The 202,644-nt window shown below is 45.1% G+C and overlaps 8 protein-coding genes and 2 long non-coding RNA genes across 17 annotated transcripts; 4 read left to right on the top strand and 6 right to left on the bottom strand.

Annotated features, from left to right (window-relative positions):
* Nucleotides 1–211: 211 nt before the first annotated feature.
* LOC6589563 (60 kDa heat shock protein homolog 1, mitochondrial) lies at nucleotides 212–2,261 on the bottom strand. The gene has a single exon (XM_026989013.1). The coding sequence runs from the start codon at nucleotides 2,244–2,246 to the stop codon at nucleotides 342–344; it is 1,905 nt and encodes a 634-aa protein (XP_026844814.1). The 5' UTR covers nucleotides 2,247–2,261; the 3' UTR covers nucleotides 212–341.
* Nucleotides 2,262–9,801: 7,540 nt separating this feature from the next.
* LOC6604595 lies at nucleotides 9,802–15,785 on the top strand. Of its 6 annotated transcripts, none has more exons than XR_003408755.1 (19): nucleotides 9,803–10,013; nucleotides 10,069–10,586; nucleotides 10,652–10,823; nucleotides 10,877–11,089; nucleotides 11,224–11,509; nucleotides 11,575–11,746; nucleotides 11,800–12,012; nucleotides 12,139–12,432; nucleotides 12,498–12,669; nucleotides 12,723–12,935; nucleotides 13,062–13,355; nucleotides 13,421–13,592; nucleotides 13,646–13,858; nucleotides 13,985–14,278; nucleotides 14,344–14,515; nucleotides 14,569–14,781; nucleotides 14,864–14,916; nucleotides 14,977–15,423; nucleotides 15,480–15,785. It is a non-coding gene; the product is annotated as an uncharacterized LOC6604595 (long non-coding RNA). The 6 variants fall into 6 exon arrangements; XR_003408758.1 differs by having other exon boundaries at nucleotides 11,216–11,509; nucleotides 12,147–12,432; XR_003408757.1 differs by having other exon boundaries at nucleotides 11,216–11,509; nucleotides 13,070–13,355.
* Nucleotides 15,786–17,270: 1,485 nt separating this feature from the next.
* Nucleotides 17,271–17,831, bottom strand: LOC113565683. The gene is made up of 2 exons (XR_003408713.1): nucleotides 17,633–17,831; nucleotides 17,271–17,576 (listed from the first exon to the last, which is right to left on the bottom strand). It is a non-coding gene; the product is annotated as an uncharacterized LOC113565683 (long non-coding RNA).
* An 834-nt stretch (nucleotides 17,832–18,665) lies between these two features.
* LOC6589567 (equilibrative nucleoside transporter 1) lies at nucleotides 18,666–21,395 on the top strand. The gene is made up of 5 exons (XM_002014563.2): nucleotides 18,666–19,172; nucleotides 19,475–19,775; nucleotides 19,838–20,314; nucleotides 20,367–20,649; nucleotides 21,001–21,395. The coding sequence occupies exons 1-5, from the start codon at nucleotides 18,897–18,899 to the stop codon at nucleotides 21,110–21,112; spliced, it is 1,449 nt and encodes a 482-aa protein (XP_002014599.1). The 5' UTR covers nucleotides 18,666–18,896; the 3' UTR covers nucleotides 21,113–21,395.
* A 2,597-nt stretch (nucleotides 21,396–23,992) lies between these two features.
* On the bottom strand, nucleotides 23,993–80,738 carry LOC6589568 (1-phosphatidylinositol 4,5-bisphosphate phosphodiesterase classes I and II). Its single transcript, XM_026988456.1, has 17 exons — nucleotides 80,622–80,738; nucleotides 60,734–61,254; nucleotides 51,195–51,341; nucleotides 36,817–36,957; nucleotides 35,011–35,144; nucleotides 34,442–34,627; nucleotides 34,171–34,368; nucleotides 33,556–33,738; nucleotides 32,911–33,091; nucleotides 31,938–32,175; nucleotides 29,476–29,630; nucleotides 27,645–27,858; nucleotides 26,723–27,586; nucleotides 25,822–26,284; nucleotides 25,368–25,736; nucleotides 25,163–25,307; nucleotides 23,993–25,096 (listed from the first exon to the last, which is right to left on the bottom strand). The coding sequence occupies exons 2-17, from the start codon at nucleotides 60,824–60,826 to the stop codon at nucleotides 24,863–24,865; spliced, it is 3,945 nt and encodes a 1,314-aa protein (XP_026844257.1). The 5' UTR covers nucleotides 60,827–61,254; nucleotides 80,622–80,738; the 3' UTR covers nucleotides 23,993–24,862.
* Nucleotides 45,314–48,013, top strand: LOC6589820. The gene has a single exon (XM_026988454.1). The coding sequence runs from the start codon at nucleotides 45,389–45,391 to the stop codon at nucleotides 47,714–47,716; it is 2,328 nt and encodes a 775-aa protein (XP_026844255.1). The 5' UTR covers nucleotides 45,314–45,388; the 3' UTR covers nucleotides 47,717–48,013.
* LOC113565682 (trypsin-2) lies at nucleotides 54,205–55,215 on the bottom strand. The gene has a single exon (XM_026988455.1). It carries the CDS (start codon nucleotides 55,165–55,167, stop codon nucleotides 54,310–54,312), a length of 858 nt encoding a protein of 285 aa, XP_026844256.1. The 5' UTR covers nucleotides 55,168–55,215; the 3' UTR covers nucleotides 54,205–54,309.
* On the top strand, nucleotides 57,272–58,237 carry LOC6589821 (lectizyme). The gene has a single exon (XM_002014568.2). The coding sequence runs from the start codon at nucleotides 57,288–57,290 to the stop codon at nucleotides 58,119–58,121; it is 834 nt and encodes a 277-aa protein (XP_002014604.1). The 5' UTR covers nucleotides 57,272–57,287; the 3' UTR covers nucleotides 58,122–58,237.
* Nucleotides 80,739–82,026: 1,288 nt separating the features above from the next.
* On the bottom strand, nucleotides 82,027–185,710 carry LOC6589823 (rap1 GTPase-activating protein 1). Of its 3 annotated transcripts, none has more exons than XM_026989182.1 (5): nucleotides 185,352–185,710; nucleotides 129,768–129,969; nucleotides 84,016–85,716; nucleotides 83,445–83,942; nucleotides 82,027–83,373 (listed from the first exon to the last, which is right to left on the bottom strand). In XM_026989182.1, exons 1-5 carry the CDS (start codon nucleotides 185,684–185,686, stop codon nucleotides 83,218–83,220), a joined length of 2,892 nt encoding a protein of 963 aa, XP_026844983.1. In that variant the 5' UTR covers nucleotides 185,687–185,710; the 3' UTR covers nucleotides 82,027–83,217. The 3 variants fall into 3 exon arrangements, with proteins under 3 accessions (XP_026844983.1, XP_026844984.1, XP_026844985.1); XM_026989183.1 differs by lacking the exon at nucleotides 185,352–185,710 and adding an exon at nucleotides 173,282–173,711; XM_026989184.1 differs by lacking the exon at nucleotides 185,352–185,710 and adding an exon at nucleotides 139,034–139,107.
* Nucleotides 98,634–99,539, bottom strand: LOC113565844 (lectizyme). Its single transcript, XM_026989185.1, has one exon. It carries the CDS (start codon nucleotides 99,515–99,517, stop codon nucleotides 98,714–98,716), a length of 804 nt encoding a protein of 267 aa, XP_026844986.1. The 5' UTR covers nucleotides 99,518–99,539; the 3' UTR covers nucleotides 98,634–98,713.
* Nucleotides 185,711–202,644: the final 16,934 nt, after the last annotated feature.

The following is a 202,644-nucleotide window of genomic DNA, read 5'->3' as shown; positions in this document are numbered from 1 at the left end:
GCTCTGGTCTTCGTGCTCCTGGCTCCCCGCCCCAATACGGAGTCCAGGGTCTACTCTCCTCAGCGGACGCTGTCCGTTCGAGGTGGCAGTGGCACTTAATTATTGATAGCATTACAAACGCGGTTCAGTGGGTCACGGCGTGTACCCGTCAGTCGCGGACCAAAAGAGTCGGGCAGAAGCCCTTTGAGATCTCCATTTCAGGGCTGGGCTCCACTATTCACAATTTATATATTTCGAATGTTGGGAATATTGGCAAACATTTGAACGTAACACTGTATACAATCTAATGACGGTGTGGTGTAATTTTGATGGGGCTTTGGGGGATAGAATCGTTGGGGGGACTACTGCATCATGCTGGCATCGATGTCCTGCACCTCGACGTTCTCCATGCCGGGCATGCTCTTGACCATTTCGTTCATCTCGGCAGCACTTGTCGAGGAACCACCATCGCCGCCCATGTCTCCGAGTCCGGCCATGCCATCCATTCCAGGCATACCTCCCATGCCACCCATTCCGCTGAGAGCAGACAATGCATCCATTTCGGACATTCCGCCCATATCGTCCATGCCTCCCATTCCTCCGGATCCGGCAAGTTTGGCGAGCAGATCTGAGTTTCGGACATCGGTGATGACCACCTCGGTGGTGCCCAAAAGTGAGGCCACACCGGCGGCGTCCGAGATGGCTGTGCGCAGCACTTTGGTGGGATCGATGATGCCCTTCTCCAACAGCGATCCGTACTCATTCTGCATGGCATCGTAGCCGTAGTCCCCGGTGCCGTTCAACACCTGGGCCACCACCGTGCCGGCATCCACTCCGGCATTATGGGCAATGGTGAAGCTGGGCATGCGCAGGGCCTGGCAGACGATATCGATTCCCTTCTGGTGGTCCTTGTTCGCCGGCTTCAGTCCCTCCAGATGGGGAATACAGCGGAGGAAGGCGGTGCCGCCGCCGGGCACAATCCCCTCCTCGATGGCCGCACGCGTAGCGTTGAGGGCGTCGGTGACGCGGTCTTTCTTCTCGCTGACCTCCACCTCGCTGCTGCCGCCGATATGGAGCACGGCCACGCCCTTGGTCAGGGCTGAGAGGCGCTGACGTACACGATCGGACTGTTCGGCCTTGGTCTTCGGGTCCTGGAGCTCGTCCTGGATCTGCTCGATGCGCATCTTGAGCATTTCGGGACGGGCCTTTCCATGGAGCAGCATGGTGCTGTCCTTGGTGATGATGGCCTCGCCCACCTCGCCCATATCCTCCAGCTTGGCATCCTCGATCTTAAGGAAGTTGACGTCATCTCCGAAGATTGTGGCTCCCGTGGCGGCTGCGATGTCCCCGAGCAGCTCTTTGCGCTGGTTGCCGTAGCTCGGGGACTTCACGGCACAGATCTGGAGATCCAGCTTGATTTTGTTGAGAACAAGGGCGTTCATGGCCTCTCCGCTGATGTCCTCGGCGATGATGATGAGGGGTCGGCGCTTGCGCAGCGACTGCTCCAGACCCCTGAGGATCTGCGAGAGCGAGGTGATCTTCTTGAGACAGATCAGCACCAGGGCGTTGGCGAACTCCACCTTGCCCTTGGGGGTGTTCACGAAGAAGGGCGACAGGTAGCCAGTCTCGAAGCGCAGTCCCTGGATGACATCCAGCTCGTCCTTGAGGCGCTTGCCCTCCTTCACGGTGATCGTTCCCTTGGGTCCCACGCGGTCCGTGGCCTCAGCGATCAGGCGCCCGATCCCAGCTTCGCCATTCGCCGAGATGGTGGCCACCTGCTCGATCTCCTGGCGCGTCTCCACCGGTCGTGACATCTGCTTGAGCTGCTCCTTCACGGCCTCCACGGCCATCAGCACGCCTGCTCGGACCTCCAGAGGATTTCCACCTTTGGAGAACTGCTGGAACCCCGCCTTGACGATGGCCCTGGCCAGCACTGTGGCAGTGGTGGTGCCATCCCCGGCCGCTTTGTTGGTGTTGTCGGCCACATCCTGCACCAGCCGGGCGCCCATGTTCATGTGCTGGTCCTTCAGCGCAATCGCACGGGCCACCGTATAGCCGTCCTTGGTGATCTTCGGCGAGGTCCAGGGGCGCTCCACGATCACGCTGCGTCCCTTGGGACCCATGGTCACGGCCACGGCATCCGCCAGCAGATCCACGCCTCGGATCATCATCGAACGCGCCTCATTACCGAAGCGCACGTCCTTCGAGTACAAGCGAAGGAAATTGCGATTTCCGCGCAAAGCGCCGCGCACACAATGGCGAAACATTTTACAAAGTAGCGAAGAAAATTGGGAAAGTTCGGGAATATATTTGATTTGATTTTTCTATAATATTTCGACCTCGAAATGAACACGTTGACTTTACAACTAGAAGTGAGGCAAGCACTACTGAGTGGAGTTTCCAAGGGCCTTGACGTTGCGGGCCTTAGATTGAGCCCTACTAGATCAGAGATTTTGTAATCGATTTTTTGTGTACAAAGTAGACTGGGCTTACGAATTCAACGAGATAAACCCGTAGATACCGCTGGGAAATTCCATGGACCTGCGCTGCGTGGCAGTGACCTCACTCCTTCGAGGAATTTCTCTACTTTACGCACATTTCCAATTAATTTCATTTCCGTTTCGTAGTCACGGCCCTTGCGGAACACATGTTTCAATCTTCAAAAGGTAGCGAAAACATTGAATCAATAATTAAGAAATGTCAAACATGAAACGAGAGGCCCGCGTCATGTGATAAGAAGAGGAACGGAACCTCGGACTATTTTTGGGTGCTCGCGTGACAAATCATAATTGATTGTTCGCTTAATTGAATTGGAGTCTGATAAGTGCGAGTACGAGTACGAGTACTGGCCCCAACATAGTAGGTAGACTGACACAGATCGCCCCACAGATGTCAGTAACTCAGGGCCACCCATCCATCCATCCAGAAGACCCGTGACGACCGACCCACCCGCACCCACACCCGCACGTGACTCACATGACTCCCATAACTCCCAAATCACGGGCAATGTACGAGCACACTAATAAATTGTTAATGGCTTTATCACAGCTCCATGGTGTACGATATAGCCCGATGGATAGCGGTCGTAAAACCATAGAAAACAGAAACATTCAGATAAGCGGAGATTGCCCTCGACTTGGGGCACTTGGGGACTTGTCTCGTACTCATCTTTCCACTCTGCATTCTCCATTCTCCATTCTCCACTCTCCGCATTAGTCACTCGGGGGAATTGGTGGTCTTGTTGTGGTCTCCTCCTGCATAAGGATCGCCCGCCTGTCAGCTGCAAAATCAACTCATCAACATTGACAGCCGTTTCTCCATCTCCATCGCCATCTCTCCGATCGGAGATCGTATACGACAATCGTACAATCGTATCTATATGGCCATTCGCCTTTGCAATTGACGCGTGATTGGCATTCGCTATCCCCATCGAGAGAGACCATCAGCATCCACTTCAACTCAACGTTCTGAGCCCCCCAAAGATAGGCATGCTCGAAACGAGTTCTCCTGAAGATCCAAACCGATGGATCGATGGATCGATCGATGGCTGGATAGTTTTTAAGGTGTCACCTACTTGGTATGGAGAGTGTGCGACCAGTTGACAGTCATTTAGCAATGCATATTCAATTAGTGCTGAAAGTACGGGGCAAAGAAAGGAAGATCTCTTCTAAAGAGTGTATCCTAGACTTCTGTACGTATACCACAACCTTTGGCTCCTTCCTTTCATTTGCTAGAGATCCATTCCTCTGATAAAGACCCACAACTCCATTTCTTTCTAGCTGCATTTCCCGTCGGCTTTTCTTTTCAATCTTCCCTCTTTCTATTCATCTCAATCTGCATTCTGCCATTGTAATCCCCCTGTCTTCTGGTAATCAGAAACCCCAACAAACATTTAAAACGTCCCAGAGGTAGCGTTATTTAATTTGACTCAAAATCAACTCTTCCATTAGGCGGAGGCATCGGTCCAAATTGCAGCGCCGACACCTGCGCCTCACCTGCGCCTCCACCTGGCCGCCCTGTAACCGTAGCCCCAGTGGTAAGCAGTGGTAAGCTCTCTCTTGCCTGCTCCCTCACTCTTTCTGACTCTCTCTGTCTCTCTTTCCACTGATTTAGACACTGCTGTGATAGGCCACTCCCTGCCTTAGGAGTTGGCCAATCGGCGTGATGTCTGAGAGGCCTAAAGAGAGTCGCCGTCTCGCGTTTGTTGCTGGAGTGAGAAGTTGTTCATTGTCGTTGCTGTCGGTCTCGGTCTCGGTGTCGTTGTTGTTGGTCTTTGTGTTTGGTGTTGTTGTCGTCGACAGGCAATTTACATGAAATCAAAATGAAACGTATAAAACAGGGGGACAGGCAGGGAAAATTAGGGGCATAGTCGACCGGAGAATGTGCTGAAAAAAGAGAGAAAACTACTGCAATGGAATATCTGTAAATGATGAAAAATTCATGGATAACTAGAAAATGATTTGAAAATCCCGTCGGATAGGTTAGGTTAGTTATATGTATATTAGAAGGAGGAAATTTACTGAATAATACTTGCAATTTTGTCTGACTTCTGCAGATTTGAGTTCCTTTTCTTGTACTATGTCATGGGGCTTCCACAATATCACAGACAACATCATAGAAATAGGGTTTTCCCTATATAATAATATCTCAAACATATGTATGTTTATTTTCTCTTCTAATCAATCCTAGTCCTCATTACTCATCAAGTTCTTTCAGAGAGGTACACAAAATGCCGACAAGCTTCGCCAGTCATTCCATATACCCCAGTTTGTGGGGCCTTTCTTTCGGGTAGAGCATTTCCATCTTCGAGCAGTCCACTCAACTTTTGTTTACTTAAACTTTTACCATTTTGGGGTAAGTGTTAAAGTGGCCGCCAGTCCCACCAGATCCCTGATATTCCTTGCGCGGATTTCTTGGGTGGGTGGCGGCGGGACATAGACGGAAGGCTCACGGCTTGAGGTCTGGGTCTCTGGTCTCTGGTCTCTGGTCTTGGTTTCGCTCTTTTGATATATTTTATGGTGCCATTGGCAGAGCTGATTGTTTTTTAAATTGTTTTTGCACGCGATTCGTGTTTGTCGGCTTTATGGCTATAATACTCGTACTTGTACCCCCCCGTACTCGTACCACCGTACCCGTAGTCGTTTCCCCAGTCGCAGCCACGACCAACATTGTTGTTTTTGTTGTTGTTTTTGTTATAGTTGTTATAGTTTTTGGTTGTTTCTGGTGTTGCCGTAGCATAATTTAATTTGAATGCATATGGGACCCCAAAGTGGGTAATTGAATAAGTTTTTCTGCTGCCATTTCCAGTTCGTCTCAAATAGGATCGCTATCGTATCGCTATCGCTTTTCGTTTTCGTTGCTTTTTTATAAATTTGATTAGCGCCACGGCGCGAAAATATTTTGCACGGTTCCCGCGCGAATCGCGTGCAGAAATTATGGAGAGTGGGAGCTCCCACTTGAGGGGTGCAAATATGGCAATTTATTTTCTGGCAAGACTACACCGGCCAAAAAAGGGATACCTATTGATGTTTATCTACTGATTTTGCAGTGAAAAAATACCTTACATAAAAGCCCGAAAATACAAATTGGTTTACTTCAAAACTGTTTCAAAATTATCCTACCCTTTGGCATCCCATTGAAATGTTTCACCCTTTTCCCGAGTGTATGAGTTTCCCGTGGGCTGTTCGAACCCCCAATTGATATGTAAACATATTGGATTTTTAATATTCTTGAACACGCCGCTGAGTGGAGGTAAATTTACACACTGGACTCGTGTAAAGTTCAATTTCTGTTGGTTTTTCCTCGATGAATTTCGGGGAATCGCTGGAATAAATCAGCACGCGGCCACGCCCTTCACCAAATTCGATGCCAATTTCTGTGGCTTGTAATCAAAATCGATTTCTCATTTTGACACACACTTCGCCCCGTACAATATGCTTCCCATATTCCCGTGAAATTGAAAGTAATTTCGTTCAGAGAACCGCATGCTCACGTACGAAATGGAGGAAATTGTTCTTAATGTGATGTGATTATTTGTGATCCATTCATTTGGCGCATTATCCGAGTTATCCGTCAAAAAGGTTCGCTTAAGGTCGGACATTTGATTAGAGTAATCTTGTATCTGATTTTCGTTGGGGTTTCTCATTGCTCGGCTGTCATTGAACTTGGGACTCAGACAGTCCCACCAGGCGGAAACGAATTCGAACTCGAAATATATATTTAGCAAGCAATCATGAACGAAACTTGGCTAATTGCCTGAGACCTGTCCCGGACTTTGGCTCATTAATCATGCTGAATAATGCATAATTCTGCTGTGGCTGTGGCTACTTTTTAATTAATTTGATTAGCATTGATCGCTTGAATGCGAATTATGAATCAATTTATGGCTCTGGTGTCTCTGTCTTTGATCTCAGATCTGAGATCTCTCTCCCTGTTTCCGCAGTGGACGCCGAAACGAGTTCGTTGCCTAAGTCTTTTGTTTCTCTGTCGCTTTCCCTCTGGCTGCCAGAGCTGCCAGCATCCGCGCTTTAATCATTCTGACGGGTCTCGCCTCGATTTGCATAATTTTGAACAACGTTTAATGCCGCGACACGCCCCTTAAATGATGCCGCTCCGGCGTGGGCCGCTGCCCCAACGATTCGATTATTGATCGGACAGATCATGAATATGCATTATGGGGCCCATTAATTGGACAGTTCACAAGATTGTTAGCTTCTTGAATGTGGCAGTCGGCTAGAGAGCTAGGCCACACTTGATGTTTAATTACTGCCTTGCAGCAGTGTCCCACTGAAGGGGGAAACTTTGCTGATGGACAGCCCACTTTCTTTGCTCCCATGTAAGTGCCATGAAATTCAATTAATAACCTAATCTATGGACAGGGTGAACCCCCTGGCAGGGTCAGACCTACAGCAAAGGCCATGCCCAGTCATGCTCGGAGCCCTGTTGGAGCTCTCCTCTGGCTCTGGCTCTGGGTCGGAGCCGGACCACCTCTCACCAGATCCGAGACGAGACGAACAAATGTTTGCACAACATACGATAATGATGACAAGCCAAATTAGCTACTAATTTTCACACAGATACTCTCAAGCACACACACACGGATACTTTGAACGTGGGTCGTAGTCGTAGCGCCAGGACCTCACACAGCTGACGTTCGTTAGGGCTCTGAGTGGCACCTCACCGGAAGTGAAGTCGCGCAGGCGAGGGAGATCCAAAGAGTCTCGTTCTGAAATTGCCATAAATCAGCATTTGATTATCCTTTGTCCCGCCTAATTTTACCTCTCCTCTGGATTCCTCCCCTCTGTACTCGTAGCCACTCTTTTAGTTGTCATGTGCGTGTTGGTTTTCAATTTTAATTTATTAATTACTAGGCGGTGCATATGGAGACCAATTCGTTCGCTCGTTCCCTGGAGGATTCCTTGGCCCAGGGCTTCCGCTATTAGCGAAATCTTCTCAGTATCTCCCGTCTCCTTTCTGGGGGATCTGCCCTGTCAGAGATGAGCGGAAAAAGAGCTGGAAAAAGGCCAAAAGAAAGCCCGAAATTGGCTTAGAATCTGCCAAATGGGCGGCGGCGGCAACTGACAGGCGTTCCAGACAACTGCCACTTGGCTACCCAAAATGCAAAGAGAGAGAGACGAGCAGAGAGGATCCCCTCGGGTGGTCAGAGGACGTCACTCAAATTGAAGTCCGGCAAATGAGAATTGCCCGAGACTGGCGAGTGGAGAGCGGGAGAGGTATTGAGGTGAGGCCTGCCCAATCTCCATCATCTCCATCTGGAGCTGAAGCTGAGGCTGGAGTTGTTGGATTTTTAATTAAGCGTGGCCTGCACCCGGGGCCTTTTCGTCAAGTAGCTCACTCGAACTCGAGCTCGAGCTCGGATCGGATCGGATGTGCAACGGATGGGGAGCCGAGTGGCGGGAGTGCTTGGATTGCTGGGAGGTGGATGAGGATGCTGAACAGGTCTTGTTAGTAATTTTTAATTTGAGCTCTTCTGACAGCTGGCTGTCATATAAATTTAATTGAATTTACATTTTTATTAATTGCCAAGTCTGCCCGAGTGCCCGAGTAGAGAGTAGAGAATGAGTGCTACCCGTTGGCATGAATGGAAGATGAGTTGCTCAAGAACAAGCAGAAGCACGGGCCTGCTCTTGCAATGGCCTGGCCTGGCTACTCATCCACTCTTCATCTTCTCTGTGGTTCACTCTCTGAATGAATTTAATTTGAGATGATTTGTTGATGGTTTCGTTGCGGTGATTTCTTGCTGACTAATTTAATGTGATTTTTAAATTGCCAGCAGACTGCAGAGCTTCAGTTTGATGCTGGGACTTTGGCAGCGGCTGAGTGTGTGGCCTGAAGCGGGGCAAGACAGGAGAGAAGACGAGATTGATTTGGGGTCCAGGGCAGGCGGGAGGAAGAACATTTTTACGGAATTAATGAGATGACACGCCTCTCCCTGGGAGACTCCTCTCACACCCCTCCATATCTCTGCCCTACGATCATTATGAACTAATCTAATTTGCAAGCTGTGCGATGACAATCGAACTGCATCATATTCAATATCCCCATTCAGATCCTCCTCCTCCTACAGTGGCTGTCGAGCGCTAACGAGAGACCCTTCCCTGGGACCCTTCTTTCGGGCAGTTTAATTCGCAAATCAAACAACCTCGGGGCAGAGCTCGGAAATTCGCGCATAAGTAAATTAAAAATAAATTTATGTCCAGTCCAGAATCCGGGGGAAAAGGAGGCTGGAGATGGGGCAGTATGTGTAAACGGGTTCCGGACTGGGGCGGGGATCGTTTTCGACGATCGCGAATGCAAATCCAATTAAAATTTCCCAACTTCGGAGGAGGTTTTGGGGGGCTATGGCATGGCTATCGCATCCTGCGACTGGCGCTAAGCCGTAAAACGAAGCTGTGCGCTGATTTAAAACACTGCGGGGCGTTCTTATTGATTAAATACAAATTGCGTTCATTCATCATCAGCCTCGTTCTGGCTGTTTCTATTACTGTTTTTGTTGTTATTGCTGCGTCTGGCAATTAAATTACGATTTGCAGTTTCTGCTCTGCTGGTAATTTGCTTGTTCCGCATATAAAACACAATTAAACTGCCAAAGCAAGCAGCGGCAGGTCGTAAAATGCACTAAGGAGTAAATTCATTTTCAAAATCAATAAAATAGCGGGCACTGTGCTGCCAACTTGTGTGTATTAAGCGTTAACAGAGGATTTGTCTGGGTTAACAGCACATTGAGTGCACGTTTAAAAAAATTCTGATATCGATAAAAATTTATAAATTCTTGAACTTTTCTTTCTTCTTCCACTCTGTTTCGCTCATTTTCAATAAAAGCAAGGGTTTAAATTAAACCAGTCATGTAGAAAATTGATTAATTATTCGTATAAAATTATGTGGGCACGACTGAGAGATCTATTTACCTAGTATTATTCAATGGAATATCAAAATTGAGCAATTTGCTTTTTCGTTTGTTTTGATTGACCTATTTCGCTACATGTTTTTTGTTTGACTTTTTTCGCTAAAACCTCTTTTTACGCAAAATGCAATAAAAGCAAGTATTAAAAATACACCAGTTAAATAGAAAATTGATTCATCAATCGTATAAAATTATGATGGCATGGCTAAATGTTCTATATAGCTAGTAATATTCGTCGGAATATCAAAAACGAAGAATATGTAAAATAGAACTTGAATTCGTCAGTATATTAACGGTATATTTTGAAAATGAGGCGGTATGTTTCGGTATATTTCTGAGGGTCAGACGGTATATTTGATCGATAAATCCGCGGTCACACTGATCTCAATTGCGGAACATAAGGCCGTTTTGAAGCCCAACTGTGGCCCACAACTCCGCCCTGCCTCAGCCAGACCACCAGATCGGCCAGGTGGATCTTAGCCGACCAGATCTTAGCTCGAATCTGAAGAAAACCAAGCTGTATGAGGCCTCGACGGCGGGGTTGATGCAAGCACATAAACGGAGCAGGGCGTGGTGTCTATGATGAGCTTCCATCTGCGTCGCAAAAAGGGTGAGTACCTGCAGATATATTCGTCTCATTTGTCATCTCATTGCATTTCGAACAGGACTGGACCAAACCCTGGCGGCCAAGCTTACACCAGAGGAGTACGTCAAGGATACTCATGCCGTGCCCGGGCTGCCGGAGCTGCTGGATCCTGCATTCCCAACAAGACACGTCTGGACAGAGTATGCGCCACTACGGCAGTGCAAGGGCATCCGCCACTTGCAGGCTTTGTACGTGTCCCACCTGCACGCGGATCATCACATTGGATTGATTGGACTGCTGAAGGAGCGCAGACAGCTGGCCCCGAAGGAAACTCGCTGCTCTTACTTGCGCCGCGGAAGATCGAGCCATGGATGGAGTTCTAACACGGATAGCTCTTGGCGAGACTCCTGACTGGAGAGGCAGTGGCACCATTGGGCATAACTGCCGCCACTGCCAAGTCACCAGTAGGAACTGCCAAGCCGCCAGTACGAACAGCTGCTTAAAATCTTGCGAGACGCTTGGCGATGCTGTGGATGATCGAGTTCAGCCCAACAATCAACAGTTACGGAATGAGAGGAGCAGCAGCAGGGCAAGAAGGTGAGTTCTGGCTGAAAACTTGTGGATAAGCGTGTGGTCGCAACTAATCTTATTGTCCTATGCAGGATGCCGATCAGGATTTCTACTAAAACCAGGACAGTTCGGCCAACTCGTTGCAGTCCTCGGTGGGCATTGATGACTATTGGGATGAGGCTCTGGTCGGCGACTATGGAAGCACTCAGAATGATGACAGCGATGACTTGGACGGGCACAACAACTAGCCACCTATCGATGGGCGTAAGTTCTCTGTTTTCTCTTTTGTTCCACCTACTTATAATCCGTTTGTACAGAGCAAGGAAAAGAACCCGGCCGCAACGAGTTGCGTTACTATTGGCGATCAAGAGATCATGGACTGCAAAGAACAATTCGACAAGCAGCGGCAGGCAACATTACTTGGACCGAGCAGGGCAGTAAATGTAAAAGTTGTACAGCACTATCTTAAAAGCGTGCTCCGGCGGTCTTAAGCCTTCTGCACCATGTTTTACATCATCGGTTTCGACCGGGTAACTTTTCCTTATTTCCCCGTATTCATCTTTTCCATTTATTATTTTTTCTTGGTTCTTCTTTTTTCTACGTACGTGTCCCACCTGCACGCGGATCATCACATTGGATTGATTGGACTGCTGAAGGAGCGCAGACAGCTGGCCCCGAAGGAAACTCGTTGCTCTTACTTGCGCCGCGGCAGATCGAGCCATGGATGGAGTTCTAACACGGATAGCTCTTGGCGAGACTCCTGACTGCAGAGGCAGTGGCACCATTGGGCATAACTGCCGCCACTGCCAAGTCACCAGTAGGAACTGCCAAGCCGCCAGTGCGAACAGCTGCTTAAAATCTTGCGAGACGCTTGGCGATGCTGTGGATGATCGAGTTCAGCCCAACAATCAACAGTTACGGAATGAGAGGAGCAGCAGCAGGGCAAGAAGGTGAGTTCTGGCTGAAAACTTGTGGATAAGCGTGTGGTCGCAACTAATCTCATTGTCCTATGCAGGATGCCGATCAGGATTTGTACTAAAACCAGGACAGTTCGGCTAACTCGTCGCAGTCCTCGGTGGGCATTGATGACTATTTGGATGAGGCTCTGGTCGACGACTATGGAAGCACTCAGAATGATGACAGCGATGACTTGGATGGGCACAACAACTAGCCACCTATCGATGGGCGTAAGTTCTCTGTTTTCTCTTTTGTTCCAAAAACTTATAATCCTTTTGTACAGAGCAAGGAAAAGAACACGGCCGCAACGAGTTGCGTTACTATTGGCGATCAAGAGATCATAGACTGCAAAGAACAATTCGACAAGCAGCGGCAGGCAACAATACTTGGGCCGAGCAGGGCAGTAAATGTAAAAGTTGTACAGCACTATCTTAAAAGCGTGCTCCGGCGGTCTTAAGCCTTCTGCACCATGTTTTACATCATCGGTTTCGACCGGGTAACTTTTCCTTATTTCCCCCTATTCATCTTTTCCATTTATTATTTTTTCTTGGTTCTTCTTTTTTCTACGTACGTGTCCCACCTGCACGCGGATCATCACATTGGATTGATTGGACTGCTGAAGGAGCGCAGACAGCTGGCCCCGAAGGAAACTCGCTGCTCTTACTTGCGCCGCGGCAGATCGAGCCATGGATGGAGTTCTAACACGGATAGCTCTTGGCGAGACTCCTGACTGCAGAGGCAGTGGCACCATTGGGCATAACTGCCGCCACTGCCAAGTCACCAGTAGGAACTGCCAAGCCGCCAGTGCGAACAGCTGCTTAAAATCTTGCGAGACGCTTGGCGATGCTGTGGATGATCGAGTTCAGCCCAACAATCAACAGTTACGGAATGAGAGGAGCAGCAGCAGGGCAAGAAGGTGAGTTCTGGCTGAAAACTTGTGGATAAGCGTGTGGTCGCAACTAATCTTATTGTCCTATGCAGGATGCCGATCAGGATTTCTACTAAAACCAGGACAGTTCGGCCAACTCGTCGCAGTCCTCGGTGGGCATTGATGACTATTGGGATGAGGCTCTGGTCGGCGACTATGGAAGCACTCAGAATGATGACAGCGATGACTTGGATGGGCACAACAACTAGCCACCTATCGATGGGCGTAAGTTCTCTGTTTTCTCTTTTGTTCCACCTACTTATAATCCGTTTGTACAGAGCAAGGAAAAGAACCCGGCCGCAACGAGTTGCGTTACTATTGGCGATCAAGAGATCATGGACTGCAAAGAACAATTCGACAAGCAGCGGCAGGCAACATTACTTGGGCCGAGCAGGGCAGTAAATGTAAAAGTTGTTCTGCACTATCTTAAAAGCGTGCTCCGGCGGTCTTAAGCCTTCTGCACCATGTTTTACATCATCGGTTTCGACCGGGTAACTTTTCCTTATTTCCCCCTATTCATCTTTTCCATTTATTATTTTTTCTTGGTTCTTCTTTTTTCTACGTACGTGTCCCACCTGCACGCGGATCATCACATTGGATTGATTGGACTGCTGAAGGAGCGCAGACAGCTGGCCCCAAAGGAAACTCGCTACTCTTACTTGCGCCGCGGCAGATCGAGCCATGGATGGAGTTCTAACACGGATAGCTCTTGGCGAGACTCCTGACTGGAGAGGCAGTGGCACCATTGGGCATAACTGCCGCCACTGCCAAGTCACCAGTAGGAACTGCCAAGCCGCCAGTACGAACAGCTGCTTAAAATCTTGCAAGACGCTTGGCGATGCTGTGGATGATCGACTTCAGCCCAACAATCAACCGTTGCGGAATGAGAGGAGAAGCAGCAAGGCAAGAAGGTGAGTTCTGGTAGAAAATTTGTGGATAAGCGTGTTGTCGTAACTAATCTCATTGTCCTATGCAGGATGCCGATCAGGATTTCTACTAAAACCAGGACAGTTCGGCTAACTCGTCGCAGTCCTCGGTGGGCATTGATGACTATTGGGATGAGGCTCTGGTCGGCGACTATGGAAGCACTCAGAATGATGACAGCGATGACTTGGATGGGCACAACAACTAGCCACCTATCGATGGGCGTAAGTTCTCTGTTTTCTCTTTTGTTCCACCTACTTATAATCCTTTTGTACAGAGCAAGGAAAAGAACCCGGCCGCAACGAGTTGCGTTACTATTGGCGATCAAGAGATCATGGACTGCAAAGAACAATTCGACAAGCAGCGGCAGGCAACATTACTTGGGCCGAGCAGGGCAGTAAATGTAAAAGTTGTACAGCACTACCTTAAAAGCGTGCTCCGGCGGTCTTAAGCCTTCTGCACCATGTTTTACATCATCGGTTTCGACCGGGTAACTTTTCCTTATTTCCCCCTATTCATCTTTTCCATTTATTATTTTTTCTTGGTTCTTCTTTTTTCTACGTACGTGTCCCACCTGCACGCGGATCATCACATTGGATTGATTGGACTGCTGAAGGAGCGCAGACAGCTGGCCCCGAAGGAAACTCGCTGCTCTTACTTGCGCCGCGGCAGATCGAGCCATGGATGGAGTTCTAACACGGATAGCTCTTGGCGAGACTCCTGACTGCAGAGGCAGTGGCACCATTGGGCATAACTGCCGCCACTGCCAAGTCACCAGTAGGAACTGCCAAGCCGCCAGTACGAACAGCTGCTTAAAATCTTGCAAGACGCTTGGCGATGCTGTGGATGATCGACTTCAGCCCAACAATCAACCGTTGCGGAATGAGAGGAGAAGCAGCAAGGCAAGAAGGTGAGTTCTGGTAGAAAATTTGTGGATAAGCGTGTTGTCGTAACTAATCTCATTGTCCTATGCAGGATGCCGATCAGGATTTCTACTAAAACCAGGACAGTTCGGCTAACTCGTCGCAGTCCTCGGTGGGCATTGATGACTATTGGGATGAGGCTCTGGTCGACGACTATGGAAGCACTCAGAATGATGACAGCGATGACTTGGATGGTCACAACAACTAGCCACCTATCGATGGGCGTAAGTTCTCTGTTTTCTCTTTTGTTCCACCTACTTATAATCCTTTTGTACAGAGCAAGGAAAAGAACCCGGCCGCAACGAGTTGCGTTACTATTGGCGATCAAGAGATCATGGACTGCAAAGAACAATTCGACAAGCAGCGGCAGGCAACATTACTTGGGCCGAGCAGGGCAGTAAATGTAAAAGTTGTACAGCACTACCTTAAAAGCGTGCTCCGGCGGTCTTAAGCCTTCTGCACCATGTTTTACATCATCGGTTTCGACCGGGTAACTTTTCCTTATTTCCCCCTATTTTCCATTTATTATTTTTTCTTGGTTCTTCGTTTTTCTATTTTTGTATCCCCTCCAGCTCCAGTGGCCAAAAAAGTGCTATAGAGCGATCCCCTCTTCTTACCCCACCAGGTAAAGTTATTAAGTTATTATTTATCCATTTACTTTATTAATATCTTTCTTTAATTTTAGGAGGTCACCCCCTCCGGTGGCCATGAATACCTCTTGCATGCCCGTGGATACCGAATTACCCACCATCGTTTAACTGGGGCTTCACACTTCAGGTCCTCCGGTTTAGCTGAACGAGTGGGCGCTCGATGACGGCTGTCCACTCCAGGCGCCTACCGGCTGACATCGCGAGCTCCCCACCGGCTCTTGGGACATGACTTACATCGCGCGAGCTGTGGCCTCTAGCCTGGACGACCTTTGGGTCCTCTCGGGATGTGTAAGGGATGTGCTCCTGGCTGGACTGTGGCAGGCACTGTCTGTCCTCCTGCGGGCCAAAGCCATGATGCCACTACTGTGTCGCTGAATCGACAATGTGGCGTCCCGTCCGCTGCAGCAGGGACCACTGATCGACGGCAGAATTGAGGGTTCACGCCCACGGTAATCAAACGCTGGTCTTCAGCCTCGAGGCGCGTAAGTGAAGGAGTATATAATTGTGCATATATTTTAAAATGTATCTTCCTTCACAGAGGGCTTATGTACCCTATCCAAGCATTACCGAATCGTATCCCAGCAGGACAAAAGCGCACCCCTTGCAAGAGCCCAAATCTAACAAGCCGACGTCACATTTCGACCTGGCCATTGAAAACTATCTCAAGGACTTTGGCTATGGCAACCAAGGATACGCGGACTATCAGACTATAGATAGATCTCGTTGTTAATAGGTTTAAGGATACACACGTCTGTACATTTAGATAGTAGATATAAATATTTCCAAATTGTTAATTTCTTTATAGTAAGTTAACGTTATGATGAATAAAACTATTGAAAAATTATCCTTACTGTATCCTGTATCGGGGAAACAATCCCGACTACAAAAAGGCGTGGCAGGACCAGATCGGTTCACAATTAATGGAGAAAACTAAATATTTTTGATTGGGGAAAATGTCCTTGATCCTTGATAAGGACTTCATAAAATCAGGGACGTTTTTCCGATCACAGGAAGCCGTCGCATGTCACGATCAGGCCTCAAATAACGGAGAAAACAAGCGGGTTTGTAATTTGCTATTTTTGAAAATGTAGTTCAAGAAATCACCAATGGGGGCGCCACCGTACAAAAGAGAAAAACTCGCGTCAAATGGCCAAAATCTGGATGGAATACCAGGCGAACAGAAATCAGCAGCAAGCAACTGTAGCAAATGCAAAAAAGTGGTGCATACTTTTGGGGGACCACAAATTTAAAAAATTCAGTTACCTTCTGCTGATTTCTGTTCGCCTGGTATTCCATCCAGATTTTGGCCATTTGACGCGAGTTTTTCTCTTTTGTACGGTGGCGCCCCCATTGGTGATTTCTGGAACTACCTTTTCAAAAATAACAAATTACAAACTCGTTTTGTTTTCTCCGTTATTTGTGGCCCGATCGGGACATGCGACGGCTTCCTATGATCGGCAAAAACTCCCTGATTTTATGAAGTCCTTTTCAAGGACCAATGATCAAGGATATTTACTCCAGACATATATATCTTCTTTACTCCGTTATTTGAGGCCCGATCAGAACATAAGACGACTTCCTGTGTTCGGAACAATGTCCTTGATTTGATGGAGTCCTTATCAAGGACTAAGGATAAGGGGTATCTCCTTTAGACATATATAAATCTTGTTTTCTTCCTTATTTGTGGCCCGATCGGGACGTGCCATGGCCCTCGTGATCACAAAAATGTCCTTGATCATCCGCAAGGACCTCAACGAACCCAACCGTACATATCTAGTTTTCTTGGCTATTTGTATGCCGAACGGGACATGCGACAGCTTCCTGTGTTCGGAATAACATCCTTGATATAATGCAATCCTTATAAAGGACCAAGGATCAAGGATATTTTGTCAAGACATATATATCTCGTTTTCTCCTTTATTTGTGACCCGATCGGGGCGTGCCATAGTCCTCCGTGATCAGAAAAGTATCCTTGATTTGATGGAGTCCTTATCAAGGATCAAGGATATATTCTCTAGACATATATATTTTTTCCCCCTCATTTGGGGACCGATCGGGGCGTGCCATAATCCCACGTGATCAGAAAAATGTCCTTGATCCTTCGGTAAGGACGCCAAGAATACATATTTACTTTGAGGCCCGATCGGGACGTGCGACGGCTCCCTGTGATCGGAAAAACGTTCCTGATTTTAATGAGTCCTTATCAAGGATCAAGGACATTTTCCCCAATCAAAAATATTTATTTTTCTCCGTTAACTGTGAACCGATCTGGGCGTGCCACGCCTTTTTGTAGTCGGGATTGTTTCCCCGATACAGGATACAGTAAGGATAATTTTTCAATAGTTTTATTCATCATAACGTTAACTTACTATAAAGAAATTAACAATTTGGAAATATTTATATCTACTATCTAAATGTACAGACGTGTGTATCCTTAAACCTATTAACAACGAGATCTATCTATAGTCTGATAGTCCGCGTATCCTTGGTTGCCATAGCCAAAGTCCTTGAGATAGTTTTCAATGGCCAGGTCGAAATGTGACGTCGGCTTGTTAGATTTGGGCTCTTGCAAGGGGTGCGCTTTTGTCCTGCTGGGATACGATTCGGTAATGCTTGGATAGGGTACATAAGCCCTCTGTGAAGGAAGATACATTTTAAAATATATGCACAATTATATACTCCTTCACTTACGCGCCTCGAGGCTGAAGACCAGCGTTTGATTACCGTGGGCGTGAACCCTCAATTCTGCCGTCGATCAGTGGTCCCTGCTGCAGCGGACGGGACGCCACATTGTCGATTCAGCGACACAGTAGTGGCATCATGGCTTTGGCCCGCAGGAGGACAGACAGTGCCTGCCACAGTCCAGCCAGGAGCACATCCCTTAGAACTCCCGAGAGGACGAGGAGGTACGGCGGACCCTGGGATCTAATCCAGAAAGTTCTTTTAAGAATTTTTCGGTGTATGAAGGGGCTATATGGTTAGTATTCTATATTCTGTATGGTTATTGATGCTATACAGCTAAAATGATTACCAGTATTATATTAGTATATTATACTCCACCGGAAATAATGAAAATGGAATAATTTTAGCGCAGTTCGGGTGAAAGGCATCGTGCTTTTTTAAGTTGTTTAAGTTCAGATGAAGTTGGCACGGACCTACAAAAAGAATTTGAAATCAAATAATAAGTCGTTAAATTGTTGAAATGGATGGGTCTTAAGTGGGTTAAGGTCGTATTTTCATCGGAAAAGCGAGTATTTAAAAGTTCATTAATTGGATAGGTTCAAAATTATATGGGAAAGGCTGAGAAATCTATCTCCCTTGTAATGTTCCACGGAATATCTAAATCGATGAATATGTTTTCCAATCCTTGACCACTAACCTACTGTATGGTTAGTGCCTTGACGGAGAATAATTAACCCATTGTAGACCATGGGGTATTTTAATATATCACCGAAAATAATCAAAATTTTATCATTTTAGCGCAGTTCAGGCAAAAGAAACCATTTTTTTTTTTTTAAGTTCAAAGAAAAGATGGCATGAATCTAAAAAAAGAATTTGAAATCAGTAATATTTCCCACCATGTACCTCAAGTCGTCGAACTGTTTAAATAGAGGGGGCTTAGTGGCTCGTTTTTTTATCACTGGTCACACTAATTATCACACTAACTCTCTGTATTTTTATTTACTTTTTTTATGTAAACTAGTTAGTTTACTCTTCGCATTGCCACGATAACCTCCTCTCTCACTATATCGTGATAGAACTATTAGCAAGGGAATACAAGCAGAATTATTGCAGCCCCACCGAACTCAATGAGGCAGCAGGAGGCGCAACAGCTGTTTGTGTTTTGCTGAGGGAGCTCCGAAGTGTGTAATTGCATGAATGAATTCGATTCTGAGGGCTAATCGAAAGCGCAGCAGAACAATAGAAGCCAGCTCAGGGTCAGAAACACACCCGAATGCATCGAAACGACGACGAGGAGCGCCTCATTGAGAGCGCGGATCAGGACGATGAGGAGATTCTTGGGGCCGAGGGAAGTTTCGTTCCCGCCTTTCGACCCCATGATCCGGATTACGACATGGAGGACGAACGTTGCCTGCTGGAGCGACAGGAGGATGAAGTGGTCCTCGTGTCGAATGAGCCCGCATCGGGAAAGCTCTTCACCTACGTGGTCTTCTACCTGCTTGGCATTGGAACGATGACGCCGTGGAACTTCTTTGTGACAGCGGAAGATGTGAGTATTCATGAAATATTTCCACCCGCATTTTCCTTTATGAAACTGCACTTCGAACCTGCATGTGGGCCAAGCGTAAATCTGCCGCCGTTGTCGTCGCCAGCGTCGACGTCTAAGGCGCGCTTATCTGCTTTGGCATTGTTTGTTTTTTTTTTTTTGTTACGACAGTTGTTGTTGCTCGCTTGTGGCTATCGTCTTTAGGTTTTCTTTGTTTTGTGCTAATGATGGGGTTGAGTCACCCTTCAGCCCTGGCTTATACGAAAATGTGCTAGCTCGTTGACTTTTTTTTCATCCTTTTACAGTATTGGAAGTACAAATTCCGCAATACCACTCTCAATGGCAGTGATCCGGACGAGGAACTGACGCCGCTGCAGAAGAGCTTCACCTGTGATTTGGCCCTCACGGCCACCATCTCTGGCACGGTCTTCCTGATCCTCAACGCTATCTATGGCAATCAGATTTCACTGAGGGTCAAAATGCTGGGCACGATGTGGACCATTCTCGTTCTGTTCGGCGTGACCACGGGCTTTGTGGAGGTGAACACGGATACCTGGCAGGAGCAGTTTTTCTTGATCACACTGATTATTGTAGTTCTACTGAACTGTGAGTGCATATATTTCACGTGTCACATTTATGGCTAATGTTCGACTCCTTTTACGATGCAGCCTCTGCGGCGACCATGTCGGGTGCCCTTTATGGCATCGCCGGCCTGTTCCCCTCAGAGTTCATAACGGCCGTAGTCAGTGGACAGGCCTTGGGAGGTATCCTTACCGCTCTGGCCTTCATCCTGGTACTAGCTTTTGACACGGGCCCCAACACGACGGCCTTCATCTTCTTCATCGTGGGCGGCCTGGTCATACTGCTCTGCATTGTCTGCTACATGATCTTGGTGCGACAGCCGTTCTTCAAGTATTATCTGGACGGCGGCGACAAGTACAAGGTGATTAGTGCGATACCCTCGCACAGCCGTAACGAGGAGACGGAGGGCGTGACACTTGAGCCGATTGCGCGGAAAGTGATGTCTAAAATATATCTACATGCCGTCTGCCTGGCACTACTCTACACGACCACGCTGTCTGTCTATCCAGCGGTGACTGTGCTGATGCAGTCCGAGCATTCTGCCAGCCACACCGAATGGACGGGTATGTATCATAAACTCTCTTTCGGATTGTGTCATAAAATTATTCATTGCAGATATATACTACCTGCCTGTGGTCAACTATCTGTTCTTCAACTGCGGCGACTACTTTGGACGCCTCTTGGCTGGCTGGCTGGAGCGTCCCATTAATCAGCAAACCACGCTGTTGCTGACCATAGTGCGCATGCTCTTTATTCCGTTATTATTGTGCTCCAACACAAGCGAGCACAACTTCCTGCCTACTCTGGTGGAGCACGATTATTCGTTCATCACAATGATGATTGTATTTGCCTTATCCAACGGGTATTTGACCAATATCCTGCTTATCATGGCGCCTAGGTTAGTAGCACTCTTTGAAAATCAGTTTGACTGTAATATCATGAGATCTGTAGAACGTCCAATATGTACATTCTTTAAAAATTGTATTGTATTGAAAGCTACGCCAAACCGCCGGTCTTAATTAATGCTGCTTATTCATTCAAAATGAAAATTTCCATTTGCTGAGCGAACGTTTGCAATGCAAATTTCAGCATTGACTTATTTCATTGCCATGTTATCGGACCAGCACTCGGCGTAGCTGCACTCTACAGAAGCTATAGTGATAATTTCGACCCATCCCATATGCTCCCCAGAGTAATGTTCTGATACTACTGTGCACTACTTACTAATCATGTATTTTAAACATTACAGGAGCGTCAAGCAGCACGAGAAAGAGTTGGCGTCCTCCATTATGGCGGCTGCTCTGAGTGTCGGCATGGCTGTGGGATCCCTGCTGAGCCTCTGTTTCGTTCAGATGTTGTAACCTGCAGGACCCGCTGTACCTGCCGTTTTCAATGGTGCCTTAGCCAATTTTATGTATAAGTTTTATGTTTTTATGTTACCTGATGTTCTTCAAATCGTTATTGTTAAGCATTTAGGTCAAGACCTTGCCGTGTCCCGTGTCGATTTCAAATCGTTTTGTGATCGTCTTAGTAGCTCCAAAATCCGCCATTAATCTGAGAGATTCTTTTATATCACATGTATAATAACATTTAGCTTGTAAGTTTAAATTTTTTGAATATAAAAATATAAGGTTTCAAACACTTTTTAAACGCAGTCAAGGCGGGATATTTTCTCTTGGTTTAACGTTTATTTGTAGTTTTCTGCAGATCACAACAACAATGTGGATTAATTTAATTGTTTTATGCTTTCGATATTATTCATTGTTTTAACTAATGAACTCCATTGTAAACACTGACTTGTTTTAATTTCATTGATTTAAGAATTTACAGATTTGTATTTAATTTTTGTCCAATTTTATTGGGCGCCCTGTGCCGAGAACTGGAATCTTTGTGATTTTGGGAAAGTATATTCTTCGCCGACCTACCCCTATTTGATCGAGATGTAGCGCCCTGCTCTAAACGATCGGGGAAATTCGGATTACGGGGCGTGGAGTCCAGAATGAAAGTCCGATCACAAAAACATATGCCACGGCCAGATCGGTCGATGCATAGTCGAGATAAAGGCAAAGAAAATCTCGGTATCAGGCGAACAGAAAATGCCAGAGAGCGTTTTTTACAACCCTATTTTTTCTGCCATTTCTCATCCGATCTCTCATCGTATCTTTTAGTAAGCGAACGTTTCAAAATAGATTTAAATCAAGAACAATAAAGACATTGTTATTTTTCAACTAAATAGCTATAACACTTGACATTTATATTCCGATCTATTCACTACACGCCTCAAGGGTGTATTTTTCATGCCAGTTTTGGATGGGAAAAGTCATCTTGATCGAACGTATATCGTTTTTTTTCGGTTTCGCAACGCTTATAGGATTTCTTTCGGCCGATCTACTCATGGAATTGTGTGTGGGGCACAGGGCGATTTATTTTGAATGGAAATATACTGGTTATATGGAATGATATCCTTTTTGGGTCTTTGGGTGAATACTATATTAAATTCTTGCTAACATCAAGAGAGATTGGTTTCGGTAAACGTCTTATAAGTGCCTTGGCAATATTATTGCAACAATGGGGTTCCTCAATACATACATACATATATATGTATATTTATATATAACGCTAGGGTGTCTAAACATTTATTTAACTAGATTTTTTTAAATTTAAGTTTAAGGTTATTAGGCAACAACAAATTCGTCAGTTGCTCTGTCCAAAATTTCCATTTGCTATTTAGGGCCTAAACTGGGTTTTCCATTTCCATTATATTCCTTATTCTTTTCGTGCCGTTTCTTCTTCCTTTTCACTGTTTATTTGTTTATCAGTTTTTCTTGGTGTTTAACACCGATTTTTGCTTTTCAATTTAAATCTCATTTTCGTATAAGTTAATGTTTAGGTTTTACGTTAGTGTTCTTTATCCATAACTTAGTTTAACAAACAAACACACACACGAACAACAAACATTGATTAAAGCCTTGTCATTGAAGAAGTGGGAAAGGCAAGGGGGATTCTTGTCGGCTGTGGATGGGGGGTGTTTGGCGCATGCAAAAGATAAAGATCAATTTGCGATTAATAAAGCAACTACAACAACAACGATAAGTATAAGGATAAGGATAACGATTACGATAACGGTAGCGAACAACATCGACAGCACACAGATACAGATGCAGATACAGTTGAAAGAGTAATGCTTACACGTAGTACAACACCAAAACTATTTCGAATTTCTGCTGAGCTGGTAATTCTAATATACGAGTATGTATGGTTACTGTACTATATGCTGCTGTATTGGATTAATCGAGCCAATTATACAATTACATAGAGAGATATCTGCGTTTGCGTGGGGTACACGTAAACCCTCACACTCGCACGATAGACACCGATTGAGAGTAGACAACGATAAACGATAGACAACCAACACCGATATCGATGCCATAATATCGAAGAACACGATACACATGTACAATATGTATGTGGCTTTATACCAATTCTCTGGTTATTGCTTGCTTGCTATACTCGGATATACTCGTACATAAGTACATATCTTGTGAAACAATCTTATTATGAAAAACTACGACACACATTCAAATTCAATTACAACATCAATTTGGGAGAGACACACACATTTAGAGAGTGCTAGAAGGAGAGAGAGACACGGGAGATCTCTCAATCCAGCTGGGGAAAGATTCTTGATAGTCGATTCTTGAGTAATGGGAAATTACAACATCTAAGGTGGTTCTGCCGTCCAGTGAAATGTACTTTCAACTTTCAACTTTGTTTTTGATTTATCTCATAGTGTTCGCTAAGAATTATGTTTTGTATCGTATCTTTTTTGGGGGGTAGGGTATGTATGCTGAATTTTGGATTTCGTTACAAGGCAGCTTGGGTAAGTTTTTTTTTTTTGATTCCAATAGTTTCTTTTTCGTTTTTGGTTTTCTTTTTGATTGGTTGGTGTTCGATTACCTAGGAGAGTGGTGTCTGGTCTGGTCTACAACAAAGGTTAAATATACTCGTAAATTTGCATATTTTATTGTTTGATTGTCTTGAGGCTTGTTGTTCTTTTGGTATATATATATATATATATATTTTTGTTTTTCTTTTTTTTTGGTGTTGTAGGTTGTGCGTCGTCTGTGTGTGTATAATGTGTATGCGTGTGCGTTAGAATAATGCTTATAACAAATTAAGAACTAAGAAAAAATACAAAATACAAAGTAAAGACCCTTAATGTTTAAAAAGGGGGAAAACAATTCGATAGAGAATTTTATTGGAGTTTTTCTATCAACTAAAATGAACGTAAGAATAGTGACTGAGGGAAAAAAATCATTAATAAATAGCAACCAACCGATAAAATAATTGACTAAATGTTGGCTTAGACTTGTTGGCGGCTTCCGCCGCTTCTGTGCGCACGAGATTCATTCCATTCCACAAATTATGCGGAAATTGTGCTAGCGAGCGCCCTTAAGCTAATCGTATAAATTGGATTAATTAAAACTGATATAAAAGAGTAATACACACAACCACATTTATCATTAGAAAATGGAGCACTTGACGCGATGCAGACTCCCTCCCCCGCCTATTCCAGCCCATTCCAGGCCTGACCTGTCCCTGCATCGCCTAGTCTGCTTGACCAAATAAATTATACTTAGATTCTGTCACGTTTTCTGTTCTGCTTAACACTTAGACACTCACAGTTTCGCCGAATTTCGAGTAGGAAGAAACCGGTACGGCTCGGCTCCGCTTTGGATCCACATGGATCCTCGTCTCGCCCATCCATGCACTAGATATAGACCGATAGTTACAGTATACAGATACAGATATAGAGATACATTAACAGTTACACTACAAATACATCATACATCATACGTCGTACATGCGAGAGCGTTACATTCTAGTTTGTTCAGTATGAAAAAGCGATTTCTTGCACTGCCTTTCCGGGTTAGGCTTAGGATTTAGATACCCTAGGATCTAGAGTCGAGGTTGAGTTCCCGTCGAAAATGTATTAGCTTAAGAACTACGAAGACTTTTTGTTTTGTTTTCTGTTTTCTATTTTCGGTTTTCTGTCGACAATACTGAACACCGACTGAAGAACTAAAGAACCACTTTCAAGAATGGAGAGTTTACGTCTTCATCTCCGTTGCCGCCGCGATGCTGTGGTGCGACCTGGCCGGCGACACCGAGGAGAGTCCGCCCGCAGCTCCGGCATCCAGATTCAGAGTGAGATTATTGCCCGAAATGGCCGACGAGCCGGAGCCCGAGCAGCCGTGATGATGGGGTCCATGGAAGAGCACCAGGAAGCCATTGTTTGAGACGCAGCTGCGAGATTCTGCATCCTTATCGAGTATTTGACGAGCCTTCAAATGGCAGAGAAGATTGTTAGATGAAACACGGAACGGATACGTATGGCTGGAGCCACTCACCTTGGAGCGATGATCGGCCAGGGCATTGCGCACTGAATCGTGCTGCTTCTGCAGGTCGTCCGTGCGCCTGTCGAACGTCTGCTTCAGACGCACTCGCTCAGCCACTCCCCGCTCCACCACAGAGCTGGCCACCTCCCGCTTCATCCTGGAAGAGAAGAGAACATCAATGAAGGCGGAAGAACCCAGAGGATGTCTGGAAACCCACCTGACCAGCTCGTCCCGATCCCTGTGCACTGTGGCCAGATTCTTAACCTCGTTGCGGCGTGCCTCCTGCAGCTGGTGCATCACCTCGCCGGTGACCTTGTCCAGGGAGGCCTTCAGCTGCTTCATCTGTCCCGTTTGGGAGGTCTTCAGCACCTTCTCGGCGGCGGTGTAGATGGCCTCGTGGTACTTCTCCTGCAGCTCGCGGTACTGGGCCGTATACTCGCGACAGGCGCTGCGCAGGCGCGATTCCTGGGTGCCCTCCAGACTGCTGCCACCAGCTAGATCCTCGCCAGCGTCGGCTGCGCCGGCACTCTCCTCGCTGCTGTCGCCCAGGTCGAGGGGGCAGGCGGGGATCTCGACGCCCGGTTCGCTGTTCGGAGAGAGACAATTACTAATTTCAACGGCGTCGTCTGGCAGTGGCACACTCCCCACAGCGAATCCCGCCGCACACTTACAGACTCTTGTTGCTCAGCCGCTTCACCAGCTTATTGGTGATGGCGAACTTGGGCTTCTTGCCCTCGAGGGGACTGCTCTTCTGGCCGGCGATCTTGAGCTTTTCCTTGTCGTGCTTCTTGCGCAGCGACTCCAGCTTCTTCTCCATCTCCAGGCGCTTCTCCTTCACCGACTTGTGGTCGAGCAGCTTCTCCAGGGGCTCCGCCACCACGGGATCCACGTCGAACTGCGAAGACTCCACCTGACGGATGGAGGTGCTCACCGTCTGGTCCAGCGAGTGCTGGTGCTGGATACTAGGAGCCACAATGGATTCGCTGTCATCGCCCGCTCCACGCCCACCGCCCCCGCCGTCTGTGCGGTCCGTTGGCGGCTCCACACTCCAGGCGGCCGCCGCAGAGATGCTTGCCCTGTGCTTGGGCGAGGTGGCGAGCGACTCGACCGGACGCAGCTCCTTCTTCTGGCCACCTACTTGGACGAAAACGACTGGAGGATCAGAGAGAGAATCGAGCAGGGAGGAATCGAGTGGGAGGCAGAGAGAGATTCAGGAGGGAGGGGCATTGTGGTGTAGGTCCGTCAACCGGTTTGTGTGAGTGTGTGGTGGTCGGGGTGGGTTGGGGGTTGGGTGGTGCGTGGTGTGGAGTGGTGCGGAGTGGTGTGGTGTGGTGGTGGTGGTTTAACCAAATCCAAAATCCAAAAGTTTAACCGAAAGTTACATGAAACGTTACAAAAGAAAAGTAGAAAGAAAAGAAAGTAAATTAAAATCTCGAACTCGAACTCGGAATCACAATCAGAATCGTGGTGCGGTGGCAGTGGCGGTGCGGTGGGTCGCTACAGTGGTGCTTCAACTTCTACGAGTACTTCTACAGCCAGCGCCAATCTAGAGTGGTGGGTGGGACTACTCACACGACTTGGACAGGTCTTCGTCGGCGCTGACCAATGCATCGGACTCGTCCGTGAGCACCGACAGCTGCATGTCGCGCTTCTCCCGCTCGCTCTGGTACTTAATGGGGTTGGCCAGGGCCTCCGCGAAGTCGGAGAGACCATGGGGCACATAGTCCTTGACCACCACGCACAGGAAGAGGGAGGCCAGGGCGATGGGCTGGCCCACCTCCGAGCGGAGATTCACGTGCCGATACCCCGGACAGAGGCCAATCACTGGCAGCACCCGATGGCCGATCAGTTTGCCCCCCTCCTCGTAGGCGGCTATCCGTATGCTGGCCAGCTCTGGCAGCACCACCTTCTTGAAGACGAAGGGCTCCTCATCGTAGACCGGATTCATGCCGTTGTCACGCACTGTCTTGGTGCGGAACCTCTTGCGCACTGTGTCCGCTGGCAGACCGTACATTTCCACCTCCACAAAGGTGTTCACCCGCTTGTCCGTGAGGAATTGGCCGGACAGCACTGTAATCGAGACTGTGCCCGCGATGATGCCGTCGACAGTGCTCTCGGCAAAGGGATCCAGGCGACGATCGGAGCGACGCATAAACTCGGGCTTCAGGAGGTATCCCGATCTGGCATTGTACTCGAAGATTCCCAGATTCAGCTGCATGGCCAGGTCGAGGGTCTGGAAGTTCAGGGCCACCAGCTGGCAGCCCGCGTTCCAGAACAGCTGCGGCATGAAGTTGGAGCTGTCAAAGCGGGTTCCCGCTGGATAAACCCTCGACAGCTGGTGCTTGTTGTAGTTCACAAACTCAATGGGCCGCTCCTTCAGCAGCGTTGTGGCCTGCTTCTCATCGAAAGAGGACATCTCGTAGCAGCGATTCTTCTCTGTGGACAGACGGGAGATCATTAGTTCAAAGATAGAGTGTGTCTCTTTGGGACTCACTTTCTGCATTCTCAAAGGAGCTAAAGTGTATGGGCTGCACGTAGTTGACGAGCGCTGAGATCTCCGCTCCAGCTTCGGTTTCCTTCTGGGCCTTCTCCGGCGGCGGTTCGTTGCCGCTGGGTGGATTGGGTGTGGTGTTGGGCAGGGATTCATCGTCCGAGGAGCTGTCCGAGTCCGAGGAGCCGGTGCTGTCCTTGGAGCTCTGGCGGATTTGCTGGGGGCACAAAGAGCGAGATGAGACATGAGAGATGGGTGGGTTTACTAGGAGGCTAATCCTTTTGTTTGCCCTGCAGCTGGAGGTCACGTACGGAACTACGCGGAACTATTAAATTGCATGTCACACATGGAGAATGGAGAAAATGGAATATGAAACCCATTATTATGTTGTGCTGCTATCTCTGCCACAGATCCTTCTGCTGCTGCCACAGATCCCCCTGCTCTACCCAGATAATGCGAATGAGATGCAAGAAAATGGCGCAGATTGTGTTTCCTGCTGCACAATGCATGCTGTCATTGTTTGTGGCATGGGTACTGGGGGGCGGGGCCACTGCACAAGGTTTACGACACGACTCTGGGGCTGTGGTCTGCCCTTTCCATTGAATATCCAACGCCCCATCACACAATCACGTCACTTTCGAATCGATTTATAAAAGCCCTACAATGCTGACAGCCAGACAACCAAACGGAGTGAGGATAATGTGCTTTTGTCGCCGAGGAAGAGATGAATCCTTCAGTGACCCCCGATCCCTGATGCCACATCCCTCTGGTGACTAATGAGCCCGAAATGCATCCATCCTCCAGCCAGCCTGTGGTGGGGTGTGGCATGTGTGCGGAACGAGGCGCATCCGATTCCATTAGCGCAGACTTGCAAATTGCTGTTGGATCCCCGATGGCCCCTCCCCGGAGCCATGTATTATGCAGCGCACATTAAACAGAGCCCAAGCCCCAGGCCCCAGTCCCCACTTCCTCGCCTCAAAAAATCATAAATAATAATGCCGACCTAATGGCAAAAGTGTGCAATCAAATTAAAATGCATATTGCTGGCGTAAGCTGGAAAGACCGAAAGCCCAAAAGCCCGAAAGTTTTCGGGGCACAAAATTAGTTTAGGAAAAGAGTTGGGTTTGGGTTGGGGTTGGCTTGGGGGTTTCCCCTTGGTGCCACAATTTTGATTACTGCAATGTGAATGTTGATCCTTGGAGTTGGGGATGGTTCCCTTTGTGTATGTTTGGGTGTGTACTCCTATCATGTGTCATATCCTTGACCATTTGCACATTTCCATAGTTAACAATGCGCTGACTGTGGTGTCGGTGGTCATCCGACAGGAGTCACCGCATCCACATCCACATTCCCTGTAAATCTTACATTCATTTGGCAAACTATTCTCTCTTTTTCCCTTATTTCTAGACTCTATTTCGTACCCCTTGCGGAGGGTATTATGATTAGAAGTAGATGTTTGCAGAGGGGGACGACTATTTCCTGCAGCTGCCACGAGAACATTGATGCCTCCAGGGTATCTAATCTTCGTTGTCGCAATTCCCTTTACAGGTCAGAGGGTTTTATGTGTTTCTGTCATCGGGAGGATTATTTCGTATGCACACTCGGAATGCAAACAGAGACAGCCAAAGCCCGATGACAATCCTCTGATCATCATCATCATGGGAATGGGAATGAGAACGAAAACAAATATAACTACAAATCAGCCAACAGTCAACAGGGGAATAGGAGGCGCCACACACTGTGTGTGTCATTAAATGCAATTACAGGCACGCCACCCTTGCGCCCACACAAATAATGCATGTACTACTATTATCCTTGCAGCCCGTTTACTCACTTGCAATGGCGGGGCATGTCCTCCTCCGGTTCCTGTCGAAATGTCACCATTGGCTGCGCGTACGGTTGGGGCACTGGCACCCTCCTCCTGGGCGGCTGCAGCTGCCACTTGTTGCGCCGCCGCCGCTGCAGAAGCTGCCTTGGCCGCCGCATCCACTGCAAAAATTGAGAAAAAGGGAAAGCGGGCAAAGGGATATAAATTGAATGAATTTTATGGAAATTTTCAGCGCTTCCTCTTCTTTTTTTTTCTTTTTTGCTGATTTTCGAAATTAAGTTATGGATGCGAAAATAAACGCGAAATGCTTTTACAAAAAACAGAGTCGCCTTAATGGAATCTAATAAAAAACGAGGGGGAACGTTTTGAGTTGCTGCGGACACCGCAACTCTACAGTTATACCCGATACTAAGTCAATATGACTCTCCTCCGGCAGACACCGCTAATATTAAACGACACGACAAAGAGTGCGTGCGAGAGAGACAGAAAATCAGTCTGAGCGTGACGTCGGGCGCTGCGGAAGGGGGTGGGGCGAAATTCTGAGATATACGTTTTATAGTGAGATCTAAGTGAGGAGTGAGGATACCAAATTTGGTTACTCTAGCCTTAATAGTCTCTGAGATTTGTGGTTGCCCCAGATTTTCGTCCTTTGCGGGGGCGGAAGGGGGGTGTCGAAATTTTGACACAAAACGGTCAAGGTCCGATATCACAGGAGTGTGGATACCAAATTTGGTTGCTCTAGCTTTTATGGGTTCTGAGATCCTTGAACTCATATTTTGCAATTGGCAAAACCGACCATGAAACCTGTGTGTTAGAGAGAGACAGAGCGAGAAAGAGTGAAATTATTTTCTTGATTCTGGCTATAATAATTATACGATCTGGTTCAGATTCTGCAGTCTAAAAGATATGATCATTCTCTACGATTCTGCGTTTTTGGTTTTATCGTATCTTTAAAAATGTGGATGCCACAGATTTTCGTCCTTTGTGGGGGCGGAAGTGGGCGGGGCAAAGTTTTGAAATATTTTTGTAGCAGTGACATATCACAGAAGTCTGGATCCAAAACATCGTTGCTCTAGCTCTTATAGTCTTTGAGCACTAGGCGCTGAAGGGGACGGACAGACGGACTGACGGACAGACAGACAGGGCTCAATCGACTCGGCTATTGATGCTGATCAAGAATATATATACTTTATAGGGTCGGAAACGATTCCTTCTGGACGTTACACACATCCACTTTTACCACAAATCTAATATACCCCAATACTCATTTTGAGTATCGGGTATAAAAATACATATAAATCATATTATAGAGCAGAACGGAACGGACAGGGAACGGGGCAAAGCGGAGGGCCAGCGCGGTGCAGAGCGAGGGAGATTCTAGGAAATTGCTGAGCTGGGATCCAGGGATCCATTGGAGCAGCCCTGCTGGGATCGTGCCACACTGCTGCAGCAGCATCAGCAGCCGTGGGGGCAAAAGTCATTTGCATTTATAAATTGGCTTTTTGCAATTCATGAGCTAAAATGTCATCCGGGCCAATGGGAGTGGGAGTGGGAGTGGGAGGAGGAGGAGGAGACCCATGGCTGGGGTGAGCGGATGTGTGTCTGTCCATGGGAGGGGGGCAGGATGGAGCAGGGACTGAGTGTGAGAGTGGTTGTGGTCCCTCGGCAAAATGGCGACAAATGTCCTGGGCTCCTGTGGAAATGGTGCAGCTGTGCATGCAAATGTCCCCGGGAGGACCTCATTCGCACAGGAAACAGCAGGCAGGAAGCAAGTGGCCTGGCAGCAAATGCATAAACAGAATTATAATGAAAAGTGTCCTTGGTGGCAGGATGGCAGGGGTGACAAGGGGCGGGGTTCGATTCTCAGGAAAAATAGGTACATTCTGCCATAAAATTGGATTGAGCGTGCATTCATTAACAGTCCTGCTCGGGCATCTCCTCCACTGACGGCAAACGCATACAAAAATTGTCTGACAGCAGATCGAATGGAATACCCTTTCCGATGTTGAACAGGAAAAAGTAAGGGTAAGAAAGGTAAGGGGTCTTTGGCGTTTGTTTCATTTCTTGTGCTGGGACTCTATTCATTAGGGGTATTTCTACTCTCATTTCTGCATTTGTGGTGAACATTTCATCAAAATTGATACGTCCCATCACTCACGCTACCACACACTCCCCCTCACTTCTCCCTCTGCTATAAAGTTTTTCGAGAAAAACCCCTCAGCAGGCAGCTGGTGCGTGTACGGAGCTCATTTGCATTTTTCATGGAGCGTGGAAACATGAGATCTCTGGAAGGAGGGCAGGATGGTTGGACGGCAGGAAGGAAGCATGCTCTGGTCTCTGGCCATGTGCTTCGATGCGGTAACATATGTGGCAGCAAGCAGAACTCTTGCCACATTACGCATTCCACAGAGACAGAGGTACAAAAAAGAGTTCTGGGTGGGGCATGGGGCATGGGGCTCGGCACTCACCTGAATTGGCGGTCATCAGTTTGTTGCTGGCTGCTGGGGTGCCCACCCCTTGGGAGGGCTTCTTGTGGTGGTGGTGGTGGTGATGATGGTGGTGCTTCTTCTTGTTCTTGATGATGATCTTGCGACGCAGGGCCGCCGGTGGTGGCAGGTCCATGTTCGGCTCCAAGGGGTACGAATCGAGGGGCTTATCGAGCAGCATATCACCGAAGATTTCGCGGCAATAGTTAGCGATTTTTGCCTGTCGAAAAAGAGCGGGGCCAAAAGGGACTGTTAACTATCTGATAACTGGCAGTTGGCCCACTCCCAGTGCAGCCATTACCCCACCCCAGATACATGCTACTTGGATATGTTGCGGCTTGTAAGTTTGTTTAGTGGCACGTGCGGCTGCCTTCTGGCTCCTGGCTGAAGTTCACCTGTGCCTCGGCCTCGGGCCGTCTCCCAGTGGGAAATTTAGTTTATATTACTACTTTTAATGGTTAAAGTTTATCCGCAGCAGGCTCTGCTCTCCACAGGGCCGTAAAAAGTTTGCCTTTGTTATTATCTCTCGAGAGGCAGAGGAGGGGGAGCTTAAGCAGCGAACAATTACCTTTCGAGTGGCTTCTGAGATTCGCTCATGGCCGCCCCCCTCCCTGAGTTGGACCCCTGGAGTTGCCAGGACTCCCTCATGTGTGGCAGCGAGGAGGTCCTTTCTGATGTTTGTCTTACTGCGGAATGATGGATTAGGCTGATGAGTGACGAGGGAGACGCAGACGGACACAAAGAGACCCTTTCTTGACTCCCCTTCCCTTCCCTTCCTGATTGCTGGGCTGTTGTTTTAGGACAGGTAACTTTTTGCCTTTCACCTTTTCTTTTTGACTTTTTACTGTTGCTGCTGCTCCTTTGGGGGCCGTTTTTCTTCTCTTAAATTAATTTCCCTGTATTCCTAGTACCATTTTTCTTGGGAAGGCCTGCCTTTCCCTTCTGCCGTTCTTACCTGCTGCCTGGGATTGCAGTGATTCTCAAAGCTCAATATCACAGGGAATTCGGATGTCTTAAATGCACTCTCTGCGATGGCCTCCAGCACGTCCTTGGCGAAGATCTCGGGCACAAACGTATAGCCGTGCACAATGACGGGCTCCTCGGTGCGTCCGTTCCAAAAGTCGAGCTCCACGCATCTGCGGACCCACAGACAGGAAAAGTGTTTAGTGGAAAGTGTTTAAGTGCTTAAGGAAAAGTGGAGGATAAAAGTAAATGACAATTTCCCATTTCCCATCTCCCATCTCCCGCCCACACACCGCACACCCACTCAAAAAGTGACAAATGCAGCAGCAGTAAAAGTAAACTTCTGGCTCAATGAATTTTGTGATGTGTGCGCATCATCAGGAGCAGGGGGAGGAGGAGGAGGAGGAGTAGGAGAAGCCACAAAATCAGCAGCGACAAACCCATTTCCGTTCAAGTGGAAGGGAGAAACGCAGCGAGGGAAGAGTGCTCACACGTCAGACAAAGACAGAGACAGAGAGAGGGAGAGAGAAATTTCTCCTTTTTTTATGCGAAGGTCACTCGCTCCCTCTCGCATTGTCTCGCATTGAAGGTCAGGGCTGCTGACCACACACATCGAATGCGTCAGAGCAGAACTCACCTGCAGCCTGCGAGGAGGCACTGCCTGTATATCTCCACGGAGGACTTGCCCGTCAGCTGGTGTCCCGTGAGGTAGGTGTTGTGCGAGGAGTTGATGAAGTAATGCGACATCGGCTGATCCATGTCATCGCAGAGATCCAGTTTGTTGGGCGCCATGATGGGATTATCGTCGCCCATGAGGTACCTTTTGGCAGAGAGAGAGAGAGAGTGAGAGGGAGAATGCGAAGGATTAGATGGCTCTCAAGAATGCTCTCAAGATTCAAGTGAAATTTGCACACGACAGCAACAGCAACAGCAGCAGGAGGAAGGTCGCAGCGAGCGTCCTTGCCACATCAGCGCCATAAACTGCGCGTTAAGCCCCACTCGAAACAGGAGGAAAACAGCGCAACGTCATATGCATATGCATATGCATATGCATATGCCTACATGGGGGATGCTGGATGCTGGATGCTGCTTCTGCTACTGAGAGGACCTTCAAGTGAGTCGAGCAGGCGTTTGCGTCGCAGCCTGATAAGCTGTCACGCCCAGAAGGGTCTTGACTGTGCAACAAGTAAGCGACACGACACGGCCCACACACGACACCACACGACACCACACGACACGGCACGACACTCACCTCAAAAAGCCATCCAGACTGAGTTGGCCCTTCTGGGCATTGAATTTATTCGGCTCGTACTGCTGGATGAGCTCCTTGGCTCTGGCGGGATTCGCGTACGGATAGAGTATCTCGTTGAGGCGCGGATCCCGCTGCGTTTTGTTCAGGAATTCCACAAGCTGCGGAATGGACATGCACTTGCGCTTCGAGACGCCCACACTGGAATGAACAAAGTAAGGCACTTAATTTTAAGGACATCCATCCTGCAGGAGCTGGCTGTGTGTCTACTTACATGCTGTCGAAAAGCACCTCTACTTCGGAGCGCTGCGTGAGATATTTGTAGAGATTGTAAAAGTCCTCAAATTGAAATTTCGACACCGATATGCTATCGCCCTTGCCCGACGGCAGCCCGGTCACGTCCAGTGCCTTCTCGACACGTTTGCGATCCTCCTTGTTCTGGGCAAAAAGTTTAATGATGCTAAAGTGGTCACGACCACAGAAAGCAGCAGCAGCAGCAGTAGGAGCAGGAGCAGCAGACAATGGAATCGATGGTCGATGGTCGGTGATGCATGAGCCACGTTCCACACGGGGCAGGCAGAAGGTGAGCGAGCGAGCGGGCGAGCGGGAAAAAGGGAAATTGCAAAATAGAAATTGGCGTAAATTTCAATTTTCAAGTCGATGGGCGCTACTCTCAACAAATATTTGTCAAATGCTTCAACGCACAATGCACAAAAGCCAGACCCTGAAACCCAGGGACCCAGGCACCGAGGGACCCAAAAGTGGATTGGAGTCCCAGGCACGGGGCACGGGTCACGGGTCTCGGGTCGGGCCCGCCATTGAGCGAGGACAATGGTCAATTACTTTTTCACTGGTATGCGGCCACTCTTGTCCACCTGCAGACACAGACGGGTGTGGGCCTTCTGCAGGAACATAATCGCCGAGCCGTTCAGCTGCGCCAGGCTGTAGGCCAGCTTGATGAGTCCGTCACACCAGAGCTGCGGGCGAGAAGGAGAATGTGAGAAGGGGAGAGAAAGCGAAAAAGAGAATGTGGAATGAGGGCCAGTCAAAGGTATGGCTCAGTCGTTCAATCAATGTGGAGTGGCAGCCCAGAGGACGGATTAAATTGGAGTGGAAGGTGAAGGGTTAGGTCAAAGGTTGGTCCGAACTGTAGCTGGGAGTGGAAAGCCCAGTTGGAAAATTCTGCAATACATGACGCATGCTTGATATTTGTTTAAGGACTCGACATTGATTATTGAAATACCGTAGCCCTGCGTATGCGTATTATTTGCTTAAAGAAAATACATGTTCCACTGGATAAAGCACTACCCATCGGAAGATGGTGCAATACAAGTACACGATGTGTGCTCAAGAAATCGCTTAACATGTCAATCTCTCAAAGGAAACCCTAAGCAAGGATGGAGTCACACAGTGCGTATGCGTGATATTTGCATAAAGATATGTTCTACTGACATTTTGAGTGCCAGAAACGTGGGGAAACATTTGATTGCATTGTAGGGGCACACCAGTTCCCTTGAAGCCTTGCCTTCAAATGGTGCAAGACATGTCGTATGCGTAATATTGGTTGAGAAACTATGTACATTTATATATAAATAAACACGATACAAGTGCACCAATATCTGTTTAAAGATATCTCCGTCTGGGAACCCGCGTCTCTGATGTTGTCATAATATTTTCTTAAATATATCTTCCCCCACGGACATTGATTAAACCAGAAACTATAGTGCTGCCTTCATGTAAAAGGAATTTCAATGAATATATAGATGCCTTGGGGCGTATGCGTGATGTATGCCACGATTGGATGGACTCCACAGACACAGGCCAGTGCCTGAGACACACACAAAAGTCTCCTCGAAATAGTGCTCCCTGCGGTGGCGGGGGTCTGGGGGCAAGGGGGCTGGTGGCTGGTGGCTAAACCACAACTATCGTCTCGTTTCGTTCCATTTATGTGAATGGAATATCCACCATCCATATTTATGGCCATCACGAGCCCCGAAACGAAGCGAAAATGTTTATTTATTTTCTGTTCGATTATTTTTGTAGGCACCGAACAGAATTCCTTTTGAAAAGTTTATGAAAATTGTGGCATACAATTTTGTTCTTTGTTTTTTTTGGTTTTTTCGTGTTGTTTATTTCGAGAACGAGCGCGACGCGTGCCAAAAATAATAACCCCAACAACAGCACGCTTCTCCCTGTTTTTCGGGGACCCATCACTGACCATTGACCGCTGATAACCGTATATGGAACATTGATTTTGTGGCAAGGTCAAGCCCAGGGCAGGGCAGGGCAGGGCAGGGCAGGGCAGGCCAGGGCACGGCCCGACCGAATGCAATCAATAATAAACAGGAAAGAGTCCCCTCCGTGGCAGGCACTCAAAATAGCCGCAGCGATGGCACACATATAATAGGTGTGTCCCCGAATGGTGCCATGGATGGGGGAATCATTAGCGGCACTCGACCCAATTCCCCGAACACACAGAAATGCCTGTCCCTTTCGATATTCTGTCTCACTTGTCACTCCACGCGGGCCATCAAGTTGTCAGCGGCGCGGCGTCTGCCAAGTGGCCAATAATGAGGCGGCACGCATGAGGAGGGTCGGGACGCCTCGATGAACGTGGAACGCTGGCTGAGTGCCAGGTGCTGGTCTCACCTGTGCAATGTCCCGTCGGTTGCAGCAAAAGTTGACGAATGTCATATTGACGAAATCTGAGCCGTGGCAGACGGTCACTGTCTTCTCCTCGAGCGTGGTGTCCTGCGGTCCCATAGTCACAATCTGGCGCAGTTTACCCTCCTGCAAAGACAAACACAAATGGATGAGCGTTATTAATTGCCAAAAAAGAAGGAAGGAAGGAGGAAACCCAAAGAAGGAGACGGCAAAGGGAAAGCGAAGCAATAGCAATAGCAATAGCATGCCCCAAATGAAGTTTTATGGGAGTCGTAGTCATAGTCGTAGTCGTAAATGGAAGTCATATCCTTGTGCGCTAATCCTACGAGTGCAACAAAATTCATTTGAACGACTCGTAAACTAAGCAAATAGTCGGAACAGTCGGAGCAGTCGGAGCAGTTGGGGGAGCTTCTGACCAGCGTGTGCCATATTTCAATTAAACGGCACAAATGGATTTACGAGTCGTGGTGGCAGCACCCTCTTCTTTAAATGGTGGCCCCATTCGAACCATTCGCAAAACTGGGTTAAATGCAAATTTAGCTCCGCAAACGGCAACAGCCAGTAATCCCCTGTATATCCAACAGTCGCGACTGGTCGGGGATTATCAATGTCCTTTCGAACGCTTGGCACATAGTCCTGCAACTCGAGGCGGAAGCCATAGCATGAATTCGGCATTAACTTTGCGGCATACAGCGCCATGTCTTGACATCCAGCAATATCTGGAGCCATTTGGTGCGTCTGTTTGCTCTGTGCTTCCTGCAACGCTTCCGCTGCTGGACATTTGACAAACTGCGACCAAAAAAGGACAGAGAAACAGAGAGAGAGAGCCAGCCCCATCTGCAGGACGTTTACTTAGTATGGCAAAAGTCACAGTCCGACTGCAGGGGCATATTTATCGGTAGAATCTGTGGCAAATAGTACATTTGAGGCACATAAATTCTCGTATCTGCGTACAGAAAATCACACATAAATCACGTATCTGCATCTGGGACACAGAAACGCCCACAATTCCCGTATCTGAGGACACACTCATGGAACCTTAAAGCGCCTTACATTCCGAATCCCGGGGTCCCTATGCCCCATCGATGCTTCTACCCATGCAAATCGAGCCAATAATGAGCTTTGCTGGTCAGCGGCATCCCCCATCCGCCTCTCCCATTTGCTTTGCATCTCAGCTTACGCCTCCGACTGCCAGATCCGCCAGATGTAGGGAAGCCTGAGGATGGAGGAGCAACCGAGTCGACTAATTGAAAGGCTTCCTTTCTCTTCACTCAACGGGCATTTGGGGGGCCATTAATGCGCCATTCTGTTTAGTGCTGATAAACGAGGAGCAGGATGCCAGGATGCCAGGCAGCACACCTGTACGAAACGAGTTCCGGGGGCAACGGGTCCTGGCAACGTTTATCTGGGCGCGTCATGATTTGCTTTTAACTAAAAACTAATTCCGGCAAATTTGTCGTTGTGAATAATGTAAATGGCGGCCACGGACAGCGGGACGGAGGGACGCGTTGGCACGGGCTCGGGCTGCTCCTGGCACGAGCTCCCGTGCCGTGAAAAGCGTAAAGCGGAAATGACTCTACGGTGATTATCTTAATTGCTTCTCACGCTTCGCCCTCGACATTCACGCGCAGCGCTCTCGCTCTCGCTCTCCCCTTTCCCTGCTCCTGTCGCTGTTCCTGTCGCGGCTCCTGGCCCTGATAATCCTTTTGGCTCTGCTCGAAATTTGAATTTTAAGAACGCTCATTATATAACCCAAACAAGAGCAGGAGGAGAGCGGCCAATGTAGCTGGGAGTGTTTCAAGGGGAAGGGGAAGGGGAAGGCCATGTCTGTGATAATTTTAGACAGCCTCCCGAGTCCCTCCATCGGCGAATAGAGTTATTGATTTTGAAGGTGCTAATAAAATGAGGATACATCTCTCTCTCGGGGAAATTCAGCGGATAAGCAGCCGCTTTATGTTCAGAGATACAGATCCAGGGATCAATGGAGGAGCTATTACTACCCGCACTGGGCGAATTGGCCAATCAAGCGTCATTTAACAGACATCGCTAAGATAATTAGAGCTTAAGTCGATAAATATCCGATTAATGTACAAAATGACATTCGAATCTGTTAACTAACTGGCAGGCAGAATGAAAGTGTAGATTATTTGCAAGTCATGCCCATGTAAGAGGGAGACAGCTGACGGCTGTCACTGCACGTTTGTATTTCCCATTTCAGAATCAAAGTCGAAGTAGTCAGTTCGGTTAGCAGCAGCAATTCTTTTTCTTTTTTCTAATCTTTTCGTTTTTTTTGAGTTTTTCCCCTGAAAATGAACAAATACCAAGAAGGCGAGGAGCTGCGCGAGCTGCTCCAGTCATGGGATCTGACCGACCTTATCCCACGTTTGGAAGAAGAAACCATCAACGTAGAAGAACTGCAGATGATGAAGCGGCACCACCTGGACGAGCTGATGAGCAATTTTCGGATGGGCACACGCATACGCTTCGAGCATCACCTGGAGCTCTGGCGGCGCAGCCTAAACGTGCCCCTCCAAGGAGTTCATTGGAGTCGCCCGCACTGCCATGGTTGTCGGTGCGCGACAATCCAACTCCAGACGGACTGCGCCAGTGACTGTGGCAAGTCCGATATTTCTCTCACCGAGAGACACTCGCCCAGAGAGACAGTACCAGACGCCATGCAACCTATCTTGGAGCCCGTCCAGATTTTGTCTACGTCGCCAGTCACCAACTCGAATGTAGAGGACGGCGGCGAGTACGTGCCTGGAGAGGATCTGGGGGTTACAGTGCTAGGCATTCTACAGGCCGAGTACATAAAAAGCCAGACGCTACTCGAGCTCGTGGGTCAGCAGGAGGAGCTGAGTGCAGAGCAGCGGCAGCTTCTCATCCAGCTGATCTGCAGCTACTTTGAGGACCATCAGCTGCACTTGTCGCTACATCACAGCTACAAGCTAGAGAACGAGATCCTGCAGCTCTTCCCCAAGGAGCTGTTGGAGCATTACCGTACAAAGAAGCGGGGTAAAATCTACGCACGGTGCTCCTACGCAAAGAATAAGAGGGGGAGATCTTCACCGCAGGACGCTAAACGTCGGCGGGTGGCTGAAACCCGGGACCCACGTCTTCGCCGCTCACTTCGTCGCTTATAATAGAAATCGCCATCACATATCACATCGCAATCGACAATAAACATTCGGAAATTCGTTATAATTAACATTAAATGAGTGGATATTTGTAGATGGAAGATGGCAGCATCGTCCTGGCAGATGAGCTTAAGGCGTTCCCCTCGCCGGCTTGTTGAGAATGGCTCCTGTGGACTGCTGCTGAATGGCCTGATGAGTGGCGGTTGTGCTGACAGGCACTGACAGTCTGTCTCCTGTTCGGCCACGACCTGCGTGCTGGCTATGTTCTTGACGGAGCTGGTGGCCTCCTCTGTTGGCACGGTCTGCTCCACCAGCTGAGCCTCTTGCCGTCTGCTGGCTTCCCGCTCTGCCATGCGATTGATCATGGCCGTGCCCCGCTCTGAGGTGTTGCTCAGGCGTGCAATCAGTTCGTTGCCCTGCGCCTCCATCAAACGCAGACGCTCGGCGCGATTCGCAGACACCCGTTCGATGTCCTCCAGTCGTTGTTCCACGGTCTGCGAGATGGCTGCAGCCGTGGGCGGCTGTTGCTGCTGTTGCTGCTGTCGCTCGTGGAGTGTGTCCAGCTTGTTGGCCAGACCCTCGCTTCGCTCCGAGTTCTTCGAGAGCTGTGCGAGCAGCTGCTGGCTCTCCTGCTCCAGCCGCTGCAGGCGGGCGGCCCGACGGGATGTGTAGGCCTCCTCGTCGACAGTGAGAGGGGATGCCTCCTCCATTTTGGATGCAAGCGGAGCGGCCTCCTCCTCGGTGTTGCTCTCGAAACTGGCATCGCGACTGGGGCGCGACTTTAGGTAGTGCCCCGATCCGTGGTACGCCTGATGCGCGACATCAGCTGCCGCGACTCCTCTTCCAGGCGACCGAGTCGCTCGGATCGCTTTCTCGTGTACTCCTCCTCCCGTGGCGTAAGACTTCCTGTGGCCGGTGCAGAGCTGGCACGCGTCATCCTCTCCAGCCGCTTGTTGTTGATGAGCTCTTCGAGGGGCACTGCATGCTGGGCGGGCGAGACCTCGTCCTGGAAGCGGCACAGCTGCACCTCAAGACGTTCGCGGTTGTCGGAGGTCTTCAGCACCTGATGGATGAGGGATTTTCACTGCTTCTGGCCGTGTAACTGTAATCGATATTCCCATAATCGATACTTCAGTGCGATACCCAATCTTATCGATGTTTAAGTGCGATTGTGTGTTCAGAAGAACGCACACGTAGTGGAATAAAATATTGTTATTAAAACCCAAGAACTGCGTCACAATATTCAAAAACTATAGATACACACAATCGGCTGCTTCGAAATTTTTCATCGCAAAACTCAGTTTCGTTTTCCCCAGTTGTCAGAAGGTGCTGAAACTCACAGAAAAAAGGAACAAAAATACAGCTCGATGCGATATCGAGCGCATAAAAATTGTACGTATTTGAATATTTGGTTTAAAGGATCGAGATGAGCACGGCCGAAGAGCGGTGGAAACGACTAGCACAGGAACGAAGGAGCAGAGGTGGCCAGGGATTCGGAGATGAGGGCTCGTGGACTCCCCCCAGGCCCTACGAGGTGATGCGGCAACAGAACTGTAAGACTGCAAGCTTCCGTCCGGGTGAGACGTACCCGAGCATCCGCACGCCCGTGTCGAGGTGCAGCCGGGAGCAGACCATCAACTGGCTGGCGGACTCGATCGAGTCGGATGGATGTGGGCGACCCTACGGCATGTCCAACGATGACATTTTGCAGATGTGGCAGCAGAGCCCCCACAAGAACACCTTGGGGTACTACGGCGTGGGGTCGCAGGTGCCGAAGCCGGAGGCAGTGATATTCAATCGGCAGATCACGCAGAGCCTCCAGAGGGCCAACGGTCTCAAGCAGCGTAGAAAGCAATTACAACTTCAGGGACCGAGGACTCTACCAACCATCGGCGGGAAGAAGGTTGCGGAATCGGCCTATAAGCCATACGTCCTCAATCGCGAGGCCATCAAAGCGGCCATCCAGAAGATGCCGACTGTCAAGAAAAACCTGTCGCCCAGTCAGGCCTTGACGACGGTGTACTGCAACAAGTCCGATCCCGTGGATCCCTTTGGCGTCACCAAAGAGAAACAGCAGCAGCAGCAGCCCGAACTGAAAATGGAGCATGCTCCGCTGAAGAAGACGTACGGCCATCGGCGCCCTTATCCGTACTGCGGCTGGCGGTGCGATGAGCCGAAGAACAAGTGCACGGACTACGAGTGGAAGAAGTACAAGCAGGATCCGCGACCCTGCGACGAAGACCTCAAGCGGGAGCAGAAGGTGGCACAGGAGCAGACCCAGGTGCCCGAACCGCGGAACTACGAGGAGCTGTACTTACGCCTGGTCAAATGCTTCGAAGCTCTTAAGGTGGAGTGTCCCATGTGCAAGGCCTACGCGCAGTGCTGTAACCCGAGGGGACTCGAGGGCGATGCTCCTGGTGTCCCAGATATGGATCTAGGATATGGCGACGGCGGAGGCATACATCCCGGAGACAAATTCAGGCCAGGAGACAAACCCGGAGGGGGAAGCAAGCCGGGATATGATGAGAAGCATTTCGGAGATGGCGAAAAACCGGAAGATGGAGGAAAACCCGGTTATGGTGATAGGCCCGGAGGAAAGCCAGGAGTTGGTGACCAGTCCGGAGGAAAGCCAGGAGATGTAGACAAGCCCGGAGGAAGGCCAGGAGATGTGGATAGGCCCGGAGGAATGCCAGGATATGGTGACAGGCCCGGAGGAATGCCAGGATATGGTGACAGGACCGGAGGAAAGCCAGGAGAGGGTGACAAGCTCGGCGGAAAGCCAGGAGATGGTGACAAGTACGGAGGGAAGCCAGGAGATGGTGACAAGTACGGAGGAAAGCCAGGAGACGGTGACAAGTACGGAGGAAAGCCAGGAGACGGTGACAAGACCGGTGGAAAGCCAGGATATGGTGACAAGCCCGGAGGAAAGCCAGGAGGAGGTGACAAGCCCGGAGGAAAGCCAGGAGATGGCAACAAGCCCGGAGGAAAGCCAGGAGTTGGAGACAAGCCCGGAGGAAAGCCAGGAGATGATGACAAGCCCGGAGGAAAGCCAGGAGATGGCGACAAGCCCGGAGGAAAGCCAGGAGGTGGTGACAAGCCCGGAGGAAAGCCAGGAGACGGTGACAAGCCTGGAGGAAAGCCAGGAGACGGTGACAAGCCTGGAGGAATGCCAGGAGATGGCGACAAGTCCGGAGGAAAGCCAGGAGACGGTGACAAGCTCGGAGGAAAGCCAGGAGGTGGTGACAAGCCCGGAGGAAAGCCAGGAGATGGTGACAAGCCCGGCGGAAAGCCAGGAGTTGGAGACAAGCCCGGTGGAAAGCCAGGAGATGGAGACAAACCCGGCGGAAAGCCAGGAGTTGGAGACAAGCCCGGTGGAAAGCCAGGAGGTGGTGACAAGCCCGGAGGGAAGCCAGGAGATGGAGACAAACCCGGCGGAAAGCCAGGAGGTGGTGACAAGCCCGGAGGAAAGCCAGGAGGTGGTGACAAGCCCGGAGGGAAGCCAGGAGGTTTGGACAAGCCCGGAGGAAAGCCAGGAGGAGGCGGCAAACCATGGGACAGGCCGGCCGTTGGGGAAGAAGCGCCCGACGATAAAGGGCAGGCGGGAGAGAAGCCAGGATCTCTTCACGAGGACGAGAAAAATGAGGGGGAAAAAGGCAAGCTGAAGCACAAGCCATCGGAGAGCAAATTGAAGACAAAGCAACCTGATGATCCGGATGCGCCGGATAAAGCAGGGGAAAAAGATAAAGGTAAATCCAAGCGACCGAAGCCCTCTAAACCAGAGTGCGACCCAAACGATCCATTGTGCCAGCCCGAGTGTGACCCAGACGATCCATTCTGTGACACTTACAGCCAAGATACACCCAAGCAATCGATCAATAAACGAAAGGGATCAAAGACAAGTCGGCCGTCTGAACCAGCGTGTGATCCAAACGATCCATTGTGTAGCGTGAAAAAAGATCCTGGGGATAGCTTGACACAACCACCCGGAGCACCACCCATCGGGCCAATTTCACAACCCACACAGGGCCCAGAGATCCCCAAGCAAGGGATCAAGGATCAAGGACCGCCTGGTGGTGATGGGAAAACTGCTAAAGGTAAAGGCCCCAAGGGTGGTCCCTCGAAGGAGGAGGTCAAGCCGGAAAAGGCAAATATTCCATCGTGTCCCTGCCCCATTTGCGAATTCTTGCGGCGCCACAACGAACCCGACTCGCCGATGATCCGCGAGATGAAGCGCCAGGATAAGTTGCGCCAGCAGCGCGAATACTACAAGCAGATGTGCCACCGGCAGTACTTGGAGTGTCGCGAGCCCGAGTACCGGGCCCCACAGCACCGTTGCGATCCCATCGAATGCGACAACACCTTCTGCAGCAACCCAAAGCTCGGGGATTACTGTGAGTGCTTAAAGGCCATGCAGGACCTGCAGCAGATGCTTGGCAAGAATCACAAGATCGTTGGCAACCAGCTGCTGTTCGACCTGGAGGACCTGAGAACTCGCCTTTGCAAGCAGATGTGTGACTGTCTCTAGAGAATCGTCCTTCAAAATATATAATTTTCGGAATAAGAATCTGTATTTGGAAAACAATTCGAGCATTAAAAAAAAAATAGTTTCCATATACATACATATATGTATGTATATAAAAAAGCGATTTGTTCTCTTGTTATGTAGGGTTGCATGGCCTATTATCGATTGCTAGCATTCGATAGGCTGAACTGAGTGTATCTGCAAACGTGTTTTTCGATTTCGTCGTTGCTCATTTGCAAAAAGATAACTAATTGCAAAGAAAATTCAGCCTAGACCTAATACTCAACAGAAAATCCTAGTATCTATTCTGCTGAAATGAAATATTGATTTCATGCACTGTCATTTGGTGGCCTCTGAAGGAGGAATCCATTGCCGCTTCTTGGCAGTTTCGAAAGTGGAATTGTTCGATTCCTCCATTCAGATATACCAATTTGTTGGGTTTGTATGAGCTTCTTGTAGTGTTCGAAAATTATTATTTGAATCGTTATATAATAATAAAATTGTTATAATCGATAGTTGTTACAGAAGAAGAAGAACAACAAGACACAAATTTGCAACAAAATTATTAAAAGAAAGAAAAAAGGAAGTGTGACAACAGCAGCCTCTGTTCGCGGATATCATTTACTTCATAGGTGGCATGGAAACGATCGGAAGTAGAAATGGAAATGCGCTTTCTCCGAACAGAGTGCGCCTTTACTTTACTTTCGATGACATTTCCCCTTTGGGGGAGATGCAAAACCTCAGTACAAAATCATGTTCAGAGCCAACAACACCTAAATTTTTAAGGCTAGTGTAATTTTTATTTGGTTTTAATGTTCTAGTTCATAAATTTATTAAAAAACGTTTGTTTATTTGGACCCGAATCGGTTTTAAGAAGGATATTCCACACTAAGGAAAAATGTCAAAGGATAAGAACGGCCCAAAGTCGGCGGGGCAGCCACCGTTGTATGCCGGATGCCAGCGCCTGGAGGATGTCACAATCTACGACTGGATGCGAAACAAAAACTGCAAGACCACAAACTACCAGCCCGCGGAGACATATCCCAACATCCGTCCACCTATTTCGAGGTGCACCCAGCAGAAAACCCTGGAGTGGATGTCGGACAGCATGGAGGCCGCTGGTTGTGGGCCGCTCATCGACACGGAGAGGGACGATGTGTTGGAAGCTTGGACACGCAGTCCCAACAAGGAAAGCCTCGGCTGGTACGGCATCGGCGCTGAAATGCGGCATCCCGAGGCGCTGCTCTTCAACCAGGCCCTGACCAAGAGCCTTCTGGCTGCCAGCGGCGTGAAACCAAAGCCCCCGATGCCACAGCCCGCGCCCGAAAAGAAACCGATGGAGCCGCCGAGTGGCTCCTATGTGCTGAATCGAGAGTGCCTCCGCTCGCATCTGGAGAGGATGCCCACCGTCAGGCGGAAGCTGTCGCCCAGTTACGCCTTCACATGGCTGCATTGTCCGCCCCGGGATCCCCAGAGCCCGCCTTTCGAAGACGAACGCGGGCCCCCGATTCCCTTGTCCAGCGCCTTGGGGATGAAGCGGACCCCGAAGAAGCAGAAGCACCGCCTGCGTCATCGGGTGTGTCATTTATCCTGCGATCGGCCGCAGAACAAGTGCACGGACTACGAGTGGAAGAAGTACAAGGAGGACCCACGCGCGATCGACGAGGCCTTCAAGCGGGAGCAAGAGGCGGCGCAGCCATCGGTCGAGGAGGAGCCCAAGGACTACGACGAGCTGTACGGGCGGTTGCTCTGCTGCTTTGAGCAGAATCCCGAGCAGAACGAGATGTGCCAAGGGTTCGAGAAGTGCTGCAAGGCTCCGGGTGATCCCCCGACCCAAGGATGCGGCGAAATGGTGCCCGACGGAGCCGACGGCGGAGCCGGGGGTAAGTCTGATGGAGATGGCCGAGGCGGTAAAAGTGGCGATGGCAAGGATGGCAAAGGCAAGGATGGCGATGGCAAGGATGGTGATGGCAAGGATGGTGATGGTTATGGAGATGGACATGGAGATGGAGAGGGTGGCGAAAGGAAGAGCAGACGAGGGGATGGGAAGAGGGGAGGTCGAGGCGACGGAAAGTACGGTGACGGGAAGGGTGGAGACGGAGATGGAAAAGGTGGCGGGGACGGTGACGGAGGAAAGGGCGGCCCAGGCGGAAAAGGTGGCCCAGGTGGAAAAGACGGTCCGGGCGGAAAAGGCGGCCTAGGTGGAAAAGACGGTCCAGACGGAAAAGGCGGCCAAGGTGGAAAAGACGGTCCAGGCGGAAAAGGCGGCCCAGGTGGAAAAGACGGTCCAGGCGGAGACGGCGGCCCAGGCGGAAAAGGCGGAAAGGGGGGCAAGGATGGAGATGGAAAAGACGGCGATGGCAAAGGTGGAAAGGGAGGTGACGGCAAGGACGGAAAGGGCAAGGGAGACAAAGACTCTGATCGGAAAGGCCATGACGGGAAGGACAAGGACCATGACAAGGACAAGGGAACGGGACACGGTTTGAAGGGCGACCTCAGTGATGGCAAGCTGAAAGATGGCCATGGCACCGGCCACAAGTACAAAACAAGTGAATTTAGTGACAGCGACGACGAAGCCGAGAGACTGAGAAAAGGCCGCCGTACCCCGGGGATGCGATCGACGACCGGCTCACGCAGAGACCTTCACGGCGATGGAACGGACGGAGGTGGCCATGTCGGTGATGGAACGGATGGCAAAGACGGCCGCGGTCATGGGGATGGCACTGGTGATGGGACTGGCGATGGAACCGATGGCAAGGATAAGAATAAGGGCGATGGCAAGGGCAAGGGCAAAGGCAAGAAAGACAAGGCAAGGATAGGCGATGGCGATGGCAAGGACGGCAACAAGGACTGCCCCTGCGAGCTGTGCAACTACTGCCAAAAGGAGGAGGACACCCCCCTCATCCGCGAGATGCGAATTCGCGAGAAGAAGCGCCAGCAGTGGGAATACCTCCAGCAGATGCGCCACCGCCAGTATCTCGAGTGCCGCGATGCCGAGTACCGTGCCCCGCAGCACAAGTGCGACCCGATTGTCTGCTGCGATCGCTTCTGCCGCAACCCCAATCTGCAGGACCACATGTCTACGATCGATGCCCTGCAACAGCTGCAGAAGCAGCTTCTGCGGTGCAATCGCCGGAATCGCGGGTCATCTTCGCGAATCTACAAGTCTCTGGAGAAGCTGAAGACGAAACTGTGCACCGCCTTTGAGATGCCACAGAGATGTTAAGAAAAGGATCTATTCCCCGAGACCTCTCTGTATATCCCCCAAGATCTGTGTGCGTTCGAGCCATTCTGGGGACCCCTGTCTGTTTCAATATCTGTATAAGCTGGATATGGAGGTAGGAGATCTGTATAAGCCCGTATGCAATATGTTCCTATTCTGCAATGGACCGCAAAGGACAAGGCAGATATCAATGGATTGTATCATTTTATACTCTTCTTCCTTCTTCCATTCTTGTAATCATCCAGCCATCTGTTTATTTGTAACAACCATGGAATATCCATAAAGATGAGATCTTTTTAACTTTTCTTCTGGTTTCTGTGAATAAGTTCTATGCTGGTTCTCCTCTTTCATGGCCCTCTGGGGACACCACCACCACCGTGACTACCTTTCCTTTCATTTCCACTGTTCCACTGCAAGTTGAAGTACCAGTCCGTTTCTCTCTCAATAATTATTCACTTCTCTAGTGCTTCCGAAAGCGCTTTCCAATCCCATTTCCATTTCCCTCAATCATTTTTGCCACACTGGGCGAAGGAAGCGCTTTTTAATAAACCTCATATTCCATTTCGATTCACTGGACTTTTACATTTTTAATTAATGCACATTTGCACTCATCCTCTCTCTCTCTCTCTCTTGTTTTCCCCTTTATATTCTGGGGCACTCTTTCGGAGCCCTTCGTGGATGCAACACTCATTTTTATTGCAACTTTTTCGAGTTAATCACATATTTGCGTCCACTGGTGTCTGTGTTTTTTTAAGCGTTTGTGCCAGTCTGTGTGCTCGTGTGTGTGCGCTTTGGGCGTGGCCAACGCCCACGCGTGGCACGCTCTTCTGTGCATTTAATTAATGCAACAATCTCTCTCCCTGCCGCTTCCTTTGGGTGTTTTCTCCTCCGTTTGCTCGAAGCAAACACAAACACGAAAAACAAAACTCATTTGACTGTGGCCTTGGTTCTGGTCTGTCGCTTACTACAACCATAGCCACAACGCCACAACGCCAGAACGCCACAAACTGCAAACTATTATCAGGGGCAGTGGGCGTGGCCCTAGGCTCGGGGATTGTGCGACAGCCATGATTTATACACAGCGGACAATGCGCGCGCGGCGGCATGCCTCACCTTCTCCAAGAAGGAAGCAGTCAAGGAAATGAAAGTAAAGGAAAGCCAGGTGCCTCAAGGATTTACCCCGCCCATCAGCGAACGAATAATTGCCCCACATTTATGGAAAACCTAATTCAATAATGGAATTGCGACCTTAGACACGATTTCCAATGACTTTTTTCTGGTCCAAGGAGCATCTGCTCCACCTTCTCCTTCTGCTTACATAAAGCGCTTTTCCCACACACCCACCCACACACACATACAGGGAAATCCAATGGAAATGGAAGCATGTTGCCTTGTCATTGCCATGATAAATGTATTGGTTACACACACACACACACACACACACGGAGAGGGAGAGCAGAGAAAAAGAAAATTGTGTAAAACGGAAAAAATCGTGCGGAGCAAAAAAAGAAAGGTGGGAGACGGGGAAAAACTCTGTGGGAAACTGGGACTACGGAAAAACTGTTGCAGCAGCACACACAGGACCCAGGACCCAGGACACAGCACACGGGACACACACATCCGTGCTCCGGCTGAAGGAAATGGAAATCCCGATTCCAAGGAAACGCACGTGACATGGCTGCGCAAAAACTAAGCAAAAGATTCAGCAACTGGAGCAGGATTACCTGCACTATAACCGCCTCCCCTCCTCCCTTCCTACCTCTGCGTCTGCGTCTGCATCTTGGGGATTGGCTCTAAGGAAATCTGTTCGCCTTTCACCCAGTAATTGGCTTTCAATTGCTGGCCCAGGCATTTTATTAGCTCGTAATCTTCAAAAAATATACGCGCCATCGTCGTCGTCGTCATCGCCATCATCGCCCTCTAAAGCCGCAGAGATTGGGGCATCATGCAGATGCTGCATTTAACGCCAAAGCCATGCCGCCGCCAATCCGCCAACAAAATAATTAATGCTTTAAAAAATTTGTCTATAAACAAGCAAAGACATTACCCGAAGAATATACAAAGACTTAACGAGGGAATGCCAGATTCAGAGGCGAAGACGAAGGTTGTATGCTCTTTAAACGATTATTCACTGAATTTTTATGGCCATTTATGGCCTAAAATTAGTTTTGCGGACTAATTTTAAATGCTAGAAATTTATGTCTGAAAATCGGGATAGAATTAAGATTTAGAGAACTTTTAAAATTCCCCTTTTAAAAAAGTTACTATAAAGCAGAGTCACTCTCTCCCAGTGTGGCTTAGCAGTGACATTTTTTAAATGTTTTCCTAGAGATACAGAAAGGTAGTAGCAGGTATTTTGATGTCGAGACACGTGTGCTTCTATATGGCTAGGACTCCAACGCTAATTTGCATTTAATTAAAATCCCTCCAAAAGATGTGAAAATTTAGTTAATTTAATTAATTATGTGCTATTAACGGAGCCTGCATATATGTAGATACATTTTGGTCCTCACCTGATACAGATAATAAAACAGAATACAAGTCTTGAGCCCCACAATCAGAAAAGAAAACATTCCTTAAATTTCCGTCCAAGAAATTACATTTTTCTTTTAAAATCCCTTCAAAGTACATCTATTTACGCTTTAATTCTGCGAAATGGGGTACGAACTCTTCAGTTTTTGTTGTATGTAAGAATTTTCGGACTTAAATATTTGTAAATCATACGAAAATATCTGTAAAGTAGTGAAATATTTTCGTTTGACAATAGAGAGAGAATTTATAAAATGCAGAAAATATTCGCAGGACCATGAGAGCCAGAATTGAGTGCTTGAAATCCACATTCAAGAAGGTAAAGAAAAGTGATTTCATGTGGTGTTTCACTGTCCATGAAGCTCACAGGAGAAGGCAACTATTTTAAGGGCTGGAATTTGTGCGCTTGAAAATAGAGAGAATTTCTAAAATTCAGGAATAAACTTCGGGGAGCTAAAAGCGAGTGCTCGTGTGGTGTGGGTGTCCTTCTGGGTAGCCTCTGATATGGCTGGTGCTGGTGCTGGTGCTGGCATTGAATATACGATTAGATGTATCCATCAGAGGGCATGTGGCATGTCCCTGGAGAGACCTCATCATGTTCTACCTCCTGCGTGTAGGAGTGCGAGAGTATGTTCACGGACTCGACATAGTCGATTACCCATCTCTACACATCATGAAAAAGTTATAACATCCTTCGCCATCGCAACAGGGCATACAATGTACACACACTCCTCCCTCCATCACGCCCTCCAGCTCCTTCTCCTGCTGATGTTCCCTCCTCGTTCTATTGTGCGTGTGAAAACCAGACAAATATATTTCTTTATTCTCTACCCCTCCCAACAGAGTGCTGCTGCTGTGCCTGAAGGAACGAAGAAAGGAAGGAAGGAAGTCCCCCAGCAAAGGCGCTCTCTCTCTCTCTCTCTCTGTTTAGCATCTCATCGCGTATACGCACCTTTGGCTTCTTGGCATACTGTCCCGTGCGCACATCCCGAATGGTGGCTATATCCAGGATGTCCAGCTCGTTGTTCTGGTCCACCCAATAGAGGAAGAAGCCCTTGGCGTCGACGCGCATCGTCACCGGTAGGCCAGTGCCCGAGTCCTAGGAGAAATGAGGAAGAGGAAATCCAAAAAGATTATTGATTGCAGATGTGCAGATAATTGAAAAAACTCGAAAGATACAAATATCATCCCCCGATTCCGATTCGGGTCCAAAATAAAGATACAAACAAACGCACACGCATGAGTTTCCAATCCATGGGGTTCATTGAACTGCCAGGCAACCCCACAGCCTGGCTAATGAATTTATTCTGGCCAATTTCTCATCCGAATAGCCCGCAAATCGGCCGGACAGTCCCGTCCCCAAGTGCAACAGCATCGCATCGCATCCCATCCCATCGTCTATCGTCTGTCATCTGTTATTTCTGCTTATTATTTAAGTCAAATTAAATGGGCCTCCGCCATGGGGCGGCCATAAATATTTAAGCATTCATTCATTCATAAAAACCAAAGAAAAAGAACGCGAATGAGAAAATTCTGGCCCCCTGCCCCCGAGCTCCCTGGTGGCAATGCCAAACAGATGTGCCCCAAACAGCATCCCACCCATGGAATATCTCGAGCCAAAAGTGAAATATTTTACTCGTATTTTTTAAATATTCTTGCAAATAAGCAAAGGCCCAATCTGCGAGGCACGAAATATGTCTTTTTCGCTTGTTCGGATACTCTACAAAAAAGGGTATAGCGCTTTTTGCTTAGATGTTTCTAGAGCGGAAAAGTTTCTTTATAGATAGATCTATCCTTGAGGTTTGGATGACGCGGAGGAGTCAGAAAGTGAACTAAAAGTGCGACAAGTGACCAGGTAGCGAAGAGAATAAGAGTGTAAGTTCTTCCCAGTTGCTATTTTCTTTGTTGAATGCTGTTTATGGGTCGTAACATTAAGATATCTGTCTCGTAGATCGGTGTTTCAACCATAGGATATATTTGTTACCAAATAAACGATCGATCTTTAAGTGTTCCTTGGCATTCCCACCCCGAATCCATCCTTTGTTTCCCTAACTGCTCTGTACTTTCTATTTTCTTGGAAGCGACTGAAACAACGCGCTAAATGGTGCGGCTCTTTAATGAATGTTTATCCAGACAGTGAGTGGCGGGGGCAAGACACTCACTCAGACATAAGAAGTCAGATAGAATAACCTGCAACAAAAGCGCGACGGATGAAAGGATGGATGGATGTCTGTGCAACAAAGTGGGAAAGTGGGCAAGGGCCAAAAGTGTGGCCTGGTCACGCAAGTACAGAGCGGCGCAGAGCTAGGACAGGGCCAACAATGTATCTCTCGGAGGAGTAGCCGCCTTGTGGCATGCCTTGACCTCACCTCCCCAAGGATGGGCCGCCATTAAGATTAGGGGGGACGCTTCGGTTAATATGGCCAAAAATTGATGAGCAAATGAAAATACTTGTAACGAGAACTCTCGTATTTAATTCGCAGAGTTCATTATCCCTTTTCCCTGTGGCGGGGATTGTGTGTTGGGGTTTAATGAACTCTCTCCCACTCCCGCTAGGTGCCAGAGTGGAAAACACTTTCCCGCTCTATGGAATAATTGAAACTGAAAACATTCACTCGGATTCAATGGCCCAAGGAAAAGAGAGACGTGAGAGTGGGAGTGGGAGAGAGGCAGGGATTTTCAATTAGTCGCATATTTTCTGGGGATTTTCGTGGAGCAAGAAAGGGTTCGGGGTCCATCTCCAGCGCTAATTGGAATCCCCATTTGAGTTTTGTCCTGCATTCTGTTTTTCCGTTTTCCGTTTTCCGCTTTCCCGTTCTCCGTTCTCCTTTTCCTGTTTGTCTAATTACGGGAAAACTAATTGAGTTTCGGCTGCTCGCAGCGGAAAAGCTCTGGCCAGGGGGGGGTGGAAAACTTTTGTTAATTCGATTTCAATATGCAAAATTCTGTGGAAATTCAATAAATGCTGTGCGAAAGTAGAACCCTGTAACTGACGACTGCCACTTGCCACTTGACACGATTTTCAAATACTAAAAGCGAAGTCTTTGAGTGTATCCTCCGAGTGTATCTGTGTATCTGTTGGGTGTGCGCGTTTAGGATAAAAGCGATTGCATGCATAATTCAATTGGTGTAACAGTTGGATGTCACTCCCTGCCGCAGGCACAGACCGAAGAGCGCCGAGCGAAAGGAAAAGGCAAGGCAGCTGTGCCACAGACACAGATACAGATACAGATATATCTACGGATATGTGAAGCCACATCTGCTTGTGACGATTGTCACACGCCATTCCACATTCTATTGTCAATCATGCTTAGGGATTGACGACACTCGTGAAAGGGATGGAAGTCTGTGCGGCAGTCCCGCTCCTTGCTGCGGATGTGGATGTGCCCCAAGTCCTAAGTGTGAGAGCTGTATGCAAATGTTGAAACTATCAAAATGCGGGGTCTAAGCAGCTGCTTGGCTGTGCAAACTACATGCAAATTATATCATAAAATATGTATCCCATCAGCACCGGCTCTGCACCTGAGCGAAAGTTTTGCCCAACTTTTGGCTCCTGTTGTAGTTTCAGCAGAGATGCCTCCCCAGCAGCAGCAGCAGCAGCAGCAGCAGAGTGGGGTTTGGACGTGGGAGACCCGTCATTTGAAGGCAGCCACTCGTCAAAGTCTGTCGCTCTGTTGGGGGCCGCCTCAGAGCTCAGAAATTAAGGAAGATTGATGCGCCGAGTGAGCACCAGCTGGATACCCCTAGCCTTATCCTTCGTGTGTCTTTCGCTGCTTTCTCGTGTATCTATTGCTGCTCTCTTGGCCTTGATTAGCAGGTGTTTGCAGTATCTATACACCGATCGTGGATCGTTGATCGTGGATCGCTGATCGGTGATCACGCTGCGATCGGTTATCGTAAATATTTGCTAGATTTCGGACAATCAATACGCCACTTATCGGGCAATAAAAATACAGTATTCGTTCCCTGATTAGATACGGGTATGCCTACAGCATTTACTCGCTTTAATGCACTACAAGAGTGGCGATGTGATGATTACGCAAAAAGATCTATTCGAAGGGCCCCCTTCAGTTGAGCTGATAATAGGCGGCTATGGTGCCATAGATCCATCCCACGTACGACGGCACGGAGGTGTACACCGTCGGGCGGTTGGCATAGCCGCAGGGCATGTAGCTCCAGGAGCCGAGGGCCACCAGTTCCGCGGGTCCATCGATGGGCCAGTACACCAGGGGAGTGCCTCCATCCCCGTAGCAGGTCTTGACGGTGGAGCACACCTGTTTATCCGTCAGAGGGGCATCCGACGGGAGCAGCACCTCGCACTCGGAGTTCTCCAGGAGAGGGGCAAAGGCGTACTGAAGCTGTTTGGAGAACTCATCGCCCTCCACGTCCGTGAGTCCCCATCCGTAGGCGGTGACCAGTTTTCCGGAGTAGTCCTCATCGACATCCGGCAGGGCGATCTGCTGGACGCGGGCGGTGTACACAAACGGCTCCGAGACGTGGAGCAGGGCAATGTTGTCGCTGCCGGCATTGCCATTGAACGAACGGTGAACGGAGGCAAAGTCCACGTAGCGCACCTGAGCGGCGGTCACATTGGAGCGGTTGCTCACGCCCGCATAGATGGGCGTGCCGAGGACATCCCCGTTGAAGGCCCGCACTCCCTCCACGCAGTGTCCGGCCGTCACGATCCAGGTCTTGGCGATGATCACTCCTCCGCACTGATGCGCGTAGGTGGCCTTCGTGAGGCTCAGGGACACCAAATAGGGCACATTGTCCACTCCCTGGACGTCGTAGCCATCGAGGATCAGTGGCGAGATCTCCACTGGGGACTCTTCCACGGTTTCCCTTGGTATCAGGTGATGGATGTGCGGCAGGGAGGCGGCGCCGGCGAGCGCCACCAGCGGCAGTATAACGAACAGCGATAGCATTCCACGGAAGCGAAGTATATTTTGGGTACGAGAGTACTGATAGGTAGGGCCACGATGGGAACCTCGATAGGTCTAAACGGTTTGCGGTCGTCTGACGAGGGTTTTATACTGCGCGGGTTCGGAGCTTTGGGAGAGAGAGCAGTTCCCATATGAATTGGAGGTATTCTGGGGAAATAGTTCTGGAAATGGATTGGGTCTTTGGGGGAAGGTCTTCTCTCTTTCATATACAATCGGTGTGTATGGTTTCAATTTCGTTTCTGATTCGATATTTTTAAATAAATTGTATAAGGAGAGAAGTATCTCCGCATGAAGCCCTAGTACCAAAAGGAATGGGTTCTATTAGACAGTTTATGATATCCCATCGGCCAATCTATTATATTTGCATAAGCTATCTTTTTAGCTTTCTAGAATTCATTCTAAGAACAGTTTAAAATATTATGAAATACCTAGTAATATCCTATACCCATTCCTATATTCCTAAGAAGAGTTCCAAGAGCCCTGGGACTTTTACAGTCGCTTTACCAATAGCTGATTGCAGAGTGGGAGAGAAATTCCCTGAAGCGGAACAAATTCCCCAATGAGTGAAATTACCCAAAAATACTGCCTGTTTTACTCTTCCTATTGGGAGTATTTCCCTTCTGTCTCTAATAGAATTTTGTTGGGTTTTGATTGGGAATACGATTCTCTTAAAGTTGAGGATGTATCGATAGCTAAGACTTTTTTAGAAAAGAGAGAGAAGATCGACGACATTTCACCATGACTATGCTCAAATACCGCCTCTAAGTGGTTCATTCTAGAAGATTTACTAGCTGTGTATGTATATTTTCCTCCCCTAAATGGTGCGATCATTGGATGTCCAAGACCTAACAGAGGTAGCACTTGGATTTAATAGCAGTAGAATATGTTACCCAATCTTTCTCCGCCAAAAATCTAACTTTTGTACCTATGGTAAACGACTACTTTGATTGGGTTTCTTCCTTACCGAGAGAAAATAGATGATTTTTGGGATGTACCCATTCCGATTTTGAAGTACAGGTTTAATATTACACCGATAGACACTAAATTTAGCATAAAACTTGTTTTTCCAACACTTTTAGTTCAAATTGAAACGCATCGGATATTGTTCTTAATGCCGCCGCAAATGCTCTTAAATGGAAGATGGCTTTTCCGGGGAGTTTTGTCCATGCAATTACCTTTTTGCCTTGGATGTGTATCCCCCACGTGCAGCCACGGCCAGTACCGGCCAGTCCGTGCAGCATCTCCAATGTGGCGATGCATCCATAATTGCCGGCTGCCAACTGGCCCTCAAAGTGCCATTAAGGCCACATGGCCATGGCCCGCCCCTCCCTGGCGCGTTTTCCTGTTTCTCTTTCCCTCTCTGCTTTTCTTGTTGTTGTTTAAAAATGTTTTTACGCAAAGCTGCGGTTGGATGTCCGGTTGAGGGGGGAGGGCGGAGGAACGGAGGGACGGAGGGAGCGACGGGCGAGGGAGAACTTTGTATGCCGTGAAATTTGCTTTTAATTGGCTTAGTCCTCCGCCATTCAGGACCGGACTCTGACCAGTGGTCCATGCGGCAGGGGCCAGTGTTCCGGCGTATTTTTAGCATCCTTTCATGCCAGAGAGCCAGGGCCAGACCCCTGGCGACCTTGTCCGGCTGTCAACACCCCAGTACCCACATTACGCACCTCCAAAGGGGACTCCAACACAGGAAGCCTTTCACCTCTGAAGGGGACTCCAACGCGGGAAGCCTTTCACCCCTAAAGGGGGCTCCAACGCGCGTTGCCTTTCACCTCCACAGGTGCTCTAATGAAGCCTTGCTCCACGTGTGTCCCAGCCGAAGCCTTCCTGCAGCAGAAAGTCGAGGGGGAGAAGCCCTTCCCTCTCTGGCCCTGGCTTTGGGTTTACGCACAGCTTTCAAGGGCAAAATCTACAGCGTAACCTTATCGGAGCGTAGATCCCAATCGATTCGTAAGAATAGCCTCGTGTAATCGGAGTCTAATCGAAGTCTATTCCAGATACCATTCATAAATCTATTCGCTAATCTCGCCGCGCCTTCCGACTATAAAAGAGGCAGCGCCAGCACTGGCAGACATTATTCCCGCTCTTCAGAATCGAACAGAATGAAGGTGATTGCTCTGACGCTTCTCGTGGCCTTGGTGGCCACCGCCCAGGCCGGCAAACTGACCGACAAGTTCGCCCATCTGATCCCCAGCTTCGCCACTGGCTTCGTGATCAACGGCACCGAGGCTGACCCGCACTCTGCCCCGTACATCGTGTCGCTGGCAACCAAAGTCGAGAAGCACTCGCACATCTGTGGCGGCACCATCATCAACAAGGAATGGATCCTCACTGCCGCCCACTGCATCTCCAATCCCGAGGGCATGAGCGCCATCGCCGGTCTGCACACCCGCGCCGAGGTCGATGAGCTCACTCAGCAGCGCCAGATCGACTTCGGCCGCGTCCACGAGTCCTACACCGGCGGCGTGGGTCCCTTCGACATTGCCATCCTGCACGTGAGCGAGCCCTTTGAGTTCAACGAGTGGGTGCAGCCCGCCCTTCTGCCCATCCGCGAGGAGGTCCACGCCGGAGAGTCGCACCTGTACGGCTGGGGACAGCCCAAGTCCTACGTCCTGACCGCCGCCAAGAGCCTGCAGACCGTCACCACCGAGCTCGTCAACTACCCCGACTGCGTCGAGGCCCTGCCCGAGAACGCTCCTCTGGAGCCCTCGAACATCTGCTCCTCTTCGCTGCAGCAGAGCGTGTCCGCCTGCAACGGCGACTCCGGCGGCCCCCTGGTCGTTGAGCACGAGAACGCCCCCTCCGAGCTGGTCGGCATCGTCTCCTGGGGCTACATTCCCTGCGGACTGGCCCAGCTGCCGTCGGTCTACACCCGCGTCTCCGCCTACATCGACTGGATCCAGGCCAAGCAGACCGCCTACTACGCTCTGTTCTAAGGGATAGCCCACTCTTGCAGATCATCTTCCAATGGATTCGTTTCCAGGAATCTCTTGACAAGATGATTAAAGATCCATGGATGAATTGTGAAATATATGCATTCGTCTAAAGTCTACGCTTTGTCATGGGTTCTCGCAATTTATGGCTATGATTGGGCATTCCACGGTCTACAGCTAATCCGCGGATCTAGAGTCCGCAGATTGTCTTTGGATTTATGGCACTACTATAATAAGCAATCTATAAGTCTGAAAAGGCCTCTGCTTTTCTGGGAGGCGTGTGCCATTGATAGTCTCGGGGTTCTCGATTGCCGAGCCAATCAGAGTCATAGTTCCAATTCCAGTTTATTCCTTATCGAAGCGATAATAGAGGAAATGCTGAATGGGAAAGCTCTCGCCGAAAAGCTCTGCCCTTAAAATGTACCTATTTTATGGGAAAGTTCATATTAGGTTCCCAGTAATCATAGGGTACAGGTGTACTCCAGATAGGGGATCATAAAGGGCGATTACCTGGGTATCTTGCTGTCGAGGCACCCTAAATTTAGTCTATAAACATTAACCGATTTGTAGATTGTAGATTTGTTCGATATGTAGATTGATGCCTTATATGTGTTCATATGAAATAGGAGCTCGTTATATTGCAGATTATTCATGCCATAAAGATTCAAATGATTGGGATAGATGGAAAGTAATATTCCAAATATGAAAAGAGGTATTTTGCATGGATTTATGAGAATTATCATCTGTATTATCTTTCTCTGGATAGTCTTTGGGATCCATGAATACCTGCAGATGTACAAATGCATTGATTATCATTATGGTGTGCAGATTCTTGACTTGTACTCTTTAGAACTCGTTGCGAAGGTCTTCCCCATTTACGGATGGTGCAGAAATCTACTCTTCGTTTCGCCGATGAAATCATAAGTTCATTAGCGCCAAAACGTATCTTATCTCTGTTTGAAGAGATTCCTAATGAAACAATCTAGAGAATATAACTCTTTGATTTATTAAGCCAAGGGCTATAGATAATTGCTTCAATCTTAAGTGTGAACATTCGACACTCAAATTATATGAAATTCGACACTCCAAAGTGGAGCATACACTCGAGATCCGGAGATGTGGATAGTGGGATAGAGCCACAATCTGTGAAGCCCCCCACCTGAGAGAGATATGTCAGGCCACAGGATAACGCGGTGGTCTATCAGTGCCCCAAAGGATCGTAAATCTACGTGTGCTCGTGTCTGCAGCCAACGATAAGGGAAAATAGATTAGATCCCCCTATACAAATCAGTGCCGGACCCACTGGTGGAACAAACCCAAGCCAGCAGCCGAGACATGAGACAATTTGTGGTGTTCCTCGCCCTCGCAGTGGCCGTCGTTTCGGGCCACACGATCGCCCAGCCAGGATTCCCCGAGGGTCGCATCATCAACGGCCATGAGGCGGAGCGTGGGGAGGCTCCCTACATCGTCTCCCTGCAGAGCACAGCCGGGACCTCGTTCTGCGCTGCTTCGATCATCCGTCCGGACGTCCTGCTGACCGCCGCCCACTGCCTCACGAAGGACACGTACCTGGCGGTGGCCGCCGGCCACAGCCGCAGCAACCCCGAGGACACCCAAGTGCGAGAGGTCACCAGCAGCCGCCAGCTAATCCACGAGAGCTACCCGGGCCAGGCGGGACCTTTCGACATCGCCCTGATCTTCCTAGAGACGCCCTTCGACCTGAATGCCGTCTCCCGCGACGGCAGCTCCCCCGTGGCGAGTATCGCCATGCCCCCCAAGAAGCTCGAGGGCTCCAACCGCGGCACCCTCTACGGCTGGGGCAAGGACGGATCCATGGGCCTTCCGGACATCCTCCAGAAGCTCGATGTGGACATCCTGGACTACGAAACCTGCATCGCTGCCATGCCCGAGAACCACAAAGTGGTGGACACCAATGTCTGCACCTACAACGCCGGCACCACCGACGGCGCCTGCAACGGCGACAGCGGCGGCCCTCTGATCAGCCGCTCTACCGATGGCTCTGTCTACCAGGTCGGCGTGGTCTCCTGGGGCTATGTTCCCTGCTCGCTCACAAGGTATCCCTCGGTTTACACTTCGGTGTATTCGTTTGAGAGTTGGATCACTGATCATATGGACGATTACTCGTTCTAGGGGAGGACTTCTTGAGGGGAGTACTTTTGTACTTCGTGAACAGTAAATGAATATTAAATAGAACAACCCATCAACTGTCTCTCACTTTCACTCTCTTCCAGTGAGACTCCACCTCGATTCTTGGCAATCTTCGCTTACGATGATTCTTTGTGTTTCTAAACAAAATAATTCTTACAGATCATTTAATCAAGAACCGATTGCTCACAGAAACAATCTTTTCGATAGCTTTTATGGTTAGCATTCAGTTAGTTCTCAAATGTATTGGATTTAACAAGTTTTGGTGGCCTTGCATATTGCTAATGCATATCCCAACTAGAGATCTGCTGGAAGGCAGTAAATACCGCATGGAACCCCTTTACTCTTCAAATGAATCACCTCATGGGCTCTGCCGTGGAACAATGCTTCAACGTGTTCCCAACATCGTTTTCCCCCGATACAAATTCATAATTTTTGTAGGTACTCACATCATCCCAACGAATGAACTTCTCGCCATCCTGCAGGGCCTGTGGCACCTCCACGCTGGCGGTGGAGATGTAGGTACCCCCAGCGCTCATCATACTGAAAACGAATGCGAATCTGAATCCGAATCCAAATCCGAGTCCCCTTCCTGCAAGTTTGTGCTGGTGTTTTTAGTGCGTTTTGGTTTCGTCGGTGTGCCTGTTTGTGTTTTGTCTATTTTCCGTCTGTTTTCCGTTGGTTGGCTGTGTTTGGGGCACGGCTGCTGCGGCTTGGGGCTTCCGCTTAGCCGCTGCTCTGCATTTCCGTTGCTCTTGTTGCTGCTGCTGCTGCTTTTGCTGTGGATGCTCCTGGCCTGCATACAAATGAAGCCATGGTCCTGGTCCTGGTCCTAGTCCCTGTTCTGGACGTGGTCGCGGTCGCAGTCCTGTGCCTCAATTAGTGCCGCGTTGTATCTGTGCCACGCGCCTGACTTGCCTTTGACTGCATTTCTGCGGTCCTTGATTAAAATTCCAGCCTCGTGTTGCTCCTGAAATAACGAAGGGGAAAAGCAGGGGTTTAGCAGAGTGTTTGGTTGAATGGAAAAGTTGGTTGCATTCTAAGCCATCGATTGAGTGGGCAAAAACTTCCAATGGCAATGCATTTGAAGCCCTGAAAAGTTCATTCCTCTCCCTCCCTCTCTCTTTGTCGTACCTTTGCAAATGAGGCAGAACGAAAAGATATTCCCGACTTGATTAGCGATTCCCCGCCGCTCCCCAACAGAGTATCCTCCGCCATTGTCTCGTTGACCGATTACGAACCTTTGCAAAAGGTCAGGCTTCCCATTCACTCGACCAGCCATTCATTCAAACAGTCATTCATTCATTCATCGAGGTCCAGTCCGAGTCGCTTCATTCAGGGATCCGTACCCCTCCGAATGCTTTTGTTTGCCTATTTTTGGGCGGCCATTGTGTTCCTCGGTTCCTCGGTTCCTCGGTTCCCCCTTCCCTTTTTGCTAATTTGCTGCTCGGGCTTTTTTCTTTCAATTTTTCAATTAGCTGCCAGCGAACTTTCGACCCGAAGCCAAAGACCAAAAAGCCTTTAAATAGACACGACATCCGACATCCGGTGCACGGAGAACAATGCCACGTACGTACAACAAAAATATTCTAAAATTAGGAGAAAAAAAAGCCACAAAACTGTGAGCTAAAGAGTGAGGAAAAAGGGTGAAGGAGGCACCAAAGATCTTCATTGAATATGTACCTATATATTTTGTAACTGTAGAGACAAGTTTCTCATTTCATCGTAGATATATAATCTATCAATAACCAAAGAATTTCAGCAGTTTTAGTGGAGGAATACTTTAGAGAAGGTACTTTTTGCATTGCAATGCATTGAAAGGGAAGTGAAATATCTTTTTCCTACTTTTTGAGGCATTCTTTATGGGATAGATTTCGGTGTGGAATATTAATCTTATACAAGATATTTTCTGATCTTTATTTAAAGAAGTATCCTTTGGATGGAGGTAGACTTTGATTTGAATTCAATTTTAAGAATTACTTTTTTGGTTTGAAGTATCTTTGGGATTGAGTTCAGGAAGTATCTTTTCAATTGAACTATGTATCTTTTGTAAAAGTATGTTTTCCACTGAGGAATGGGTGTTGTAGGGAATTCATATATCGGATCTAGCAGATAAACAGATTTGTGAGACTTGAAAAAAATTTCAATCAAAGCTCAAGAAGGTACATATAGCTCTAAGGATTCTTTTATATTATCCATACATCGAAGGATCCCTGAATTCCACTTCAATTTCATTCCAAAAACATTCGAAAATCTTTCTTTTAATATTATAGACTTTTTTCCTTAAAAAAAGCGATTGTTAGCGCATTCGTTTTCCCACAGTGTACGCTGTCTTTGGGGCTCACCCGCTCAAGTGGCTTTCAACCGATCAGCAGGACACTGCCGCAGCTGCTGTCTGTGTTTGTGGCACTCCGAGTGGCTTTTGCATCCAGTTGTATAGTAATCCACTTAGGGAAACTAAGATGACAGCTTTAGCCACTCAAACGAAACTCTCAGATATATGCAAGCATGTACATAGATACAAAGATACACAGCCACACGTGACAGCACCACTAATTCTTTGATAATTTCTTTTTGGCCATGTCATAACCAATTCGGTGAAGCTCCTAAGGGCGGCCACACAATGGAAAACGTAAGGAAAACTTTTAGTCAGCCAAGCCCAGAGGCATGCCACAGAGCCACTACCACTCCCGCACCCCCTCCCCCACCCCCACCACCAAACACATGTGAATGCAGAAAGTTTTTGCCCGCCCGAAAGGAAGTCATTTGTTTGTGCTGTTGCTTTTCGTAAACAGAATTGAATTTACGAATTTATTTAGCCATTTTCCATGGCATTTTCTATTTGCTATTTTCTATTTTCCCACTGTGGTGGAACTTTAAGAGGGGCAAGTAGTTCTTAAGAGATGTTTCGTAGAGTATCTGCGAATAAAGTTGTAGATATATCGGATCTATCAAGATTGCAGAACCATCATCATGGATTATAATAGAAAAATATTGTTCCTTGCATGGAATTTGTTTAATTGAAGTTGTTCCTGTCAACAATAAGACACCCTTTCTTCAATTTCTACATTCAAATGTATTCAGGAAACATTAAATTCAAGACAATTTCCCATAAAAAGCACACATTTTCAAGGGTATCGGCGACTTCGACCTCAAATGCTTATTTACCTTGTTGCTGTCTGGTTTTCAGCTCTTTCATTTTCCATTTTCCCAATTGGCAAATAAAGTTTGTACATCATAAATTTGCCACAGCCAAAAAGGGGAAGTAATTAAGCATTTTCATTCTGTCTGTCTGTCTGTCTGCCTGTCTCTCTGTCCGTTTGTTTGTGTTGTTTGTCTGTGGAAAACGGATTTCGATTCAATATCGAAAATTGTTATCGCATTAAAGAGCTCCCCCCTCACCGGCACCTCCCGACGGCAGAATGCTTCGATTTTGCTCATTTCCATTGGCTGTTTTGCCTGCCTTTCAGCCGCTTTTTTTTCCTTTTTTTATTTTCCAAATCGTTTTAAGTGTTTTATGGCAAAACAGGGAACAAATTTATTGCAGGCAATTTGCAGATGTACCCCCAAAGGGGCTAGGGAGGGGGGTGGTAGAGGGTGAGCGTTAGGCGGGTCCGGGAGTTACGCAACGGAAATCACAGCAACAGCAAACAGATTTTCAAGTGACTTTTCTCTGGGTCCCTGGCTCCTGTTCTCTCTGTCGCACATGAATCATGCATGCGACAGTAAGAACACAAAAAAAAAAGAGAAAGCGTTGCCTCGCCCCATTTTCCATTCTCCATTTTCCAGGGGGGGGGCGGGGGGATCGGGCATAGGTTCCGGGATGGGGCATAAATCAAAGCGCCCGTCAAAATATGTTTTCCCTGCCAGCGAACCCAAAGGTTAACCCGTGATATACGACCATCCATAGAGCGGAGGAGCAGTCGCAGCCAGCGATGGCGACACTATGCAATGGATGGCGAGATGTTTATCCGAAAGATTGAAAGTTCAACAGAGGCAAAAGGTAATCAAAGCTAATGGATTATGGATATGTTGATTGGCTCATCTCTTGGGTGACTATTCCTCCAGCGTTTCAACATCTTCCACTATATATTCTTTCACTCTCTAGTTTCCTGCCCTTGCCTTGCAGAATCTCTCAGATTGAATCATTGTTTCGTGGAATTTTGGTATGAAATTGTCGGCCATTTAGCTATTATATATTTATAACACACATACACGATACATCCTCCGCCTCGGCCTCTGCCGCTGCCCCTCCCACTCCTGTCCACCCCCCCCCTGTTGGGGGCTACCTGCATCTACTAAGTGTCCATTTAGCTCTTGGGGGCAGCAACTTTCTGTGCAAAATGAATTGTGGCATTCCATTCGCCCGGAATGACAAAGCTTTCTTGCTAGAACTTTCTTCCGTGGCAAGTGCGGAAGTGGCTTGTCAAGCGGCAATCTTGCCACACACAGATACAGCGGCACTCTTAGATACACACACACACACACACACACACAGACACACTAATACACAAACATGATAATCAAATCAAGGCGCCAGCTATTTGGTTAATGTGCATGACAGCATCGCTCGCTCGCTCGCTGGCTGCCTGCTGCTGTCCTGCCACTGCCTCTGCCACGGAAGAGGGGCGGGGGCAGGGAAAGTTAAAATGTTTAAAAGTGAAGCAGGTGAGACCCCAAAGATAAGGCGGTGGCTGGTGGCAGGTGGCAGGTGTGGCAGGCCAAAGAGGCGGCAAAAATCTCTGTGTAGCATGCTTTTAGGAGGCGACAGTTTTTTTCCTGCTGCCTGGAGCGGAGTGGAGCGGAGTGGAGTGGACTCCGACGCGCTGAAATTGCAGCAGCGACAGAGACTCTGGCCTGTGGCAGGCAGCCTTATACGTATGTGAGTGACTGTACTGTGACTATAATTTCATTTGTGGTACATAAAACTTTGTCAGGCTTCATCTCTCTCTCTCTCGATCCCTCGTTTCGGGCGGGGGGGAGGAAAGGGGGAGGGGCATGGAATCACATTAAACTAATTGCTTTAGCTTGTCATTTTGTTATTGTTGTTGCTGTTGTATTCCCCCATTGTTGTAAATGTTTCATGTTGTATTTTGTTGCTATATTCCCATTGTTGTAATTGTTTTTGTTGCTTCTGCTGCTGGCTGCTGTCGAGTGTTTGATTGTTAGTGCTTTTAGGCAGCGGCAGCGGAAGCGGCAGAAGCAAATTATATTTTCTGCTTGTATGTGCAAAATGCTTTTCTGTTTCCACATTTTTCCCAAAAGCTATTAAAAATTGAAAAGGTCTTCCCGCCCGTCTCCCACTTTCGCCTTGCGATTGTGTCCTTAACCTTAACGGAGAGAAAAGACCAGGGAAACACACACTGGCCCCAACCTCTAAGGATTCTGTGGTCTCTGGGCCCAAAGCGTTTTCCGGCGACGGTTTTTGGTCTGAAAAGAACGCAACTAATGGTCCAAGAGTGTCCAAGAAAATTGAATGTTCTACCAGTTCATTGCAAAAATTGTTTAAATATAAGCGGATTTCTTTGGGAGTACGGCTTTCGCATTGGAGTTGCAGGGAAAAACACCGACGGCATCCCAGCACACATGAAATTTGGTTAGCCATTGAATTTATCGACCCAAAATCCGTGAAAATGGGACACGTCCCCGTGCAATCGAATTATTTTTGCCATCGAAAAAAAAAGAGTTTTTTTCGCGCACTCGATTTTTGTGTTCTATTTTCAGAGGTATATTTTTGTGCGACTGTTTTTTTTTTGATCAAAGGATAAAAAACGCACCAAAATACGATTACATTTCTGTATAAGAAATGCGATGAAGGTTTTTTGAAAACTAAAGAACTTTCGAGCGATTGAAAAAGTATAGCAAAAATAGAATACGGAAGGCAGAATGCACATTGTCTTCCAATGGAGTATATTTTTATGATTTTTCCATAAGGAAAAAATATCCATGGATCCAGTGAGTCCCTACTGAGTCCCATCCCAGTATCCATGGATATTTGTGCAAAGGAAAAGGTATTCTAAGTGCAACATAATACGAAGGAAACCTAAACCAAGTGGATCTTTGAATGAGTATAGATGGTAATAATCGTAGTGTTTTGCCGTCGGTACTAAAATCATCGTGTAAAATACTGAGCCTGAAGCACCACAGAAAGACCAACAGGAAAACCCCCAAGACAGTCCCGAAAAAGAAGCCCAAATCTGAACATAAAATATTAACAGAGGGGGGGCCCGTGGTCACAGGTCACAGGAATGGCAGCCCTACCTTTTCTTAGAGGATTTTCCACCTTTTGCCACAACCGTTTGCCCATTTGCCCCTCTCAAAATTCTAAGATTATTAAAATTGAACTGCATTTTACTCTCCTTTTCCGTCGATATTTCTGTAGCGCAAAGAGAAAAGAAAACCAATTCGGAATCAAAAATGAATTCGTTTCTGCTTCGTGGTTCCTCAAAATGTTTTGTGGCAATCAGTGCACGGCATTTCCCCCAAGTTTTCCTTTTATTTTGCTTGCCCTTTTTTTCGTTTTCGTTTTTTGCATGTTTTCTTTTGTTGCTTTGTTTGCGTACAACATCTCCTTAGATTTTTCACGTTTTTCTTCGCTTTTCTTTTCCATAAAAATTCATCATCCAAGGCGGAGATAAAGGGGGAGGGTTCTCGGTGGGTTGTTGGCTTTTCTCTTACCAAAGGGGCTGGGGGGAGGTCCAAGTCAACAACTTGCTGGACGGCCCTTCGGGCTCCTCTCGTTGCCTCCTCCGTATCGGTGGCACACGAAAGTACACAAATAAATAAAAAATATAAAACGTTGGGTTCAATTTTCCAGCAGTGGGGGTGGGGGGTAGGGGCTGGCTGTGGAGGGGTGCGGTTAAGTAAAAGAAAAACAAAATTAAGTTCAATGACACCCCAAAACAACAGCCGCTGGGGCCACAGAATTTCGAGTTCTCGTTCGCCGTCGTTTTTCCCTGGGTTTTCCGAGGCGGGGGCAGACCCCCATCAACGTCAACCCCTGTCTCACACCCTACCCCACACCCCCCGTCTCTGTGGGTGTGTGTTTTTGGAGGCGCCTTCAATTGGAAAACTTTTGTTACACTTTTCTTTTTGGGGTGGACCGAGTGCTTTTCCTGTAATTCGCAAAATTTCATCATTCGCTTAATTTTTTTTTGTTGCATTTACCCCCCCGACACCCACTTGCTCCGCCTCCCGTGCCACCGCTCAAGATCATTCCCGCCGATAGGGAAATTGTGAAAATATTGACAAAACAATTGTTTTTCAATGGCACGCGAACGGAGGAGCCTCCTGCAATTGGGGCTCCTACCCTCTGCCATCCATCCTCATCCCCTTTCTCCGCTGCTGCCACCCCACCCCTCGCCCTATCTGCTGCCGGCTCGTGTCAGTTGTTTGTCTCTAAAATGGTCTATTTATAGGCGGGCTGGCAAAGCAGGCAGGCAGGCACTGGCGATGGCGCTGCTGTCGATGAGAGTTCAATGTTTGATTGGCCTCCGCTGAAGGGTAAAATGAACCTGCGGCGGAAACTTGTGAAGGGTTGCGGGTAGCGGTAGCCCCCAAGTGAAGAGGAACCTATGCAGACAGTCCCCCCCAGCCCCAGCACCAGCCCCAACCTAGCCTTTGGCCATGGAGGAAGCCGCTTCAGCCTGCTTTTAGGGCTCTCTGAAGGAACTGTGGAGGGGGCATCATTACGAGGATATTACAACCAAATGACGATTCATGAGAATTCATGGCTTAGGCCTGGGTTTTATGGCACTGCATTTGGGATGGTAATATATAGAATGTAGCTATAGGTATAGAGCTCTCCAAAGCAGAACCCTAAGGTCTATGAAGTTGATTCCTTTCTTAATTCTGGAGACATGTTTCAAGATTCTTCCCGATAAAGCCATCTCGGAGGACATTTATGGGATCTATAGACAAAGTTGCTCTTTTGTTAAGATCTTGAGGCATAACAGTCCATCTTTCCATCATCCCATATATTTCCTGCCTTTGTTGCCGTCTTATTGCTTCCCGATTGATCGTTATATCGTTGATAGGCTGATCCTTTGTACCGGTAGTACCTGACAGATGAGATTCCTGCGGCTTAAGGCTCTTTCTTGGCTTTTGGGATTACTAGGGATTACTCGTTCTTGGCCTTCCCCCCGTCCCCTCCCCAGTCTGTCAACAGTCGCTGCTCCACGCACGCACCCCAAAACCACCTGCACCACTCAATGGGGCGGGGCGGGGGGCGTAACGCGCGCCATAAATCGTGTGGCACTTCTCCGCCCCTCCAACCGCTCAATGATTACAGGTAATTGCTGGTCGGATATCTACGACAATCAACAAATAAACACAGATGCAGAGGCAGAGGCAGAGGCAGGGACCGCCATCCCACACATTAATTGCTTGAGTTACGATTACCGATTACCGATTGCCGATTACCGATTGCGATGTATGCACTTCGATGTTAATTTATTTGCATAGCACTTTGATTATGCAGACACTCTGTCACTCGGTGGTATCTCTGCCCCATGTAACCCACTCTAGCCCACTCTGCCCCCCTCCCCTCCTCTCTCTATTTCACTCCTCGTTTCATTACGGCCAAGGTTGATCTGTCGAAATTTTGACACGCTTTGCCACGCTGGTAAATGCCACGCGGAATGTGGTGGTGCATAATCGAGCAGGATTTGTCCGCAGAGATAATAAAAGACAGAAGATAGGTTTACGGTTTAACGGGGAGGGGGAGGCCAAGGAGGAGGCATTCCTCCTGTACGTAAAACCACCGCAAAACAAACTGAAATTGTGACAGAAAATGATAATTATTAATTAAAACCGCGTTTCAGTGTCACCGCAAAATATACACAGAGCGCGGCACACAGATACACAAACACACACACACATAGATACACATTAATTATGTTTATGGAAACATGGTGGGAACATGATATGGCAATGGGCGACAGTAGCTGTCGTTGATTGTTTGAATAGTTGAGGGCTGAAATCGAAATGGATTTTAAATAGAATTTAGAATGCGAATTGGATTTGAATCAATGTAGGATAGATAAACGATTTGGAATGGAATTTAGATATGGATACGCCTGGAATTGGAATGAATCTAGAGTTGGGAGCGGCGTGCGGCAGTGCCCCTCTGTCGGGTTCTGCTTTGAAATATATAGAAACTGAGACTTTTGAGTCGGAATCGATACGAAAGTACGAATTGAGGAAGAATCTATAGATATACGCTCGTAGTATACAATATGAGACAGGATGGAAGCGGAATTTAGATACAGTTTGAAAGGAAATCTTGATATGATTGAAACCGAATCTTATACTGATTCAACCTGGAGAAGAAAACTCACTGAATATGGATTTAAATGCAATCTTCGAAGGCTTATACATATGGTTAAAGTTTGTACCTATATATACTGCTCAAATTGGAACCCGGATGAAATAGAAATCCAAATGTATAATTATAATCGGAATCTGGATGTGAATTTAGTCGAAGGCCAGATCGAAATCTAGACTCGGCTTCAATTGAACTCAAGATATTGCCTCCATAGGATCCCAATACGGATTGAAATCCACTTGAAGTCCAAATAAAGTTTAGATCGAAATCTATATGCAAATCGAATTCGAATCTAATGACAGATCGAATGGAAATCCAGAAACGGTTTGATGATGGTCGTCCCATCCCGTTACGGTTCCAATCGCAATCTAAATACGTACAAAATTGCAATCTTCGTATCGCATTCGCATTCCCATATCATGATTTTGCTGTCTCCCCATAAACCACCGCGTAAATGGCAATTTCATGAAGTTTATCGCTCATTAACAGTAAAAGTGACAACAGCAGCAACAACTCAACAACGCAACAACACAACAACAACAATCGCTTTTGCAGGAGGCAACATCTCATTCATATTCATAGAATCAGCCTCGCCGCCTCCTTGGACTCCCCCTCTCCATCACCCATGACTTCCTTCCTTTACAGCTTCCCTCCCCACCCATCCGCCATACAATATTCATACATAATTCTTCCGTAGAGACACAGAGAGACACTCCCCGCCACTCGCTCTCCTTTACTCCTCCTTGAGTCTTTTGTTTTATTTATAACATTTCTGCTGTTGTGTGTGGTGTTTTTTTTTGCTTTTTGCATGTTCTTTTTTCATTTTTATCGCGTTCTTTTATCTAGTTTGTCAACGTTATCAGGAGGCGGCAACAACAGCAGCAACAACAGCCACAGTAGCAGCAACTGAGAGTCAGAGAGTGAGAGATATCCCTTCCCCTCTGCCGCGCCGCGCCGCGCCGCACCTCTTCCACTTCACATGGAAATGAAGGCAAAAGTCGGTTAGTCCGATGTATTAGATTTGACGCTTCATTATAATGATAGATCGTTGGCTGCGTTGGCGTTGGCGGAGACCAAACACACGGAATACACTGAGAGAAAGCATAGGAGGAACGGTATTAACGCGTGAATATCCCAAACAATTCCCCAACTCTGAAATCTACATCAGATGCTCTCCTGCTTTATTCCCGCAAGGCTTGAGCATTGTTTCAAAGCATTAATTAAATCCCCAAGCCTCTTTCAAACACTTTCTCTCTGTGTATTACTCTTCAAGATAAATGAATGACTGACTGCGCCATGAATATTATGTCAATTAAGTGAATTCCCAAGATAATTGATTATTTTTCCCCTGAATATGTTGACAATTAAAAGGATAACTAAGGATTCATTGCTAAGGAGTCGTCAAATATTTTCAGAAGCTGTGATTTCTCAGTAAAATCCACTGAGAATACTAATCTGATATTAATCGTAGGATTCTACAGCTTTCTCTTTTGGTTCTTTTACATTAAAATAGAGCAAACTCTTATCTCCAAGTTTCGCCAAAAGTCTACCTCAATAGCCACTTTTATGTACATATCGTATATTTTCCCTCAGTGTACACGACACTCCTCCCCATGATAGTTGTTTAATTTTCAGCCTGGTCTACGCTGCGTATACGCAACATTCAGCATGCTGCAGTCCGTGAACTGGCGTTGAGCGCTGGCGCGTTGGCGGCTGGTAAATAATTAATGAGCAGCGCCCAAGTGCTGCTAAATGTGGAGGAGCGAGAGAGAGAGAGAGTGATAGAGAGCGGGGATCAAAGAGAGTGGAGAGCAGAATGTCAGCATAATGAGCCACACACACACACACACAGAGAGACGCTAATTGTCCTTTGGAGCCACGCGGAGCCAACGTTGCGTCGCGTCGCGTCCTTTAATGCCTTAATTGTGTTTGAACGATTGAAACTAGCAGCGGCTTTGAATGCCATTCCGTGGCAAAGGGCTGAGGGCTGAAAGGGGAGGCTTAGGTGGGAGGAGAGCGTGGAGTGCGGAGTGTGGAGTGGGTTTCGGGTGGATGCCACAGTCAAGTGGGATAATTGCATATTAGTGGTGCAGCTGATGCTTCAAACTAATGATAAATGCCTCAAGTGGAAACGTGAAACAGGACCTAAGTCCACAAGAGGATGCTGCTGCTGCCGAGGGCAGAACGAACAGAGTTGGAAAGTTCTCCACTAATTGGGAATGGAAGAATAGGTGCTTTAATATTGTATATACGATATACGATACACTCTACTATTTATCAAGTCTTGGGACTTCCTTCCATATGTTCTTGAAACTACAGAAATGTGCGGATTCGGTGTCTCTTTTCTTGGTTTTTAAGTAAGTTTTTTGTTTAACGAAACTTTCTAAACAAATTATACGATCTTGTGCAAGAAATATACAAATTTTGACTAAAATTTAGTGGGAGAACATGTGTGTTCTGTATTTTGAAGGCACATGAATGGGAGAAGACTATTCGACTAAATAAAATATTCGATTTTGAGGCCTATGCGCAGGATTTTGAGTCATCGGAACTTCTCTGATCTTCCTACAGTCCAAAAACTATGAGCAATATGCCTAAAAGCGTAGGTTTTACATTTACTCGATCACCTTTTTAGTGGGGAATTTCCATGCACTGGAGAAAATAACAAATGGGATGCTTTGGATTGTGGATTCCATATTCTTCTGAATATAATTCGTTAAGTAATATCCCTAGCATGGAAATTTTTGCAAATGGTCAAAAATATCTGATTTCCACAGAACATTCGCAATAATATTTATAAAGGATTTTCCCATAACGAAAAGTCTCTTCTGAGGACAGCTGCATTTCTTTTTCAGCCATTTTAATGCCCCACGGAATACATGTGTTCGCTTCTGTGGAAATGTCCCCTTAAGGGAGATCTCTGGCTACTTAAAAGATTTTGCGGTCCCTTCCCAAGGGAACTCTTCGGAAAAGAGAAATATTTGCTGCCTTTTTGTTTTGATTTTCATAAAATTTCATTGCTTTGAATATAAATATTTTCAAAAATCAATGGAACGCTTAGGGAATTTCAGTTCACATAGATATTTCCTTAAAAATTCAAAGTATTCTTCCATAGAAATCAATAATGTGTTCAATATTTCAATTAAACTTATGAAAACTTCTGTGGAAATTCCCCGAAAGTCTAATTTCTCTCATAATTAAGAAATTATAGTACTTTTCCATCACAACAAGTCTTCTATGTCTTAAAATAAGCTAAACAATTACTGTATTTATTTTGTAATTGCATAATTGTGTATTTTTCAATTATTACTTAATATCTTCCCCTTTTCTAATTATTTTCTGTATTCTTAGATTACTTTAAAAATAAACCTATCTAATTTTTTCCATTTCCCTCCTATCAATATGACTAATAATCGTGGGAATTCTTTGGCCCTGTCCCATCTGTTCCTCTAAAAACAAACAACCTGTGAAAAAAGCATATTTCTGGAGGGACCAAAGATTCACAAATGATGTGAAGACAATCGTTTAAGTCCTCCTTGTTATTTTCAAGGATCATGCAAACCCCGTTGGTTAATCCATTCATGCATTCATTCATTTATTCATTCCCACAGCCTCTCTCTCTCCGTCATGATTCATCTCGGATCTCCATTGAAGCGTTATCTGTTTCGTGTCTCTGATTTCTCAGTGCCAAAGCTAGAATATCTCAAAGATTTACAGATACGCGCTGTGCTGCGTCGCGTCGCGCAGCGAAGCACAGCACAGCACCGCGCCACGCCACGCCACGGCACGGCATGCCACGCGCTTGCTTCGAGTTCAAGTACAACCGGCGACGGCAACAAGCAATGACAACTGCCTGCCCCACTGCCCACCGCATTTCGGGCAGCCCCCTCACCCCCTCACCCTCAGTCCCCGCCGAGCGGATAAATATCTCTCAACTTTTCAATGGATTTTGATTTTTGGAAAGGAAAACTCAAACACAAAATCGACAAGTTTTCTGCCCATAAACAACAACACAACAGCAACAACAACAACAACAGAGCAGAGAAGAAAATGATTTTTCGGCACAATTTTCAATTAGCAGCCGCCGCGAAAATGCCATACAAATAAATTGAATTGAAGATTGTATTTTGATTTAATTTGAGAAACCAATCGGAAATCACTTTGCGGACAGACCATCGCTTTGAGGTTCCATCCCTCCATCTCCCACCCAATCCCCTTCTTTATTGTGCTCCTTCCCCCAAAACACTTTTCGATAAACCCGTAAATTGAAAAGGTTCTCTGTTTCGTTTACCTGTGCAAAAAGTTTTTTGACTTTCAGATGAATAAAGTTTTGTCTGTTGTTCGAGATTCCGAGATTTGAATTTCGTAAGCGGCAGAATTTCAATTACAGATTTTGCACTCGAATGCGACACGAGGGCCGCAAGCGGATGTTGGATGCTGGATGCTGGATACTGAGTGCTTCCCCGTTTCACCTAGGGATTTGTTCTTAAGTTATAGTTTTAGTTTTAGTTTTAGTTTCAACTATTAGATTAGTTAGTCACACACACACACACACTGATACGAAATGACACACACACGCGAGCACACGTTCTCAGTTGGGAGTCTGTGAGGGTATAAGTGGAGCGATTGGAGCACCTCCCAGTGGGCGGAGTGGAGTCCAAGAGATCCAAGTGGCAACAACCGCGGACACGACCGAACGCTTCGGCGTACGATGAATGTCTGTTGGGGAAAACTACATGAAAATTTCGATGCAAAAAACATTCACGGAGAGGAAGAGGGAGAGGGAGAGGGACAGAGAGCACATATAACAGTTGCGAAACTGAGCGAGAGAGAAAGGCGAACTTTGTTGTAGCACCGCAAGCCGCCAGCTCTCTCTCTGTCGCTCTCTGTTTCGCCTACTCGTTCTCTCTCTCTCTCTCTTTCTCGCTCTCTGCGGGAAGGTGAGCTACTGTGCTACATGTGTGTGGGAGTGTTAGTGTGTGAGCTTTGCAAAATGTCAAATTGTAAATAAACGGAAAATGCTCCCCGAAAAAACAGAAACTGTTATACCCAAAAGACAGGGGCAGAGGCGTAGGCAAGGGGTGAGACATTGATACCCCCCTCACTGGGTCACAGAGGATTGACATTTTAGTCTGCGTGGGAATCCAGGAAAAAAAAGTAAAAGCCAAAAAGGCACCCAGCTTCCTGCCACAGGAAACATTTTTATGGCCACCATCTGTATGCATTTACTCCCACAAAACTTCTCCTCTGAGACGGAAATCTCTTTTGCTGCACAAAAAGACAAGGAACTGGGGGCGCCCGCCTTAGAGAATATGATTTTCTTGCATAGAAGGGATTATGAATGAGTCATATATCCAGTGAAATCACGTGTGAATCATTATTATTACGAGTATGATCACCATTGCATTTTTTTTTATCTATAAATCTATTGAATAACTGAAGATATGGGTTGATATTGAGTAAATATGGTTGCTGGATTTCCAAACAATATTCAGCTTCTAAATAGTTTACTGCTTATTTGAATATCATTTTTGCGCTACGTAGTTTTTGAATATTTACAGAACTGTACTCCATTTTAAACTATTTTAGTTATAATTTTTGTTTTTAAAGAAGGTTTTGCTGAAATGAGTTCTGTTTTTCTGGATTGTGTCTAGAATCATTAAAATCTTTACGATTTGAAGTAAATTTTCTTCAGTTATTCATTACAGAATGTATTCGAAATAAAAATTTAGTTCATGGAAACTTTTTGGTACTACGAAATCTAAAAACACTCTGCCAAAACTCTTTGCAAGACTTTCCCAGCATTTCTTTTTAGTTAATCCATTAATAGTTCCCCCTTAAGGTGTACAATCTATGCAGTTCCTTCAATTCGAGACACTACACTACCCGTACGGGTCCCACGCTCCTCTTTTGGGTGCTACGCCCCTGGGGTTTCCGCAGAAATTCGCGTGTTTCCGAGTCCAACCCCTCCCACAAAAGAATGTTATACGGAAAATGTTATACAAGAGCTTTTTTGTCATGTTACACACTTCCGTGGGCGCGCTCTCTCTCTCTCTCTCTCTCTCTCTGTTTGAGAAAAGCGAAGCTTTTTGTGTTTTGTTTTTGTTTGGGAAAAGCGTTCGCGGCGAAATGTTCATGTTTTGATAAGAGGAAAAGCGGTGCCCCCCTCGTAGTGTGTCAAGCGGGGGGCAATTTTCAAATCAACAACAAAGGCAACAAAAGTAGAGAAACGAACTTCTGCCTTCAACCTCTGCGTGTCTCTCTCTCTCTCTCTGTATAGAGAGAGACCTCCCCCGCCTCGCGGCCAAAGATTGATAATAGTTTCTGAATAGTTTGGGCGCAGATAGAACCTTCAGCGGTTCTCGGGGTCGAGGGAGCGGAGAACCGCATTGAGAATCAACGGATAGAGAGGCGTGTCTCCTCGTCGACGGTCGTCCGTCTAATCAGCATCTAAAAACGGGCAAAAAATCAAATTAAAATACGCCAAAATCGGTTTATGCTTCTGCTACTCGTACGACTGTATTCCGAGTCGGCTGCTGCTGTTGCTGCTGCTTCTCTGTGCCTCTGGTTGTGCCTCAATTTGAATTTTGAATTTGAATTTTGAGTTTTGCTGCCAATGCAGCCAAGAATTTTTATATATGATTTTTATTTTTAATGTGCTGTTTGCTGCCCGAGGCACCGCCGTCGCCGTCGCCGCTTCCGTACGTGAGTACAGCCGCAAATTGTCCGAACGGGGAACGCGCGCATGTGCCACAAAACAAGAAAAACAGAAAAACAAAGCCACAAAAAGCGGAAAAAAAACACAAAAACGAAAACCGAAAAACAACCGAAAAATTGGAAATCGGAGAAATATAAGAAAAATATGTATATCCCGCGTTTCGGGTGTCCGTGTGTCCGCGTGTCATTGCGGCGGATATTATGACATTCAATACGCGGGAAAATGGGGGAAATGGGGCGAAAAATCTCTGACTCGCCGACTGACCCACATATTTTCGATTCCTCTTGTACTTCCTCTTGCCCTGCCCCACGATTACCCCCTGCTGCACTGATTGACAAGGTGAGACAAAACGCGTGTATCTGTATCTGTCGCAATGCCCGGTATTCCGTGAAATACAATTCGTTCTGAAATTCATTGCAAGCGCTCAAAAGATGCCCGCGAGGTGCGCTGTTCGCATTTCCCCTCTTATTTTTGTTTGCTTGATTGATTGCGGCCCGGCGTCCTCAAGGTCACTCCGTGGACAGCACAAAAGATATGCAAATGGGAGTAGAGCGAATGGATTGGGCACTGGAGATGGGTGCGTGACTCACGTGGCACTCAGCGGGGTCACCAAAAATGGGAAAAACTAATACGCGTAGCTGTGGAGTATTCACAGTAGTTCCATTAAGATAGAATAAGGTAGTGATTGGGACGATAATTCATTTGAAACTGATCTATAAGCTATGCAAACGAGAGTCGGGGTCACCAATCAAACAACTTTTAGTATCTCAAGCATTTTTGAGAGAAGCTTCTTCAGGCATTAAGACAGATGAGTGAGTGACAGTTTCTCACAAAATCGTAGGGATTTACGTGATTTTCGTGATCTTCTGGAGCAAATCTCTTCCAAAAAAAGATTAAAGAAGAGAGCTATATACCGTATACCTTAGGAGTCACTAATCAACAATTAACAAACATTTTCATGGAAGAATATGTGCATAGGCACCTAATTTATACGTTGGTGGAGTTACCGAGCTGGGAAAAAAATATCTAACGAGTTTTTGTTCATTAAACAACGAAATACATAGTATCAAAACCTCTAAGCCATAATTAAGATACTAGATAAACATAGCCAGCAAAACAATCAGCAAAAAGTATCTACAGAATATTTACAATAGCACCAGACATATGGACATGATATGGAATGAAATGGGTCACCCAACCATGCAATATCTAGCGAAATCTCCCCACAAAATCATTCCCAATGAACCACAAGTTTACAGTTGATAAATGGAAGCCTGTTTCTAGCGTGGGGGTCACCAAACATTGAACCACAAACTATCTGCGGGATCTTTTCGAACACCTTTTCGAGCAGCCATAAAGTCTGACAAATTATGGCACAAGACGCCATATTCATTGCATATTTATATGGCCATAAAGTGGAAGAAACAGGAGCATCACATGGCATTCCACAGCAATCCCCAAGATTCCAACTAAATAAATTTCCGAATTGTTTATTTTTTTCCAAACAAATCAGCGAGCATTAAAACAGCGCGATGGAATCCAAATAAAACATTAACATCCGGTGGGAATTCGGGGCCCACGGCAGCCCCCCCCCCTTTCCACCCCAGACACCCACTGTACTCCCATCCCACTGTGCGTTGGTGGTGTTTGTGTTTCACCTTTGAAGTGGGATTTACAGGTGTTTCGAGTGTCTGTTGTTTGTTTGTTTAAAAAGGTCATGGAGCTCTCGGAAAAGTGTAACTAAATGAAAAGTTTCAGACCACGAAAGCCAGAAGCTGAAGCCACAATAAACACCAGACAGGCTCCTGGCCAGAAATACATCATCATAACTAAACTTTCGACCACTTTTGGGGGAGGAGGAGCAGGAGGTGGCTCCTATCGTAATGGAACCACAAACCAACATTCTTCGGCCATTCGGGTAATCCACGTTCCACTTGCTTGTAAAATTTACATAAGTCTGAAGCACTCAAAACATTTCCATGATAATTCCCCAATAATCGGAGCCCTTTGCTGGTGCGGTTGGAGCGGGGCTCCTCGAAAGAGTGGGGCGGCACTTTCATAATGAAAGCGAAAGACACAGAAAATTCAACGGGAAAACAATTGCAAGACCAAGAGTAAAGAGAAATGAGTATTTTACGTGAGTCGAAAAAGGAAACTCGGGAAAATCAGAGGAGATGCAACAATCATCTAAATTCATTTGGGAATCCGAGGAAAAAGCGTAGTGCGAAAAGAGTACTCTTCAAAAATCAAAAACCAATTTAATTTATTTTTAAAGCGATGATGACGTTGTTCGGTCTGAGGTCTGGAACAGAAATTATGCCAAAATCCAGCGATATTGAGAACGGGAAAGGGGGGGTTGGGTGGTAGGGTGGATGGGTGGTTGCGGGATGAATGCCAGCAGATAGATGGAGGAGGAATTTCCTGCCGCTAAAACGTTTAATTTATTAATGAGATTTATTTATAGAGAGCAGCGCACGGACGGGGGTGATAGGTGAGTGCTGAGTGGGCGGCCGGCAGGTGAAAGGTTGGGGTCCAAAAGGATTGAATTTAGGGGAAGTGTGGGGCCAACGCGTGGCTTAAGTAACGAAAGTGCTCTCATTCTCCCTCTCTCTCTCTCCCTCTCTGTCTGTTTGTGGAAAATATATTCCCCTGCTTTCCCTCTCGGTGGGTGACGTGTGGGTTATTGTAATTAATGTGATGTGCGTTGAATGTATGTTTTCCCACTTTTATACACTTCTCTTTGCTGCTCCACCCACTACCTCTACCCCACCTCCCCCTCCTGCGCTTTTGCCACCCCATGCCTCCCTACCAACGGCTGTTTCTTGGGGCTTTTTTAATGGCGCCTCGGCCTGCGGCAGTGGTAGTGGGTGCGGCCCACAAAAATAATTTACAACGTGTTGTTTTTGGGTTGTATGTTGGGTGCCTATAGGGGGGTGGTGTGGGTACAGGGGGGCCCTGTGGAAGTAAGGCAATTGAAGGCGGCAAGGCGGCAACAAATGTACAACAAGATAATGACAGAATTATGGGAGAACATCAAGCATATGGCACACCAAAAAAGAAGATACTTCTACGGAGTGTATACACTTGTACAGTGAGTGCCCTCTGGGGCGGACACTTGCCGTCTTGCCACTTGCAGTGCTCTGAAGGTCCACCTAAGGGAAGGTACTCGTAAATTACATAGGAGCGAAATGTAAGGGATACATCCGTTTAATGAAAAATATAAGAGGGAGTAAGTAAATGTCCTCAGCGTCCCTAAAACTTATTAAAACCCATCATAGCAATGCTAGTTTCAGAGCCTTTGCTTCCCTGGCACTAAAGAGGTGGTACCATCTTTAGACCCTTCACTGTATTAGTTTTCCAGAGAGACAGAGAAAGAGAGAGAGAGAGAGAAAGGCTTTCGTGGGAGCATCACTCCCTGGATCCATCCCACTATCTCCCTCTGACCTTCGCCTTCGTAAGAGTAAGCGTTAGCGGCCGCATTGCATGGGCAGTGCCTTGGCCCCCATTGCGATAAGGCGCGATGGATGGCCCCCCCCTCCCCTTAGTAGCTTTGATTAGCCATGAGATCACTTTGAGAGATTGATTAGAGGCATACAGCCCACCCACCCACAGCGGTCCCCCCGCGGAGTCATAAGCGTGCTGATTACGGCATTTCAAAGCTCTGCTTGAAAGAGCGACAGAGTGATCTCAGCTGATCATCGAATGGGAATAGGAACAGAGAGTGGAAAAGAGAGAGCGTGACTGGCTCTCCTTGCGGTTGATTCTACGCTATTCAATAATTTGTTTGCGTTCTAAAATTTTGATTCATTTGCCTACGCGCAAGCACACTCAGGTACAGACATGTCTGACGCACACACACACACACACCCGCGTGCAAGCACACGCATTATTATTTACTTATTTGTCACGTTAATAAAATAAAATACAATTAATTACCTTTGCAAATGGTAGAAAGAGAGAGAGAGCTACGAAGAGGGGAAGCTTAACTGAAGCTGAAGCTGAAGCTTTGCTGCTGCCAATCCTCCCCTTGGGAAGAGAGACAGAGAAAGAGAGAGGTTCAGAGGCCCGGCACTTTGAAATAATAGGTGAGAGACAAAGTATATTGAATAGGAGGTAAAGCTGTCTCTTGAATTAGTTATAAGATGAAATGTGCTCTCACAGAAACTCTCACGAAATCAACCCATAGGCACCTAAACGATTGACTCCCCATGGAAGCTGCACCTGAATATAACATTTGCTTAATAAGTATTTCATTAGATTTTCCTGCTTTACAATTAACAATTTCCTGACTTACCTCGCTTCCAATATACACTTAAGTAGGAAGAGCGCGGGAGAGCCTAGCTGCTCTGTTGTGAAGTAATAATATACAAAAAATTGCCACACACAAACAATTGTTGTTGCTTTTATTGGCTTTGCTTTTTGTTGCAAAATGATTTGATTGTTGCTTTCAGATTTGTGCGGGAATTCTTGTTTGCGTTTTGTTTGTTTCTTCGCGGCGGCACAGCATCTGTTGCAAAGCCAAAACGCAAACACACAAACACAAAAAAGTCAAACGCTAAGAGATTTGCATGCTTTTTCTGTTTTTGCTTTAACACGCGGCGGCACGACACTTTTCCAACGGCTCTTTTGATGTTTGTTTAACAATTTGTGCACTCACGAATCTTCTGGAGCTCGAAAAAGTTTACGAATGTGTTAACAATTTGCAATTAAACTAAAAAAAAACAGCGCACGGCGGAGAGCAGAGACGCGGCGTCCGCGTTGCCTGCCGAGCGAGAAACATTTGCCGTTTGTTTTGGGGAGAGCTTTTAGTTAAAGCAACTATGCTTGTTGTTTTTTTTTGTGTGTTTCTTTTGGGGTAGTTCCACCACTCTAGTCGCATGTTACCTCGTTGCGCTCACACACTTTGCAGAGAACTTTTGTTAAACATAGTTCATTAAATGACCGCTGTGGTTCGTCATGTCATGTAGAATACGTAGGTGATGTAGTAAAGTGTAGTTTTAATGTAAGGCAATTTAACATTAAAATTCCAAATGTGCGCGGTATATTTAAACCCAACACATGAAAAACTAAGCTACTAAAACTAAGGACTCTTTGTTGTCAACCGGTAAAAGAGAGCTTACCCGATTCAGGGAGAGCGAAAATGAGAGCTTTAACCGATTCAGAGAGAGCCGATTGGTACGCGCCAAAGTACCTCGTTACCTCGTTGTACTCACACACTCTGCAGTCAGATTTTGTTATAGTTCTTTAAATGACCGCTATGGCGGTAAGTTGACTAGCGCCATCATGTCATGTAGAACACGTATATAATGTAGTAAAGTGTAGTTTGGATGTATATATTGTATATATATATATATATATATATATATATTGGATGTAATATTCCAAAAAATTCTACTGTATGTAAGCTAAATATGGATGTGTTGTATATTTTAAAACTTCAGCCTATTCCATTAATTAAGTCCAATTTACAAATCGATTAACAGACGAAAAGCATGTAAAGGTTCCGAAATTTCGGATAACCTTCCATTTCAATAAAAAAAACCCTTGGATGTTGTTTATATATATATATTCCATATATTTTGCATATATATTTGTTGGTTGTTTTTATATACTTTACACAATAAAAATGATAATGGATCTCAACAAAAACAATTATTCGCGTTAATCGAACTTAAAATTTAGAAGAATTCAAAGACAAATTTGCAGTGTGTATCTTTTGTTCTCTACTTTTCAATCATTCGATTTTTCCTTTGAATGGGAATCGAACGCATCTACGTATGCGTGCCTAGTGGTTATCGGTATTGGTATTGGTATCGGTAGTATCGTTAATCGATTAGAAAATAAAATAGTCATAGTTAATTTCGATAGAACTATACGCTCCTCCTCTCTATAAAGTATATGTACATTTGAATGCAGAAGAATATTCTCTTGAGTCATCGATCAGTCATCGATGTGGGGGGCTTTCGATTAAACTTAAATAATTAAACATAGTTTAAGGTAAAAGTATTTAAAGCAAATTAAACTTATGGTTAAGAGTGTTCGGTTTTCTGTGTGTTTTGTTTATCTTTGTTTATCGATTGCAGTTTAAAATTATCGATCATCGAGCGCTAAAAATCATATCGATCGTGTTTCTCTTCTTTTCGATATATTCGTACGAGGATATGGGATATTGTGGGGTGCTACGTGTGAATGTGTGATAACGAGAGTCACAGTAACAGTCACAGAGTCACAGCGAGCTGTGATTCCGGTATTCGAGTGCGACTAACGAACGAACGCGTAACGGTTTTGTAAACCTCAAAACATTGCTACGTGTTTGTGTGTGAGTGTGTGTGATTATCATGTTGTGGTTATCGATATCGATTTATCGTTGTGATGCTTTGTGATTGATCGCTTTCTACTTTTTTGGAAGGGGTGGGGTATTTTTAGAGTTTGGTTTTTGTTGTTGTTTTGTTAATCCATGCGTTAAATATGCTTAAAGACTTATATTATATATTTGGTGTACTTTTTGAGTTTTGTGTTCTGCGTTTTTTCGTTCTTTCTGGTTTTTAGTTTAGTTTGTAACTGCTATACATATATAATATTATATATTCTAACGATTTGAATAACTCTTGTCCATGCTTGTCCTGCAGCGATCCTTCCTATCCTTCCGATCTAAACTAAATATAATACAGTTTATCTTTTCATTCGTTCTACGTGGGGGGTGCTACGTCTACAATGCATTTAACGACTCCTTCGAAACGACTCCTGCCTTCTCCTTTATTTCCAAAGTGTTATACACGGCACAGTGGTTACTCCTTTCTCTACTCCTTTCACTTTCCCTTTCACTCTCTCTCATTCTCTCTCTCTCTGTATCTGTATCGCTGTCTGATCCCTCTGTCACGTTTAACGCTTTAGATGGGCGATATGGAGAGCGGTGCGGCGGCTGTGTCCGGCATGTATTCCTTGACCAAATCACGCAGCCGCAGGATCTCCCGTCCAGCAGCCGCCAGATCGCCCTGCAGCGAGAGTTCCCTCTCCCGGAGTCGCTTAATGTCGCGCTGACAAGTCTGTAAATGGAAATGGATACTCTAGTAAGTAAAGGGAAGATCTTTCTCTCTTTGTGGCTTGATGTGCTTACCACATTCTGACGCAGCAGATCCAATTTATCGCACTTGAGTCGCGTCACCTCCTGCCGCAGATTCTCAATCTTGACGATCGTCTCGTTGCTCGGCGAGCTGCCCATCATGGTGGCCTGCACCCCGTCGAGGCACAGCGAACAGGCCTTGGTGGTGGCCTCCGCGGAGCTCATGCTCTCCAGCCCCGTGTCGCTGTCAATGTAGGTGGCACCGCCATCCAGATGGCCCATCATCGGATCCAGATCGACGCTGTTCAAGCTCGAATCATCGCTCGTCTCCGACATTGTGGCCACTGCCACGCCACCGTTCTGTGCGGCACTCACGGCTGCAGCTGCCACTCCACCCACTCCTGTGCCATTCTGAGGGTGCAGTCCGCCACCATTGGAGCTGCCATTGTTGTTGTTTGTGGCCTGTCGCGAGGTAATGTCCGGCGACGAGGAGGTGGATTCGTTCGACGACTTCGATTTCGAGGAAGATTTCGAGGCGGTGCGACTGCAGGCCTGCAAGAGGATAGAAAAAAACATTTGTTAGCGGATCGATTGGTGGGTTTTGGCATCGTGCGATCAAACTTACATTCAAGTTGGGCGTCTGCATCTCTGGCTGTGCCTCCTTCTTGGCATTCAGCGTGCCCAGCTTTGTGTTCACGCTGAACTTGTCCTGCCCGTTGCCCGTGTCCACGCTCTGGGAGCGCACTCGCATGATGAGAGCCTTCTTGACGGTGTCTATGAAGCGGGTGCCCGCATTGCCGCCCCCACTGCCGCTCTCGGCTTTGGGTGTCTCGGGAGTGGGACTGCCCGCCGTGGTCTGCAAGAGATCTGCGCCTAGGAAGTCCCGTGTCTTCTCGCGCAACTCCTCGACGAGATTCTGGAGCAGGGAGGTCCTCGTACGGAGCTCCAGCTTTGCAAACTTCTCGGCCTTGTAGCAGGCGTTTTCCGCATTGATCAGCTTCGTGAGGATGAACTCCTTGAACTCCTGGCCCTTGCGGAAGACGGCCGGATTGGGCAGTGTGGGCCCAAAGAAGGGCACATCATCCCGGGCCGTGACGCTGACCTTGTAGCGGGTGTGTGGGGTGTTCGGCTCCAGGGGCTGCACCACAATGAAGGCGTGCAGAAAGTGACTGGCAATCATGTCCGGGGAGAAGGGCGTGTTCGTCTCCTGGAAAACAATGGCCACAATGTCGTTGCCGATGTGCCGCTTCCGCTGCAGCTGCTGCGGATCGCCCTCCGTGTGGGGCAGCAGCGTGGACACATGGAACATGACCTCGCGCTCCTTGAACACCTCGTAGACGGCCGTGTCGCCGGTGTGTCCGTTCTGGATGTCCAAGCCGCCGCGATAGCCCTTGTGGTCCTTCAAGCGGATGCGCTGTCCGAGGACGTCCAAGAACTCATCGAAGGCCGGCGACGTCTGCTGATTGCCGAAGAGCTCCTCCTCGGTCGTCTGGCCGTATCTTTGGTACAACACCCCGAACTTGAAGTGCGAGACGAGAACGTGCTCGTCGTAGACGCTGATCAGATTGGAGGCCTTGGGGCACAGCACCGGCATGAAGTTGTCCACCTGGATCTGCTCGTTCAGAAGCCTCACCATCTTCGCGGGACTCGGCTGGGCGCCCAAGCAGGACACCGGAATGAGCTCGTGCATCGTGCCAGTGCGCAGGCGCAGCAGTATCCGCATGTGCTCCTGGTTGGCCACATTCTCCGTCTTGATGGAGATGAGCACGGGGCCCAGCTGCTCGTCCTGCCCGACCAGATTCGAGTGCTCGCGCGCCGCATAGAAGCGCCGGTAGCACTTGGCCGTGTCGTCCGTCTCGAACTTGGCCATCCATGTGGTCTGCGGCAGCAGCGGATTGCCCCGCGCGTCGTAGCTGCACTCGTGCTCGGTGCCGTCCATCCAGTAGCCGCCATGCAGCGGCAGCAGGATCATCGGATAGGGCGCGGCCTTGGCCAGCGCATCCTCCAGCAGTCGCTGCGAGGCGGGAATGGCCGAGACTATCGACGAATTGGAGCTCACCGACGACTGTGACTGGTAGTGGTGGCCGTTGGACAGCAGCTGCCCCCCGGTGGCACTCACCACTCCACTGAGCTGCGGCGAGGCGGGGGTCGAGCTGCAGGCCGATCCGGACACAGAGGTGCTCGAGTGATTCATCGAATGCCGGAGTGTGGCCCGCGATCCGGAGTGCTGCAAGCCACCGCCGTTGTGTGCCACGTGACTGTCGTGTGGGGAATGCGGCTGTGGGACACGCTCCTCGCTGGTGGCATTACTGCCGCGATGGTGGTTCTGAAAGAGCGAACAAAGGCCAAAGGTTAGTGGAAGGCTTAGCACGTTGGATACCATTGCAGGTAAATGGGGACTGAGATTTAATTCCTATAATAACAGGAAATGCTTGGGTATAAAGACTAAAGAAAAACATTATCCGATTATAATGAAAATGGGTATTTATGTGCGGAATAGTTTCATGTACGACTCCTCCAAATACCATTGAAATATCTCTGAATTTAAGGCCCCTGCCACAAATCCTTTTGTGGGATTTCTGTATTCTTAAACAGAGAAAGAACATCTGCTGTTTCTTAAGCTCTTTTCTGCCTGGCAAAAACTTGCTTGATTGTTTGGCCAAGAGTGTGTCAAAGATTCAAATGGTTGGAGGTGGCTGTGGCAGCAACAATACTGACGCCTGATTATGTGTGTGGGTGCCAGAGCCTCCTCCTACACACAACACACACACACACACACACACACACACACACATACACACTATTTGACAAGAGAGGAGGGACGGGGCGGGACGGGACGGGACTGCATGGCTGCATTATAATTTCATGCAATTATCGTCAGCGAACCCCCTGGTGCCACGTGCCCCCTGCTTGCCTGCCTGCCTGCCTGCCCCACTGTGTTGTATGCAAATGCTGCGAGGCCTCGAGCCATAGAGCCATGGATTGTGGATGGATTGGATAATGGCAGAGCAGAGTGGAGCAGAGAAGAGTGGAGCACAGGGCCCCCAAAGCTCACGGCTCATGTCGATGGCTCTGTGCAATTTTGTTGGCACAAACTATTTGAAAAGCGCCAAACAAATATGGCAGTGGGCGATGATGGGGCGGCAGAGCTGAGCAGAGTCGAGGGCGTGGTCGGATTACGTGATGGATTTGCCAGGAGACCCACAAAAACGACAGCCATGTGCACTCTAGCTGGAGCTGGAGCTGGGGCTGGGGCTGGGGCTGGAGCTCTGAATTTTTGATAACATTAAGCCAACATTTTCATTTGACATGAACGAAGAGAGGTTGCCCCTACTTGTGCCGCATTCAATGGTTGTGTTGCCTCTCCTTTCAATTCGTGGCGCCACTCGATGCTTTTGTCTAGTCGTAGGATCCCCCCCCATCCGCCCACCCGTCCGCCCATCCACCGCCCGATTGCGCCCTAAACAAGCAGAAGCATATTAAAAAGTTCCTCTTTTATTTGCAAACAGTTTTTCCACATTTCCACAATTTCCTTTTGTAGCACTCGGGGCCTCTGGCTTGCAGCCAAATGTGGCACGTACAAGGGTTCAAAAGGGTGTGCCTTCGGGGGTTCATCGATAGTTCGTGCTTTGATTTAATAGTCTGCTGCTTGCTGCTGCCAATTGCAGCTGCAGGGCTGCCTGCCGCCCCATTCCCTTTCCTTCCTTTTTCTACAGAATGAAGAGGAAATAATGAGACCAGAGTTGGCAGGAGTTTCACTGGCGACAGTGTGACCATGTCTTAATTACTTTCATTTCTTTGGGCAGATCCTTGAATAGATATTGCTCTATACACAGATCCTTATTGATGATGCTTGGGAAATAATGGATGGCTCCTTTCACTTCTCTGGGAGATCGCATATCTCTCCGGGCAATCGCCTAATCGATTGTTAATCGAAGACTGAAACCATTTCGATTCATCAATTTTCATTCATGGCTCATTTTCCTAACGAACTGCCTTGTCATTTGAATGCATTTTGAATGCACACCATTCACTCCCCACCATTCGTTTTAGGTCTCTGCATCTGTAATACTCCGAGTATCTGTATCTGTAACATTTTGCTTGGCGTGTGAACCGAACGAAATAAATGCAAATGCAAAATGCAAATGCAATTCAATCCCTCTGGGCACTGTGGCACTGTGGCGGCCCTCGCCTGCCCCCTGCAGCAAAATTGATGTGGCAATTGAGGAAAATTAATAAATTTTGTTGTAACTCTAGACAGAGTGCCATCGCCCTGCGATGGGGAAGTGGATTGGCTGGGAATGGTGTTGTATAGGGCACACAGAGTGGAAGTGGCTGGGTGGCAGAGTGGATCGGAATAGTAGTTATAGATAGTTGGTCACGTCACACGCTTTGTTGGCTTCATTGGCTCTGAGGGGCGGGGGGCAGGGCAGGGCGGGGCGCCCTTTAATGTTTGCTTAAATGTGGAAATGGGAAACCCAACCCCGAAAAGCCAATAGATAGATGGGATAAGCCCTGTGTCTGGGGGCATGAGTCATCCCGTCTAATAGGGAAAAGGTCCTCTGTCTCTCCGTCGTCTGTCTGTCGTTTAATTTGGCAATTGCTTTTGGAATGTGCCTCTTTCCCCCTGTCTCTGGGTCTAGATCTAATTAGGAAACCATTTGTTGAGGCTGCTGCTCTTGGAACTTTGAGAAGAACAAATAGTAAACCGGAAAATGCCAAAGTTAAATGTAATAAAGTGGAAAGCATGACGAATGACGAGAACCAGAAACAGAAACAGAATACAGAACCACAGCCAAGAGACAACTCTCAAGAGACAGACAAGAGACATGTGCCGCAGCAGCAACAATAATGATAATCATTATGATGTTTATGTGCCGATTCTGATGAACTTAAGCGGATTACATTCGAGAGAAAAGTGTTACGAGCTCTGAACAGAACCGAGAAAAGAAACTAAACCGAAAAGAACTTTGAGGCAAAAGAACGTGAACGTGGATGCAACACTACTCGTACTCGTACTCGGGTACGGCCATATGGCCAGACTCTCAGACTCTGAGATGGGGCCTCATTTCGAGGTTAGTGGGGTACAGTCTTGAACAGAGAGGCCCTGCTGTCATCTCTTCGATATTTGCATAAGGCGAAGGGCATTCATTGAACCTGCGCCCCCTCCTCTCTCTCTTTCTCTTTCTGTCTCTCTCTGTGTCCACCCCCATATAAAAATGAATCCTGCAATGGTGCCCCAAAGTCAACAATATTTGCTGGCTGTTGTTTCTGTTGCCTGCCTTTTGTGCCTCCTCTCAAGTGCATGGAGGCGCAGGCGGGCGTCATTAAAAATGTGCATTTTTTTTCATTCAACGCCCATGCCACATGCCCTCGGGCCATGCCCCCCTGTCCCCCCTTCAGAGAGCGGAAATGCTAGCTCTAGAGATCGAAGCTTTGGTTACCTTTTATAAGCAATCATTACTGAGATAAATAGACGATTATAATGATCAGATACAAGCACAAAAAGTATATCTACAGGATATAGGGATCTTACACATCCATACTCGTATGTCTTCCCTGGCAGATACTGGCTTTTCTCAAAGATGTCGCAAACCTCTGCTCCACTCATCATACCCGCTTTACAGAGTATACAAAAAATAACAAAACAAAAGTAACAAATGCATAAAAACGCACAGGAAGCATCAGGCTTGTTGTTCTTACTCTTGGCACCTCAGGAGTGAGGAAAAGCAAAGGAAAACACAGGGGGCCAAGGAGGAGGGGGAATGGAGGAATGGGCTGCCAGTCCCCGTGCAATGCTTGTAAAACTGTGGGCTTGACTTTTATGAATATTTTATGCAGTTCACATTTCATACCGAAACCGAAAAAAAGTGTGACACATACGAGTGCTCTCGTTCTGGCTCTCTGAAGTGATTGATATACGTAGGAGAGCGCACACTCGCACATGAGATGTCTACGCACGTACAGGGGGGAGGGGGGCGGGGAGGCACCAGGGAGACACACAGAGAGACAGACAAGACACAAACATCAACTTCAACTTCAACTCCACCTTCAAGTGGCGTACAACAACCCACTCCCCCGGCCCTCCATGATTTATGCGCGTCTCCTCCGAGGGTGCTGCATGGCAAAGGAAAAACCCAAACACGCATCAAATCAAATCAAAAACGCATAAATCACCCACAGAAAAAAAACATCTCTCAAATGTCAGGCAAATGAGTGTCAAACTGCAGGAAGGGAAATTTGTCAACGAAATGTCCTTCGCAGGCAATAAACAAAATAGGAGGAGATGCCTTATAATTTTCACTGAATATTTTGGCCAATTCTTGGAAGGAAATCTTACAGATTAATGCAATAATTCCTTAAATAAAAATATAGCTTACAATACTCTAGGAATTACAGGAATTTGAAGTACTTTTAAGCTTCAACAGTGGAAGGTTTTTCTTCTATGATTTGCTCTAGAAAATCGACATAATTTATAGATTTATTGTGGCCTTTTGTTGTTAATCAGAGTTTGGCATAAATCATTAAAATGCGAGCCCTATTCTTTACTGTAAATCCCTTAAAAATCTATAAAAATTCGTACTGCTAAACATAAAAAACACAGAAACACTCGAGACCCCATGAATATTCCGCAGAGAGGGAGATAGAGAGAAGTGCCACACAAATAATTGGGATACAATTCCCTGAACCTCAACGTTCTCAGGGCCTGCCCTCCCGCTGCGAGATCGTTCCCCTCAAGTGTTAACTTTTGGGCCACATTTTCAATATGCAATGCACGTGAGGCGGCACGAAGACGCATGAAACGCTTTCACAAAACTTAATTAACATGAGAAATATATATGGGGTAAATGGCCATAGGTTTTATAGGGTTTCTTAATGGTTCCACGAGTGCCCCATCGCCGGGGAAAGGAACATAAAAACCAGTAGCCAGAACAAAAGGTTAGAGAAATGTTTCAAGACACAAATATATTAATTTTCAGGTGTTTTAAGAAGTATGGAATATCAGAAATGATCTCACAAACAGAACCTAAAATGATATCACGTACAGTTGTAGAGTCACACGTAATTACTGCTCGATTTAGCTGCTGTTTTGGGGGCGTTTTAATGTTGGCCAAATGCGGGACAGACAATCCGTGGCTCATTGATATTCGTGTTTTGTTCGACGATTATTGAACACCAAACAGTGGCCTCTATAAGGCAATCGATTGGAAGTTGTTTTTGTTACAGTTTGGCGACAATTTCATTAACGAATTCAATAAAAAAAGAAATAACAAAAAAAAAGCTGAAAGCGAAAGGCTACACACAAAATGCCCAAAAATGGTTTTCGAGTTTTTCAAAATTATGCAAGTCTACTGATTGATTTTTAAAAGTGTTATAATTAATTTAAAATTATATATTTTTCGTGATGGTTTATAAAAATAGCCATTTAATTGCATGAGAAATGCCAGAGGAGTAGGAGAAGGCTGTTGCACACACACACACACACACATAGGCCACATGTGACCCAATTGGTGCGCAATGAACCCGCAACACCCGCTTCGTCATCGTGCAGCATAAAATTAGTGGCTGCGACAATTCCAAAGAGGCGTACTCGAAGAGGAAGTCTCTGAGAAGGTAACTCCGTTCCCACATGCCCCTCGGGAAGCACACACAATTTCCCAAAAGGTTGCACATGCGATGCCTCCCTCCTCCGCTTCGTGTCACGCCTCTCTGAGCAGCAGACAGCAGAGAGAGGGAGAGAAGGGACTGCCTCGTAACCAGATATTCTGCAATAGCTCCCAAACTGTGGGCTTTCTTGAGCTTAACCCTGGTGCCGCCGCGCATGTGCATTGAAGCGCTGTTCCGTTTCCACTCGAAGAAGCACAGAGCGGAGAGGGTCAGGCCCTTCTGTGAAAAACTTTTTGTGTAACTTTGGCACTTTTAAATTACAACCAGCTGACAAAAGTCTAAGCCTCAAGACTACGTGCCACCACTCCCCAAAATGGAGTGGTCTTTCTTTCGCCCTGAAGCTCTCCAGCGACTCTCCCCCTTTCCCTATCGCCATCCCTATCCCCTATTCATTTCGTTCGCTTCGGTTGCTTCGCTTCTCATAAAATAATTGCTCCGTGTGATGATGATGATCGGTCCCATCCGACTTTTTGCCTTTCAACTTGAATTACGCTCTGGTCTCCCCTGGAGAGTCGTTGTCGCTTTTCTTGAGTTGGAGTGGAGTTCGTTCTCCAGCGGTGTGGCCTGGCTTTTGTTTCTTGCCCCTGAGAACTTTCGGCAGCGAAGCGTGAAACATGCAAAACCCTCCCTGGGTGGAGGGCTTCCTGGAATTCTTCTTCGGCCCAAAACAGGCAAAACACACAAGTAATTTGCCTAAAACTTGTGGCAAAAAGCACTTAGTTCGGCTTACTAGGAATTATATTTTGCATGTTTTTTGGTTTGAAACTCGAAGGCTCGGAGCACAACAGAGCGGAAAACAAGATCTGAAAAGTGGACAACATGGAACACGATAGCTCTGACAACTGGAGAACATACATAGAACACGATAGCTCTGAAGAGTAGAGAACATAATGAGGAAGCAGAAACATTGCATAATACTGGAGAAAATATAAGCATTTCCTGTTTATAATTAATGGGAAAAGTCAGCAGTCTCATGAAAAGCCCTCTCTTAAGGGCTTCTTCCTCCCCCCTTCCGCCCCCCCTCCATCAAATATTGATCAAACAATTGGGTAGAAAAGTGGAGCACAACTCCACACACAGCAACGACAACAGCTCCGACCTACGCAGTGCAGTGTTTACTTGGCCCAAACAAGCGGCCAACGAGGTTAACCAATTGCTGGCCTGCACTTTGCACTTTGAATTATTGAAGGCACTGCAAAGGGGGTCCTTAACTGCAATCCCCCTTGTCAGAGACACAGAGAGGGAGAGGGAGAGGGAGAGGGGGGGAGAGAGTGCCACAGTGCCTGCCAACAGCATGTTGATCCCCTTTCTAGGTTTAAGCCACTCTCGGACTGTCGGGCTCTCGGGCTCTCGGGCACCCATTTGTCAGCAAATATTTCAGACTGATTTATGGATTTCCTGACTTTTGGCCAACGGTTTGCGTTGGCGTTTTTTTGGCATCAGCCTCACATTCACTTTTTTTGCGCTGTATCTGTGTATCTGCATATGCATATGTATCTCAGGGTTTGCTTTTTCTGGTTTTTTTTGGGGGCTGTGGGGGGCAGCCACAAAGTGGGTCAACACACGTCCGGCAGGGGCTACTCCTCCCCCAACCCTTTCCACACTTTAACACTCGCTCATCGTTTATCTTCATTCATTTGCATCTGCCACAGCCGCTTGCCGCTTGCTGCTTGCCGCCTGCCGCCTGCTGCATCCATTATTCATTCCCTTTGCAGCACCAACGGACTCTCGAGCTCTGTGTGTCAGCGCCTCCATACGCGACAATTGCCACAAATTGCTGCCGCTGTTGTGCCTGTTGCAGGTCCGAGTATTTATAGCAAATCTTTTGACGCCAAAAGAGTGCCCACAAGTGCCGTGGCACCTCCCGCTCCTACCCCTTTTCAGCGGCGCCATTACAGCTTATGCCCCATGCAGCAGCAGCAGCAGCAGCATTATGAGTGCCACAAACCGGGGCACACGGAGAGGGGAACGAACCTCAGAGTTTCTCGTTCTCAATCCCCATTTACCAGTGCACTTTTCTCCGTCTCTCCGGCTGTCTGTCTCCCTGTCGTCTGTCTGCAAACATTTGTTGACTTATTTACGATCACAGCACACGACTTTCGATTGGGAGAAGCCAGTGCCAGAAGCCACTCGTACGAAAGGGAATGGTCATCTATAAATCAGCGAAATCCTCATAAAACCATGCTCTCTCCCTCCCCCTCTCTGTCTATGGCTCTGTTTCCATCTCTATCGCGCGTCTCGCCATCTGTTTAATGTTTACTTTCGAGAGATTCAAAGTGATTTGATGGCTGCACTGCACGGCACAGAAGGAGCACTGCACTGGCAAAGAAAAGCCTTACTCATCTGGTTTTTCCATATGCAATGCGGGGGAAAATGTGGCTGCCTCATCAAATTAAGGGCAACAGGAGATGCAAGTGCAGTTCTTGGCAGATTATTACTCTGTAATTGTAGCGCTGAAGAACAACAGTGATGATTCCAAGAATCTGTGTATGATTTGCAAGGCATTTTCTTTAATATTTTACTCTACAGTAGCCCTCGGACTCCCTTGAACCATTGAACCCGCAGAAACCAGTAAAGCAGAGAGTGAGCGAGAAAAAAAGCAGCGAAATTTTCGGATCTGACAGTAAAAAGCTGAGATGCAAATTCTGGCTGACTCACCAAATCCATTCGGTTACTCCAATCCCCCCCAATTTACGCTCCCCTATTCCCAACCCTCCCACAACTGTAGCCATCAAAAAACCCACTCAAACTGTTGATGGGTTGAACTCCCTTGATTTATTCCCATTCGCAATGCAATCACCCCGTACGTCAATTGTTTTTTATTTTCATTTTACAATGTGTCTGGCAGGCCGAAAACAAAACTTCCAATTTGATTCAGTCTCTGCTGCAGTGTGGCATATAAATCAATAAATTAGCAGTCCATAAACTTAATAAGCCGCATAAATAACGCCAGATACGCCAGAAAACAAAACAAGGCTAAGCATGCAAACGCCTTTTCGGTGGAAAGAAAAGTGCAACTGACCGTTGAAGAGTGGGCCGTTGTTGTGGGGTGCGAATCGTTTGAGAGAGACATTCCACTCTTGCAATCAATCATTGACATCCTGCGGACGGGGGCCTCACAGGGGGACACAGCTACAGACAGGGGGGGCACTGATGGAGTGAATGAATTCGAAAAATTGTAGAAGGATTGTTGGCCATTTTGTTGCATGTTGGCTGGCAATTAAAGCCGAGCGGCAAGCGAAAAACCAGCCACTAAAATTCCGAAATAAACGATAAACGGGAGACCGACAGTCATGCAAGTGCCGCTGCCCCGCAAAGTGAAATGCAAAACGAAAATAAAACCCAAAAACCACAACCAAAACCGAAAACCGAAAACCGAAACAAACTGAAACTCAAAGTTGGGCAATGATCAAAAAATAAACAACAGAGAAAGAGTGACCATTGGCTGGTCAGCAGATTCAGATTCAGATTCAGGTGAAGCATTGGCCAAAAACCAGAGTATGCAATGCATTTAACACTTTCAACACACAACAGCCACAGCCACAGCAACAACTACAGAAACAGATACAGATACAGATACAGATACTCATAATACCAACAAGATACAAGAAAGAAAGGTTAGCCAAAGGGGGAGTCGAGGCTTGGGATACCCTGTCATACCCAGAAATTTCAGTGAAGTAGATATAAAAAGTTATCCCATATTTCCAAAAGACTAATTTAGGAAGAATATTGTATTAAACCTCATAAGAATTGATTGAATTATCTCTAAAGAGTAAAAAGATATATCCCTCGCTACTTTAATAAAGAGAACCACGAATTCTATGACCAAATTTTGAAGAAATTTCAAAGAAGTCTGAAGGATCCGACTATAAAGATTCCTTACAGCATATTTCAACAGAGAAATTGTATTAAATTTTCGAATAATAGATACATTTTTGAACTACCGACTAAAAAGTTAGCTTAGAATCCGAATGCCATGAATTTTCTACGATTAATGACTTCTTTGGGAACGAATTGATCATCGAAGCAGTGAACGATTGTTATGCTTTTCTTAGAAAACTGTAAAGATAGCTTTCACACAGAGATTTCCACAGGTGAGTTGCAGAGATAGAAGCCTCTACTTGTATCCATACCTAAGCTAATCGCCTATCTATGCACCTTCGTTATAGGGTATTAAATGTCTGGCAATCTTCTACCCAAAACTCGCAACACTCGCTTTTATAGGTGATTCATCTGAGAGTCAGGTTTGGGTTATTGGTTTTTCGGGTGCTTTTCGCTTGCGGTGGGGGCCTGCGTTACAGTTTGTCAGCCACTGTGAAACTTTCTTTTCACGAAATATTTATGAAGAAATTCACAGCAAACAAAAAGAGAGGGGGAGAGAAGAGAGAGTAAAGAGTGGGCAATGCTAGTAGTAGAAGGAGGGGACTACGGGACGGGGGCTTCGTGTTGGGGGCGTGTTAGCCACTTCCATGGGCGCTTGGCCCCTCTCACCCGCAGGGGCAACGGGATTTTTGTCTTTTGCCTAATGAATTTATTTCCTTTCTTTTCTTTCGTTGCTTTAATCTTTTTAACACAACATTGCGAGCAATTTCGTTTAGAAACTTTCTTTCCCAGCAGCAGCAGCGCAGACAGACGAAAACCGGAACCGAATCTTCAATCTTGGAATATATCTTGAGGGCATATCATCAGCAGCAGAGATGTTTTGTGTCTACATCTCTTTATTGTTATGATTATTGTATTATTATTATTTATTTTCCAGTTTTTCTTCATCTGAAGTTTTGACACGCACGCGATAGGCGATGGCAAAACCTTGGCCATATCTCTCTCTCCCTGTCTCTCTCTATTCAGTCTTGGCCGAATTCGAATTTGAATTTGAATTTTGTTTGTCTCTCTTTTGTTTTCTACAAAGAATCTACACAGAAATCTCGCACACAAGCCAAACACAAATTCAATTAACAAAAGGCATAAAAAACAGTGACGGAAAAACAAATGAGATTTAATTATTAATTGAACTACCGAGAGTCAAGGCTTTTCACTTCGCTACATTTACATACAGAGACGTCGAGAGAGATCTAAGGGGCTATCTATAAGATATTTTTCTGTGTATACGGGCATGTATTTCTTATTGCTTATTGTTTGTCTTGGCAAAATAAGGTCAAGTGGGCCGATCCATTCGATGATTATGATTTTTGGCAGCACATCAATCTGAGAGGGTGGAGTGCCACAAGTGCCAAAAGTGCGGGTGTTGTAGGAGGGAGATACCCGTGCCAGATACAAGATAGGCGGATACAAGATGCGTAGATACCCCAGAACAAGGTTGAGGTTTCGGAAACTTGAGAAATGTGTGATCCATTATTTATGATTAATTGCCTAAAGTCTGGAGTTTATTTTTAGGGCATTCCTTGGCTGGTTCGACAGAGGTCTCCGCTGTGATGACAGTCGAAAGGCACAACCCAGCAGAAAGCCAGATCTGACCGAGGGCCACTGCTGCATGACGCGCAGGAGCTTATTACATCGGTCTCCGAGTGAGTCTTCTTGTGGCAGTTCTTTTGCCTTGGCTTAGTTTTCTGTTGCACACTTTGATCATTTGATACACAGAGGAGACGAAGACCTTCTAAAGCTTGTCTTAGAACAAAGCAACTAATTCGAGTGTAAGCCCAAGTCTGAATCGGAATCCAAATCAAAATCCAAGCCTGAGCTTCAATTGAGATCTTGGGTTACCAAGAAACCAGGCGGAGGCAGCGGAAACAAATGCTGGGCTTTGTTTAAGAGCCACAGGTCTTGGCCAGCAAACCAGTTAACTTGTTTGGTCAGCTCAACTTTCAGTTTTGTTGCCTTCTCTCCCGCTCCGGCTCCGGCTCCTTCCTTAACTCTGACAAGCGGAAAACATTGCTTACGTTGGTTGGAAAATTACTTTGCGCAAAATTATAAAAATTAACAGCAAATTATTTATGAATGAGGCGTGTTCTCGAGGTCTGTGAGGCATCGAGGCAAAGAGTGGATGTGATTAGCATGCCAACAAAGAACAGAATGGAAAACATAACCATAAACGATCGATTGAATCGGTTCGAGAGAATGGGAAGAGCAAAAGGAGATCGGAACGGGCTGGGAGTTATCTAAGAGTCTGTTTCCCACTTGGATCTTGGATCTCGCTTTTATGCCTTCGACAGGTTGTATCTTCGGGTGATTAACTCTTTGCTATGTGTAAATTATGTTGTATCTTCTCCTCCCTCTCTCCGCCAGCTCTCTGTTGTATCTGTTGTATCTCTTTGAGTTCTCTGCGTCTGTTAACTGCTTTTGTGCCGTTCTGTATGTCTAACTGTTGTTTTCCACCTTTAAGCAACGACCTTAGGCTTTAATTTATGCCCAAAAAGCGGCAAAACGCAAACACCCCGAGCCGAACCCCCGAACAACCTTGTAATAGTTCCTATAGAGCTCCTCCAACAGAAACTCCACTATCTCCATCTCTTTCGCTTGTGGCATGCCGGAAAAGCATTGTTATTTCGGGGCTGGCTTTTCGCTGCCAACTTTCGCTGGCGAGAAAAGCGTTGGGTCGCTCTTTTTCAATGGAAATGCCATTTGTTGCCTGCCACAATGCCATGGAAATTAGCTGACACAGAAACGATACAGAAATGAAACCCATCATCCGTCCAAGAGCCGCCGCTGATAAAGCTCAATGTTTTGCCCACTGATGCGTCGCAGATACAGATACAAGATACACATTTGATAGGCCTCTCTGTGCGCACGAGTCGCGATCCATAACCAAGGCTGTTCGGAGTCTCTGTCTTCTCATAAGCGGATCACCCATTTGACATTTTCATTGAGCCGCAAAACGTGTTTTCAGTGTTTTTTGCACAAACATTCCATGAATCAACAGATCGAAGGCTTTAGCCATTAGCTTTTAGCTCTTATGGGTTTCCAGAGGCATCGGGCCTCCTCCTCCTCCACCTCTGCTGCTGTCACGTCTGCGGGTCACGCAATGGCAAATCCCTGTCAAAGTTCACAACAGTAAAGACGGCGGCACAACTGTAATGACAGTAGGGCCGTAAGATGAGCCCCGGGGCATGCCACACAAGAAATTAATGGCCATCAAGTGCGAAAAAGTTCATTTCATTTCTTTGTCTGTGTGTTTTCTGTCGCCTTGTAAACTGTCACACAAGACACACGCCACAGCCACAGCCACAGTTACAGTAAAGCTACAATAAAAAGGGAGGAGAGGGAGTCGGAGGAGTGGTGGGCGACCTGGTCACCAGGTGTCAGGTGCCAGCCCCAGAGGCATCCCACAAAAGATGACAAATGGCTTGTCGCAGTGTCGTAGGTTTTGTGTCTTTTTTGTTGGTTCAATGAACCGCAAACCGATGGGTGTGGTAGCCATCAAACTGTAGGGCATAGAGCGCAAAACTGTAGGCGTTAGAAGGTGTGCAGATTGTTGATTCCACAAAGCACGGTGGAGACGGTATCGTGGAAGAAAGTGAAACAAGAGCTAACACTCCTTTTCAGCATGTCGCGCATCATGCAGCAGCGCTCTTCGGTCGCACGTAACGAGCTTGGGATAGGTTTCGAGTTGAAGGTGACTATTTTTCTACAACACCCTTTTGGGGTGGACAAAATGTTCTTTTATTGGAATATAGGTTGATCGTTTTCGCTGGCCAAATCTAGAATTTAGCAATCTTTTCGGCGATCCACGCATCGTAGTCAGCGGTCGAGGTGTAAACCGAGGGATACTTGGTGGAAGCGCAAGGAGTGTAGCCCCAGGAGACAATGCCGACCAGGTAGGCCGAGCCGTCGGAGGAGCGGCTGATCAGAGGGCCGCCACTGTCGCCGTTGCAGGCGCCGTCGGTGGTGCCGGCAGTGTAGGTGCAGACATTGCTCTCAGCCACTTTGCTGTTGGAGGGCAGGGCGGCCTTGCACTGCACGTAGTCGATGATGTCCACATCGAGCTTCTGGAGCTTCTCGGGCAGGGCGCCGGAGTTGTCGCGGCCCCAGCCGTAGAGGGTGCCGTCGGTGGAGCCCTCGAGCTTCTTGGGTGGCAGGGCAATGCTGGCCACGGGCGCGCTGCCGTCGCGGGAGACGGCATTCAGGTCGAAGGGCGTCGCCACGTAGATCAGGCCAATGTCGTAGGGTCCCACACCGCCGTCATAGTTCTCGTGGACGATGTGGTCGCCGCTGGTGACCTGGCGCACCTGGGTGTCCTCCTTGCTGGACCGGGCGTGGGCTGCGGCCACCACCTGGTAGCTGTTGTAGATCAGGCAATGGGCGGCAGTAAGCACCCAGTTTTCATTGATGATCGAACCGGCACAGAAGTGAGAGCTGGTCTGCAGGGAGACAATGTAGGGTGCCTCGCCGGCCTGGGCCTCATGGCCGTTGATAATGCGTCCCTCGGGGAATCCTGGCATCGCAATCGTGTTGGCCGAAACGGCAGCCACCGTCAGAGCAAGGAGCACCACAAATTGTTTCATCTTGGCTACTGGTTTTGGTTTGTGCTGCTCGTGGCTCGGACATCGCTTTTTATAGGCAGCTCTAATCAGAGTACATATGTTCTAAAGTAGATCGGCTATCAATTATCGTTATCAAATCAGTTGATAGAGAAGGAGATTTACAATCGTAGACTCTGGCAGTATCAATATTATTAGCGCCGATACGCTACCGAATCTTTGTCCTGACGCATCACTTTTTTCTAGACCCATAAAAACTTGTAAGCCGTTGACTGATTGCCGGAAAGTCCGTTCAATGGCACTCGAAAACACGGTTTCGTGTGGGATATAGAATGCTCCCTTGATCTGGATCTATGCTCTACTTTTCTGGAGTGCCATCCTCAGAGTCAAGATCACATTTGAATGGATGCGTTTTGACACTTGTAAATGTTCTAGTAGGAAAGTAGAAATGGAAAGTAGAATTGCCCATACGGCAATGTTCTTGGTGGAAAAATTCCCAAATCCCGATCCAATAATCGCGCTTTGTATTGGCATCTGGATTAACAATATAATCGCACAATTCCTTCCCTTTTTAAGACCATTTTCCCAACTTCTTTATCGCTTAGCTTCCCCTCGTAAGACCTTTCCACACATAATTCCGAATACCACTTCCCCAATTTCAATTTCCCTAGAATGCTGTCCCTCTCTCTCTCTCTCTCTCCATTGGGCTCTCCACTTACCCTGACCCTAATGCGCTTAACCCGCTTTCAATAACTGTCCCCCATTCTGGCCAGAAGCGTTTTCGATAATGGCCCAAATGGCTCTGGGGACTAATCTCCATTTTTTTTTTTTTCGGTGGGGCATAATTATCCACAGCCACTAAGAGTATTTGTGGAAACGACATTTAATTAGTCTAAGAAGTTTTTTTATATGCTTTCGCACATTATTAACCCATTAGTGCCAAATGGAAATGGAATTCTCGCTCTCTTTAATCGTGGTGGCGAGAATAAGAGAGTGGCGGAGAGGGAGAGAGTGGGCAAGTGTTGAGGTCATCACAATTAGCTAAGAGGCAGAGGTAGAGGCACCACTCCCTGCCGCCCCCTTGGCTTGTATTTTTTTTAGCTAGAAATAATTTGATTACGAGTGCAGCTATGACCTCAGCTTGTAATGGAAAACTCGTGAAAAAGGTTTTTTATTTTTTGCGTACTTTTTTTATAACTTTTATTCAGTGTTTTTGTGTTTTGTTCCACCTGCTGCTGGCCAACGCGTGCCAGGTGAAAGGGAGAGAGAAAGAAAGAAACGCCGACTGACCGCAAAATATAAAATCTCAAATTGACAGCTGGCGAAGAGCTGAATATGGGCCAGAAGAAGTGGCCAGAAGTGAGCCACTGAAAGGTAATAATTAATAAAAAAACCAAAACACACAGAGAAAAACGCCAAAAGCAGAAGAAATAATAAATCCACTTTGGGCCGGAAATTCGAACTGAAACCGAAACCAAAACCACAGCCCGAAAAGAGCGAGCATAATGCATCCTTCCGCCTTGGTTTCGTCGCTCTCCCCGTCTCCCTCTGTCATCCGCAGCGCTTCCTGTCCAGCTGTCAGGGAGGATTGAGCTCCGCCGGTCCCTCGCGTTTCCTGTACAGTTGGACAGTCCCGCAGCATGACGTCACTGGAACACCATATTTCTGGGTCACTCTGGACTCCGTTTCCGACGCCACAGACAACAATACTACTATTGACATTTGCTCAAAGCTAAGCGGGTGGCAATCCTAGGACAGTGTTGCACGACAATCGAATTAATGATTGGCTTTCCCTTTTCCCGTGCCCTAATTCCACTGCCCCCCCTCCCTCTGCCGCTGCCCCTGCCCCTACCATGACAATGTGTGTTTATAAGCGGCGATTATTATTTTATGACACGGCCACAATGACGGGGCAAAGTCAAAGGAAACGACAGTCGGGGGGAGGCAGTAAAGGGATATGCATGGGATAGGAGGCACATGTAGGGGGGGGCGTGACAGGGACACGTGTCACAATTGCCAGGACAGTTGTGTGGCAGAAACATAAAGTGGGGCAGCAATTGCGTGTGTGGGGCAATCATAAATCTCCATTTGAAGGAATTTAAAATTCATTACAGTTTTACAAGCGCCAGCACCATAATGGGTATGATTTCACTGACAGTTGTAGAGCCATTGCTGTAGTTTCTTCACGCGCTCTCTCTCTTGAACACAGTTTTACAATCCCTGCCGCTGCACTGCACTGCACTGCACTGCACTCCACTCAGTTTTGCATTCACACGCGAGGAGTAAAGCGAACAAAAAAATATTTATAAAAACCCGCTTACTGTCATCTGGCATATGAAAAGTGGTACTGCTGCCAGGCCTGGCCTGCCAGCCATGCCATAAATTTTAAGCCATTGCCAGACATTTTTATTAATGACGCAACAGAGAATTCTTCGCAGAGCGACAGAGACAGCAGACAGAGCGGAGGGACATGTGGAGAGATCTCACTCTTATGCAAACAAGTGGCAAATGTCCAAAGACTTGATTTCCTACTCCTTCTCTCTGCCTTTGCTTCTCCTCCTTTCGTTCTACTCCTCCTGCGCCAAGTCAAAGTCTGGTCTCAGTCTCAATCTCAATCGCTGTTTCTGTCGCTGTCGCTGCCTCTGTCCTTGTCGTTGTCTCTGTCATTTCTAGAACCGACTTGCATAATTACAAGGTATATTTAAGGGAGGGTACGGTGTCAGCTATTAGGCAATCTCCGTTCTAGATGCACCTGAATGCTGACATAATGAAAGGCTAAGATGGGGGCCACCCTGATTGCTGGACTGCCTTTCCTTCTAGTTGATTCTACCCTGCGTGTAATTACAAATGCAGGCAGAGACACAACAGCAGGCAAAAAAAACGGTCATTGCAGTTAGCTTTAGGTTACCGTTAGCCAGCGGACGACGCCGCATGCAAAAAGGAAGGAATGAAACAGAAACGAAACAACAAAATTACTGCAAAATACTTCAGTAGCAGCAGCAGCAGAGCAGAGGCAGCGGTTAAGGCAGAGCAGTAGAGGGAGAAGGAGAGGGAGAGTAAAGCGCAGCAGCAGCAGCAGTTAAAGCAGAGGCAGAGCAAAGCGCAGCAGCAGCAGTAGTGGAAGCAGAGGGAGAGTAAAGCGCAGCAGCAGCAGTAGTAGAAGCAGAGGTAGAGCAAAGCAGCGGCAGAGGGAGAACAGCAGCAGTAGAAGCTTCGGGAAAGCTTGATAGGAGGCAGAAGGCAAGCAGCAAAGCAGTGGGAGAGCCTTTGCAAGGTATACTTTTACACAAGGTACTCTCTCTCTCTCTCTGTCTTTTTGTCACACGGCCACTGAAACCACATATGCATGCAATTATCGTGGGAGAACTCTTTGGTTGGGCCTCACCTTTTACAAAAACTCCGCGAGGAAGAGTGCGCTTTTTTTTTCCCATAATCAAAGAGTAACAAAGTTGCCTCCTAATGCAATAAAACTTAAGACTCTTTTGTAAAGTCTGTGCAGAGGGGGGAGGGTGGAAGATTGCAATATACCCAACTGCCCTACCCCCCTCGCCCAGGCATTGTGTTACTATTATAATTATTTGCCGGGCCATAAATTATGGGAACCCAACGCATGCAGAGCACTGAGCAGAGCACAGACTGAGACTGCGACTGCGACAACAGACAGCGTTGCCACATCGCTTAATTACCCAGCGGGCTCCACATCAAAATGTGCGAGTTTTTTCCTATACCCCCTCCATGGGGTTCAACCTACTCTTGGCTCACGGCTAATGAAACATTTTGCTTGCAACTTAATGCGACTAAGACGACGGACCGGACGGCGACGGGGTTCATTAAACTTGGCTCGTAAAATAACATTTTCAAATCATTGTTGATGATACCTTGATGAAGACGATGCTATAATCTGTAAGTAGAAGGCTGCCCCGAAGACGGGGGGTTGGACACCATCTCTGTCCCATCCGTTGATTGGCGGCACTACATTGAATGGTCCCACAGCGGAAGAGGTTGAAATCTCTCTCAATACTCCACAAATACCAATCCATCACAAGTCTGTTTTCGCTGTATCTCTTGTAACTCTCAAAAAATGACCTTGTAACGTTTTTGTTCAATCAATTTCACTCAATTTCATACGAAATCATAACTTAATCATCATCATCTTTCAAGTGAATGATCTCCACTCCCCATACAGCCATCCCCCCTCTCTCTCTTTCACTCTCTTTGCAGCTCCATTAACTCTTGTACTAATTAATAAATATTTGCTTAATTGCTTAATTAAGACTGCTGCTAAACGCTTGGCGATGTCTCAGTTTTCAACAGAGCGAGAGAGCAAGAGACTTCCATCGGATTTCCCCTGGCTTTACTGGTTTTTCCGAGCAAACAAACAATCCGTCTTAAGGCGGCCTAATGTGTGGGCAAACAGTCTCAGAATGGTCTGAATGCTGGCCCAAAAGTAATTTCCGTTTTCGGACTCCATTCTGCCTTGCCCCCCACCTCCCTCTCATATCACTCGATGATGTCAACGGATGTCGCATGTAATTAAAAGTTGTCACAAAAAAGTTGAGCTCCGTTGGGCTCCAGTTTTCCCACACAAAAAAAAACCACAACAAAAAAATGGTAACAGCTACGGATACGGATGTGGATGTGGATGTGCATGTGGATACCACAGGGTTCAGGGTATCCTCTTTCAGACATTTCAATCTTGAGGCTTTTGCGGTCAATGCTGCTTCTGCTGCTGGCCCAATCACTGGGGAAATTAAATGGGAAAACTTGTCAGCTGTGACATAAATCGATTCTCACTGCAGGATGGAAAGTTCTCGGTGCCATTCTCCATTCTCCGTTCTCCAGTGAAAGTAAACAAAGGTTTAGGCGTCTCTCAAACGGAGTAGAGAAACGGACTATGGACTCGTGGCTAATTGGTGTCTGGCCATACCATCGTACCATCAGGGGAACGATTAAGTCGTCGTCTACCTGAAACAGAGTCTCCATCGCAATCGGAATCGGAGTCCCGAGTCCGTAAGCCGCTTAAGAGATAAACAGTGAAACCTGCCTGGGCATGACAAGTGCAGCTTTGGTTGAGGAATGAGGAATTAGGAGTCCCTTCCCCATTTCATTTACAGCTGCAAGCGTGCCACAAAATGCCGCACCAATTACATTTCGCAAATTAAATAACTGGCGGGAAGAATTATGAAGCCCTCTATCGCTCCATCTTTCCATCGTTTTTCCGCTCTCCTAATCGGCTTTGCCTCATAATTTATGAGCAGAAAAATGTTGAGTCGGGTGTCGGTGACGGGGTCCAACCTCCAACCTCCAGCCTCCAGCCGTTTTGGGCGTATTATTTTTTTACTAACCTGCAAAGAGCAAAAAAGAAAAACAAGAAATTGTGGATTAGTTTTCGAAGCGAATAAAAAACATTTGAAAAAGGCAGATGGCACGCCTTTTTCCCCCCTCATCACTGTTTTTGCAGTTCCCTCCAGCCCTTAATAATTTTTTTTGCAGTTCAAAAAAAGGTTTTTTATTACATCGTGGGAAAACACACACAAATCGGAGTCGGAAACGCAGTGCGATTTGTGTGTATGTGAATGAATCATTGATGCGCCAACTGCTGGCAGGCACTGTGTAAAAGGATATATATATATATGTATATAGTGGAGGGAGACGTGGCAGAGATATACTGAGTGAAAGAAGTAGGTCGCTGCGGGATTCCACTTTTCACTCTCGTGGCTTAAACCGATTTGTAATGCAAATGAAGCCAACTTTCGCGGATAACTAACTGGTACAAAAGGATAAACATCCTTAGAGAGTTGCAGAACGACAGAGAAAGGGGGAGGGGGAGAGGGATAAGAGGTCTTAGAGAAAACATGCCACATGGACGAGTGGACGAGGGGACGACTACTTCATGGGAAACAATGCTCTGACAGCAGAGCAGGTGCACCGTCAGACGGTGGCAACAAAGAACCCGAACACGAACCCGAACCCCGACGCAGAAGAAGCCAAAATAATAATAAGCAGAACGCAGCGGGGGAGGAGCGAGAAGAGAGAGACCAGGGGTAGTACCTTCAAGTACTGTAGATACATTCACACACACAGATACACCGCACACCGCACACAGACAAACTCAAGTGGAGTTCCCTTTCGGACAGAGAAACAAACTCGAAACGGATGTGCGGTGCGTGCAGGACTCGTAATCGAGAATGAGAGAACCAAGGAGCGTCGTTTGTATATCTGGAGCTTCATTTACCTCTTCCGACCAGCGAAAAAAACACCTCTAGATGGGGGAGGGGGAGTACTAACCACAGCGGAAGTGCAACTAATGAGGTGGCCAATGGATCGGGCAACCTCAGACCGTAATGAACTCCCTAAAACCAATGATGATTGTTGTTACAAATGAGGAAAAAGCAAAGCACAAACGACCAGTACTAAGGGTGGTACTAAGGAAACCAATCCATCGAATAGATGACCTAACGCCAACCCATGACCTAACGCAAACCGAAACGGTACACCCTCTCCTCTCCCCTTCCTGTGAAACTCAATCCTTCCACAATAATCAGGATGATGATGATGATCACTTACAGACATTGCCAAATGCCAGGATGTGCGGCCGTGCATGTGGAGGCAGTAGGAGAAGTACACCCGAAGAAAACTGAACTGAATAAATTCTGAAATGTTAGAAATGTAACCTCTTCGAAAATGGTCCCGTTTTTTCTACCATTTTCTGATTTTTCAGTATTCTAGCCCGAATTTTCTCCCAGTGCATCCACTCTATGTGGCACTGTAGCTCGTACTCGTACTTCCCAGAGCCATGTTCGTGCCTGGACAACATGCTTCATTAGAAATGTAACATGTGCTCCACTGCCACCTACCCCTCCCCATCACAGTCCCAGTCCCATTCCCCTCATCCCCCTCTCCTTCACTGCTTTTGGAATGTGCTCTCCATTGCATTTAGAACATTGCCAAAGGATTACGCAAATGGCACCTAAAGGTAGTACCCCCCTCCGGTTTGCCCCTGCTCCCAGCCCACATTTTGGCTGCGCTCAAGCCTGAAATTGCCGGCCAACTGATGGAGTGGAGGGGAGGAGCGGAGCGGAGAGGCATGCCTCGTTGCAGTTAAATATTAATAAACATGGCATGCCAGGCAGAACGCGACGACTGGCGCGTTCGCGTCCCAAATGCGAGCACAGCTTTTTTTCTGTTCTGCTGTGGCAGCTACGTGACTTCCATGAGTCAACCAGGGCCCGCGAATCAGCATCCACACCGCCTCCAGTCTCCGGTTTGCATCCACCTCCTCCCTGCTCTCCTTCCTGGCCGTTTTGCCTGCTCTGAACTTTGGCCAAAAAAACGTTGGAGAGTCATGCAACAAAATGCTTGCTGGCGCACCTTTTTTCCCTGCTGCTGTCCAAGACCCCGCCCACCCCCCACACACACTCCTCTACGATCCATTCATTCGCGCAGTTCTCTCCGTTTTTCGCCTCGTTTCTGCGGCCTGTGGTTGGGGGTTGGGGGCTGGGACTGTGGCTGTGGCTGGTGCCATGTCATAAGCAAAGTTGCCCCCATATTAAATCATCATAGACTCTCGAATCTACAAACAGCACAACAGCAAAAGGGTTGAGTCCGAGAGTCTCGCTAGCCGAGTGGGCAGTGCGCCACTGCGGAACCACACTCTCAGGGGGAGGGACGGGGGTCTGGGGAGCCAGGCGCCAGCTGAAAATTACAATCAACATATGTTGGAACGCCCAAATGGGGAAAATGTGTAGGAAAAAACGGAAACATAGCCAGAGAAATAACCACGACAACAACTAGAATTAGCCATGTTAAGAGAACGACAACAAAACCCGCAGCACGAGAGGGGAGTCAAAGAGGGAGAGGGTTATGAATATATGAATCGGGAACTTTGGTTACTCTTTCGATAATAGTTTAAGGAAACTATATTCCAAATTTCATCAGAATAAGTCATTGGGGTATAGAGTTCTTATAGGGTATAGAGATTTACTTTAAAAAGTAATGATATCTCATTCATTTCTATATACATGAAAGATAAGAATGGTATAACAAATATCTAAGAACAAAAAAAGCAATTCAGGTGAAATATTTCCATATTTAAGATAATTTCCAATGAAAAAGTTATAAAAACTCATTGTAAACCATATATATTTCACAATTAATGACAAATACTGACCATACCACAAGTTTCTTAAGCATAGCTCTTCAAAAAGCTCAGTTCTTTTAGAACACATTTACAAATATTGCATGAAATGTAAGAAAACATGGTGGAATTGCGCTCTCTTTAACGCTGGACCGTCATCTTTCGTCATCCCTTAAATAAATCTTCCTAAAAATAAGTTCTCATAGCTCGCACTCCATATTTAGCTATCCCAACCACATTTATCATATTTCCACCTCTTAGATCACCAACTATAAGAACCCTACACAAGATAGGGCACAGCCCCCAGAGAACCAGCCATTCAGTCGACTGTCCAGTGGTACCTTTGTCTAGGCCCCTGATATGACATCATGGCAGAGCCGCTCACAGTCGCTCCGAGTCGCTCAGCCGGAGGTAAGAGATCTTTTGAGCCAAATGAAAACAGACAAAGACCTGAGAAGCGAAAAGACGTCGAGAAACGAGAAGCAGCGGCAACTGAATGGCCAGACCATTTGACGGTTCGTTTGTCTCGGGGACCCACAAGGAGCGCCGCTGCCATTCCGCATCGACATCCACATCCACATCGACATCCACATCCACATCCCTATCCCCATTCACATCATCAACTTTGGTGGAAATTTATGGCCATCGACAGCGAAAACAATTGGCCACAAAACGATCGAAGCTGACATTTAAATGTTTTATAATAAATGCCATCTGACAGGCCGACAAGGCTGGCGGTCGTTCGGTCGTAACCGAGAAATAGGAAGCGAAGGCTTTCACCTGGAGATTTCCCCTAGACCGTAGCTAATTTTCAATTTTCCGTTTTTGCGTTTCCCCCTGTTTTTTTTTTTTGTTGTTTGTTTGTTTGTGGTTTTTACGACCGCCTCATTTGTGTTGAGGTTTACAATCCATTTGACCTTTAGTTTTAGCCGTGGTTCAGTTTAAGTATTTGCCAAAATAAAACTAATTCCCGAGGCAAACAAAAACAAAAATGTTCTCTTCTTTTATGACATTTTATTCTGGGCCAAAGGGAAGGCCATTTCGATGGTTGTTGTTTCTCTTTTGTGCTCTTTTGTGCTCTGCTAATAATCTTGTCAAACGGTGGGACACCCTGTCACGATTAGTACCCCCCCTAGAAACCCCCTCATTAGCCCTATCTGCGTGGAGGTGTGTCTGTCTATCGTATAGCACAAAAATCAATAATGAATTTTTATCATATGCAAATAAACGAGAGCCAGAATGCGGCTGCGACGGCGGCGTCAGAAGAGAGCAATTTGGCCGCCAACGAGAGCTTATCTAAGGCTCAAAATGTTGATATTTGTTTGGCGGAAGAGAGTGGAAGAGGAAGAAGCAGGGGCAGGTACTCATGTGTGGAAAATTTAGCTTGTTTATTGGTTGAACCTCGTTTCGGAAAATTTCTATGATAATTATTTGGGTTAAATATTCATTCGGCATTAAACCATCAAATTCTTTGTTCAAATTCAGTCAGAAAAGCAGGCAGGCAGCCCAACCGAGGGGCGCTGCTGCATGACCAGTTAGGGGCTGCCTGAATGATAGAAAATGTGTAATTTAAAGAACAACAACAAAGAACGAACAACAGTTCTATCTTTATTTTATTTCTTACAAACATCAACTTTTAATTAAGCAATAAAGCCCTGTTTATTCTTACCAAAAAGCAACTCAAATTTGGTTCCAGAAGAACTTAATCAAAGTCAAGATATTCGCCAACCCAAATCTACATTAATTTCCATTCTTAAATGCCAGAAAATAGTCTTTCCATTTGTAGAATCTTCGAAATTATTCACACAGCCTCTCCAACTGTATTATTCATTTGCAAAACTATTTGCCGAGGCAGTCGCTGTCGCTGCGACGTGACTAGCCTTTCACACATCTTTCAGATATACGAGTATGTATCTTTATAGCGAAAAACCCTGTCAGAATGATCGTAAATACCTGGCGCTCGTTTCAAAATGTCGCCATAAAGATTTCAAGCCATCAGAAAAAAAAGAAATATATTTTACGAGACAAACGCTACAAAAATTAACTAAAAATACAAATAAAATAGTGAGCAAAGTAGAAAATGAATCCAAGGCGTGTGACACTGTGTAATGAGAAGTACCCAGAGAGAGAGGAGGTACGAGTTATTGTATCTGACGGGTTGGGTTAGGGATCTCTGTGGTACGTGACATCAACACATGGTACCAGAGGTACAGAACGGAAAAAAAACACCAGGTAGGAGATGGAGAACCCTCCTGAATTCGTGGAAGGTTCGGTCGCCTCTTGTCTGCTGTCGTCTCTCATTAAGTGGCAGGCGCCAGGCTAGAAGGGAACAGGAAACCGAATTAGTGGTACCACCTACGCAGAAAGCCACGCCCACGCACAGACACGAGTGTCCTCGTCCTCGCCACAGGATGTGGATTGACTTCCTCCGCAGTGAAAGCGCGTTACAACGCAAAAAAACGACTAAAAAACGAAACACGACCGAAACGAACCAAAGTCAGCTCAAAGGCAATTTGCAGCAATTAAAGATACATTTGTATCTGTATCTGTGATTGCTCACACAGAGTGTGTGATGTCTGTGGCAGTGCAAAATTGCTCGTCCATTAGCAAAACGTGGATTTCTGTGTGTGCGTGTGTGTGTGTGTGTTATTTTAGTCAATTTAGTTGCCATTGACATTTGAACTTGGGGCGAAACGAGGCTTTGATTGAAAATAGACCATAGACAAGTAGATAGAGAAGAGGCGACAGACAAAAGATTTAAATGGAAAACAGTCAACCGATACAAAAGGAGAGGGAAAATTATTCAAAAGATACAACAGAAGAATGGGCAGGGGCATGCTTATGGTAATAGATAGATAGTTCTATTCGCCATAGAGACAAAGTGTTTAAGGAATGAAATTTATGGGTTCCTCGGATGATGTGGCGGGGGCCTTTGGTGTTCGGACAATCTATATCTGTGGGTACCCTCCTTAAGAGTCTTTGGCAAGTGACTCAACTCACGATGTACCCCGGAGCCATTACCAATCCACCAATCCATATCGATCTACTTTAGTTTATTCCAGTTCCAGCCCCGAGGCAAGGTTTTGGTGGCATTTTCCCATTGAAAAAAACCTCTCTTTTGAATCAAAGGCCAATCATGGCACGGCATGGCTTGGGTGGGTGGGTGACGGACTATGACTGATATTCCGACGCCGGACACACCTTGCACACGGAATCGGGGCCCCAACAACAATGGAGGGAGGCACAAGTGCCTCAGTGCCGAGCCGCCTCGTAATTAGCCACGTTTGACTTTTTCGTTAAGCAACAATGCAAAAAAAAAAAAAAAAGCTACGAGCATATTTTTGTTGCTGTTGCTGTTGCCTTTCGAATGGTAAATTGAATAAAAAATGGATAAATGGAATACGAAAATTGGAAACCAGTTACCCGTGCACCGGCCTCCCCTCCCCTCCCCTCCCCGCCCCTCTCCACTGTGTGTGTGTGTGCCACCACATGTCCATCAAAAGAGTTTTGCTAATTGACCTCTCAGAAAAATTGAATTGGAAATAAAAAATTGAATCTGCGGTAAAGCAATCTACTGGCTTGAAAATTGGTTTCGATTTGGATTTTGTTTGGCTTTTGGCTTTGGCTTTTGCTTTGTTTTGTTTTGTTGTTTAGCTAATTAAAATGAAAGTTTTTGCTGCTTTCCTATGGGCGATCGCAAAGTGAAATTGTTTATGGAGAGACCTGCTGCCTGCCGCCAATTGGAAGTGGAATTGAAATTGATTTGTAAATTGTACAAATGCCAACTGCAAATTGTGCCTCGTATTTTGATTTGCCCCACGGGCAGAATGCGAGCAGAGCAGCGAGCAGAGCGAGAAAATCCAAAGAAAATTGCTGCAAATTGCAAATGTCATAGAAAGTCGTCGTCTCTGTGGAAATGACAGGCAAATTCGAAACGATTGTTGCATGTCGCCCCGAGCAGAGAAAGAGAATATCTCTGGCCAGAAGAAATGCTAATTCTTGGGAAGAAAGTGAGAAAAGCTGAGAATGTTTTCCATAAATTGCTATGAAGAAAGTATCTGAGAGTTGATCGAGAATTGGAAAGACTGCTTCCGAAGAAAGTATCTATAAAATGTATCTCAAATGAGAGGTTTTATCATCAAATTCCTTGGAAAATCTACCTCTAGTTCGTATAGCATTCAAACAGCCTCAAACACAATCAATTCTTGATGATTTCATATCTATTTATAAGCGTAAAAGTCAATGAAAAAGTCCCAATCTTAATTAAAGGTTTCATATATTGTTTAGTCACGTAGTATTTTTTTTTTATTATTGTCTATGAGGTAATGCCATGAAAGATAAATCAATACGGAATTTAGTTAGGGCTCCAGCGGAGGTTATATTAAATTTGCTTAATTTTAAAGTGATGAATTTTGATGAAATTTAAAGCGAAAAAAATACATATTAGGTTTATTTTTTGAGATTAAAAATGCTATGTATTTTAAATAATTTGTAAGTACTTTCAATCCAATATTAATGAGAGAAAATTCTGCTAAAATAAATGTACAAAAAAATACAATAATTTCATTAAAATATACATCAATGTGGCCAATATTTATGAATGGTAAAATAGCGCGTTAAAAATTCACTATTTTCCCGTATGTTTTCTTATAATTTTCCATACATATTTTTTCAGTTTATTTTTGATAAAAGGAGCCCCACAAAATGCATAATTGTTCAGCGGTTTTTGCATAATTCAAGCCTCGCAAGCCCTGGCAAGACCGACTGACAGGCGGACAGATTGACAACAGTTTGACAGCCACTTGCTGAAATTATGAATTACATAAGACAGGCGCTATATCAACATGTTGTTTGGGCAGCAAACAGCCAGGCCAGCAGAAAATATAAAAAATCACGAGAACTGCGAAAAACACTTACAACGAAATATCCGCGGACTGCGACTGCGACTACGACTACGAGTAAAAATCTGTTTGTTTATTTGTTTGTTTGTTTGTGGGTAAAACTGTTTGTAAAACTCGTTTAACACTCGATTGAAAACCTGTTACTTGTACCTGTACCTGTGTACCTCTAAGTGTTGTAGTTGTATGTAAATAAATTTAATGGCACAAGTTTTTCCATGAAACCGAAACAGAAAGAAGAAGAAAAAACATCATCCGAGAGACAGATATATCTGCCATCCAATGAAGTAATAAGAGAAAAAAGTTTAATAAAATTTTTTTGTGCAATGCGTAAAGTGTTGAAAGAGGGGAAACGGATCGTAAGGATGGAAACTGGTTAAGAGTTGAGCATAAATCAGCTTGAACCGAGGTATCAATTATAATAAGGCAAACGTCATGAGCATATGTTTTTAAGCGATTCGGAAGCGCGACCCGATAAAGCGTAGACAGATGAGAGACCCTTCGAGAGGAGGCCGGCCCTTCCCCATCCCATGCGGAAAGAAGAGGAGGCACCATCCCATGCCGAAAGAAGAGGAGGCACCATCCCATGCTGAAAGAAGAGGAGGCACCATCCCATGCTGAAAGAAGAGCAGGAGCTGGAGGCATCATCCCATGCTGAAAGCAGAGAAGTGGAGCAGACCCGGGAGCAAAACACTTGCAGCTGTTGCCTGCTCCGTTTCTTGAGGGGGGGGGGAGGCGGCGCACACACAATCCATTGCGGTTTGCGGCACGTTCAACAGCAGCAGTGTCTTCAACTACCAGCTGCTGGTCCGAGAGGCAAGTAGAAAAGTTTTTCTGGGTCACCAACGCATTGAAAACCAACAGACAAACAAAACAAACGACTCTCCGTCTCCATCTACGGCTCTGCTTATGGCAACTTTTCACTTCTGTGCCATGCCACAGACAAAGACAACACAAAACGTGGCAACAACAGCCGCAAAATGATTCTCCGTGGTGCATCAGGCATCAGGAGGGGGTGGGGGGATAAGCATCTCTCGCCATCAAATGCAGAAGGAGAGACCGGAGACAAGAGGCTTGTGCATATCTCGTGGCTGGCATCTAAGCCTTAGAGAACGTGGCGTATGCGCAATGTGGCCTACAAAGCCACACAAAAGATGCAGGGTCTATACGAACTGGAGATACCATACAGTGTTCGCCAGTCATTTGCTGGAAGAGTAGTACATTCATATATTTCGGATTACATTTATATCTGGTGAATATTACAGGCATATTTGGCGATACTTTTCGCTTCAGAAATGTACCCCTTCCTCTGACCTAACCTTACTCTTAATCCCCATGTACTTTCCCCATTTAAAAGGTATCCAAAAAAGTGGCATATCTTGAGCGTGCAATGGCTTTTGGTAGCCAATCTCCCGGGAGACACTGTGCCTGAGCCGTAGATGATTATGATATACATAAATCTCTGGCGAAAACACACAAGAGAAAAGCAAAAGGAGAAGTAGAAGGAGAGAAAACACAGAGAACCCACGAGATGCGGTGAGATGAGATGAGAAGAGTAGAGTTCAAAGACCGCGTGTGCTGGCTAATAGATTTCCCATTGAGTTCTGTTGGCGGCCAAAGCGCCGTTGCTTTTGCAAATTGAAATGAAATTCTTGAAATCCCCAAATGGGGGGCCTGGCCTGGCTCCACAATGCGTTTTCAGCCAATTAAAACCAAACAACAGTTGCACACCAGGCCGCAAAAACATCTCCATCTCTCGGTCCCTCGGTCTCTGACAAATTATATTGTGCAAAATAATCGAATCGGGTGATATGACGAGATCGAGACGAGACGAGATCGAGACGAGCTGCCAATTATTGTAATTAATAGTAAAAGTCTACGATTTGGGGGTCTCCAACTCCGTTTCGTAGTATTTTTTGTTTGCTAATTAAAAGCGATCTCGAAATGCAAAAAAAATGTTGCAATTAGCAGTTCCCACTTTTGGAAAATCCGAGCCTATTGGGGAGATATTGGCACAGCTGCTGCTGCTGCTGGGGGGCCACAATTTAGGCCACAGCCAGGCCTCAGGGGGGGCAGACAGAGGGGGAAGCCATCGGTACAAGTATGTGCTAAATATTGTCAATGTTTAAACAAAACTTAGAGGCAAGTGATAACAGATATGCAAATACCAGGCATAAACGGAAAGAAAGACCAGGAATTTCAAGCTTCCCCAGAGGCAGAGGAATTGCAAACATCGGGGGGCCAAGACGGGGCGCAATGGAATGAACAGGGAGTCGTCTTGGGGCACATTCATTCGTGTAAGTGGGCGAATATAGTACATATGACAAAATCACGAGTCAGTGAAGTAATCGATTCGATAAGAGACAAGAGATAAGATTGTCTGTTTGTAAAACCTTTTGTAATTTACATGTTCTGAAGAGGGCTTCCACTCCCCCAGAAGATAAAGGCTACTGTATGTGCTCTAAGAGTTATCTTTATGAGGGGTTTTCCTTTGCGGGTACTCGTATAAAGAAAGGGAAAACACCTCAGAACTGTTTGCCACTAAAAGGACCTTCCTTTCCAACAGAAAGAAGGAGCTTTCCCTTAATAGTAGAAATATAATAAACATCCAAGAGATATCTTTACAGTTCATTACCCTTGGTTTTACTCATGTAGTATTACAGGGAAACCCCCAGAGTATTTCATGAAAAAAATACAGAATAACACAAGATAATACTCTAGATTAATGGTTTATATTATAACTAACTAGCTAATAGCTTCATTTCCGCTCGAAACCCCTCTTTTTATCCCTAAATATCCTGAAAATATCATCTCTCAAATGCCTAAACCCTATATTATGCATAAAACTCATAATTTTACAACAAAAACCTGCACTAATCATTCAAAAATCATCTTCTTTATAGAAATATACTTCAAATCATCTGTTACTAATTTTGTAGCTCCAAAAAACCCTTAAACAACCACTCTCCACTCCATTCTTATGCAACAATCCATCTACAAGTACTCCATACTGTTTAACGACTATTTTTTGTTGATTTCCCAGTCGTTTGGAACCAATTTTTCATGGCAGAGTCGTGTCCGAGTGTCGTGGCGTTATAAATGGCCCGATGTCAGGCTCCGCGAACGATGACTGCGACTTTATATTCTACGAATGTGGCCATAAATCGAGCCACTGCGTCGACTGCTCTTAGCCAGCAGCCAACAGCCAGCCCTGTGGTACGCCCCACTGTACGCCTTCCTGTGTGCTCCACTGTGTGCCCCACTGTATGTGCCTCTGTGTGCTCCATTGTATGCCCCACTGTATGTGCCTCTGTGGCCTGTGTGTGTATTTGCTTGGTTCTATTTCGAATGGCTGCTGCTGCCGCGTATAATTCTTTTTTTATACGCTTTCAATTTGGGTCAATAACATTTGGCAACTTCAGTGCGTTGTCGACAACAAATACAACAAATACTAGCCACAGTAGAGAGCGTTTAGATCGCATTGGAATGAAACAGAATGAAAAAAACAAACAAAAAGCAAAACATTGTCAAAGCCAAAAGCCAAAAAGGCGCCAAGTTCGAATGGCATCCGATAGATAATTGCAACAAAATGGCCACAGAAACAACAAAAACAATGCCCACAACTATTTGTTCATTAATTATACATTAAAATAAACGCAGAGCAAAGCTATTTGCCATTAAAACAATCATTTTTTTGCGATTCGTTTGAGGTAAGCCGCAAATCAAAGGCCCCATTATATCTCTGAATAAAATATAGAAAGCGATTAAAATCTATAAAATAGTTTTACATATAAACAACAGCGGGGGAAAAAAAGTGAAAACATCTCGGCAACATAATAAAAGTATTAACAGAATATTAAGTTGAAAAATATCTCTTCTAATTTATGAGATATTCCCCATACCCCCACCCAACCCCTGCCCAATGGAAAGAAACTTTTACTTTTTTGAGGGGCGACAGACAAAAGATACAGATACAAAAGAGTGACAGATTCTTTCAGAGAGTGAAACTTTTGTTCAAAGGCAGTTTCATAATTCTCCTTCGAGACAGAAAAGACGTGAGTGGGTGTGGGCCCTGGGCCCCAGGCCCTAGGCCCCAGGGCGTATTCCAGAACCGATTTCGCCATATAACCACTTTATTTGTCAACATTTGACATCCGACTGTCGCAAGTTTCTGGGCTTTCAATTTGTCAACCTATTGGTGGGGTGGGGGGCTCCCAAACCCCCCACAAGTAAAAGCAGCTGCCAAAAAAAGTGTGTTTCTCGGGACTTATCGGTTGGTTTTTGGATATCCCTCAATACAGGGGCCACTTCTTATCAGAAACGCAGTTTTATCTTTTCTGCAAACACAGCCACAAAAGACCTTTCTCTACAAATCTTATCTGCCGAAAGAAAGATAACCCAAAAGCTGAGATACAGCCACTCTATGGGGTGTATCTGTGTGCTGAGACCCCACTCTGAATGATGTTAAGGTAGTGACTGTTTGCCCGTTGTCTCTGTGTAATCGGCTGTGTCAGGTGTAAACCCATATAAGAATGCTTTTGCATTGTTTCCAACGCAATTTCATATATGATTTTCCATAGCCTGCCTGCCTGCCTGCCTGCCGTCAAGTCAATGTCGTCAACACACAACATTTAAAACATTACACAATACAGAAAAAAGGCAACAACAACAACAACAACAAAAAAACAAAAACAGGCAACAGCAATTGTTGGGCTCTTCCAATGGTTTTTCATGCTTTTTAATGCCGCATTGTCATCACATTTGTTGCCATTACTTTAGATATACATATATATATACATGAATATATATATAGTACGTATATGTATCTTTATCTTTATATGGCACTCTGCGTAGAGAGCCAGGCAATGGGAAAGAGGTTTGAAAGCGGAGAAGTCAGCGGCATGCATTCCCGAGAAATATCATTCGAGAGGCCGATCATTGAAGTGAAATATTGTTCAAGAGTACCATATGATATGGTATAAGCAAACCATAGCCTGATATAAACAAACTACCGACCGCTAGAATGAGGAAAATAAACAAATCAAGGAGGAGGGGGAAAAACATGAACAAATTGTTTATTTCAATGGGGAATAAATACAAGAATTTATTGCTGGAATAACGTATAGTTTATTATAATCAAATATTTCAACGAACAATCAAGAGAGATATTTGTTTATCAGTGGATATGTAAGTACGCTCGAATTATTTGGTTTTCCTTATAGATCTTAAAGATTTTGCTAAAAAAAATGAAGAATGCCATCAACTCTTATTCTTTATTTTCCAAAAACTAAGGGAAAACCCTCCTTTTACAATGTGCTATAACTGATGGATATATATCTTCTCTGTAGACATATCAATCTCCATGAAAACATCCTAATTCCAAATGATTAATTTATTTTAATTTCATGTACTTTTAAGAACCCTAAGAACCTTTAAAACCCTTTCAAGTTGAAGGTTTTCTTTGCCTTATCTTTGGTTTTCCTTTCCTTATCGAAGGTTCAATATGTTTTCTCTCTCCTACCTCTCTGTTAGATCGCTCCGATATGGTGTGTGTATGTTTTTCTGCGGACATTTCTTGGTATTCCCTTCTGGCCATCAATCGATATCTGGCTTCGTCGCTGCTGTTGTGTTTTCCAACTTCATTCATCTATCAGTAGACGAGAGGTCTTATCTTTCGTACAGGATCTGTGGTCACTGTAGGAGGTACTACCAATACCACTACTACCTGCTCTTATCTGTATTTGTGTTTCTGCCTCTGCCTACTTCTGTAGAGCATTCCCTATCTGGTTCTACTTCTGTAGAGCATTCCCTATCGGGTCCTCCTTCTGTAGAGCATTCCCTCCGTTTGCCTCTGCCTCATGGATGGTTTTCCCTCTCTGTCTGGAGTTTCCCCCGCTCTCTGTGTGGGGCATTGTCTGCTTTTAATCAGTCTGAGGCCTCTGCCTCAAATCATTATCATCATCATTCTCATCATCATCATCGTGATGGGGCCATTGTCAAACAGCAACATAAATAATTTTTTTTCTCCCCTTATATACATATATATCTCTTTTTTTGCAAGCAAAATGCAAAATGGATATCCGGTGATGCCTCGTTCCAAGAAGGAAGTGGAGGCTTGGGGGCATCCATTCCACATTGACTAACTGAGGGAAAGACTAAATGACGGAGGAGAACGAACAGCACTGCCATGAATCACTAAAAAGTCGCAGGCCCAGACCCAGACACAGACACAGCAAATGGAAGGCAAGGAGTCGTTTCTTTTCATTAGCGAGAGGTTCGGTTCTCTCATTAATCGCCTGGCATTATGCAAGACACGCGCCTCCAGCACAATCCACAATCCACAATCCATATGCATTATGCTATGGAAAGAACCACTCTTCCTACTCCTCTCGAGAACGCCTCAGTGCAGTGTGGTGCAGCGGTGCAGGCAGTGGCGTTGCAGTGTGGTGCAGCTTGTGGCGCATTGGCGATCGTTAGTGGCCTCCGACTGTTGCCCATTTAAGGGCACAGACCATCGTCGGAGCGGAGCGGAGTGGCGACAAAAAGCGAAAGCGAACACAGACCTTGAGGCGGGTTTTTCAACTCGTTTCCCCCGGGTTCTACCTTACGTACGCAAGTACCTCCTCCTCGTTTTGTGGTTGAAGTGGCAGAGGTACACACACAACCAGCAGGAGAACTGTTTCAAGTGGCTCTCTCTCTCTCTCTCTCTCTCTCTCTCTCTCTCGGTGTCTCTAAGAATTAGCTCTAGAGAAAGGGAAACCTTGACATCAAACGCAGCGCAAAGAATTTCCCCTCATACGACACATACGGCACACAGCTGATGATAGCATTGAAAGTATCTTCGCGATACACAAAAGGGACAGCCAGATGCTTACGAAATCGAAATGAGGCAGCGCTGCCGCGTCACAGAGGGAAAAAGATGCGAATGAAAAGATACTACAACAAAAAGTATCAGCGAAAGTTTGTTTCTTTTTGTTTTTCAGCCACATCATCATCATCATCAGCATCATCATCATCTGCATCTACATACAACATCGCGCGGCAGACTGAATGGGGCCCCCAGATCTCAGACCCCATCCCCACCCCCCACCCCCCTCCACTCTCCCTTCTCCCCGATGAAAGCAGTGGATTTTCTGTGGGGGCGCACTTCAAACAAATACTGAAGACGTCCATCGGGCCGCGGAATGATATGAAATCCCAAGCAAACACCGAAATAAATTAAATAAATTAAATATATGGTGGAAATAGAGATAAAAACCACACGAACGAAGGAGAGAGCACACGAGAGGAAGATTGTGGGGAGAAGAGCATTTTCAAGGTGCCGATAAGCATTAAAAAACAATTTGGAAACGGGGATTCCATGGTCTAGATATGCGTATAGGTGGTAGTAAAAGCCAAAGTATAAGGGGGATTATAATATGGAGCATAAGTCTGAATATACGACAGAGTATAAGACGTAATATAAGAGTATACGACGGAATGCATCTTATATAGTTACTCAGTAAAATGGCGACTATAAGATGGAGTATAAAGCTAGTATAAACTTCATCTAAGGATCATAAGACTTTGTATAAGAGATGGTATAAGTCCATGCCCGCCTCCGAGTATAAGTCCCAGTATAAGACGGATTATGCGTCCGGATTACAATACGACATATAAGTGCGGATTACAAGGCGGAGCATAAATCCTTTTTAAATCCGAGCACAACGGAGTGTAAGTCCCAAAAAAGGTGTTCAAATCCGGGTATAAGTATCCAAATAAACTGGAGATTCAGAGCACACGAGCGGGAGATTGTGGGGAGAGAATTAAGACCCATTTTCAAGGTAGCGATAAGCATTAAAAAACAATTTTTTTAGTGGAATTCTTGTGGTTTGGGGAGGGGTGTAGATTTTTCGGAACAAGGCCGAAAACCTTAATTGGAGCGTGCGATCTATGGCGAAAGTTGGCAGACCTCAGAGACACAGCCAAGAGATCTCCGAGCTCAGAAGCAAAGTATCTTTCAGAAGTAAAAGTGCGTAGGTAAAAGCTTCAAAGGCTGGAGAATGCGGCTAATGGCCATAATGATGATGAATGTAATCACAATTCCAATCACTTGCCTCAATCATTATTATCATCATCATCATAATCATCGTTATGATGATGATAATCATGAGTTAAACTCCCTGAAGAGTCGATGATTTCGATTCCGCTTTCGCTGCGGCCCCGCGGAGGCTGGCTGGCTGGCTGGCTGCCGTTGAGTGATTTATATGAAATGTGTCAACTCCGTTTCCATTTTCGAATGATTTTTTGTTGTTCAGTTTTCCAATCACTCAACAAACTGTGCGACAGATTCTTCTAGGTAGAGTGAGAGAGACAGTCGTGTGCTGTCTTTACGTTCACAATTTGTATGCACTGTGCCCCTGCCTTACGACATCAAAAATTACAAATACGGCATCATTCCAGCATTCAGCATCCAGCTTTCAGCTCGCAGCAGCAGCAGCCATGTGTTATCAGTGAGGCGTCTAAATCTGTGCTTCTTGCCGTTGACTTTATTTAAATTAAGCAACTTAAAAGCACACACACTCTGCCACACACACTCGCTCTTGAGAACAAGTCATGTGTGAAAGCCGCTGGAACATTTTTATGGAAATTACAATAAAATATACGGTTTTTTTCTTTTGGGTATTAAACCGATGATAAGCCCTGCCTGCCTGCCTGTTTGGTCTTCGAAATGATCGTCTCTGATGACGCCGTCTCAATGGGGCCCTAAGATCAGAACTTACAATGCGGCTGATGCTGATGGGGCACTTCGAAAGACATTATCGTGGGGACATTACAAAAATGTATGAGAGATAGTGGCTCTCAAACTGCAGCCATGTGCGGTGGGGGAGGGGAGCTATAAAATTATGTAACATCAAGGATTTTATGTAAGAAATTTGTGGTAGAAAGCTGATAGATTCGATCGACAATAAATCTCTATTAATTTTCAATGAAGAAATCATTAGATCAAGCCTTAAGACAAACTCCACTGCTTTCCACAGACCAAAGAAAAACTTTGAGATACAAAACTTGCAATGAATAAAGTATTTTCGGTTCCTTTTTCAGTTAATTTAATTCCCATAAAACCACCCACAGAGTCTTCAAGTGCAATCCCAGACCTCTTTCAATCAGCCACTCGAAAACTTTTTTTTGTGTCACTCTTACATCATTTCCCTCAGCTGCAGCACCCACACATGGCTTTCATTTGCCCTGGATCTCCCAGCAGCAACACGTTTGTGACTAACCACAAACAATGCGCCAAAAAGGCAAACAAACATTCGAACAGCCCATCGAATGAGCCGAACAACATCAATTACAAACGCCCAAATTGCATTTAATTAATGGAAATGTATCCCCCCCACCCAACGCGATTCGTTCTGTATTGGGGATACACTGCCGCAGAGATGGCATATCGATAGATACTTCCCTTTGTACTGCAAAGATGTACAGATTCAATTTGGAGAAAAGTATATAGAAAGATTGAAGCAGTCATAAGAACAATCCCTCGAACAAGAGCCACCGCTGTACTGTCTCTGCAGACATGTAGAATCGACTCCCATCGAAAGATAGATCTCTTCTTAAGAGTATCCCACACTTCGGATCTCCTATGAGACACCTCCTTGTTTCGCTTTGTAATTGCTGGGTGTCACAATAGAATCCGCATTGGAATCGGGGCAACCCACACACAGACCCGACCAGACCCGCGCCACGATCCGATGGAGCCCCCCCCCCTCCCTCTCGATTGCAGCCAAGCACTCACCTCTCGATTGTTGTTGTTGCTGTTGTTGTGGTTGTTGTTGTTGTTGTTGCTGTTGATGTGATTGTTGTTGGTGTTGCTGTTGTTGCCGCTGCTATGGTGTTGCCCCTGATGATGATTGTTGTTGGTGTGGCTGTTGCTGTTACTGTTGTTGCCGACTGCCGAAGCAGAGCCCGACATTCGCGATCCGGGTGAATCGCGCCATCTCAATACCCCCATAACGGCCTGACGCACCCAACGTCTTTCGGCGCCTTCGCTGTAAAATGCCACCTTCGCTTGATGGGCAGCCTTTTGCTGCTGGGTTGCACGTTGCTGTTGTGGCAGGCAGGCAGGCAGACTTTTGCTGCTGCTGGTTGCTCAGTCGAAAGACTGCATTTGCAATGCGATTTTCGGGGGTCTCTCTAATGCAGATCTCGGGCGGGGGGGCCTTTTGGGGGCACCGATCTCCACTCCTGAGGTAATTGTTATAATTTTTTGCAGCCTTTTTTTTTGCGCGATTCACGAGCAACAAAAATATACTTTTTATGAATATCTTGCGTTTGTTTTTTTTTTGGTTTTTGGTTTTGCTGCTTTACTCGTTTGACGGGTTTTTGCTTCGGCCAGTGCTTGCCAAACTGTGGGGCTGGCTTTCCAAGAGACGACGACGACGACGACAACTGCGACTCGACTCTGATCTCAGACCGAGAGATCCGAGTATACTATATTTTATGCAAATATTATTTGCCTTAAAATTTCTAAGCAAACAATTTCACTCTCCACAGATAAAGATACACACCGCCTATCCGCCTTATCCGCTTGATATATTTTTGGATATAATATACTTGATGTGCGTGTTGTGTGTTTTATTTTTGTCAGCCACAAGACCGAAATCCGAAATGCACCTCAAAGAATCACTCCACCAACAATAACAAGAGCACAGATACGGATACGGCCACAAAGATACACAGATACAAGTTGCAGCTGCAGTTTTCTTTTGCTTTGGTTTATTGCACTCACAAAAATTTCTGTTTTATTTCGGTTGCGGCGGCATGGAGTATCTCCACCGTGTATCTTCTCTTTTCTTATAAATAACCCAACAAAATGCGTTTGCCTCTGCCTCACGTTTGTTGTTGTTGCTGCTTTCTGCTTCGTTTTGAATTTGTAACGAACAAAATTGTACGAACGACACGAGAGAGTAGCGGATTTTTGAATATATATATTGATAAATCGGAATATTAATATATTTTATTTGTTATAATATTTTTAGCTAATATTTGTTATATTTTGCGTAAATATTGTATATTTTTTTTGTGGGAAACGGAACTACTTTTCGGAACTTGGAAATAAATTCGACATTATTTCAGTGTTTCCTTGTCCGCGGCCAAAAAATGTGTGATAGCACAAGCCGCTGCGCTCGGACAGCAGCAGCATAAACGTAAGCGAGTAGTCGTTCGAATTGCTCAATTCTGATGTTCCGTTGAACAATGCTGGGTAACTAGGAGCCTCAGCTCTGCCCACATAATTTTATTCCATTGATGAAAGAATTTCCTACAAGATTGACTACTTTTAAACACTCGCTTTTATTTTATTGTGTCTAAAACAACGTTTAAACAAAACAGTTGAGCAAAAAACAGTGGAAAACGTAAGCGAGTATGGAGTGTCACGTCATTTCATACATGTTGCTGGCTTCTTTGAGACTTGCGGCCTGTTAACCGGTAGTATGGGCATTTTTATACCCTACGTCGTTAGATAAATACACAATTTTTAGTATTTCCAAGATGTAATTAAAGATCTCTTTTCAGATTGATATGTTTTAGACCTATAAATTCATATGATTGGTGTCTTGTATATATATTTGTATCTCGATCCAGATATGAAACTGATTTTCTGCATTTATTAGCGCCTTAGATGACAAAAATTTCCTCAGTTGTATACTATCCATTTCCCCAGGGTATGCAGAAATTTGCTCACATGCCTCTCGATTTCTCGGCACATGAGTCTGGCCCATACAAGTTGAATGTTGCCAGCAACATAAGACGTAAGACGTAACATTTGTGAAAACAATTCGTACAGCGCTGCTGGCAGAGTATAAACAAAAAAAAGGTATGGCCAATGAGATCAAACGCCTAACAACATTTCAACAGCGGGCCACGAACCCAACCTCACTTTTTACTCCTCAACATACCATGCGGCTGCTTTGCAGGCTTTCGAAATACACTAAAAAATACCAACTCCAAGCGTTGGATATGATATCAGATGCGCCAGAGCGAGACAACTATAGGAGCGCACACGGAACAGGTGAGAGAGGGCATGCATTGACTCCCAGAGGGCGCCAACTTTTGAAATGAAGAATATTTTTTTTTCGCTCAGCATTGGAAATTATCATAAAAAGTGCGAAGAATCCCCCCAAAGAAAAGGAAGTGCGCCACTCTTTAAAAGATTAAAAAATTCTTCAAAATATATTTATTCCAGAAATAAGTTTTGCTCATTTCTGATAAGCAAAGCAAAACTTTTGGAACGTGCAACATGCTGGGGGACTGGGGCCTGACTTGTGGATAAGTGAGTTCGCCACAGTTTCTGTTGGTTTGTCTCCCACTTCTTGAAGAAAAAAGCAAACAAAATTTGTGATTTAGCTTAGCGTGACCTTGGCATTCGAGCTATTAAATCTGTCGCACACCATATACTATATATAGTTTTTGATATTGTGGAAAAATCTATGGAATACTCAAACGCGCACGTATTCTGTGGCGTTGGAGTGCTCTATGCCCCATGCCCCGGGTCCCACAAATTGTTTATAAACAAAATGTGACCAAAAAAGAAAATTGAAAGAAATAAAAGTATTTTTAGGGTTTCGCAGAGTGCCACAAACAAGGGAGAGAGAGAGAAAAAGATATAGATAGAGAGAAAATATATAGATTCGTAGATAAAGATTGATTGAGAGGTACAGAGATGTGAAATGGCTAAATATATAGATCTTTAAAGAGGTAGATGCGCCTAGAAGTGGGGATAAAAACGTATAGATAGATGTAGAAGGAAGGTGGATAAATGGCTAAAGAAGTTGGTAGATACTTGTTTATGTATACAAAAGAGTGGACGGAAGTTTATAGTAGAGTTCTTAAAAAAGAATCTATAGATAGATGCATAGATTTATCGATGGATAGATATAAAGATTATGATTAGATAACAGAAAGACAGAGAGGTAGAAATAGATCTGGACAGATAGATTGATAGTTGGTTAGGAGTGTAAATAGATACAGAAATAGATCGATTCATAAGTGGATAAACATATGCAGATATAGATGGATAGGTAGATGGTCTGAGGAATATATTGATCAATAGATGTTTGATGTAGAAATAGTATTAGAAGTGTTTTGAATAATAGATAGATAGTTAGATAGAAGTATGCCTGCATAGATCTAAGATAAATGATCAAGGAGATGGCTAATTGAATGAATATATATTTATCCTTCTACGAAAATAGTTCAATCTCATTTCATAAGTATCTAGAAAGTAGTTAAAGTACACAAACAATAAAGACAGACAGACGATAGGAAGATATTTAAATATATATATGTAAAAGAAAGACAAATAGAAATGAATCAATTCATAGGCAAACAGACAGACAGCCAGTCAGACAGACAGATGGGCTGCAAAAGTGAACGGATGGGAAAGATAGAAAGATGGATAGATAGACTGGATCGGATGACTGCTTCCGCAGTGCCTCTTCTCATGGCTAATTGGTTATGCTGAACCCGCATCATCTCCAGACCCAGACCCAGGCCCAGACCCAGAGTCAAAAACCGCCATCGAGCTTTAAATTCCATGTGAAAAAGAGTTTTAAGGTCTAGGGTTTGCTTAGTTTTGGACTGTGGTTTCTGCTGCCGCTTCTAGTGTCTGCTGTCAGCTGGCAATCAACAACAAAGTCAGCGAAGCAGCAACAAGGTAAACATCAGAGTCAGTGCCGCATGCCGCATGCTGCATGTGGCCGGAGTCGGAGTTGGCAGAGGGATTACAGAGAGCCCCAGGGCTAGGTTAAAGTCAAAAAACAAAAACAAAAACAAAATAGAAGCAGACCTCAAACTAAAGCGTGAAAAAATGAATGAACAAAAAAAGTATCTTTAAAGTTGCATTGTTTAAAGGAGAGAGAGAAGGAGAGAGCTATAGAGATAGTGGAGTGGAAATTAAAAAGCAACGAATGAAGGAGTAACGGAAAGGTTTCCACATGGCAAAGTTGAAGAGTTTGTTGCATGCAACAAGCGGAAAATAATTATAAATTTTAAGTGTCAGATAGAGGGAGGGAAGAAAGAGATCCAAAAGTATCTTTCAGTTTTTTATTTGGGATAATTTAGAGGACGCTTGGGTTACGGATACACTGATAGACATCGCACATTTTCAGACTTAGAAATTCATAGGTGAAGTATCTTCCCCCAAACCAAAGAAGTATCTATGTATCTGTGTATCCTATGCATCTCCTCCGTTTCTCTGTTTGTGAATGCAGCTCATTTTCATCCGGGAACCGACTGCCTGCCAGCTCTGGACTGTGGGAGTAGGTTTCGCTCTGCGGTCTCTGGTCTCCGTCTCTGGTTCTGGGAGTCGTCGTCGTCGCTGTCGTTGCGGCTGACGACCATCGCAATTAACAACTTCAACGTTCGTTGCATCCACACACAGCGCACAGCGCACCGCACACCACTCACACCCACCCACACACCCACACCCCCACCCACAGTGACTGCTCAACTGTGCCGCGCCACAGAGAAGAAGTGGCGGTCGGGCAGTGGCAGTGGCAGACAAATTGCAGCACCATTTGAGACAAAGACACAAGGAGACACACACCGCAGAGAAGAGACTTCTTCTAATGTGTGTGGCAGAGGCAAGAGCCCGTGAAAAATATGCAAGAAAAAAGGCCACCAAAACCGAAAAATATATCTTTATATAATTCCAACAAAAGTCGGAGGAGGAGCTGCAGCATAAATTTCCAGGCACAATGGGAGTCCCAGATGGGAATCCAAAGGCCTGGGAAAACAGAACGAAAAAAGGTACGAAAAAAAGGTAGAAAAAAGCTGGCAAAAAATAAAGGTAGAAAACGGTTTACTTCTACGTGGATTTTGGCCAGGCTTAATTAGCCGCAGTCGAGAAAGAGGGAGGGGGAGGAGGAGTGGGAGACATTCAGAGACCCAGACCCAGAGCCAGACCCAGAGCCAGAGACATTCCCTCGCAAAGCACTTTATTAGCCCCCAAACTATGCAATGGAATGGGGGATTAAACGCGCGAGAAACTATGCAATGGGGAGAATAGTTAGAGCAGCGAGAAATACCAAGAGAAAACTATGCGAATTGGAGAGAAAACACAGAAAGAGAAGGATGGAAGCGTACCCAAAGGCATCTCAAAAAACACCATGCAAACATCCAAACAGGACGACAGAAAACTTTCTGCACGGCAGGACCTTTGGCATTTTCTCTCGTAGCGGCGTCGGCGGCGGCGGCACGTGGCACTCATCGTCGCAGTTTGACAAGCACTGAACCGTATACAATCTGACCTGAACCCAAATTCAATTTTCAAACTTGAACAAACATCATTTTTAGTAGAAAAGAAAACGGACGATAGACGGGACACGGAGGGACTTCCCGGTCGAAGAGTCAACCTAGTTTTGCCTCAAGACGTTGCCCCAGACTCCGGGCCAGACTGCTTGCCACACAACCCCCCACCCCCAGCCCCAGCCCCTCTATAAGAGCCCGCATAAAAAGTTTTTCGAAAAGGCACTCGACGGGCGGGGAGACGCTTGCATCTTGAGTAAAAAATGTGGCAGGATAGGGGTGGATCGAAGGATGGAGGACCCAGGACCGAGGCGGCATGTGGCAGAGCCTGCACTTTGTTGCACTGCACACAAAAACCACTTGTGGGTAAGAGGGGGCAGATGGAAGGGTAAGGGGGTAAGGAGGTAAAGGGGTAAGGGCAAACATAGGCATAGGGACAGAGACTCCTGCACTTCCTGCGCTGTTTGATGAAAAAGTTTGCCTCCGAAAATTGTTGCGAAAACTAAATTAAAATCTGAAAAGGCCATAGAAATTGTGGATTGAAGGGGGTGCGGAGAAAACTATATAGTTCTTGAGGAAGGGAAGGAAGGCCAAGTGGATTATGATCTAAAAATTTGATAAACTTGGCCAAAAGAAAGAAAAAAACATTAAGTGTGGCTTAGAGAGGGCTAAGGGGGAGGATTTAAGGGTTAAAGAGAAAGGACTTTACTTTGGTACATATCTAAAATAATAATAGAAATATTTAAGAACCAAATGGTATTACTATTTCAGTTATTTTTAATCATTTAAGCATTAAATCTGTAAGATTCTTAAGATTTAATATATATGTATATATGGCGCCATCTAGTTCAACAAGTGCCGCCGTCTATCAGCTTCTGCATGAACTACATTTCATAGTACCCTCAAAACCCACCTAGAGGCGCCACTGTATTGCTTGTTAGTTCTAAACAGCAACGCAACCGCTAGAGGGCAGCACTGAAGCGCCACCAAGCGGCTGTTTAGCGAAATCTTCAATAATCTAGTTCCATAAACAACCGCATACACATTTGGCGCCACTTCAAATTCAAAAATGCCGCCGTTTCTTAGGAAAACTCTAAATTTTAATTGAAAAACGTGCATAAATCGCATTTAAGGCCATTCGTTTCGAAGCCAAAACCTCGAAGAATTACCTGTCATTCATTCCATTTCAAATTTAATCAAATTTATTGCAAATAACCCGAAAACAAAGGCCAGGGCCAGGGGCCACACCTGACAGCTGCCAAAAACTTTAATAATTCCAGCAGCAGCTGAATTTTTGGATGAAAGAAATGTGTCGTAAAAATCGACAACCACCACACGCCACAAGCCACACTCCACACACCACACACTTCTTAATCCCAACAGAAACCACACCCGCAATAATAACTGGAGGAACGAGAGTCCCGACTCCGAGTGTGTGTCCACAATTTGCCTATTAAACGAGTCTGGGTCTCTGGGTGTCGCTTGCGGATCCCAGACAAAGCGCAGATTATGTCAAATTATACAGATGTTGCCACCAAAAGGTGCATGTTGTGGCAAGGGAGAGGGAGAAGGGTGCCCTGTACATGCAGACACATTTTCCATTGTGTCGAGGTGGTCGGTTGCCCATTGTCCCTCCCATTGGCAATTTTTATGACCGTCCGTAGTGGCGGCAATAAAATGGGAATTTTTACTACTTTGCCCCTCCGTTCCAGAGGAGATGCACTTTTATGGGTCAAACCAGAGGGCAGGCATCCATCGGAGCGGCAGTTGGATTATTGGAGCACCAGAGCATATGCCCGGGGACTAACTGATGGCCCATTGTCGTAGGTCGGGTGCGATGTACGTGTACGCGCGATGCCGGTGAGCTTTGGCCCTGATTCCCATTTCGCCAGTCCCCCATTACCCCATTGCCATTCCCATTCCCATTCCCGCTACCGCATTTGGTACCCACCTGAGAAAAGTATGCGGGCAGAACGCATCGCTGGTCATCCAGTCGCGAGCACTGCACACGCTCAAGCAGCTCGAACAGATCCTGTGTGGCACCGCGCAAACGTTCCGGACTGTGGGTGACGCTGCCACCGCCACTGCCTCCTCCTCCGCCGCCTGCAGATGGCGGCTGCTTCTGTGTGTTGGCCATGAAGGCATGCTGACGCCTGCAACAAGAAAAGGAAAAGGAAAAATTAACAAGGGACAAGAAAAAACAGGAAACGTTTTAATAATAGTGCACGCAAAAAGCTAATCACTAGAGCAAATTTTTCAGTCTCCATTCGCGGAGCACTCCACATGCAATCTTTTCATGGTTCAGCGAAAAGTCGGAGAGCCGGGAGTCGTCGCGTCGTCGGAGACAGACGTTCAATTGAGTGAACAAACTCGAGTGTCACTCGAGGAAGGGTTCGGGCGGGGGAAAACCCCCCTCTTGATTTCCGACAGTATGGGAATCAGGGATACGATCGAAAGAGTGCCACTAGAGAGCACAAGAGAGCCCAAGAGAGACTTCCTGACTTCAAGTCGACTTGGACTTCGATGTCGATGAAGGGTTTGTCGGTGGGTTTTGAGGTTCTTTTGGCAAGGAATTGATTGAAAGGGAACAAATCTTTGGGTTTCAGCCAAGGAGAAACGTTTAAGGGGGAGAAAGAGCGAGTGATTGAGAGGCGGCCTCCGAAAGGATTATGAGTAATGCAGCAGTGCCCCTCAGCTGCCATTTCTTACTCTTTCCACAACTCTGACCTTTCATTCTTTCATCACTCGTGTCTGGAAGGCATCCATAATGTCAGCATCTGTTGCAAGTGCTGCACCCATTCCCCATAGACTATTCTCCAATTACCCCCTGGCCTAAGCCCCGCTCTAGTGCCACTTTCCTAGAGGCACTTCAAAAAATCAACACACGCTCATTCAGAGCGAAGTATGGGGACTCTCTCTCGCTTTCTCATTGTGGAATGATCGCGCTCATCAGCGAAGAGTCGTGTCTTTGATATCCTTTTCCCATAACTGTCATCGTTGCAGGAGGAGAACGAGAACAGCAGAGTGAGGGAGACGCGCTAGGTGTTAATTTATGAGTGACAGCCAAAAGGAGTTCATGCGAGTCCTCCTCTAAATGGTCTCCTCTTTCTCCATCGTTTGGTTGTTTTTCCAAGGGGGGGGGGGGGGGACAAATGTGGAGCAGACAGACAGCTGCAACAGCAGCATCCAACAATATTGCCCAACAAAACTGAAACAACAGAGTAAACATCCTCTGTTTTTCGGACGTCCATCGTTCCTCTTCCGTGTTCTCCCCATGGAAGGACGGAAGGAGCCTCCATCCTGTGTCTGTGTGTGTGTGTTCATTTCGAGGCGTTCGTCTCTTCGTCGTTTGTGTGTCAACATCCGAAATTTCACAAAAAATAAAGTCACACACACAAAAAATATGTATAATATCCTCTGGGGCGACAATAAAACTCTCCGTAAAAATTGAGAAAAATATTTTTTGGTGAAGAGGCCACTCATAATTCTCTTATTCTCTGAAGAGTGCGTGAAGAGGCGCGCCGCTCGAGAGAAGGAGGCAAATAGAGAGGAAAAGGCTTGAGGGCTTAGAGAGTTCTTGACTTTCCAAAGGGGGACAAAGAAGGAGGGACGAGTGGCCATGGGATTAAAGGAATAATATGGAAATCTATTATTTAGGGAAAGTGATTTTTAAAGTGCAAAAAAAGGTTCTGAAAATGAAAGTTACGAGACCAACAAATTCTATGACCAATATGAAGAGAATGATAAATTTTTCCAAGGATTCCCAGGGTTCTCCGACTCTTTTTTGATTCGCAATAAAATACAAATAAAATCTACGTAGTTTACCCTGTAATTCCTCGATAGTTTCCCCAACCCATAAATCACAACTTGAACTACTTTTTTCGTTCTTCATCCTTCGATAACAAACCATAAAACATTCCCTAACCTTCAACCTTCAATACAATTTCACTTTTAAAACCGGCATTCGCTTTCAACATCAATCTCTAACCCAACAATCGCTTCATATTTCCAAGCTCTTCGCCCCATAAATCAATCTATTTGCTGGCCGCCCTGCCCCTTCGGTAAACGGAAGTACCCATACCCACACATAATATTTTTAGTGTTTTTACAACTCTGTGGACATGGGACTGTTGGCTTGGCCACAACAAAAACTATTTTTATTGCATTTTTATGACAATTTTTCACATGAATTGTTCGCCAAATCGCCAATGAAATCGAATTCTGTAATAAAATTGAGCGAAAGTCGACTCCGCGAAGAGGGGATGGGATGGGATGGCTGGATGGATGAATGGGAGAGAATTTTGGATTGTTAAAAGTCAAAAACTGCAAAAATGGCACCAACAATGGGACCGTTGATGAGGCTTAACCTACAGTTAAGAGTGCAGTGGGGTGGGTGGGGTGCACATCTCATGTTTAACCTACAGTTAAGGCCACAAGCAAAAAAGCCACCCACAAAACAGCAAACAGTCGCTTCCTGCCTTTGCCGGGTACGCCTGCGCCGAAAAAAAAAGAGGTATCCGGTGGTGGTGGTGGTGGTGCCTCCTCCGTTTAGCTCTCGTTTCGGAGTATTTTCTGCCATTGTATGCCACACATTCAGCGTCTCATTATAATGCAATTTCCAGCCCCCCTGAACCCCGAACCCCGGACACCACCCACATAATTAAAACCTATTACACGGCAGAACAAAAAGCGTTAATTCTGAGTAAGACGGGGCATGCCCCGTCCTTTTAGTCGAATGCCCAGAAAATGTTCATTAAATGCAAATTTATGGGTCGCCCAGCCCCTCCCCCCCCTGGCAAACACCTAACCCCTGAGCCCTCCCCCTCAATCTCTGGGAGCCGAGCGCCTACCTCATTTGGCATGCGCAGCGCATTGCGCGTGTTTAAAGTTTAGCCGCAAAATGTTGCAAGTACTAGGCAGGAGGTGGTGGAGGAGGTGGAGGAGGAGGGGGTACAGTGGGGTCATGTGTTAGAAAGAAAAACAATTAACACAAACAGCAACAAGAACAAAGCCATAGCCATAGCCACAGCCATGTGTGGCGTTGACAGTTCATTGCAGGGAAAACCCTCGGAAGAAAAATGGATGGGGGGATCTTTTCCAAAGGAAGGGAGGGGGAGGGGTAAGGGCGGGGAATGGGAGTGTGGCTTCTACAAAAGTTTTGGGTTAATATATTCCCAAAGAACCGAGAGCGCGTACATTGTGTTGACGTGGGAAATACACTTGTTCTTTGAAAGAAAATAAGACACAGAGGAAAATAGTGAGGCAAAGAGAGAAAGAGGGGACGTTCAAAGATTGAGAGACGATAGCAAGCTGGCAGAGAACACCCTGAAGTCAGAGCACAAGGAAATGATATTGTGACTTCGATTAGGAGTCAAGATTTCATTTATTCTTGTGATTTCCCCAAGGAACAGAGGAAGAAGCAAAGGAAGAGAGCTGGAGGCCAGCAGATGGAGTACAAATGATGAAGGATAGTGGAGGATATTCTGAGATATAGGAACATTTAAAGTCAGGAGAGTTAGTGGAAGAAAGTAGGCCACAAAAGTAGAAAGATAGGAAGAGAGGAATCCAAATGGAAAGAACACTTTTTCTTGGTATTTCTTCAGGAAAAAAGGGTCATAACGAAGGCAAAGAAGACAATGAGGGTTAGAAATAAAGGATCTAAATTATATTGGGAATAGTGTACTCGATAATGAGCCAATTTCTCCAAGAAGAGAGTGCGTTGTGTACCAGAAAGAATGCTAGAAAATACGATTGTAGGTATGTGATTTGATTTTCCCCTCAAATACAGATCCCCCCCTTAAAGGGAAGTGATTGGGGTCAAATTATTTATGAATTAATTTTCCAATTAAAATTTCTATGACATATCCCTAGGCGCTAAGTAGAAAACGTTTTTCCAAAGACATTTCCCACACTTCCCTCCTCTCTCGCCCAGTGAAAAATGACAGGAAATGTCCAAACGCCAAAGGAAATCAAGTCCCAAAGGACCAAAGTGTGTCCACACAAATGCATAAGCGGTGAAGGGGGGCGAGCGAGAGGAAAAGTCATAGACACTCATGCATTTTCCCCATTTTCCAGCTAATAATGGGTCACACACAAGGCATATAGAAGTCGCAACTGAAAACTAGAGCAGAAAATGCCAGATAGCAATCGCCACAAAGAGGAGAAAGGCGCAAGGGTGGCCAGGGGAGGGTCCTGCCCGCGTCCAAGGAGTGCGATGCACTCGCTCTGATAACCGCGCACAGGACACAGCAGCGGACATGTGTGTAAAAGGGATATACGAGTACAGTGTGGCACCAAAAAGTCAACTCTGACCAGCTTCAAGGGTCGTTGACAGGACAGGACAGCAAAGGACATCCCAGAGGGGCACAGAGGGCTCTTGTAGGGTCCTGTAATTAATACGAGGAATATATGCCCATAAGTGCTTGCCCTCGAAACTAAATTTATATGAAAAGTACGTGGAAAAACCGCATGAAAATTACTCAAGTCCTTTCAATGCAAAAATGTCCTTGATCACATTTATGATTAATGTTTTCTTATTTTTTTGGCAGGCGGCGGCGTCCTTGCTGAGAAAAACGAATTTCAAAAGGAAAGCCCGTTCGCAGGGAAATTTGGAAAATGGGCAAGACAAGGATATGCATTTTTAAGGGTGGGCTGCCACAACCCCTTCTTTTCGTTTTCTTTTTCTTTTCTTCTGCTGCTGCCTCGTATGGACATCACATCGGTTCGTTTTCACATTATCCTTAATGTCGCGCGGCTACATCCTGCTACACTCCTGTCTCGTGAATTGTCATTAAAATTAGTTCCAACGCAAAACGGAGAGTCGGAGAGAGAGAGTCGCCGTTTCCTTTCGAGGGAGAAAGGATTTGCGCCGAAAGTTTTTCTCATTTCCGGAGGAGTACTCGCCCAAGAAGTCCTGCTAGGAAGGGGGTTGCTCGGAACCCGTTTCCCCGTTTCGTTCAACCTCATAAATGCAACACGTTCCAAGCACTCGAACGGACGGACCCTCTGGCTCGCTGGCTCTCTCCCTCTCCCTCTCTCTGGCTCCCTGGAGATGATATCCTTCAAGAAAGTACAGGCAATCCCCGGCTTCCTTCTGGCTCATAAATTAGCCACAAATTTGCCGGAAAACTTCCACCTCTGGCATCATCAAAGTTTCCTCTTTCGCATTTACATATTTTCATTTTTAATCGTTTCGTTCTCTCGTTTTTGGGTTAAAAATTACCCAAATTTTGTGGACATTTTCCTGGCAGACGGGTTTTTTTTCTTTATGCGCTGACAGCTTTTGGAAATTTATTGCCTCAATCGAAGGAAAGAAAGTTGCTTTTTTGGGTGTCAAAAAGGTGAAAGTAAAAGAGAGCGGCAGCTGCTTGAGCGGTCAGTGGAAGATTCTGGTGGGATTCTGGGAAAATCTTCTCCTAATTTTGATGCTGTTTGAGATTGAGATTAAGGACTGACACTAAGTAGACCCAAATGTGCTACCAGTTCCGTCTACAGGGTAGAAAAATGAGGTCCAAAGGTGAGTTGTAGGACAGGATTTTATGGCTGGAAAGAGATCATTGCAGGATCATGCAACCTCTGGTCCCATTTGAGGACAGTTCTCAAATGGGATTGCTGCCCTTGGAATCATTTGAGATGAGAGTTCAACAAAAAGATCAATGGAGCAGGCAGAGATCTCAAGTTGGGACAGATTGAGGCTGCTTTGGGAACCATTTAAGAACAGATTAACTTTAAAAGGTCAAAAGGAAGGGGACTCTATGGGTTATTCCCATCTTTGGGTACGTCTTTGAGTGTACTTTCTGTTGGAGAAGATCCTCAGTGATCTTTAGGAATAGGATTTATGCAAAAATAGACAACAAATGGAACAGAATTGATTTAAGAGATCAATTACAGATAAATCTAAGGAACATTTATGTGAATTATAGGCGAGGATCAACGATAGATGGAAGATCTCTACAGAAGTTACAAAGTTTAGAAGTTTTAGAAGTCATTTACTAAAAGATGGAAGAAGAGATCTCTGAATACGATAGAATCAGATAGGAAATAAACGATAGAAGATCTGCAAGATACATAAGGTAAGTTCTAAGATCGAACCAGAGTCTCTTACAGTACAGATCCGAAGGTAAGACATATACCCATCAATCCCATACTCTTCCCAAAGAGACATTTTCATTACAGAGCCTCCTCAGAGACATTTCCTAATTAAATCGCCTCTATGAGGCTCTGTTCGAGCGTCGTCTCGCCACCAAAAGCCATGGATAAATATACCAAAACGAAAAGCGACATCAACAAGTCAACAAGCCATTTATTCTGGCCATCATTTTCCCCCAGATATCCCGCCTATGCGATCCACTTGAAGTTCAATTTGACACGCTATTCCCCAAGCGGCAAGGAGGAGGCTCCTCCTCCCAGAATTAAAGGAAAGGAAAGGAAAGGAAAGAAGAGAAACAACCTGTTGCCGGTTGGCCAAGGCAAGTGCAAAATGCAGCATGAAAATGCTGGTAATAACCGTTTAAATGTTGATATTTTTAATGCCTTTCAGCCACAGCGGGGGGGGCACTCACTTACAGGGTATGCACGGACGTACATATAGAGGGTCACTTTGCATATTAATGAAGCGCTTCGTCAGTTAGTCAGCGAAGCTATTTATAAGGCACTGTGTGCCCCCTCCCCCCTCCCAGTCCTTTTTCTGCTTTTTTCGGTATTGAAATTAATGTAGACAAGGCACGCGCTTCTTCATGCACGTGCCACAAACAGTGGCACCCTCCACCCCTCCCCCCTCTTGTGTGTCTCTGCGAAAATCGTTGACCAAAATATTTGGCGCGTTTTGTGGCACCAGCTGCCTGGCACCTCTCTTTCTCTCTGCATTACTCATCGATGGCTCAAAAAGATACAAAGATACACATGTATCTTTCGCGGCTAATCCACTCCTTCCCTGGCACCTCTTCAGGCCCCCTCTTTATGTGGGCGTCCCACCATCCACGAAGGTCGAGACATGTAATCTTTGGTGTCAAATCTCTGCCTCGGGGTCTGTCTCCTCCGCGGAGTCTCGTTAATTTGCAATTATCATGTGGGCCGAAGCGGGGAGATTGCCTCATGTGGCAGCAACAAAAAAAACATTATCTACCCGTCGTCAGATCGACGGAACTGAGAAAATTTGCCATGCATTTCCGCTAGACCGAAAATTTTGACGACATTGAGGGATGGCCGTATCGCCATCCGATTGATGGATTGCTGGATGGATAGGTTGATTGGTTAAATGGTTAACTGGTAGCCGGTTGATGGCTGCTGCGATGTCGCTGTGTCGCGCACAAATGTGTGGCAAGTCCATCGTGTTAGTAGGTTAAGCGTTAAGCGTCGCGTCAATGGGGGGCGATTATTACGACACTCATTTGGAAGAGCGTTTAAAAACGCTTGGGAGTGGAGTGTGAAGCGCGAGCGTTTAAAACAGCTAGGAGTGTGATGTCAGCGTAGAAAACCGCTCGGGAGTGGAGTGTGTAGCGAGAACATTGAAAACCGCTTGGGAGTGCGATGCACGCGTTTTAAGCGTGACTTTTCTTTGCACTAAGAACATTGGAAGACGATTTCTACGCGACTTTCAGGCGTTTTTTATATACGCGGTTTCTTCTAGAAGAAGTCCTTAGCGACTTTTAAGCGTTTGCTAATGTATCTGTTTTTGGAACGATTTTTGAACCTGCGCGTTTTCTTCATATCGCGAGCGTTTTTAACAGCTACGACTATAACGCCAGCGTTTAAAGCCGCGCTCTTCAACCAACTTCTTGCACTGCTCAAATCGCTAGCGTTTTCTTCAAGCGTTTTGAAATCGCTGGCGTTTTCCGCGCTGCTCTTCCAGCCAATAAAAAGCGCCTCAAATTAATTTGATTGCCTGCTAATGCTGCAACTTCCTCCACAAATGCAGAGACTTCTAATTATGTTGGCTGCTGCTGCGGCTGCCGCTGCCGCCTGTCTGTTGCCGGTGTTGCATGTCTGTTGGTCATTTACTACTGACTCTGGCTTAAACCCACCCCTGCACCCCTTCCCTGCTGCTGCACCCCCGCCCCTTCCACGCTTGGTAGCCTTAGGGAAACAGTTGGGTTTAGGTGCGGGTAAAGTCGCGTTGGAGTCGCGTAGCCTAAGCAAATTATGATTGCACGTCTGCGATCTCTGTTTGAACTCGCGGAACTCTCAGACATTGAATATTTCTTTTTGTTGGCCATATGTGTGTGGGTTTTGGCCAAGTGATTTACCGTTTTTTTTCAGTGCCGCTGCCTCTGCCTGCTGCTGATCCTAACAAATCGATAAGCAATGCCGAATATACTTATGGGAAGCACTGTTTGCCTATTGACTTTGCAAAAAAAACGAAAAAATAAATCCACAAAAACAACATAGAGGAGGACGGCTTCCGGGAGAGGGAAGGGTGCGAAAACTAACAGCCGCAGGACTACTCTCCGAAGGGGTTAAGGCATATCACCTTACACGGGGTTTCCATCCCCCTCGCCACTCCTCTCTGCCCCGCTCCCCGCACACAGCTGTTACATAGGGAAACCAGGAAAATCATCATCATCATGATGATTGGGCACATCATTCATTAATCATAAATTTAATTAACAAAACAGCCAAAAAGGAAGTCGAAGCAACACAGCAAAGAAAGAAAGAAAGAGTTTCTTGGGATCTCCTTGAAGGAACAAACAAATCCCCTGATAATCCCCCGATAAACTCTTTTGCACATTTTTGCGGTTTTGTTTCGGTTACGGGAGAAGGCACACACACACACACACACACACACACACGTTCGACAAAGGAAAAGCCAACAAACAAATGACAAAATTGACAGGAGTTTGCCAAAAAAAAAAAAAAAGTACCAAAAGGAAAGGGCTGGCTGCCCCGCCCCTTTCCCATCGATGGGAAAATTTGCATATTTTATGCGACTGATGCGCCATAATTTAGGGGCGCACTCCTGTCGAGTGCGGCATTCAATGGATTCAGCCTAATTATGGCACATTTCATATTCAAATGGCACAAATCACAATCATTTCCATAATATCTGCACACCAATAAGAGATACAAGATACAAGAGACGGGAGTCGGGAGGCAGGAGTCGGTAGGCAGGGGCACGGTGGTTCTATCAATATTTGCCCAGATGAGGATGACATTTATGTCACCCCTCCTGGATGCTAATGAAAAAAAAATAGGAATATATAGGGTATAGAATATACATACAGCAGATTTTTCATGTAACGTTTGCGGGCCACCAATGTGTAGGACTCTTTGTGTGTATGCGTTAGATATTTCATTTTGTTTGGTTGAGATCCAAAAGATATATATATTTATTGATGAGATTCGAGTTTTTCTGAGAGACAGGTAGAGGCTGGATAGATGGATGCTCTCTCCCTCTACGGGTCTACAGGTCAGGTATAATTCACTTAACGTTTGCTTAGGTCAAGGAATAACCTTTGTTCTATTTTGGGATTTTCGTTCACTCAAGAGCAGGTAGTACAGAGGTATTCCATTCCCTACTTATACACAAATATTGCACTATTGAATGTTTATACTAAAATCACTTTATTTCGGTTCGGCATATCTTGCAGATACGTTCGTTTAGCTCGAGATACATTCGCACGGACGCTCGTTTCGTTTCGTAGTTTTCACGCACTTATTTCTGCCCGGTTTTGACCCACTAACGGAACCCCGCGATATGTACAACCTAACAGCACGAAGTTTCAACGAAGATTGGCCTCAAAAACCACTGAATTCTGTGCGCCTCTGGAGTTGGATCGGAGTTTTGTTGTAGCACCGGTTTCCACCCTGATCGCTGGCTGCAACACGTTCGATTGGATTGGCAGAGGTTCGAAGCAAACACTTGCCCGGGAGCTGTTCTTCTGGGGGTTCGCTTGAGGTTCGATCGGTTCCTGGTTCGAAACGAACTTTGTTTGAGGGTTCGTTGTAGTTCGCTTTAGAGTTCGTTGAAGTTCGTTCGAGGTTCGATGTCCATTTGGGCTGTTTCGGTTTTTATCAAGCCATAATGTGGAATTATAGCAATCGCGCAAATACAGCCGGGTACCGGCAGGGACCACCGGATATGAGCGTGTCACAAAAGGCCTGCCACGGGCTTTGTATTCATGTCTTTGGGGTTGGCTTGGCCCATGTCCGAACAATAGGCCTCCTATCCTCGGTACGGGTATGGGTATGGGTATGGGTATGGCATGTCTCGGGTACGGGGACCGTGTTCTCTTCTATAATTTCATCCAAACTTGGACACATTCAAAACAATGCCATGGCACTGTGCACGCTGTACGCGGGCTTTGTGCGCTTTGGAAATCAAGTCATTAACACCTGAAAACTGAAACTGAAACTGAAACTCAACCTGGACTGTGGCTACGGCTCTTAGAATTCACTGAACCGACAGATCAGATATCAAAGCAGAAGCGATACAATATGCAGGAGAGGTGGTTGAGATATCACAAGTACTTCTATAGGGTCTGCTGAGTGCCAGTATTGTATGGAAACCCCCATCCAAAATAAAGAGTGACAATGTGAGTGGATGACATTTTTTTGATTGATTGATCCATCCAAAGATTGATGGCATTTATTGGTTAGTCATTTTCCTAGTGAGTGCTACCAAATGTTGTGTTACTTTGGATCCGAATTCTTGCACCCGCAGGACTGAAGCTCTGGGTGGAAACCGGGCCTGGAGTTTGGGAAGTACGAACCGAGTTCGTCGGGGAATCTGTCGTCCTAAAATCGGTTTCTGGTGCACTCCGGCTGCTCTTGGGGGATCGCGTAGCGATAGGCCGTCAGGTCGGTTTCCGTGCAAATCTGGGCGATGAGGACCTGCTGCTGGCGATCAAACTCTCGCTGTATCCGCACGCGCTGGTCATGCTGCAGCTTCATCAGCTGATTGAATCTCTGGTCTCTGTTGCTCCGAAGGTAGTTTCTCAGTCCGTCCACAAGGATGGCGGGCACCGTCCCCTCTTTCAGGGTGTTCCTGATTATGCGGTCGATTTCTCGATCCAGATGCTCCTGTCGTGATTGCTCCTGGCGCGGTTGGTCCTGGCGCGGTTGCTCCTGCCGCGGTTGCTCCAGACTCGGATACACCTGGCGTGGCTGCTCCTGTCGTGGTTGCTCCAGCCCAGGATAGGCCTGGCGTCGGGGCTCCTGATTCAGATGCTCCTGGCGCGGTTGCTCCAGATTCGGATACATCTGGCGTGGCTGCTCCAGTCGTGGTTGCCCCTCCTGAAGGCTGGGTCTGACGGCACGCATCCAATTCTTGGGAGAGCAGGACATGGATCGCTTCTTCTTCGACTGGACCGTCTCCATCTTGGGCTGCAAATGCTCCATCATCTGGGACATGTGGTCCACCAGGGTAGCCGATCGCGATCGTTGAACGGTAGCGACACTGCCGGCATGGAATGATAGTGTTGAACTTAAATCCTGCATGTCAGGGTGCTGCCATAGCACAGTGGCCGGGGGTGTGTTCCGCAGCGGTCGTTGAGCGACACCGACTCCGCCGGGTTGTCGCGAGGGGGCCATTACTACGGTTGCGGTCGAGGTCACTGAGGTCACTGTCCGGTCTACGCTCCACATCGAAATACTGTGGTCCACGGTCGTGGTCGAGCGCTCGACTATGATTTCAACCTCCCTCTGGCTCTGTCCCTCCTCTGCCAACAGCATCTCCATTGTCTTGCGGGGATCATCCATGTCGCAAGATTTACAAAAATAATTTATGATATTCAAATTTTGATAGGCAGAGAAGGAGATTTGGAGACTACTAAACTGACTCCGGACCCAAAGGGTAACTGAACAAACACCAAAGACACTTGATTCAGTTGTTGCTTGAGATCATGGCTACTAGATTCCCACGAGATGGTTGATTGGTGAGGACTGTAAGGATCTTTGAAGAAAGATCTCCCCCATCGAAAGATGAGTAGCTTTTGGAACTCTCCTCTCCTCGTTTTCAGAGCTCCCTTTCTTAAGAATATATTCTACATATAGTCTAGAGTCCAATCCAAGATCGTAAGACCTTATCCATTGGCCTTCTTTTCCATTTCCTTCCTTAATCTATCCCTCAAAACACTAATTAACCCACTCCCTATGGTAGTTCCTTATTCGGTGACCTGTTCATCTGTTGTTTCAACAGTCAACACCCATCATCTCTTCCACTCCAAAACACACACAAACAGCTGACATAATGCCTACACTCCAGTGGATCTAATGATCTAATAAGTAACTTCTCAAGCCAATCATTAAAATTCAATTCGATTTCTTCAAAGCGAACAAAACCCTCACATCCACTGCCCCTGCCCCTGCCACTGCCACTGCCACTGCCACTTCCTTTGCAACAACTCTTTTTGCTACCTGGATCTTACCTTTTATTTTTCTTTGGGATCCGATACTTCTGGTGCTCCCATTTGCAACGCTTTATTAACCGTGTTTTCATTTAGTTTTTCTTTCGCATTTTCTTTGTTTTCCTTTGGAGTGCAACTTCTTATTCTATTTCCTCTATTTGTTGGCCCATAACTTTCTATCCATTGTTTTCTTTTGGATCTAATGTCTCTCTCTCTCTCTCTCTTCTCCCGCTCTGAGTGGTCTGTTTCTTTAACCATCTCTCCTGCTCTCTGTGGCGTCTCCCTACCATCTATTTGCCCCGTTCTGTGGCGTCCCTCTACCATATCTTTGCCTCTTTCTGTGGCATCTCTCTTTATTTCTTTTGGTTTTTCTGAGGTTTTTTTTGTTTTTGTTTTTAATGGTCCGTTCCGCTAGTCACTCAACGCTCAACACCTCATAATTCCATTGTCTTTCGACCTGTACCGTCCCGTCCCTAGTCCGTCCCTGGCCCGTGGTCTGGGCTCGGGGTCTAGGAGGGTCTCGGAGGGTCTCGGGAGGTCTCGGTCTCGGTCTTCGGGTGTGTGATTATGCATACATAATCATGATAATCAGGGGGCTGCCTTCTTATGGGCCTGCTTCTGGATTCCAATGATGTGATTCCTCCATTCCTCCCCTTAACTTCACTTTCGTCTGCTTGTTTTTTTCTTCTTCTTCTTTTTTATCGCTTCTTCAACTCTTCTGCTGCTTAAAGTCTTTCTATTTCTTTTGATTCTGCTTCTGCTTCTCCTTGTATAAGTCTTGTATTTTTTTCAAATTATGCAAATTTGTTGTGCGGCTCTGTTTATGTGTGTCGTCGTCGTCATCATCATCATCATCATCATTATAAACATCATTAACATCCATGGCGCTAGGTTGACGACGCACTCCACCCAGATTTTTTTTATCTTTCTTGAGAGACTTCTTTTTTTCGTAGCTTTTTTCATGACTTTTTTTAATTTTCATCTCACTTCAAGTGGAGAGGTCTCTCCCTCTCTCCCTCTCTGTCATGCAGATTCTCTATGGGATTCTCTCATTCCATTTGTCATCTCAGGTGTCAAAGGCGCATGCGCACGCGTTTCTCACCCTCAGAGACCTCTGAAAAAGGGTCCACGGGGACATCAGAGAAGGGAAAATCTGAGGCAGAATTATAGGGTACCATTTCCACCCCTCCCCAGGCCATGCTTACCCCTCGCACACACACACCCCACGATTTCAGGGGTAAGCATTATTATTCCACAAAAAATCCTGTTTTTTTCATTCAAATTTTAAAATTTTTGTTTGAATTAATTATAATTTTCTGGCTGCCGATTTGTTCGCTCAATTGTCATGCCTTTGATTTGTAATATTTCCCATTTTTTATTAAGGAAATCCTAATCAAAGAATTAACATATTTTTTTATGAATTTTAATGTTCGGCAATTGCCAGAAACAAACCGTAGAAAATGCACCTAAATAAACCATAAATTGTACGATGGAAATGAGACTCGAGAGGTGCTCTCCTTTTTTCTAAGGTTGGTCGATGGGTTTGCAGGAGGTGGTAACTCTGGGTTTTGGAGAACAATTGTTAATACAGTTTCCATTCCTAAGGTAGCAGGGCGTAGGGTGCGGTCGGGATTTATATGTAGAACATGTGGGTTAATGATGGTACAAAATTATGAATTATGAATATTTTCATGGAAAAAGGTGGATGTTTCTTGGGGACTATAACGAAGGCTTTTTAGGGATTTTTAATACATATTTATCATTATCTCAACAATTAAACACAAGCCTTTAGCTTATACTAAAAAAAAGAAAGAAAATAATCCTTTTTTTTGCTCAAGGTGGGCATTATCTATAAAAACTAGGATAGAATAGGGATAGCTCTGTAAATGATGTATGACCATTTCTTTTTACAATTTTTTTTTGCTTATACATAATATTATTATTTTCTTTTTATTCATTTTTTGTAATATTTTTTTTTTTTATTCTCTTTTTGTTTATGATATTTTGTTTGTATATATTGTGTTGTATATATGGATATTATTTTTTTATATTTTTTGTTTTCAACTACATATATTAATTTATTTTCTTATTATTTAATTTATTTCGAAGAATTGGAACCGTATTTTTTTTATTTATTATTTTTTCGTATTTTTTGTTTTCAACTATATTCATTAATTTATTTATTATTTAATTTATTTCGAAGAATTGGGACCTTATGGCCTTAGAAGGAGAAATGCTCTATATTATGATGGAATTGTTCACTCTGTAATGGGATTTATCTGCGACTGTTAATAATGTACATACATATGTGTCATATCCCTCGTTCGTTGGTTAATCACTGATGACCTTCCAGTCATTCCACACGCAGATGATGCTGCCTCGTGTGGTCTGATCCACCCGCTTTGCCATGGCAATTTCTCCTCATTAAATCATATTTATATTCATTGTTCTGTTCCCCCATGTGGCACCCCCAATCCCATTTGACCCTGACATTGATAGCAGACATTAACCCATGACATCTCTCGCACAGAAACAAACCCCCCGTGCCTCCCACCCCCCGCAAAAACCAAACTTTTGTTCCCACAACAAACAATTTTCGTGCAGCCAAAGAGCTAATTTATTTCAATGAAAATTTCCGCAATTACAGAGCAAAATTAAATGTTAGAAAATGTTGAATGAATGCCAGTTACAGGTGCTGTTCGAGGGGATGGAAAGAGGTGGGCTGGGGGGTGTTAAGGGAGGCTGACTGTCAGTCAAGCAGACGCCGCCGCCGCCGCCGACGCCGTCGACGCTGCAGAAAAAGTACATTAACCCAGGACCCAAAGGCACAGGAGGAGGACTATAGGCCTAGGCCTATGGGGCAATGCTTGGGGAAGGCTGTCGTCTAGCTACACCTATCGCTCTCTCTCTCTCTCGCCCACTCTCTCTCTTTTCCCCAAAGGCCACTCAACAGCAGCCTCAGAGGGTGGGGGATGGGAGGTGGAAACAGCCACAAATGAGAGCGACACCCTTTCGAAACATTTCTGCTGTTGATTGTGTGCGTGTGTGTGTGTGTATCTGGGTGTGTGTGGTGTGGTGTGGTGTGTGCATTCATGTAGAGATGTAGATACATTTGCACATCTGTAGATACTTACACATGTCTATAGTTATGTACAGAATTAGTATATGTTTTAGAAACGCTTGTTAATTTGCTCCAAATGCTTGAAAAATAAACATTCCAGGGAGGGGGAAGTGAGGTGGTGGGAAGGGGGGAAATGGGTGGCAAAAAGTGGGTAAAATGGTAGCCAAAAAAGAGGGGAAATGGCATGAAAAAGAGGGCGTGCAACGGTAAAAACATATTCATATAAATGGGAAAGGAGTGTAAGAATTTCCATATTGCATACATAATTCTCTTCATTGCTCTATGAGGTCACAGAATCCATTTTAAGGAAATAAAATTTAAATAAATTAAAAAGTTTAAAGCGAATTTCGTAGAATCAGGAATCAGAAGGTACAAACTAGATGAATCTGTATAGGAAATGGCGGTTCCTAACCGTTTTCATATACGATGTATAAACAACGATGAACGATCTTCAAATACTTGTAGGAACCGTAAGTTTTGGGATAAATGTTTGAAATTCAGAATTCATGCATAAAATATTGTTATGTATTTGTATGACAAAAATCATTATAATCTGGTGATTATTAGACACAAAATTAGCCAAACAATACATCCTAGTCTTCATTATTTTCGAAATTTCGATCTTAGTTTAAGTATAAATAAATAAATAGGAGGATAGTTAGGGATATGAATTTATGATATTTTCCTGTATATCTCTTTCCCTCTCTCTCTTTATCTCAAGATAAAGAAAAATCCGAAAAATTCAATCAATAGACGACATCGATACCTATCCCCCCTTCATTTAATCCCATTTAATTTAATTTCTTTCCAACTAAATTCGAAATTTCCTTCAGTGTAGGGAAACTATGGCTCCTAGACAAACACCTACACCCGCGGAAGTCGCATTCCCCCACCCCCTAGCTGGACTGCCGTCCCCCCACCCCTGGGCTGGACTCATTCGTGCATTTGCTCGTTGAGCATTTGCTGCATTGGCGCATTTTTGCAATGTTTCCGTTTGTGAATTCACTTTTCATTCGTCCCCCGAGCCCAAGTTAGGCCGGCACCTCCCCCCCACACGGCCCCCCATTTAGGCCTCCGCCGTGGCTCCCATCCACTCAACCCCCATTTAGGCCTTATTGCGCCACCCCCCCTGCCACACGAAGGATCCACAACGTTGCAAATTAACAAAACGAGTTGAGCCGAGCGCCGAGGCAGCTCCTGGAACTGTCTCGCGAGTGTCTCGGCTGCTGCCCCTAGCGCCCCTCTTCCTCCCCCATCCACGCTCTTAAATCAACCCCTACTTATATTTCTGTCACCCTCCCCCCTGCAGCCCCTTCCGGGCACACACATAATTAAAACGTCATCGTTGCTGCTGCTGTCGCTGTCGCTGTCGCTGTCGCCGTCGTCGAGTTCTTGTTGTATTTGTTGGTAGAATAGTCAGCGCTTTTTGCTCGCTCCTCCGCCTTCGAGGGGGGGAGGGAAATGGAGGGGAAACTGGGATGAAGATGAAGGATATTATATCAACTTTTTCCATGGAAGCAGGTTATAAATCTTATGCCATCCTGGGCGACAGGAGACGCAGCAGCTCCTCTTTAGAACTGCGGAAAAGCCGGCTCCCACAAGGTGAAAGAAAATGCAGGGAGCAAGAGGAGAGAGGGGTTTTTAAGTGGGTTCTTTATTGCTTTAAAATAAGATGAAACAGATTATGGGAATTGGTTTCATTATGGTTCCATTAAACGAACACATAAAGAAGACTTTTAAAGGTGTTTAAATATCTGAAAACACTTCAAACATCTTTGTATATATAGTGCCTTAAATGAATTAAACTAAAAGGTATAGAAATCTGGTATTTTCCATCAATTTTTCGTCATTTTTTAATACTTGTATGTCTATGTTTCTTAAATATATAGCTTAAGCATTAGGATCCTTGGCTTAAGGAATTTACTTTCTATCAGATTTGATTGATTTCATTTATACATATTTTCATCTAAAGATCTCCCTCAGAATGGATCCAATACCAGGCCAAAAATCACACTTTTGTGCTACGAATCTCAGAAGATTGTTTTTATAAATTTTCCACTCCATCCTCAATCTATTTCCCTCTCCTTACAGGGTATTTCCGCTTCGTTGCAATGAAAACTTTTCTAGCAATAGGCAAAGCACTTGAAGAGACTTTTTGCCATCAGCCAATCCCTGGCACTCCACTCCGATCCACTCCTTCTCCAGGCATCCCCCCTTTAGAATTTTTACATTTTAATGAAATTTAAGGCAGCCCCCCAGTCCTTCAGTGATTTTGTGGCATTTCCCCATTGAGAATGCACATGAATTTTTCGCTCAGTGTTGTGCAAAGTCTGCAACTTTTCCTCCGTTGGAGAGTATGAGAGAAAGTCCTACCCGTCTGGAGGCTCAACAATTCACAAAAGGCTTTCGCCTACTCGCATAATGAATTCTCTCTCTCTCTCGCTCTCTCTTCTAGGAAATATATTCATGGTTGGAAAAAGCCTGCTGGAAAATTATCGAAATTTCGGACGAAACTAATTTGTTTGTCGAAATTTGCATATCGAATGGCATCGAATGTCAAGCATAAACGGGTTTCGTAGGCCACTCGATCGCTACTCAGAGATAGGCCCATGAAAAATGAGTATCTAATCGGGGAAAGAGAGGAGTCTCGATGGGGTAAGAGAGAGGGGTGGATAGGTGGAAGAGAGGTGAGGGGTTAAACAGGGAAATCCGAGCAGCATTAAGAGCCTACGGAGGAGTAGGATGAGGCATAGGATGTTCCTGAAAATGCGGGCCCCGGAGCAAATACCAGACACACACACACACACGCAACAGCAGTGCAATGTCCCGACGTCTGTGTATTGTGCACACAGAGGCGGGGGAGAGAGTCCTTACAAGTACACACAGACAGGAGGGACAGGACAAAGGCCAAAGAGAGTGGGAGAGGTTTTCTAGAGCTTTAACGAAGTTTTAATGCACTTTGGGAGAGAAAATTAAAAGGAAAAACATAGAAGATGAGAACTATTATCGAGTGAGGGATCAACATAGATTTAATCGATATATAATGGTTTTAAATACCATCGGAATACCACAAAATATACAAAAACAGACAGAAAGAAGTCCCCATCCTACGAAGAAGAGGAGTTTCTTTGGTTTCCATCAATAAAAGATACTCTCCAAGTAGCTCTTGCTAGTGCAGATCCCTCCCCCTTTTCATGGTTCAAATTGGGTATAACTTCCTTTAACCGATGGACCCTTTCGGAAACTGAAATACAACAAAAGACGATAGTCAAACAGGGGCATCACCTGAGGGTAAAGACAAGGTAGCCCCTTAATCTTCTACGAATTTCGGATACCCTCAAAGAAATATTTAAAGCAGAGCTCAAATCAAATGAAGAATTGATCAGAGAAAAGGAAAACAGGACAGAAAGCTCGTAAAGCGAGAGTTCCTTATTAGAAAGATCCTCCAGAGAGAAAGAGTAGCTAAATACAGAAAGATATTCCACCAAGAAGGAGTTCCAATAGCACAAATATCTTTTTTTAATAGAGTTATAGATGGGTTTATGGATGAATTTTGATCTAAGATTTACTTTCCAGACAGAAAAGAGAGTGAAAGTTCTTCATTTGCCATAAAACCTTCTATCGAAGAGCTCTTTGGAAAAGAGTTCCTAGAAAATAACTCCCAACGAAGAGGAACCTCAAAATTAGGAATAAAGGACTGACGTCAGAATCTAAAGTACCCTTTCAATTAGGGTATACCAAAAAAGGGCGACAGACAGACAAAGCAGAGTGAACATCATTTCATCAACGTTGACAAACTCATCGTGAAATGCAGTTGGACGTAGGACGTAGGACGTAGGACGTTGAACGTTCCTTAGACTTTAACCAAACCCGACATTGACACACACACACACACTTCCAGTGTCCTTAGTGTCCTATGTGTCCTCTCTGTATGAGTCCCTGTCCGCTCTGTGTGTGTCATGCAAATTTGCTGCCAAACACGCCTTTAAAGCCAATTTCAAGCTATCCAGCCGGCCCCCTTTCTCTGTGACTGTGTCTGTTTCTGCTTCTCCTTCTGCCATTTGTATTTCCATGTTGTCCAGAGTTAATTTTTTCAATTAAGTGAACTACTGTCCTGTCCGGTCCTGTGCTTTCTCCATTTCTCACTCACTCTCTTGGCAATTCCGAATTTAATTGCTGCCACAGTTGCCTCCTGCTGCTGCTCCTGCTGTTTCCTCTATGCAAAACAGCAAAAAGTTCTTTCGGCAGAAAGTTTCATTCGAGGCTCAAGCTATTTATAGGACTCTCCCAATGAAGAGACTCTCATCCAGCAGCCAGTCATCCATCCAGGAGCCAGGATCCAGCAGCCAGCAGCCAGCAGCTGCCAAAAGTCAAAAGTGGAAAGCGGCAAGCAGCAAGCGGCAAGAGGACAAAATGCTAGAGGAAAACGCTATTTGAAAATGTATTGCGGTGCACAGAAAATTCTATCGAAATGTATACGAATTTTTTAAGTGGGGAGACTGCTTCCGGAGCTCTCAAAAGAAGAGCCAATAATTATATTAGCAATATCCTCGGGATATATATACAGACATATACACATAGAGTAGCAGGAAAGAGCTCCTCTCGCTCGAGGAAAAATGGCAAAAGTTTTATGGAAAATGCAAAAACGGTTTAAATATATTCCTGCATACAAATTTCCAACTTGACTTTAATTTAATTCCCATAATTTGATGATTCTTTGGAGCCGTCTTTTGGGGAATATTTTCACCCAACTTTATCGGAAATCTCTTCAATCTCTTCCAGTGTGGCTTAGCTATGTCTGACATGTTGTCAAAGAAAGCGCAGTAAGACTCTTACTCGAAAAAATACCATCATCGTGCCTTTCCTTCGAGAAACTGAACCCCAAAATTGAATATCATGATGTCGAGGTACGTGTGTCTCAATAGAAAATATATATCAGCCATTTGTGGATAATTCAGAGAAGATTTAGGCTCTTAGGAAGGAGCGTCGGGGATCGTCGAAAGGGTGTATTCTCAAAAGAAGAACTCCCATCATGAATCCCTTTTTCTTCCGTTTCTAAAGGTTCAATCAGGAGTCCTGAATAAAGCTTCAATCTTTTCATATCTTTAGATCTTTTTCATATTTATCTTAAAGGTATTTTCTCATATAATCTACCAGTTTCTTCCAGATAATGAAAATTCTATTGAATTCTTGCCAGAAAATTCGGGAAAATTTATGCAGAAGGATATTCTATATAGCATTTGGGTCAGTCCATAAATGAATTCTAGTTCTTCACACTCCCCTCTCCCTGCATTTCCCTCTCCCTGTTGTCCCTACTTTTTGTCTAATGAGCCATGACCATGCAAGTGTTAGCCCCTGACATCCCCTTTGACACTCGTCGCGTTTCTGGCTAAAAAGGACATGTGGAAAACGCAAAACCCAGACCCAGACCCAGACCCAGAAAATACAAAACACTGCCAACGTGTCTGTCACACACCAAAATGTGTTTTTAATTTGTCAGAAACTCCTGGATCAGGTGCTAACAAAATGCACTCTTCTTCGGTCCTTCAGTCCTTCACTCCTCCGGTGGCTGCTGCTGCCACACGTGTGTGGCGACCACACACACTCACACACACGCCACAGCCACGCCCACTCCGCGCCCTGTGTTTTGTGGAATGAATTTTAATTGCCTGACATTTTAGCTCGTTAGCAGCGACAGCGACAGCCACAGCAGCGGTCGAAGGGCAAAAATATTGCAATAATTGATGGCCAAAAAACCAAAAATAAAAATATATATTTTAATTAATTTCCCAATGAATGGATGTCGCACACAACATCCCCCCCCTCCTCCTCCATATCCCACCTACTCTGCAGGCAAAAACCTGCCCCATTGAGACGCTGTATTTATGGCAGCTGCCCGTGCCTCTTGGCCCATTATTATGGACACCTTTTGTGGCTGATTTTTATGGCTACTTCGGCGACGACACCACCCAGAAGTGGCACACAGCCGCCAGCAAGGAGGCGGCCTTAAGAGGTCTGGCTTCTCTTGAGTGGCACTTCGGTCAGCTGCTAATTAAATATCTCTCGTTTTTGCATTCCAATCCTCGGCCTTCCTTAGAGTGCACTTTCATTGGATTATCCTTGAAATTGTTAATGTCTTTTAAGGCATTTAATTTGATTTTTCAATGTCTCATAATGCATGTTTGCTCTCACGGGAGACACAGATTTTCCTTGAATTTTTCTCTCTGTTTTTTTCGTTTTCTTCCGAGAGTGCGCCTAAAAATAGACTTCAATTCCTGGGGCCCAAAATTCGGCCTTCGCTTCTGTTTTCCTTTTGTTTTTGTTTCCTTTTTTTTCGTGTCCTGCCACACCTGTGGCTAAAAGAAGACAATTTTCTGGGCAAAAGTTTGGGGCAAGAGTCGCCTGTGCCATCCGCCTTTATTTGTTGGCCCCAAGGGCTGCCACTTGGCTTCCTCTCACAGCATCCTCTTTGCCCCTCCCTCCTGCTGCTCCTCCTGAACCTTGTTCTTCCTACAACTTTCCTTCCTGTCATTTCACTTTTGCTGGTCATTTCTCATTTCGGCCATTACGCATTCCCCATTCGGCCGGAGACGACTCCCAAATAGACAGACATCCTGTTGGAAGGAACGAAGGTGCTGCTGCCCCATTTTAATTAAACTTCAATTTATTTTATTGCAATATTTATCGCCTTGTGGGCAAACATTTTATGCAACTCCATGGGGGACAGGGGAGGGGAGGGGAATATTTCTAATTAGAAAAAGATAAAAGCTACAAAATAAACAAAAACTCAAACTTTAGCTCTGTTTCCAGGCATTCCATAGGCCCTCGAAGTTTTCGCCTGATTCATTCCTGATTTTTCTCGTGACTCCACATCCCACATGCTGCATGCCACATCCCATGAAGCATCGCCCTTTGTCAAGGCACTGGCTGTGGCTCTGGCAGGGACGACCCTGCTGCAAAGGTTCAGTGGAAGCGATAAAATATATGTACTCGTCGTACGCATATTGCAATTCCAGTTCCCAGTTCCCAGAGCTCTCTCTCTCCGTTCGGCAGAGCTTCGAGGGAACTCGGCTCCTTATCAACCAAATGCCTGGATGGCGACAAGTTTCTCACGTTTTATCGACAATAATGGGGCGGGGCGGGGCGGGGCAGGGCAGGGCAAGGGCAGCATCACTTCGACTGGCAACAAAAGTTCTTCATCGTTTTATTATTATTTTTGATACCCTCGGGTACTTTTGGAGACTGCGAGGGTATGTTCGTTATGGGGGAATGAATGTAAGAGATGAAAGAAAGTGTCTGAGTGTTCCTTAAGATATATAGATTTTCGATATTCTGCTAGAATAAAGATTCTTTTTGCTTTTCATTTAAATGTATGAAGAAAAACTTTCTGGAATCCAAAATTTTAAATAATTCCGAATTATTCTTCAATCTAGAGGCAATTCTTATATAGTATCTCTTCTCTTTCTTCTACTGTTCCTTCTACTATTTCCCCTATTCTTACCTCAATTCGTTCTTCTACCCATTCCTCAACTCTTCCATAAACTAGTCCTTTTATTCTCTCCTCTACTTCCTCTTTTCTCTCTCCCAGTGAAGCTAAGCATATACAGAGTTACCCCTATACCCTGTATCTTCTTTAAAGAATTTTCTGTATATCCAAAAACCAACTCCACTGAATCCCTGGGTATCTTTTAGTCGCAAAACATCATCAAAATGTATCCTTCGTTTTTGTTATTTTTTTGTAGGATATTCATGACAGGCAAACCCACAAAATGACGCCAACACTTGGGCGAACAACTCGATATTGCCACTCGATGGATCTGCTTGTACCTCTCTCTCCCTCTCCCTCTCTCTCTCTCTCTCTCTGTCTCCCTCTTGCCATCTTCCATCTATGTGTAAATATATGAATCTTCACGCAGCATATTGCCACAAATTACCGCATTTATCGATAAAGTGCTCACAATATTCCACCAACTTCAAACCGAAGAAGCAGCCGCAGACCCCCGAGGAGGGGCTCTCCGTATCTGCCATCTCTTTCTCCCGCTGGCAGTGTGCCCAGCCTCCGTTCTGCAGTTTGCAATTCGCACAATGTGCCGTTATCTGACTGCTGCCGCTGCCGCTGTCAGTGTCGCTGCTGCCACCGCTGTCGCTGATGGCTGTGACAGTGGGCGGTTTTATGTTTCGGTTTTTGGTTTTTCGCCTGTCGTTTTCTCGCCTGTCAACAACATAAATAATATTCGAAGAAGTGTGAAGGAATGCGCCAGACCAGAGCAGAGACGTTGAGGGGAAAAAAGAAGGGAGCAGCAACAGAGAGAGAGAGAAAGAGATTTGAAGTGTAGATTGGGTTGAGTTTAGAGAACTTGGGATACTCTATAGAGAATGTAGAAAATAAGTTCCCAATCGTAGCAGACACTCTCCTGTTTCCATGGACTCTTCGAATCTTAGCAATTAACTTTTTTAGGACTTAAACTGCTACTTTTTTCTGTTAGTTTATGGAACTAATGAAAAGGGGAGATGGACTTGGTAAAGAGGGTCTAGTGGTCTAGTGATGGTAATACCAGACGCCCATACATTTCAATAGTACACGATTTTGTATTATGGATGGAATAAAGATAACATATAAAACCTAGTAAAAGAAAGGAAGATTATACAAAATTTGTATCTAAAAATCTACCAATTTGAATACTAAGAATGGGTCTTAAGATTCGAAAGTGTGGCTATAGCTGTCTAGAGATAAATCAGATGGATAATAAGGACTCATAGATGAATCGAAGCCTGTATATCAATAATCCATTGTGTTAAAAAATCATAAATAGCCCATCAAATATTATTCAAATGTAGACCTTTCTGTGGCATCTTTCAGTGCTTTGCTCAGGGACTGAGGGCAAAAAATATGTACCTTCCAACTTCCAAGCCTTATATAAAGAGCAGCATGTGATCATCTTTCAATTCCATTCCTCGCAAACTATCCTCCACCTTCTCCTTCTAGCTAATATACCCGCTACTCTCGAGATGTACGTTTTCCCTCAGTGAACATTGCATATCGGCGACAAAATATTGTACACAATAAAATATTTATTGAATTACGGAAGCCAATGCCGTGATTTGAGAGCGTTTTGCCTGTCGGTCGACTGCCGCCGGAGGGCGATGGAAACGATGCGATGGCAAGAGATGCAAAGAGGTTTTGGCGGAAAACAAGTTGAGAAAAGCTTGCAACGCGGCCCACAGCGTTTTCAAGTTTTTCCAAGGAAATGCATTGTGCTGGCTTTACTTACAGAAGTCGCCGCCAAAAACCCATGAAGAAGATGAGGTCTCAGAGCTGATTTGTGAATTCTGCGAAAGGATGGAGACTACGGTTTTGTGCTTACCTGAAAGGAGAAAAAAAAGGATAAAAGTGTAAGTTAATATTGCACTGGAGTGGCAGAATTAAAGGTACTTGAGAGTGCTGGTCCTAGAAATAGTAATTAATATGTATAATAAAGAGGAAAACGTTGAGAAACGACGCTTTTTAAATCGACAATTATCGGAAAGGAATCGATCAAATTAATATTACCGGATTGCACGATTACTTCATTGATAGAAGTGGTGGATTATTCCCTATATCTTTACAAAATAATGCGTATATGAGAATGCATAAGAAAACCTTAAGAACTTGCGATATTTCAAGCAAAATTTAAATCGAAAACTATCAACAAATTATCGATAACTTGAAAAATACCCAATAACACGAGTACATAATTGATAGAAGTCGATAAATATTCTATATTTATTTAAATATGAGCTATAAGAAAGAGAAGCTTTGATATATCAATCGAAAACTATCGGGGGAAATCGATAGCGTGCACAATACCGAATTCCACGATTAAATCATTGATAAAACTCGATTGATCTGTAGTATTACATTCTTAATCTTCAATTAAAAGGCTCAAAAAACTAATTTACAAACTTCCATTTGTCTTACACTTCCGAAACGCACTGTTTATTGAATTTCCAACTAAAATCGTTGACATTTGAAATGCTTTCAATTAGTGTAGCATTTCCACGAACTCGCAACAAATTGCCAAATGAACTTCTAAGGGTTCAAAACTGACGGTCCGACCCCTTGGCCGTTTCCCCCCAAAAAACTGACTCCACTTCCTGTGCTCCCCCCCCGCTACATCAAGCTCCAAACTTGCCCTCCACCACTCTCCATTCTCCACCAGCTACAACTTCCGCTTGTTGTCTGTTGGGTCTGCCTTTTGGCCACTTCTTAGCTTCTTTCCGTCTGCGCTTTAATTTGGCACTTCCGATTGTTGGCCAAGAGAGCAACAGCCAACAACCAACAGGCAACAGCAAACACAAGACACGGCTAAAAACAAAAGTAAACAACAACCAAAGAAACCCAGTCAAAAGACGCCTATTAATTTTCATTTCTTTTGTTGCTTGGGTATACGCTGCTTCGAGAGGGCAATATTAATGGGAAGAGGGGTTTGGTTATGCAGAGAAGAAACCATAGAAGGTGTGGGTATTCCTCAAAGGCTTCAACAGAGGCGTCCATCGGTAGAGATCTCTCCAAATCGTTCCCAAAGTTTGGCTTTACGAAGAATATAAATCGGAACGACTAACATTTTGTAGTGAAAATTTGTTTTCTTTCAAAAGAAAATTGAATTAAAAGTTGGAAAACAAAGTTTCATATTGCTCCTACAACAAATATTAAAATCGTATCATTATATCATATTTTAGATATCTATATTGATAGAAAGACAGATGTATAGAATGAAGAATAGATAGAATAGATTCGCTTTTGCCTGCCTCTTCGTTTAAATGTTGTGTGAACGAGCCCACAAATTCAGTTGATTTCTCGTTCTAATCCAAAGAAAATTTGTATTTATAGACAGATACATGTAGATACTTTCATGTTTTATCAATAAAAGAGAACTCCCTCATAGATAGAAAAAGTTATATCCCTTCCAACCTACTCTAGATCTTGAAGAGTATCAAAACAGTCGTTCTGCTATCTTTCCATGTATAATTTCCCAAGTTAAGCAATATTTTATTGTTGTAACAGTATCTATATATCTTTGGCTGTCTCTATCTTTATTTTTCAGTTGATTTTTGGCAACAGTTTTCGTAGCGACTTTGTTTTTGCTGTTACCAACAACTTTATTAGCCTCCATCAACAAATTTTTGTTTTGTTTTCGGTCGGTGATATAAGTGATTAAATGCACCCCCTACGGTCCCCCTCCAAGCCGCACCACGTAGGTGCCCCCAACTGTTGAATGGTTGAGCGATTTGGCTGGCGATTGCATCGCACATCGCATCGCATATAAGCCAAAACGGTCGATGTTGCAACATTTTCCACATTTATTCACGCGCCACATTTAGTTTTAGTTTTAGTTGTTGTTTTGGTGTTTTTTTGCTGTTGCTGTTGTTGTTGTTGTTGTTGTTGTGCCACTGCATTAAATTAAATTACACGCTTTTAAAGGTACGAGTGCGAGTGCGAGTGAACAAGAGTCTGTTTCCCTTTTGCGGCTGTGGTTGGCTGCATTTCAGTTGCTGTTTTTAGTTTTAGATATTAACCGAAATTATCCCAAATTACAATTACATTTTCATTATATTTATTCCATTTTATGAACTTTATTCAGCTTTTGGTTGCCTGTTTTATGACCTTTCGCTCGGCAGTCCAGCAATTACATAATTATACAAATTAAAAATTTCCTAAAAATACCATAAAGATTGTTATAGTTTTGTTTTTGTTTTTTGGCTAATGATTTAAGATTGTTAAATGTTACAATACCCATAAATGGAATGATTACCGCTAATGGGATTTGATTGCTGTACGAATTAACATTTTATAATATTATTTAAGTGGATTTATTGAAAATTTCGATTGGGTTGTTCACGAGGTATAGATTTATGGTATATAAGTGGGATAAATCTCTTGCAGATTACGTTTCTTGGACGATAATTTCGATAGATGTTGTGCACAAAGCTTTTTATACGCCCTTTCAACATGTTTTTGTCCTCTGAAAAGAGATTTTAAGGTATTTCAATGGAGGATAGGGTGCTCGAGAGATGATAGATTGGCAGATGAGGAGTTCAATATCGAATGAGATTGGAATGCAGCCACTTCGAGAGGTAAAGAGATCGAAAGTGAGATTTATTAAGTAATCGAGACATAAAGTTATTGTAGATATCGTAAAGCGATGGGTAGATAGATGGGTAAATAGATCGATACATATCTAGATACAATTATCGATTTAAAGAACGATCGATATTTAGAGTTATTGATAGATGTACTTATTTATTCATAGGTTTATTATAGATATAATATTATATTGTATTATATTATCAATATTTCGAATTATCGATAAGTATCAACCAACGAGAGGTACTTGCTCAGGTTGTTAATGTTCTTTTTTACTGGAGCTATCAAAGAATATTCCTATACTTTATTTGAAACTTCCCCCACAAATATTGGCGTACTCCAATCGCAATTCCCTTCTTTTCTTTGCCATCTCAAGCACGTCCCCACACGTCGCTGCGTCTGTCTGGTGTCCATAATTTCCATAAGTTGGACTCCATAATTTCCCCCTGGACCGCCAGTCAACAGTCGACTGCGTGTCTGGCCAGACAGATGGAATATAAAGGAGGAGGATTGGATACGTAATTCAATTTCAGACTTTGGGCTAGCCTCCTGCCCAGCCCCCGCCCCTCCAGCACCATCGATGCTCAAAGTTCGGTGTGTTGTGTATTTAAAGATTTATCGCCTAAATTATTAACAAGTTGTGGCAAATCGTTTTTGTTTTCTATTAGTTTTAGTTTTATGATCATGTTGTTGTATGTAGTTTTGCATATAATTAAATTTATTTATTCAACTTTCTGACCAACGGTCAGAAACGCAAACACAGACACAGCCACAGCCACAGACATTCTGCTGCCATGTTTTTTGACTAGGCGAAAAGATATTTTCTGTTTTGTTTACTCAACCCGAAATGACATTTTTCATTATGTCCAAATATTTTGGTGTTTTGTGCTGGTTTATTTATCCATGAGATGATTGCCAGCTCTGGGTGTTGTTCGCGTTGTGTGCGTGTGGGAATTTGCTTGTACAATTAACAGATATTCCCACTGTACGCCCGAATAAATAAAGAACAATAAAGTCTGACACTGGTAGGTGGGTTTTTGATATGCAAACGGGACATTGAGTTGGGGTTTGTTCAGGGATCATTTCTGCAACACTTTAAGTAGAGATTTTATTAGAGTTCTCATAGAGAGAGCGGAAGAGAGTCCGGATGAGATCTGGTAATATAATCGTTTTATTCTTAAAATACTTACATTTGTTCTTTTGGACATCGGAATTCCGTTTTCATTTCTGATTCCATGGCACAAATCAATCAAGCAAGAAATTTCTTATTTAATCTCACCGGATGAATGGAAACACGTTTAAATTACAAAAGAAAAATAATTCAAAAATACGCTTTCGCACATTTTGTTGTGTTTTACATGTAATACATTAATGAGTACAATTTTGTGGGCTACAAATCGACATTGACATACTTATTGTGGATATAAAAAATATTGTATTACAGAAATATTTGAAAAAATTGCTTAGAAAATATAGAAAAATAGTTCTAAATTTATTGAAAATTAATACATCAACATTGTATTTTCTATTTTTATTTAGAAATGATTATCTGGTTATTCTGGATTTCTCAGGGGCTCTTCCCAGGTTCTGCCCTCAATAATCTTTCAGTCTCAGCGCTCGAGTTATCGGAACTCCATTATGCTTTGGTTTGAATCTATTTCCCATAAATCTAGATTAGTTTTAGCCACACGTTAAATGGGTTTCCAGTCAGTGGATCATTTCACTTGGAGATCAATCTTAATAGCTCTGGGAGCCGTATGGCCCTCGCAATCCATTGTGATCGCCTGCCGCTCCAGGGAAGTGGCAAACGAAAGTGATTTGGGTGCTAAAATGCAGTGATTTATGTCTAATTTGCATGTGCAACATTGCCCCCGTTTGACAACCGGCTGTCGGGGTCTACCTCCACCCCCCCGTTCGTCTCCCGAGGCTGTTAATGTGACAGACGGCCAATTTTTGGTCGGCTTATTTATTTCGAAAAGTGGGTCTGCAGCCGTCGGCGATTTTCGCACTGATTAATGGCCACGTGTGTGTGTGTTTTTTTTTTTGTCGGAAAAGAGCTCTGCAGAATGGAGCATGCCGCATGGAGTGGAGCTTAGAGTGGGGTCTCCCCAAATCAGTTTCACCTCCAGTTAATAACCGACCATAAATATCGCAGTGGCGGCGGAGCTGCGGCTGCGGCTGTGGTTGTGGCCGTTTTGGTGGCAGTGCAAGTGTTTGCCAATTAGCGAGCAAATTGCATACGCGCTACCCGCTCCCCGCTCCCCGCTCAGCTCGAGGTCTGCCTGTTGTCCGATACATAAATTAGAGGGTGCATACGAAAAATACAAACCCCACAGCCATCCAACCATCCATCGTCCATCGAATGCGGATTGGAATTACGAGTGAAGTGAAGTGCAGTGCAGTGCAATATGTGGGGGCATTCTCAATTGGTTTTTTATCAGGTGCTAAGTGGCAGTCTGCGAGGCAGGTGGGCTGTGGAGCGGGCTAGGGTCCTCCAAATGAGGCATGGGTCGCTCTGGGCATACTTTAACCCCAGGAAAAAACCCCACACACAAAAATATAAAAACCACTCATTGCTTTTCTCCGGAGCTGAAGAACTCTGATGACTAACTGACCCACAAATCAAAGTCTTTCGAGGAACATTAATCGGGAGTGCATCGGGGGCTTGTGACTAACATTATCCCCCAGCATGGGACTCCATCCATGGAATCTTCTCCAGATACCGGATGAATCCCCAGCGGGAGACCTTGTTTTATTTTCGATTTAAAACTGCTTTTTAATTGCTTTGGCATTGTTTTTGTTCATTTCGTTCTTTTAACCGCCTGGCAGCCTGTGGAGCCTGCAAAAGCCTGGAAAATGCATGGAAATTCCTATCGAAAATTGCAATTTTCCATTTTTTGTTTGTGTTTTCATTTTTGGACGCCGGCGCTGCAGTTGACAAATTCGACAACGAAAATTCGCATAAAAATGCGCATAAATAATGCTTCAACCCAAATTCGGTTCAATTGAGTTCTGTTCAGGCCTGTCGATTAATAGCCTCCTCCTAAGAGGAAAATAAAAAGGAAAATGCAGGAAAACTGCTACGTATAACAGTATATTTTATTTTAATTTCGATTCGCCGGCAGCGGGTAAAGCAATTAAAGTTGTGCCGCTTACAGTGGGTCCGGGGAAAATATATATGGATATGTACATGTATTGTACCTTGTAAAACGGTGGGAAAGAAGCTCCAATTCAAAGGAAAAATATATATACCAGAAGGGTACCCTTTAATTAGAGGGGGGTAGCCTATAAGTGGAGTGCTGGACCATAGAATCCATAGAATTGTTTGGAGATCATCTCTGCGGCACGATCTCAAAGCATCTATGGCATGGAATCGATCAAATTTAGAGGCCATAATTGTTGGATTTTTTAGAGATCTAAGCACTCTATAAGCTGTTTTCCCATATCCATCGGAAAACAATAAATCCTTTGCTTCCAAAGGGATGTTCAGCGTATTATAGCAGAGACCTCTGTCGTTTTGGATGCCTGATATCCATGTGCAATAGGCTTCAACGCCTCTTAAAGATTCTGTTAATTTGAAGCCGTTTTCACCATAAACAATATACCCTCCTTTCCCTTAAAAGATTTACAGGATACCCATAAAAAAAAACTTAAAATAAAAATGTGAAAAGCCTAAAAAGAAATAGAAGAAATGCGAATATAAAAGAGCAAAACAGGAGAGAGAGAGGGAGAGGGAGGGAGACAGGAGTGCAGCAGCAACAAACATCCCGTAAACAATGCGGAATGGAGCGCAAAACACAGTGGCAGCCAAAAGCGCTCGCTCGCTCGCTCGCCCCACCGCCAGAGCAACCGACACGACAGACAGTCGGACACTTGTCCGTTTGTTGCACTCTCTCCCGTCTCCCGTCTCCACCCCCACCCCCCTTTCCACGTTGGTCAGACAATTTTCAGGCGTTGTCTCGCCTGCCACCAAAAATTTAACCCCAGGCTGCCTGCTGGCTTTAGTTTATTTTTTGTTTTGATACCCTGTATTCAAAGAGAACAGGGGTATATTATATCCAGGTAGATGTAACACCCAGAAGTAACCATAATGTACATGTACCCCCCGAGTGGTATTTACGTATAAAATATATATTTAAAATATTACAAAAAATAATAATATTACAAATATTTTCTGATTCAGTGGCACCATACGCTTTCGGTTTTTTTTCCTGACTTATTTTTAAAGTTTTTATTTTTGTTGTTTCTTGCACATTTTCGTGCCGCACGCCATTTTCATTTCTCTGCACCTAAAAAAAAAAACCTTTGCTCTCTATTTTTTTTGCAACACATTTTTCATAATTCTTGAGGCATTTTCCCCACACAACCGCCGCCAGGCCGCCAGACACCGCAAAGTTTTCCCTGTGTGGAAATTATATATTTTTTTTGCCATCATGTAATAATCTCCGTTTCTGCTTCTCGGCCGCTGCCAAAATATATTTCATAGTTGCACTTTTGGAGTTGCCCCAGCACTCTGCCACTCCACAGTCCATTCCATGGCCCAAAGTTTGGGTCCGGGTGGGAGGAAAAAAGGGCGCACAAAGTCATAAATATGTCGTCGACAAAAGTCTATATCATGTATCTCTCCATCTCTCTGGGCGCTGGGTGCCAGGCCATACATTTTGTTCACAAAATGCTACAAAATCTATGAAATAACTTCAGAACTTTGGCAAAAAGCACACAAAATATGGTGCCCGTGTGTGGATAGACGATTCCAAGGGGAGCCCCACACACTTTTGGGGACATTGGGGCCAAGCGGCGGCAACAGTGTTTCCAAGGAAAACTTTTAAATGTTTCAACTGTTGCTGATCTTCTATGTGTTTATCACTTTTAAAGGGTTAATAGGATGCAAAGCAATAAGCAAATGACAGCAAAAACAAAAGAATCTACGCAGCAAAGCAAAGGTCCCGTATTTATTTGCTGAGAGAGCTTGAAAGCCCAAGCGCGAGAGCGAGAGAGGGAGGGCCGTTTCATCGGAGTTTCATTGCTGTGGCTGCTGAGAGAGCGGTGGGCAGCAGGAATCGATGAGAGAGGGCGAGGCCGAACGAATTGCAATGATGTCACGATCGAGAGTGGGAGTGAAAGGGAGAGATGGAGAATAACAGAATTGCGGCTCATGAAATATTCTTTTGCTTCTCGCTTTGCTTCGCATCTCTTTTTGCATTTGAGGCTGAAAAACAACAAAAGAAATGCAAGATCAGGAACCTTTTGTGTGTACAATGGAATGCATATCACTACATCTAAATTCTATTCAAAATTTGTACTCCCAATTGTCCACAATCCACTGTTCCACCCACTCTTTCCCAATCTACTCCACTGTTCCTTCTATTTTGCAACACTACTCCCCCCTCCTCTCCTCTCCTGTCCCCTCACTTTGATCTCCTAAGCACATATGTATTTACATCCACACTTTTGCGTTGTCTGCTCCACTGTCCATGGCAGAAAGCAGAAACTAGAACCCCAATGCCCGCTAATGGGTGGGAGTTTTCTCTTCTCTCCAAGTCTGTGCGTCCGCGACCACATTGTTTCGTGGCTGTCGTTGTCATTGCACAACTTTAAAGACATTTCTCACATCATCATCATCATCGTCGTCTGTATTGTATTCTGATGATGGGGGTACGACAGACACCTATTAGGCGCAGCATGAACCCCAAGAGAGTTTCTGGCAGATGCCGAAGCGGAGATAACATTTTTGGCATCTGCTTAAAGATCGAATGCTTTAAGAATGCTCGAAGGAGGAAGCACGAAAGCGTCCCCAAGGTAAACAAAAAATATAATCCGCACTGGAGATGCATACAAAATACGATGCATGGAGAGGGGCGTGGCATGCGGCATGTTGGGGCCCCTCGAGGCAATTGAATTGCTGATGAGCTTTCGGCGCCTCCTGCGACTCGTTTGAATTCGAAATGCAACCGCAGGGCAGCAGCCGGCAAGCGTTACAATAATAGCATACGAAATGCGCGATGATCTCCCAAATGAGAGGAGGAGAGTCCCCCCACCACCGTATCCCCTACCACAATCTCATACAACACCTTTTGTGCTGTACGGCTCCCTTCTCCTGTGACTTCCCTCCCCACTGCTCTCTGACTTTTCCCCTGGACTTCAATCCTCCGCTCAATCCTTCACACTTCCGCTCTCTGTGATAATCTAGAAAAGCTCCCTCGGCAGTCGTTCAATTTGAATTTCCAATATATATATTTATACATCAGTATCAATTTGATGCCCTGTAGGAATAGAAAACGAGGGTATGATGGAAGTTATGGAATCGTTGATTTTGGTAACCAGATACAAAAAAAATTGCCTGTGGCATTCACAATTTTTAAGATATGGAACTCTTTTTTGGTGGAGTGATTTCTAAAGCTATTATCTATGTATCTAAAGAAATTCATCACGATCGGATCATTATAACAGTCATTGAATAAAACCATTTGATTCTTTCTTTGAAAAAGTTGTGCAGTCTACTATTTGAAAGATATAAGACTCTGGTATAGTATGATATATGAATACATTCTTCCATTTATCTACCGATTTTTACGTTAATGGTCAGAATAGGTCAAAGAAATGGCAGCACAGTCTAAATCCCTAAAGACAGTAGATTCTAGATTCCCAAAGAACTTCCAAAATAGTTTCCTCTTTCATTGTCAGAGTACTCTTTAAAGACCATCTTTTTCTACGTAGCGCATCAATCAGTCAACGAATCATCCCTTTAGTCGCATTCATACCCTATAAATATTCATTCCTACTTGCTTTTCAGATTGGATTGACGTCATCTGTAATGCGCATACGATTTACAATAATACTTGTTGCTCTCTCAACAAATCAGCATACACTCCACCCACACGCCCACTCTCCCCAGAGCAGCCTCCATCCGCCGCTTTCCCCCTCTTCTATTCTTCCATTTGTCCGCAAAAGCGAGAGAACGAGAAGTCGTATGTCTCGGGAGATACATCGAGTAGGAGAGTGGGAGAGTGGGAGAGTAGGGGATCTAAGGGGAGTAGTGGAAAAATTATGGTAAAAACAGCTTTGGAGCCGCAGAGACTTTTTGGTGTTTTGACGACGGCGACTTTTATGGCCGACAAATGAATGCAGGCTGGCAGGCAGGCAGGCTGGCAGGCAGCTCCGCACCGCACACGAAATTTGCCCAAGACGAAAATTGAAAGAGACAGCAACAAGACAGACACGTAATTAGCCAACAAACAGAGCCATGGCCCAAAGGAGGAGTTTCAAGAGGTGGGGAGGTGGGGTGGGGTGTTATAGACCGGCCTTAATCGAAAGTGAATTTGAAAGCCCATTTATTTCGTATTTCATTTAATTGCGAATCGAATTCAGAATTACTTTTCGATTTTAATTGCGGGTTAATTAGCGTCTCTCCAATTAAAAGCGTCTCTCTCGAGCGTCTCACGAGTGCGCGCGAGTGGCCAAAAGCAGTGCCCCGTCCTAGCCAATTCGAGCATTTAATTGTGCCCACAAAAAGAATTTTCCAGCTACGACGATTCCTCCTCCGACGTCAAGTTTCGCTCTAAAGTTTCCATTGAAAGCGAAAGTTTTTGGAGAAGGCTTTGGGGGCTCTGCATGTGGCACGAAATGTGGCACCTTCGCCTTCGGTTTTTCGGCGGTGGCGGTGGCAAGGTGTAAATTGTGGGCAAACACGAATTGGTGTAATGGTAATTGGCTCAGCGCAGGTTACAAATCGATTTGAACTGAAAAACTGAATTGCTCGTAGATCCATTTCAGCCTCATTCTTTATTGGTGAATAAACTATTCTTAAGACACGATTTGGGTGGCTATTTATAGGGATTGATGACGTTTTATATCTAGATAGATAGACCCACTGCAATGGTATAGTATTGTTTTCTACTCTTAACTGGTTCTAGAAGCTTATTAGATGAATGAAACCCATATAAAAGGAATAAAATTATAGTGTAGAACGCGTTATGCGATAGCGCCCCTCGGTTGCTGTGGCGGGAAGTGCCTAAAAATTAGCTAAAAATAATATTCAGCAGGTAAAGTGTACTGGAAACAGATATCTAAGGTTTTCAGCGAGTTGGAATGTTTTCTATCGAGGCCCACGTAGCTCGACATGAAGATACCAGGTACTCAAAAGGAAGAATTTGGCGGTATATTCGCACAAAATTTGTGACAAACAAAGAACGATTTTAGGAATAGGAGAGATTGAAATCATTACTGAAAGATTTTAGATTGAATTACACCATTTTACCACTAATAATAGTCGTCGGAATAGTTTAGTTGTTCCACAGGTTCCACAAAACCAAGAAAAATGTACATCTAAATATCAACACCACATCTCTTACAAAACTTCTACCAATTTGTGTTGATATACGTCAGATTCAATCGATTCCTCAAGCGATTAGGGCAACAATGTCTCAAAGCAATCATTTACGACTTGTGTAATAGACCATGGTATAGTAAATAGATTTTCCATGTCTTTAGCAAAAACGCCAATAAAATCCCATTTTCCAGTGGATTATTTCTTTGACAAATTATGATCAAATCGTTTTGGTTACGCCAACGATTGAACAACTTTCATACAATGCGAAAGGCTTCTCTTTCTTTTTGGACAACCCTTTCCATTCATCATTTATCGCATCTTTTCATTCAGAAATTGCATAATTTTCGTTTGCGATGCGATGACCTTCATTATGCCCTCACTGTTCCACCTGTTGTTGGAGCACCCTCTTGGCACCTCCAGAGAGTGTCTTGGTGTCTTCCACAATGAACTTGGCCTCTTGTGACTTTCTTTTGTTTGATTCTCCTCTTAGCTGTTTTGCCGCATCCAAACGCTACGCTTAATGCTCGCTAATCAATTTAACTGTCGCTCTTTTGGTAGCAGCCACACACGGAGGCAGCAAACCGGTTGAAACGCTGCTAGATTGGTGTCCCCGACTGTTGGAATGGCTACTGCCTCAACTTTGGAGGCTTGAAGCGATGGTGCCTCCGCTCAATCAACTGCCAGAAACTATTTTTGGTCTGCTGCCAGTTCTCCAACAACAATTCAAGCACTACAACAACTTAACAACCATTCAACAACAACAACAACAGCCATTCAACAATCCACAAAACGCATGCCAAAAACGTTTCAAGTGGCGGCAGTCGCGCTGCTGCTGCTTTTGTTTGACCCACTGACTGATATTTTTCATGTAAACGCGATATATAGTATATATCTCCATAAATACAGCGTTCTGCCGCTGCCGCTGCCGCAGCACTGGCTGCCACTTTTTGTTGCCACAAATGTAATTAACTTGTACTCGTATTCTTTTCTGTTGCAGCATTGATGGTTTGGAAATGCTTTCCATCCTCTGACGTTTATCGGTTCTTTGCTCAGCTGTTTGCTCGGTTTTTTCGGGGTCTCAACCTCATTTTTGGGAATATGAACTTTTCGCTCTGTGGCAAGAACTTTTCTTTCTATGGAGAGAACTTTTCCATTATTTCTCATTCCCCCCCTCATTCTAGGGTGCTATTACACTTGTGCCCCACAATGGCATACACAAGAGTTCAATGACAAAACCACCAAACACTCACACTCGAGTTTCAGTCTGTTTTACCCTTTCAGGGGGTATTACGAGTATGATATAGGTCCAAAGATTGAAATTCTGAAGAAGGAAGGATCTGTAAACATAAGGATTCTTACAACGAATCTAAAACTGTGTGGCTCAACCTTTTTTTAACTGTTTCAGAAATATGGAACATACAAAAACTTTAAGTACATATAACTTTTGTGTTTTTGAAGATAATCCAACTAAATTTCGTGTAGAGAACTATGATACTTAGCTCTATACATCTATAAAGTTTCATTTAAAAAACAATCATTATGATTAAAATTTGTATAACTTCTGTGAACTTCTATTGAAGTACCATCTATATGTGTACAAATATCCAAAGATTCATCAAAAATAGTAAAAGCTTCATATTTGAAGAGTATCCACAACTTCAGCCATCAAATATCTCTTTGCTCTCACTCCATTTTCCTCCAGTCTTCGCCCATTTATGAAAATTGTCTGTCACATCAATTTGATATTTGCATCCATCAAACAACGGCAGTAACGACAGCAACAGTCTGTGGTTTCGAGGCACCGCAAAATGTTCAACTTTGTTCGAAGTGATTTTAACTTTTACAACTTTGTCATTGCGCTCTCCCCACTCCCCTCTCCACACTCCCCCCCTCCCACTCTCTCTGGATCGCTGGTTGTGCATCTTTTGTCTGGGTTTACAATTTCCAATTAATAATTCATAAAGATTGTTCCCCCCCCCCTTCTTTTTTCCCGGGAATGGTGGTGGGGGGGAGGGGGGGTTTGTTAACACTTGTTGTTCAAAAGTGTTTTTCTTGGCAATTTGTTGGAAAAGCTCCATGGGGAAGAAAACTAAAAAGAGTGTCAGGGGGAGGGGGCAGGGAGCTGTGCCTCATAATTGGGTTACGAGTGAAGCGGCCTCCCAATGACGTCCGATATGCATCTGCCACAACGATACAAAAAGCAACTGCACTGGCTCTGCCTCTGTCGCTGCCTCTTTCGCTGCCTCTGTCGCTGCCCCTACCTCTGCCTCTGCCCCTGCCTCTGCCTCTGCCGTTGGCTTGGCCATTAAGTTTTCTTCATTTTCATCTCTAGCTTTTCCACTTCATTAGCGGCAAAATTGGATGAGCAGTCGTTGGCCAACAGATTTTTCCGCTGATTTTCACACACATTTCTTTTATGATTTTGTGAATATTTTTGTTGTTGTTTTGATTTATATTTGCGATTACAATTTTAGTGTCAATGAAACAGGATTTTCATAATGATTTTCTGAATAACTGTTGGGATGCCTTGGGACTGTTCTAATTAGTGGAAGAAAGACGGGACATATTTTATGGCTGCTGGATGGAAAAGTTCATGGAAATCAAGTATTTTTCACGGCTAATTGGTTTCTGCATCGATTTTTGTTCTGCATTTTAAAGTTTTTGAAGAAAACAAACCTTTTAGAATTGTTTAAAATGAATACCATAAAAAAATTACTTCAATATAAAATTACATTTTTAGTACATTTTAAATTAATTAATATAAAATTAATTTGAATAATTTCCAGGGAATAAACTTACTTCAAGATATGCAAAATAAATCCCTTGTTTGCTATCGAAATGAGTATTTCTTTAAACAAAAACTAGAATCCAGAAAATTGTATCTTAAAAGCCAGCCAAACCATGACCCAAAAAGGCAGTCCATCTCCCACTACTTTCACACCTTCAGAAATGATTCTTTGGCGTGCCAATCAATCTGTATCTGTATCTGTTGCTGTTGCTGTATCTTTCAATCTGGTTAATTGCTCGAAACGATGTTAGACAGTAGCAAAATGGGTTGGATGGATGTGTGCCACAGGCCCAACAAACAAACTTCCATCATAAAAACCTCTGGCTCTGCCTCTGCCTCTGCCATTGCCTCATGCATAAGTCATAAGGAAGAGGGCTCCCAGAGATCCAGACAATGAATGGATTTTTTTGTATATTTGCTGCGAAAACAAAGGTGACTTTTGTGTGGAGCAAATAGAAAACAAAAGTTACATCAGTTTTGTGTCTGGGGGCATAAATTAGCATCGCGCTGAGAAATCAAGGAGTGGCAGCAGAGAGAGAGAGAGAGAGAAGGGCGGCCACAAAGAGATCTCTCACCTCTTAAGCGTAGAGCCCGTAGAACCCGTAGAAATGGAACCAACCAAAGTCTCGTTTGCCTCTGAAGTTTCGCCCAATTAGTGGAGCCATCAAAGTGGCAGACTCCCAGACTCCGAGACACAGTTCAGTGGCATGGAAAATCATGCCACACCCCACCCAAAGGTTGCTCTTTCTCTTGTGCTCCTTTTCTTTTTTTTATTGATTTTCCCTGAGGCATTTTCGCCTGCCCTGACATTAATTTAATTGTTTGTCAGCATCTTTGAACCCCGCATGGGACAGGGGCTGTGCCTGGGGCGGGGGCTGGGGCTGGGGCTGGTGGCACCCACTCATGTGGCACACAGAGAGTTATGGAGCTGGAGCTGCGCTGCCTGTCACTCGAGTGCGGTAATAAATTATACAAAATTTAGAGCGATTACAGGGCCAAAAAGCCTTCGATTGATCTGTGCCGCCATAGTTTCCTGTTCGAATCTCCAGCTCCAATCGTAGATCCAATCGTGAACTTGGCATTCGACGGCTTTCGTGGCAATTGTCGAAGCACTTGGCCCAATGACAAGTTTCTTTTTTCGGCTGGCCCTCGGGGGCTCGGTCTCCCCACTTTATCAAGATTCAAGCCTTTTTTTTTCAAGACAAGAATCACGTACGAATGGGGTTTCTTCAGGTTTCTGCGGCATGCGGCATGTGGCAGCGGCAGCGTGTTGTGGCATAAGCCGAGTCGAGTCCCAAGTGAAGTTCCCTCGAAAGTCACGTGCAAGTCCTTTGTCCTGCGAGAGTCCTTCAATCCCATAACCTACTTTGTAGTTAAAGCAACTAAAAGCGAACCAACTTTAGTTATTTTTAGTTACTCTCACTTATTTTTAGCTACATTTATGTTGTGTTTAAAGTTTTTAAAGTGTTTACTAATCCCTGCTCAATATTTTCATCCACCACTGTGATGGCAGAGCAAAAACCGCCCACAAAAATGCCTTCAAAATAGGTTCAAAAGAGGGCCAAAAGGGGCCAAAACAGGCCTCAATCGAGGGAGAGAGGGAGCGACACAAACCCCAAAGAAGATACCATCTCATGCTGCGATATTAAAGCCGCTGACATGCCAAATTATCCCCCCAAAATTAAAGACAAACAACAGAAAAAGAAAAAAATGCTTAAAAATTGGAAAGTGATAAATGGTTTTGGCCTGGTCAAGAGTCGTCTCTTTTCCATACAAATAATGATTGTTGTTGGCTTTGGCTTTTGTCCAGTTATTTGGCTCAATCTTTGCATAGAAATTAGCCTGGAAAAATGGGGAGAACAGAACAGAACCAAACCGAAACGAAGAGAACTCCAATTTGGCTGCGGAATGGAAAAGATAGACAGCCTTCTGTCGACTGTCGACTGTCGGATGTCTCTCGACTAACTGGGCTAACAACTGCCGCTGTTGGCCGCCTTTTGGCAGCGTTTCGGGGTCGCGTAGCTGTAGAACTCGAACGAAACGAAACGAAATGGAGATGAACACGGAATGAAGCAGAAGCAGAAGCCGAAGCTGAAGATGCAGCTTGTGGCATAATGAGAGCAGAAGACCAGAAGAGTCTGTGCCTCGAGATAAATCAAAAATTGTTTGGGCCGGAGGCAGGAACGAGAGCGCGGTGGCAGGGGCATGCGACTAATGCGAGGCATAAATAATGGCTACAAGGGACGACAAGGGAGACCCGCCGTAAGCCCCAAAAGTCTCCAAGTAATTAAGTCAAAAATAGCCAGCAAGTCAGAGGGAAAACTGGGGGAAACACTGGGGGGGGAAGAAGGATTGAGGGGGCGCCAACGGAAGTGTTTATGTTTTTGAAAATTATGTTTACAAAAGAGAAAGGAAAAGCCCCTGGCCCTGGGCCGCTTTTTGCTTTTGGGGAAAATCTCTTTTGATTGTCAAGTTCATAGAAAATGAAAATCCGTATCCCCATCCCCTGCCTCCCTCTCTTTCGTTATTTTTTTGTATCTGAAAACTGTGACAATGTATCCACCGGATAATTATTAACAAAACTATGCCCAGGGCCACGCCCACATCCAAGACCTTAGTACCCATTGTCTTTCCCAAAGGCTTTGCTATGCTTTTCCTTTGGTCTTCCATTCGCCTTGATGTGTCGCTCTCACAGGCAGAAAGCCATAACCATCCGCAAGATATCAATTACCTCGAGAGTCTAAGGCGAAAATAAACAACACAACAATGAGGGAAATGCCAAGGAAATGCCATGAAAAGTGGTGGGTGGGCGGTGGGGGTGGGGGTGTTAACTGACCAACAAAAGAAGTCCAGAAGAAAAGAGTAAAATGAGCTTAAAAGATACTCAATTGTTGCTTTGAGGGAATTAAATGAAGCGCAGAACGACACAAACGACTCTGTGGGCCAGGTGAAAGATGGAGAAAAAGATACAGATACCATAGAGAGAGAAAGATAGAGATACTTAGGGCGAACAGAGAAGAAAGTGATGGAACTACTAGAACTTACGCAACTTGCGATTGAACAATGAATTCTATGGCATATTGTCCATCAAAAGCTCTACAAAAACCGAGCTCAAGCTTGCCGGAAACTTATGGCAATTTTCCTTTTGAAATAAGTAAAAGATACCCAAGCAGAAAAATATCTTTTGGAGCATGATAATGACGGAATAATGTCAAGTACAGACTTGGATTTTTTCCATGTGAAATGCAGCGGATATGGAGAAAAAAGTGGGGTGACTTCGATGGAAATTCCTCAGGAACGACATACCTCGGGAAAGTATCTTCAAGATCTACTCCCAGAGGTAGCCCACACAAGAAAATTTTAATGTATTTTAATGGTTTGGTGCTAGTATTGTTTTTTGCATGATTTGAAATTTTTTTCTGATATTTTTTTATATTTTGTGGTATTTTTAGTATTTTTTGTATTTTTAGTATTTTATTTAGTATTTTTATGCTATTTATCTGGATTTTTTTGTAGTATTTTATGCTATTTATCTGGGTTTTTTTAGTATTTTTATGTTATTTATCTGGTATTTGTTTAGTATTTTTATACTATTTATCTGTTTTTTTTGTGTATTTCTTAATGGTATTTATATTTATTTTTCTAGCGCTATTCCGCTATTTTATAAAATTTTTGTATGTTGATGGTATATTAAAAATTTTTCACTTTTTTCTGATAGGTTTTTAATAGGTTTTTTCGTATTTTCTAGCCAGAAGAAAGTGTTTCCACAACGTATAAAAACTGCTTTGATGTCGAGTTCCTTAAATTCCATTCCATAGACTAAAAAATGTATTAAATTTCAAAGGTAATCCCGTAAATGGTGTCAATATTATGCATATGACTTTCCTTTTTTTGTTTTGGTCAATTTTAAACACATTTCAGTACGTATTTCCACACGTCTGTCTAACAGTAGCTCTTTTCACACTTCATGCAGTGCATTAACAATTTTCCCCATTTAGACACACCTCAAACGCCACAGAAACCCCACACTCTCTTCCAAAAAACACACACAATGAAAAGAAAATAACTAAATTTGCGGTGAAATTTGTTAACTAGAAAACTGGGCAAATGGCCAAAAGGCAATGGGGAATGGGGGGAATGCAACGCAATGCAGTGGCAGTGGCAGTGGCATGGCCAATGGCCAATGGGATATGGGAAAGGGTATGCGTATACCTGATGGACTATGCATTCATTATGACAATGCAACGGCTGTCCACCGCAGAGACCAAAGGAATGTGACAGCATGGAAATTGCATCAACAGACAGCAGCAAAAGACAACAAAAAAAAAGAGAGTGTTTTGTGGGGGAAAGCAGCGTCGCGTCTGCTGCTGCTTTCGACTGTTGCTCATCAAAAAGGCATCCATCATGCCACAGATTGTTGCACAAATACGAGTATGTGTGAAGAGAAACAGCGCTTGATCCGCAGGGCAGGCTCCTCAATTAGCCAAAAATACCAAAGTGCAGACAGGGAAATGGAAATGGAAAAATCTCATTTGGAGAGGAGCGATGGTGCCCTCCGGGAAAATATGCGTGAAATGTGTGAAAATAAATGCAAGTTTAAATGGTTTTCTTGGGGATCTCATCAACAGTTGGACTTTGAATTCAGTGAAGTTCAAATTTACTGGCTTTGTGCTTCGACAAAAACGTTTTCCATTGAAAACTTGGCAACTTTTTCCATTCCCACCGATCTCTGGCTATCATCGGACATATGTTGGTACCTACCCGGCCGGCGATGATCCCTGGCTGACGCTTTTGCCACCCGCCGTTGCATGGATGTGCCGCTGCGGCGGCGTGGGCTGGTGATGCGGCGACGATGTGGCAGAGACAGTGGGCGTGCTCTTGGCGCTGCCGCCATTCGAAGAGGAACTGCCACCGATGCCGCCAGACATGCCGCTGCTGTTGTTGATGCCACTGGCGATGCCGTGTGGCACCTTCCGCTTTGGTGATAGCTCCTGGGCATTCTCGCAGACGTTCTCCGTGTTGACGACCTGCTCGAGCATGTGTATCTTAAGCATGATTGATGTGGCCGATTGACAGCTACGATTGACTCCTCTGATTGACTCAATGGCTGAATGACTCAATGACTGATTGACGGTTTTGACTGCTTGAAGAAGGTTTGTTTTGCTTTTTTTTTGTTTTGATTTGATTTTGGTTTTAGATTTTTGGTTTTGAAGTATTTTTGGTTTGGTTTTTTTTGTTTGCTTGTCTTGTTTTTCTTTTATGTTTTTTCCTTAAGATTTTCCTTTAATTTTCACTTTTAGTTTCACTCTTTTTCACTTTACATTTTCCTGGGGGGAAGGGGAGGCGAAAAACCGTTGGTAATTCAATTGGGAAATCAGATCAAGTGTCCGACTCTGCCTCTCTGCCTCTCCCTCTCTCTCTCCCTCTGCCTTTTTCCGGCGATTAATTAAATTTCAATGGAGGTTTTCCTTCGCTTTTTCATTGGTCACTTGAGCGGCCGTAACATTCCCCCCCCCCTCCCCCACCCACACATTTTCCATAATGAATTTCCCCTTTTACGATGGTTGGGAAACCTCTAATTTCCCTTCGTCCCGCCCTTTGGCGCTTTTCGCAATAAAAAGAATGGAAATTTAATAACTTTATGGTCGTAAAACTTCTTCTAACAAAAAAAAACAGAATACTTCTGCTGGAAAAACAAAGAAAATCACTCAAAGAAAAACATTAGAGAAGGGTTGGGTGGGGGGAGGGGAGGTATATGGTTATTAAAAAGTAATGCCTGAAGAAAAAAAGCTGAAAAGCCTGCCCATCGAGGCGTGGAAAAGCGCGTGAAAATGCGTGCAAACGGAGACACATGTGGCAAAGGAAAAGCCAGAAGAACAGAAGGAAAAGGAAAACCGAAAAGGAAAACCCTCATAAAGCGGCAGAGAAAACTCTCTCTGTGAGGGTGTGTGTGTGTGTGCTTGAACCTGCCCCACTGACAATTGGCTTATGCCTCTTCCCAAAAAGAGAGCAAGAGCGACCTGTGCCTGCGGCTGTGGCAGTGGCACTGGCAGTAGCAGTGTGGCACGTGTCCAAGTGTGCGCCCCCCGACGATGATTTATGATTTACGGCATTGACTGAAGGCATCTTCTTCTGGCCATCATCGCAGCAGAGACCGCCATAAACTTGGACCCCAGTTCCACATGCCACACAGTTCCTTGCCTTATGCCCCATGCCCCATGCCTCAGTGCCTTCGCTCTGTTGTCAGGTGGATGATGACGACGATGAAAGGGCCAACCACCTCTCGCTTAAGTGGTAATGTGCGTACATTACGAGAGTTTGTTCTGAATGGTTAAGGACGGGGCATGCGGCATGGGGCATGGGGGATGGTGAGGGGCCTCTTCTGAGAGGTTTACTAAAGAAAATACCATAGAATGGTAGATATTCTGAGATGAAGGGGCCTACAGCAGAAGCTACTTAACCATGGCTTGGAGTGGGGGTATGAGAGTCAACTGCCAGTGAAAATTGACAGAATGAAGAGTGGAAGATACACTTTCGGCTACTTTTCAGCTAAAAAAGATACTTTCGAACAGTAGGTTCAGCAAAAAGATACTTTTGACTACTCTTAAGGGTTGTTGTTAGTCTGTAGTTACAACGCAATCCATCAGATACAAAGTAGAACAAGTTAAACATTTAACTACCTCTTATAAATAATAGAAGGACATAAAACCATTGAAAAATAACATTTCTTCGGCTTTAAGCAAGTTTTAATGCCATATTTTATGTGTAGATACAATGCAATCCGTTAGATACGCATTTATTACTGATGGAACTTTATTAATTCAAAACTTTAAGCATTTAACTAACGGTTTTAAGTAACAGAATGCAGTCATGGCCAGTTAAGTTTCAGATAAAATTCGAAGAATGAATTAAATCATTTCTTGATAGATACGCACTCAATTGGTACATGGAAATAGATACTCTTCAGAACCCCATTTAGTTTCTGATTATAGATCAAAGAATGCTAAAGTTTTACTTGAAGTAAAATCTTTTTGAGGGTTTTACTAGAATTTTATGCCGTATTTTATCTGTGGATAGAACGATAACTTCATTTGTTCCATTTATGGCCATTTAAATTTCAGATATTCCAAGTAAAATTCATTGAACTTGCAGATTTATGTAGAAAAATTAAGAAATATTAATTGCAATTCATGTATTAAAACATTTTCTATGGTGTTTCTCAGATGAAATGCTTTAAAAGTATCTGTAGATACAATATAAATCCATAGGAATCTACATTTAAGCTGCATAAATACACTTTGAACTCATTTTCAGAATATTATACAAGAAAAGGCAAAATAGCTTAGTTTAAGGCACTTAAGCCTCGACAAAAACCTTTTCTAATGTAGCCTATGCCTCAAATATGTATCTTAATCTATTAATCTATCTGAAAACATGGCCGAACCCATCCGTTAGAGCTTAAGCAATCAAATATCAACTCAATTACTGACCAAATACCATTTAAGCTGCATTCAAAATTAGCCAAACTGAAGGTTGGCCAGAGGCAAAGATAAACCCATACATATGTGGGACCACATTTAATTGGTTTAGTAATTTCTATGAAAACACGACCCGAAAATGCCTCCATCTCTGGGCCAAAATACATAACCTGATTTTCTCATTAATTTGCCCACAAATATTACTTAATTTTCATGCCAATTTCAAAGATACATTACCGCATCTACGCCCCTAATGGCCGCACCCCCTCGGTGACCCAAATTCGCATTAAATCTGTAAATCTTCTCCGCAACATTTGGCAAATCATTTGCTGAAAGATACACAGATACATTTACAGACATCAATTTGCAGCACACACACACACACGGACAAAGATACAGATACATTTTGCTGTCGCTGTAATGCAATTACCCAATGTAAAATCGTATTAAGAGCAATCAAAATGTTGAAGCTGCCACAAATCCCTCTTTCCGCCCCACTGTCTCTGCCTCTATCTGTATCTCTATCTGTGTTTGCTTTTTTTTTCAACACGCAACTTCCGTTACGCGGTTGCAAATTTCTCATTTCCGCATGCGAAAAAAAGCAACAATTCAGGTGCTAAAAAAAAAGATACATCATAATAGATTGAATTACGTGGCATAGACATAAACAATTTGCAGCTACACAAAAAAATATACAAAAATGGGGCGGCTGTTTGCCTCGCGGTTTGCTTTTTTTTTTGTTTTTTGTTGCATTATAAAAACGCATATAGAATAATTTATTTAAATCAGACGCTCAGCCGCTTGGCCGCAGTCACCGCCGCCCCCGAACAACGACAACGACAAGACGACGACATCCATTTATGGGGTGGCATGCAACAACAACAACAACAGCAACAGCAACAGAATTATAAGAAATATCTATACAAATTTGTATTCATTCAAATTAATGTCAAGAGATTGCAAAAAGAGGGAGAGATCAGAGGAGATTCGAGACTCAAGAGAATTGTCTGTGTGCGTGTGTGGGACGATGGGGTGCACCGCCCAGTGGGTGGTCCCCCATTCTGTTTCTCTTTTTAGAGGAGGTTCTTCATTTTGCAGGTTCTCTGCTGTTCTGCTGTTCATTCAATTAGGAATTTTCCATTTTTTATTATTATTGATTTATTGTGATCCGCGGAGTTGCGAGTTCTATAGAAACCCATCGGATGATTGAGTTAATGAAGCAACAAGAGAGAGATATGCAGATACATTACGGAAGATGAAGTGTCGTAAAAGATACAAAATACTTTTGAAAATTATGTGTGGTGGTATTTGTAGACTGAATATTGTATTTCAATAACTCAATCAGCTCTCATTCTCCTCGGTTAAAATCTGTCCTTTGACTACGACACATTTCTGGTATTATTTATAGAATTTTCTGAACTTCTTCTGGTATTATTTCCATATTTTTCTGTATTTGTTCTATCAATATAAGTAGTATTTTTCTGGTGCTATTGCTTGTATTTTCTGTATTTTTTTCTGGTATTATTTCCAGAATTTTTGTATTTTTCTGGTACTATTAGTATGATTTTTCTGGTATTATACATGGGATTTTCTGTATTCGTTCTGGTATTTTTTATAAAGTGTTCTGTATTTGTTCTGGTATTACTTTTAGTATTTTCTGATATTGTTCTGGTTTAAGTTTTTGGGTATTATTTCTAGTATATTCTATGATTTTACTGGTATTAGTCTAATAGTTTTCCTAGTGTTTTCTGTATTTTTTCTAGTATTACTTCGAATAATTTCTGAAAATATTCTGGTATTATTTCCAGTATTTTCTGAAATTTTTGTGGTATTATCACATGTATTTTTCTAGTCTTTTTTGAATTTTTTTCTAGTATTTTCTGGTATTATTTCTACTATAATTCTAGAATTTTTTCCGACACTTTTGCTTAATCATACTTTGTCGTGGGTTGCTTCCTTTACTTTCTCCCTATCAATGATTCACTCCGTTCCGCTTCTATATCATTTTCTTTCCATATATCATTTTATCGTAGCCCCAATTTCCACAATTATCCGAATGATAACTGTGTCAAGTGCTCGACATACTCAAACATTCGCTAACCCCCTTAAATATTTACCATTCTTCCCTTTCCATAAACTGTGGGGCCGCCAACAAACGTTGCGTCAACGTTTCGCAATCAGATTTCAGTTAGTAGGTTTATGCCGCAAACCATATCGATACGTCATTTACGAGCCGCAATCTCTCCACTAAAAAAACATTCTGTGTTCTGTGACTCAATTGAGACACTAAACCAAAGAACCAAAAAACTGAAAGCATTTCCTTATCAAAAACCTGCAAGATTGAGGTTTTCTTATCGTATAAATAAATATTCCTAGGGAAAATGCTGCACCTTAGAGCAGGAAAAACCCCAAAAGACCAAATTCTAAGCAACATCCGGCAGCATTTTTGGCCAAATTCCAAGCTGGGGGACTTTCCTTCATTTCCGTGTACAAGAGAACAGAACACTTCCCTATAGAGGCGGTCGTGTATCTGTCGTACTGTCGTACTGTCGTCTAGCGTCTGTCGTTTGTTGTTTCACATTTTACTCTGAGAATTCTGCTGCTGTTGCCTGTTGCCGCGTTGTGTGCGTTGCACGTGTTCAAATATTTATGCTACGACAAATTTCGTAAACAAATTTGGGCCCCATCTTTGGGCGGCTCCATTTCGCATCGGGGCAACAAACGTTAACAGCTGTCGCTTCTGGCTGTGCCGCTGTTTGGGGCAACAACTTTTTTAGGAGGAATTTTTCAATCGATTGTGACTTCTGTTGTGGTCTCTGCTTCGGTGGGTGGGCTGTATCTCTCGCTATGTTGTATCTTATCTAATCAGCTTCCAATTTTTTGGGCCTCACTAATCAGTTTTTGAACGGTTCTGCAACCTTGAAAGCCCTGCCCCACACGCTCCTATATCTCTGGATGTCCATTGGGGGAGAATCGGTAGAGATATTTCTGGTTTTAACTAATATTTAAATGAGAATTTTATGAATTTTGAGACTGGTTATGTATTGGTACGTTCTCAGAAGTATTTTTTCTATAAACCAATGCAGAATTTCTTTGAATTCCTATCTGTTTTCCATCAGTTCCCTCCTAATCGTCTTTTAAATTAAGTTTTGAAGCAAGATACTTATAAAATGTTGTAAAAACAAAGGTTTTTCTGTTGAAAGTAGTTCTTATAATCACATGTCATATCATATATTCCTTAATTAAAGCATATATTGCTTTAAAACTTTATGTATGGAGTAGCCAGCCATAAACAACTATCTAGTTTCCAGTTGGGCGCCAAAAGTACTGATAAACTTTAAAATTGTTTGAAAAATATCTTTTTTCCCTTGGAATATCATTTTTACCCCACCCCACATCTAAGCCCTATGTATTGAAACATAATCCTGCCATATTGGCAATAACCTTTGAAAATTCAAATATATTTCCCCCATCATATCATTTCGCCATCAAAAACATATTTATGGCACCCTTTTTTCTTAAGCATGTTCGCACTCTCTGCCTTGACCTTGAAAACATTATGTTTCCATATTGCAAGTTTGTTTTTCTTGAATTTTCCCTTTAATCCCAAAGTAAACAAGAAAAACTTCAAAGTCCAATCTGTGCCACGCGACGACCTTCCTATCCGTATGCTCTCGTAATAATTATCCCATAACAGCCCATAAAAATATGAGAAAAATACATTAATTTCATAATTTCTAGCGAAAAACGCTTTTGCTTGGCTCTGGATGGGGGGGCTGTTTTCATTTCTTTTGCTTATCTTCTTTTTCGCACAGGTGTAAACAGATCGTAAACAAAAATCCCCCCATGGTCATGGCAAAATATGGAGCAATTAAAAGTATAGAAAGAGGGAGAGAGTGAGAGGGAGGAGCAGGGGTTGGGGTATGCGTAGGGGGAAGAGTGTTTACCCTTTCCTCCAGACACCCTTTCCTCTTCCCCCCACACACACTCATCATTTAGCATCTTCTAATCCCAATCCCCATCCCCATTAACCGTTGCCTTCTTCCATCTCATTCGCAATCCCCCCCTCACTCTTCCATTTGTTGGATTTTGGCACTGGGCCATCGCCATGCGTCCCATCGTGCGAAAGCGGCGCGACGGCACACGCCCCATAAATTATTATAAAATTTCGCGTGTGTTTTCTCTGCAGACAAAAACGATGAGGATGGGCGGCGGAGCGAGGGAAAGAGGGACCGAAACGAGATAAGACACCGAACAAAAAGCAACAAAAACGCATGGGCAAAACGGTAAATTGTGCAGGCCAGAATCCAAAATCAATGCAGGGCGAATGACACAGCAAGGTTTTGTACTCTCTCTCTCTCCCTCTCCATCTCTTCTTTCTTTGGCACTCTCTCGCTGTCCCTGCCTCTGTCTGAGCTTAGCTTTTGTGCGGATTGCACTTCAACTTGAACCCTCGAGTGGGCAGCGCCAAAGAGGGAGACAGAGAGAGAGAGAGAGCTGCTGGCGGACGGGAGGCAGATGACAAGACAATTGATGGGCCAGACAGCGACAAAAGATGAATGGGGCAACAAGGCAGAAGCACAGAAAGGGACAGGACAAGGGAAAGGCAGAAGAACGAACAGAGGAGGGTCATCAGATAGCAAAAGATTTAAGGAAAGAAAGAGTTACAAGACGAGACACCACAATATTCTGTGTGTTTCCCAAAAAGCAGCTGTTTTTCTCTCCATTTGTTTTGTATTCGCTCGTTCTTTATTTTTGTGCTTTTATTTGTGGCTATTTTTGTGCTCTTCTCTTTGCACTTCTTCTCCTGCCGTTTGTTATTATCGTCCATCTTCATGTGCGCGGGGGACAAGGCCAATTTGCTTTTCGAGTTCATTTACATTTCGCCACCGCCGCCGTCTCGAATGGAATGCCACTTGAGCCTCGCACTACAGCTCCCCCCCCTTTCTCTTGTCATCTTGAACGGACATCTGACATCCGATTCAAACACTCCCAAATATTATCTCAGATTCTGCTTGGCATTCTCTTTCGCATGAATATTTGATGAGTTGTCGTTTACCTTTTTAACCCAAAAATGCAACAAAAATATATGTACGAATCGAGGGAATGAGGAAAAAGTGCAAGCAGGACAACAAGGAAACAAAGGAAAGAGGAGGAGGAGGATGAGTGGGACAGATTGTTACAGGAGAATCAGGGAGATGATTAAAGCATCAAAAGAGCTTAATCAAAGCTTAAATACCCTTAAGGGATCGGATAAGAGCTTTTGGAGGATCCTTTTGAAAGAGGATTACAATTTTCAGAGGTAAAAATGTTCCATAAGCAATAACTACTTCACATTTCATCGATAAAATATATATAACTATCAAATTTATTGTTAAACGATAAGAAAAAACCATAATTTCCGAGAAAATTTAAATAAAATCATTCAAAAGTCATACATTTTTTGAAAATTCAGTTTTCAAGTGTTTAAAAATGGTAATTATTCCTCCCCTATCATTAGTTCTCTTGTCGATTCTCTACAAACAAAACGCTTCACAGAACCCATATGCCCCGTTATCTCTCCAGAGCACTAAAATTCAGAAATTCCACAAATTGCAGCTGGTGCCGAACGATACACGATACAGCAGCCACACACACACACACACGACACACACACACAGATACCACACACTTTTGGCCAATAAATATTTTTGCAAGTTGCACCTTGGATACTGCCCCATGAAACGCCTTTCCCCTCCACACAAAAAAATTGAGAAAAAATGTTAACGAAAATGAAAAGTCAACAACAACAACAGTCAAACGGTGGAGAGGGGGGGAAGGAAAAAAACTGAAATCATTTCAGGCCAGAGAACCCGTTTCGAAAAGTCGAAAAAGAAATTCACGTGCTCTGCACATTTTTCATTGCTTCTTTTTTTTCATGCCACAAAATGCGCCACGCCGCCGGCAAATGCATATTAACAACAGATGCAACAACAGGCTTGATAACAGCCAAAGAACAAGAGACTAAAGATGGGCAGATACTCTAACAGGAAATACATATGGATATTCCAAAGGCAAACCTTTTAAAACCCTGTGTTTTTCCCATAAAAGCCAGAGGATATAGAAACACGATCTTGCGGGAGGGAAAAAGGTTGGATTTGTAGACAGATTTTGGTTTAAATTTGTTGGATTTCTTCGTTCTTTGGGTTGTAAAGGAAAGACCCTCCCGGAAAGAGTATGAAAAGCAAAAGCAGAAGCATCCACGGGTGCAACATTGTCAGCTAACGGGACAAACAAACAAGGCAAAGAGGACGGCCAAAGAGAGATGGAGAAGGGGGGTGTGGAGTGCGTGAATTTTAATTTGCATTTTTTGCAATGCGGAAACGAGAAGAAAAAAAACCAAAAGCGAAGCAAAAGTTGTTTCTTTTCTGTTATAGAAGGAGAGAGTCCTATCCCCACATCGAGTGGCATCAGAGGAACTATAAATAAATCAAAAAAACTGTTCTGCCCCTCTTATGGGATCCCGCCTTATCACACATGTATTACATATACTACATATCCCCATATAACCGAAAAAACCTGTTCGTTTCAGGTTCATGATCTTCGAGTGGCATCGTTCAACCCCTAATAAAAATAAACGCTGATAAGTGGAAGAGAGACAAAAAGACCTGTCGGAATCCCCTTAAATGATTGTATGGCACTCACTTTTTGTGATTCATAGCGACTTATGAGGCAACTCTGCTTTGGGCATAAAGTGAGTGTCACACACGGTCGAGCCTGTGCCGTTTCCCACTTGTTGGACGGCCCTTGCCCATTTCCCAGTCATAAGCATAATCGCGTCACATAACCTGCACATAAATCACATGAGAAAGAGAGACGATTACGATCGGGGAGATCGAATTCAATGGGATACAACACGTAACAATCATGCGTGACGCATATCAATCGAACTGCAGCATGGGACAGGAGACAACAACAACAACAACACAATTGAGATCTATCAAACGCCTCCAACAACACAAAACTCCTTCTCCAGCAACAACACTACTAATAGGAACGAAACATCACAAAACCGCAACAACAACCGCAGAAACCGGCAAAGCGATCGAGGCAGACAGAGAGAGAGAGAGAGAGAGAGAGATTTTCTGCATTTTTGTTGTTTTTTAGCTATTTCTCTTTTCACAAATTATTTCTCATTTTGCGCGGTTTTTGTGTGCGTTTTGTTTGGGTTTTTTTAGAGCCGTTTTGCGGCTGATTATTTTTTTTTTGTTGTGGATTTCTTTTGTAAATTGCGTTTGACATTTGTTTTGCCATGATTATGTTATTCTCTCACTTCTTTCAATCCTTCTATCCTTTTCCATCACTTAATATTAATGGCATTTTGTAATTGAATTGCACGACAGAAAAAAAATGAGGCATTGAAATTTCACTTTGGAAACACTTTCGTTTGGCAGGTCTTCCTCCTCATTGGCTGCTGCCGCCGTTAATTGTAATTTCTATGCACACACAATTATTATTTACAGTATTATTTGTTGTCGAATTTCACTTTTTATTTTTTGGTTCGTTTTTCGGAACGTGCTGGCATTTTGCTGCGCCTCCACTTTCGCAAGACGCGATTTTTTTGACGCTTCTTTTGTCACTATCACGAAAATGCAGTGATAATACACGCACACAGAAACACACACACGCACTCTCACGCTTTCGCAGAGATTGCCAAAAATATAGGAATTCTTGTTTTGTTTTTTTTTTGGCTTGGGGCTTACATTTGTTGCTGCTGGTTTGCCGCTGCTTTCTGCTGCGGCATGCGTTGCAACTGTTGCTGCTGCTGCTGCTTTTGAAGTACCGTTAGAACTGTAGGGAGTAGCGGACTCCAAAGCCGTTGCCGGACTCCGATTCGTACTCGGACGCAGACTCGTGGCGACGCAGGACGACGACAAAACACCGACGACGACGACGACGACGACGTCACACACATTTAAATGGGAGACCAGAGCAGCTCCACTCGCCACGACGGGAAAAACGGTACAAACGTGGGGCCGCAAAGCTACGTTGCGCACGAAGCTCAGATTTCAGGTTCCACAATGGAGTCCACACAGCCGTCTCTCAGAGAGCGCTGCTTTTACTCTCTCTTGGCACTGGAAGGAATGTGTGTTCGTGTGTGTCGCTGTCGCTGCCGCTGCCGCCGTCTCTGTTTTTCGTGTCGGGTGTTGTGTGGGTGGCTGTTGCTGTTGCTGCATTGTGGCATGTTCGGGGGCGGGGGTTGCATTCCAAATGCGCGCAGTTTGTTTGCGTTGGGAGGGTGGGGGGGTATGGTGACAGAGGCCCGCATTAGGCAAAAAGCAAACACAATTTTCAGTTCAAATACCAAAAAGCCGCCCGCGTCCCCCCTCCCCCGTCCACCAGAAGGAATGCAGTTATATTTGCATAGTCTCTGTTGTCGGTGGTGGCACCCCAAAAGTATGCAGAAGGCGGCAGCGTCGGCGGCACGCTTTTACCGCTTCTCTGCTCGGCTGCCGAAAGAGATAACAAAAACAAATCGAACGACCGGCATGGGACCCACACAGATGCAGCCCGCAGCACAGACGTTTTGGAGCGCCAGCTCCATATGTTTTGTTTCGGCGCCAGCGAGAGAGAGAGAGCGATAGTTATGCTCGCTCTCGCGCTCTTTCGTTGGAATAAAAACATAAACAGTTGGTTTGTTACACTGCGCAACAAAGAGTTTGGTCTTTGAGAGTCTTTGGTGCTGGGGCATGTGTGGACTTTTGATAAATTCTTTTACTTATGATATATCTTACACTGTGTTTCCATGTAATTCTATCGAAATCAGACACATACACTCTCATTCCAGATTGCCATTAGAATATATGACTATTTTCTGTATTTATATAAGTATTCCAATCGGAAAACAAATAAAGACTGTATTAAATACATTTCCTAGCAACTTATGTAAATAAAATATATATGAACCTGCCATGACATCAAAATTTTGTGGTCTGGTGTAAAAACAACTTCCATGCTCCACCACGCGCTTATGCTGTGGATGCTGTCTGCCGACGCCTTCTGTTTGTGGAATCTGGAAGTTCAGCGAGAGAGCGCCGCGCTCTCTGCTCTCACAGACACAGTGGCAGAGCAAAGCAAACCACCAAATGGCATCCACAAACCACAGAGAGCATCCACAGCGTTTGCGGCGGCGTGCTGCACTTGTTTTATCAGCGGCCTCTGCTGATAAGAGCACAGCATCCCCCCCCCCCCCAAGATAAACGCAAATGTGGCCAGGGGGCGGCAGCTGCAAGTGTCGCCCCACTTTTAAGGGGGCGGCAGCTGCAACTTCAAAGATCTATGCACAATGGGGCCCACTGTGCCGTGGCACTCACCTTGTGGTTGGTGTTGCCAGCAGGCAAACATTGTCGCAGCTTTCCAGTCGCTGGTACCGCGTGCTCGGGGTGCTCGATCTTCCTCCCCCTCCAGTGGCTCCTCCGCCTCCTCCCACCCCGCCTACTCCCAGGCCGGAGTTGGAGGAGTGTCGCCTGTAATCCGCAAAGCTCTCGCTCTTCCGGAGTCCTGGCATCTTGCCAGAACTGTTGCGCCAGTACTTGATCATGCGATGGAGGGTCTTGGGGGACGAAGTAGAGGCCAGCGAGATGTCGTTGCCACCAGCGAGGTGCGACGGCGGCGCTCCATGTTCCACCAGGGTCCTGTAGGAGCTCATTCTTCCAGTTTCCCTTCTGCTTTCTGCCACTTTTCGAAGCTTTTGCTAACCCAAAATTCGTTGGATTATCACTCCCGTTAATCCCGCTCCACGGTTCGATGTCGCGTCGCGCTCGATTTGATTTTTCAGACTGACGGCGCAACAAAGAACGCAGCCCCATAGTAATCCCCCAGTACAATGGGCGCTATCTGGAGCATTCAGCATTCCCTCTCTCTCTCCCTCTCTCTCTCGCGAGATCTTCCTCTCTTTTTGTGCCGTTTCACTTTCCATTGTATTTATTGCTTCGCACGTTTTATTGCTGTGGTTTTTTACACATGTTTTTTTTTATTAAATTACTTATATTTCTTGCACTTGCAGTATAATTTCTTTCTTTCGTTTTGCATTTAATGCGATTTTTCCCCCAGCGATAAATAATAATTACTCAGGCCGTGCGATTCCGTTCGCTCAGCATATTTCCAGAGAATATTTTGAGGCACAACTATGAAGAACATTCCCAGTTCTATATGCGATATAATCCTTAGTTCCCTAGAATACTACCCATGACTCTTCTTTATATTTATAGGGACGCTCAATCGCGGTATTCGTGCCATCGTAAATCTCTCTTGAACGGACACTAATTCCTACTGAAACTGTGGGAGTGTTAGACCAATTGTTATCTTGATTGGGATCAATCCACCCCCTTTGACACGCCCCCTATGATACGGTGGATGAATACAAATCATTGTCTAAGTTCTAGTTCAACGCTCTAATCAATCAGAGCCACAGATTAGAGGTTAATCAATTTATCCATCAATCAAACAAAGGGTGTATCCGAGAACTTTCAGGGAGTACTTTTGATAATGTTTTTCAGTAGAAAAAGCGCTGGCATTGAGGATTTATTATTGAGACCTTAAAAATACCACAATCCAAAGATATTATACGATGTTTAAAGAGTATATTTCTTATAAAAGAGGGTTAAGGGAACCTCCTTGAAACCTGCTCCACTCTGCAGATAAGGCTAAATAATGGAGACCACACAGCATGTTCGTCATGATATATTTCCCGCTTAGAACTTGTGGGGAAGGAACTCAATCTGAGTTCTGTGGCACATGAGTGGAGGGAGAGAGAGAGAGAGAGAGATTATGAAGACCTCATCAATGCATCAATCAGTCAATCTCTGTTTACGACTGCACGGGTCACAGAGGACAACTTTTATGACTCTCCAGAGAGAGAGAGAGAGTGGGGAGAGGGAGAGTAGAGAGCACTGGCGATAAGAAGACAGACTGGTGGGCGTCTTCGAAGGAAAGGAAAGGAAAAAGGAAGGGAAACAGAAATGCTCTTTCCTCTGGAGTACAAAGAGGAGCTGAGGAGGGAGGGTGACGCCTTCGATCAAAGGCAGTATCGACTGCTTCCCCGAATCGACTTATCGGGTAATCGAATACCACGCCAATCCAGATAAATCGAAACATGCCAAACGACAAATCGCACGATAAGCAAATGAAATCGAAATCGCGCAAAACTGCTACTGTAACGGTTTCGATTCGCGCGCGGCAAATCCAAGCAAGATTTATCATGACATTTCCTAGATGACGACACCCATACCAGGCCCCCGGCACCCGCCCCCCTTCCCCCTCGCTTGCGGGATGCCTTGTCAAAATTACATTAAAGCGGAAATCGCCTGCTCCGCTCCACTGACCGCTGCAGATGGGGTAGGGTGGGGGCTGTGACACGCAACACCCGCGACACACTCGACGACATAAATCAGGCTCCCAGACGCGCGGAGTCGCTCTGTCTTTGAGTGCGTGCGAGCGGGCGAGAGCTGTAATGCGAGACACTTGCATTTTTGCTCGCATTTTGAGGGGTTTGAGGCGAACATGTCCGAGCTGTCGCTGGAGTACCCTCCCCTTCCATCCCCCTTCCCCTTCTGAACACAACTGTGCGTGGAGAGACGTAACGTAACACAGAGGCAGGCCATCAGAGAGCGGCACACGCAAGACTCTTGTCGACGTCCGAATTTGAGTTGCAGTTGGAATCGGAGTTGGGGGCAGAAGGCGGCAGGCGGCAGGCGGCAGGAGTGAGTGGGAGCCAGCCAGGACTGGCCAAACATATTTCACTCGATGGACAGCGGACACGAGACTTGGGCCTTAATTGACATGTGTTCATTAGAAGAGAGACAACACCACGAGAGGGGCAGGAGATGGCGGCAGAGAGAAGGGAAGGGAGGCAGACGGGGGCTGGGGTTTGAATTTTGGGGAAAGAGAAAGAGCAAGAGCACTTTCTCTTTCATTTTGAGGAAGAGAGGAAGCTTTAAGGCACCAAAAAGCTGTTCTATGGGGGGGTGCTTCGTCTTGGACAGCTGAGTCGGTCCCAAAATTCAACAACGTCTTCAATTCCTGAGGTATCATGCGTTCTATCGTCTTTGATTGTCAGCGTTTCTCTACTCCATAAAATTTTGCTCTTTTTTCCTTATCCAAAACGACAGTTGCTCTATTTTCCCCGTCCCCTCGCTCTCCGCTCTCCTCGTACCCACAGCTGTTGACGGGCCCTAATCCTAACCCTCTCTCCCTCCATTTCCCGAATCATATCTAACGTTTGACCTCCTTGCTAATTGCCTTTCAGCATACCCAGCGCCGGCCGAATGACGTCCGTCTGACCCCCGTCCAACAGCTGTGTGACCTTTCGGCCTTTCGGCGGACGGTATGGAAATCCCCTACAATCCTTATAGGACAATAAAGAAAGACAAAGACGGCTTTGCCTTCGATAAAAGTTATAGGCGGCCATAAATTAAAATGCAAATTAACACAGAAAGAGAAAGAGCGAGGGAGTGGGAGTGCGAGTGGGAGAAAGAGAAGCCTATAGACTCACAGAAAGAGATAGACTTATGTCAGAGGTTTTCGAAGAAAGAAAAAAGGAAATAATTATCGTTCTTTTCTAGGGGCGACTGTCGTTTTTTTATCGCCTTAATTATGGCCAATATTTGGGCAATAAAAAAGGCACGAAGTTGACTCAGCAGGGACTCCCTTCCCGCCCCCTCCATCCGCCCACCCAGCGATTTGTAAGAGAAAAACCTCGAAGTAAAACTTATCCGGAAAACGTCATCTTTTTCCTTTCCCTTCCCCAGCTTTCCCCTCTATCTGCCCTTTTTTTTGCAGAGGAAAGCAAAAAACTTTTAATTAAAAAAATTTGTAAAACTTGAAAAAAAAAAAAAAAAATGAAAGCGAAAATCTGCGGGAAAAACTACGTGGGAATCCGGGACCTCCCCCCCCCTGCCGTTCTCCAGCATCTGTCCTCTGGACATGAGACAAATTAGAACGGGACATGTCTGTCAGATGGATTTTCCTGTCCTCCGTTTTCCTTCCTGGGTAATCCTTCTCCTTCGCTTTTCCGCTTTTCTCCTTCTCCGCCTTTGGGGCTCGTAAATCTGAAATCAGCTTAAATTTAATTTTTGCGCTTTCCGCTTTGGCCCCTGACCAACTAACGTGGCCTTCTAGGGGGTCGGGCGGGGGGTAGGCACTACCGACGGATACAGGAAGCGGAGCCAGGACCCCTCGGAGGTGCCTCCTCCATTCACATGCAGAGCCAAGCGCTTAGAACCTGCCTTTGGCTATGGAAAACTTTGCGCTGCAAAACTCTTCACGGTTGCTCCTTTTGCAGGGCGGCTCCAAGGGGTATCTTGGCTTTTACATGGGGTAGAGATGGGTACAGTTTTTGGGGTATTTTAATATCATTTTTGTTCTCTGTACAACGTTCTAAAGCTCATTTTTTAGTCAACTTTGAAGGAAAAGTTATTGAGCCAACCGAGGAGGAGGAAACCTGCATGTTTTATCATAATTCTTTCCACTTTTTTTGGAACCTTTCCCATTTGTTCAAGTAATTTAAACAGTTCTCCATTAGTATTTCCACAATCCCATCCAGAAATCATTTCATTAGTTCCTCCTTTACGTCTACGAGTATTCACCCTTCAGAGTTATTTTCAGGGGCTTTTCTATGGCTCTTTCCAAGGATATTTCCAAAGATCTTTCCCTCTTAGCAGGGATCTATCCAAAGCTCTTTCCAGGTCTCTTTCCAGGACTCTTTCCAGGGCTTTTCCCAGGGCTGTTTCCAGGGCTCGTTCCAGGGCTCTTTCCAGGACTCTTTCGAGGACTCTTTCCAGGACTCTTTCCAGGGCTCTTTCCAGTGCCCATTCCAGGGCTCTTCCTGGACTCTTTCCAAGGTTCTTTCCAGGGCTCTTTCCAGGACTCTTTCGAGGACTCTTTCCAGGGCTTTTTCCACGGCTCTTTCCAGGGTTCTTTTAGATATCTTTCCATAGATTTTTCAACTGCTCTTTGATATTGCTTTCCAACTATTTCCAGGATTATCTCCAAAGCTCTTTCCACTGGCTCTTCTGGAACTTTTTTTCTGCAATTTTCAACCCTCTTTCCACTAGACTTTCTTGGAATTCCTGTTCTCCTATTAGAGTATCTGAAAGTCTTAATGGAAATATACTTTCCTCGACTCTATTTGAAACACTTCAGCCTGCGTTGCAGGACCCTATGTGTGCTCCTCCAACCAGCCCAAAACCCTCCTTTATCCACTATTCTCCACCTTAACTCCCTCTTCTCTCTCCCCTCTCAAATCTCATATCCCCTGCCCCTTGATCTATTCTCACATTCGCCACAAAAGGCGCAAATTGTGTTGGGGCTTCGCTTCAGAATTTGACTTTGGGCTGTTTGCACTTGAGCTTTGGCCCGCATGCTGTGGCAAGCCACCACCGAAGCCACAACCTGGATTCCTGCGGATATCTATCAGATATTGGAGGTGAAACATGCACAATACAGATGCGGAGACCTGGGCGGGGGGCAGAGACAACTCTCTGTCGATTATTCAAAGTTTTGCGATAAACCAATAAGAAGGAAAGCCAAACTTTTGCGGGTTAAATAATTCATGAAGCGAGTGCCGAAGCCCAAAGGAAAAACCATGGAAATGAAGGCAGAAGGAGGGGTAGAAAAAGGCGGAGTAGAAGTAGGAAAATACAGATGGAAGGTGGAGGTGGTTGGAGGCGGGAGAACGAACTTGTAGGAGTCTCCCATCCAGTTAGCAAATTGCTTGGCGCTTAACGATTTGCTTCTAAGTGCGCAACTAATTACGGAATATGAAGGGACACACGAGGCGCCCCCCCCCAACACACGTGCCACAGTGCCACAGAAAATTAATGAGCTGCCACTTGGGGCCAAGGAAACGCGAGACAAATGTGCCACAACTTAATTTTCGAGCAAGAAATGCACTAAAGAAGGAGCACCTCTTGCAGGGATCCTTTTTCTAGGACCTTTCGTGGAGGATGGCAGCTGTTCTTTAACGCATTTTAAATTTACAAATAATAAAAAATTGTCAAACGCCTGCCCAACGCCTACGCTCGAAGGGATCCAGCTGAACCCGAAGGATATACTCGAGTGTCCTTATCGCGGGATCGTCGACGCAAATGTTGCGTAACTAAGTGCGGCCCCAGGGGCACGGGGCACGGGGCACCCTCTGCTTCCTCCTCTACCTGCTGGCGGTGAGATTTCTAATTGTTGCATCCGCAGGATCCTCCCCCACCAGTCGGGCAAGTTCTATCTCTCATCCTTAATTGAGTTGTCGGCATACGCACAAATTTTCTACACAACAACAAAAATTAAGAGCCTTTTTTTCAACACACATTTTGACACTTTATTTGAGCATTTAAATGTCGTGTCCTGCCCTGTCCTGCGGGTCCTGTGGGCCCTGACATGTGTGTGTTTCAGCAATTGAAGCGTGCCAGGCAGAGGCGACTAAATTGAGTCGTGACTTGGAGAAATTACCTTTTGCGGGGGTGAGACAGGAAGAAGAAAGAAAGGGCGATGGGAGAGGGGGCATTCCAGGAAGTCTGAAGATCGGAGATCGGGGGCAGCGTAAGGGTAACCTTTCAATGTTTTATGACATGTAAAGATCGGGAATTTGAATGCATCAAAGTGAGAGTTAAGAACTAAATGTTTGCCAAGCAAATATAGAACTTACACGCCATCTACGGATGATCGTTGGGAGATCGTTTTATATTCGTTCCCTAAGCATTCTCTTATTTTTGTTTAATCAAAACTATTTCCACTTTTACATCGATCATATTTCCAATGGGTGTTTTTCTAGAGGATTTTCTAGAAACAATAAAATTTTATTGATAGATTTTTGCCATAACGATCATTCCTTTTATGATTCTAAGAATTGATCATGATAGGATATTCGACTCTTGGAAGAGAAGATCATTTCAGAATATTTCCCATTATAATAGACAGGAAGATTTCCAATAAAGATCATCTTTCGAAGATGGTTTTGAGAACGATAATCCACAGAAATGTCATTAGTTAATAGTTTTCCAAATTAAAATGATATATCAGTAAAAAATACCTTTAATATCATTTAAAAATATTAAAAATATATATGTTAAAATTTTTAATATAATATTAATTAATTAATATTAATAATATATTTTTTAAAATATTAAAAATGTTATATATATAGGAATTTATAGGAAGATCGTTTCTATAAGCGATCGTCCGTTGAGAATGTCATTAGTGTTTAATCTTTTGATTGTATTTCCGGCCAGGATCATTCCTATAACGATAATTCCCATAATGATCAATCGATCTACAATCGATGCTACAAAGATCAGAGAACAATTGTTCCCCCAGAGATCTATGATCATTGAATGATCACTAAGTGATGTTTATTCTGAGATCATTCGCAGGTTTTTCTTCTCGAAACATTCTCTAGGAAGATGGATCTTCCTTCTAGAGGGCGGTGGAAGAATCGATTGCTTTTGTATTCTATTTACTGCCCACTTTAAACACTCCCTAAACTTTGGAACCCCATTCAATTGTATCTCTGGCAGTGCACACCCCCCAATCGATTAGGTTTTAATCTTTTCAAGGCAATCTCCGACCTTGTACACTTTCTCCATTCCATTCCATTCCGCTCCACTCCACTCCGCCCCCCCCGCCTGTCAGTTGTCATCAATTCTAAAGGTTTTTGCGCTTCATTGAAAATCAATAAAAAACGGAGAAAAATACAGGCGATGACTGTTCGTTGGAACACCTTGACCATGACAGAAAAGGGGAATGGGGGAATGGGGGGGGCCACAGGGGGGAGGCCAAGTAACGTCAATTATTTGTGCACAATTTGCACACGAAATGACGGCAATTAGCTGCAAGTGCGAGACACCTGCCAAATGGGAACACACACACACACACACTCACGACTGCCTTCCTCTGTGGGCTTCCTCTGTGGGTCAGGCTTCCCCCCCTGTGGGGGTCCCTCCCTCTCTCTCTCTGTCACTGCCAGTCATGCATTTGGAATACTCTTGTTCCGGTTTCGGTTGAGGAATGTTCTCAGCTGAAAAAAAAAGGAAAAACAGAAGAGCTAAAGCCAAATATGTAGTTGACCTCGTTCTAGGGGAAGGGGACACTCTTGTCGCTCCCTAGAAGACAAGTTTCCTGGCCCATTGTCACGTGCTGAACTCGTTTTCCAGAAGGGGAGAAAATTGTTAGAGCCAGAGGAAGCCCTTTGCCGGAAGGGGAGTGAATTTTTGGTAGAAAGGGGATGCTCTGTCCAGCAGATATATGCTGGCAGAATCTTCAACTAAAGGGAAACCAAACCAAAGTTTGATTGTTAATAGAAGGAAACTCCCCTCCAATTCGGGTTTCATTATCATCGAATGATTCATTTAAATGGAATAAATCTCGGAAGGAACTTTACTCCATCATGATAAAAGTCAAATGTGGCTAATAAAGGAACTAAAACTCTTACGGGCAGCAGATTCCGGACCAATTCGCTTTCCTGTTTCGTCTTATTAATACTTCATTGGGAAAACCCTGGCAATCCGGGCTCCTCTCCAAACAAGTTGTTTACAAGGGAAAAGCATTTCGCTCTGTGGGAAAAACAATTCAATTTCCGTGGAAAACAGCAGCCAAAGGAACTGTAAATGTCTTCGAGGAATGCGTGTGGGACTGAGACTGGGACTGGGACTGGGACTGGGGCATGACCCAAATCTTCAGCTATGAAAAATATCAAATAAAAATGCAAAAACCCATAAAAGTCCAAGTCGAAGGAGCCACAGAGCCACACAGCGAGTGCTTCAAATCAGACACACACAGATCCCAGTCGCAAAGGACCAGCAAAGGAAAGTGGTGGCTGTGGGGTCCTTGGGGCGGGTGGATGGGGGACAGGAGGAGACTCTGCCCTGCCCGGCTGTCTGCTTGGGTTTCATAAATAAAACAAAGTGGCGCCAGGACGCGACAAAATGACGCGTCGCCTCAATATTTGTTGCGGGTGGTGGGCCCTGTGTCCTCCTTAGGTTATAGTTTCCTCTCTGTGGCCGCCGCTCCCCACTTGCCGCTTGCCGCACTGGAGGTTGCCCCAATTGTTATTCATTGGCTTCGCTTGCCAGGACTTTTCTTTTGTGCAGGACCCGCTCGGGCAACTCCACGGAATATCGATTTTCTAGGCCACCACATTTGTCTGGCTTTCACGTTCTGTTGGCAACACAAAAAAGCAACTGGTTGCAAGTGCCACACAACCAGTACCAGGCCACCTACTGCTCTTTTTGTGGGGCCACAAACACACTACTCTTTCTGCGGTGGAGGGGCGGGGGGCGGGCAGTGCCACTGCAACTGCACCGAGGAACAGTTAAAGCTGCTTTTGCGATGGAAAAGCGTATTGATTGCTTCCGCGATAAGCGCTCTCTGGAGCGAAAAACGACTTCTTTTAGCTGCCTCTTGGAGGAAAATGACTTCAAGGAACACTCCGAGCAGTTGTTGGGTTGATTTTGATATATGGATAAGTGTTCTCAACGGAGACATTGTGCAAAACAAGTCAATTTATGGTGGAACCTTAAAGTGGGTTCTATGTTAAGAGTATCTTTTTTAAAGGAACCAACGAAACATATTCCAGAATATGTAGGAAATGTAAGAGATATTCCTCAAGATCTTTGGTATATTCATTGAAGTATCAAAAGAGTGAATTGGGATGAATCTTAAACTGTTTGCGTATCATCTATTCATCCATCAAAGCATTGCATTTGGAATATTTATAGAAAACTGCTCTTTTTCGTACTACTTTCAAAAGAATTTTAGAAATATTTAAACCAAAAGCCCCCATAGGGGTTTGAAAATATAAAAATAATATATTTTTCTATACGTTTAAGGGGTTTTTTATGATGTATAATCCATTCAGATTTCATTAGCTGTGCTTTCAGAGGGCTTTGATCTAATTTCATGATCGATTTCCTATACAAAAACATACATTTTTCCATAAAATTGAGTCAAATAAGATAATCCTCACAGAAAGTATAGGATAAAAGATAGGTACATTAGACTTTTCCCTCGTGAAATTATTGCTAAAAATCTTGCAATATTTTTCTGCCCCTCTCTGGCAGCATTCTTCTTCCCCAGCCTCTTCTTAGGGTACTCCCCATTCGTTTCATTTACTAACTTTCTTTCTAAGCACTTTCTCTCCCATGTGTGGGCGTGGCTGTTGCTCATTTTCAGGCTCCTCTTCCCCTCTCTTCTCCTCTGTTCGGTCCGGCTCTGTCGTCCGTTTGGGGTTTTCGCTTTTCCTGGCACTCAACGCAAAGCTCCCTTTTGTGTGGGGTTTAAATGGTTTTCAAATGCAAACATTTACTCCTCACCCCACCCCACACCACTCCCCCCCCCTCCCCCTTTCTCATGCCCCTCCCCTGGCCATATGCAAATTGCAATTTAAAAAGAGGACAAAAATCGATGCAAGGACTGGCTAAATTTATGAGCTGGTGTTGGGGAGGGGCGGGGGGAAAGTGTCCTTGAAGCCATTTAGATATTGAAATTATGCATGCCCACTCGTTAAAGTAACAAACATTGTACCGCGTGCGCGTATAGCCCAGGCCCTAATCATTGTCACCCTGCCGTCCCCCCCCCTCCCCCCACTCCCCTCTGATTTGTTGGAAATGCGCTTTTTGCCATTAAAATTTATGGGCCACCAGGAAAGGAAAGGCCCGGAGAAATGTGTGCCAAAGTGCAAAAATGTGCAAAAATCAACCAGCGGCAGGGGGAGGGGGAGGGGAAGGAGGGGCGGGCAGTACCGCGCCAGGGAGGGTTGTTGCACTTCGGGGGGTGGCATGCAAATTTTCGTGTCGCCCCTCCCCTCTCCACTGATGAGGTAATTAAATTTCATAGCACCACGAGAGCCCCTAACAGCGAATAAATTTGTGTCGCATTTTTTATGCCATTTCCTTTTTTCCTTTTTGGGGGGGTACACTAAAAGAGGGTATTATGGGTTTTAGGAGGTGTTTGTCGGGGTTTTAGACTTGGGAAAATATTGATCATTTTATCTTCATTAAATTTTTAGAATATTTGTGGGTTTCCGTACAATTTTCGTACTACGATTAAGGGTTATATAGCGATACAAATATCCCATAGTTCTCTGTACAAATTTCTATAAATTTTCACCCATCAAAGATGCCTTTTAGAAGATCATGAATGATTTACTATAATATGATAGAGTACCCTATTAAATCCTACTTATAAGACACATATTTACGGTGTATCTTGATGACGAGAGACCTTTGAATGCCTATAAATATCTTAAAATAATGTTAACATAATTAAAAGACAACTCTGAAATGATGGGGCACTGCATATCGGTAGAAATAAATCTTTAGAAATAAAGAAAAAAGAAAATATATAGGGACTTTCATCGCTCAAGTCCCTCAAGTCTTGTTGTTCCCGGACTCCTGCCTCGTACCGTCTTTGAAAGGGCATTCACTAGTCACCAAAGTAAAGTTCCAACCACTCTTTTCCTTTGATTTCTTTTTCGGTTTTTTTTTTGCATTTCGGTTGTTTTTGTATTCGCCTGCTAATAGGCAAATCGTGTTCGATTATTGCCAAACGATTTCCGATCGCTCAGAGTGGACCTCGACTGATGTGTGTGTGGGGTGGGGTGGGGGTAGGGGGGTCCATTGGTGAATGCTTCCTTGTTGCACTTAAGTAGCTGCCGCAAATTGATTTCACGCTGGTTCCTCATCCTCTGCGCCGCATCACTCTGCCTGTGCCTGTGCCTCTTCCACTTCCTCTTGGCCGTGCTCCACTTTCCATCCTCGAGCGGAGAACCAGGACAGGGGGGAGAACAATGCTGCACCGCAGGAGGAGGATGCTGCAACATGCAACAATGAGTGACAGCAGTAGGGGGAAAAAGTTTCCATCGCTTTTTTTCGGTTTTTTCCTCTTAGGATTTGTTCTTGTTTTCTTTTTTCTGTTCCGTTTTTGTTTAGTTGTTTGTTAGCTTAGCTTTTCTCTGGCGGCCCGAGGAAAATAGAAAATAGATTTTCCCTTTCATTCCATTGTCCGTCCATGTGTCTGTGTGTGTGTGTGTGTGCGCAACCCTTTTTTCTTTTTCTTCTCCTTCTGGGCTGCTGGGAAAATCCCAAAATCCTTTGTCCAAGTGCGAGGCTCGCACTAGCAGCAGCCGAAACGAAAGAAAATTCAGGGAAAATGAAAGGAAATTTACTTCTGCGGCTGTGTGGCTGTGGCGGGTCTGGGCCCGGGAGCTGGGATAAGATTCATTTTGTGGGAATTTGCACAATTAGAGCGAGGCGAGTGGTTCTATTTCAGGGCTCTCTCAGGGGTCTCCCTCGCCCTCTCTCCCCCACTCTCTCTCTCTCAGGGGGAGACGAAAGTGAGAGCTAATGGTCGAGGCAATGGTCGTGGTACTTAGGGAATCAAGGATATGGTGGAAAAGGGTGGAAGGAGGGAGTAAACACATATTTTACGAGTTAGGATAAAATATTGTTGGAAGTTGGGGCACTTATAAGATAAGATCTTTAGTGTATCCCGAAATCATTCCAGAAGGCTCTAAAAACTCAACAAAGAATATTGTCATGCACACGCTATGTAAGTTGTTTTAGCAATTTGCGTTCATTCTCTTTTGCAGCATTCGCTTGGGGGTGTCTGGCATCAATGTGTTGAATCATGCCCACGCTATGTATGTTGTTTTTGAAATTCACATTCTCTCCTGCAGTATTCTCTTGTGGCTGCCTGATCTTCTTCTATTTGTCTAATTCTTCATTCATTTCTAGCAGTCCTTAGGGTTTTTTCTTTATTGGTTTTTACAGATCAATCAATTCCTATTTCAGTGCTCACTTCCATCTCTACAAAATACCCAAATCTCGTTGAATAAATCTCAAACCTTCTTCAACTTCCTTTAAGCCTGTCCCAAACTTCTTTCACTTCCATTGAAGCATTCTTTATCGTAGTTCAAACATCTTCCATCTACCACCATAAACTATTCACATTCTGTCAGCACTTTCAGCGGCATTCCCCATGATATACCCAGCAATTCTCTTTGCCCAAGAACATGCTCAGCTCTTCACCAAAGATATCCTCAACACTTTGCCTTCTCTTCCTTAAAGATATACATCAAAAATTTCAGGTTCGCTCCTCAAAAGACTTCAACTTTTCGAGAGTCCCACATTTGTTAGCATCCATTGGAGCGACAACATCCGCATTTACCTGATGGCCCGCCACTTGCTCCACTGACTCACTCCACTGCACTCCACTCCACGGTACGGAGTGTCCGCAGGCTACGGGCCACAGCCCACAGCCCACAGTCGAAATCCCAGCGTGTCCCATCCCCCAGCGAAACTCTAATGGACGATCAATCAATCAAAGCAAAGCCAGTGGCAAAGCATTTAAATGTAATCGCAGACGCTAATCGCCAACTGCAAATCAAGTTGCGATCAACTCGAGCCGCAGATATGCAAAGTATCTTGCAGATACCAAAACCCGAACCGAGCCACAGCCAAGCGAAACATTTCGCAGAGTTGCCAGAGCTGTGGACACTCGTCGTGGTTACAAGTTAATTAGAGAAAAGACCCAGACCCAGACCCAGACCCAGACGCAGACGCAGTCTCCGATGCCCAGCCGCATATGGAGACAGTTTCATAGATTGATTGATTGACCATTCGATGCTGGAACCCTTTCTAGCGGAACCCCCTTCGCTCCATGTTTCCTTTTCCATGTTTAGTTCATTAGAAGTCGTGGCCTCCGTTTCGTCGTCGATTCTTATGGCTATTTGCTGACCCCGGCCCGTCAATGCAATGTGGAGCAGAGATGCGAGGGTGAGTCGTGATTGTGCAGTCCAAAAGAGAAGAATTTGGTAAGATATCTACAAGATGTGGCTTTGAATGCGATTAAAACATCTATAACTTGCAAGGTATGAGGTGATTCAATGAAATTAAAGAACTTTTGAGTGGTTTATGGCCTTTGTAACTTTAAAGGTACAGAAGATTCTAAGTTTTCCAGTTTTTTAGATCTATGGATAATAATTAAATAATTTATAAGTGCTTTTGTTATCCGAGGATCCAAAAGACTAGTCTATCTACTTCGAATATTCAAGTTATTCGAGCATCTCTTAAAAGAACTAAAGGTAAATCCATTAAGATCTTCTTCTTGGAAGAAATCAAAGAAATATAAAAAAAAAAATCTCTTAAACTTCAAGTAGGATATCATTCTATGGATTATGCTTCAAGAGTCTGAAGAATGATCCTTCTAAAGTTCTTAATCAATGCTCAATAATACAAAAATGATACGATAAGACCCATCTATACATATGTATCTATATTAAAGAAATGCTTATTATGAACCATTTAGTAAAAGTTCCCATATAAAAACCATATCTGAAAGCCATTAAATCGCGTAAGTATAACAATTTTTAACACTTTTATGACTGGTGTAGAATTTATAAAGATTTCCATCTATTTTTCTTCCTCTTCTACAGAAGGTTCTTCATAAAGACATGAAAGAATTATTATAAATAAGTTAGGAACACTTTTTAAAACAAAACACATACCAAAACTTTTGAAAAAGAAGTAGACAAGCCTTTAATGATATTTTTTTTCGGAAAGAATCTATAATTATGTTTCTCCATCCTTCACATATACTAAAGACAGCTCCGTTTGGAGCTTCCTGATTCCCAATTTAAAGTAAAACCCCAGTAAGGCACCCCCTCGTGAGGTCTCACGATTGCATCTCCGATCTAGAGCCAGTCCAGCGTCAAAGATACGCGTAGAACAAGTAGCCCAGACGACGCCCACAACCAGAGCCGCGACCATATCAAAATCAAAATCAATTCAAAGCGAATCGAATCGAGTCGCCCCCAACCAAGCAGTTTCGCTGTGATATTTATGCCACAACTTCTAGACACGATACTCGGTCGAGTATTGAATGTCTTTGGGTCTAATCGAATGCCAATTAGAGGTAATCAGTGGACGGCATACTTGGACCGGCTGTAATTTATAAAGACATCAGACCAGTGGGTTCAATCCTCCCTCGCCTCGAATCAAGGTCAGGGACTGAGGCCTATTGTTGGACCCTTTTTTTGCAGGGCTGCAGGGCCGGACCGGAAATGCAAACAGAAAAAGTCGCTCTCTCTCTGACATGGATATGAGGTAATCAAAGAGTTTTAAACAACAACAAAAGCCGCACTACAATCCACAGTTCCATACCTGAAAAAGCAACCGAAAATCGGAATATCCCCTCCCCTCTCCACCCAACCATTGTGCCTCCAGTGAAGTGCAAATATTTTTTTAAAATTTCTGCTCAAAAGTCGCGTGCGCGTTGTTTTAATGCATTTTTGCACACTTGACTGAGTGACGTTGCGCCTGTCCATCCAAAGGGTTAGGGGTTGTGCCTGTGGAGGGGTAAAGGGGTTGTGCCGCGCCTGTCCCATGATTTATTTTTAATGGGCCTCTCATATTTTTGGCAAAGCCTCATAAACTAGCTGGCAATATTGATTCTGCTCTCTGTCTGATCTATATTTTATGAGCTGACAATTGGACAAATCGTGGGTTGGCTCAAAAGGGTTGGGTTGGGTCGAGAATTGGGGGATGAGGGATGAGGGTGGGTTTAAAATAAGGCACTATGATTAGGTAGAAAGGTGAAAGGAGAGTCTTCCTCAACTGTGAACTGTGAAATGTTAGATCGAACAATCGCCTGGCCTGTCCTTAGAACTCAAACTTAGGACTTCCTTTCCTGGTTATAATCCTGCTTTGAGTTATGATCTACATACAAGGAATCTATAAGGAATCACCCTTTAACAAGTTTGATCTTTAATCTATCCTTAATATATCCGGCGAGTGAGCCAGGGGTTGCTTCAAAAGCGAGGCTATTTCGCAGGGCCCTATTAATGCTACTTCCTTTCGAACCAAGTTCGATCTTCAGGTCTCAACTCCAACAAGTTCGAGCGATCAATCATCCCTTCACGTCCAACACGTTTGAGGTCCCTATCGAACATCTAACATGTTGGCTTTGCCTCCATTTCAACCAAGGGTTGGTTTTTTCTCTCGCTTCTCTGTAAAAAGGCGGAACCACAAGGTTTGTGATTGTCCCTTAAACAAACTAGTTTTTTTTTCTCTCTCTTCTTAGACAAACAATTAGGAAAACCAACATTTGACAGCCTCAATGGAGCTTCTGTTGCCGATTTTCTTTGTGTTTATTTATGCATTTTGTCGTTTTTTCACTTGATTTCATTTTGATGCGAAGGGAAAAATCTGTCTGTCAGACATTTGCATTCATACCCCCCCCAACCCTCCTCCTCCTACCGACCCAACAATCTGCTGACCTATTTTCCTAATAATTTTCTTAAGCTGAAGCTCAATCTTGGAGATTTTTCAGGGGTTCTTGTTCGGCATTCAACTGGAAGCAATTTCAACTTCAACTCTGGATATTCTTCCATTTGACCTGATGTGAACCCTGTGGATGATGATGGGACACACACTGTTCGAGGAGGACCCAGGGGCCGTTGACTTGCTCTTATCGGGTTTTTTATTCGATATTCAAATGAAGTTTTCTTTCACACATCGATGGGCTCCAGTGTCTGATTGATATTTTGGAATATTTAACCGATTTTGATCTCAGACAAAACCCAGGTAGAGTGCAAGATGATGTCTATCTGTTTAATGGAATCTCTGTGCCGGTTTCCCTTCATGTCAGTCATGACAGGTCGAACGAATCCACCAACGTTTCCTCTACCCACATTTTGCATATTTTGAAAAGGTTTCTCTGTAATGCCCAGACTGTGTCTAATTGCGTGAATTGTATTCCCCTGAAAAATTGATGGACTCGTGTCATTTCTGGTTCTGGGTTTTTCGAGGGTTGCTGTTGCTTCTGATTCTGCGCCCGATGCTCGATTTAATTAAATTTTCTGCGGCTGCGCCTGCGCGCAATTTTTTACTCATTTGCCTTTTGTTTGAATGCCATTCAGGTTCAGTTTTTATTCTGAATATTCCTTTGATGTGTAGGTTTTTGTGGGCTGGTGACCCACACACAATACACACTTTCTGGTGGCCCATTTTTGTGGTCAATCCTGGGACCAGGTTGACCGCTTTGGACACGCCTCTTAGGGGTTTCTACAAACGATCATTGAGGGGTCTATTTTGAACGGGATAATCTTTTTTGGGAGCTCTCTGAGTGGCCTTTTCGTTTGAGAACTCTCCAAGGAGGGTCTTCTTTTAGTAGCTCTCTGAGGAGACCCTTCTTTCAGGAGCTTCTTCCTCCAGGAGCCCTTTCTTTCAGTAGATCTTTGAGGAGTCCCTTCTTTCAGTAGCTCTTTGGATAGTCCCATCTTTCAGTAGATCTTTGAGGAGTCCCTTCTTTCAGTAGCTCTTTGGATAGTCCCTTCTTTCGGGCTCTTTAGGTAGCCCCTTCGTTCAGTAGCTCCTTGGATAGCCCCATCTCTCTGCAGTTCTTTGGATAGCCCCTTCATTCGTGAGCCCTTTGGGTATCCCCCCTCCCTTCAGTTGCTCTCCAAAGAGTCTCCCTCCTGGCCGTCATTCATCTGATCTCTTTCGAATTAAACTCTGTTCTTTTCCAGTTGAACTCATTCTGTCGCTGTTTTGCTTTGAATTTCCCCTTCGACGGCATTCACTTAATCAAATTTTTCGAGATCAATAATTAATCAACTGA

Source organism: Drosophila persimilis, unplaced genomic scaffold (assembly GCF_003286085.1).
Source record: "Drosophila persimilis strain 14011-0111.01,24,50 unplaced genomic scaffold, DperRS2 tig00000191-arrow-pilon, whole genome shotgun sequence".
NCBI classification, from domain to species: Eukaryota; Metazoa; Arthropoda; class Insecta; order Diptera; family Drosophilidae; genus Drosophila; species Drosophila persimilis.
Note: the sequence above shows the minus strand (reverse complement) of the source record. Positions and strands in the feature narration are given on the sequence as shown.

What these genes read in the sequence shown, in the direction of transcription:
- LOC6589567 (XM_002014563.2), top strand. Translation starts at nt 18,897, where the DNA reads ATGCATCGAAACGACGACGAGGAGCGCCTCATTGAGAGCGCGGATCAG. An exon ending in TATTGTAGTTCTACTGAACT is followed by an intron (nt 19,776 to 19,837) that starts GTGAGTGCATAT and finishes TTTACGATGCAG; the next exon opens with CCTCTGCGGCGACCATGTCG. An exon ending in CAGCCACACCGAATGGACGG is followed by an intron (nt 20,315 to 20,366) that starts GTATGTATCATA and finishes TATTCATTGCAG; the next exon opens with ATATATACTACCTGCCTGTG.
- LOC6589821 (XM_002014568.2), top strand. Translation starts at nt 57,288, where the DNA reads ATGAAGGTGATTGCTCTGACGCTTCTCGTGGCCTTGGTGGCCACCGCC.
- LOC6589563 (XM_026989013.1), bottom strand. Translation starts at nt 2,246, where the DNA reads ATGTTTCGCCATTGTGTGCGCGGCGCTTTGCGCGGAAATCGCAATTTC.
- LOC6589823 (XM_026989182.1), bottom strand. Translation starts at nt 185,686, where the DNA reads ATGAGCTCCTACAGGACCCTGGTGGAACATGGAGCGCCGCCGTCGCAC. An exon ending in TGCCCGCATACTTTTCTCAG is followed by an intron (nt 85,717 to 129,767) that starts GTGGGTACCAAA and finishes TCGCTCTTTCAG; the next exon opens with AACCACCATCGCGGCAGTAA. An exon ending in TGCAGACGCCCAACTTGAAT is followed by an intron (nt 83,943 to 84,015) that starts GTAAGTTTGATC and finishes ATCCTCTTGCAG; the next exon opens with GCCTGCAGTCGCACCGCCTC.
- LOC6589568 (XM_026988456.1), bottom strand. Translation starts at nt 60,826, where the DNA reads ATGATGAGCGCTGGGGGTACCTACATCTCCACCGCCAGCGTGGAGGTG. An exon ending in CGGCTGAGCAACAAGAGTCT is followed by an intron (nt 25,737 to 25,821) that starts GTAAGTGTGCGG and finishes CTCTCCGAACAG; the next exon opens with CGAACCGGGCGTCGAGATCC. An exon ending in TGGCCGATCATCGCTCCAAG is followed by an intron (nt 25,097 to 25,162) that starts GTGAGTGGCTCC and finishes TGCCATTTGAAG; the next exon opens with GCTCGTCAAATACTCGATAA.
- LOC113565682 (XM_026988455.1), bottom strand. Translation starts at nt 55,167, where the DNA reads ATGCTATCGCTGTTCGTTATACTGCCGCTGGTGGCGCTCGCCGGCGCC.
- LOC113565844 (XM_026989185.1), bottom strand. Translation starts at nt 99,517, where the DNA reads ATGAAACAATTTGTGGTGCTCCTTGCTCTGACGGTGGCTGCCGTTTCG.
- LOC6589820 (XM_026988454.1), top strand. Translation starts at nt 45,389, where the DNA reads ATGTCAAAGGATAAGAACGGCCCAAAGTCGGCGGGGCAGCCACCGTTG.